This window comes from Pongo pygmaeus, chromosome 4 (genome assembly GCF_028885625.2).
Source record: "Pongo pygmaeus isolate AG05252 chromosome 4, NHGRI_mPonPyg2-v2.0_pri, whole genome shotgun sequence".
In the NCBI taxonomy this organism is placed as follows: Eukaryota; Metazoa; Chordata; class Mammalia; order Primates; family Hominidae; genus Pongo; species Pongo pygmaeus.
The window spans coordinates 118,565,095-118,853,452 of NC_072377.2; the positions used below are offsets into that span (position 1 = coordinate 118,565,095).

The window sequence follows — 288,358 nt, forward strand, 5'->3', positions numbered from 1 at the left end:
TTTCTGCATTAGTTTGCTAAAAATAAAATGCCTATGCTTCTTTTAAGTGAGTCCATGCTCCTACTGGAAAAAGAGGAACCCCAGTTTACATTACAGGTACCTAATTTCAAAGCTACCAATAAACAGTAAAGCTCCTCAGTAGGAAACTGCAAAGCACAGTGGTTAAGAGCATCGTCTCCGGAGTCACATTTCCAGAGTTTAAACCTGTGTTAGTTACTACCCAGCTGTGAAACTTCAATAAAGTTGCTTGATGTCTCTGTGCCAGTGTTTTCTCATCTATAAATTAGAAATAATAAGAGTGTACCCATTTCATTTTGGTACCATCATAAGCACCAAATACTGACTTATCATGTGTTGACATTTCAAGTTCAGCCACTTAAGCTCTTAAATCTTTAAAGATAATAAAACTAAAAAAGTAATGAGAAAAATGTTTATTTTGTCATGTACAATATAAATTGCATTAATTTAATAAAAATTCACATCTGTAAGATATGGTATGATTTGTTCTTTTCTGTTTGGAAAACATGACAGAAACCATGTTTAGTATAGAGAATAAGTATCAGGATATAAACATATCAATTTTTTTTTTTTTTTTTTTTTTTTGCTGGTGGGGATGGAATCTCTCTCTGTTGCCAGGCTGGAGTGCACGGCCCGATCTCAGCTCACTGCAACCTCCGTCTGCCTGGTTCAAGCGATTCTTCTGCCTCAGCCTCCCCAGTAGCTGGGACTACAGGCATGTGCCACCATGCCCAGCTAATTTTTGTAGTTTTAGTAGAGATGGGGTTTCACCATGTTGGCCAGAATGGTCTTAATCTCTTGACCTCATGATATGCCCACCTTGGCCTCCCAAAGTGCTGGGATTACAGGTGTGAGCCACTGCGCCCAGCCTATCAAATATTTTAATATGTGAAACAGTGCTGTCTGAAAGCACATTGTGTTCTATAAGGTCCTATAAAATATTAAATGTTATTACTATAATTATAAACTAAATCTTCCTAGAATCTAACAGACTAACAGGTATTCACAGAGTATGAGCTAAAAAGCAATACATCAAAATAATTGTTAATTTGACCTTTTTTTGTCATCTTCATTAAAGAATAACTTTTATTATGATGTATTCTTCATATGTTGTACCAACACCTATGAAATATAAATTAAACAGTATTGTGGTAAGCCGAATAATGGGCTCCCTCTTGTCCTAATCATGAGAACATGTGAGTATGTTACTTTATATGAAAAAAAGGTCTTTGCAGGTATGATTAAAATTAAGAACCTTGAGATATGGGGCTTATCCTAAATTACATGGGTAGGCCTAATTTAATTATACACATCCTTAAAAATAGAGAACATTATTGGCTCTGGTCAGAGTCAAAAGCAGATGTGACTATGGAAGAAGGGAAAAAATGATGTCATCTTGCAGGCTTTGAAGATGAAAGAAAGGAATCAGAGCCAAGGTATATAGATGGCCTCTAGAAGGGTCGAAAACAGCAAGGAAACAGATTCTCCCTGTCAGCCCTGCTGACATCTTGATTTTAGCCCAGTGAAACCCATTTTGGACTTCTAATGTACAGACTTTTACTATAAGAAAGTAACGTTGTTTTAAGCCACTAAGTTTGCGATAATTTGTTACAGCAGCAATAGACAGGAATCCAGATTTTGGTACCTGGAAGTAGGACGCTGCTATAACAAATCCTTGAAATGTGGAAGTGGCTCTGGAACTGGGCAGTAGGCAGAAACTCGAAGAATTTTCATGAGTGTTACAGAAAAAGCCTAGGTTGCCTTTCACAGGCTGTTAGCAGAAATATGGATGTTAATGGCTCTGCTAGTGAGGACTCAGAAGTAAGTGAAGTACAGGGTAAAGAAAACATAAATGGCCTTAGAGAATACATAAGTCATCATGAACAGACTGTTAGTAAAAATATGGATGTTAAAAGCACTGTTGGTGATAGCTCAAAAAGAAATAAGGAACTTGTTATTGCAAGCTGAAGGAAAGAGGATTGTTCATATATAGTGTCAGAAAACTAAGCAGAATTGTGTCCTACAGTTATGTGGAAGGCAGATTTTTTAAATGATGATGAGATTTCCAAATAAAGTGTTGAAGGTACAGCTTTTTTTTGTTACTTATGGTAAAATGCAAGAAGAAACAGATAAATGAAGAAAGGAAGAGGAATCAGGATGTGATGATTTGGGAAATTCTGTGTTGAATATATAGCCTGGGTTATTCTTGCTGCTTATAGTAAAATGCAAGAAAAGAGATATAAATTGAGGGAATAAAAAAGAACCAGGATGTGATGATTTGGAAAATTCTCAACCTATCCAGATTGCAAAAGATGCTAAAATTAAATTATTTACTGTCAGAAAAGCATCCATTAGAGAAAAAGCTGAGAGTGTGGCTGCACAGCCTTTTGCTAATAGTTGAGAAACTATTCAGACTAAGAGTATTCAGTCACACAAAAGGCACTTGAAAGAGATTAAGAGTGTGACTTACAGATACCCTCAATTAAACCAGAAGTGTTTAGGAAGCTTAAAAGCCTTAATCGTCAGCCATCTCAGCAAAAGCCAAAAACAGAGATGGAATTATCTTGGAAAGACCTGTGGACAAGCTTCTTATCTAATGGAGTAAACTCCTATGACATACACCAACATAGTCACCATCTGGTGACTCCACAGTGCTTCAAAGAAGAGAAACAGGAAGCAGAGTTCATGTGAATCTGGATCTGTGCCCTGGTCTGGGGTGCACTGGAATTCCCCACTGGAACTGCATCTCATCTGGTTCTGTGAACTCAAGGGAGGGGGAATAGAGTAAATTTCCAGGAGTACTTCTGGTCCCTGGTGTCCACGTGGGTCTTAGGGCAGTACTATATGCATCAAATGTTGTCTGATACTTCCAGTGGGGGTCTGGGCCTGTGGTCAAACACTGCAGGTTTTTGGTTTTTGCAGTTAAATGCATGAATTCTCATATTAGTGACATAAATCAAAATTACAAGGTAACTTCACTTTGGGGTTTTCTGCCAAATGAATTATGAAAATATTAACACTTTCAGCTTTCAGAATTTGGAAGATTTTGAAATTTGGGGATTGCAGGCACGTGTGTGTGGTATTTGTGTGAAGGAGTGGGAGTTTGGTACAGACTGAGGAAGAGGGTGAGAATATTTTAGAGGGATGGATTAATTCTGCCTAGGTACAGGTGAGGTTAGACCTAGAGTAGCGGGTACATTTTCACAGAGGCCACGGGGATAGGGAACATTCCAGGTTGAGGAAACATGGACAATGGGGCAGAAGGCTGAAAGTAGGAGGTGCGATCTGAGGGCAGTAAGAAGGATGAAGTGGCTGGATATTGGGTGCCCAGGTGTGAGTAGTAAGTGATGGAGCTTCTGCTGGATTGGGAAGGCAAAAGAGTGTGGCTTTTGTTCTATACCAACGTGAGCCATCACAGGCTTCCAGATAGGGAGTGCCATGGCCAGTTCTGCCTGTGGGTCCATGTTGAAGGGTGAGTGCCTCTAGAAAACTGCTTCTCCACAATTCCTCTGAAAGCCCGTGAAAGACCAAACCTTGCCACACCATGGTTAGAATTTCCTTTATGGACCCTAATTTCAGTTCAGCTTTCTCCATACATCTGGTTGCCTTCATAGACTTCTGGACACACTGAAGCATTCCAGTAAAGGATTTTTATGAAGGAAGTTCCATTTTAAAATAAATTTTAGATTTTTTTCAATCTATTGTATATTCCAAATCCTTGGTCATGTTTTTGCTTTTCCATTTACTATAAGGGAATATAGCTATAGCAGCCATTTTTCAGGAATACACCCCATTCTGTTCTGTTGCTAATAGTGTATTCTGACTTGGAATAGAGAAGATACTGTTTAAAGGCTAAAGGAAAACATGCCAAAATGAGGTACTTTTCTACCTCCTCCACCTGGTTCCTCCTATCAAATATTGTTCAAAAAGCAAACAGATTAAAGGTGCTGTGAACAAATCACTGTCTCTCACACACAGACGTAAATGAGAGGTGAAGTGTGATGAAAACAGGAAACAAAAACAATGTTTTACATCAATAAAATGCCACATTTTCCCAGATCCCAAATGAAAACGATTCTTAGTTTTGATACAGTGAGAAGTAGAGAAATGATCCCAGGACTTACCCTGCAAGACAAATTGTGAACAGTAAATTGAAACAAAGTCTTAGTGTGTATTAGAGCATCACTGGTTTTAATTTTCTCATCTGCCGCACTCAAAATCAATATTTAGAAATTGGTCTTCTTCAGATCAACCTAGTGGGAGCAGAGTGCCACCCACAGATTCCCTGAACCAAGCTACCTTTCTAGAATGTCCTTCACTAGACAATGGGATTTTGATAAACACTTTTGGTGCAGTGCTTTTTGATCTGTTAACACAGATGTCATAATTACATCACTTCAAAGCACAGACAAAAGTCACATGTCTTTTCTGAAAAGAAAAAACACGCTGAGTTAATTTTAACTATATCATAAGAGGTGAGAAATAATTGGCCAGAAAAAAATTGAGTAGGACACAGAAGGTTAGAATTAGATAAATTATTTAAATCCATATCAAGCTAAATTTGTAGAATGAAAGGGGTAATTTTCTGATATTGGCAGTGAGTCAGTCATCGTTGCCATTCTAAGTGTTTCAGTCTGTGCTTTCTCCTTCTGTGTTATGTCCTCTTTGGGACCAAAGATGAGACATAACTTGGGCAAGGGTATTTTTGATATTCACTTCTAAATAGAGTGTTCAGGTAGTCTGATTTAGTAAATCAAACAGATATATGTCAATATACAATGAGGACATGACAAGCAGTTAGTACTCTTTTAATTCTCTTCTAGAAATACTACTATCTAAATCAGCTAGTCTATTAGTATGTGCTTGACATATTTATGCTCACTCTACTTTCACCAGAAAACCTGTGGTTATTACTAATTGAAGAGGCAAGTGGTCTTTTATATAGAGGTCGATCCTGAGGGCTTTGGGCACATTAGTAAATGTTATGTACTTTATTAAGGCTCATACTGATTTCTGTGGTAACTCTTAGAACCTTTTATTCTACATCACTGTCATGTAAAAGTCAATTTATGAGTGGGTGGCTTTTGTTTTTTTGGTGAGTCTGTGGTATAACCAGAGTCCTAATTGTGTGGAGCATTATGACTACAATTTATAACTCCAGGTGTGCTAGCTGCTGCTGAATCATTCTTAAGACTCTACCCTAGGTCATGCTAGGTGGGTTCTTTAATGGATCTGAGGCAGATCTACAGCAGCACACATACCATGGGTTAAGGAATAGATTTCACTGAGGACAGAAGAAACTGATAAAGCCATGAAGTAGCAAGAGAAGAGAAGGCATAGCCATTGCCCTACCGCCCACCCCCATCCCCACTCATCTTCCTCCCTTCCTAGGATGCTTTGCTAAATGTGCAGGAAAGCTCATATTTCCATCTCTCCACTCTCATTCTCCCTTGTTACAGTACACATGTGACTGCAACATTGTCAGTGGAGGGGATAAAGATCTTAGTACCAAGCAGTCTGTTTGAGTGACGGTTGTTTATAGGTATGATCCAGGAAACCAGCTGCCCAGTGCCTGGTCACCTTGAGGCCCATGGGAAACTGCCTCACCCTTCTGCAGGGAAGAAGACACCTTTCCTGTGGGAAGCTGAACTTTGGGGCAGTCCTTCCTTAGGGAACACCTTCCTCAATCCCACAACTCATTCCAGCTAGATTATTGTTTAGGCAACCCTGAATGAGAACCAGTGGTCACTTTCAGATCCTTCTGATCATTGCTCTTCACACTGCTGGCCCTAGGATAGCAAATGCCAAAAGACAATTATGAAAGGCCCCTTTAGCTGGCCAAAAAAGTGCGTATTTCTGCTTTCTACAATCCTTAATTATGTTCCCACATCCCTGTTCTCTGTTCATGACTGTCCTCCTTACTTATTGCCCTCCTTATTCCTTACATTGAATGTTCCAACAGTCTTATAACCAATCTTTGTGTGTCTCCTTCTTTATATTCCTAGATACATGTTCTTTCTATAGCCTAAATTTCCCTGATAACTCTCTTCTTCATGGATACAAATGGTATTTATCCTTGAATGGCCTTGGTACGTTACACTCATCAGCTGATGATGCACAGCTCCCAGCCCGTTGCCAAGTCCAGCGTGATGGTTAATATTAAGTGTCAACTTGATTGGATTGAAGGATGCAAAACATTGTTCCTGGGTGTGTCAGTGAGGGTGTTGCCAAAGACGATTAACATTTGAGTCAGTGGACTGGGAGAGGCAGACCCACCCTCAATCTGTGTGGGCACCATCTAATCAGCTGCCAGTGTGGCTAGAATAAAGTAGGCAGGAGAAGGTGGAAGGACTTGACTTGCTGAGTCTTAAACAGCCTTCATCTTTCTTTCTCCCATGCTGGTTGCTTCCTGCCCTCAAACATCAGACTCCAAATTCTTCAGCTTTTGGACTGTTGGACTTACACCAGTGGTTGGTCAGGGGCTTTCGGGCCTTCGGCCACAGACTGAAAGCTGCACTGTTGGCTTCCTTAGTTTTGAGGTTTGGGGACTCAGACTGGCTTCTCCACTCCTCAGCTTGCAGATGGCCTATTGTGGGACTTTACCTTGTGACCGTGTGAGTCAATACTCCTTAATAAACTCTGCTTTATATATACATATATCCTGTTAGTTCTGTTCCTTTGGAGATCCCTGACTAATACACCCAGCTCCCTCAAGAACTTGGAATTCCCAGAAATTCTCTTCCATCTGTTCTTCTTCCTCAGCCCCTACTTACTACTGCTTCTTTGCTGGGCCTGGTGGCCCTGATGCTGCTGTGTTGTGCTCTTAGGGTGACATTATTCCTCCTGCTGCTCCGCTGGACACAGTCTTTCTCTGCAGGCCACAACCCTGAACCCTCAGGAGAGCACCACCCTCTAATCTAGGTTTGCAACAGTGAAGGGGAAACTCCCTCTCTCTCCCCTTTGAGCCTGGCTGTCTTAGACACCAAGGCCCTGACAGAATGTGTTGAAATAGCCCATTCAGCTGCTTCATACCACTCATTCTCCTGTGACAACCTTGACCCTTTTCTAGTTGCCTGAAATGGAGGTGAGTTCCAGTATAAGATATAATGCTGATGCTGTACTCAGATTCCCCTCCAGCTAAGAAGTGGCCATTGTGTCAAGCTTACTGAGCTTAGTTCAGGAAGTTCCTGGGATGAGATATGTCCTCAGGTACTTCCTACCAACATCCTCCATAATTCACATGTACACACTCATTCCTAACGGAGTACTCCACATGTTTTCCATTTATGCCCCAGACCATTTTTGAATCCCTAGCAATACGCAGAGTTAATTTACATACTCATTACATTTCTGAAAGTTACACTGTAACTTTTCATTTTAAAGACATTCAATTGTATATAACATATCATTCAGAGCTTTTAAAATGGCTTCTATGATCATACATCATTTTTTGGGGGGGCCTCATTTCCTGCCACCTTTAAACACTCCACCCTCTAGACAAGAGTCTAATGTGTGCCTCTGTCAACATGTTATGCTTCTCATACCTCCAAGCCTCCACAAGGCTGTCCTCTTCCTGGAGCACACTGCTCTCAATCTATTTGACAAATTCCCACTCAACCTTTGGAGTGTAATTCAAAAGCCAATTTTTGCAAAGAATTCTTCCACAGCTGTAGTTCCTTTCTCCTCTGGCTCCTGTGGGCACATACCATGCTGAAGGACTTGCTACTCATGTGGTAATGGCCTGGGAGCAGAATCTTTCTCATTAAACCATAGCTCCCTGCCAGATGGGATGACCTTGACTTACTCAATTCTATATCTCAACTGAATGCAAAAAAAATTAGCAGGGGTTCAATGTTTATTAAGTAGACGGCAAAATATAAAGAGAACAACTATACATGCATCTTTATTTACAAAGCAGATCCACCTTATCACTGTGAATGAACTCCTCGCTACATTTTCAGATACTCTAGTGGATCATGTGTTCTCCATCACCGGTTGAAGTGCTGCAGAGCCAAGAGGAAGTCTGACAGCTCTGTTGCGACGGTTGAAGGAACAGTCAAGTTTCTGAGTATAAGCGGATCATAAACAAGGCAGAATTTTGAGCCATAGATAAGAACAAAAGGTAGGGTTGGAAGGAAGAAAATGAAAAATGAATGAAGGGGAAGTTTGGGAGGAAAAAATAACCATGGAGCTCACAGTGTGGAGACGTGAGAAGAGAGAGCTGAAAGTAGAAGATGCGGTGGCCACAGGAAGGGGCTGCTGCTCTATGAAAGTTCTGCTTTCCCCTCTCAGTGTGAAGAAGGCAATGTGGCTTGGGGTAAGCTTCACACAGCAGTGAATCAGCCACATGCAGGCCATGGGGACATATTGGCATTTTCTTAATATTAACAAAGCATCGGGAAACAAAGAAGCCTCATTAATTTGGATTTTGCTAACAGAATTTGTAGTGTTAAGGGGATGTGATAAAATGTAGCTTTACACTCTGTGCAGAATGCACTAAGCAAATTCATAGTATAAATAATCTACTTAAGAAAATCAACTGCTTTCAAGTACCCTCAAGTACTTTTGAAGCACTGATTACATAAAAACAATGATTAATTTTCTTCGTTAACAAGTGACCAAGTATGTTCTCTATAAACATATCATCAGTCTATTGTTGGTTAACTTATTTTAAATTATAAATATATCTGTAAGTAACAGGACCGATTTTCTTGAAAAATATTCTTTTTTTTCTTCAAATGCAACATGATCTTCTACTCAGATAATGCCCATTGATGGATTTACCCTGTTCATTTTTAAATATATATTGAGCACCTGCACCTGTAAGACTTGTGCAACCAGCTGGGGCTGTAAGAGAACCAAGCTCAGACCTTCCCTTAAGATGAGGAGAGTTTAGTTGGAAATTTTAATGTATCCAAAATATCTATAATACAAAAGATAAAAACCAAAAGGTTCCATGAGGGAGACATAGATGTGAATTATTTGGGACTTCAGAAAAGACAAAGATTATAGTAATTTATTCATTTCATTTGTTTATTCTTTTAAGTCTAGAATTTTTAATTTCAAATGCCATGTAGATTAAAAGTATAGAATATTCTCTGCCCTGAGGGAATTTACAGTTAATATCAGGGTTGAGTAGAAAAGGATGTGTGACAGACACAGACTGATAATTAATTAGTGCAGAAAACGGATGGCCCACTGCCTGCATGGGATGTGCCAATCCCCACACTAGCAACAAGCTGTGTCTTGAGAGACAGGAGTTTATTAGACAAAAGAGAACTCCCCTCTGATAACCCCAACCCTTGCAAGGTACTAGAACCAAGTGAAAGGAAGTAGCATAAAAGATTCTGGGAAAAGTTAGTAATTGGTAAGGTTAAATGATAGGGAAATATATAGAGTGGTGATTTGGCCAGCAAAGCTGGGAATAGATTATGAACTGACTTAACTATCACAGTAAAGTTTTGGTAGTTCATTTGGGGTTGATATTTAACCAAACCTGAAAAAATTAAGATCTTGAGGTGGTCCTGGGCTTCTGTCTGGCCACCCTGCAGTTACAGAACTGTCTGTATATGTACCCAGCAAGCCATGAGCACAAGTTGTTTATTACCACACTTGCTGAAGTAACTACTCAAACACTTTTTATTGGTTACGGGGTGAGGACATCAGCTGAAAGCCAGGGAGGGGAGCTAATACTTGTTTTAACTGCTTTAATACATTGAATTAAACATTCCCAGAGTTCAAAGAACCGTTCTTTCCTCCCTTTCCACCTGCTTATTCAAATGCTACTCTTTTTTGCCTACTTTTGCTGGTGTTTAACCCAGAATATAACCTGGGAAGCAGTCCTCTCAATGTCAGATTCACCTAATTCCTCCTTGGAGAAATTCCATTTCTTCCTGCCTGGATTTATACAATACCTGGTCTCACCTCACAATAATCTAGGCCTTGTTAACCTTAGTAGATGCATTTTTACCCATAAAAATCATGTTTATTTGGCAACATACAGTGATTGACACCCTCTAAAAGTTTACAGTCAGAAAGAATAAATGCTGACATAGAGCACATGAAAGAAGTGAAATAATTGTTTATTTTAAACTGAGTAATGAAAAAGGAAGAATGGAATGTGAAGATAAAACACGGGAGCCAGGAGGGTGGAAACATGGCAAACCTGCCACCAAATGAAAATTGGACAGGCAAAAACCTTGTAAGACAATAAAGTTTTCCCAGCACCATTTATTAAACACATGCACACGTATGTTTATTGCCGCATTATTCACAATAGCAAAGACTTGGAACCAACCCAAATGTCCAACAATGATAGACTGGATTAAGAAAATGTGGCACATCTACACCATGGAATACTATGCAGCCATAAGAAATGATGAGTTCATGTCCTTTGTAGGGACATGGATGAAATTGGAAATCATCATTCTCAGTAAACTATCGCAAGAACAAAAAACCAAACACCGCATATTCTCACTCATAGGTGGGAATTGAACAATGAGAACACATGGACACAGGAAGGGGAACATCACACTTCAGGGACTGTTGTGGGTTGGGGGGAGGGGGGAGGGATAACATTGGGAGATATACCTAATGCTAGATGACGAGTTGGTGGGTGCAGTGCACCAGCATGGCACATGTATACATATGTAACTTACTGCACATTGGGCACATGTACCATAAAACCTAAAGTATAATAATAATAATAATAATAATAATTACAATAAAAGAAAAAAAAAAAAAAAAAAAAGACAATAAAGTTGAGGTACCTGCCACCAAATGAAAATTGGACAGGCAAAAACCTTGTAAGACAATAAAGTTGAGGTACCTGCCACCGAATGAAAATTGGACAGGCAAAAACCTTGTAAGACAATAAAGTTGAGGTGACCACAAATGAGTTTTCTTTATCCTTTTGCTTGTTTATATCTGACTTATGTTCTACATTTCATTCTGCCATGTTGTTTCTTGTTTATATTGAAGGTTATTTTAAAAATAATGTTTATTGTAAAAGTTACAAACAGACATCCTTTGCTGTTTTGAGGAATTTATTATGTACAAGCAAAGTCTATTTGATTTGTCTGAGGTGTCATAGGGACTGGCTTCCAATATTTTCTACGTAGGTGACTTTATGAAAAGTCACCAGCTAATGTAGTTCTACATTTCTGTAGATGGCAGTTACTGTTGTTGGGATGTTAGTAAAAAAAAAATTGAATTTACCAAAAATCATTCAAAGAATTTCTTGAAATGTTCTTATTTTAAATGGTTTTCTAGATTTAGAAATAAAATAAGAAATAAAATATTTATAAATTAAAGGGGTTAAGGAAAACTATATTTTAAAAGTTCTAAGTTAATAAATTCAACAAATTCAAGGAACTAAAGAGTTTTTTAACAGACAAAAGTTCCCCTTACACATAAAAATGCCATTGTGCTTAACTTTAGTTGTCTACTCATAACTGTCAATTATATTCAACTGAAACTGAGCCCATTTTTTTTTCTTCACCTTCTTTAAATTACCTTAATTTTATCCCAGTCATTTAGGGTGGATAACTTGGATTCCTAATTGATATCACTCTTCCTCTCCAGTAATGCAGCAATCAAGATTTCTTCACATGTTTTGTGGGTTCAATTGTTTCTATTTCCAAAACTTCTGCCATATTAAAGCACTTATTATTTCACACCTTAATTAAGAAATAATCTGCTGATTCTGGGCCAGTCTTTTTACCAACCCATAATGGATTAGTTATTATTTTATTATTTCCCTTCTCAAATTAAGAAAGCTTACCTCCTAGAGACCTCCCCAGACAACTCTGACCCACGGTGTGGAATCTACTCCATATGCCGGATATGTGTGTGTGTGTGTGTGTGTGTGTCTGTGTGTGTAAGGCTCTGGCTGTTGCCAACTGTGTAACTGTTGGTAGGTTACTTAACTTCTCTGAGCCTCAGGCTCTTTGTCTGAAAAATGGGGATAAGTCCAGTAGAAAGTGGGCAAAGAACATGGATAGACAATTCACAGAATACAAATGAAGAGTGTATATATAGATATATATACACACATATATATGCACACATACATACACACATGCATATATATAATGCCCTTTATTACATGTTCATAATTTTAATAAACTTAATCATTTTATCATGACTTTCAACTTAAAGTCAGAAGTCTAAAATCACTTTTACATTTTAGACTCTATGGTTAAACTTAAATTTTCTAACATTACTAAAGTTTCTCATACATTCCAAACACTTAAAAAATCAAATATAAAAATGTTCTTTTCCTGAACACTAAAGTACTAATACTATGCATTTAATTGTTTTCATTTCTGTATTTCTAAACTATCCCATGAGTAAAAACTACCTACCCATTAAGAGACAAAATTGACCCATGTGAATTATGTAAGGTTGATTATTAACCAGTGATATTTGAAGAGGACAAATGCCCTGAAATTCATGTGTTTCAAGGGTGATTCTACTTGTGCCACTTAAGGGCACATTGCAGTTTTTTTTTTTTGAGACGGAGTCTTGGTCTGTCGCCCAGGCTGGAGTGCAGTGTCACGATCTTGGCTCACTGGAAGCTCTGCCTCCTGGGTTCACGCCATTCTCCTGCCTCAGCCTCCCGAGTAGCTGGGACTACAGGCGCCCGCCTCCACGCCCGGCTAATTTTTTGTATTTTTAGTAGAGACGGGGTTTCACCATGTTAGCCAGGATGGTGTTTATCTCCTGATCCGCCAGTCTCAGCCAGTCTCAGCCTCCCAGAGTGCTGGGATTACAGGCACATTGCATATTTTTTATGCCCAATACGACCACTGGGGACTCAGATTTCCTCCCCTTCAGCTGTCTGGTTTCTCCCAGATTCCAGTTCCCCTTATGCGCAGCTGTATTCCTACAAAAGTTGTAACAAACAACCTTTACTACTAGATAGGATTCTGCCTCTCTTCAGCTTTCAGGACACTTAAAGGACGTAAAATAATACTTACTCCTTTGCAGAGGGAAGCCTGTGTTTCTTGCATGATGACAGCTAACTGCCTCACAAAATTCTTAAATGCTTTCTGAATTCCCTGTTTTTATCTTACTTTCTTGCATCGTTTCTGTTGTGTTAGGCCCTAATTCTGAGAATATTAATGTCATCCATTTGGTGGTACATACTCCACATACCATCATCTGACTCAGCAATATAAAAAATACAGACCTACTACTGACAAATTTAGAGAGAGATTTGGGCTGGTCTTCATAAAATGTGGCGTTTTCATCTGATAGAATGAATGCATGTGTAAATAAGCAGAACAAACAGTAGAGTTGTGAGTGTTGCCAAAGTTTAGGGCTCAAGAAAAAGATACAGAAAGAGTGGTTAGAAATATGGCAAGAGGTTCAGAATCACATGGAGCCCTAAGAAGCAAGAACAAAAAGAGCTTCAAGAAATGGAGGATGATGGATAGTTTCAGAAACTACGAGGTCATGTGAGATTAGGAATGAGAAAAAGTCTTTAGAATTGACTGGAAGAAACCTAGTTGAGCTCAGGTTTTGATTCAAGTTATATTCCTAATATTACTGTCAAGCTACTCCCTCAAAAACTAAATGATGAAAGTGATTGAAAATTGATCCCTTGAAGACATTCTAAAGCAACTAATTGATGTGGTTCAAAGCTAAAAGATGGTCATAACTGTCTTTAAGTACACGAATAAGGAGGATTAGTTGTTTACCTTGTTTTGCAAAGTGCTTAATGGAAACAAACATGTTTAAAACACAGGACTACAAGAAATAATCATTAAACAAAAAGAAGAACATGTTGGGATCTGATAGAGTATTTGGCCTTGGACATCTTCAAGAAGAACATGGGAAATTATTATAAACATATGCATGTATGATTTGTTCAGGAAAGCAGAAAAGTGAAATGATATCTAGGTTTTTGAAAAAGCTTTGTTATGAATTCTCTTGTAAAGGAATGGAGTATTGTATTTGACATGCCTACTAGAATAGCTAGAACATGACGAGTGCTCAAATAATAGTCATCTTGTGACATGCTCTACTTATTCATTCATTCATTTCTAAGTTCATGTGCATCACTGTACTAGGGATGCATCATTGAACGAGACACTATACCAACACTCACAAGCCTTGCATTCTAGTGGAAGAGGCAGGTGGAAAAGATAAACACATATGAATACAATAATTAAAATTTGTTTATCATTATGAAGAACCCAAATAAGGGACAGCAGTGCAGAACACCTGAATGGGGTGCTGGGGATGGCTATTGCAGAAACAAATGCCTCTTTGAGAATGTAATGTTAATCTGAGGGCTGAATGATGAGGATGTGGCAGCCATTCAGAGTGACGGAAAGCGCTTTCCATGAAAAGGAAATAGCTTGTCCAGTGATTCTGCTACTAGAATGAAGTTGGAGTTTTTAAGGGGCTTGCATAGTGAAGGTACACAGAGCAAGGGGAAGAGAGGCACAAGAAGAGACTCAGAGCTCAAATCATGGAGAACTTTCTGGGCCATGGTAAGAACTTTTGGACTTATTCTAAGTTTGATAGGAAGCCATGGAAAGATTTTAAACAATGTAGTAATATGATCTGATTTTTGATATTTTTTAAAAAACACCTCATCTTCTGTGTAGTGAATATATTGGAGGTTGGCAGGAGTGGAAGCAAGAAAACTAAGAAGTTGTTGCAGTCATCAAAGAAAAAGGGGATGATCACTGGAACAAAGAATGGAGATATCTGAGATAGATTTTGTAGACAGTGTTGATAGGACCTATTGAAATATTGGATATGATGGGTGAGGAAATGAAATTTATCCCATAGGTAAGTGGGGGTTATAAATAGACACAGAAAATTTAGGAGGTGGGTCAGGTCTAAGAGGGGTATGGATGAGCAGCTGAGACAGTATTTGAACTCACTGAGGTTGAGGTTCCTAGAAGACATTCAAGTGGTGATACCAAAGTAGAAGAAAGATGTCCCATGTAGCTAGTGAAAAGAACATTTACATGCAACTTGCAGTTATTTACAGTGCAACATTTTGACATATGAAAAACTGAATCCAACCTATTTAAATATCAAGTGTACGAAGTTTCTTTACTGGGCTGAATCAGGAAAGGTTTCTCATCTTGCATTCTCTATGGCAGTATAGCTAATGGTTACTTTGAATGAATATTCAAAGTTCAAGAATGTAGCCAAAGTTCTTCTTCTTTGTCTTGCCACAAGCTGGCTGATTTGTGATAATATCAAGTTGGTCTTGGTGAATGACCACAGACAATAGTATTTTCATCCAAGAAAAAATTCCCACTCTTGGCTTATATTGAATTTTACCCTGAATTTTACCCTTATCTTGAATTTTACCCTGTAGAGCTCAGCATGAACTCATAACTTCAGTCCAACTAGATTTGTCTTTCTGGGACAAATAATCTCACATATTAAAAGTTTTTAATGTTTTTGCCTTCTGTTAGTCATTAGGCAAAAAACCATAATGCTATGTGTCTGGATTGTACCTTTAATAAAGCTAGTCATTGGGAATAAAATATTAAATACACTGAATTTGTCCCAGCTAGAGAGGCTGGTTATATTTTCATTTTTTGTCAAAAGCTTTAAAGTCATTTCCTTGAGCAAAATCAACCAGCTATGCACTTTGAGTACCTTTTGCAGGACATTTTATGAATAGCGTTTTTTTAAGGTGCATTAAGCCAACATTGTGCTTTAACATCTATATTTTAAGTCATGCTTTCCTTTTTATTTTTCAAGCCCAATTTGGTAGGTGAATACAAATTAGTCAAATGCTATTTCCATCTTAAATCTTAATACTGAAAACTGTTTGGAGCTAAGAGGACTTGAATTAGTAATAAGCACAGGGAGGTGATGATAAAGACCTAAGCAGCCACTGATTTCTTCTAAATATGTACACATATGTAGGGACAAATAAATAGAATATTCTTATTGCACATGTAAAAGTTTTTGAATATTTGGGGGCAAGCTTGTGTTCCAAAGGTCCTTTCAAGTAAGTACCAAAGGTCCTTTAGTAAGTACCAAATATAGGTCATTCTCGTGACACTCCAGAGAAGTATGCACCATCCTCACTTTATAGATAAAAATGTTGAAACTTAGAAAAAGTAAGTAATATGCCAAGAAAATGGATAGATCAAGATTTAAATTCAGGTCTTCCTTCCTACATAGCTCTTCCTATTATTCTACATCACCATATGGGGAGGTTAGAATACCAGAATCAGCCCACAGAAGTGGATATAATCCATTAGCAGGGTAAAGAATAGCACTGCAATGATAGCTTTGGAAAACTCAGCATTATTCGTGGGTTTAGGGTTTCCCTATGGGAGTGGAAGGCTGTATTGTCCTGTCCCCAGGCCCTGCAGCCTGAACTCAGCAGCCTGGGACAGCACCTATACTAGGGCTGAAGATGGGGTGGCTAATGAGGTAAGAGGTAGATATCTGTTGATTTTCAGTGCACCCTGTCTTAGAAGTTACTGAAGGATGTGTTCCAGCAAAATGAGAGAGAAAACCCAGAAAAAGAAAAATGTGAATTTCAGGAATCAAGGAGGGTCTCTTTGACCTTGGGCCGTTAAAGAACCCTGAGAATTATGTGGTCAGTCATTGGTGGCAGCCTTCACTGTTGCTCTGTGCTTAAGACCGTTGGCCTACTAAGAGGTAGACAACTCCTTTGGTGGTTTTTCTCTTTCTTTGCCAAACGTACATAAGAGGAATCATCACAAAGGGTCGCTAAGAAATAATACTTGATACGGTTTCTCAGGGTCACCTCAACAGCCAGCTCAAGCTGAGGAGTTGTGGCCCTCTACTACCATGTTTGTGAAGGCTGAGGTGTTGTCCACACAGAAAACCCCAGCCCCCTTTCCAGGCTTCATTTCTGGTTACTGTCAACCTTTACACCCTTGCTAGATAATGCAGTTTCAGTTCCTCATGGTTCTGGCCAGAAGATGCAAACTGGTATTATTAGATGAGCTCTGAGCAGCAGACATGCCCTACCCACACTTCCTTGTATTACCAATGAAAAAACTACAAATATTTAACAACTGGCAGAGTTTAACATAAAGTGTTGGATTTTTTTCGTGATTCTCTTTAAAATGCAGGCGATGGGCTGGGTGATGTGGCTCACGTTTGTAATTGCAGCATTTTGGGAGGCTGAGGTGGGCGGATTGCTTTAGCTCACAAGTTCGAGACCACCTTGGGCAACATGGAGAAACCCCGTCTCTACAAAAAATACAAAAATTAGCCAGGCATGGTGGTGTATGCCTATAGTCCCAGCTACTTGAAAGGCTGAGGTGGGAGGATGGCTTGAGCCCAGGAGGTGGAAGTTGCTGTGAGCCAAGACCATGCTACTGTACTTCAGCCTGGGCAATAGAGCCAGACCTTGTCACAAACAAACAAATAAATAAATAAATAAAAATTCATGATATATGGCAATATTGGGCCCACAGACCTCCATGACAACAGAAGAATGGTGCTGAATTGGGCCAATTTCCTTTAGGAAGAGTAAAAACAACAGGCAAGTTAATTTCTCACTCATCCTGCCACATATAGCAGAACTTTAGCTTGGAAAAATGAAAAACTTGCCTATGGATATATGACTCAAGTCAGGATTTGAATTCAGGACTTTCTATCTCTAAAGTCCAAATGCTTTCTATTACACAACGAAAGACTGTTTAAAAATAAAGTAGAAGTCAATTTTTTTGCCAAAAAGATTAAAAATTTTAATTGAGTCTATCAATTTTGTTGATTTAATCTCCCAACATTTTTCACCTATGAAGAGAGAAATCCAAATGATCACTTGCATAAACATGAAGCAGATTGTCATTGTTTAATTGTGTTCTATTTAAGTTGCCCCGATCTTCCACTTGACAACCAAATTACAGTGTATTGTACAAATATTTTCATAATTTGTAGCCCACTGATTATGTGCCAAATGGCTGTGATCTAAAAATTGTTTAAAGTATATGTGTGTATATATTATAGTTTATATATATACATTCACACACACATAGATACACACATTTCCCTTGGTTAATTTTCTTTTTCAAGTAGCCATCTTCCATTAAAATTATCAATAGCCAGAATATAATCTACATTTCTAGAAATAAAAATGGTATATATTTAAGGTATAGAACATGATATTTTGACATATGTATACATTGTGAAATAGTTATAACAGTAAAGCTAATTAACATATCCATCACCTCACACCACTATGGGGTGTGTGTGTGTGTGTGTGTGTGTGTGTGTGATGGGACCACTCAATATCTACTCTCTTAGCGAACTTCAAGTACACTATACAGTATTAATCACTATATCAGTAGTCACTGTGCTATAGTCTCCAGAAATTATTCATCCTGCAAACTGAACCTTTGCAGCCTTTGACCAATATCTCCCCATTTTCCCTTGCCTCAGGCCCTGGCAACTACCATTCTACTGTTCTGTTTACGAGTTTGACATTTTTATATTCCACATATAAGTAAGGTCATGCATTGTTTGTTTTTCTATGTCTGGATTATTTCACTTGGCATAATGTTTCCCAGATTCATCCTTGTCAAAAAGGGCAATATTTCCTTCTTTTTAAAGGATGAATATAATATTTCATTGTCTATATGTATATACCACATTTTCTTTATCCGGTCATCCATTGGCAGACACTTAGGTTGTTTCTGTATTGTGGCTGTTATGAATAATGCCTTCATAAAGCTGGAAAAATATTTACAATTAAAAAGACTGACTCTATATGTTAGTATAATCAAAGATAGCTAAATGTAAATCTCCAGCATTTGAAGTGCTGTCCATATGAATGTAAAAGTTGTTCAGTGTGCTGTAAAGAAGGGAAATTGGTACATAGATACTAAATTCATGGAAGATGGATTGTGGATCAGGAGTTCAGTTCTGGAAGTAAAGGTGCATCTGTAAAAAGGATAGCATAGAAAGTTTGTAGGAGCTAGAAATAAAATGAAGGTAAAAGGAGATGAATGCTGGAAATGAAATTATAAATTCATTTAGGAAAAGGGGAAAATTAGTGGTTTTCAGGTCCTGGACAACTTGCTTAGCATATCACAACCAGGTTATCACTAACTCCTGTTTGATGTCATTATAATTTATGTTGATGTCTACTATGATTGAGAAAGACACTCCCTCAAAATAAAAAAAAAGTCAGGATGTGGTTCCATTATCTTTGAAGCCAGAGATAGTAAAAGAAAATATTTCTGATTATAAAATACTATGAAAAATAAAAAATACATTTCTATAAAAATATTTCATTAGTCAAAAACATTTTACCCATAACATACTAATGATGAAGGTTTCTCGACTTTTCTATCCTTAGGTTTTGGTTTTATGGCCAAATTATGAAGTGTAAAGAACTTTTGGTCTTTCCAATTTTACTTGATAATGACACAGCCTACTGTTGGTTAAAATAGAGCATAAAACTGACACTAGAAGGTTTTCATAATGTGTGTGTTTTTTTTTTTTTTTTTTTTTTTTGAGACAGAGTCTCGCTCTGTCACCCAGGCTGGAGTGCAGTGGCGTGATCTCAGCTCACTGCAAGCTCAGCCTCCCGGGTTCATGCCATTCTCCTGCCTCAGCCTCCCAAGTAGCCGGGACTACAGGCACCCACCACCATGCCTGGCTAATTTTTTGTATTTTTAGCAGAGACGGGGTTTCACCATGTTAGCCAGGATGGTCTTGATCTCCTGACCTCGTCATCTGCCCACCTTGGCCTCCCAAAGTGCTGGGAGTACAGGCATCAGCCACTGTGCCCAGCCCATAATTTTTTTCAAAAATTATATCTCCAGAATTGTATTTTGCCAATTCTCTTAATCACTTAATCAAATAGCATATTAAAATACCTCCTTAGGCAAGGAGCTGTGAGGATAATCATGAAAAGCCAGTTAAATTGACATATTCCCTGAGAGCTTACATTTTGTAGGCATCAGTGAATTGATGCAGATACATCGAATGACAAGAATTATAAAAATTGTCTAATGTCATGCAAGCCATATGGTGTGTGCGTATTGGAGGTAGGGTTGATGATTATTTGTGGAATGTGGAGGAAAGATTCCCTCCAGAAAGATTTCATAGACTTTAGGTCACCAGCCTTTGTGATCTGAAAGTAGGCTTTCCACAATAAAGCCTTAACAAAATCAATTACAAAGTTACACAGTAAAGCCTTAACAAAATAAATTCTTAGAAATCTAGAATTGTTCATAGAAAACCAACATTCTAAGATAAAGGTTACGGCCCAAGAATTTTTTAAAAATAATTTCGAAGGTAATTCTTCTTAAATGTCGTATTATAAGTATATTCTTTCTTAATAGACTGTGGTATACATAATTTAGTTTTCTTGATCACTTAGGATCACCATCAAAACATATATTAGCCTCATCTTGAATTCAAGGATGGCACTGGGGCTTATTCAAGTATAAATGACCACTTGCCCTGATGTGTTTTTTCCCCTAACTTTTAAGTTTAGGGGTACATGTGCAGGATGTATAGGCTTGTTACATAGGTAAATGCATGCCATGGTGGTTTGCGGTACAGATCATCCCATCACCCAGGTCTTAAGCCCAGCATCCATTAGCCATTCTTCCTGATCCTCTCCCGATATGTTTTTTTGAGCTCTTATGCTGTGTTAAGTTCTGTTTATACATACACCATTAGTTTTTCAAGGAATCAGTTGTCACATCTTCATTTCTTGCTACATTTAATTTATCAAATTCAATAAGCCTTTCTTCTTAGTCTTAAACGTTTGATACGTAGTGGGTCAGGAAATCAATCAGGATTACTGAAAGTCTGAAGGCTTGTTAATGAATAGCCAACACAGGCTTTTTGACATTGATTTTGTCTCCAAAGGGCTGTGGTTTGTTCTGTCTTTGGCTAAATTATGGAAAGATGGGATGCTTGGTGAGAGAGTGCTATATAACTGAGTTCTTGTCTATATCTGATTATTGAGATATACTATTTTCCAAGTTCTAATAAATATTAAAGCATAAATGAGCATAGGTAGAAACAAATGAAAGGTAGCTTGTGGCCTGAATACATCTTTCAACTGTGACTTAACTAAAATAAGAGGTAGGATTTAGAGTGAATTTTAGGTGCAGGTAAGACCCTCAAATTTTCCATAAAAAATAATACATATAGTATTTTAGGGTCTGCTTTACTGGGGGTTAGATGTAGAAAGGAGAGAGGGGCAAAAGAATGAAGTCAGAGTGGCAGAAAGAATCCTCATCTCTCCAAGTGGGCTTTGGACAAAGACTCGAATACCATGGCTCCTTGGGGGACAAAGATGCATGGTGTGGGGGGAATAGCATGGTATTGGGGGGAACAGCAGGGTGTGGTGAGGGAATGAGTGGTACAATCCTAAAGACAACAGTTAATCCCTATGGTGGATAGAGTATTTATACCCATCTGCTTTTTTATAAAGTGCTTTGAGAAGCTGTCTAATTCCTCTGATGTCTGATGGGCAGGGATGCCTGATAGTCTGAGTTTCTCCTATTTATGTGGTCCTAGGGGATTTTCTCTTCCTCACCTATACCTGGAGACATCTGAGAACAGAGCACCTTTCTCTTCACACTTTGGTAAAGGATTCTAGTTTATATTTAATTCTTTAAACATGCACTGGAACTGAAACTAACACTGTCTTCCAGTTTTCTCTCTGTTAACCCAGAGATCTCGAGTTTAGCCTGCAGAAGTGCTGAACCACCCAGAGTTGTTAGCCAAAATGTGGGGTTGAGGGCATGGTCTTCAAGACTGCCAGGTTGGCCCAAACTTCTGACACCAACTGCAAGGAGTCTGGGTCTAACTACAAAGTAAGGAGCCCAGTCACCAAGACCTCCCTCACTTCTGACATCAACTGCAAGTATGAGGGGTTCCCAAAACCATCCTCAGGTTCAATAATTTGCTAGAAGGACTGACAGAACTCCCTGAAGACTGTATACTCACAGAAAAGAATGCAGATGGAAAGGAAGCGTGTAGGATAAGGTCTGCGAGGGCTGCAAGTGTAAAGCTTCTATGTCCTCTGGATGTGTTACCGTTTACAGCATCCATGTGCGACAATATGCATGGAGTATTAACAACCTGGGAAGCTCTTTCAAGCTTCAGTGTCCAGAGTTGTATTGGGGCATCATTACATAGACATGACTGATGGACATTACATAGACATGACTCCCTTCCCAGGAGTCAGCTGATATGTGACCCAAGGGACTGACCATGAGTCACCTCTTTAGCCCAAACTATAAGGTATGGTCTGAGGAGTCCATCATGAATAACAAAAACACTCCTATCACTTGGGAGAGTCTAAGCCTTTAGAGGTTACCTCCCTGGAGCCAAGGACAAAGGCCAGACCTTTCTTGGCCAAGGCTAAATTCTTTACTACACATGAAGAAACTCAGATTGTAAACTGCCACGGAAAAATTACAGCACATTTAATTTTGATTAATTGAAAAGGAAAGTCAAGATAATCTGTTAGAGTAGGTGCTGCTTATTTAGGCAGCACTTAATCAAGAGACAATACATATACACTTACATTTTGACCTAGAAATACCCCTGCTAGGATTTTACCCTGAAGATACACCTTCATCAATTTGAAAATACATATGCACAAAGTTACTCATTTCAAAATTTTTTGTTCTGCAAAACATTGGAAACAACTTGAATGTCCCAAAATAAGAGAGTGTTTGAATGAACAATGCTACATCCACACAGTGAAGTACTGTGTAACTGTAAGAGTGAGAAAGATCTCTATGGATTCATATAAATACATTTCCAAAATATCTTGTTCAGTGAAAAAAGTAAAGGGTAAAAGAATACACTACTCATTGTGGGAAAAAATATATACATGTGTCAACTTCCTGGTACAAAATAAATACAAGCAGGACAAAGCAGAAACTAATAAAATTGGTTTTCTATAAGGCATGGATGGGAAAAGGGCAAAAAGAATAACAGAATGGCAATGGAGTAGGGACCTTCCTGAATTCAGATTTCTCTGAGTATACCTGTTGCATAGCTCTGACACTTAGAATCATTGCACTATTTCAGAAACCCCAAAAGACAAATGAATGCTAATTAAAATCAACCAGGATGTAGGTGAAATAAAAATCGAATACAAATAGCAGTGAATGAAGCTAGCTAGCTGCATTACAGGTAAGAACAACACTGAAAGAGTTGGGGGGCAGAAAGAACCGATCTAACAAACTTTGGAAAACATTAATTATGACGTGTGTTAGTCCGTTCTTGCATTGTTATAAAGAAATAACTGAGACTGTGTAATTTCTAAAGAAAAGAGGTTTAATTGGCTCACAGTTCTGCAGGCTATACAAGCAGGGCAGTAGCATCTGCTTGGCTTCTGGGGAGGCCTCTGGGAGCTTTTTTATTTTTCTTGAGATGGAGTTTCGCTGTGTCACGCAGGCTGGACTGCAGTGGCGCAATCTCAGCTCACTGCAACCTCCGCCTCCCAGGTTCAAGTGATTCTTCTGCCTCGGCATCCAGAGTAGCTGAGACTACAGGCATGCGCTGCTGTGCCTGGCTAATTTTTGTATTTTTTTAGTAGAGACAGGGTTTCACCATGTTGGCCGGGCTTGTCTCCAACTCCTGACCTTCAGTGATCCCCTGCCACAGCCTCCCAAAGTGTTGGGATTACAGGCATGAGCCACAGTGCTCAGCCCTCAGGGAGCTTTTAATCATTGCAGAAGGCAAAGACAGAGCAGGCACATCACATGGCCAAAGCAGGAGTTGGGGGTGGGGAGCATAAACTTAAATAATCACAGATCTCATTAACACTCACTCACTATTGTGAGAACAGAATCAAGCCATGCGATGACAACACCAAGCCATGAGAAATTTGCCTTCATGACGCAAACACCTCCCACCAGGCCCCACCTCCAACATTGGGGATTACATCTCAGCATAAGATTTGGCAGGGACATAGATAGAAATTCTGTCAACATGTACTATAAGGTTAAGGACAAACAGAGCTGGACACAAGCATCATTTGCTAGTGAGTAAATTTGTTTTCTGTCTGGGAATGTACTAGCTATTCTGTAACTAAGATTGAGCAAATAAATAAATATATTGTGAGTAATGAGGGCCAGATTTTTCGTTGTTAAAGAAAAGAGTAACAAGGAAAATAATAAAGCAAAACTGAACTCTGGTATTGCATTAGAATTGGGTGTATGAATATGAATTTACTTCTAAATATATATACACAGAGATAGACATAGATATTAAATATAGTTCTATGTGTATGGGTTCATATACATGGATATATTTGTATCTCTGATAGCTGAAAGGGCCTGTAAAAAATGACATGGCAGTAACAGTGAGTATACCTTTGTATGCATATGTTGGTTTTTAAATTTATTCTCCAAAAAAAAAAAAGAACCAGGCATACCTGAAAAAATAGTTCACTCCAGGGGCTGGGACAGAAAAATATCCAGTTAAGCCTTGAACATCTTGTGATGCCAGAGGATGATGAACTGCTCAAAAAATAAGGGGGGAATGCCAAAAGGACACAGGGGCCAACCTGAAGGAGCTTTTAATGGCCAAGGCTGGAATCATTTGAGAACAAAATAAATAATGATAATGGATTATCACTCATAGAATAAAACACCCATTACCTTTATACTGTTACAATAATATTTCATTGAATAAATAAGTACATTAGGAAGTAGGGACATGTCTTTCTTAAAATATAATTTAGTTAATCAATATAGAAGGTATTATTAAAGGAGGATATCACCATTATAAACACCACATTTATAATTGCTACAGAAAATAATCATTGATTGGTGCTAAAATTACTGGGTGAAATTATGAAAAGTAATGCTATGTTTGCATAGTCTCAAAGAATCTTATAAGATACTTACTAACTGTGGAGGGAGAAACAGTAACTTTACAGTGGAGAAATCTGGAAGACACCATTGTCACCAAGTGATCAAAGTTAACATCACCAGTATTAAGAAAACCGTAGAATGGTACTCATCAATTACATCAGATTCCACCACTTACGGGTAAAGCCCACTTACTAGGCTGCATGCTTTATGTGTTCTCCAAAGTCCTGATCTTGAGATAATCAAAATACTGAAATGTAGACAAGGAAATATGAGTTCTTCATCATGGAACTACGTTTAATAACCCAGACAAAACTTTCTGATCAATCTTATTTCAGTGGTTTGGTATATTTCACATAATTTATCTTTGGGAACAAAGTGTTTTGTTTTCTACATCTTTTTCCATTGTCTGTGTGACCACTAAAAACAGTTTTCTTTTGACTCTTGATAAAATATGTAATATATTTAAATAAAAACATGACCTTTACCTTGGCTAAAAACAAACCAAAAGAAAAACCCCATGAGTAAATTAGTTCTTCATAATAATGGGAAATAGTCAGGGATTATATGTACTTCTTCAAAGCTATCCTCACCTCTGAGTGACCCTAGATAACCATCCATGAGACAATGTTGAACTATTGGCTCAGCTGTCCCAAGAGAGCCTCTCACTCCCTTAGTCTCTCTTTTGAAGTGAGCACTCAGGTAAGTCTGATCCTAGTATTATAGCCACCTGTTAATATCAAGTGAGACCCTTGCTAACTACACAGTGCCTGCCCATGTATGCCTTCTTGACCACTGAGCCCTTGAATATGTGTGCTTCAAACAGCCAAACCACATGCAGCCGGCTGTGTGTGAGTGCACTTTTGCTGCCAACTCTCAAAACTGAGAACATATATTTTCTAAATTGCCACCGAAAACATCTACAAAAGGCTCGGTCTCACGATGCTGTATGTATATGTTTGAGATACCAAAGGGTGATAGGAGAGCTAAAAGGTTACAAAGAAAATTAATTAATGGCCACAAGTAGCCATTACCAGTCATCTTCAGAGAATGCTTTAGTCTCACTTTTTTCTTGCTGTTAGGATCATTTCATGACAGTGATTTTTAACTGTAGAATTCAGTACAAAATATACTTGATCTGGTACTTACATATCATTAAGAGAAATCTAATTTCCACAATTAAAATAAAATGCCATACCTTATTTATATACTAAAATTCTTATTAGGACATTCATTGAACCATGATACTATTTGGATTTACAAACTCTGTGGATAGAGACTGACAAGAAAAAATCTTGAATCCTCAATTATCTTAAAATTCATAGATAGTCACTTATGCCACCTCGGAAAGCTGTTTCTTGTTCTTCCTAATCTTATAGATCAAAGGTTGACTAACCAATATTCATTTTAAATTGATACTTTCATTTTAGCATTCAGTTTTATTTGGGAATTGCTCTCATTACTTTTAAACAATTTTCTTGAGATAGAATTTATATACACCATACAATCTACCCATTTAAAGTGTATAAATCAATAGTTTTTAGTATATTCCCAGAGTTACATAACCATCACCACACTCCAATTTAAAAATATTTTTGATCACACCAAGAAGAAACACTGTACCTATTATCACTTACTCTAATTTGCTGCTCTCCTTCCCCCCAGCCCAAGACAACCAATTTTGTAACTTTTTGTCTTTAGCTTTGCCTATTCTGGACGTTTCCTATATATGGAATCATGTAACATATGTTCTGCGACTGGCTTTCCTTTATGTCTTTTCAAGGTTCATCCGTGTTGTATCATGTACCAAGACTTCATTGGTTTTTACTGGTGAATAATATTCTATTGTAAGGATATACAGGTTGAGTATCCCTAATCTGAAAATATAAAATTTGGAATGCTCCACAGTTTGAAAATTTTTGAGCACCAACATGACACCATAAGGAAAATTCCACACCTGATACCTTTGTTTTCTGATGGTTCAATGTACACAAACTTAGTTCCATGCACAAAATTACTTATTGTATAAAATTACCTTCAGGCTATGTGTATAAGGTGTATATGAAACAAAAATGAATTATGTGTTTAGACTTGGGTCTCATCCCTAAGATCTCTCATTATGTATATGAAAATATTCCAAAATTCAAAAAAATAAAAAATCAGAAGCATTCTGGATAAGGGATACTCAACCTGTACCACATTTTGTTTACATACTTATCAGTTGATGGGCTTTTGAATTGTTTCTACTTTTTGGTTATTATGGATTATGCTGCAGGGAACATTCATGTAAAAGTTTTGTATGGATGTACATTTTCATTTCTCTTGATTACATACCTAGAAGTGAAATGTTGAGTAAAATGGTATGTTTACATTTAATATTTTGAGGAATTGCTAAACTGTTTTCCAAAGCACCTGTCCCATTTTACATTCCCACTAGCAGTGTATGAAGGTTCAAATTTCATCACATCCTTGACAACACTTGTTATTATCTGTCTTTTTAAATATAGGCATCCTAGTGGGTGTGAAGTATCAAACTGTGGTTTCGATTTGCATTTCTTTAGGGCCAATGATGTTGTGCCTATGCTTTTCATATGCCCATTGACCATTTTTATGTCTTCTTTGGATAAATGTCTATTCAGAGATTTTGCCTTTGGCTTATTTATTCTTTTAAAAATTTTTTAAATTATTTTTATTTGCAATTGACACAGAATTGTACTTATTTATAGGGTACAGTGTGATGTTTCGATGCATGTATACACTATATAATGATCACATCAGGATAATTACCATATCCATCACTTTAACATTTATTAATTCTTTGTAGTGATAACATTCAAAATCTTACCTTTTAGTTATCTTGAAATACACATTACATATTTATTTTTATAATTGAGTTATAAAGGTTCTTTATATACTATGGATACAAGTCCCTTTTCACATTTATGATTTGCAAATACTTTCTCTCATTCTGTAGGTAGTCTTTTCACTTTCCTGATGGTATCCTTTGAAGCACAAGTTTTTCATTTTGATTAAGCCCAATTTGTCTATGTTTTTCCTTTGTAGCTTATGCTGTTAGTGTTATATCTAAAATACCATTGCCGAGGTCACAAGCTCACAATGATTCACTCAAATGCTTTGAGTTTTACAGTTTATTCCTTACATTTAGGCCTTTGATCTATTTCGAGTTATTTTGTTTTGCATGGTGTAAGGAAAGGGTCCAGGTTCATGTTTTTGCATGTGAATATCCAGTTTTCCTAGCACTTTTTGTGGAAAAGATTGTTCTATCCCCCAATGAATTATCTAGGCACCCTTATTAAAGGTCAATCAGTCATAAATGTAAAGGTTTATTTCTGGACTTTCAATTCTGTTTCATTGGTCCTACATATCTATGTTATGCCATTACCACACTATCTTGATTACTATACCTTTGCAGTAAGTTTCCACTCAACAAGTGTGCATCTTCCAACTTTATTCTATTTAAAGATTGCTTTGTCTATTCTTGGCTATTTGCATTTCTATATGAATGTTAGGGTCAGTTTGCCAATTTCTCCCAAACCCTATCAGCTAGGATTTTGATAGGGATTTGATTGTATCTGTGGGTCAATTTAGAGACTCTTGCCATTTTAACAATGTTAAGTATTTTGCCTTGGGAGCATAGATTGTATCTTCATTAATTTGTGCATTCTTTAATTTATTTAATTTTTCTTTTTACTTTCAGAGTATCAGTTTTGTACTTTTATTGTTACATTTCTAATTACTGTATTCTTTTTGATGACTTTACAAATGCAATCATTTTTAAATTTCATTTTTAGATTGTTCATTACTAGTATATTGTAGTACAATTGATTTGTATTGATGTTGACCTTGTATTTAGAAACCTGCTGATCCTGTTTATTAGTTCTAAGAGCATTTTAGTGAATTCCTTATGATTTTCTAGATCCACAGTCATGTCCTGTATAAAGAGATAGGTTGATTACTTCTTATCTATCTGAATACCTTTTGTTTCTTTTTATTACCTAACTGTACTGGCTAGAATTTCTAATACAATGTTTAATAAAAGTGGGAAGAACAAATATCGTTCTCTCATTTCGATCTTAAGGGAAATGCCATTTAGTCTCTCACCAGTAAGTATGATATTAGTAGTAGATTTTTTTCATGGATGTCATCTGTCAGGCTGAGAAAGTCCTGTTCAACCTCTTCCTGGTATTCCTACTTTGTTGAGTGTGTTTATCATGAAAGAGTTTTGGATTTTGTCAAATATTTTTTCTGTGTCCATTGAGATGATTATATGGTTATTTTGCTTTATTGTATTGATAGTTTGTATTACACTAATTAATTTTATAACACTAAACTATGTATTCTTATGATAATTCCAACTTGGTCATGTATATAATAACTTTGTATGTTGCTGTATTTGGATTGGTTGTATTTTGTTGAAGATTTTTGCATGTATATACATAAACGTAGTTTTCTTATGATGTCTTTCATTTTGATATCAGGGTAATACTGGCCTTTTAAAATGGGTTGGGAAGTGTTTTTCCTCCTCTATTTTTTGGGAAAGGTTTGTGAAAAATTACTATTAATTATGTGTTAAGTATACTATAGATTCACCAGAGAAGCCAACAGGGCCTGCCCATTTCTTCATAGAAAGTTAAAAAATGTCTAATACAATTAGTGTACTTTGTACAGGCTCATTCAAATTTTCTACTTAATCACGGGTCAGTTTTTGTATTTTCTAGGAATTTTCTCATTTTATTTAAGTCATCAGTTTGTTGGCATATACTTGTTTATCTCATTCTCTTATAATCCTTTTCATTTCTGTAAGGTCAGTAGTGATGCCCTCCATTTATTTCCAGATTTTAGTAATATGCTCTTCTCTCTCTTTTTCTTTTTTTTTCCTGGTCAGTCTACTAAAGGTTCATCAATTTTATTGATCTTTTCAAAAACTAATTTTTATTTTCAATGATATGTTCTGTTTTTTATTGCCATTGTTAACTTCCACGCTAGTCTTCATGATTCCGTCTGCCTTGTTTTCTTCTTTTCTCATAAAGTAATATGTTACTTTTTTCTTAAAGTAATATGGTAGCTTATTGATTTGAAATATTTCATCTTTTTCCAGTTTACATATTTATGGCTAAGAATTTCCCTCTATGCATGGCTTTAGGTGCATCCTGTAGGTTTTTGCATGTTGTGATTTTGTTTTCATTTATCTTTAAATATTTTCTAATTCCCATTGTGATTTCTTCTTTGATTCTTATTTAGGAGTGTGCTGTTTAATATTTACATATTTCTGAATTTCCCAAAATTTTAAATAATTTGTATAAATATACGAGGTACAAGTGCAGTTTTGTTACATGCACAGATTGCATAATGGTCAAGTCAGTCTATTTTGGACAATGTTCCTTGTGTACGTGAGAAAAATGTGCGTTCTGCTGTTGCTGAGAATGTTCTGTAATTGTCTGTGAGGTACAGTTGGTTTATACTGCTGTTAACATTTTCTGTATTCTTGTTAATCCTCTGCATAGCTGTTCTACCCATTATTAAAAGTAGAGTATTAAAATCTCTAACTATTATTATTGAATTGGCTAATTGTACTTTCAATTCTGGCAGTTTGCTTCATGTATCTTGGGATTCTGTTTTTATGCACATATGTATTTAAAATTGTTGTATTTTCCTGATGAACTGATGAACTGGCATTTTGTCCTTATAAAATTGTCTTCTTTGTCTCCAGTTACATTTTTTTTTTCTTAAAGTCCATTTTGGCTGTACTAATGTAGCCACTCCAATACTTATATGGTTGTTGTTTGCATGGTATAACAGACAGTAGATATATATTTATAGAACTTGTTATACTAACCTATTTATTTACCTTTTCTGGTCCTCTTCATTTCTTCCTGTGAATTCAAATTACCATCTGGTGTCATTTCTGTACTTCAATATGTCTTTCTTCTACCTCAATCCTTTGTGCTTTATTGTCAAATGTGTTAAATTTCTATATTATAGACCAAGCAGTATAATTATATATTCATTATTTTAAGGTATTTCATTTAATCAGGAGAAATTTAAAAATATGAAATTATATTGTTTTTTATAGTTATCCACATAATTACCACTGGCACTCTTTTTCTGTGTGTGTGTAGATTCAAATTATCAAATTACTGTTTGATGTTATCTGCTTTCAGCCTGAAAGCTTTCTTTAGCATTTCTGGAAAGGCAAGTCTGTTAGCATTACATTCTCTCAGTTTTTATTTCTCTGGGAAACTATTTATTTTGTCTTCATGTTTGTTAGTTACTAAATATTTTCTTAATTGACACATTTTTTTTTTCTTTCAGTGCTTTGAATATACCATCCCACTGCCTTCTGGTCACTATTGTTTAGTGATGAGAAGTCAGTGGTTGATCTTATTGGTGTTCTCCTGTACTTGGCATGTTATTTTTCTTTACCTATTCCAAAATTTTCCCTTTTTGACTATGCTGTTTCTGGGTATGGATTGCTTTAGTTTATCCTAAAGTTTGTTGAATTTCTTGGAGGTGTAGATGAATGTTTTTATCAAATTTGGAAAGTTTTCAGCTATTATTTCTTTGAATATTTTTTCTGCCTTTTTTCTCTTTTTTCTTTTGGTCTTCCATTTCATGTCTCTTGGTGCATGTAGTGGTGTCTCACATTTCTCTGAGGTGCTGGGGGTTTTCTTATTATTACGCTTTCTTTTCTCTGTTCTTCAGATTGCATAATCTTCATCAGTGTATTTTTCAGTTCATTGATTCTTTTTCTGCTGGCTCAAATCTATCATTGAATTTTTCATATGGTTACTCCACTTTTCAACTCCAAAATTTCAATTAGAGTCTTTTAAATAATTTCTGTTTATTTATCAATATTCTCTGTTTGATGAGTCATTCCCATCATACCTCCCTTTAACCATTCTTTATAGTTCAGAGTTGGGCATGTGAAGGAAGCTGGTTCAATTAGATATACTAGAAAATTGTTTGGAAAGTTGGGGCAGAGGATGACCTTCTTCCCTCTCAATGATTTGGGTATGAATATGAGGCCTAAAACTGCCACAGCTCTTTTTGCTACCATGAGGTAAGTTAACCTGAGGATTAAGCCAATACATATGAAGGAGGAGAATAATAAAATATCTAAGGAGACTGAAACACTGGTTGAAACACTGATGATGTCTTAACCTCTGAATCAAATAGCATTGAAGTTTTACCTAATAATACTTTCAGTTATATGAGCTAGGAAATACTCCTTGTTAAGATAATTTAACTTGTGAAAGTATCCAATAGTTTCAACTAATTAAAACAGGTTTTAGGAAGGACTCATCCTAAGTAGTGAGAAAAAAAGTTATATTTATTAAATAGTAAGTTTTGTCATTAAATTTGTCTAGCATATATCTGTTGTGTTTTTCCCGATATTTTACATAATATATATTGTTTTGTATGACCTAATTATTGTACATTAATAATTAAAACAGTAGAACAAAAGTGCTAATGGATTTATAGCCATAAGACAAAACAGCAGTAATCCAGAGTTAAACTCATTTTTAAGACAACCCTGGCTTAGAAGATAAATATGAATATGCAAACCTTGGTAATTTATTTACATCTGGAGTGTTTTGTTGCTGGTGACATTGTTATATTAAATTTAACTTGGCAAATTGTGGTTCTTTCCCTTTGTATGAGTAGGCACCAACTCTCTCCTGGCACTAGAACAATTATTAGGGGACTGGGATTTACAAATATACCCAGAAAGAGAGAGAATAACATAAAGTTAGATGAAGAGTAGTAGATTTTCTGAGCCTGTTTGGCAAGAGGTAGGTAAGAATAAGGCAAACATAGTAATAGGGAGTTCATGAGTAACACATGGAAAGAGAACTTACAGGGCTGTGATCAGGAAACCAGAAAAATGAGTCAATATATCTTGTGCCCTAACACTGTATGGAAGAAGAAAATAATTACGAAAATATACACTGGATTTCAAAGGGAAAATAAACCTTCAGTTTTTAGCCTCCCTATGTTTTAGCACTGAGCAACCAGAGAACTTTTGAGATTACCAACTGTAAGCTTTCACCTCAATATTTAGGGCTAGTTTTAATATCTTTGGTTCCACTTTTGCTGTTTAAGCCAACTGTGGGACACACTGGTTTTTCTCTCCTTGTGGCGTGCAGCCTGGCTTCCTTTCTCTGGTTCTCTCACTCTTTGGCATAAAAGGAGAAGCAGTGAGAGGACAAGTCTGCCAGAGTAGGAGCCAAGGAACCAAGCTGGATGCCTGCAAGACTGCAGACAAGTTCCTCTGAGCTGCAGGGTGAAGCCTGCTCCTCCTCCTTTATTATTTGGAAAAACTAAATGGCATTTGCCAGTGTCAATATTACCAAAAATTAGGAATCTACAGGCTGGCAGCAAAGTAGATAGAAGACTGTGTCTGAATACATCAGTATCTGTATTTTTAAAATACATTTTAATTAGGTACCTTGGACCTGCAGGCATACAGCACTGCTATTTCATCTACATTTGTGTTATATCCTCACAAATTATTCTGTTAATCAAATGAAGTCAACAAGAGGACAATAGTTAAGGATCACAGAAATGAAAAAGCCAGTAAGGAAATGTCTGTGAGGCCCTTCACAGGCAGTTTCTAGTAATGAGAGGCGACTATATTCTTCAGCTGTGAAGAAGAGCTAGCAGAGTGTAAAACAGACCCACAGAAAAATTCAGAGGATTGTATTTGAAGTCTGGCTTCTCTTTGCTGCTCACTAGCTATGTCACCGTGGGTAGGGTAGGCATTGCATTTCAGATATTTTCATTACTTGTAAAACAGAGTTGATGATAAAACCTTTTCTTGCCTTCCATATGGCTTGTTGTGAGATGCAAATGAAATAAACACATAAGAAACTACTTTATAAACTAGAATGTGCTGTCTGCTAAGTTTTATGACTTTCTAGATGTGAGTGTTGTGTTTCTAGCTGCCAAAGGATATTTGTTCATGAAATCCACAGATTATTTTAATAAGACTTAGCATACACAATGATTTCTACCTGTTCACCCATTTAATTAACACAAGTTCTACTAGCAAACTCAGTATGAGTTTTACTTTTGTCTTTTTTTGCTGGCATTGCAGAGACTTTTATAGATATGTTAACTAGCTGAGAAACGGTAGGAGACAAGGGTGAGAATAGGAAAAACGGAAAAGTTAGGAAGTGAATGGATAGGCCCTAACACAATAATTAGCCCCGAAAAAAATAGAGGTATTGCTAAAAATTTATAAGACCGTCACCAATACGCTCATTCATGTCTTGATACTTTATAATCATAAGGCAGAAGTATGAAGAACACATATAATAATTATGATTTTTATGTTTTCTTCAAATTAGTAGATTTCTTATAAAGTGGGGCAATGTATGATTTAAAAATAATGGTGTTTTAGGGGCTTTTAATTGTTATGTTTCCAGAAACATGGAATTATTACTGTGCTAAGGAAATAAATGATACTATCCTGATTCCCCACTTGCATTTATTGCTAAGGACAGTAAGTTCAGAGTGGCGGTGTCTCATCACAACCTCTGTGTGTGGCACCACCAAATATTGTAGTTGACTCACCCAGGCAAAGAAAAAAATAATTCTCAGAAAAACATTTACTTTGTAGGTCAAAATTTTCCTTCAGACCACGCAATATGGGAAACAGATGCCAGGGACCCCTGGTCTGATTGCCTTTGGAAATATAACAAAAACACCCAAAGTCAAGAGAACCCTGCTTTTTAAGGTACAACAAAAAGACATAGCATAGACAATACTATAAAGAAGAGAATTATAAACAATGACATAATATAAATTTGAATAAAATAAGGGATTGGAGTGCAAACAACATGAAGTTTTTTCCCAAGCTCCTGTGGTCTGAAAAAAGACATTCTTCTAAGAAAATGTGTTTGTGTGTGGGATGGGTGTTTGCGTGCGTGTTCACAAGCTTGAAATTCAACAAACATGGGAAAGCAATTGTTGTAGGCCGTAAGAAAAAAATAGGCAATTTTTATTAAAAAGTGATGCTGGAAATAGATTTAATTGATTAGATTTGAAATACATTTTGTGGCTGAGTATGACCTCTGGTGTTAATCTAGGGAAATTCTCTCACTTATATGCTTTAATGGAACAAAAAGAAGGAAATTTAATTTTCTGAAAGCTTATCACTGGAAGTCATAGCCCTTGATCTGCGTCTTTTTTTTTCCCCCAATGTTTCTTCATTTCCTTCCTCTCTCCTTCTCTCTGTACTCACAAGTATAAATAAGTATCTACTATGTGCAAAGTACTATCCACGTGGGAGAATATTGCCTTTGTTGCTTCATTTAACATTACATGTTACATGTATCTCTACAATCCTGTACAGAAAAAAAGAAAAAATTATGTTATGCACATTTTAAATGTCTACATATAAACTTAAAATTTGTTGACTTTATTAAATGAGGAATGATGAAAATAAGAACTTCTTAAATGTGCCTGTTATAACCTAATAGTGTAAAATGCCTTAAACAATGAAGTTATGATTCAGACTAAAAATGAAACATAAAATTATCTTGTGTTTTTTCATCATCATAGTAATACAGGTTTATCACACTCTCAATATACAGATATTTATTAGCAAGATGGCTTTCTGAGTGTGTGTAATCAGTTAATTTCTTAACAGAAAGCCGATAAATGTTTGATTGATTTGCTCTCTGTCCAATCACAGTGAGTTTTACATTATTAAATTATTTTATGAGCTTTTTCAAAATAGTGCTAGCCGGAAGTAGTATTAGTCTGAGTTTTGGTGTTCCGACAGTCCCTCATGTTGTGGATCAAATTTCCATTTTCTTGTGAATTTTGTTTATTCTATCCTCCTGTGTACCCTCTTGAAGAGAAGTGAGAACTCCATGCAACATTGCCATAAATCTCAGTAGGCAATTTCTGAGATGTTTATTTCTACATGATTTCTACATGATTAATAGCACTGCAACTAATCCCATACTAGAGCATAGAGATATACATGGCAAAAGATACATTTTTGCCTATTATTTTGTTTTTGGAGCCTCTGTTGAAGCCGTGAATTTGTTATTTGACAAAGTCAGTTTGACACAAGGGATGCGGCCATTATTTTTCTTATGACAGTTTAGTAACTGTAGAACCTTATATCTAATTTAATGCTGGCAACAACTATGATGATATTTCAGGGCTGGAGGCTATGTAATCTTTTATCTAAATTTATGAATGGCTAATAAAAATATTTATTAATTTACCATAATGTTCCTTTGAAGTATTTAGATTTGTAAAGATGAATCAAACATTTTCACTCAATCGCTACCTATAGCAACTGGAAAGCTACATAATTTGTTGAAAAGGGTCCTAATACATGTTTGATGGATTTTCTGCATGAGTTGAATTTCTTTTTCAGACCAGAAGGTTAGTAACTTTTCATAGGGAAACTTTCATTTTAATTCAAATTACTTCTCAGAATTGTTTTGAATAGTCATGCTTTCCACACAATTTATGCGGTATCTACTCAGCTGCCCCGAAGACTCAATTAGCTTCGTGATTCTAAACAAGTTTTATTGAATTGCTATTTTGAAGATACAGAACAAAAATAGTAATAGATGATAAAAACTAAATGCTGTCTCTGATTGTTAGCCACTAAATTATATTCTTGACCAAGACCATTGAGAAATTCAATTCCGGACAGTATTCATTATCTCAAGTCCAGGGCTACGGGACTAAAAGCAGCTCTGCGCCCCCCACCCCTTTTTTTCTGCTGAATGTTTATTTGCACATACAAAAGATTAAAATTGTTTAACGTGTCCAAAGAACATCATAAAATGAATTATTCATTCCGTGACATTGAAAGCACACGCAGGCACACTCTTACAAGCAGATCAGGTAAGGAAGTTTAGGGCAGCTGCCGAGTAGAATATCAAGAAATTGGATCCAGCTGAGAATTCCAATTACCTAATGACCTAATAAGGGTGATCCGCTTTCACTCTAATTTCTAGGTCTAATTCGTTGTAATAGTCTTTATCATGAAAAGCAGGCTTTAAAATAATTTAAAATGGAAGGAAATATTCAACGGGCCAATTTCTTTCACCTTCTTTAGGGGGAGACGGGAATTTGAATTCACAAAGAAATGCAAATGTAAAGACTTAAGATGGAGCAGAAACAAAGAACTTCATAAGGATCAACTAGTGCATTGTGTTGGTACATCTCTTAGAAGAACACAGCACAGGGAATTTGTGAGACACCAAATGCAATTTTTGTTAGTTTATTAGAGAGTAAATAAATAATGATACCGAACTCCAACAAAACTCCAGCACTGTCCGTGGGCAGCGACTATTCAGCCCAAGCTATCATTCTTAATAATTTCCCTGCCAGGCTGCGACTACCGGGGTGAATCAGGCCGCTCCAGGCCCCTTTCCCACCCGCCGCTGCAGTTAGGACTTGGCAAAGATGCTCGATGTTTGCGTATTTGTGACCGGTCTTTGCTTTGTGTCTGCGCTGCAGGTGAGGAGGAGGAAGCGAAGCAGAAAAGCGGCTGGAGGCCGGCGGTGGCTGAGCAGCCCCCACACCTTTGAGAGAGCCGCCTGCCTCTCCACCGCCAAGGAAGCCCTCGGACCTCCGGATTCGGGCTGCCGGAGGGCCGGAGGGCCTGAGCGCCAGAGCCCAGGACCCGGCGGCCGGGGGCGCCAGCCCCTCATGTTCCGGAGAAGGCGCAAATGTGAGCTGGCGGTAGCGGGGAAAGCCCTCTGCCCCCGCCAGGGGGGACCCGGGAAGCCCGGCCGGCTCTGCCGGCAGACTGCGGGAATCCCCTCCTCCGGCCCCGCCCCCACCCTCCCCCGGCCGGGGTGCCGAGGCGGTTAACCCTACCCGCGCCGCAGCGCACTTGGGCTAGAGCGCCGCGCACCCAGTCCAGACTCCAGAGCCGGCCGGCGGGGAAAGATCCGGTCGCGGGGTCGGCTATGATCCCGCAGCGGCCAAGGCAGGGCTCAGGTCCCGGGATTCTCCCCACATGCTGCTGCACTGGCGTAGCCGGTCGCCAAACTTTTTCTCCCCAAAGCCAGTGCCCCCGCAGTTACTTGGCGGGCAGCCGGCAGCCCACTCTCGGCGGGATGATCTGGGAGAAGCGGGCGTGGGACGAGGGGGCTGCTGTTTTGCAGCCCTGCGAGGCGTGCAGGCGGAGAAGTGGTCGGGGTTCCACACCGTCCCTGCGCCTGCCCCCTGGCCAAGGTGGCCCGACGTGCTGCAGTGGCTGGCGCAGGTGATCCGGGCAGCGCGTCCGGCACTAGTCAGGGGGGTAGCTGCACGGGAGGGAGCGGCGCCTTTCTTTTTTCTCCTCCCCCTGCAGCCCAGCTGCACTGCTTGGGGGCTCTCCATCTCCACGCAGTCAGCAGGCGGAATCCCTGCCCTGGAGCGCCCTGGCTCTGGACTGCACCCCCGTAGGTTTTGTCCTGCAGATTCCCCTCCCCATCTTTCTCTGCCACACACGCTTCCCTAAGCCGCGCGCGCCGCAAACTCGGTCTCGGTCCCCGCAGGTGATGTCATGCCCATTGTTTTGGTGCGCCCAACCAATCGGACTCGCCGCCTGGATTCTACCGGAGCCGGCATGGGCCCTTCCTCGCACCAGCAGCAGGAGTCCCCGCTCCCGACCATAACGCATTGCGCAGGGTGCACCACCGCTTGGTCTCCCTGCAGCTTTAACAGCCCTGACATGGAAACCCCATTGCAGTTCCAGCGCGGCTTCTTCCCAGAGCAGCCGCCGCCGCCGCCGCGCTCCTCACACCTGCATTGCCAGCAGCAGCAACAGAGCCAGGACAAGCCGTGCCCGCCCTTCGCGCCCCTCCCGCACCCTCACCACCACCCGCACCTCGCGCACCAGCAGCCGGCCAGCGGCGGCAGCAGCCCATGCCTCCGGTGCAACAGCTGCGCCTCCTCCGGTGCCCCGGCGGCGGGGGCGGGGGATAACCTGTCCCTGCTGCTCCGCACCTCCTCGCCCGGCGGCGCCTTCCGGACCCGCACCTCCTCGCCGCTGTCGGGCTCGTCGTGCTGCTGCTGCTGCTGCTCGTCGCGCCGGGGCAGCCAGCTCAATGTGAGCGAGCTGACGCCGTCCAGCCATGCCAGTGCGCTCCGGCAGCAGTACGCGCAGCAGTCCGCGTCCGCCTCCCAGTACCACCAGTGCCACAGCCTGCAGCCCGCCGCCAGCCCCACGGGCAGCCTCGGTAGCCTGGGCTCCGGGCCCCCGCTCTCGCACCACCACCACCACCCGCACCCGGCGCACCACCAGCACCACCAGCCCCAGGCGCGCCGCGAGAGCAACCCCTTCACCGAAATAGCCATGAGCAGCTGCAGGTACAACGGGGGCGTCATGCGGCCGCTCAGCAACTTGAGCGCGTCCCGCCGGAACCTGCACGAGATGGACTCAGAGGCGCAGCCCCTGCAGCCCCCCGCGTCTGTCGGAGGAGGTGGCGGCGCGTCCTCCCCGTCTGCAGCCGCTGCCGCCGCCGCCGCTGCTGCTTCGTCCTCAGCCCCCGAGATCGTGGTGTCTAAGCCCGAGCACAACAACTCCAACAACCTGGCGCTCTATGGAACCGGCGGCGGAGGCAGCACTGGAGGCGGCGGCGGCGGCGGTGGCGGGAGCGGGCACGGCAGCAGCAGTGGCACCAAGTCCAGCAAAAAGAAAAACCAGAACATCGGCTACAAGCTGGGCCACCGGCGCGCCCTGTTCGAAAAGCGCAAGCGGCTCAGCGACTACGCGCTCATTTTCGGCATGTTCGGCATCGTGGTCATGGTCATCGAGACCGAGCTGTCGTGGGGCGCCTACGACAAGGTACAGGCTTGAACCCCAGCCCACGCTACCGGAGTCGGGCACTGGGTGGTTGGGATGGGCACTGGCGGGGACCCTTTGCCTGCGGGTCCCTAGTCTGTCCGGGACGATCAAGGGAGCCCGCCAGGACAGCGGGCGCGTCTAGGACGCGCATCCGTAGTCAGCTAAGCAACTCGGAGATGAACCCTTTCCGCGTGCAGCCAAAGTTCTCGAGGCAGTTAAGAGTACTCAGCGCATTCGGGCACCTTAAGTAAGTGGTTCTGGGAGTCAATGGGAAAACCATCTGTAATTCATCCCCTCGTGAATTATGTTTAGAAGGGCCCTTTCAACCTGCTCTCTTGAACTCAGGAGTAAGTTCCTCTGGTTTTGCTAGCCTGGAGGAGCGGCGCTTCGGTTCTCTATGGCGTGGACCCAGCAGCCCAGCCACGCGTCTTCCCAGTCTTTCCAGGTCTACTCTCGTCTCTTTTGGTTTTGAGGCCGAGTGATCTGACAGATCACAGAGCCAAGACAGGTGCACCCATCTCCCCTTATCTTCCTTCTGTGGGTTCAGGTCCACCTGTGGGGGACTGACTGACTCTGGGGACCTGGAAGGCGGTTAAAAGTGCTTCTTTCTTAAAAGTGCTTCTGTCTGACTGTGTTGCAGGCGTCGCTGTATTCCTTAGCTCTGAAATGCCTTATCAGCCTCTCCACGATCATCCTGCTCGGTCTGATCATCGTGTACCACGCCAGGGAAATACAGGTAACTTAGGTCCTGCTGTTTATGAATGACCCAAAGCCCTACAGTCAGCCTAGAGAAACGCAAGGCAGCAGAGGCTTTTTCCAAGCCGTCATGTCCTTGCTTGAGGTTACAGAAGACACATGCTGTGTTGTTACCGTCAGCACCTGACCTGTTCTTTCAGGAAGTGGAAAACAACACAAGGCAGGGTAGCATATAAACATGCAGCATTTTCTGAGATGTATTTGTTGGACCCTTAAGATTTTTATTTCTCTTCAATAGGTGGATCCTTTTCTCCAGATCAGTCACATTTTGTTCCTTAAGGCCAGTTATGCTCTAGTTTTAATCTGGAATGAACTTGTGTTCTTGTTTGAGACACATCTTCCTAGTGGGTGCGTCATTATGGGAGATTGTATCTATCTATATAATCTTCTGTAATTTAGCATAGAGAAGAAAATTGGGTGATGAGTTGCTGGCTAATTTATATAAATGAGATATGGGAAAAGATCTAACCCCTTCCTAAATCCCCCACCATTAAAAAAAACTGTTGTAAGTTTAGAATGCAAATTTTGTGTATCCAGTCATTAAGTATTTTTTAAAATGTAATTTAAGAGTTAAGGCCACTGTCTTTGTGAGTTTTTTTTTTTATTTGAAAATATTTATTTTGTTTAAATGCAGCCAGGAGCTCTATATTTGACTGTTAGTATCCATATCAGAATGCTCTATAAAACTTTACGGGTCATCTTGTCAGTTGTTAGCCTACACAGGAATATTAAGGCTTTTAAATTAAAATAAGTATAGAGTTTTCGAAAATTAGATTGGGACTTTTTTCAGCTTAGAATTTGCACTGTGTGGGAGGTGCGGTGGTTCAGGCCTGTGGTACTGGTGCATGAGAATTTGCACTATGTATTTTCTGATTTTTTTTTTCTTTTTTGAGCAATTGTTAGACATTTGGTGGTACTTTGAGACCCTTAATTTAGGCCGTCTTCCTTTAGACCGCCTCAGATTTAAGCTGCCTTTCAATTTAAAATCTTATATAGGATTTGCTGTTGAAGTAATTTAGTATTAATTTAAATTAAATTAATTTTAAATTAGTAATTAGCAAACACAAAGTAAATATGGAAGAAATCGTTTTTAATGATTGCCCAGACAAAATAGTGATGCACATTACTCCAAGTGCAGAGGGAGAAATTACTTCACCTTGCCTTTATATTTGTAAAACTTTGAAAAATGTGTTTTTGAAGGGATGAGGTTGGAGAATGATAATTAGAAAGAGTGAGACTACTCAGAAATAAATTACAAAACTGCGCTGACAAAATGAGATGAACACACATTTGAATTTTTTAAAGTTTTAACAGTTTACATAGATTCGTCTTTAATTCAATACTAGTGATGGTTGGGCTTTTGAGATTATTTTGAACATTTTAAAGTGATACTAAAATATAACTTAAACATTAGAAATCTATCTTTTCATTTTGACTTGAAGAGTAGACAATTAGAGCTGGAAGGAACAAAATAGGTTTAATGGTCCTTTGACTCAGTTTACAGATAAGGAATCTGAAATCAGAAGAGGTAGCTTGCTGGGCCACACAGCTAGACAGTGCACAGTGAAAACCAGCCCTGTCCTAGCTTCCAGGCCATAACGCTTCCTCTGCGAGCTGCTGCTACATGCCAAAAACTGTGAAATGTGGATATTTCTTTTTCTGCAGTTTCCCTCTGAATCCAAAAGTTTGGTATATAAATTCAGTTAAACTTAAAAGATCATCCAAAATGTTCTTACATGTTTTTAAAAATCAGGTTAACTTGAAAAATGTTTTGTTTGGAGGACGGAGTCGTTTTGCTTAATGATTCTGAAATGAGAGACCTTGCTGGGTTTTATTAAATATCAGCTTTGTGTTATTGCCTGTTTTTTGTGAAAATCACACGGCTAAAGAAACATTCATGGGGGAGGACACTTGCTGGTATTAACATCAAAAACAAAGTGTCTTGAAAACATTGACTCTTTAAGAATTTTTGGGAGATTTTTTGAAGTAATTCATAGGAGTCTAAGAGCTACCAAATGTTAACTGTTTATTTAAAAAAATTGATATCATATTAGAACGCTTAAAATTTTCAGAAGTTAATAAAAAATCATATTTTTATAGATTAATGCTTGAAAGCATTCCACTCATTGGCTAATTTTGAGGACCATTTCAGTTATGCATATGCACATATATTTTGATTAGGGTATGTATTGCATGGGTGAGAAAAATGACATGGAATGACCCTCCACAGCAAATATGCACAGTGAACTTCCTTACTGTTGGGCAACATAAACGTTATAGAATGTTATATGTTTTAAAATTCGGTTTATTTTATATGATATGTGGTTTCTGTTAAACCCACTATACTTAAGATAATTTCAAAATAGATGCTTGGGTCATATCATTTAATTAATTTGGATGTAGCTTTTTTACTCGGTGTGTTATCTAGAGGGATTTCTCCTTTAAGCTGAAACTCCAAATTCTTATCTGAGATGCTTTTATTAAAAATAAAACAAAATAAAATGGAGAAGGGCCAAATAAATGTGCAGACCCTTAACTGGAAGTCAAGAACCAGGAAAAGGTAAAGATGGTCTAATTTGTCCAGAGAAGAGCGTCAGCAGGGCTGTCAAATACCTTACTCTGAAACGCAATGAAACCAACTGCTCAGGCTTATGTATATGCGTGGAAAATGATGAATTGCACCCCCCCTCCTTTTTTACTTATTGATGTCACTGCTGTGGGTGTATATGTTTTTTCATAAAAAGTTTTAAGCTAATGAGCACTTCTCGGCTCACGCTAAATAATTCCAAATATATCAATTAGCTTTGAGTTAAGAAACTAAATGCAAGGTTATGCTGCCATTCATAGCGTGTCCTTGGATGTAGCATATAATCTAAAAGGACAGTTTTGCTTTTTCTTTTTAGCATGTCAGTATGATAATCAGATAGTAAAAGCTCGCTAGTGCAGATTTCTGGTGCATGATATGATTTCTCACTGCATTCAGGAAAAGTAAGTGTTATAGCTGACTTTCTGGCTCTGTGTCCTCTGGAACTGCTTAATGAAGCAAGAGGAGGCCCTGACATTTTCATGGAGAACCTTGGAAAGCAAATCCGTGTGACCTTTTATAAAATGTTTATACACACTCTGGCAAAATAAGATGGTTCAGGTGAGTCATGGACGGAAGTGCTTGCATTAAAACAGTATGATGGGGAGGCTTTGTAAGATACCAGCTCAGTAAATTTCAGCTTTGGTGTCATTTTTCAGTACCACAGACAGCTCAGTGCACCAGGCAACAATTTTGTTCATTTTACTAATTACTTTTATACCTCACTACCAAAAATGAAATCACATTTTGGTCGTAATAGTTATAAAACATCAGATTTAGTGGGAGTAATTTTTAGCTAAGGAGATGTTAGACTTTTTCAGGTGATATTGAACTTGTTTTCTATATCTATCAGTAAAGCTAAAAAATAAATGAACACATAAATAAATTTTAATAAATGCCTATGTATCGTGGCCTTATGACAAAAGAAAACATAATAGGGATTATTTTTATACAATTTGGAAAGGTCCCTTGATACTAAGTAAGTAGCCTCCCTACCTCAAGTCTCAAGGTCAAATTATAGGTAAAACAGAAGCATGCTTTTCAGTGACTTTTTTTTTCTTAACCCACCCCACAGTGGGGTTGGAGATGCATCTCTGATGGATAAAGTACAAAACGAAGTTCAACTATCCTTTAAGATCTTCAGCATCTGAAATTTTCAGTGTAGCTTCCACTTCATCTTTTCAGCTTTAGTATACTATTATTTTTCTTATACAGGTAATTTTAGATGAAAGAGTTGTTTAGTACTTTGAGGTAGGCAAACATAAGATTCTAAGCAGGGACAGAAAACCGCTTGGACTAGTGCCTGATCTTTCTGGTTCTCTTGGGTCTTGGAAGAATGGCAGATGATATACTTCGAATTGGAAAACATTTTCATTTGTTTGTTTCTATAATGTACAGCTGACTTTTGAACAACATGGGTGAACTGTGTGGATCTACTTATACACAGATTTTTTTTTTCAGTAAATATAGTGGGCCCTCCATATCCATGGGTTCTGCATCAGCAAAAATACAGTATTCACTGGCTGTAAAACCCTCATACAGAGGGTTGACTTTTCATTTATGTGGGTTGCAAAGTGCTGAAAGACTTAAGTATACATGGATTTTGGTGTCTGTGGGATTCCTGGAACTAATCCCCCGTGGTTACCAAGGGACAACTGTAATTATATAATAAATAGCATTAGGAAAAGCACTGTTTATTTGTCATCTTTTATGATGGAATAACTCTTTTCATCATCTTTAGAGTTAGCTTTTCAGAGATGGACTCTATAGCTCTATAATCGGAAGAACAGTAATGAAAATTTCTCTTCATTCGTGCACCAAGGCCACAGAAAAGAGGAAAGAGTGAGTGAGGGTGGGGGCCTCACCTGGACTAGTTGGGGAGGGGTGGTCCCTGTCTACTAGTAGGCTCTGTGGTTTGCTATGTGAAGGCTCAAGTCTGAAGAAGAAAGAAAGAATGTTCCCTTTTCTACTTCTACAGAGAGCAAACAGGTGTTTGCAGACCATGCGGAAAATACTGCATATAGTTTACTATTTTTATTAATAAAATAACCAATACACATAATAAAAACAATACAGCAGACTTTAGAATAAAAAGTGAAAGTCACATTCTCTCAGTCATGTTTCTCAGAGGTAACCACTTTTAAGTTTTATATATATACCTTCAGAACTTCAGTACGGAATATTTAGGAATACACCCATGCCTTGCTTATATTCTGTAGTATATCTTGGAGGTTTATCCTCAGCAGCAGTAGGGACCTGTTTCATTTTTTTTAGCAGGTACATAAGATCCTATTCTATGGATGTACTGTGGTTTACTTCACCAGCCCTGATCTGAGAGCTGATAGGCAAATTGGAGTCTTCTAAGTTTTTGCTGTTACAAGTAATATTAAAATGAACATCCTTATATATTTATTTTAATCTATTTAGAGTATATACATACGGTAAATTTTCAGCAGTGAGACCACTGAATCACAGGGAGTTTGCATTTTAAATGGAAAGGTATTGCCCACTAGTCCTCTAGAAAGGCCGTCAGAGTTTATGTCTCTGCTTTCCCACATGTTATTCCTCCACAGCATTGTCAACACTGGATGCTATAAAAAGATTTATTAAAGAAATCTAAAAAGTTTACCATTTTCTTACAACACATTTTTTGGTGACAAATTGTTTAAGGACAAAGCTCAAGGCCTCAGGCTTCTTTGCATCTATTTTGTAATATCTAACAGTGCGTTATCTAATCTGCCAGCAAATGGAGTTATCAGAAGCAAATGTTTGCCAAAGTTTTATTATCTCAGTTAAAAAAAATTTGGAGGAGGTTGTTGAAGATGAAGGAAGCTAAAGAAGTAGAAGAAATTATCTTGGATTGGTCTTAAGTTTTCTGCTATGGTAGTTTCATGTACCTATGAGGTGGATAAAAATTATAGCAACAGGTTGAAGGTAAGACTCCAAAAGATAGTGAGGTAGAAAAGTTGCCTGAATTCCTTTGTTGAGTGGCGTTCAGCTCAGTGACTGATGTCTATATTGCCAGCATCCTCTATATCAGAAGTAATGAGATGCTCAGTCCCTTTGACTTTGTGTATACACTGTAGTAACGAAATCACTCAGGACTAATTTTCTCCGCCTGCCTGTGTAAAGATCTCTGCATTATTAATGGGTGTAATGCTAAATAAAGCGATCCTGGGGTGTTTACAGAGCAACATCACAAATGAATGAAGAGTGGAACTTTAGGTTTACCACAAATGGGTTTTCTAGAGTATCCAACCTGTTTCTGGGCCATGTTTTGTATAGTTCAGAGATAAGGGCACTGTGGGCTGTCATCATCCCAAACCACATTTGGCAGGGAGCACCAAGGCAGCCTGCATTGATTTAACTTCAGAGAAGTTATATTCGGTTAGGATAGGAAGTGTTTTTGTGGGGTTGTTTTAGAGAGAATTTCTACTCATTAAGAAATAATATAATATTTGCTACTTTGGGAGTACATTTTCAACCTGAAACTCCTTAAGAATTCTATTTATAAAACTAGAAAACACATGGAGGGATCTTAATTATTGGGCCCAGTATCCCACCCAGCATGAGAATGTCCTTTATGTTATTGTTAATAAAAGTGAGTCACTCAGTTCCTGCTTAAACTCTTTTCCCAAGATTGGCAGTTCATACACGTACAAGGCCGTTTCATTCTTAGCTCTTATTATTAGTAAGATTTTATGTTCAGGTGAAGTCTCATTTTATTTATTCCATATTCAGCATTTTAAAAGTTTCTGAGGTCTGCAATTGCAATGAGGAATAAGACAGGAGGGGCCCTTTCCTCTTGGAGCTGATATTCCAAGGAGGAGGGGTTAAAGAAAGACAAAAAATTAATAATAAACAAAATTTTTGGAAGTTGTGATAAATTCCCTAGAGGAGAGACAAAGGGCTGAGATAGAAAGTTGGGAGGTAAGGGTTGCATACATCAGACAGGACCATCAAGGGAGGACTTTCTGAGAAAGTGACATTTAAACTGAGACATAAAGGGAAAGAAGTAGCCAGTATTGCCAGAGTCTGGGAACTACCTGTGTGAAGGCCTTATGACCAGGAATTTACTGTGTTTAAGCAAATGAGAGCAAACCAGCATAGCATAGCATAGCCCAAGCAGGAGCAGAATGGTACCAAACAGAGTGGGAGGGGATAAAGGGGCCTGATTTTCAAGGACTTGAGGCCATTGTAAGGATTTATGGATTTTTTTTTTCCCCCGACATGCAGTGGGGAAGTCAGTTAAGAGTTTAAAGCAGGCGAGGCTCATGATCCAGCTTAATGTTTAAGCAGGCCTTGTTTTGATGCTGTGAGAATTGGTCTGGATACCATTAGGAAGTTGTTGGCAAGCTGTTTCATAGAGAGAGATGATGCTCACCTGGCTTAATAGCATTCTTGCTTGTAGCAGCCATAGAGATGAGGAGAAGTGGGCTGATTGGAGGTAGAACAGACTTACCAGTGGATAGAATGGGGCAGGTAAGGGCAAGGGCCAATACAAAGATGATTGATGGGGTTCTGGTTGGAGCAACTGAGTGTGTTGTGCTGAGAAGGGAAGACTCAAATTGAGGAGCAGGGTGTAGGATCAGGAATTTCTTTTAGCATAATATATTTGAAATTATGCTGATTGTATATGAGAGTCTGGAGTGCAGAGGAAGTCTGTACCGGATATTTAAATTTGGGAGTTATCAGCACAGAGACTATTTAAACCCACAGGAATTGATGAAATCACTGAGAGAGAATAGAAAAATGAGAAGGTTGAGAGTTGATCATTCTCTGACATCTAGAGGTTGAGTAAAGTAAGAACTAGAAAAAAGAGACAAGAATGAATTGTCCCTGAGGTGAAGGAGTCTAAGAGATAGGAGTGTTTTAAGGAGGGCATAGCACTCTATATTGAATGCTACCAAGGTCTGTTAATATGGGGTAGAGAAGTGCTTTTTGGATTTGGAAAATTGAAGGTCACTGCTGACCTTGATGAGCCATGTCGGTGGAGTGGTAGAGACAGAAACAGACTGTAAGTTTTAGCATAAAAGAATAAGTTGATTTCCCTTTTCACAGGATCACAGAGCAAACATTTTAACATTAGATCCATTTAAATGCCCTCCTAGTTAAATAGTCCAATTTCTTTGAATATTCCTTCTCAGACATTGAATGTCCCTGATCACATCCTTCTGGACTTTACTCAGTTATGTTGAATTTCCTCTTCAAATGAGAAGGTCAGAAACATACCCAGCACTTTCAGATAGGATCTTCCAGTGGGGCTGTTACCTCTCTTCATCAAAAATGCTATATTATGCTGACTCTTATTAGTCTACAACGGTCATTGCTTCACAGAAATTTGCCCAGTGACGCGTGAAATTGTTATTGAACTAAATGCTCAGCTTTACATTTACTGACCCTTTTAAATAGCATCTTGATTTCAGACCAGCATATCAGCCTGTCAGAATTGTTTGAATCATAATGCTAATGTTTATTTGACAAAAACTTGTTTAGGTTTGGAAAATCCTGTGTGTGGATGATCTATGGAATTGGCAAGACTCCAGCGTTTAAATTGGTGCTAGATTCTGTTCCAGAAACGTGGTCGATATTGGTGGTTCCTACTCGATTTGGATACCTGTCGTTGACACATCTGACTTTTCTTTCCTAGTTTTGTGCTAGCTGTGAGTTTGAAAAGTGAACCTTTGGACAAGCCAAGGTCAGAGTTTAGAAGTAGGCCCTTTTTGTTGTTGAGCCATCTGCTCATCCATGATGTTTGAACTCTATGAACTCAATTAGCCACCTCACATTTCTCTAGTTTGTGTACAAGAATTTTATGAGGACTTATTAAAACCTTATTAAAATCCACATTTTCTGTGTATACTGCAGTGTCAGGATCTTTCAGTCTATTAGTGATATCCAAGAAGGAAATAAGACTGATTTGCTTGTAATTTTAGTATATAATATAAGCTCTATGACCTAATCCCTTTACTCTTAAAAATTTTATTTTTTCCCTTCAGATTATAAAATTAATAACTATTCATGTTAGAAAATTTGTGAAACATAGGAAAATATGAAAAGTAATATAAATTAGCCTAATCTTACTACCCAGTGATGACTATTATGTATGTTACCATGTATTTATATAAAGTATATGGACATGCTCTTTGATATGTTGTTGTATAAGGAAATTTTATATTCTCTTCATATAACTTTTTATTGTTTTTCCTCATGTTTAAACATTCTTAATATTGTAGATGCAAGTTTTCTTTCATTATGTAGATATAATCAATTTAATTATTTTCCCTATTTTGGACACTTAAAAATTAGAAATAACATATTTTAAACATTTTTAATAACAAATACCCTTGCACATTAACTTTTGTGAGCATCTCTGGTGATTTCCTAGGGATAAACTACCAAGAGAGAAATTACTGAATTAAAGGGTATTATTTAAGACAACTGATAGCTTGTAAAATTATTCTTCCAAAAGTTTTTATCAGTCCTTTTATTTTTTAAATGCTTTCAAACCACTTTATTAAATGTGGTTTATTGAACTGATGTGGCGATTTCTGCAGTATCTGGGTCCAGTGTGCCAGGTAGCATTGAGTACCGTGCCGTGTAAATCTGGCAATTTGCTTCCCTGTGGTCTCCTCTACCTTCCTAATTCTCCGTGATCTTGGTTTCGAAATATTGGCTAAAAAGGCTTCTAAAAGGGTATCCCTTTTGAATAGTTAAAAGCAATTATATAGAAACAGTGGGAAAGCAATATTGGAAGATAACTTTGTCTACAAATATTCCCAATTGTTTTCATTATGGGAAGCTTTAAAAGTCAAGATTTCTGACAATTTTCTCTCTAAACTTTCCTGCTGAGCAGAGCAATAGGACTGTCCTTTGTGTTGACTGTTTTTACAACATAGTCTTGTGGCTTTGTGCATTCATTCCCAGCTCTGCCACTAATCAGCTGTGTGACCTTGGACAGGTTACTTAATCTCTGTCAACTTCAATTTTCTTGTCTGTAAAATGGGGAATATAGAGTACCTCTCTCATGGGGTTGTTATGAAGATTATATATATATAATTACTTAGAACACTGCCTGGCATGTGGTAAGGGCTACTTACATGTCAGCTCTTGGTTAGTGTTCACTATTCTGGAGTTTGTTGGGGTGGAAGGGGAGGAATTGGAGCCCAGCTTCTCTGGGCTTTAGAAAACTGTGATTTTTTTTTTTCCTTATGAAACTTATGAGAGAGAGCAGGAAAAAAAAAAAAGTGGCCATTCAAGCAGTCTTTATTAGTTTATTAACACTTAATTAGGGTGTGTGTGCAAGCACATGCATATTTTTAAATGAAAGCTTTTGTTGTCTATTAAGGACAGCCATTTGTTTTTTTAAACAGATTCAGTTCTGAATCTTCCTGTGAGAAGGTTTGACTATCTTAGGAGAGAAGTAATAATTTTGTCTGTTAGGTTTTGGATCTGTAGTGATTGTTTAGGTACTATGATGCTAGGCTGACAGTTTGCACCAAAATGGCCATTTTCCACATAAACTTACCATGGGTGTGGTTTCATCCTGGAATCAAGGCCCTTTCTATGTTACATTAACTCCTTCAGGCATCACAGCTGACTGCCTCTCCTCACCTCTAATTAGGACCCTGGTGACTTAAAAGAGTTAAGTGAAGCACTCCTAAAAGTAAGCAAAGGGAATAATTTGGATGATGGAAAATTCTGGTATTAAACTCCTGCTGAAAGGATAAGAGGTAGTAAACACCCTAAGGCATATATGTAAATGACTGTAGTTGGCAGTATTTCTGTCTGTATTCTTTGTAGGTCTACAGGATATTTAAATAAAAGGTGCTTTTTTCTTTTTCTGGACTGGGTATATTTCTGGTGAGAGTTTTGTTTTCTTTGCTACCCTCAACCACAGTGCTTGAAGTACAGTGGTCTGAAAGAACTGGGAAGAATTTCTGTGTGTAAATATGACAAGTAACATCTCGAAATATTCTGGGTACAGTGATTGTTTTGCTTTTTCATCAGGGAGCTCGTATCTTTTCTGTTTTATTTCAAATAATCATTAATTGAATCTGCATTCTGTCCGTCCTTTGTTTAGAATAAGGTGTTATTGTTGAGTGAGTTTTGGACTTTGCTTTTCGAATTTATGGGACACATTGGGATTATACATTGTAAACTTGGAATGAATTATGTAGACCATTCTAACAACTGATATTCTACATCAATAATGTGTCCTTTGCTTTCTTTAATATTCTGGGCATTTTTGCCTGATTATGTAGCTATCTGTAGTGATTATCTGGTTTTAAGATGGGATTGTTTCCAGGTAATTTGACCACTGAGACTTTATTGTCTAGTTACTGAGTTAGTCGTCTTCTGTCAGGAAGCTTTCATTTTCCAGGGGAAATTCTATGCAATATTTGCATATTAGTTTTGACAAAGACATACTGATTTTTCAGGAGAAAGCAGAAAATACTATAGTATGCTTATCATGCTTTTCACCTTGGACAGTAGTTTTCTTAGAATAGTGTCTCCTGTCACAGGGTTAAAAATTGCATGGGTGCTATTTCATGAACTGTTTAATTTTTTACTGTGTGGCTAAGGGAAACTATGCCCTAGCTTTGGATAGTGGAGTATTTAAGAAATTGATAGTAGAGTGTTTTAGAAATTAAAACGTAATAATGAGGCTGAGTATTGAAGTTGTATGCATATAATGTGACATAAAAGTGATGGCTGTGGGATGTGTAATAGTAATCTCATGCTTTTTCAAAGATACATCTAATACTTTCAGGTAGGTACCCAAGCGAAGGTATTGACTGAAAACTTTGTTTTATTTATGTGGAATTAGCTATGAAGTTTTAAGACTTAAAGGTCTTAGCTTTTAGAAACTTGTTGTAAGTCAATTTTCATAAAGGTAAATCATCTCTCACTTGGAAAAAGTCATGTCAGTTTGTCTCTTGAGGTGAGAATACCTGAAGATATATTTATTTAGTTATACATGTCATTGGTTTAAAACCTTTAGCTTACTGCTTGAACCTCTTGGTAATGTTGCAAATTTTAATACTGTTGTTGAAAAATATTTTGAGTTAGAATTTTACTTCATCAGTAGTATTTTAGTCAAGAATTTACTAGTTGTTCTTGTCTGTCAGCATCAAAGAGGTGACAATGAAAATGAGTTTGAGCAGGCTTCTAGAATTTAAGCATGGGTGATACAAAGAGAAATCTCCAATGTGCTTATTATTATTATTTTGCAAAAAGAAAGCAACAACACAATTCAGGGATGAAAACTATTTTTTAAAACTATTTTTGATTTTGTATTCACTGGCTCTTGTGGAGTTTTTATATCATTTAAAAAAAGACTCACAGCGTGTATATATATATATATATAAAATTTTTTTTCCTTTAGCATATCTATTTCACACAGTTTCTTTTAACCTTTTTGACAACTATACCTATTTTTCAGTTGTTAAGTTTTCACCACGTTCTGCTTCTCATCTCCCAATGTGTCCTTTGGGTGTTTCTTACACTGGAGAATGAAGATCCAGCCCACTCACTGTCATGTTCACTGTCTCAGTCTGATGCTATGTGTACAGATTGCTTCAGTGGCAGCTATTTAGGAATAATGTATCCATCAAATGTGTCTTATACAAGTAGCCACAGAAGGAAAGGGGACATGTGTTTAGGACTTAGTCCGTCAAGCCCATGTCAGAACATCCTTCCTATACAGAGACCACACGGAGCACTCAGTGGGCCTGCATCTGCTCTGCAGCATTTACCCAGCAGCAAGAGGTCTCCTCTGCACTAGTGTGCAAGAACACAGATGGCTGCAGCAAGGTGATCAGTGTGATGGAGGGTGAGCAGAAGCCTCACCTTCAAAACTCCAATTATGACATGATGCCATATGGGAACACAATTCAGCAAATGAAAAGCAATAGGATAGGGAGGCTGTTGGTGAGAAACGATAGGCTCAGATGCCCTTGCGACATATGCTGTAGCTGCATTTCCAGGCTGAATGCAAATTTTCATCAATTTGCTCACATTTCCTCTCTCCTCTTTTGTGGGAATGATGACCTGTGCATTCAGTGGGGTCCAAGCTATTGATGATTTTTAATCTTTTTCTTAAACACAATGGGGGAAATTACAATGAAGTGTTACAAGTGTACTTTTCCTTACTGAGGAGATAAAGAGAACAGGTTTTAAAATCATCTCATTGGCCAGCCATGGTGACTTATACCTGTAATCTCAATGCTTTGGGAGGCTGAGGAGAGAGGATTGCTTGAAGGAAGCCAGGAATTGGAGACCAGCCTGGGCAACATAGCAAGACCCCATCTGTGCAAAAATAAATAAATGAAACACTTAGCTGGGTGTGGTGGTGCATGCCTGTAGTCCTAGCTACTTGGGAAGATGACTTGAGCCCAGGAGTTCAAGGCTGCAGTGAATTATGATTGTACTACCACCCTCCAGCCTGGGCAGCAGAGTGAGCCCCTGTCTCTTAAAAAATAAAATAAAAATAAATTATCTCGTTGACTTTATTTTAAATTTGCCTAATGGATCCTTTTGAGGAGCAGCTCTTCCTACCCAGTGCTCACTGAGTCCACCACTGGCTGTGTGTACATAACCTCTCCCTTTTTTTGGCCTCCCCAGACTTGTTTTCATTTAGGAATATTCCTGGGAACATCTGCTGTGTTTTGAGAATACCAGTCACGTCAGGATTCCCACTCTGCCTCTGATCCTGAGGGACATATTGAGGATCCCTGATGCTCTCTAATCCCCCTATGTGCATCATTATGATTGGAGGGTGGAAAAATAAGCGTAAGCGTAACATTTTCCAGTCATGTTGGGTGGTATCCGTTGCTTGTACTCGTGTTTATGTTGGACGTTAAAAGCTTGTGAAAAGCAGAAGAGCTGCTGCTTGAATGAAGGTGATAGATGCCACCTGGCTTGGCCTGTCACTGTCCAGCAGGGTGTGGGTGGCAGCACAGAGTGTAGACCCCAAGAGGACAGTGTAAGGGAAGACGCCCGAGGGACGCCTTCTATCTAGACAGACATTTGTTCCTCTGGAAAGCAGCCCAGACGCCAGTGAAGAACTTTGGCTCTGGATCCAGACAGATTTGAGTTAGAACTCAGTTTTACTCTGTGTGACCATAAGAAGACAGTATTACCCCTCCCAGGCTCATTTTTTCATCTGTAAAATGGAAATGATCATTGTACCTATCTCATTAGATTGTTTTTGGGATTCAGTGAGACAGTGTTTATGAAGAATCTAGCGTGATACCTGGCACATCGTAAATGCTCAGTAAGTCTTCTATTATTATTATTCTGTCATTGTTACTACTCTTCTGTCATTATTATTAAGTAAATGCTGTAGTCTTCACAAGGACGCAGAGCCTAGAATCTAGGAGTCTCTCAAGGTGGGAAGGGAGAAAGGCAATAATGCACCATGTGTCAAGGTAGCTGAAAGTTCTGGTAAGAGGGACATGGGGCAGAGAAGGCAAATATTTGCTTAGTTAGAACAGGGATTGGCAGACTGCAGCCCATGGGCCAAATCCGCCCCCTGAACAAATCTGGCCTACGTGTTTGTATATAAAAAAAACTTTTATTGGAACACAGCCATGCCCACTTGTTCAGGTATTGTATATTGCCGCTTTTGTGCTACGATGGCAGAGTTGAGTAGTTGCAACAGAGGCCATGTGGCCGGCAAAATGAAAAATATTTGCTTTCTGGTCCTTTACAGAAAAAGTTTGCCAACCCCTGAGTTAGAGAAGAGGATGGTCAGCAAAGGCAAGAAGAAACATGCCTGAAAGTGTTTGTTCTGTCTTTGCATCAAAAGCTATTTTATTCTTCGCTCTGATTTTTACTAAGGAAAGTGTGTGGTGGGCAGAGATTCAGGTAGATGCCAGTTGGGAAGTGCAGATTTTTGTAGGTGTAGGTGCAAGGCTTTCTGCTATGGCCCCTATCTCAGGCTTCTGTGGAGGAGTTTGTACCCCTGGGATTGATGTGGAATTGTGTGTTGAATTAGATTTACGTCATCACATGCAAGTGAAATGGCCGTAGTTGAAACTTCTGGTGCCTCGGGGTTGGAAGTCATTTTTGGGAGGGGCAGTATGGGCAGTGTGTTTGACCCTTGGTGGGGCATAACTTAGTCTCAGAAAAGCTAGGCATCTCATTGTGGCTTATAATGTTCTATGACGCTGTCGGTGTGGCTTGCCTCAATCATGAAGTGAGACTCATTTGTTTTATGTTGTGAAGAAAGTATTTTATAGCTGACTGTTCTCTAACTCTGTATTTTGCCGTAAGAAAGCCACAAATTAAGGTGGGAAGCAGTAAAGAGTGTTTGTTATTTTCTTTTGGTCTGAAGTTCTGGCAGCATGTATAATTTATTAATTTGCTTATTGCTGTTTCTAGTGATTAAAGTTATAATTCATGCAAATAATCTTCTCCATTCTGAGCTGCCTACTGGCAACTCCCCTTGGAAGCCCCTCAGCACCTCCCAGCCTTCTCATTCCTCTTAGACCTCCTAGTGGTAGCTGACATTTGCTGTCTTAGAGAAGGGCACCACTGTCCACCTGGGGCCCCAGGGAGGACCCTCGCCATCCCTTTTCTTCTGCCCATCTCCCCACACACTTGCAAGAGTCCTCAGGATACTATGGCCGTTCCCTCCTTAGTGTCCTTGGCATTACCTTTGCTCTCTGCTGACATTCTTGTGCCTTCATTCTGATTTCCAAACTTATTGACTCTTCCTGGGTCCTCCTACAATCTCTTTTATGAATATACTTACTGAATATTTTATAAATATTATATAACATATTATATATTTATAGCATATATTATATAGCTTATATATTATATAGCATATTAATATTTTATAAATATATAGTATAATTATATTGTGACATTATAATGAATAACATAATATATACCATCTATATTATATGTAAAGTGTAAAAATATATAAGTATAGAAAATTAATGTGTTATACATGTCATTTACATAATTTATTTTTTAATTTATATCATTTTATTTTTAGCTTAGACTTAGTATTTTTTTAACTCACTTATTTTAGTACCATCTTAAGAAACAGTTTCCATGAGATTATGGGTTGTAGTACAAATTACCTGTGTTTTCTAGTACACAATACAGTAAAACTGTAAATAAACAACATGCAGCCTGGACTCATCCCAAGGAACATGGAAAACTCCTTTTGGGAATTTCTGTGTCAATTGTTGCTGTTTTCTTCTAACGTGGATTAATGTAGTCTCCTGCTTCCCTCCCCCTGCTTCTTTCTGCTCGTCCATCTCTGCTGTTGCAGGAATGTCTGCCCCAAACACAAACATGGTGCTGTCACAACAATTCTAAAAGAATGCCCTGGCTCTCTGTCTCATTTCATGGTGACAGTCTGTAATGTAGATTCCTGCAGTTCAATACAGAGCTACAGAGCATCAAAGAGAAAGGGATCGTGATTCAATCCCAGGTTTTCCTAACTTCTTATCAGTGATTTCCCACAACCTGTTAATAGGTGTGAGCTTCAGTTTGTCATCTGGGAAATGGGGGTAATAAGGTCCATCTCATGAGCTACTGTGAGAATTCTACTATACTTAGCCCAGTGCTAGACACATAATAACCACACAAACTGTAACATTAGTATTTTCATTATTGTATTCATCATTAATCATGACCTCTGTGATCCTTAGTTTCTCATATGTAACTGGGGATGAGGCATGATGAGGTTTTTGTTAGGATTGGGTGACCGGTTTGGGGGGCAGTAAGGGTGGGAGAGAGTAGTGAAATGCCTGGTATGACATGTGGCCTTTGGTGTCCACTAATGCAGGCCATTATTACAGTAGCACTTATCAGACTCTGTCTCTCAGTTGAGAGAGCAGCTCCCTGGGGGCAGGCATCATGTTTGATTCTGCTGGACATTCTCAGGGCTAAGCAGCCTAGTGAACAGACCTGAAGTGGATAAATCCAGGGTTCTCACATCTTATGTGTCATGGCCATTTAAATAGTCACTGTGTTTTCATCTGTGGTGTGGGGGCAGCCCTCCTTGTTCCTTCTTCTTGGTTCACCAAAAGCTAATTAAGAATGTGGATAAAATAACCTATCTTAGAGGAGGTGGTATGGCAATCTAATAAACTAATAATTGTCTAATTAATGTGCTTTTTCTTAGCATAAAATTTTTCTGCTCTTTTTCTGCCATAATGTTCTGTATCACTAAAGAAATTTAGGTTTTAACACTAGTTGGTGTTGTCTGACTTTAAATTATTAAAATAGATAATGAAATGGCTGGCAGTACAGTCAGAGATCATTGGTTGAAATCATTGCAGTGCATTTGTTTCTATTTTTTATAGCTGTATTGAAAGAGACAGATTTTGTAGTTTGGTTGTACGACTTGGCTGAAAGAAATACAAAAACAAATGTGTCTAGATGCAGTGGTGCTATGCTTACAATGCAGTGGTAATTTTAGGAGAGCCATGAGAATCTAAGAGCTCTAATAAGTGACAGATTAGCTTTAGATATCTCACTGGTATAATAAGACACAGAGACTCTTCTTTGGGCCCCCTTGTGTCCCTGCAAGAGGATCACAGCGTGTCCTACTGTGATTGTCCTCTTCTAATTCTTGATTTTACAAAATACCCTCGGATTCTTCAGCTCATCTCTAACATCACCTCCTCTGTGAAGCCTTCTCATTATTTCAGACGTTTTATTCTCTTCCTTTCCTGAGCAACATTTGCGTTTGTTACTGGTATTTAAGCCTCCTCAAGTGGTTTTCTGTGGCTATGCTTTACCTTCTCAAGGACAGTTACACATCTTTTTGCTTATAAGCAACATAAGCTATGCCAGTGTATGCTGCCATCCAGTGTTGCTGTGGGACTGAGCTAGGAGAGGGGCAGGACAGGAGCCAGTCCTCATGATAGTGCTGGGTGATGCAGGGATGGGAGTTGGATACCTGTCTGTTGATGGTTCAGATTCTTTTTTAGCCTGGAATAATATGATAGTATTCATGGATCTGGACAATTGTACTTGCATGAAAATGACAGATTGTTATCCTGTTAATGGATTAACCATGAGGTTAATGTTCTCTCCTGTATATGTTTCCTATATTTTAATCACGGATCAGAAATAGGCTTTGAAAATAGTTGCACAGAGGATAGCAACATAGAAGACCTGGCATATGTCTTCTTTTTGTTTACCGTTACTATTCTGCAGTGCAATGCTTGCCTTCAAGAACTGTTAAAATGGGATTTCCAGCTTTATCAGTTAGTCTTAAAAGTGACCATCCCTGGCATCCATCGTCTCTAACTCCCGTCAGTGTCACCTCTTTCCTTTCTGTGATATACAGCCATTGGAGAGGTTTACTAAGTAAAGTAAATTTTTGTCTGTAGTGGATATTCCCCAGCCTGAACTTGAGTCCTAATTGTTCGATGTGTATATATCTTTGTGAGGTTATTTCTTCTCTTGGGAAAATAGTTACTCTCTAGTCTCGTGTTTACTCTCATATTGGCATTTATGTTCTGTGTGCCATGTGATTACATTAGGAGATGCAAGTAACTCTGCTTTGAAGCACTAGACATAGATGGTCTCTTTCTGTGGGTGTTGGAGACAGAGAAAGAATGCTAATGGAGAAAAGCCACCTAAGACAATACTACTTCTCCTCTCAGGAGTCAGTAGTTCTCTTGTCTTAAAAGAGACTTTTATTCCATTTTCCCATTTGTGACACAAAATAAACGTTCTACCACGAAACAAATGGGTGGATGGCATCTGCTCTCACAACTCCAGTCATATGCCCAACCCTGGAAATTGGCCACTCCGAGGATTAGCAGCTTGCTTCAGTTAAATCCGAGTGATTGGGCCTGTCTGCTCATGTTCAGAATTTCTGTCTGGTTTGTTGGTGTTTAATATCACGCCTAGTTTACAGAATTGTTTCAGTGAACTTTTTATCGATGTGTGAACTGTCCTGAGTATAGCAGATGAAGTTAATAGAACAAATTAGTATCTTAGTTAGTATGTGTCAATTGAAAATCAATCAATCTAAAGACTCAAGGGAGGGGGGTGCAAATGAGGAGCTAAGAAAAGTGTTTTCTAGTTTGCCCAGGTATTAAGCTACGATAACTTAACCATTCTGTGACCTTTAGTGGAAAAACTGTTTAGCTGGGTTTTGTGCAGTTATCTGAAGGGTTTGCATAAGTTTTCCTTGGTTTAAGTCCCCTGTTTCCAAATTTGACCTTCCTCCTGACAGTGTAGTCTCTGTGTGTAGACCCTGTACTTTCTTATTGCTCTCTCATTCATATAGTATTTGTTGATTCTCTCAAATATTAGATGTGGCTGTAAAGGTAACAAGAGGAAAGTGATACTCCTCAAGGAATATGCTAAAAGATTGATTGCCTGGGTGTGAATATGGTCTTAGAGGGGAAGGTGAGGCAAAGGGAAGATACTAGAAGACATACTAAGCCCCACTTAATGCTCTTTTTTTGTTGTTGTTGTTTTTTGACACGGAGTCTTGCTCTGTCACCCAGGCTGGAGTGCAGTGGTATGATCTCGGCCCACTGCAACCTCCGCCTCCTGGGTTTAAGCGATTATCCTGCCTCTATTTCCCAAGTAGCTGGGATTACAGGCGTGCAGAGCCACACTGGCTAATTTTTGTATTTTTAATAGGGTTAGGGTTTTGCCATGTTGGCCAGGCTGGTCTTGAACTCCTGACCTCAAGTGATCTGCCCACCTCAGCCTCCCAAAGTGCTGGGATTACAGGCATGAGCCACCATGCCTGGCCCACTTAATGCTTTTAAATGCATGTGGCACAGGAACAAAGGCCACCAACATGACTAATGAGGAAAATTGTGATGCAGTATAAGAGAAGTCAGGACATGTTTGCTTCATGCTTTATGGCTATTTTTTAGAAAGCTAAAATAACTAATATGTATCACAATAACTAATGTGTATCATGTGCCTACTGGGAACAAGCACTATGCTAGGTACATTATACACATTGTCTCATTTCATCTACATTGTAGTTCTTATTCAGCCAGTGAGTAGCAAAGTTGAGAATCAAATTCAAATCTGTGACTTCAAAGGTTCTTTTCTTTTCTTTTTGCAGTAGGGCCTTTACTGTTAGGTGTGATTTTATCTGGAATGTATGAGAAAAGTTGTACCACTTTTTTCTGTCAGTTGTAATCATAAAACAAAATAAATACCTCTTAAAAACTTATGATATTCAAACACTTGGTTTACTTTAATATAGTTGAGGGAGATAGTTTCCTCTGAATTTTACATTATGTTACCTTCAATTCACCACAGTTGATTTAAGAAGACTTGTAGAACAATCTTTATCCATAATTAGTTGTTCCATGAAATATGTATTATTTATTCTTTTTGTCTCTAGGGGTTGTTCAGAAAGAGCTACAGTGATAGAATAGAAGCCAATACTCAATTACCCATGAAAGTGAAGTAGAGGATGGGAAAGAATGCTGATGACTGTAATAAAATCTCGATGTTGTCTGAGTCTGTGCCATAAGTGTGCTTCACTCTGGGATTCCCATCTTAACCTTCTAATTCAAGACTGAGAGCATTTTCTTTGACATACTTCTCTAGAGTAGACACATATTCGACCAAATTAAGTGGCATGGTGCTCCAGGGAAAGATCTCTGGTAATGTTTATAAGAATATGAGGTACGTTCTTCTAATTGCATACGATCAGTAGGTTTTTTCTCAGATGCCAGTCCCTATTAATTGGTTGTGGCTGGCTGGAGCATACACAGTGCTGAGAGTGATTCTTTAGGCCACAGAAGGGCTGCACTGGAAAGGACTGGATTGATTCATCCAGTCTGCCATGACTGGAGAGGGAAGGGAGTGGGAGCCTACGTGACACACATTTGCCATCACTTTCTGCCACTTCTCTATGCAAATAAATTATGAGTCCTTAAGTAAAAAAGTTATTCAGTTTCAAAAATAATCATTAAGGAACTTAATTATTTTTTTCCTGCATGTACAGATCTGTCCCTGTCTAAGAAAGTTTATTTTAATAAATGTGGGATGAATGTGATGAGTTGAAATGCTCTATCTTATTAACATTAAAGGTATGCAGATGTGTTGCTCTATTTTGTTTCTGTTAAAATTAGTGAGTCTGAAGTGTTAATAAACTGTCAGGCCACCAATTTCTCTCTTTCTTGCCTGTATTTACTTACTTCCTTCATTTCCTTCTGTCTTCCTCTTTTTTCTCTTGCTTTCTTCCTTCCCTCCCTTTTGCTCTCTTTCTCTCCCTTTCTCTCTTCATAACATCACAGAAGTTAGTCCCCAGCTACCAAACCTTAAATTTTTGTTGTACTGTTGCATGTTTGAAATTTACAAATGCTTAATTTACGTAACTGACATCAACCGTAGGCATCATCAGTACCTATAGTGTTGTGCACTGTGAAAGAAAAGCCAGATTCTTTCTTGTGGCATATAATGTTCTTTGTGATCTTACCTCTCCCATTCCTTCAGCCTCATTGTTTATTGACAGCGTGCACACATGCACACACACACACACACACACACATTATTGGAATCATGCTGACTTGTTTGGAGAGCTAGAGCCAAAACTGTGCCGTTCTTTCTGTTTTCTGTGCCTTTTACCTAGAGTATACCACTTTCACCCAGGTGCCTTTGGGCTCAGCGCAGGTCTCCCTCTTCTGGCAAGCTTTTCATGACCCCAAAGGCTGACGTAGTTGTCCTTCTTCTGTATTAGTATCCTGTAATAATAGTAATACTAATGTAATGTATGATAAATAATGATGATGATGCACAACAGTGGATAATTGTTCAGCCTTTTTTTTTGCTAAGAGCCATACCTGGATTATCTTGTAATTATACAACAGTTTCTTAAAGTAGGTATTGAGGCCGGGTGCGGTGGTTCACGCCTGTAATCCCAACACTTTGGGAGGCCGAGGCAGGCGGATCGTGAGGTCAGGAAATTGAGACCAGCCTGGCTAACATGGTGAAACCCAGTCTCTATTAAAAAAAAATATTAAAAAATTAGCCGGGCACAGTGGCGGGCACCTGTAGTCTCAGCTACTTGGGAGGCTGAGGCAGAAGAATGGCATGAACCTGGGAGACAGAGCTTGCGATGAGCCGCGGTCATGCCACTGCGCTCCAGCCTGGGGTGACAGAGCGAGACTCTGTATAAAAAAAAAAAAAAAAAAAAGTGAAGTATAGAGTGGTTAAGTGACTTGCTCAAAATCACACTGCTTGAGAGTGGTGGAATCTTTTCAAATGGAATAGTGATTGTGGATTTACACAGATTTTTCTCCCCTTGTATTTTGAGTTCTTAGACATCATGGACCATTTCATTGATTACTGTATCTCCACCAGGGGTTGGCATATGATATAAGCAGGAAAAAACAATTGTTCAATTACATTTGATTGAATTCTTATTTATAATGGATATAACCAGTCTATCACTTCCCCAAAATTTGTTATGTAGAAATATATAGTAAAATGGCTTTCTTTTTAAAAATTTCCTTCAGATTTTTTATCTTATTTGCCAATTTAAAAATCATGCAGCCTCAAATCCCACCTTTTTAGTAGTATCCTTAGGTTTGAATTTAATGTGATACAAAAATACAGAATTTAAAAATTCCCACCATCTGAAAGGTTGAGCCAAGATTTATTTCTCTCATTCTTACTCTATGTATTTGTAATATAAGCACCTAAGGAGGAATATAAGGAGGGGCAAGGGATGCTGTAAGTTAAGGGAGTAGTTGACTAACATGTCAGCGAATACATTCTGTCTGCCTCTCAGAATTCTGAGACATTTCAGTCTCTATTTACCACCCCCCATTTATCAACAAGGTTGGTGATTCTTCTTTTTGATGGAGAACGCTCCTTAAGAAGTATGTAGATTTTTGCTTTCTACTGTCCTTACTTTCTTCATGCTACCTTTAGGATGCTGTACTTTTGTGTTAGGCCAGTTAGCAATCTTGAAATACTTCCTGGATATGTGTCATTCCCTACAGCATTTAGAGTAGAAAAGAATGGAGCCTAACTTGTGTTCTAGAGAAAACCTAACTTCATTGTGGCCACTTGATTATTTTTTCTTTCATCAAGATACAGCATTGAAAAAGAATATTTCTCTGATTCTGAATCCAAGTAATACAAATGGATAATCTTTATTAAAAATCATCAAAACCAGCTGTGACCAACAGGTCTTACCATGTGGGTATTCAGAGCTAGTCCCATGCTTTGTGCCTAATCACTGGCATGGCTGCTTGTGACAAACTTGCCACTTAATGTCTATTTTGTCATGTCATTTTAAAATCAGGGAAGTAACTATTAATGTAACAACATATGGCAGCCATTACATGGTAAAGTAGAATGTTTTAAAAAGGAAGTTTTTGGAATTAAGCACTGAGCTACAGCTTAGTGCATTTTTGCTTAACCTTGACTGTTATCAAACTGGGTTTAATGTGTTTCATAATACTGTATTTTCACTAAGTTTGAGAGCTTCAGTTAGAAAAAAATTTAAAAACTGCTAAAAAAAAAATTCCCTGTGGTTTTTGTTCTTAGACTTTGGGCTCATGTATCACATGCTTCTGGCATGTGTTCCCAGTTGCTAAGGCTCTGAGCAGTTCAGCCCGAAGAATCATTCTGTTCACTTTGTTCTTTTGTAGCTTCTTCATTGGTTTCAGCTCCAATAGAGCCTCTTTGTTGTACATAAGAAAGAACAGAAGAAAGGCCCTACATCCTGTAGCTCTGAGGGAGACTCAGAGACTAGACTCTCTGACATTTCAGAGATGTTCATTCTCAGAGGCTCTCCAGCTTTTTGCCAGTTGGCAGTAGAGGGCTTTGCTCTCCCCCTCTGCTCCCACCCAGATATTATTTATCATAAGAGAAAAAGAATATTACAGTTGAAATAGCCTTCATTTTCTTCCTAGTCTCTTTACCCGCCTTCTGTCTGTAGAGGCAGCTGCCATTCAGAAACTCAAGTGTATCCTTCCGTTCCATGCTCTTATGTGTTCACTAAATAGAATCGTATTTCTAAACAATATAGTATTTACATTCTTTCAATTTCATAGATGCTATGCTGTACCTATTATTTTACAACTTGCTTTTTTCTACTCAACATTATATTTTGGATGTATAGTTTGGTTCATTTACATTTTTATGGCAACTGTTATTTTTGTACCTATTTCTGACATTATTTTGGGTTCGTAATGTTTTCACTGCTTCTATCTTTCTCCTTTCTTTCCTTATTTTGGGTGAAGTGAAATATTTAAACATTCATTTCTTTCTCTGGCATTTTAGATGTTATGCAATTTATATCCCCTCTTCTAGTGGTTACTCTTGAATTTTTAGCAAATATGTATATTTAACAATGTTTAAGGTTGATCAGAATTTCTGTTTTTCTGTACAGTGTAACAATCCTTGGAGGCCTTCATTCTGATCTGCCTTCCTCCTTCCATCATACTATTGATGTCCCACATTTTATTCATACCTTGCTTTTTTGACTTCCTCCAAATTAATCATATGGTTATGTTGATAACTAGAATTATATATAGTCAATTTGTGTTTAGACTTACTAGCATGGTTACTTGTTTCTTTCTTTAGCTCTTTCTTTCTGGTTTCTGTTTACTTCTTGCTGCATGCAGAGCACTCCTTAGCAGTCACTTCTGTTCTCAATCTGTGTATGTCTCAAAATGTCTTTCACCCTTTCCTTCCCTCTGAGAGATAGTTAGTTCTGTATAGTCTTCTAGGCTGACCATCATTTTGTTTTAGTACTTTGAAGTTTACAGTGACTTATTCTATATCAATTTTTTTATTTTAACAATCTGGATAGGAATATTTCTAAAATTTAGACATAATTTAAATAATGATTTTACAGCCCTTCTGCATTCGAAAAGAGGATCAGTTAAGTCCCAGAGAGTCTTTGTTGAGGTCAACACTGTTATTTGGAACGTGAGGCTTTGCATTGTGTTGTAATACAGTGATGTTCTCTGGTAATTGAGGTATGTAAGAATGTTTGATTTTTCATTAGACGAGTTAAGACTGTTGGATTTTTTGAGAGCTTGTATCTGCTTTTTAGTGGTGTGTGTATGTGTGTGCATGTGTGAGTGTGTGTGTCTTTCCTCTCTGTCAATACTTGCTGCTGTACCTGATTTACTTAATGTAATAATTGTTTTCCTTTAAGCACCTCTTTTTTTGCCCATTGTATATGTTCATTTCTCCTTTGCTGAAAACAAGGGCCTTAGATAACCAAACTGGTCAAGAATATGTGGGTTCATTTGATGTCATTGGCATTGTCTCTGTGTTCTTCCTGAAAAGATTTTATACCGGCTAAGTATGTGACAAGTTGCAGTATGCTTATTATGGACACAGGCTCTGAAGCCAGATTGCTTGGGTTCATATGCTGGCCCTGTACCATGTAACCGTGGCAAGTTCCTTAACCTCTAAGCCTCAGTTTTCTCTTCTCCAAGATGGACACAATTATAGTATACACCTTCTAGAATTGCTTCATGTTTTATATGAGTTAATACAACAGGCTAGAACAGTACCTGGTCCTGTTAACATGTGGTGAGTTATGCATACTTTAAAACAGCTTTCAAGTTTCATCCCAAATACCATGTGGACTGTGAAGTTCTATACAACTGAAGTTAAAAAAGTTTTCAGAATGAAAAATATCTAACTTGGAAAAAGACTAAACTAGGACGTAGTCTATTTCTGTTACCACGGGGCATTGAATGTAATGTCCAAGTTTATTTAAATATTTGCTTCTGCCGGAAAGCAGGAGGTCATCTAAGACCAGGGATGAAGATGTGACATTGGAGAAATCATAATGTAAATTAGTGGGTAAGCATGTTTTTTGCTTTTTTAAGTATTGATTTGCTTCCGACTTTTCAGTACAGCCTGATGCCCCCATCAAATGATGTGAATGCTGGAAGACCTGAACTTTAGCTTCAGGTTTTTCAGTAACTCACACTGTGACCATGACCAAATTCTTTCAATTGCCTGTGCTTTAATTGGACTCTTCTAAGGGCAAATGAGATAATAACTATGACCTAGCTTTTAGCCAGCTTTTTAAGTGCTTAAAATAACTAAGGTGATCCTAATACATTTTAGCAATGTAGCAATATTACTATAATGCTTCAAATGAAAATGTGGAGTTTTTATCATTTCAGATTAAACTTTTAGAATCAAACACGTTGGCTTATATTTAATTATTTCATGGTTTGAGGCCTTATTAGGCTTATTTTATTTATGATTGGTTCCCCATCTACTTGCAGAAATGATTTAATGATACATACCATAATTTATAAACCATTAAAATAAGTAAAAGACTGACCATGGAGGAACTTTGAATTTCTCATTTCACCTAACCTTGATTTTCATCCTTTCCAGTAGCTACAATCAGTGATGTTGGTCTTTGTGTTCATCCCTTCTTATTCTACCTGAAGTTAGTTAAGGTTACATTTATTGGAGGCCAGATTTTGACACAATGCTGAAGTGAACTATTATGAAAGAAAATAACATTTGTTGAACACTATCCTTGTAGTCCTATGACCAGGCATCCTTAACAAATGATGAAACTGGAGCTCAGAAAGTTTAAGTAACTTTTCTGCAGTTACAGAGCTCATCAATTGTGGCATGTCAAAATCAACCCTAGATCTGCTTGACTCAATTCCAGAGTGCAGACACATAATCCATACACCACAGTGCTTTCTGTGATGTCAGTTCTGTTGAGAGAACCAAAAAGGGTAAAATGATTACGTTAACAGAGAAGTTCAAAAGTGATTTTTAGAGGCAACTTGCATAAATTCCAAAGTAATGTGAATGTGAACATAATTGCATGATAATATATCAACATGCATGCAGTGCCTTTTGTGAGACCACAGAAGGTGCGGGCCTGGTGATAAGAAACATGTGAAAGGGGAGTAAAATTCTAATTAAGTCTTAAGAGCAGCAGAACATGGATTTATTGTACATAACCTTAACTATCACTGCATCCTGGTGGATAATTCTAGGATTTTTGACCTGTAGATGAAGCTCTTGCCTAAGTCAGGAGAAGACAATTTCAGAAACTCATTATTTTAGCAAATGACAAAAATACTTCTTTCAAAAATAGGTAGAGCTGGAGTTTCTAGAGATTTTCCCAATACTGACATTGCTCTAGATCTGTCTTTCCTTACCAATTTCCCTGCCTTCTCTTCCATGGCTAATTTTCCCATCTTTATATCACAAGTTATTATTTAATTCATCTACTTGTCCCTCTCTGAAGGTCCATGGAATGCTAATACTTATTCATTTGGTCACTTTTACTAGGGACAGCAGAGTGGGTGTTAATGCATACTAATCATGTAAGGTTGATATTATTTTTATTTTTTTTGTAGCTGAAGAAACTGAAGTTTAGATAGATTAAATATATTGCCCCAAACCACTCAGCTAGTAAGTGGTCAAGCCAGAAATTAAATCCAAGCTTCTCCGGCTCCAAAATGTGTGTGTGTGTGTTTCCTGTGAGTCACACTACCAGATATTCAGAGCAGTTGGTTGATATTTAAAAGGCATGAACAGAAGCCACCCACCCCAGAAATAACTCTACCACTCAATGGTTATTGTATTTTAAATTTCAATATTTGAGATGCATTTCTTCTGCATTGTTGGCTGCTCTGTCCATAAAATGTTTTAAGTTAATAAATGTTATTTTTCTTTTATAAATCTTTACATAGCACATTAATGAATATTAAATTAAATGCAGGCATACTTTCAGCTGCTCAAGTAACAGAACATCCACCTGATGGTGACTTTAACAAATGGGGTAGGTGGCTGCTGATTCAGTGGCTTAAGATATCAGGGCTGGAATTACTGTGACTCTTTTGGTCTATTTTTCACGGTAACAGGGTGGCTGCTGCACATCCAAGTATCACCTCTGTTTAGGGCTGGAGGAAGGGAAAGAAGAGGTCTGTGTCAGCCATGTCTGTCTTTTTTTAATCTAAAAAAGCAAAGATATTCTACTAAGTTCTCGAGCAACCTTTTGCTTATGATTTCAGATTGGAACTGCGTCATATGGCTACACCTAACTGCAAAGGAGTCTGGGGAAATTTATATTTCTGTAGTGGAGATAGGCAAGAGAGAAGGATGGGAATACTATGGGGTTAGCCACTTCATAGTGTTGCCTACAACATATGATTTGTGTTCATTTTATTATTAAAATGACTTTCTGAAACAGCAAATAACATTATCTCCATTTTTACAGAGAGCAGAAATAAGGTTAACAAAGTTTGAATGACTTCCCAAGGTCATGTAACAAGTTAGTAGCATATCTAGGATCTGAGCCTTAGTTTTGTTCATTCCAGCAAGTTTTTTCTTCATACTTTTCTCCCAGAGAGGAGTTGGCAATTCAGTGATTAATACTTAATTAGTTTCACATTCCTCCTCCTTGGATGCAGAGAAGTTTCAGAGTGGCGAGGGTGAACAGGGTTGCTGGAATGGGCATGAGACTTCAAGACAGAGGAAGGTTCCGGGATGGATGGTGAGGGAATGACAAGCATCAGCTTTGCTTGTTTCTTCTGAGTTTTGCTCAGGATTGGTGAATTCTGAACATAGCTCTTCAATTTTTTCCCTCCTGCAGTTCTGGGCTGAGGATCTTGGAAGAGATCTCAATGAGACCGTTGAAAAGTCATCTCTCCCTTTCTGTATGTCTTTTGACCTAGTCTGTGATGGGCACCTGTAGTCTCATTTCTTTGTTGACTGAATCCTAGCAACACATTAATAAAGAAAACCTCATTATTTGGCTTTCGTCTGTAGTGTTTTTTGTGGGTTTTTTTTTTTTTCACTTTGTTACATCCAAATGCTAGTTTCTAAGGAAGGAGGCTTTTTTTGTTTTTTGTTTTTTTAAATGAATACATTTCTGTGCATTTTTGTTTGGGGCCATGATCCCAAACATGTCCTAAAAATGATACTGGAAGTTCCTTGTCATGGGTTATGTGAAGATTCTGGTGGGAAAAGCACCATATACTGTTCCATGATGGAGCCTCCTCTGACCTCCTCTGTATTTCCTCAGCATTTTCTTTGTTTCTCTGTTGTAGTACTTACCACAAGGAAACATTAAAATGTAAATTTAAATATAAATCTTTCATGTATATTGCTTTTCCGCATCAAACACTGAGAGGCTTTTTAATCCTTGTATCCACAGAACCTTACAAATAGAAGCATTCAGTAAGTGAATGAAAAAAGAGAGCTTGGTTTTATTGAATATTTGGTTTAAAGGTTAACCAAGAAATCTTATTTATTTTTGTTCATGCTGTTGAAAACAGTTATGTAATGTAATGGCTCAAGGATTTGTCTTAGTAAGCAGAATATTTTAGATGTAAATTGGATTCAGTGTGTTTGGCTATGTACGCTGTCATTCAGAACGTCAGTGATTACTTTCTAGTTTTGAAGTTTTGTACATGTAGACTGTTAGGATTTATTTGGATGTCTGGCAACCTCATTTATTCTCATTCTTCCCTCGTCTGTTTTTTAACCATAAAAACTGCTTTTATTATTAACTAACTTATATTCATTTACTCACATCTCCAAAGTAAAAAAAAAAGCATTAAATATTATATAATTAAAACTCTCCCATCCATTTCTAGTGCCCAGCCACTCAGTTCACCTCCCGTAAGTGACTTTTATCATTAATCTCTGGAGTATTCTTTCAGAGATACTTTATGCACACACAAATACAAATATACCATCTCCCCTTTAACAAATCTGCACAAATAATTGCATATACTTTGCTTTAAAAAAAAAAAACCTCAGTACTTACTTGATATCTCTTTTTAATAGCTTATAACACATTTCTTCATCTTTTGTTTAACGGCATACTGTTCATTTTGTGGCCATTCATAATTCATTTAACCCGTTTCCCTACTAGATTATTCATATAATTTCCAGTTTTTTGCTAATATACAAGCAATGCTGCAACAAATAATCGTGTACATTCACTATTTTTCACTCTTGCAAATATATTGATATGACAGATTTTATTCTAAGGAAATTGAATTACATTATCAAAGAGAATGTATGCTTATAACCTGATAAATTGCTCTCCTCAGATTGTACCAATTTACACTTCTGCCTGAGATATGTGCAAGTACTGTTTCCTCATACATTCAATGGTATAACATGTTATAAAACTTTTACTGCCTATTCAATCTGACAGGTCAAAAAGTGGTATCTCATTTTCTTCTTATGATTGAGGTTGGGCATTTGTTTCTATAAGTTTAAGAGCCATTGTTATCTCATTTTCCATGACCTAAGGCTTGTATCCTGCATTCATTTTTCTGCTGTGCTGCTTGTCTCTTTCTTGATGTTTAAGAACTTTTATGTATTAGGGAGGTTAGTCCTTTGTGATAGATGTTGTGAATGTTTTCCCGTGGTTTGGTCTTTGTCCTTTTACTCTCTTTATTGTAGTTTTAGTTAATTGCAGAAAGCAAAAGTTTCATGAAGTCAAATGCATTAAATGCATTAAAAGATAAGATGCAGTATTTTATCTTAAGACTCTGGAGTTTGTGTCAAAAAGGCCTTCCTTTCTCCAAGGTTACAGCCTAATTCTTACCTGATTTCTTTTAATATGCTAGTATTTTCATTTTCATATCTATGTCTTTCAAACACTTGTATGGGTATGAGGCATGGGTTTAACTCTGCTTTTCTCCAGGTGGTTACTTAGTTGTCTCCAAATCATTTTTCCAAAGGTATATTTTCCCCACTGATTGAGAGTCTACCTTTGTATTATTATGAAATTCCCAGTATATTGGGTCTGTTTTAGACTTTCTGTTCTGTTCCATCAGGCTTTCAGTTATATTAAGTGCCAGTACCACCTGATTTTAATGATTAATTTATGTTTTAAAATGTATGTGGCTGCTTCTCCCTTGTTACTCTTCCTTTTCAGAATTTTCCTGGCTATTCTACTTACTTTCCTAACAAATACATGACTAAAATTTTTTTTTTCAGTGTGTAATTTTTAAGCCCCAGTTTTTTGCTGAGCAATACCCTGGATTATTTTCTAGAAGGTAAACCCAAGATGTTTAATGAATTGTCCCCAACTGCAAGAGCTTGCAGTTACATTGCAGAGGAAAAGCACATGCAGAAGGTAGATAGGAGAGGGGTTCTGCAGCCGAGCTCCTTCTGGTGTACACAGGTTACCTCTTTGTGGGCAGGCCTCTCCTGCTAAACTCCAGCACCTCTTCACTGATGTATGGTCAGTGCTAACTAATCTGTGATGATGAACTTGAAGTATATTACATTTGGTTATCTGAGCAAATACAAAACAGTTGCACTGGAAAGTTCATGCTCATGGTGGGACATATTCTGAGGGCATATTCAGCATTATGCCTACAAGTTACTTTAGACCTCTGGCCAAGACTGTTAACCATCACCCTAGAATTAAGGTAAATTAAACTGTTCTTCTGACCTAAAATCTTTCTTCTCTTAACAACCTCAGAATTGAATATAGAAGAACTAAATAATATTAGTTCTTCTCATTACTTTAACTCCCCTACAAGTGAGCTTAAAACAGATCATATATATTATAAAGATTATATGGAATGTAATGAGACTATTTCTACAGTTAGATTTTCATACTTGACATTGAATGAGTGTTGAATACCTGTGATGTTGAGAATGTTTTCATTTTCTTTATAGAATTGAGTGCATTAACATATCTCTCAACCTGGTAAATACCACTGGACAGTTTTTAATTGGCGGCACCTACCCTTGTCTCCTAGGTCAGTTCTTTCCTTCCTGCTTCACTGCCTGCTGCTTTTCGGATCCTCTTATGTCCCGACCTTCCAAATGCCCTCCGCATTTGGGCTTCCTCTGGACTTGGCCTTGAGTACTGTTTTGTTCTCTTCACTTTGTCTGACTTTTCCTTTGATCTCATACAATTACCCAAATAACAATTTTCTGAAATTTACTTCAGTAGTCCAGACTTCTCTTCTGAGTGGCCTGCATGTGGCATATATACTCAGATGTAAATGGCCAAAATGAAACCTTTTATTTCTTATGTTCCTTGCCTCCCTCTAGCCCTTGGCCCATTGTACCCAGGAAATGGCACCACCATCCGCTGTGTTTCTCAGGGTAGAAACACAATAGCCATGTTTGCATCTTCTCTTTCTTTTATTGCCCCCACATTCAGCCCATCAGCAAGTTCTGACAAGATTTCTACTTTTGTTGTTGTTGTTGTTGTTGTTTAGATGGTAGTCAGTATTTTATTATTTGGTGAATCAGGAGAAAGGGCTTTTGTTTTCTTAAGGGAGACTAGGAAAACTAATTAAGAGGGAGAAACTGACAACATTACATAGGTGTTTTTCTGTGCTGTACAGCATTTTTCTTTGTGAAAGAATTGAAAACTTTATGTGTGCCTCTATTAAATGGATATTTTTAAACTTTTATTTTGGTTCAAGGGTACATGTGCAGGTTTGTTATATAGATAAATTGTGTGTCGGGGGGGGTTGGGTTATATCATGTAGGTAATAAGCATATAAGCATAGTACCCAATAGGTAGTCTTTTTTTTTTTTTGAAATGGAGTCTTGATCTGTTGCCGAGGCTGGAGTACACTGGCACAATCTCGACTCACTGCAACCTCTGCCTCCCAGGTTCAGGCGATTCTCCTGCCTTAGCCTCCCGAGTAGCTGGGACCGAAGGCACGCATCACCACACCTGGCTAATTTTTGTATTTTTAGTAGAGACGGGGTTTCATCATATTGGCCAGGATGGTCTCGGACTCCTGACCTTGTGATCCGCCCGCCTTGGCCTCCAAAAGTGCTGGGATTACAGGCATGAGCCACCACGGCCAGCCTAGGTAGTCTTTTGATCCTCACCTTCCTCCCACCCTCTACCCTCAGGTAGGCCCTGGTGTCTCTCATTTCCTTCTTTGCGTCCACGTGTACTCAGTGATTAGCTCCCACTTATAAGTAAGAATATGTGGTATTTGATTTTCTATTCCTGCATTGGTTAACTTAGGATAATGGCCTCCAGTCCCATCCACGCTGCTGCAAATGATATGATCTCATTCTTTTTATGGCTGTGCAGTATTCCATAGTGTACACATACCATATTTTCTTTATCTACTCTACCAATGAAGGGCATTTAGGTTGATTTCATGTCTTTGCTATTGTGAATACTGCTGCAGTGAACATATGCATGCGTGTGTCTTTGTGGCGGAATGATTTATAATCCTTTGGGTATGTACTCATTAATGGGATTGCTGGGTCTACTAGTAATTCTGTTTTAAGTTCTATGAGAAATCATCAAATTGCTTTCCACAATGGCTGAAGTCATTTACATTCCTACCAGAAGTGTGTAAGTGTTCCCTTTTCTCTGCAACCTCACCAGCATCTGTTTTTTATTTTTTTGAGACGGAGTTTTGCTCTTGTTGCCCAGGCTGGAGCACAGTGGTGCTATCTTGGCTCACTGCAACCTCCACTTCCTGGGTTCAAGTGATTCTCCTGTCTCAGCCTCCTGAGTAGCTGAGATTACAGGCACTCACCACAGTGCCCGGCTAATTTTTATATTTTTAGTAGAGATGGGGTTTCACCATATTGGCCAGGCTGGTCTCGAACTCCTGACGTCAAGTGATCTGCCCCGCCTTGGCCACCCAAAGTGCTGGGATTACAGGTGCAAGCCACCATGCCTGGCCACATCTATTATTTTTTGACTTTGTAATAATAGCCATTCTAACTGGTGTGAGATAGTATCTCATTGTGGTTTTGATTTGCCTTTCTCTGATGATTAGTGATGATGAGCATTTTTTCATATGCTTGTTGGCTGCATGTACGTCTTATTTTTGAATGGAGTCTGTTCATGTCTTTTGCCTACTTTTTAATGGGGTTGTTTCTTGTAAATTTGTTTGTTTCTTATAGATGCTGGATATTAGACCTTTGTCAGAGGCATAGTTTGCGTATGTTTTCTTTCTTTTTATAGGTTGTCTGTTTACTGTGTTCATAGTTTCCTTTGCTGTGCAGAAACTCTTTAGTTTAATTGGGTCCCATTTGTCAATTTTTGTTTTTGTTGCAATTGCTTTTGGTGTCTTCATCATGAAATCTTTTCTAGGTCCTATGTCCAGAATGACATTTCCTAGGTTATAGTACAGGGTTTTTATTGTTTGGGGTTTTACATTTAAGTCTATAACCCATTTAGAATTGATTTTGTATATTGTATAAAGAAGGGATCCAGTTTTAATCTTCTGCATGTGGCTAGCCAGTTTTCCCAGTACCATGTATCAAATAGGGCGTCCTTTCTTCATTGCTAGGTTTTGTCAATTTTGTTGAAGGTTGTAGATGTGTAGCATTATGTCTGCACTCTGTAGACCTCTGTATTTCTGCTCCATTGAACTATGTGTCTGTTTTTGTACCAGTGCCATGCTGTTTGGGTTACTGTGGCTTTGTAGTATAGTTTGAAGTTGGGTAATGTGATGCTTCCAGTATTGTTGGTTTTTTTTTTTTTTTTTTTTTTTTTTTTTTTTTTTTTTTTTTTTTTTTTTTTTTTTTTGCTTAGGATTGCTTTGGCTATTCAGGCTTTTTTTGGTTCCAAGTGAATTTTAAAATAGTTTTTTCTATTTCTGTGAAGAATGTCATTGACAGTTTGATAGGAATAACACTGATTCTGTAAATTGCTTTGGGCAGTATGGCCATTTTAACAATACTGATTCTTGCTATCCATGAGCATCCAGGAATGCTTTTCCATCTGTTTATGTAATCTCTGATTTCTTTGGGCGGTGTTCTGTAATTTTCATCACAGAGATCTTTCATCTTGTTTGGTTGTATTCCTAGGTATTTTATTCTTTTTGTGGTTATTATGAATGGGATTTTGTTCTTGATGTGCCTCTGAACTTGAATGCTATTGGTGTATAGGAATGCTACTGGTTTTTATAGAGTGATTTTGTTTCCCGAAACTTTGCTGAATTGTTTATTAAATCATTGAACTTTTGTGTAGAGACTATGGAGTTCTGTAAGTATAAAATCATGTCACCTGCAAACAGGGATAGTTTGAATTGCTCTCTTCCTATTGGGATTCCTTTTATTTCTTTCTCTTACATGATCCCTCTGGCTAAGACTTCCAGTACTATGTTGAATAGGAGAGGTAAGAGAGGACATCTTTGTTTTGTGCCAGTTTTCTAGGGGAATGCTTCCAGCTTTAGCCTATTCAGCATGATGTTGGCTGTGGGTTTGTCATAGATTGCTCTTATTATTTTAAAGTATGTTCCTTCAGTGTCTAGTTTGTTGAGGGTTTTTAACATGATGGCCTGTTGAGTTTTACCAAAAGCCTTTTCTGCACATATTGACGAGATTGTGTGTGTTTAGGGTGGTATGGCCATAGACCTTTTCTGCATCTATTGAGATGATCATGTGATTTGTTTTTATCTCTGTTTATGTGATGAATCATGTTTAATGATTTACATATGTTGAACCAACCTTGCATCCCAGAAATAAAGTGTATTTCATTGTGTTGAGTTAGCTTTTTGATGTGCTGCTGGATTCTGGTTGCTAGTATTTTGTTGAGATTTTTTGCATCAACGTTCATCAAGGATATTTACCTGAAGTTTTATTTTTTTGTTGTGTCTCTGCCAGGTTTTGGTATCAGGTTGATGCTAGCCTCCTAGAATGTGATAGGGAGAAGTCTGTCCTTCTCAGTCTTTTGGAATAGCTTCAGTAGGTATGGTATCAGCTCTTACTTATATTAATACATCTGATAGAATTTGGCTATGAATTCCTCTGGTCCTCTGCTTTTTCTGGTTGATAGGCTTTTTATTACTGATTCCATTTTGGAACTTGTTATTGGTCTGTTCAGGTATTTCATTTCTTCTTGGTTCAATCTTGGGAGATTGTATGTTTTCAGGAATTTTTCTATTTCCTCTTAGTTTTCTAGCTTGTGTGCATAGAGATGTACATAGTAGGCTTTGAGGGTTTTTTTTTTTTTTTTTTTGTATTTCTATGTGGTTGGTGGTAATGTCCACCAATCATTTCTGATTGTGATTATTTGCATCTTCTCTGTTTTCTTTATTAGTCTAGCTAGTGGTCTATCTATTTATTCTTGCAAATAGCCAACTCCTTGACTGTTGATCTTTTATATGGTTTTCTGCTTCTCAGTTTCCTTCAGTTCAGCTCGGATTTTGTTATTTCTTGTCTTCTATTAGCTTTTGGGCTGGTTTGCTCTTGTTTCTGTAGTTTCCCTAGGTTGATGTTAGGTTTTAAATTTGAGATCTTTCGAACTTTTTCACATGGGCATTTAGTGCTATAAACTTTTCTCTTAACACTGCTTTAGCTGTGAGCCAGAGAATTTGGTATGCTATAAGATCTTTATGTCCAGTGCACTCATTGTCTCCATTTCCAAGACAATCCCCCAATTTAGGTGATGAGGTGCAACAACCAATCAAATGCAGTAGAGCTTCCTAACTTTTATCCTTCCTTCCACACTTGCCCCTCTTCACCCTGTTTTCCCTAGAGTAGTATGGGTGAGCCCTTCAGGCTGAAAATCAGATCACATTATTCCTCTGCCTAATACCCTTTAATGGGTTCCCACTGGGCTTAGATTGAAATCCTGTCTAGATACCATGGGTCAACAAAGGCCTGCTTATCTGGTCCCAGTTAGTCTCTTCAAACTTATTTCCAGACTGATCTCCTTTCATGCTGCCCCTTGATCATTAAGTTTCAGCCACTCTGATGTTCCTTCATTTCTTTATGCATGCTAAGCTTTTATAAAGCCCAGGGCCTTTACATGTGCTGTTTCCTATGCCTAGAATATTATTCCTCTGGTTGTTTACATGACTGGCTTTTCTCTTAATCCAGATCTTGCATCAAATGTTACTTATCCAGAGGTTTTTCCTGATGACCACATCTACTGTCATCTCTAATGCATTATTCTCTATTTCATCTCTTGTTTCTTTCCTTCATAACAATGTCCAAAAGCGTAATTACTTTATTCGATTTCTTTACGTCTGCTTTCTTGACTATGTTTTTTTCTTTCTTTTTTTTTTTTTTCATAGCGAAAGTTAGTTTCAATGGGCAGATTCTCTGTTCATCACAAATGCTGCTGTATGGCTGGTATGTAGAACAATACCTGGCACATAGTATTTAGTACACTGGATGAATAAATAAACAAGCAACATTGAGGGTCAGGATTATGTAGAGAATACAAGTAAATATTTTTCCTCAATTTCAGCATTAAAATATATGCTATGTTAAAAAAAAAAAAAGCATTTTAGGTATTCAGACCTTTGATAGTAAAAAAAACAACTATGTAATAGAACATTTTTGTGAGGAAGTTACCAAAGAGGAAAGTTATCTGGACTCTATGGAACTGCAAAATTATGCTCCTACAATGACTTATTACTTAGGTGAATGTGTCGTACATTCACTTGCATTATGCTTTGGTATTCTCAGCTTCCGCAAGTACATTTAATTGATATTAGAACCTATCCAGTGATTAGGATAGTCACTGTTAACTAAGAAATAACAAGGAAGTTTATTTATCAAGCATTTCTTACCCTCTACTAGGTAGACATGGAGTCTCACTAACAAGTAGGGGAGACAGTCTTATTAAGAAGTCTTTTATTGTCCTTTATGTGACAGCATCAATAAGAAGCACATATGAGGATCATGGTGGAACAAAGGAGGGAGTTTCCAGATTTTCACAGGGCATCTACTACATGCTAGAGGAGCTGATGTGGAGTTTGGTCTTGAAGGAATACAAATTTGCTAGATGGAGGCTTTCCAGGCCATGGGACAGAATGTACAAAGACCCAGAAGCATGATTAGGGTGGTGTGTTCTGGAATCTCCAACCATAGGGAGATGTAAGTAGAATAGTAGGCAATGAAGTTGGAGAGACAGGCAAAACCAGATTGCAGAATGGCTTGTGTGCTATGGGTATAGATTAGATTTTACCCATCAGGCCATGGTGGGCCTTTGAATGATGTTAATCTTGAATTAAATTTTAAAAAGGTCATTAGAAAATGGAAGACAGGAGGAATCTGGTAATGGAGAGTGAAGGGTCAGACTACCCAGGGAAGTACAGAGTGAGAGAAAAGTCAGAGATAGACTCCAGTAGTGTGATGGTTAATATTGTGGGGACACATCCAAACCATACCAAGTAGGGACACAGAATGGAGAGAAAGACAGTGAGATCCTTAAGAGTGGCAGGAGATGGAAAAAGCAACATGTCACAGAAGCCAAGGAAAGAGATATTTCTTAGGGAAGCAAGAATGACAGGACAAATAAGATAAAAATTAAGATGGGAGGATCGGATTTCATAATGAAGTTATCTTTAGTGACCTTAGCAAGAGTAGTCTTGGTAGGCTAATGGGAGCAAGATCTGCCTGGAAGTTGTTTGAGAATGAATAAGTGAGAAAACAAACACAACCTAGAGTAGGCGTGGAGCCAGCCCTGGTTCTCTTTGTTTGGGTGTTTTGTTTTTAGTAAACAGTAGCAGTTTGACTTTATAGACTCTGCTGAGAGAAAAGAGGCACAGGAACTAGACTATAGGCTATTGATGCAGGAGAACTGGATTTTGGTGAAACATTGCTTTAGACACATGAAGCAAAAGAGAAGGGAAATAAGGAGGAAAGGGTGTGGCTGTAGGTAAGATTGTGGCTAACGTATCAGATAGAGGGTATTTCTTCTGATACTGTGGGGAAAGTGCATGCTGAGAGAAAGGAGAACAATGGTGGCCCTCGAGGAAAACAACCCATGGTGGATGTGGGAATGATCACAAGGTGACTCTGAGGGTTCAACTGAGCTTGAAGGCACAGGTGGGTGGTGGCCATAGGCCACCTGCAGCAGCCTGGATATCAGGTTCCAGATTGAGAGTTACCTGGACAGGATCACCTAAAGGATAAAGGGTGCTGCTGCTGAGAATGGCAGTAGGATTATGGTTGAAGGAGTGAGACTCAATAGAGAGAACCGGCCTAGTTAGGGAAGTGAGCAGAGGAGTAGTGAAAAGGGGCCTGAAAAAAAGAGAATAGAGTGAGGTGAGAGGAGCAAGTGCATTGGGGAGAATGGAAGGAGGGCCAGTCTTAGAAGGAGGAGACTTATTTGTAAGCAGTATATCGGAGTGATACATTCAGACTGACATTTCTTTACCAGATAAATACCTTGGAAGGTATTTATCCTGAGTTTGTACTGTTGTCCAAAACATTATGGTGAATAACCTTATTGGAACTCAGCTGGGACTTTGCTACACAGCTTTTGACTATTTGGAGTCTTGGTGATTCTTAGCCCGTTTGGAAGTGGATTTGATTTTTGCACACTGCTGGGTCATTCGGGGTCAAGTTTGGTGAATAAAGTAGATAATCAAGCTGGATAATAACATTTTTGGTAAGAATGGAAATGTGGATTTAAAGAACAGTACTATTTTATTTATGTGACTTGTAATAGTCCCTGATAGTAATTTCCAAAGGCAGCAATGACAGTATCTTTGGAATATATATAGCTTCTCAAAACAAAGGTCTTCCTAATACGTGGGACTCCCAGCATTGAAGCATGGCTGGCATCCCTGGCTTCTGGGCCCTAAGTGTCAGTATCCCTTGCAAGTCCTTGTGGCAGTCAGAAAAGCCACCACACATTTCCAAATGCTTCTGGTTGTCTCTAGACTGCCAGGGCCTGGAGGACTTGTTTACAGAGAGCCAGGGAAGAGAGGAAGATACTCTTTTCTGTCCCTTTTACTCTTTATCTATATATCTATTTACTTTGCTTTCTCTCTGGTTTTTTCTTCTTAAAAAATTTTGTTTGCTTTCATTGATTGTGGTGTGAGGAATGACAGAAACAGGAGGAAAAAGGGATCTTTATTAAATAAAGATTGAAAGTAAATGAATAATCCAAGGGAAGGCTATGGACGAATAGAAGAAAAGAGACAGAAAATAGAGTAGTCATGGGGAAACTGGAAGAAATGTTTCTGCCACATTTGTCTGTGGTCTCTTGTGATTTTCTCTGAAGCCAAGAATAAGATTTCCTGTAAGAACGCTTATGTGTTGTTGCATTATAGGGTATAACTGATTGCAGAGGCACCCTAAATAGATTTCACTGAGAATATAGTTAGAATTGTGTAAGGCTTTAAATCCAGACTGAAAGAGGAAAACAACTTGTTATAAGGCGAGTCCGTTTCGACTTCATCTGAGGGGGTTTTCTTGACTGATAGGCCCAAGCCCCTGTTTTAAAATGATGTTATTTACGTGATTGTCCAGGAACGTGAACTTCAAAACAGTTTTAGCTCCTGAGTACCAAGTTTTTAATTTAATTTGTACAAAATGAATACCAGTACCCTTTACTAAAAATAGTATACCTGGCTGGCATTTAAAAGTTATAACCTTTAGCTTGCCATGATTGCTAAAAGTCATCTGTTGTGTGTTTTTAAAATCTGCACTAACCCTTGTGGACCATTCATGCCATACTGAAGCTGATTTTCTACTTTATTTTTTCAGTTGTTCATGGTGGACAATGGAGCAGATGACTGGAGAATAGCCATGACTTATGAGCGTATTTTCTTCATCTGCTTGGAAATACTGGTGTGTGCTATTCATCCCATACCTGGGAATTATACATTCACATGGACGGCCCGGCTTGCCTTCTCCTATGCCCCATCCACAACCACCGCTGATGTGGATATTATTTTATCTATACCAATGTTCTTAAGACTCTATCTGATTGCCAGAGTCATGCTTTTACATAGCAAACTTTTCACTGATGCCTCCTCTAGAAGCATTGGAGCACTTAATAAGATAAACTTCAATACACGTTTTGTTATGAAGACTTTAATGACTATATGCCCAGGAACTGTACTCTTGGTTTTTAGTATCTCATTATGGATAATTGCCGCATGGACTGTCCGAGCTTGTGAAAGGTAAGTTTGTTTCTTTTCCTGAGAACATAATTTACCATGTGGTATCTTCACAAGTAAGAAAAAAAAAAAAATTTAGACTTGAGACGTGTAGTGTCTCACTCTTGAAAATTTTGGATTCTCTGACAGGCTTCTTTGAAATGACTGTGACAAAGCTTTTCTGAAGATTTTTTTCATAGAGCAAATGCCTTCATGCTTGTGTGTTTTCTTTCTAATTTGATCAATTTTCAGCAGAGGGCTGCCTTTATAATTTTGTGCCAAAATTTGGAGACCTAGAAATTGCACAGGACACTTTAATTGGAAATGTGAGTTTAATGGTAATATTGAGTCATTCCTGTGCCTGATTGCTTATGAGCGTTGTTTGTTGTTGAGACAGAAATCCTGTGAAACAGTGTTGATGCAAAATGCCTGGGCTTTAGGGAATATCTTAAAGCAGTTTGTTGGTTATAGTGCCTGTATATAACAGTTTTCAAATGTTTACTTGATAAGGAGGTTATGGGTACATGTATTAGTTTGTATTGAACTTTCAACAATTAGTAAGAACAGGCAATGTGTATTTGTTTTAATATCTGCAGCACTCTGGTGGTCTAGACCTAGGCATATATTCTCAGATTTCAGGAGTGGCTCAGTGATCTTAATCAGTTATACGTTAATAATGTTAACTTTGCCATTTAAGAAAAATAGACTGACATAAACAGGAATAGTTGTATCATAGTGGGTTACGGAGTACCCTCACATGACCTTGGTTAAGAAAATTCAAGTTGAAATTAACAGTAGAGACATAGGAATGATTTAGACATTTCTAGGAGTGTTGAAAGTTCAGATGTTAGTCTTTGTAGAATTTCTTTTTTTTTTTTGAGACGGAGTCTTGCTGTGTCGCCCAGGCTGGAATGCATTGGCCCGATCTCAACTCACTGCAAGCTCTGCCTCCCAGGTTCACGCCATTCTCCTGCCTCAGCGTCCCAAGTAGCTGGGACTACAGGCACCCACCACCACACCTGGCTAATTTTTTGTATTTTTAGTAGAGATGGGGTTTCACTGTGTTAGCCAGGATGGTCTCAATCTCCTGACCTCGTGATCTGCCTGCCTCGGCCTCCCAAAGTGCTGGGATTACAGGCGTGAGCCACCGCACCAGGCTGAATTTTTTTTTTTTTTAATTTGGCCTTTGAAAGTCAAGGTTATACACTCAGATAGTTTAAGGAAGAAAAACAGCTATATGAGAGTTGCTGCAAAAAAAAAAAAAAAAAAAAAATTGTGAACCTGAACACCCTCCAGCCCATTCCAGCTTTCCAGAAGCATTCACTTTAAATCTTTTTAGCCATTCTCTTGGTAACTGCGTTTTATATTTTTGTATTTTAAATACAAACATAAATTGTATTTTAAATACAATTGCTTATGTTGCTGCATCTCGATTTTTTGTTGTTGTTTTGGAGCTATCTATTAACTTCCTTCTGGGGAAGTCAGAGTTTTTTTTTTTTTCCCCATACATAAACATACCCCTTTTACAACTTCACTCCTCCCCGAAAAAGTGATTTTTATCTCCCTATCTCCCAGTGAGATAAACCCTAAAATCTATATTCTATGTTTACGCTCTTATTACTGTATAAACTGCATTTGTAGCTGAACAAGATAATGTATCATAATCATTTTTCCTTTCCTGCACAATTTTTTATTTTTTCTGGAAGAAATAATTGCCTCATTTTTTATTTGCTTAGTTTTCTGTATACTTATCCCTAAATCATCTCTAAATTCTCTCACATTATATAAATACCTTTTACTCTTTTCAAATATATCCAGCAGTTTATCAACTTCACCTTGAAGAAATGACTCTTGGAACATTCTGACTTGCATCTCTATCATGTTGGGGACTTTCTTTGCCTTTTTTGTATGCTCAGTAGCCCCTTTCTTGAACCCCATTTCACCCTCTTTCTTCATTCTTTATTTTGGTAGAATCTGTCTTCCAGTAGTTTTGAAGCAAAGGTAGCGTATAAGAGAGATATTTTTGAGATCTTGCAGATATGGAAGTCTTTAGTCTTCTCTCATGCTTAACTGGTAATCAGCTGGATATAAAACTTTAGATTGGAAATCACTTTACTTCAGAATATTGAAGGGTCCATTTTCTTCTGGTATTCGGGTCTAGCAGTCTGATGCCGTGCTCCTTTTTTATTTATTTATTTTTTTTCTGCAGGGTTTTAGTATTGGTATTCTAAAATTACACAAGGATGTATCTTGGTATGTGTCTATTTTAATCCATGGTACTGGGAACTTGGTGGACCTGTTCAATCTCAAAATTCATGTCCTTCAATTTTTGGAGATTTTTCTGAATTATTTAATGATTTTTGTTCCTATTTTCTGTTGTGTGGATAATGGCCCTCCTATATTATTCCCTAATTTTCCTATTCTTTGTTTATAGTTTTCCATTTGTTTTTGCTCTATATATGGAAGATAACCTCAAATTTATCTTTCACACTTTCTATTGAGATTTTATTTCTTCTGTATTGTGTATTAATTTCCGGTGTCTAATTTTTGATCCCTGAATGCCTTTTTTTTAATAGCATCATGCTTTTCTTTCGTAGAAACTTTTCTCTGGAGATGTTAATTATGGCTTTTTGAAATTTTTCTCTTTGCATTTTGTTTCCCCAAAGGTGCATTTTTCTTTTGTTTTGGCTTCTGTTTTAGGAGCTTTTCATACATACTTCAAATTTGTCAACTGCAGGCTTTATTAAAGGGTGATTTGAGTGGGGGACATAGAACAGCAATTTCAATACCTTTACATATTTCGTCTTCTCTGACCATCTGACCAGTGCATCGGAAGTCTTTTCTGCTCTCCTGCAATGAAAGCAGAAGCTTGAGGTGACAGCGTCTTGGGAATTGAAACACAGGGCAAAGAAGAGGTCTCAACAGTTACTATGCAAGCATTTGCTTGTTCTCCTGGTATCAGTACCGTAGCTTGCTCTCTCCAGTGTCTGATGCCCTGCAGTAGGTCCACAGACCTTGTGTTGTACTGTGTCCAGATAATAGATTTTCAGACTTCTGCCAGGTTGCCAAAGAACAGTTAGTGTTTCTACAAAGCAGAAGAGGACGTCTATGTGTCTAACTGCCTCTATGCCTTTTTCGAACCTATCCTCCCATTCGAAGCTCTATGGTTATCCCCACCTGCAGAGGCACTGGTGCCAACAGTGCCTAAGTCGTGGGTGAGGGGTTGGTTCTCAGTGCATGTGCGGTTGCCCCTTGCTTTTTCACCACTGTTACCACAGAATTCTGCATTCTCATGTCAGGTAAGTCAGCGGCCCCCTGTCGACTGGCTTTCTAGCTTTTTTTTTTTTTTAACTACTCTTTGTCATTCGTTCTTGTTCTTATGGGTTTACATGCTTTTTTGCTGTCTGTTTGTTTTAGTAGTATTTATAATCATTTTAAGGTTGTTAAGGGAAGGAGCTGAGGCCAGCGTGTTTGTTGAGCCCACCTGCTTATACCAGAAATTTTGTAGTGACTAGTTTTTAATATCGTGTCTCTGAACCTTTTTAAAGAACTTCTCTGTGTAAATATGCCATCTGAGGGATTAACGTTTTCTTTTTAAGGAAAGGTAGACTGCTTATGGTAATGCTTTGTTTCCTAGCAATCATGGTATTTACAGGCTTATGATATTATTCTGGAGCATATGTACCTTATGATGGTTGAAGAATAAATATGGAAAACTCTAGTTGACATATCTATTTACTGTATAAAGATAAGCCCTAATTAAAAATTATGCATAACAATGTAACAGTGAGGGAAACAGCCAGGTCTAACAATATATACATCTCCACGGGTGGTCTCTAGTGCATCTGCTTCCAAAGGCCAATTAAGAGAGCCTCAAAATTGTGTACATGCCATACATTTTCTTTTCAAAAACAGTTCATCTTAGCTGTTTTAACCCATTATCACTAAATACCGAATGCCAAGGCAAGCTGTGCCACATTTGCTTAGCAGCCCCAAGTCTGTGTGTTTTTTAACATGCTCAGATTGTGAGGTGATGACCATTCCTGTTTTCATGTAAAGAGGCAATAAAAGGTGAAAACTTCATTTCATAGCAAGAATGAGAGTGTGTAGCCAGCAGTTACATAAAGGAAACAAATCTGTGACAGCATGGTGCGGAAGGGACAGAGGCCAAAACTCTGGATTGGGACACTGGGATTTAGTCTCAGTTGTGTAATTTAGGGGCTGAGTGACCTCAGGCCAAACATCTCACGTCTTTTTGCCTTAGTTTATTCATTTGCCAACTAAATGGCTTGTTAAGACTTCTTCCCAAGGTAATGTTTTATCATTACACAAATGTGTAAAAGAAAAAAAAATTATTAACCAGCATTGTGTTAATAGAAGATTTTCCACATTTGGTTTTTATTAAACTTCCCATTTTGCTGCACAAATTCTCCAGATTGTGGTTTGTAAGATACAAAGATAAAAAAAAAATTGTTTTTCCATAAATTTGCAATTTGGAGCATGATGTCACCAGTATCTTACACTTCCTTGATAATTATTTTCTGACCCTTTTTTTCCCTCTTATGTGAAGTTTACAATATAACACACAGCTTTTCTATTTATTTGGTTTAGGATTTGGATTTGAATGAATCCTACCAGTTCCATCTTTGGTTCATCCAAGCATCCTCTCCATGTAAAAAGGGGAGATTCATATCTGATAGAAATTTTTATTTTTAGTTAATTAGATATCTAAAAAGAGACTTAGATTTTTGGACTTTTTTAAAAGGAAAGAACTAGAGAAAAAGAGAAACAGCTTTCTAGAGAAGTTTGCATTAAAAACCTATTCCTGTCCTTCTAGGAGCACAAGATTCAGGATTTCTATAAGTTTCTAGAAATTGTTCTGTACTAATGGGGAGAGCATCCTATGGGAGGCATTTATTCCTTGTGGTATTATTTTCCCTGGCATATCATGCACCTCTGAAATTTTTTACCTGTAGGTAATAAAAGTTCTTTCATCTCTCTCAATGATAGGAGGAAGCAGAGAAGCAAGAATCTAGCATTAGTTCTGTGGCCTACATTTGTTAATAAGCAGCTTCCCCAGACCAGACCACAGTAATCTACTCTTTCTCTGGTTATGGTTTGGCTTTGTGTTAAGGTAGGCATCAGTCCTAGGAAGAACACTGTCCTCTGAAGCAGCTGAGAAGTGTGGCCTAGTGCCGCTAAGCGATCTCATGTTCATGGGGTCCCAGGCCAAGGCATTTAATCAGAATGTATTAGGAGAAATTTCAGGAACATTTATGTTTTAGAAGAAACCTGAAACTCAGAGCTTGGGGTCCTGAAGATTGGGAATTATCCAATCCTGACTTGTACCTTTTGAAACTTCTCTGGTTTTGTAAAGATAGCGTACATAGGCAGCTATTCACCCCAAAGTGTGTTTTGCTGGGCACAGTTTCTGAGCAAGAATAGTAGCTATTTTGCAAGAGGTAGAACTGGATATTGTGGGTCAGTGCTGTGTTACACAAAGAAAGGAGTTTTGTTTCTTTTTCACTGTAAGAGTTCTCAGAGCATTTAGTATATGTATATGCATTAGAAATACCCAAGAGGGAAAAGGTGTATTTATTTGGCCATGCTTTCTGGGAAACATACTTGACATATGACAATACTGAAGTTTTGGAGATAGAAAGAAATTGAACTTTTCTGCACAGTTTGGAAATTCAAAATAATGTTTCTGTGTTCAATGAAATCTTTTCCTTTTTGACATAGGTTTGTAATGCTGTGGTAGGGGGCAAATTGGGGATGGAAAGGAAAAGAGAGAGCAAAGGTGAGTTAGGTATTTAGGTGGTAGTGTTCCCAAGCAGAAAAGCAAACATTGTGATAATATGTAATAAATTGGAGATTCCAGGTAATGTTTGGAATGGAAAAGGGTCATTTGGTTAAAAAAGTGGCCAACTATTGTCCTTTCTTTTCCGATTATTTTATCTCTCGGGGCACTTAAATATGTATTAACTAGGTATCATTTGTTAAGAGGGAACATTTTCTAAAAATGACTTAACAATAATTTGCTCTTTTTGAAAGTAGACAAACTGGAGAAGCATAATGCAACTTTTGAATACCTTTGGATAATCTAAACTGCATTTTAGATGAATAAAGAATAAATTCTCGTGATCACTGAAAACTAATAGATGAAAATAAATTAGGTATTTATTCTCAAATTAGCATAGAGAACCTGAGGAATAGAGACTTCAATTTCAGTTGTGTTTAGAATCTACTATTCAGTGTCTTAAAAGTATATTTTGTTCTTTCATTAGAATAATCCAGGTAGATTTCACTCTATTTTTTGTCACCCTGTCACTAATACTCTCTATGTTGTATTATTTTGTTTTCGTTTTTAATTTCCTGGAAGATGATTTCTGAAATGCATTTGAAACATACTTTATTATTATATGGTCTGTTAGAGAAGCACAACCAAGAGGATATAGATATAAATATATGAGAGGGATTTATTAGGGGAATTGGCTCACATGATTATGGAGACTGAGAAGTCCCAAGGAGAGGCCATCTGCAAGCTGGAGACAGGGGATGCTGGTATATGTGGCTCAGTCCAAGTCCAAAAGCCTCAGATCCAAGGAAGCCAGTGGTGCAACTCTCAGTCCAAAGCTGAAGGCCTGTGAATCCAAAGAGATGCAGGTGCAAGTCCTGGAGTCCAAAGGCTGGAATGCCTGAAGTTCTGATGTCCAAGGACAGGAGAGGAAGAATGTCCCAGCTCCAGGAGAGACAGAGAGAGAGGGAGAGAGAGGAGCTCACCTTTTCTCTACCTTTTTTGTCCTGTCCTAGCCCCCAGCCAGGATGGTGCTCACCCACATTGAGGGTGGATCTTCCTCACTCAGTTCGCTGACTCACACACCAGTCTCCTTTGGAAACACCCTCACAGACACTCAGAAATAATGCTTTACCAGTTCTCTAGGTATTCCTTAATCTAGTTAAGTTGACACCTAAAATTAACCATCACATATGGTATATTGTGGAATATTACAGTCAAATCATGCCCCATAATAAAACTACATACAACATAAGTTTTATATAAAATAGCTGCTTTTAGCACAAGGATCAGTTATGTCTTCTGACATCAGTAGTATGAAGGAGTTGCTAAGGGAAAGCTCCTGTAGGATGAGAGAATATCTCGTTTTGTAACTAGACAGATTTCTAGTCTCTTAGCACTCTTTTATAGAGGATATGAGATTTGGGGTCCCACTTTCTCTGTATCCCTATAGAGAATATGTAATTTGGGGTCCCACTTGCATATGGAATATGGGCATTGAATATAATTTTGTACATACTAACTTAAAATGAATACCCTTATTTCTGAGCACCAATAAAACAAAAAAATAGGATGGTAGTTGTTTACATCTAGTAAATTAATTTAGCATTGCAGTGGATGTCTTTTAGTAACTTAATATTAGTCTGTTGCTCTAACACCACATATATTCATTACTTCTCTTTGTAGAACATGCTTTTAAATGAACTTTAAGTTTCAATATGTGATCAACTCTCTATAGAGTTCTTAAATGATCTGGGTTCTAATTTTCATGTTTTCCATTTCAAAATAGTTTCAGTGTTTTTTATCTGTTTATATAACATAAGCCAGTTGTCATGGAGGAAGGGATGAATGGCATCTGAAAGTTTCACTTGTTCTATTTGTGGTTTTTTATTATTTACATAAGATGAATGTGAAATAGGGAGCCACATATTAGAGTGCTAGCTCATTTTTCCTGGTCTGCCAGCCATGGTTTTATTTTGTATTTTCAGGAGAGTCACCCAGAGGCCTACTCCTTTTCCAGCACTGGCCATTAGAGGTGCCTATTTCCTGATGATTTACTTAAATTTGAAACATGTTACTTGGGATCAAGTTTCTTTAATAGTTGTAAAAGTAGTCATAAAATATGCATTGCAGTGCTGGGAAAACATATCCACCTTGATTTATTACAGAATATTGGATAGTTATTGGATAATGAGATTATTTCCTACCACTTGAAGATTCAGCTGTTGCCAAGTAAACTCTAAGCATTTCATCAATGGATTTGTAATTTGTGGTTGATGGCAATGTAATACTTTGTAAACTTATACTTCCAAGTGGGTCTGATTCATACATACAGATATAGCATTTTCAGGCTCATAAATGAGTCACAACTTTAAAATGGGCCCTTTCAAGTTATAAAAGTCAGCAGTTTGAAAGCATTCATCCTGCATCTGTGACTTGCAAAACATCAATGCTAACTATAATGTTTGCCAAATAAATTGGTCATTAAAGTCTTTTATGGAAAGAAAAACCAGTACTCTCTCAAATTCAATTTTCTCTTCTTTCTTATGTAGATTTGCTTTTTGTTTTGTTTTGTTTTGTTTTTTGTAGTTTTATTTTTTGAGTTGGAGTCTCGCTCTTGTCACTCAGGCTGGAGTGCAATGGCGCAGTCTTGGCTCACTGCAACCTCTGCCTCCTGCGTTCAAGCGATTCTCCTGCCTCAGCCTCCCAAGTAGCTGGGACTACAGGTGCCCGCCACCATGCCTGGCTAATTTTTTAAGTACTTTTAGTAGAAACGGGGTTACACCATGTTGGCCAGGCTGGTCTTGAACTCTTGACCTCAGGTGATCTGCCCACTTGGCCTCTCAAAGTGCTGGGATTACAGGTGTGAGCCACCACGCCTGGCCTTGTTTTTATTTTTTAACTCTTTTTGGTCTACCTCCTTAGAGAACAATGAGGAGTAATATTTGTTGTCAAGGGGCTTTGAGATCCTGGTTTAAAGAATGCAGATTGAATATACCAGCAGTGTTCAATTCACGTAGAAAAAAACATGAAAAGCTCAGCAGCTCAGGAATCCAACCTCAATGATCTCATAGTGAGTTCATTATGGTCCTCCTCATCCTGTCATCCATGCTGATGTACAGATTTCATGGAATAGAGGTCCTAAGTGTTTTCTGACTTTGAAATCCCTGTGATTATCCATATATACATTAGCAGCATGTATGTGTGTACTCCTGGGTAGCATTCTCATGTAATTCAGCTTCAGAACCACTGTGCCAGATAAAAAGAAGGAACATAAAGTCTAAATGTAAACATGCTGACATTCAAGCCATTTTGTCTTTAAGGAAATTAATAACATTTCTTAGACATAAATAGGGCTTGGCTGGAGAAAATGCAAGTGCTTCCTACTTCCTGCTAGGTTTTCTGCATTGTATTTTTTTAAATTTTATACTTTTTATTTTAAAATGTTTCCTTAATGTAAAATTGTATTAATACAACCGTAGAAATGCAAGACAAAAGTGCCTTTACATGCCGTAAAAAAAGACATTTTATATCTTGCTGAGCTTGGACGGATCTGCCTTCTATTATAATGTTAAGCTTTTATAACCTTAGTCCATGTTAATGGACTTGCTTACTATTATGAGAATTAAATGGGGAATGAGGTAGATTTTAGTATTGTATCCCCAAGCTGGTGTCAGGTAATAAAGCACCTACTGTCTTTCAAGGGAGCCTCTTTGCTTGAGTCTCTTAGGAGGGACTATGTGAACTGTTTCTCCGCTGCTTGCTGACTGGTAGAGCAATGTGTAGTCTATGGATGGTTCCTGAGGCTCTGTGGAGAGGGGCATCAGTCTGTCCCACCCTGATAGTTCCAATGCTGTTTTGTCTCTCATTCAAAATCCCATGAGTCAATAAATAGTCTGATCACTGTCAAATAATTAGGGATGCTGAAAAAGGCCCAGTCATCAGATATTTAAACCATAGTGTGGTGGTAAAGTCAAAGCCATTTTGGGTTTGTGGCCATTATTCAGTGACTGTTTGGTGAATAAATATTAGAATTTAAAAACTTTATGTAGAATTTTACCATGATTTTTGGTTACAGTGTAAAAAGACAAAAGGATCTTTGTCATTTTTTAAAACAACTTTATTGAGGTATAATTTACGCACCGTAAACTCCACCTATTTAAAGTGTACAAGCCAAGAATTTTAGGGGCTATGCAGCCATCACTACAATCCAGTTTTAGAACAGTTCCATCACCCTCCAAAACTTTCATCATCTCTGTGCCCATTGGCAATAGATCCCTGCTCCCTCCGGCAGACTTCCAGGTGACCACTAATATGCTATCTGTCTCCATAGATTTGCCTTTCTGAGACTGTCATATAAATTGAATCAAATAATATATAGTCTTTTACATCCAGTCTTTTTTACTTAAAGATTTTGATGTTTGCCTATGTTGTAGTATGTATTGAAGTTTGTTCTTTTTTATTGATGAATACTATTCTGTTGTAAGAATATGCTACAATTTGGTCACTCATTCACCAGTTGATCTACATTTAGTTTGTTTTCTGTTTTTGGCTACTAAGAATAGGGTTGCTGTGAACTTGTGCATACAGTTCTCTGGGTGAACTTGTTTTTTTTCTCTTAGGTAGCCATCTAAGAGTATATAATTTTATAAACCCACCAGCAATCAGCAATGTATGAAGGTTCCAGTTTTATCACATCCTTGACAACATTGTCAGTTGTGTGCGTGTGTGTGTGTATTATATATATTGTCATATCTGGATATGGATATATAGCATTGCCAGTATGTCTGAATATACACATATGCATATGTCTTAATGTGTGTATATAAACATACAGAAATATATGGTCTTAATATACATTTATTTATAGTCTTATAACCATTCTAGTGAGTATAAAGTGGTATCTTATTGTGGTTGTAATTTGCAATCCTCTAATGACTAATAATGCTGAATATCTTTTATGTGATCATTAGTTCTTTGTGTATCTTCTTTGGCAAAATGGCAATTCAAATTGCCCATTTTTAAACTGGGGCATTTGTCTTATTACATTTTAAGAGTTCTTTGTATATTCTGATTATTAATATGTTATCAAATATATGATTTGCAAATATTTTCCATGGCTTGTGTTGTAATTTTCATTTTCATTGTTTTTGAATGTGCTGAGGCTGTGTACCCTTGGCTTTCTCTAAGTCAGTCTTGCCTTGCCTCCCAAAGCCATGCAGGAAAAAAGCCAGCTATACACACACAGCTGACTCTGAGCTCTTTGAAGAGGCTTAACTCCCTTGTTCAGTTCTGTGCTTCACATGCCTCTTCTTGCTGCCCTTTTCCTACCCTGAAGTCTTTCTTTTCTAGTAACCACTATTTTCTATTAACAGCAAAGAGAGGAAAGAGCAAAAAAAGACTGTTTTTTAATCCTGCTTAAAAAGTATTTCCAGTTCTTGCATTGCTTTGATTGTTGTAGTAGCTGTGAAAAATGAAGCCCAGAGAATATCTGTCATTTTTTCACTTAGGATTAAGTGTTCCTGACTTGCCTCCAATGGGAATTTTAAGATTCTTTTTGTTTTCTCTCCTAGTTGAGGTAGTAATTTGTTTTGATTGATCCACAGCTTTCTTCATGACCAAAAGCAAACATTTGTAATGTGTCTGACCCCGTTTTAGGGATGTAGCTAGACATTGTGAAAAACCAAGCTCCTCCCTCCCTTTTAGGTGACCTTGCTGGGTTTTATGACCGTCCACAGTCATGACTTTGGAAGGACGATGCTCTAGCCATGGGCTGCTTGACCAAATGATCACTGTGTGACTGTTCTTTGTACTGTGCTTTGTATCACGTGACAGGATATTATGGTACGGGCCACAGGGATGTGGCAATTGATTTTGACATACGATATTCTCAATACCGCAGGAGCAAAAAGATGTTTGAGTGACTGCTGTCTAATATCTTTGCTTTCACGTCTCTGCTCATGATTTAGTCTTCTAAAAGCTTTCTGTGTCATGTAAAATATACTGTTTCAGTTTATTAAATTGTATTTAATATTCTAAGAGAAGATATAATTTAAAAATAAGATTTTACAGACTTTTGTATTTAATGTTGTGGTTTTAGAACTTCATGTAAAACCTCATGTAAGAATCATGGTTTGTAAATATGAAAGCCACAACGTAAGGCACGTATTATTCAGAACCAATTTACTAGCAGAAAATATTTTTTGTATCAGTGATCAGGGGGAAAATTAAATTTAGTGACTTTCTTGCTTTAAAGAAATGGTTATGATTGAGCAATTAGTAATTATAAACTCTTGTTTTTGAACAAAACTGGGTTATACTAGGCATATGTGGAGAATCATCCTAAATGCTCATTTGGTATTATTTGGAATAATACCTTTTATATCAGAGGGCATCTTACGAAATGTAACATCCAGTAGACAAAGATCAGTAATTTCAATCTGGTTTAAATATTAATCTGTTTTTGTCCCAGAGGACATAATGTTATCAAATGAAATACCCAATATAAAAAGATCAGCTTTAGTCATCAGTTTTAATCTAATTTAATGGTGACCAGCCCTTAGAATTTCTGGCTTACTACATGTCTGGAAGGGAATGAGTATTCTTGTATTTATTGTTGTTATGATAATCTGCCTACTGTGCTTTCTACTGTTTAGTAAGGTGTTTTTGTTGTTTTGTTTTATTTTGTTTTGCTTTTAAGATGGGTTCTGAGAATTTTGGAGGTGTCGGTGTGAAGTGAGAAGCCACTCTGCTAGGTTTTTTATCCCTGTTTAAAGATTCCATTTTTGAAATATCACACTGATACCTTTTGTTCCTCCTCTTAACCATCATTCACCGACTGTATCATCTAGATCTCTGTTCTTTCAGCCTTATCAAGGTCACTGGCATTTATTGTGATGTAGGTGCCTGATAGATAGTTGGGTGGTAAAAGGGATGAAGATGCCACATTAGGCAGGTTTGATGTGGTCAGGAAAAGAACCAGGGGGACTGTTGTAGTCAGTAGTCAGTGGTGTAGTTGCTTAAAACTTTTGTCTGGCTCTGATTAGGTTAGGAGATGAGTTCCCTCTGCGGGTTAAAGGTGTTCATTAAATGCTTATGGTATTCTATACCATGTAAAAATGGGGGTACAAAAGCCTTATCTGAATCAAGCTCCTCAATGGTAAAAGGTGTATTTGATAGCATCTGAATAGCCACAGAGCCCAGAGCCCTTTAATATCTGGGTCAGATAAAACCTTACAAGTCATCTAATCCTATCAGGCCAAGAGGAACACCAACTGCTGTCATTCCATGAGGACTTGTGGGATAAATGTTTCTGCACAGATGTGTACCTATCAGTTATAACAATAGAAGAATGATAATTAACACTTAATGAGTGACTTAAAGTGTTGAAATTTAACCCTACAAAGGGTCGTTATGAAGAGGATTACTAATGGGAATATTATATATTAAATGTGAAAAAAATTCTTACATCTTTATTTTATCTGGTTCATTTGCAAGTAATTAGGGTTTTACCATTTAGTAAATTAACAAAGGTTAATAAGGAAATCTGCATTAATTTAAAATTTCTGTGATTCAGGAGCAAAAATAGCACTTACTGAGTATCTGAAAGACTGCAGACAAATTGGTCTTGGAAATCTGAAGCCTTCCGTATGTGCTGGACTGACAGGAGGAGGGCTTCACAGAAACGTGACAGGCATAGTTCAGCACTGCTTGAAACCCTTCTGTGTGTTCAGCCTGGAAGTATTTCCATTTGCTCTGCTGGAGCACACAGACTTCAGACAGAGTTTTCTTCGTCTTTTATCTTGGATGTTGCCTTACAGGCTCTCAGCAACTGTGCAGCTGCCATCATTGTCTGAGATTTGCAATGGGGCAAGTGGGGCTGGCGGGGAGTTGGGGGACAGTGGCAAGCAAGGGAACCCCGTTCTGAGGCAACAGGAGAGACAGAGCTCCAAAGTTGTTGTGACTGTTGTGAGTAACCCTAAAGCAGCATTTCAACTTTCCTTTCATGAAACTGTCCATGTGCTAAGATCACTGCCACTCAACTTAGGTCCTGCTGTGCATTTAATTTCTTGAGTATTTCCTGAAAGCCCCACTAATAGGAATAGCAATCTAGAATTGCTCCTTTTGGAAATGCACTCTGCAAATGCAACCCACTAAGATCTGCAGAACTTCTGCTAATCCCCACCACTGCCTCTGGGAAAAAAAGGATCATGAGTTTTAAACCCCCACGTTTCACTTCCTCATACAGGCATATCTTCAAGTAATCACATAACTGAATGTGCCTGAGTAGACTAAATTTGAAAGAGAACATAATTTTTTTCATAGCTCTGTATCCAGTTTTACTTTGTATTAGAGATTTTATCTGGTTTAGACTTTGTCTTAATTTGTGCTTCTTATTGATAATGTTTTGTAGAGAAAAATAGCAGCAAGGATTAAGAAAATGAAAATATTCTTTTTAGTGTGGTACACTAGTTAAAGCAGGGGTTGGTAAACCATGGCCTTTGGGCCAAATCTGGCCCACCGCTTGTTTTTGTAAAGCCTATGAGCTAAGAATAGTTTTCACATTTTTTAATTGTTTGGGGAAAAAGAGATTATGTGATAGAGACTATATGTAGTCTACAAAGCCTAAAATATTTATTACCTAGCCTTATGCTGAACAAGTTTGCCAACCTCTTATCTAAAGTAGCATCATTTTGTCAAATTTGTTTTAAGCACAATGTGATATTTTAAATTACAAAGCATGTAAAAATTTTTACTTTGGGGTCAGACAATGGATTTCTGTTTGTTATAGCTTAAATCTGGAGGCACCACCCCCTACCAAATAATAACTATAATATCTTTAGGACGAAATATAAACTACTTTTGGTACCAATGATCAAACATTGACATTAGTTCCAGTGATGATAGGTGCAAGTACCATACTCAGTAACCTAAGTCTTTCTGACTAGTGCTAGCTAGATGCATGAGTAATTTATTTTTACATATACTAAATAAAAACTACCTTATTGGCCTGTGCAGTGTCCCATGCCTGTTATCCCAGCAATTGGGAGGCCAAGGTGGGAGGATTGCTTTAGGCAAGGAATTCAAGACCAGCCTGGGCAACATAGTGAGACTCCTGTCTCTGCAAAAGTAAAAAAAAAATAAAAATTAGCCACATGTGGTGGCATGTGCCTGCAGGCCCAAATACTTAAGAGGCTGAGGCAGCAGGATCACTTGAGCCCAGGAGTTTGAGGCTGCAATGAGCTATGATCACGAGGCTATACTCCAGCCTGGGAGACGTAGTGAGACCCTGTCTCAAAACAAAGCTACCTTCTCCATTCATCTACAGAGAATGCAGTAAGATATGAAAGAATTGCTCTGATCTTTTGAGGAATCTGGTCTCCTAGATTTTAACTTCATTGACCTTGGGTAACATGAGTACAACACTGAGTCAGTAAGAAATCTAATCTGAAAGCTGTGGAGGAGCAGGTCTTGGGATGGACTTGGAACAGAATCCTCCAAAACGTAGTCATTGGACATTGGCAGAATGCCTTTCCTTTGACTAGGGAAATAATGTAAACTCTTTTTGCAATATCTCTCTCTGCAAGCATGTAAACTGAGCTATGCAAAAAAGCAGTAGCTCCAGGCTAGTTATTCTTAGGGCAATTATAAGGATAAAATAACCTTTATTGCTGCTGTTTAGTGGAGTACTGTAATAAAGTACTGTGATTGCCTTTGTCCCCTGGTCTCTGCTTCCAAATGCAGGACTGCTTCTACCAAGTAAAGCCTACGTTACTTAACATGGGAGAAATTGACCAGCAAAAGATTAAAATAATTCCTGTTTGATTTTCTTATAGGAATCTCTACTAAGACCTCTTATGAAGTTTGCCTGCTATCTCTCTTGAGCAATACTACCTTTTCCATAAACAGCATTCATTCCTTAGAAGAGTGTAAAGGAAGACGCTATAATTTGTCTAAGATACCAGATATCAGAGACAATGTCATGGTTGTGATAACATTTTTACTTTAAGAAAGCATTCACAGAATATGTTTTATAGGCAATCCGGAACTTTAATGGCATGATAAGAATTCCGTATTATGTTCAGATTGTAGCTTTCCTCTCCCTACTTCTTCATGCTATTTGATCCTTCAGACAGGCTGTAGGTCTGGCTCATTTTGGCTGGGCCTGCTGTGGGCCAAAGGACTATCATTTTATGGCAATTTTCAAGCTAGGTAAAAATAATATTCCTCTTCCACATTATTTTTGATGGCCATATTTCTCATATTTAAGACAGTTTGGGATATGACTAAAAATTGTAGTGGTGATTCTTTCGCAAAACGAGTTGATTTCTTGAATGCTGCAGCTTTTGTACCTTTCCAGTACAGCCTAATTTGTCTTAGCTACTTTTCGATCTATTTTGTACATAGCCTTGGATATTCTTGATTTTAGTATATGTTTCCTTTTTATAGAATGGTCTTTACTAGGAAGGAATAAATCCTGACATATGGTTTTTAGTGAACCAACATACATGAAATTTTACAAAAAACAAAAAAAAAACCAACATGTTGGTTAGGTGTTAAGATAAATTTAATTAATTAATTTTATTTTTTAAACATTTTTGAGACAGAGTCTCACTCTGTGGCCCGAGCTGGAACGTAGTGGTGCAAGCCCAGCCCACTGCAACCTCCACCTCTTGGGTTCAAGTGATTCTCCTGCCTCAGCCTCCCGAGTAGCTGGGATTACAGGCGCCTGCCACCATGCCCGGCTAATTTTTGTATTTTTAGAAGAGATGCGGTTTCCCCATGTTGGCCACGCTGGTCTTGAACTCCTGACCTCAGGTGATCTGCCTGCCTAATTTATATTCCTACCAGAAGTGTATAAGTATTCCCTTTTCTCTGCAACCTCCCCAGCATCTGTTTTTTTGTTTTGTTTTGTTTTTTGAGATGGAATTTCGCTCTTGTTACCCTGGCTGGAGTGCAATGGCATGATCTCGGCTCACTGCAACCTCTGCTTCCCAGGTTCAAGTGATTCTGTTGCCTCAGCCTCCTGAGTAGCTGGGATTACAGGCACCTGCCACTATTCCTGGCTAATTTTTGTATTTTTAGTAGAGACAGGGTTTCACCATGTTGTCCAGGCGGGTCTCGAACTCCTGACCTCAGGTTATCCGCCCGCCTCGGCCTCCCAAAGTGTTTACAGGCATGATTACAGGCATGAGCCACCGCACCTGGCCATAAATTAAAAAGAATGTATCTGTAATTCGGCCACCTTGATTCACATTCAAATTAATCTTTTTGGTCTTTCTTGTAAGAAGCCAAGGTATTTGAACCACTCTTATGTTTCCCAGTTTTTTATATCAGTAGTCACTGGTATTCTACCAAAACCATTCTGCTAATTAGGTTTTTCCAACATCACTGCTAGGCACGAAGAGGGAATGTGAGTCAATCAGAAAGAGAACTTGTGCTGCTACAGGAGGTGTGTCAAATCAGGGGGGCTATTTTGGACATGTCTTACTGCTATAGATTAAATTTTTATGTTCCCCCAAAATTCATGTTGAAACCTAATTTCCAGTGTGATGATATTTGAAACTGGGGGCTTTCATAGATGATTGGGTCATGAGGGTGGAGCCCTCGTGAATGGGATTAGTGTTCTTGTAAAAAGAGACCCCAGAGAGCTCCCTAGCCCCTTGCTCTGTGAGGACACAGAGAGGAGGTGATTGTCTGTGAACCATGAAATGGGCCCTCACCCGACACTGAATCTTCCTGTGAATTGATCTTGGACTTCTCAGCCTTCAGAACTGTGAGAAATAAATGTCTGTTTTATATAAGCCAGTCAGCTTATGGTATTCTGATATAGCAGCTCAAACAGAGTAAGACAATTACCCTTCCCTAAAAAGAGAAAAAAGACTGAATGTACAAGTCTGTTATGGATTACAAATGGCTAGGCATTCCGAAATAAAACAAAATATAAAAAAACAGGATCATATATTATTTAAGTGTCATCTTTTAAATACCCTTCAGTAAGTCTGACCATGTGGTCTCCTGGATTTGCTTTGTGTACAGCTGTGGGCTGTTTTCTTTGAGCAAATGTGGGCAGACCATTGTCAGAGACTCATAGATGACTGGCACTAATCTGACTGGAATTTCTCAGAAAGCACATTCTGTTAAAGTTGGTTGTCCTATTGCCAGACAAATGATTAGCACTTTTATAATAAGTTTTATCAGCCTCGGGGCTATTCCTTGGCCAGATACAGTCTTAGAAGGTAAAAGTTACAATTCATGTTACGTGGCAAATAAAGTTAAAACATAGAAGTATCCACATCTCCCAGCACATAAGCTGGCACAAAGCTGGTGTTCAATTAATGCATTGTCTGTTAAGCATTACTTGAAGTAAAACAAGGGATATTTTCCCAAATTTTCAGGGAGTACTATACTGCTGATTTACAGCTTGACTCCTTGAGGGCAGGGATGATAGCTCTTATTTCCTCTGTGCCCGGCACCAAGCACTAAACCTGGAACGGAACCAGTGATCAGGAAATAGTTGTTGGATAAGAGAATCGGGCTAATTTTTGATATTTTGCTGATTTTTAAGGTTCATTTCTCATTGTGTCCTCAGATTTAATTAAATTGGAATATAGGTTCCCACTCACCCCCACACCCCCCAAAAAAGACACAAGAAGAATAACAGAATGGTATGATATGAGCCTAAATAAAGAGGCTAATCAAAAGCTAACTTCTCCAGGGACTTAGGAAGTGTTTCATAAGTTGCATTGCAATCAGTAAGTTAGATTTGCCCTTATTTATATTAAGACCTATTTCTAAAGGTATTCATTTATTAGGCGAGGCAAAAAAAAAAAAAACCCCTGCAAACAGGTCCAGGGCAGGCAATGAAAAGAGATATAAAATTTCTTACCCATTATCTTATTTACAAATATATATATTGGCCTTTCTACTTGGTTGTGGGGACCATAAATATAAAAAATAGCATAGTGTTTGCCCTGTAGGAGCTTACAATATAATAGGTGTATGCATGTGTAAACAAACTGTCATTTGAGAGAGAAGCAATCACTATAATCAAGGGACAAGCAAACAGGTCATTAAGTCATAATTTCAAAACTCAGGGGAAGACTTTCCAGAAAGAAAACTTGATTTGAGGCTTCAGAATAAATCCAATTTCAAAAGGCCAAAAAGTGAGGCAGGATATCCCAGACAGAAGGAACAGCATAAATACAGGCATGGAGAAAGGGAAGGTGCAGGGCAGTTTCAAGGGTCGGAGAAGTATCTGTGTCCAAGTGAAGAATTTAGGAAGAAGGGTTGCAGTTGGAAATTAAGCTAAATTGGAGCTGATGCATGGGAAAATATGGAGTCTGGATTTTAGTCCATAGGTATGTTCCCAAATTCTTTCTTAGTGATGTTTATGCCAACGGCATTATTATTTATTAGAACTTTTATTACATTGACATTTTTCTTAAATTCTTTGACTTACCATAACTATGGATAATAATCCTGTATTACTTGCTCAGAATAAATTCAAAAAACCAAACACTTATAACATTTTAATTTGACACTGTTCCTTCACTAATGCTCTGAGCCGAACCTGCAGGCTTGTTAAAAAGGGAGATGAGCACACATCAGAAGCATGATCCTGACCTATGAGCACTAAACTGACACCTTTTCTTAGCTATACTGAAAGAATCAAAATGAAAATAAATTACTAAGAGATACTATATTTTTAAATCTTGAGGCTCTATGCTACTGAAATTCATCTCAAATACCTCCTAAAAATTTGGCCTGTGCCACTGCCTACATCTTATGCCTTCAGAAACTCAGCTAGAGACACTAGAGCAGGCCTGAAGTGTTTTAGGTATCTGAGTAATATAAATGTTCCTCATATTTTAGAAGGAAAACCCTGGCAGCATTATAAAGGGCAGCTGGGAGAGGCCAGGCACTGGAAACAGGAAAGCCAACTGAGAGGCTATCATGTAACCTAGGCTAGTGAGGAGGGGTCTCCATTAAAGGGTGGATCCTTTAATATTCAGGACTGAGAGAGTAGGACCAAGTGACCCAGACAGAGGCCAGACAGAAAGTTTGAAGAGGAATCTAAGATTACTAATGTATGTGAAGTAGCAAATGTAGTAGGTACTTACAATATACACTGAACACAGGAGGAGAGAGTTGAAGAAGGGGCAATGATGGATTTTATCTTGTAGATGCCCAGATGTTGAAAGGTAGAAGAGAAGAAGGTGGTCAAGACAAGCCTGAGTATACCTCCATCTAAAGACGTTGTTTATATAATAGGGGAGGAAGAAAGGACAAATACGTCAAGGCTCAAGTCACGGAAAGGGAAGTTAAGGGAATTCACATCAAATGGCCCTTGGCATCTGTGAGATGAAAGATAAAGTTATGTATGAAAGGCAAGCCTGGTGAAGAAATGATGAAAATTCTAAATTCAGTAAATGAAAGATACTACAATTTGTTCTACCCAAGGCCATGGTGTGAATAAGGGGCTTAACTATCATGCTTTTAAATATTACAGATTCTGCATAAATCCCAAAATACTGCAACTTCCAATTCACATGGCAATTACTAGGGAAATTCAGCTAGGAGTTAATATAGTATGATTCTCATGCATGTCTGAAGGGTCCCACATTGCTAATTCTATAGGACCTACACCAACAGTCACAAAATGCACACATTCTCTGCGTCAGAGTCAGGATTTTGGAAGTTATGGATGGGAGGGATTTTCAAGGTTACCTTGTTCAACTATTAATTTAATTCTTGAATCCTATCAACCACACAAAGGGTCATTCAAGCCACGCCTGAAATCTTAAAGAATGCACATACCAACTCCTGAAAAAACCTGTTATGTTCTTGGGCCAATTTATTTTATTTTTAAATATATACAAATTTCCTCAGAGGAAATAATAGTAATAATAGTTGTGCCTTGACTGGCTGGTTAAACCTGAATTTCTTGGCTTACCCATGACCCTGCAGCCCCCAGTCTTACCAGAACAAGAGGTAAGAATCAGGCTGATGCCTTGTTTCATGGCACCAGAGTTTACTTGATGCAAATATGGGGTTCCTTCTGTTTAAGATGTTTGGAACAGTTTAATTTTTAAATGCACTGTGTTTCCTCTCCAGAGCTTCAAAACACTCATTGTAACCTACTTAAGAATCTCTCCTTGCTGTCGATCTGGAATTATGTTACTATGGTCATTCATGTTGGATCTACCTGACAATAAGCTCCCTAATGCAGAGTCTACTTCTCATTCATGCATTGCTTCGTTTAACCATCTGTCACCTGCATATTGAGTGCTTGCTTGATGCCAGGCTCTATTCTAGGTCCAGGGAGAGTACACTGGCAGGTTATTTACATTCCACTGAATTCCACTGACCCCTGTGTAGATAAGTCATAGGGCCTTGCCCCAGTGCTCTGCACACCGTAACTGATCCATGAAGAGCTGATAAGTCAATGAAATACATCAGATAGTGGGCTTGAAGATAACTCTTTTGCTGCTGTCTGAGAGGGGTGAGGCCAAAGCTACTTGCAGCCCCAGCTCAGATCTCAAACCTCACAGGATTTGGGGGGTTTTGATATGCATTCAAAAACAAATATACAAAAAAGTGTGCCTTGTATCTAGTCCAGGGGAAATTTGAGCTCAACAGAGATGAGGAGGTGGACAGGGGAGCAGGATTAAAGTAGCAAACACTGATTGCCTCACTCTTCTCCATCCTCCCCAAGAGTTACCTGCCCTTTCTGGTTTAGCCCGTTATCTGCCTGATGAGTGCATGCTTTCTGCTGGAGGTAGCCTAGACTGGCAGCACAGTTGATGTTACTAAGAAGAAAAACTAGTGGTAAGACATTTATTTTCTAAAAACATTTAAATCACAGCTGAACTTGAGGTGCATGTGTGAATGTGGGCAGTGTTTGAACTTTCTCTCCGCCTCCGTGATGTGAAGTTACAGAAGCTGATACACCAAGCGACCCATCACAGCCCCTGAGTACTTGTCATTTCTTTCTGCTCCTGCTGCTTACATACCATTGGCAGCTCCAAGAGACACGTTCTTGGGCTGGATTGTATGTTCTCTCTAATGATAGCATCTGTTCAGCCCTGAAAGATAGGTCTCCTTTCCTGCTCTGTGCTCCCTCTTTATTGTCCCTAGCAGCAGTATGTTCTGCCTTTTCGCCCCTTGGGGCAGGGTTTTGCGTTCTTTCAGGTAGGGAGGAAACGACTTGCAATGCTATAAGAATGAGTTTTCTGTGAACTCAGCCTCTGTAAAAATTAGGAAATGAAGTTTTTTCCTAAAAGCAACTGGAAAACAAGGATTTAATTATTTTTCATTTAAGGATGACTAACCTTGAACTTTGATTTGCAGGGAAAAAAAGAGAGGGTAACATTCCCTTCAGTTATGTCCATGAAATGATTGTATATGACTATATATGCAAGCTTTCATTTCTTTGGTTTCTGTAGCTCCACACTTCATTGAAAAGTTCAGAAGTAAGGAACTGTGTAAAAATGAATAAGGCTTGTTACCTCGATATTTCTACATGTGTAAGTCTCTTATACAAGAATTTTTAAAAATTAATCTTGAATTATATATCATCAAGGTAAAGCACGGTTTAATTTTTTATGATTTGTCTTTCCTTCATTAAAGTTTAACATTTTAAAAAGGACATAAACATGTTTATAAAGGGTTTAGCTGGAGATTCTGCCTGTCAACATCCTAAATATGCTTGTAGCTTTATCGTAGGCTTCCTTCCTGAGAACTGAAGTAAAAAACACACACACTCAAATTGAAAAGTGGACCTGGTTTACTAATTCATTTGCAAAATGAAAGAGGTAGACTAGCTAGTTGGTTTTTTTCCAGCCCAAACTTCTGTGCCTTTGTGATGTTGCAATGATTTGGCGGCTGTCAGGAGGCACTCTGGAGATGTATCTTTAGTATGGTGATCATGTTTTGTTGATCCATGTACATTATTTTGCACAATCAAGTAATGTGTAGTACAGCAATGCATTATAATAAAGGATAACTGTTCTCATGTTCTCAGGGATGCACAAATGTATTTCTGTAAACCAGTCAGATATCAGCTCCAAGACATAAAAGATCCAGATTATGTCTGGTGCCTACCAGTGCTCATTAACTCTTTGCTGAGCTACTTTGAAAAACAGACATATTATCTCATTCATTCCAGGGTGATATTGCCCGTAAGGGGGCAGACATTGGTTCTGGGTGGGGAGTTGTGAACAAATTTTACTTTTTACATCTAAAATATAAATAGTCATAAAGTACCAAATCAGACCTATTAGTATCCTGTGGTGTTAGAATATCATGGAGGGCAATTAGGAAAACAAGTGTCTAAAAAGTCTTCTCAGAGGAGTGAAAATGAAAAAAAAAAAAAAGTCGAGAAATGCAGATTATCCTAATGTCTCTGCTAGAGGGTCTGAGGTTTAGAGAGTTAAGGTAGCCTATCAAGAAACCTGGCAGGTAAGTGATGGGGGCCGGCTGGGCTCCGCAGGCTTGGCTGACCGTAAAGACCCAATGCAGCGTTAACCTGTTAGCTGACTTTGTTGGCTGGCCTGGTAGGAGTCAGCTGTGCAGGTTTTAGGGAGTTTGAGGTTATACAATATGTGCATAAAGTTTAACCAAACATTAATGGAGGCACTGGGGAAGTAGACAGGGTTATGCTCACCATGTTTCTAAGCAGTCCATTGTGTTATGCAGATGAGCAATGAGCGTCTTGGAATGGTGCTGTGCTAAATTCATTTTACTTATTTCTTTGATAGCCAAGGTGGATATTCAGATTTTTTAAAGAAATTTCAGATACTCCAAAAGATACTACGTTGTAAATTTAAGAACCCTGTGCACGCTTTTGGCCTGTGACGTTGGCATAGGCTTTAATCCACATGGGTAGGTCATCGCACATGCTTGCTTTCTTCTGGTAATTCATAACTTCTCAGTCCCTGAGACACTTAATGTACCCAAACATAGGAGCTGCTGAATTCTTATCATTATATTACCATGATTACTGCATGGGTTCTTGTCATTGCTAGTGTAATGACACAGGTGGAGGTGACTGTTTGCCACTGGCAAAGAGTCTTGGGCCTACAGCACCATTCTCCATGTATACATACTTAGCCAGGATCTCTGGGTTGTGTTTACTAAGAACGAGGCCCAAGAACAGCACATCTCCTTGGAGCTTGTCCTCAAAGCCTCACCATGGAGGTTTATTTTTCCATTGAAGTCACGTAATGATGCTCCTACCGTACCTTGTGATGTTCCTGACTGCTGATCCTCCAAGTTAAGAAAAGATTAGGAGGGAAATCACAGTTAGTGAGTTTTAGACATAGTCTAATGAATATAATGATTCAGCCACAGGAAATTTCTAGGATGTGAAAGGAAAAAAAAAAAAAAGGAAGGAGGAATCATGTTGCTGAAATGATATAGATTTAAAATTTCAGGGTCTCGCAGGCTAGTCTTCGAACTGCAAAAGGAAAACAGGCTTAAATTGCAACAGCAGTGTTTCATTCAGGTTAAGTGTAAAAAGGAATATCTTGGTAGTTGGAAGTCTTCGACATTTGAACCAGTTATTAAGGGAAGAAATGATGTGGACTTTTCTAAGGCTCTTTAAAAATAAGATTGATTTCCTGTCTGTCTGGAATGAAGTTGAGATAGGTCTACCTTGGAAGTAAACATAATTTGTTTAAGGTTTCTTGTGTCCAAAAAGCCTCTTGAGTGATAAAAATAAAATAAAATAAAAAGTTTTGTGTTTTTGTTTTTTTTTTCAAAGCAACTTTTCTATATGGAGTGGAAGAGAGGCAGCCAGTGGCAAACAGCATAGCCCCTGTCCTGGAGCTGGACAGCCTGACTTTGATCCCAGCCCTGCTGCCTACCGGCGTTGAGATTTTGTGGAACTTTCCCAGACTCCTGTCCCTCTATGTACTCATCTGCAAAGCAGGGCTACCATAGTACCTACCTCATATGGGTGCTACAAAGATTCAAATAAGTTAATATTTTTAAAATTCTATATAAGGGTTTATTAAAAGTCTTGAAAGTCATTATGTAAAGACTTTGTATCATTTTTATTTTACAACAAGATCTTTTATGCATCTTTGAGGTTGCATGCATATATTACTGTCTCATATCCACACGGACATTATGTAAATAAACTTTTGCCTGCATTTAAAGCATTTCCTGTGTAGAGATTCAGATATTTGCAAAGCGTATTTGAATTAAGAGAACCTAAAGAAACAAAACCTGCCCGCTATGATGCTGTTGGTGCCTTGACAGCAGTGGCTCAGATGGTGTGTTAGTGTTACAGTCTGTAACCCAAACTGGCTGCCTCTGAGGACACTGCTTGTCCAGGAGCTTTCTCAGGTGCTGGCTGTTTTCACCAGAACACCTCAATTACCTCCTCGCTGGAGATGCTTCTGGAGTCTTTCTTGCTCCTGGTTTCTCCTTCCAAACCAATGACCCTCTCTCCCTGCTCCTTAAAAGACCCCCTGCTCCTTAAAAGGATAGCACTTTTGCAACACATGCTTTAGATGCTCTTTCTTGTTGCAGTTCTCCACGTATTTTCCTCCTGCCTGCTCCGCCTGAAGATTTACCAACTTTCTCTTCACCACCTCAGCAGTCATCATTCTTGATGCTTTCAGTACCCACAGAGACAGCATATCCTAGACTCTCTTGCTCTTGGCCTCTATTCCACCTCAGCCACCCATTCCTCTAGTGCTACCCTAGACTAGTGATTCACAACCTTTACTGTGCATAGAAGTCACTTGGAGGTCCTGTTAAAATGCAGTTAGATTCAATAGTAGGCCTGGTGTGGGGGCTGAGATTCTGCATTTCTTATAGGCTCCCAGGTGTTGCTGATGCTCCTGGTCCAAGAACCATTTTTTGAGTAATAAAACTCCACACTTTCAAAATCTTCATCTCAAGCATCCTAATTTCTGGGCACCTCCTACTGCTTTAAAAATATTTACACCCTTGTGTCAAATGCCAATCTGTTGACCTTCCCAGCTTAGTTTACATGGTCCATAGTGATTGACAATCCCTCCTTTGCACACATCCTCAATAATCTTGCACCCTCTCCCTTCATCATACCTACCTGGAAAAACCAGCCTTGGTTAAATCAAATGCTCCACCTGCTCTGCCTGGACCCAACCTCAGATCATAGCTGCAGGAAAAACACACAAACATGCTGACAGGCGCACTTTAAATTTTTGTGTATCTGCAAATCCTGTTGGCTCTCCCTTCAAAATTATGTCCTGAATTCAACCACTTCTTAGCACTTCCTCAGCTGCCATTGTAGCCCAAGTCACCACCATTCTCATTATTAAGGGAAAATAGGTTGTCAAGCGTTTCTCCTGTAATTGCCTTCCACCTTGGCCCCCTGTGGCCACCCCTGCTCCCATGGGCAGGTCCCCACCAGCAGCCAAAGATCCTTTTAAAAACTGTGAAAAAAGGCCGGGTGCAGTGGCTCACACCTGCAATCCTAGCACTTTGTGAGGCCGAGGTGGGTGAATGACTTGAGCTCAGGACTTTGAGACCAGCCTGGGCAACATGACAAAACCCCATCTCTACCAAAAAAAAAAAAAAAAAAAAAAAAAAGAAAAAGAAAAATTAGCTGGGCATGGTGGCACATACCTGTAGTCCCAGCTACTTGGGGAGCTGAGGCAGGAAGGTTGCTTGGCCCAGGACATTGAGATTGCAGTAAGCTGAGATCATGCCACTGCCCTCCACCCTGTCTCAAAAAGAAAAAAAAAAGTGAAAAAGATCATATAACCTTCCTAATCACAAGCCTCCAGTGACTTCCCAATTATACTTTGAACAGATCCAAAGCGTGGTAGATTTTGTCAAATACTTTTCTTGTGTCTATCAAGATGCTTATATGTTTTTCAGATGTTAATCCAAGCTTGCATTCCTGTCATAAATCCCACTTGGTCATTTTGTATAATTCTTTTTACCTGTGTGTGTTGCTGAATTTGGTTTGCTAGTATTTTGTTGAGTTTTTAAAAATCCATATTCATAAAAGATATTGGTCTATAGTTTTTTTCTGATGATGTCTTTGATTTAATCTCAGGTTAATATTGACTCAGAATTAATTAAATGAAGCGTTCCTTCCATTTTTTGAAAGTATTTGTGAAGAGTGAGTAATAATTCTTCTTTAAACATAAGGTAGAATTCATTGATGATTTTATAGGCCTCTCATTTTTAAAATTTGTGCTGAGTATGAATATTTAGAACATTTGTGGTCATTGGAACTAAGTTTTTAAACTGTAGTCATTTTTACTGCTGTTAGAGAATGAAGAATAACAGCCAAATGAGAGTTCTTTTTAGATGTTTGTATTGAATGGTATCATATAGGGGAGGGGAAAGAATCACCCGGAATGCTCATAGTATATTATGTCTTACAGGATTCCCTTTGCGATTGTAGTTCTATCTTCCCAATCATTTCCCTCAGCTTTTAGTTAGATTCTCTAACAGAAGCATATAAAATTAACTTTCTGAATCGTTCCATGGGATGAAGCATTACACACTCACAGAGGAAAGGAAGGTTTCACATTTTGTAGACTACAAGAAATGTTTGCTTATTGTGGAATGGGGAACTTTTTAATGATGCCGTCTAAATTGAACCAAGTGGGAACATGCCCATCACCAGCCACCCACCTGCACCTGGAGTCATCTCCGTCCTGCCACAGCACTCACCATGTTTCCTTTACTTGGTCTCTTCTCCCCCTGCACCTTCTCCTCTTCCAAGAGCAAACTTGTCCTGGAACTTGCCTGACTTCTAGCTCACCAAGTTCCCAATGTTCTACTCACCTGGTATTTTAAGAATCTTGCCATTTCTTTGAAATATTTTCCAATTAAAAATAACAAAAAATTTTTGACATCTGGATTTGATGGGAGTATTCAGACTGCAGGGGAGAAAGAAGACAAGGGAGGAACATTCACTAGGACTTTGGACCAACTGAGGGGAGTGGGACTGGCCCCTGTGGGGACAATCCCATAGGTGGAGCTAATGGGTGGTAGATGACGCAGACAGCCCAAGTGGCTGTTTGGGTATTTGGCTGGCTTCTAAATTCCCATCAAATCAATCCCACTCTTGTTTATTAGAGTCCTATTATGTTAATATTGGTCCCAGTGTTTATAGAATTTGTACTCTGGAGCAGTTTATACCATTTGGTGATAAAAGCACTATACAAGAGTATTCTTCACGTATGTGCTGATTTCTCCTGGAACATTTCCTTGCAGCTGTCAGTAAATGGGGCCTCCCCCAGATAAAGGAAATCTCTTTCTTGGAAAATCTTTAAAAATAAGATGGAATGCTAAGGGATAGCCTTATTAATAAGGTGGGGAATAAATTAAATGACCCATAGGCCTTTGGAAGCCAAGTGTTTTATTCTGCTTAATATTTTAATGATGGCTTTGGGCCTTCTTAGCACTGCATTATAACAGAGTCAATCCATTATAGATAAATTGGTACTATTAATCTAAAAGTGCTAATTCGGACTTACATTTACTGTGCTTCTATTTCTTGTGAGATCAAAACACATCATAATGGGCATTTGCTCCTAGGAAAGGGCGTTATATGTATGAGAAGGTAAAGGAGAAAAACTGTAATACCTCGGGCCTGTTTTGTCTCAAGTTAAGAGTAAGCTGTACTCATTTCAGTTCATTTAAGAGCTGGTCAAGGATTCTTCTCTCTTCCTCTGTTTCTTTATGTCTTTCATATTTATTCAATGAAAAGTTTATAGCTCTTTAATCTGTATTAGGTCTCAATTTTACAAAGTAATTTTGTTAGACCATAATTTTTCATTTCACTCTCTGTTTTATGAAGAGTTTCTCATTAGAATAATGAATGTATGTGTTTTAATAACAAATAGAAAAAATAAAAATCCCTTAAAGGGACAAGTATTAAATGAATCTGCTCCATCATTTACTGGGAATTTCTGGTTATTCAGATATATTTGCAGTACCTTATTATGCTAATAGAATAGTTGATATCTCCTAAAGTATAATCCTATTCCTTACGTCTAGAAAATACTAGTTTTGAACTCTTTAGAAAAACATGTTTTAAGCCTAACTTAGTTTTTTATCTATAAAAGTATGCATATTTATTATAAAAGCATTTTGAAAACACAGGTAAAGATCAAATAAAATAATTTCATTGATATATTCTATTTTAATACTAATGTCTTTGTGAAAATTATGTAAAAATGTATTTCTGTTTGTTGGTTTTTAATTTCTTAAGAAATAATCATTTAATGCAGTGAATATATCCACTGCCCTAAAAAATCTCATCAGTCTACCTATTAATCCCTTTCTTCTCTATTCTGCCCCCATAATCCCCTGGCAATCACTGATCTTTTCATTGTCTTCGTATTTTTATCTATTTTAACATGTCATATAGTTGAATTCATAGAGTATGTACCCCTTTCAGATTGGCTTCTTTCACTTAGCAATATGCATTTAAGATTCTTCCATATCTTTTTGTGGCTTGATAGCTCGTTTCTTTTTAATGCTAAATAATCCATTGTCTGAATGTACTACAGTTTATTCATTTACCCATTAGAGGGCATCTTGGTGGCTTCCAAGTTTGGGCAATTATAAATGTAACTGTTACAAACATTTCATGTGTAGGTATTTGAGTGGACATAAGTTTTCAAGTCATTTGGATTAATACCTGGGAGCATGATTGATGGATCATATGGAAAGAATATGTTTAGTTTTGTAAGGAACTGAAAAACTGTCTTCCAAAGCGACATACCATTTTGTAGTTCCACAAGCAATGAATGAGAGTTCCTTTTCTCCACATCGTTATCAGCATTTGTTTTTGCAACAACAAATACTGGTAAATACAAATCAAAATACAATGAGATACCACTATGTATCTATTAGAATGGCCAAAATCTAAAAATAATAGAAAGGATCAATTTTGGCTATGCTAATATGTATGTAGTGGTATCTCGTTGTTGTTTTGATTTCTATTTCCCTAATGACAGATGATGTGGCGCATCTTTTCATTTGCTCATTTGCCATCTGTATATCTTCTTTAATGTGTTGCTGTTCAGATCTTTTGCCCATTTTCTAGATCCGGTTGTTCATTTTCTTATTGTAGAGTTTTAAATGTTCTTTGTATCTCTTGGATACTCCCAGTCTGTGGCTTGTACTTTGTGTCCTCAGCAGAGAAGCTTTTAAGTTTAATGAAGGCCAGCACAATCAATGTTTTCTTCCATGGACTGTGCCTTTGGAGTTGTATCTAAAAAGTTCTTGGCAAACCCAAGTTTACCTAAATTTTCTCCTAATATATTTTCTAGGATTTTTATAGTTTTGCATTTTACATTTGAGTCTATGATCCATTTTGAGGGTTTGGGGGGTTTTTTTGTGGGTAGAAAGGTGTAAGGTCTGTATCTAGATGCTTTTTTTTTTTTTTTTTTTTAACATGTGGATGCCCTGTTCTAGCATCATTTGTGGAAAAGATTGTCCTTTCTCTCTGTTGATTTGCCTGTATCAATGATAAGTTGATTATACTTGCATGAGTGTATTTTCTACCTTGCCTATTCTGTTACATTGGTCTATTTGTATATTTTTTTACTATTACCATACTGTCTTGATTAATGGCACATTATACTAAGTCTTGAAGTCAAATAGTGTTATTCCTCTAAACTTACTCTTCTCCTTCAAAATTATGTTGGTCATTCTGGCTCCTTTGTTTCTCCATAGAAACTTTAGAATCAATTTGTTGATATCCACAAAATAACTTGCTGTAATTTTGGTTGAGATTGCGTTGAATCTTTACATCAAGTTAGAAGAACTGAAATCTCAACAATTGTTAGTCTTTCTATCTATGAACATGGATTATTTATTTATTTAGCTCTTCTTGGATTTCTTTCCTCAGTGTTTTGTAGTGTTCATCATAGAGCTTGTATACATTTTGTTAGATGTATAACTATTATTCATTTATTTGCTGCTAATGTAAATGGTGTTGTGTTTTTTATTTTAAATTCGATTTCGTTGCTGATACATAGAAAAGTAATAGACTTAGATATTATCTTTGTATCCTGCAACCTTGCAGTACTTACTTATTAGTTCCAGTGTTCTTGTCCCTTCCTTGGGATTTACAGAGAAAATTGTTTATCTGTGAAAAAGATGGTTTTATTTCTTCCTTCTCAATCTGTGTACTATTTTTTCTTGTCTTTATTAGCTAGAACTTCAGTACAAAGTTGAATAGGAATGACGAGAACAGACATCCTTGCCTTGTTCCTGATCTTAGCAGGAAAGCACCTAGTTTCTTAAGTGTGATATTAACTGTAATTATAGCTGTAGGTTTTTGTAGATGTTTTTTACCAAGTTGAGGAAATTCCCGTCTATTCTTAGGTTCCTGGTAGATTTTACCGTGAATGGGTGTTAGATTTTTGTCAAGTGCCTTTTCTGCATCTATTGATATGATTATGTAATTTTTCTTTCTTAACCTGTGGATGTGATTGATGGATTACATTGATTTTCAAATGTTGAACCAGCCTTGTATGCAAAGAATAAATTCCGTTTAGTTGTGGTATAAAAGTGATTTGTACTTTAAACTTGCTAACATTTTTTGAGGATTTTTGCATCTACATTCATGAGAGAGATTAGTTGATAGTCTTACGTCCTTATAATCTCTTTGGTTTTGGTATTAGGGTAATCCTGGCTTTATACAATGAGTTAGAAACTTACACCCCACCCCCGCTTCTGTCTCTAGAAGACGTTGTAGAGAATTAGTATAATTTCTTTGAATATTTGGGAGAATTCACCAGTGAACCCATCTGGTCCTGGGGCTTTCTGTTTTGGAAGGTTATTAGTAGTTTTTTGTATTTCTTTAATAGATATGGGCCTCTTCAGTTATTTTTTTTCTTGTGTGATTTTTGGCAGATTGTGTCATTCAAGGAATTTTTCCATTTTATCTACGTTGTCAAATGTGTGGGCAGAATGTTGTTCATAATATTACTTTGCTATCCTTTAAACCTTATGGAATCAGCAGTGATGCCCCCTCTTTCATTTCTGATGTTTGTAATTTTTGTCTTTTTTCCTTCATTTGCTTGTCATAAAATTTATCAATTTTATTAATTTTTTCAAAGAACTAGCTTTTGATTTTTCTGATTTTCTCCATTGACTTACTGTTTTCCACTTCATTGATATCTGCTCTAATTTTTAAAATTTTTTCCTTTTGCTTACTTTGGGGTTAACTTCTCTTTTTCTCATTTTCTAAGGTGGAAGCTTGAATACTGATTTTAAAACTTTCTTCTTTTCTAATATATGTATTCAGTGCTATAAATTTCCTTCCAAGTACTGCTTTTGGTGTGTCTCACAAATTTTGATACATTATATTTTCAATTTCATTTACTTTAAAATATTTTTAAATTTCTCTTGAGAATTGTTCTGGGACTCATGTACTATTTCAGAGTTTATTGTTTAGTGTCCAGGTATTTGGGATTTTCCAGTTATCTTTGTGTTTTTGATTTCTAGTTTAATTCCATTTTGTTCTGAGAGCACATATTATATGATTTCTATTCTTTAAAAATTTTTAAGTTATTTTTCATGGCCGAGAATATGTCTATTTTAGTGAATATGTGGGCTTAAGAAAGTGTATTCTGCCGTTGTTCTGTAAAGTATTCTATAAATGTCAGCTAGATCCAGTTGATTGATGGTGGTCCTCAATTCAACTACGTCGTTACTGATTTTCTGCCTGTTGGATCTATGAATTACTAACACAGAGATGTTGAAATCTCCAACTATAATAGTGGATTTGTTCTTTTCTCCTTGCAGTTGTATCAGCTTTTGCTTTATATATTTTGATACTCTGTTGTTAGGTCTACACCCGATAAGGATTGTTATGTCTCCTTGGAAGATTGACCTTTTAACATTATGTAATGCCCCTCTTTATCTCTGATAGGCTCTTTTGCTCTGAAATTTGCTTTCTCTGAAATTAATATAGCTACTCCAACTTTCTTTTGATTAGTATTACCATGGTATGTCATCCTCTATTCCCTTACTTTTAATTCATATGTGTCTTTATTATTAAAGTGGGTTTCTTGTGGACAACACATGGTTGGGTCTTGTTTTTATTCACTCTGACAGCCTCTTTTGACTGATGTATTCAGACCATTGAAGTTTAAAGTGATTATTAGTATAGTTGTATTATTATTTATCATATTTTTCTTTATTTTCTGTTCATTGCCCTTGTTCTGTTTTTTGTTAATTTTTTTGTCTTCTGCCCTTTTTCTGATTTCTGTAGTATTAATTGAGCATAATATGATTTTACTTTCTGTCCTTTTTAGCATATCAATTATACTACTATTTTTTTTTTCTGTTTGGGAGGTTTCTATTGAAATATCTTCAAACTCAGAGATTTTTTTTCCTTTGCTGTAAAGTCTACTCATAAGCCCATCAAGACATTCTTTATTTTTGATACAGTGTTTTGATCTCTAGCATTTCTTTTTGTTTTTTTTCTTACAATTTCTATCTCTCTGCTTACCTTACCCATTTATTCTTGCATGCTGCCTCTTTTTCCTTTAGATCCCTTAACATACTAATCATAGTTATTTTAAATCCCAGTCTGATAACCCCAACATTCCTACCATATCTGAGTCTGGTTGATGTTTGCTCTGTCTTCAAACTTTTTTATTTGGAATGCCTTGTAATTTTGTGTTGAAAGCCAGACATAAGATACTGGGTAAAAGGAGCTGGGATAAACCGGTCTGTTGTAATCCCCTGGTATTATACAAGAGCCCTGTTGATGTAGTGGTTAGCTGTGAGAAGAAAGGAGCCATTCTGTAGTCCGGTGATTAGTTCTCAGTTGTTTGGTAAGTACAGGTCCCTGGGCTGTGACTTTCATCAGTGCTTCTCAGGTTTTTTTCCTCTCCCATTTAGATGCAACAGGAAGGCTAGAAGGGGCTGAAGTGGGGTGTTTTCCTTCCCTCAAATGCCAGATCACTCCGGGGGGAAATGGGGAATGGGGTGCCTGTAATTGGGTATTTCCCTTTTCCCAAGTGTTTAGGCTCTGGTGAAACCCAAGGTGGTTACAGTCTGGTAAAATAATTTCCTATGAGGGCAAGCTATTGTTAAGAACAAAATGTTCTGGGCTTATAAAATGGTTACTTTTCCATTTTCTCTGCTGGAAGCAGGAGGGGATTTTTCTGTGATCTTGATCCTAAGATCCTATTGGAGCTCCTGGAAATTAAACTTAGAAAAATGTGATGCCACTCTCTACCCGTCACTCCCCACCCCTCACCCCTCACCACAGGACCAGGCCTTCCTCAGTTTGTTTTCTCTCTCAAACTAGTGAGTGCACAGTCTCTAGCAATTAGTCAATTACCTTTTAAGTATCATTACCTGAGGGTGGCTTCAGAGGTGGTTTCTAGGTGGTTTTTGTTCCAGGTAAGCTGTGGGTTTTCCTTATCTACCTGTGTGCCTAGTTTTGAGGGTGGTGGTTTGTCTTATGACCTTAATTCTCTGCTAGATCTAAGGAAATTTGTTGGTTTTCAGTTTTTCACCTTTTTTTATTTTCTTGTTGTGAGGATACGAACGATGACTCTCAAACTCCTTTGGGCCAGAAACTGGTAGTCTAGAAACATTATTTTTCATTACTTCATAGTATTCTATCAGGTGGATTGTGTCTCACTCTAAACAAAACTCCTTTTGAAAGCAGGAGAAAATCTTTTAGTTTGATCAAAGAGCCAAATATAGGCATCACAGAATTTGCTTTATTTTTTACTCTAAAAAAATAGATGATTTAGATAGTATTTAGATGATTATAATGTTATTTGGATGATTATAATTTTATATATTAAGTTATACATTTTACATTCTTTTCATTTAAGCCTCCTACATCATGAGTAAATGTGAAATGTTAAGTGATAATCATTTTAAATTAAAGTCTTTTAATTTTATGTTTTTACATGAATATGAAAACAAAGTTTAGTCACTGCTTCTAAAGTGAAACCGTATTTTGGATTATCTTCAAGAAGGCACAATTCCTTAAGTAGATAAGTTAATGAGCATTTGGACTTTTACTTTTGGTCATTATGCTTCTTTGTAAGGGTGCCTTAAATTTGGCTAGTTTCTGTTTTGTCTAAAGTAGGGGTTTTTATTTCTGACCACCTTGAACTGATTTGCATTGTAACTTGTTTGTCTTAATCTTTTTGCATTTGCTCTGCAAAGCTGCGTTTCACACCTCCTACTGTAATGGATCAGTCAGGGTCATCTCATTATACTTGAAATATGAAATGACACCCTGTAGGTCGTCATCGCCCTGCGTGTCTACCAGAAATGAGAAATTGTCCTTAAGAATACACTTTGTCAGCTTGGAGTTACAAGTACCAAAGTGGTTACAGTATTTTACATTGGGTTTTGAAGTATTTTTTAAGTTTTAGGTGTTTAATCAGTGTAACAGATTTAGGAATGGTTTCCTATCAACTATGAGATAGTCTGTAACACAGTATTTTGGATTTTAGTATATAATCAGTTCAACTGATTCTTTTTGTTCCCCTTATGGAATCATTAAACGATCGTAAAATTAGGAGAGCAACAAATGCCTCAAATTAAACAATCTTGGTTTACTTGTATGTCATTTGATCAAATGAATAAGGCCTTAGAAAATCAACTAAATAAAGTCAGCATTCAGAGTCCTGACTTTGGCCTTGCCATTTATTATGAAATTCCACCTAGACATACATACTTGGAGGGTTGTTTGGTTTTTTTCCTCACGATACTTTGTTTCTTCATCTTTTGGACTATGTATAACATTGACATTTAATGAAACATATCTGTACATTTTTCATTTGGCTAAATAAAGGCATACAAGTATGAAAGGGAAAAAAAATCAATGAATAAATCATGCAGTTCAGCTTCCTACCATTTTTTCTAAAATCTATAGAAGCTTTGAAACAGTGCTATCCAATAGAACTTTCTGCAGTGATGGCAGTGCTCTTTTACACTATCCAATGTGATATCCACTAGCCAGATGAGGTTACTGAGCCTTTGAAATGTGGCTGGCATTATTGAGGAATTGAATTTTTTATTTTATTTTATTTTACTTAAATGTAAGTAGCACTTTGAGCTAGTGGCTACCATATTGGACAGCACAGATTTAGGTTTTTATTTGTGGGTGGTTTTTTTTCTTATCTATAAAAATGGGTGTGTGTGTGTGTGTGTGTGTGTGTATGCATGCATGTGTTGCAAGAAAAGCTGAGCTTTAAGTACAAGTCTTTCATTCAAGGAAAGGTATCAAGAAGAGAAATTGGCACCAAAACAGTAGAATTGGATATATATATATATATAGAATCTGTCCAAGAAATCATTTAAAACATAGTAAATTTGGTACACAGAATTAAATGGACTTCTTCCCAGAACAATGGAACAGCAGTCGAGGAATTGAAAACAGTGCCTGCTGGAGAAAAACAGGAAGAGAAAGAGACCGTGGGAACAGAGAGAAGGGGAGGAAGAGAGGATGTGAATGAATGCAGGTGTTATTTATTGACATTTTAGAAGGTTAATTGAGGTGATATTACTGTACTGGCATTGTAATCTAGTAGGGGAAAAAGCTAATTTAGTCTAGCGTCTTTTTGTAGTGAAGACTCAATAGTTAAATAAACAGTGCTTTGCAGAATCTGTTTATTCCTTCAAAACAGTTAACCCTTCAGATTAAAGATGGCAAGAGCTAAAAGTAGAAAATAAAAAAGTGTTATATTGACAGGTTTGGGGACTATTGAAAGTGTTACATAGTTCAGATCCTTCTGATTAACTTGAGTTTCCAACTACATGTGATCACATAACATACTATAGTTTGAAATTAAAGAACCAACATTTTTGTAGGACTCTCTGGTGTAAAAGGATCTTCATTCTGGGAAGGCAGAAAATCATGAGTCTGGGGAAGAGGACATTGAGAAGCAGTCATGTATCTATTTGCCCGGGTGATATTTGAGTAAGATTTTTTCTGGGTCGTCAGTAAATTTGTTTTTGGCTTTTCTAAACTTTGTTTCTTAGTTCTTTTTCTTAAATATTTCTTTTTCTCTTGGTTTTTACCTATCCCAGAAAATTATCATCCAGTTCTAGGAGCATAATAACGTGTTTAAATGTTGTGACCAGTTAAAACACAAAGCCCCACTTTATCTACACCAATCTGTTAATATAATTCCTTTCACCTTTATCTCCTTCTCAGTCTTTCTAAAGCAACTGTACAGCTTTTACTTTCTTGGAGAAAGAAAACAGATTGCCAGCAATCTGCCACATTTGAGTGTTGTGGTCTGGGTGTGACATTTCTGAGCATAGTGATTCCAGTAGAACACGCTTACTATATTTACAGTTTAAAATGTAGGAGTGCCAGATAGTAACATAAAGGGAGGTTGAAAGTTTTACATAATGAGATGCTTAGCATCAGCTTGGTTTGGATGAACTGCTCTATGGACACTAATTCCCATCACTCCATGTGACTAGATGAAATTTTGGCTGGGTCATTGGCATTTGGGAGGATTATGATAGGGGAAAGTGTAGAATTCCAGAGATGGGACATAGTGGTATTAGAAAAAATATATTTCTGTTACATCTTTTGATCTTTTGGGGACAGGATAGAAAAGGGGCTTAGCAGCTAGAATCTCTAATTTCATGCCTCACTTAAAAAAAAAAATTTGTCTAGAACATCTTAGGGAATGTTCCCAGGGGTAGTTTAGCCATGCCAACAACAGCAACAACAACAACAAAAACAAACAGTCTCTATGATGCTTCCTCCTGTCCCCATTTGTTAGGGAAAATGGTGATGTCACCATGCTTCAGACACTCCCCTAGCATGTTGTCATTATGCCTACCAGCCATCTTACCTTAGCACTTGGTCAAAAATAAATTCTGCCCTGGTGCCTCTTTAAGTTCTGTTTTCCCCATTTGCCTGTCTGAAAACTCCTGTTGCTCTTATGAACTGGACAATAAAGCTGCAAAACCCTAATGTTAGAGAATCTCTTTCTACAGATAAATGTGACAGCGTTGGTACAGCAATGAGTGCGTTGGAAAGCACATTTCATAACTTTCTGTAGTGTCATTATAAAATATGTTAATATTAATAGAGTGTAGTTACAACATATTTTGACTGTAAATTTAACTTAGACATTATGGTGCATGCATTCAAATAAAATTCAAAGGAAAAATTATGGTATATAAAAAAATCTGAAATTTCATATTCAGTAAAATGATAGACTTCATATTCTCATAACCTTTTACGTAACATCTAGAGAAGCTGGACAAATGGACGCCCATAGCTAAATGGGAAGGGAAATCCCCACATGCCTACATATATGTATATAAACATATCAGCAGAAATGCAAGTAATAAGCTGCCTCTCACACTTCAGCTACTCTGAGGACCACTTCTAATCTTGGTAATCAAGAGCCTTGACTTTTTTAGGTTCTTTTTTTAAAGAGAAAACTGCAGTAAGAATATAATTTACATTAGAACATGGTATATAATCTCTTTCTCACACCCCACTGAATAGCAGATTTTGTAGCAATGTGCACAGTTCTTACTAAGGGTCAATGTTAACTACTCTTTTTTACTATTGTACTCCGTTCTGTTTTATTACAAAATGCTAGTCATAATGGTGGTTCTCAGTCTTGACACCTAGGAGCCATAAGAATATATATGCCAGGGTCCCACCCTCAGTGATTCTGATTTCATTGGTCTTGGGTTGTGGTCCAGGAGTCAGGGTTTTAAAAGCTCCCTGGGTGATTCTAATGCACCGCCAAGATTAAGAACCATAGCACCAAATTGATTTCACTATGTACTAATAGAACTTGACAGCATATTTCAAAACCACTGCTCTAAAGGGATATACCTATAATAAAAGAACAGACTAAATATAAAATCTCCCACCATAGAAAGAAAGCAAACCAACAAACAAACACCCTTGATTCCCGGGCTGGGTGGGGTGTGTGCTTAGTGAGGTTATAGGGGTAGAAAGTGGTCTACCCTAAAGAATATGTAACCAAAGGCCTACTCACATATGCTTTTGAAATTATACTACGACAAGTTCAGAAATCAGCATTTAAATCCCTGGTGGGTAACACCTTGAATTGCATGGTGGAAGCAAACACTAATCTCTATGAAGGGATATACCTTGACCCAGGTTCAGCTGGGTTTTTTTTCTGACATAAGACATAAGCCTCCCTCCACCCAGCCACCCAAGGCTGCAAGCTGCAATCACTTCTGAGAGTGAGCAGAAACAACAAACAGAAAAATGGAGTACTGTGTCCCCCAGAACTTCAGATATGTAGAGGAGGAAACAAATTCTGTCTAAACTGATGAAAGAAAGATAAAATGCATAAGACAGAGGTATGCTATCAAGAAAAAAAAAAAACAAAATAAAAACCCGGGACAAAAGTTAAAAGAACCAGAGAGGAATCTCAGTGGATAGGCAAAGTATTAATAATAGATTGGACACAGCTAATTCATAGAGATGTAGTAAACTCGACGATGGAACTGAACAAATATTTGTCAAATTTTGCATATTCCTTATCTCTGTAGAAGTAGATAGAAAACATGAAAGAGATGAAGAAACACATGGGCACAATGAGATGGTTTAAGTACCTCAAATTGGATTTCCAGAAGAAGAAAATAACAAAAAAGGAAGCATGGCCTGGAATTTTTTAGAAGAATAAGATACGAATTCTCTGTTTCTGGAAGCCTAACAGATCCAAAGCCAAGTAAAGAAAAAAGAAACCTACATGTAGACACATGAACGTAAAAGGAGTCAGAAAAAGAAAAGAAAAAACTTGCCACAATGATTGCTGATCCTAAAACATCCTAACATAAAAAACTAGAGCTGGAATATACTGCCTATTTCTAAACTGCTGAAAGAAGTTAATTCCTAACCTAGACTTCTATGCCTTCCTAAATTTAATTTAAAAACAGAGGCAAAATAAAGGCATTAGATAATTAAAAAGTGAGAGTATTTACCACCAGGTGCTCACTAAAATGACTTCTAAAGGATTTCCCTCAAAAAGAGGGATGAGATCCCAGAAAGGATTTTTGACATCTTAAACGTGAGAAGGAATAGGGAGGAAAGAAAAAATAGCCCTCTGGATAAATGTAAACAAACGGGGTCTACAAATAACAAAACACCACCAAAAATGAGTACTTGGGAGGGTAAAGAAGGTTGAACTGAGGAGTTGGGTGACATGGTACAGGTGTGATTAGATTTAAAGGCTTCTAAGGGCCATGCACTTGCACTACTCAGGGGAAGTGGGGTGGGGGGGCTTTGAATTCTAAGTCTACAATCAAGTATGTCTTGTTAAAAGTTATAAGTATAACCTGTAAAGTAATAAAAATAGAATGTATAACATCTAAGCAAATAGAGAATAGAAAAATGTGTGGTTATGAAGGGAGCATATAACAAACAGGGAATTATTAATAGAAATTTGAACAGAATGTGATGGCTAAAACCCACAGATGTCAGTGACCACAATAAATGATATTATTCTTTTTTTTTATTCTAACTATATAAAGCTTACAAGAGTTATAGCTAAAACAAGTATGTCAATGGGTTGAAAATAAAAGATTGGAAAAGATACAACAGGCAAATACTTACCAAAATGAGTTTAGTGTCATTATGTTAATATCTGATAAAAATAGTGTTAAAAGCAAAAACTAGTAGGAATAAAAAAGATCACTACATAATGTAAACTACAATTCACTGCAAAGTTGTAATAATTCTAAACTTGTTTGATATATAACCTCAAAATATATAAAATAAAACTGAGCAAATTAGAGAAATTAACACATTTACTATTACAGTGCAAGCTTAATACAACTCAGTATTTAATGAGTCATGCAGATGAAAAAGATTATAGATGATTTGAATAACACAGTTAACAAGCTTGATCTAGCATACATATATTAAACCCTGTAGCCAATAACTAGTAAAGATACATTCCTTTCCAGCACACATAGACTGTTTCAGTAATTGACCATATGTGATGCCGTAAAATACATCTCAGTAGATTTCATGGAATTAGCATCAATGTGTAATTCATGTTCTCAGAAAACAATGCAGAAAAATTAGAAATCAAAACTCCAGAAGTAACTAAACTAAAAACATACTGTTAGTCTTCCCTCCTCCCTAGCAATAAACACTATTTTCCTAGGAAAAATGTCATGATAATATGAGGGTGGCATCCTTTCAAACTGTATATAAATGTATAATTTTTTTTTCAAAACAGGGACTATTTGTATGATCATGTAATTTGGTTTCTGTTTGTTTTTAACTCAGCAGGCTATTACAGATATGCTGCCATGGTAGTACACACAGGTCTCCCACTAGACTAAATCACTAATATATGTATCTAAAACAAGAGCTTAGTAAACCAGGCACTTGACTTTGGGTCACCTCACTTTGCTCCTAGAGATCTATTATCCCACAGCCTGTCCCTCCAGAATTCAAACTGAGAAAGAAACAAGACTGCCAATGAGTAGCCAAAAATGCATGTTTTAAAACTTAACTGCTTTATTCATAGAAAAAATAATTGGTGGACTCAGGGATAGCTTTCTGCCTTTCATTGGATACTATTTTAGTATAGCTCAGAATCCCATTTCTCAAACAAAAATTAAAAAGAGAAAAAAGCCACTGGAGTGAGGATAACAGAAGTTAGTGACAACCTGGTTGGTTCCTGGTTAGGAACAGAATAAACAAAACAGTACAAAAGTGACATTATTAGAAACCACAATCTAGAGAGATTTCACGTGGGGGAGAGACATCCCTCTCAAGTGCATCACCATTACAGCAGAACGAATTTTATATATATAATTTTCGTATATTTACTGTATATATATAGAGAGAGAGAGTCAATATTTGTAAATATAAGAAAAGAGTAAACCTCTGTTCATTGAAGTTTGGAGGACAGGGACATTTATGTAGTTATTTTAAGGAAAAACAATGCATTTAAAAATGGAGTTGATGCAGAAAGTTACCTGGTTATAGGGGCTGAAATCATCAGGAATTTACCTATGTGGGGTGAACTTTGGCAAGTCCCTTCACCAGGCTGAACCTCAGTTTCCTCAGTGATATGACAAGCTGCTCCCGTGCTTCTGTCCTGGGATACAGTTGTCTCTTTCGTGCCCTCATGCAGTACGTCTCTATGAACACCTCCTCTTTGAAGTATGCCTCGCCAGATGCTATTGGGGCTTATGAATGGCAAACCACGGAAGACTCAGACCATAAACCTGCCCTTCGGGTTTACAGTCTAGGAGGAAAGATGAGAGGTGTGTACCAGTAATGGCAGTGCAGGGCCTAAAGGATATGTAAGAGAGGGATGGAAAACACTATGGCATATAAAATTAAGTCTCATCGGAACAGGACCTTCAGAATATGAAACACTTGTGAACTGAGGGAGAGATGTGGGCAAGCGGGAAGAGAGGACACACAGTAGTTCTGTTTAAGAACATCGTGCATGAGCATGGTCAGAAGGGTAAATTGGAACCTCATTTAGAGGGACCTCATGCCAGCACAAGAGATTTTAAAGGTGCTTTTTTCACAAAGGAGTGACTAGTTATTTAAATGCTTAAGGCCAGGTGCGGTGGCTCACGTCTGTAATCCCAGCACTTTGGGAGGCTGAGGGGGGCAGATCACGAGGTCAGGAGTTTGAGACCAGCCTGACCAACATGGTGAAACCCTGTCTCTGCTAAAAATACAAAAATTAACCGGGCGTGGTGGCACGTGCCTGTAATCCCAGCTACTCAGGAGGCTGAGGCAGGTTGCAGTGTGCCGAGATCATGCCACTGACTCTAGCCTGGTGACAGAGAGAGACTGCGTCTCAAAAAAAAAAAAAAAAGAAAAAAGAAAAAAGAAAAAAAAAAGAGGCTTAAGAACATGAGGGTCATTAATACAGTACTAACAGTTGATTTAAAAGTTTTCTGCTTCAGCGGAAGACTTGTAGGTTATTTTCAGCATTTGGTCACATAATGTTCATTGTTCTCATGTAGAAAGAACTTTAGAATCATTAGGTGCTGCTTCGTTGGGATTATGTAAGGAATGTCTTGCTTCCGGAGTCTAAATCAGATTGAAGAGTTAAAAGGGAACAAGAACACAAGGATCTCAAATTATCCATTGCATAAAATATTTAATTTCCTATGAATAAGTGGATTTTACTAAAATTATTTTTCTGCCCTCAGGGGCTCTCAGGAAAGCAGTTTAATGAAGGGTACTGATTTTAGAAGCTCTTAAAATTTTTGTAGTAGAAATAATCTGTGAAGGCACATGAAATAGATCCATGGGTGGCAAGTATTGAAATCTATATTCCAGTGGGTGAACCTCAGATTTACCAAGAAGCAGCCTGAACGTGTGTTTGGAAGTAAAGAGATCTGGGTTATCACTCTTCTCTGCTCATAATTTGTCATGTGGCTGGTGATAAGAAGAAATGTCAAGAAAGGTGGGTTGGGACCCAATTATTAATGGCTTGGGGTATATGCTAAAGCAATTGGACTTTTCATTCTAAGCAGTGGGGAATCATCTTGTTTTAGAAAGATAACACAGAATAATGAGAAGGATGATATAGAGAGGTAGGCTGGAGACAAGGAAAGAGGTAGACTGGTAAGATGTCTGTTACAATGGACTAAGCTTCTGTCTTCTCATCACTAGAATAAGGCAGTGGAAATGGGAATTCTCCCACTTATTCATTCACCAAGACTCTCTTTTTTGAGTATCTACCATGTAACAGGTATGGTTCTAACCAGCACAGGGCATATTGCTTCGAGCAAGACACAGAGACCACTCCTTAGGACAAGTAGTGGTAATTCCAGGTGCCATGGGCCGTACAGCAAGGGATACGTAACCCCTTCTCGGGAGGAGGAGGGGTTAGAGTATTAAGAAATGACTGACTTCAGAATGTGAAGGAGCAAAATAGAGGCCAAAGTGGGGATTAAGATACAAGAAAAAAAAGACAGCATATGAGAATCCTGGAGGGGTAAGAACAATATATGCCCCATGAATTGAAACTACTTCAGCTGGAGCTTAGGGTGCAAGTTCAGGACAAGCAAAAATTAAGATTGGAGTGGCAAGCAGAGGCCAGTCCAAAAAGAATGCTCAACTTGAGAATGTTTGAAAATGGATGCCCCAGAACGTCAGGGTTCCTTGATTTGAGGAATGAGACCTAGGTAAAGGTGACTTCAACTTGTCTGATTTGATTTCAGGCACCTTGGTATTTGGAAATACCATCTTAACAGATGAAAGGAATATGGAGGGAGGACAGCTGTGTGCTGTGCTGACCTGAAGCTTCACAAAAACACCTTCTTGTCTCACCAAATGAGTCTGGGGATTGAACACAGCTGAAGAAAGCCTGCTGCTCTTCCTAGAACCTCCCCTCACTCAAATGCCCCCTGAAAAAATTTTTCTCCTTGCACCCCACGTTGCATCAAGTATAGTGATTTGCACAGTGTGGGTCTTCATTGTATTATTTTTCTAAACCAGCAGTTTGTTTATTTAGAACAAAAAGTTTAGATGGTTCATGATTTGTATATGATGGGAGGTCACAATTCTGAATACAGTAGTAACATAACATATGTGCTTGCATGTATATGTGTGTGTCTATACATGTATATGTATATATGCAATGTGGGGTGCAAAGAGAAAAACTATTTCAGGGACTATTTGGGGGATTTCTAGGAAGAGCAGCAGGCCGTCTTTAGCTGTGCCCAAGTGATTTCAGGATAAGCACCTTTTATGATAAAGTGTATGTAAATTGGATCAAATAAATCTTTAGTATGTTAAAAGCAAAAATGCCCTACAACATACCTTACCTCCGTTTACTAAGAAAAAAAGGGTTATTATGAGATCCCTTTTCAATTGTAGATGTCAACATTTTAATAAAGTGTTCAGCTACCTTTGCATCCGTTAGACACTTTATAAAAATATTACTTATCAGTAAAATACACAAGAAACACTTTAATTGCAAAGAGCAAAAGAAAGCTTTAGCTGGCTGCATTACTCTTCACACTGTGTTTTAAAACTATTTCTATGTAAGCTAAGTAGCCACACAAATAGTCACACCATTGGAAGCATCTGTTTTAAAATGTTTGACATGCATCAAAATACACGAAGTAATAAAAAGATCATCTCTATATGTATTCCATGACTTTTTTCCTGTAGTTTGTTATCAATATACATATCACTAAACAATATATAAAATTATCTTGTAAATGTATAAATTAAGCCTTGCTTCTGTTATTTCTTCAGCAGCATGCCAGGTGAGCAGAATCTCAATACTGGGTAATGAGAGACACTCTCTTTTGTTCTAGTTGTTTGATTTGGAAAGCAATGCATCCCAAAAGCATCTACCCTGCAATAACCTTTTTGTGGATCCCACCTTGGGCACCAGCTGTTTCCCACAGTATGGGCAGGATCACGGGAAGTGACCAACATAGGCTTAATAGGAAGAACAGGGGTGCTTTGCAAGCCTGTGAAGACTAGGATAATTCTTCACTTCTTGTGGATGTCAGAATTTCTGGATAGAGGTTACTGGCCTCCTCCCCTGGCCCCAGTACTTGGTACAGTCTTCCTATGAACTAGGGGAGTACTACATGTCTGAGTAAACTAATATACAAAAATGAGTCTAAACTCATTTATTTAAAGTATTTGACTTATTTTCCTTGTCCAAGAAGCATCACAACAATATAACCAAATGACAGAAGCGCATAGAATACTGTGTCAAATATGTATATATAAAGTCTTGGAAGTTGGGGAAAGTATTATATCTTCTGTGTCCTATTTTACTTTGGCAAAGAGGAAGTTCGGAGTGAATCTTAATGGCTAAATTGAAATAGCCATGTTATCAAAGCATTTATATATGTGTTCTGTGGATCTCACAACTTGGCTGTCTGGTCCTTGCTGTCCAGCATGGCAGCCAATAACATCATACGGCTATTTAAATTTAATTTATATTTTATTTTATTTTTTTGAGACAGAGTCTCGCCTTGTTGCCCAGGCTGGAGTGCTGTGGTGTGATCTCAGCTCACTGCAACCTCCGTCTCCCAGGTTCAAGCTATTCTCCTGCCTCAGCCTCCCAAACAGCTGGAATTACAGGCATGCACCTCTGTGCCCGGCTAATTTTTGTAATTTTTTTGGTAGAGACAGGGTTTCGCCATGTTGGCCAGGCTGGTTTCAGACTCCTGACCTCAAGTGATCCGGCTGCCTCAGCCTCCCAAATTTCTGAGATTACAGGCATGAGTCACCACACCCGGCCTTTAAATTTAATTTTAATTGCCTGTAATCTACTTGGAAGGCTGAAGCAGGAGAATCGCTTGAATCTGGGAGGTGGAAGTTGCAGTGAGCCGAGATCACACCACTGCACTCCAGACTGGGTGACAGAGCAAGACTCTGTCTCAATCAATCAGTCAATCAAAATTTTAATTTATTAAAATGACATAAACTTAAAAATTTAGTTCCTCATTTGACACTATTCATCTTCAGGTGCTCAGTAGACACATGTGGCTAGTGGCCACTGTGTTGTACAGCACAGATATTGAATATTTTCATTATTTTTGCAGAAAGTTATTTTGAACAATGCTGTAGTGCAGCTCCTATTTCCTATTCTAATATGCTTCCAGGTCAGATATTTCCTATAAGCTTCCTCAAAGCCTATGTAGAACACATGCAAATACTTAAATACTTATTTATATCCTCTAGAGCACCCCTGTGGTTACCAAGCTGGGCACATAGTAATTCTTATCCTGATTGGTAGAATGGAGGAGAAAGCTGGTTTTGATCCTTTTGACTTTTACCTGCCTAGTAGCCATTTATCATTTAAGTTCACTGCACTGAGAACTGAATGGTTTTAGATCCAGCTATTGTATTTTGGCTAAGAGTTTGACTATCATCAGCCTAATTTTGTTATTTTAATAGAAGGAAGTGTCTCTGGGTTTGATAGGTTCATGTTTGGGAAGTATAGTTTAACAGAGGTAGAATTTAAGAAGATGTCCTGTGCTTGTTTTGAAGAGAGATGACTGACAAACATTGCACAACTGAGCTCAAGCTCATGGGTTTGTCTGATTTTTGTAATTCTGATCCTTGATGGCCTTTGGTTAACTGCAAAACAGTCAAAGTGCAGAGGCTATTCTCTCTCCAAGCTTCCCTTTGCAGTATTCCATTCTGTTGATTCCTGCATTACCTATAGGGGGAAAAAAAAAGTTCATCACACCAATTTAGTGAGCCAGAATTGTGATTCTGTTCAGGAAAATGTCTGCTGTATTTGTCATTGCTAGTCATTTTACAAGTGTATTTTGATGAGCTGAGTATGTAGCACACTTTACGAAGGTGCACTTTTTCCTCTTTGCTTCTACAGGTGAAAACCTTCAACCAGGAGGCATTTTTATCATTTTAAATTCCAAAAATATTAATATTTAAGAATAATGAAATAATATTGAATTGCCTTTTTATTTTCACCTTTTTTTCTGGATTAGTTGGAAACTTTACAGGAACTAGTGAAAGCTACATGATCTATTTGTGGATAGTGCTGGAAAACAAGGCTGGCTTTTTAAGTAATTAGTAGGCTGGCTAGCGTTGAAAGTTTTGGGGTTTTCGTGATTTATGTAGTGATTTTTCTCCAACCATTATATTTTTACAAAATTTTACTTGCAGTTATTTTCACTCTTTTATTCACTTTCTCACTTTCAGCTCCCCTATCTCTTCCTTTCTTGTTACCCAACTCTTCTTTTCTTCCCTTCATTTCTTATTTTCTGCCTGTATAAAAATATTTTTCTGGCTTTAACACAGCATATTGTGTCAGTTCCAGATCTCTACAAGGGTGTTCTGAAGCCTTTATGGAGTAGGGGACTGGTGGGTCTTAGCGGTGATGGTTTGAGTTTGAGACAGCTTCGTTCACTACACTGTGCTCTTCCTGCATGAACCTAGACCTGTGTTTTAATTCAGTTCCTGACATTTTGGCATTGAAGTCTATATTTTAGCTGCCCATGCTGAATCAAGCAAGGTGCAATTAGGAGGCATTCTAAGACTAATTTTTAGAATTGACGCGGGAAAATTTAACTGGTAAACCTTGAAAATGACCTTCCCAGAAAATCTGTGCTCATTCTCCTCAGCCTGTCTGGAATCATCTTCATCCGAGAACTCTCTCAGCTCGCTGGGTTTGGTGGCTCAGTTTTCTGACTCTGCTTCTTATCCCTCTCTGAGGAATAATGCAATGACATTCAGGAATGTTCTGCTTCCCTAGAAACATAGCTTGAAACTGTGAAGTGCTGGAGGCTAAGACTTCTTGTCATTGTTTGTTCTATGTAGGAATTTTCATTTGCTGTATTTTGAAAATTAAAAATTTGGAATCAATTTGTGATAACTGCCTACTGTAGATGGGGCACCTTAAGCTGGTTGATTTGGATCAGTGGCGCATATTTTTTTCTCAGTTCACTGAGAGCCCTAAACAGAAGCCCTGTCAAAAAATTCTCAGGAATACGTGACTGATACTAGACATAGAGATGTACGTCCTCCCTCGGCCTGCCACCCTGGGGATTGAAGTGCTAGTGTTGGTAGGAGGAGAGGCAGCTGAGGGGGCCCAAAAATGAAATGGCACAGAATGATCGTGAGCTTTCTTTTTTCATTTGGACTTCTTGTCATTGAACTTCCCACTTTCTTCCTGCTTTCATTTTGTGGGCTGCTGTACCATGTTGCTTCTGCCTTTCCAAGGGACCTCTGGACTAACCTCTTCCTCTCCCTCCTCTCCTTCTCCAGCCCTCTTTTTGTCGTACTGGTCACTGTGCTTATTGGCAGTGGCAGCAAAATGTAGTGTAGGGTAGAAGGGAGCAAAACCAAAGCTGCGCATGCTCTGAGCAGCCCTCAGGTATGTCACCTTGCTTCTGTGCAAGAAGGCCCGCTTCCAAAAGTAATGACTTTTCTTTGTATCTACTTTTACGTAAATAGAGAACTTGCTGAATGTAGAGCACACAGTCTGTACACTGATGAGGACTTGGGTGGGTTTTGTTATCTCCGTGCTCACAGCCACCTGGTGAGGTAGACAGTCTGTTCTCTTAGAGAAAAGTGAGGCTCAGACATTAGGATGCACTGCTGTGGGTCACGCAGAACAAGAGGTGGGGCAGCACCTCGGAACCCAGCTCAGTCCCTCCTTGCCTCTTGTCTCAGAGCAACTGAACAAGACCCTGACTTTTGTATCTTCAAATGCAGGTTCATTTCCAACATTTGCCTAGTTAAAAATATCCACAGGGATTTTTTTTTTTTCCTTACAGATTTAAGAGATAAGATCTGGTCTTTGATCTTGAGAATCTCTGAGGGGTGAAATGTACAGATCCTGCCTCCTCAGATCTGCTACCTTAGATTGGATGTAGAATAGAGTAAGCATCCAGACACACACACACACACACACACACACACACACACGCACACTAGAGTAAGCATCCAGACACACACACACACACACACACACGCACACACACGCACTCTTCCCTTAGAAGAGCCCTTAACCCTTAAAGTTCTTGGTAACACCCCCGGGCTCCTGGGCATAGGAATGGCCTGGGACTTGTTTGCTTCAGCGGTGACTTCTGTTTCCCATGTTGAACACCCTCTCCAGGGTGCCCAGAATGGGGGCTTTCCCTGCAGGGTATTCCCACAACATCTCCTCACAGCCCTCCTCTAGCACTGATCTGGCTGAACTCTGCAGAGCAGCCGTGGGGATAAACTGGTGTGGCACTGCCACCTAGTGACTGCCCGCCACGCCGTTCTTTGCCTCTGAGGTGCCGTGCATCCGTCAGCTGGCTGCTACCCATCATGGAAAATCATGGTGGGGGCTTCTAAAAATAGAGTCTGCCAGGCCAGTGTCAGCATGCTCTCTCTGCTATCAGCAGAGCCTGGCACGCATCAGACATGGATTAGATTAAGTGTTTTTGAAAAAGTGGTTTTTTGGGTAAGGGAATCTTTGGGCCTGGTCGAGCATGGCTCCATCTGTCTGCTGGGGTTCCAGTTTCCTCTTGGAGGAGCTCACAGTGTGCACAGGGTGCCTGGCACGCAGCAGGAGCTGAATGAATAGAGGTGGCCCCGCAATGTTTAAATATCTACTGGTCTGGAAGTTAGAAAAGGAACAGGAGGAATGAGAAACTTGGTCAGAAATGCTAGTCCTGGTTAAAACATTGTTCTGGATTTTGATATTTTTTGATTTCCCAGAAAGTATCAGGGGCTTGAGAATATAATTCTCTTCAGGCGTTTTTGCCAAATTCCAAGATTTTCTAGTTTCACTGCTTTACAGATGTGTTGATATGAAGCCAGCTCCAGATTGTCTGATGGCCATTACTAGAGTCCCAGCTGCCCTGAAACTCTAGGCCAGTGGTTCAGAACAGGAGTAATACCGCCCCCAGGGGAATTATGGAAATTAGTGGAGAATTTTTTTTCTTGTTGCTGCCTTGGGCCAGGGATGCTGTGTATCTGTTACACATTTAACAAAACACTGTTCTACATCCCACTTGACTTCAGATTGACCTACTGGATATTACATATATCAAAAACCTGTTTATAATTTTCTTAGCTTAGACCTAAATTCATTTTAAATAAGGACATAAAATATTTTTGCTCAGTAGTAATCAACATTTAATTTTCAAATAATGTAATTTTCTAATAATATATAAATTGGGGAAAATTATTAGTGATACCGTCTGTGTTCTTATAGGTTTTTAACATAGTAGTGAAAGTTATATAGGTGTGAGATTTGAGACTTTTAACTTATTGACAGATAAGCCATTGCTGAAGTTACTTATTCCAATATGACATGTAAATGCCTAGTGAATAATAGAGTTAGAAAACAAAACCTCTTTGTCACCTCAGGGAAACATGATAAATGTAATTCTTCAAGTTTGAAAATTTGTGTATGTTCTATCATTCCCTTCTTTTCCATTGGGACTTTGAACTTTATTTTAAAGTAAGCTTATGCTCTTAGAACATAGCCACTGATGGTCTGGAGACAAAAAAGTAAGTTGTCTATATCCCAAGTGTGAATGAAACTCTCATTAGCCAAGGTTAATGCATGAAAAGAAACCGGACCTTTTACAGAACCATGCCCCGCCAAACATATGCACACACACACGGGGAAAGAGAAAAGTGGTTAGCTTTGACATTTTTGTCAATGAAAAGAAGAGAGGAAAACATTCCAAATGTTCAAAGTTAAAGGAGCAAAAGAAAATCAAGGTAAAAATACTCACTTTGGCATTTTAGAGTCAATAAAGAATTATATAATTTATAAAAATTCAAGGCCGGACGCGGTGGCTCAAGCCTGTACTCCCAGCACTTTGGGAGGCCAAGGAGGGCGGATCACGAGGTCAGGAGATCAAGACCATCCTGGCTAACACGGTGAAACCCCATCTCTACTAAAAATACAAAAAAATTAGCCGGGCATGGTAGCGGGCGCCTGTAGTCTCAGCTACTTGGGAGGCTGAGGCAGGAGAATGGCATGAACCCGGGTGGTGGAGCTTGCAGTGAGCCGAGATCTCGCCACTGCACTCCAGCCTGGGTGAGAGAGCAAGACTCCGTCTCAAAAAAAAAAAAGAATCAAATGGAATCCTGCCTAAATTAAAGCTGAGCTTTAGATGTAGCAGCATTTTACTGCCTGTTGCCACTGCTGCTTCTCTTTGTTTACTTACTAATATTAAAGGAAGTCTGTATTGAAATCCTCAAGATCCTAAAGCCATGTTTATGTTTTCATAACTCAGTTATTGGGAAAACATAAGAGTGCAAGGAGGGGACTATGAGAACGTCAAATAGATTGGGGCAGTTTACATTCTCATACGTTCTATAAATTAGTTCCAGAGAGAGTAGTTTCATACATAAAACTACAGCATTTATACTTTATAGCACCCTCACTTAGGGAGGTTTTTATTAAAGTGTTTGGACTTACTGGATTTTACATTTTATTTGAATTTAGAACTGTAATTTTAGGTGTCAGTGTTGGAACATTATTAGACGTGTCATCATTTTCAATCTGTTGCATATATTTTTCTTTGATAGGTCTTTACATCTGGTGTTCACATTTATTACAGCTTGCATATTACCTTATTCCTTGCAGCCAGTTTTCTCCCTTACCACATTTTAAGCTTCTCATGAACGCTTACTATTTTTACTCATCTACATATTCTCAGTGCCTCCAAAAGTTTCTTTACATGTAGATGTTCACTATGTTATTGAATGAGAAACTCCTGAAATAAAGCTAATTGATGGTTCTCAGACTAGATAGCACATTAAAATCATCTGGGGAGCTTTTAAAAAATCCCTGTGCCGTGGCTTCACCCCCGGAGACCGCAGCTTCATTGTTTACGGATGGGGCTTTGCACAGGATTCCTTTTAACACTTCCCAGGTGGCTCCAATATGCAGCTACAGGTGAATATGCAGCTACAGCGAATAGCTACGTGTGAATATCAGCAACAAGTAAGAGACATATGTTAGCTCTTTTTTCTGAGCCATTGGCAGTCAGCTCTTTTCCTTTTGAACTTAGATATGTATCTTCTTTGAATTTCTTTTTATGCTTATATGTTCTAATTAACTGAAGCACTTATTTTATTTGCCTTTACTTCAAATCAAAACTACATGCACATAGTTGCAATTTGGAAGGAGACCATTTATCAGACTCCTTGCATCTCTCTGAGCCTCCAGCTGGTGGACACGGAAATATCAGCTTCGTTACTGAAATTAAACAGATTTGGACACCACCACTTGCCCTACAGCCACATGGGCTTTCTAATGTTCTGCTGATTTACCACTGAATTTGAAAAAATTCGTAGGTGTACCCTCACACTGAGGGAGTCACTCTGTGTCCCAGGTGAGCTTACCACATAGAAAACCCCATACACCTGCTTTGTGGGCAAGCCAAGGAAAGAGAGGGCCTAATCTGTACCTGCTCAGTTCCTACTCCCAGATTTTTCATCCCTCCCCTCTACAAAACAAGAGATGCATTGCCTACCTCTTTTCCTCCCAACACACATACACACTACTTAAAACAAATAATGTTAGAGGCAAGCATTTGAATATTTAGCTCGGTCTATTTTTCTCCTCTTTGAAACTTTTTAAGATCTTCTCTTTATTCCTGGTATTTGAAAATTTACAGTGATCTGCCATGACTTAGGTCATTTCTTATTTCGTATACATATTCTCAGTAGAATCTTCCCTTTAGAGAGAGATGTGTGCCTTCCAGTTTTCCAGTCAAAGAAATAGAAGAACATTATTTCTTTTCTTCCACTGTCCATATTATCCTTCTGGAAAGATAGTTGTTGGAACTTCTGTTTTAATTGTCTGAGAATGTATCTTTTTTGTTCTCCTCTTTCCTTCTTTTTGTCTTTTTCTACTTTCTGGGAAATTTCTGTCAACTTACATTCTAACTGTATTACGGTTACTTTTTCATCATAACTTGGTGTTGTATAGTTGTATTCCACTTTTTCTCTTCCTATCAGTGTAATTTTTTTTAAACTTTCAGTTCCTGTGATACATGTACTGAATGTGTAGGTCTGTTACATTGATATACATGTGTCATGGTGGTTTGCTGCACCTATCAACCCATCATCTAGGTTTTAAGCCCCACATGCATTATGTATTTGTCCTAATGCTCTCCCTCTCCTTTCTCACCACACCCAGTAGGCCCCAGTATGTGATGTTCCCCGCCCTGTGTCCATGCATTCTCATTGTTGAACTCCCACTTATGAGTGAGAACATGCAGTGTTTGGTTTTCTGTTCCTGTGTTAGTTTGCCAAGAATGATGGTTTCCAGCTTCATCCATGTCCCTGCAAAGCACATGAACTCATTCTTTTTTATGGCTGCATAGTAAAGTTTTTATTTAGCTTTTTTGTAGTATAATTTACATAGTTCAGGAGTCCTGTCCCCTCATCACTCTACATCATCTCAGGTTTGTTCTGTTTCCTCCCTTCCCTTCCTTTCTTTCTTCCTCCCTCCTTTTTGTATCTTTTCTATAGAAATCAGATTCAAGTGTGTGCTGATCATTTGCCATTCTCTCGTATTAAGAGTGGCAATTGGAAGCCAGTTGGAAGCTTGGTAAGGGTAAGGGCTTACTGTTTGATGACAATCACTGTGGGGTGATAGCTGAGTTTTTCATTAGGGAATTCTTGATATTAATACATGAGTGTCTTTCCTGAGAAGTTGTCCTGTTTCTCCAGGGAAAAATATTCTTTCCCTGTATTATCAAATTCTAATATTAGGGTCAGGTATGGGAAGCGAAGGAAAGAGACTAGAAATGCTACTGTTCAGCTTAGAAACTTGAACTTAAGGCCCCAAACACTTCTTCTGCCCTTGGCTGGGCCCTGAGTCTCTGAGTATCCAGTCTATCCCCAGAGAATGAACCTATCTCCTGTGAGTTGTCTGTTGATACCAGGCAGGGCAGGTACATGAGTATCCATCATTCTATATACTTAGACTTAATCATTTCCCCTGTTTTTAGCTTTGGACTTTATCCACACATTTTGTGGTACTTGGCTTTTCCAAGTTGTGACACTTCCACGGGTTCTATGACAATTTGTGCCTTCGAATTGGGGGTACACAGACCATTTATATTTAATGTGGTTACAGATACGCTTATGTAAATCTCTCTTCTTGCTATTTGTTTACTATTTGCTCCATCTCTTTTTTTCCTTTACTTCTGGCTCTCTTGGGATTTTTTTTAATATTCAATTTTCTATCCTTTATTGAGTTATCAGCTATTCTTTTTCAATGTATTATTTCAGTGGTTCCTTTGGGGTTTAGAGCACACAGGCTTACCTCATTTTATTGTGCTCCACTTTATTGTGTTTCACAGATACTGCATTTTTTACAAACTGAAGGACTGTGTCAGTGCTGCATCGAGCTAGGCGATCAGCATCATTTTTTCCATAGCACATCCTCAGTTGGTGTCTTTGTGTCACATTTTGGTAATTCTTGTAGTTTTTCAAACTTTTTCATTATTGTACCTCTTATGGTGATTTATGATCAGGGATCTTTGATATTACAATTGTAATTATCTTGGGGTTCCATGAATCAAGCCCTTAAGAGAAGGCAAACCTAATTGATAAATGTGTATGTTGACTGCTTCATCAACTAGCTGTTCCCCCATCTCTCTCACTTTTATCTGGCTTTCCTATTCCCTGAAACGCAGTGATACTTAAATGAGGCCAACAAATGACCTACAATGTCTTCCAAGTGTTCACGTGACAGGAAGGATTGCATATCTCTCACTTTCAATCAAAAGCTAGACATGATTAAGCTTAATGAGGAAGGCATTTCAAAAGCTGGGATAAGCTGAAAGCTAGGCTTCTTAATACCAAACATTTATCCAAGTTGTGAATGCAAAGGAAAAGTTGAAGGAAATTAAAAGTGCTACTCCAGTAAACACATGAATAATAGGAAACAAAACAGCCTTAATGCACTTATGGAGAAAGTTTGAGTAGTCTGCATAGAAGATAAAACAAGCTGCAACATTTCCTCAAGCCAAAGCCTAATCCAGACAAGGTCCTAACTCTCTTCAATTCTTTGAAGGCTGAGAGAGGTGAGGAAGCTGCAGAAGAAAAGCTTGAAGCTAGCAGAGGTTGGTTCTTTAGGTTTAAGGAAACAAACCATCTTTTTAACATAAAAACATGTTAAACATGTTTTATGTTTATGTAGAAACAAAAGCAAGGTGAAGCAGGAAGTGCTGATGTGGTGACAGCAAGGTGTCCACATGTGATCTAGCTAAGATCATTGAAGGTGGCTACAATAAACAATAGATTTTCAATGTAGATGAAACAGGCTTCTATTGGAAAAATATGTCATCTAGGAATTCCATAGCTAGAGTGGAGAAGTTAATGCCTGGCTTCAAAGTTTCAAAGGACACGTGAACTGTCTTGTTTAGGTACTAATGCTGCTGGTGACTCTGAGTTGAAGCCAATCCTGATTTACCATGCTGAAAAACCTAGGGCCGTTAAGAATTATACTAAATCTACTTTCCTGTGCCCTGTAAATAGAACAACAAAGCCTGGATGACAGGCACATCTATTTATAGCATCATTTACTGAATATTTTAAGCCACTTTTGAGACCTGTTGCTCAAAACAAACAAACAAACAAAAAAGAGACTTCTCTCAAATTATTACTGATCACTGACAATGCACTTGGTCACCCAAGAACTCTGATAGAGATGGACAAGATTAGTGTTGTTTTCATGCCTGCTAACACAACATCTATTCTGCAGCACACAGATCAAGGAGTAATTATGACTTTCAAGTCATACTATTTCAAAAATACATTTTGTAAGGCTATAGCTGATGGAGCTAGGCAAAGTAAATTGAAAACCTTCTGGAAAGGATTCATTTATTCTACATGCCATTAAGAACATCTGTGATTCAGGGAAGGAGGTCAAAATAGCAACTTTAACAGTAGTTTGGAAGAAGTTGATTCTAAACCTCATGGATAACTTGAAAGGATTCAAATTTCAACAGAAGCAGCAGCTGCAGGTATAATGGAAATAGCAAGAGAACTAGAAATATTAATAGAAGTAGAGCCTGAAGAAGTGATTGAATTGCTGCAATCTCATGATCAAACTTGAATGTATGGGGAGTTTGCTTTGCTTCCTATGGATCAGCAAATAAACTGTTTCTTGAGGTGGAATCTACTCCTGGAGAAGATGCTGTGCACATTGTTGAAATGACAACAAAGACTTTAGAAAATACATAAACTTAGTTGATAAAGCTGTGTCAGGGTTTGGGAGGATTGATTCCAATTTTGAAAGAAGTTCTGTGGGTAAAATGCTATCAAATAGCATCATATGCTACAGATAAATCTTTCCTGAAAGAAAGAGTCCATTGATGTGGCAAACTTCATTGCTGTGTTATTTTAAGAAATTGCCACAGCCATCTCAACCTTCAGCAAGCACCACCCTGATCAGTCAGCAGCCATCAACATTGAGGCAAGACCCTCCACCAGCAAAAAGATTATGACTCATTGAAGACTTAAATCCATAGAATTTTTGAGCATACAGCACTCTTCAATTAAGATATATACTTTTTTTAAGACATCATGCTATAGAAACAAATTTGTGTGACTTGCTTTATTGAAATATTTGCATGATTGCAGTGATCTGCATCTGAACCTGCAATATCCCCCAGGTATGACTGCACTTACACACTTAGGCATACTATACCTATGTTAGCACAGTCTTTCTTCACCTGATAGTATATACTATCTTTTACTGCAGTCTGTCTTCAAGCGGTACTGTATCACTTCACATAGATGAGTTTTCAGCTGAATAATCAAGCAGAACCCTTTGAAGTTCTCTGCATGTGTCTCTGTACAGGTGTCTCCTTCTTGATTTTTGCCCTTTTGAATTCTTAACCTCCCTGGATTTCCAGCTCTGTCCTTCAACAGAGGGAGACCTCCAGGCAGTGCCAGGTTTCCTTCCCTGAACTGCACCTGGGAGATTCTCTTTAGTCATTAAAGTGGGGGCCATTGTATTGCTCAGTTGCTTTCCATCTCTCAAGAATCACTGTCCTTTGTTGCTAGATAACCAATGTCTTGATAACCGTTGTATCAAATATTCTATCTGCTTTTTTAGTTGTTTCAAGAGAGAGTATAAATCTAGTTCTCTGTTGCTCCATCTTGGCTGAAAGCAAGATACACAGTAATTCACATAAGAATGTGTTGTTTCTTCTTCTCTGATGTCTCCTTTCATTTCCCTTTGTTCTTGTTGGTTTACACCTTTTAAAAAAATGCATTGCTGTCACTTTAATGGTATTTCAGGAGAGAGGTGGATTCCAGAAAGAGAACTGATGGTGGATTGATCACATGCATTTACATCTCCATAATACTTCTCACTAACTATGGCTGACATTTGAGACCAGAGCTGACATTTGAGATGAGATATGTTTTTCCATTTTTAGTATTACTGGTAAGTTTAATAGAAAAGGATTAATGAACACAATTTGTTAGCTGTTAACCTCCACGACTGAATTATTTTTACAGGTATAAAAATACCTTCTAAGTTGCACACAGATCTTGGAACGTAACATGACAAATCCAATTTGTGTTCACTGATGAGCAAGAATTATTTTTATCCACTTTTTGTATGTCTATGTATATGATCCTAAAAATCTAGCATGTGGCCTAGGGCAAGTCAACTTGAGGACATGTTTCCCTTTGTCACACTAATTACTTCAAATATTACTTCCCTGCTATATTTTTGTAAGCATCTGTGACTATACAACAACGAATAAGGCATAGTCGTTATCTTCAAATTCTTTATAATTTTGATTCTAAGGGCATGTTAGATGAGCGAATTCCACATTACCTGTCTTATGACCCAAAGTAACATTTATCAAATGGTGCTAGAGATATCTACAAGATGTTCCTGGGATACAGAGAGGGAACCAGGCTTGGAGTATCGTGCTGACCAAAAGCTACAGGGAGTCTGGAGAAGGGGACCCACAAACAGATCCTCAGAGTACAAACGAGGGTTAGAGAGAAGGGGGAACATGTTTCCCAGCAGAAGGAAACACATCTGCAGAGAAAGAGAGCTGTGAAGGAGAACAGCATACCTCCCAGCCATTAGTGCGCAGGTGCTAAGGGAGGCAGGAGCGCAGGCCAGAGGCCGTCACTCTCTTGGGGAAGAAGGCACTGATTCCTTGGGAAAGATAACTCCTGTGAACTTTGACAAACGTTAATAGAAAGCTGTCATATTTGTAATCTAAGAAAGAGTGTGAGACCCTTAGTCAGCAATGAATTAAGAAATGAACTAGGAATAGAAACTAAGAAAAGGAACAGTTTGCTTGTTTTAAAACATTAAAGTTGATTTTACAGTCTTTGTCTCTGACGCATGCAGTTCATTCCAAAACTCCAAAGTCCTCATTTTAAAAGCTTGAGATTATTGGGCATTCCTTGCACTAATTTTAATCTAATTGAATGTGTTTTTATTAAATCAGCATTCATGTTGATCAAAACTTGAAATTTGTATGAATCATTTCTTCATGCCTTTCTCAGAATAGTTCTCCTTGTAGAGAAGGTTGGAATTGTCTAAGTATGTGAACTTCCATAAAAAATGTTTTGAAAATTTTTAAACATTATATTAATCATTCACAGTGATGTGAATCTGTCATAGATGAAAAACCTGGGATGTTCAAAATGATAATATCATCCTGTGAAAAGTCTAATTTTGTTTCTGAGTTGCTGGAGAACAAAATAGGGGATTATTCTAATAGTATCTAATTTGGTTCCTGATTACCTCATCTTGAATATTCACAATCATGTATGTCTGAGTGTAACATAAACATTAGTATGAGATGTTATTTTTCTATTCTGAGCTATTTTTTAGGGCAGGTTGTTTATTTTGTAAGCAAAAAGGATAATTTATCATTGAATCCCAAGCCCTAAAATGCCAGCTCCTAGAAAGATGCTTGTTTCTATTTAAAGCCCTTTGATACAGGATGACAGTCTCTGATGCAGTGTAATGCGCACGGCATATAGTAAATATTAATTGAGTGATTTAATGATGTATTTCTTGAGAGTATTTGGCAAATAAGGTTGGAAGAAATTTGTCTATCTAAGATTTGAACATTTATTAAAGGTAAGCGTCTAATGAGTTAGCTTGCCTAAATGTTCCAGTGGATGCTTTTCATTGCAGTTTTTAGTCATTTACTGCCCCCAACTCTGAAAAACATTTTTAATAAAAAGTGCTGCAGGAGGAAGAGATTAGAAAGACCTTCACACCCATGCCAAAGTTGAAATTTCCCTGCAGGCAACGGCCATGAACGTACCGCCTAGAAAGCTTTGTTTATCGTGTGAAATCTCTTACTTCTCTTCGTAGTTACCTGCTCTATGAAAACCACATGCCTAGGCAGGTTGTTGTTTTTTTTTTGTTTGTTGTTTTTTTGACAAGGAGTCTCACTCTGTCATCCAGGCTGGAGTGCAGTGGCAGTGCAGTCTTGGCTCACTGCAGCCTCCGCTTCCCAGGTTTAAGTGATTCCCCGCCCTCAGCCTCCCAAGTAGGTGGGACTATAGGCTCACACTACCACACCTGGCTAACTTTTGTATTTTTAGTAGAGATGGGGTTTCACTATGTTGGCCCAAGCTGGTCCTGAACTCCTGAGCTCAGGAGATCCGCCTACCTTGGTCTCCCAAGGTGGTAGGATTCCAGGTGTGAGCCACCACACCTGGCTGGCCTAGCTAGATATTAATAATAGTGTTCTGGTCACTCACTGTGGCAGTGAAAAAACAACTTGAAGATTTCACTGGGACCCAGGCACATTTTCTAAGTTTCTAGAAACTAAGTATCTAAGGACACTTTGCTGATATAGAGATGGTCAAGAATATAACTGTTTCAGCCAAAGATTGTCCATGCATTACAACATACGTCAAATGAGAAAATGCAAGTTAAGCTCTGAGCACATAGTGAACACTCAGTAAGTATGGTATGTACATTCATATGCATCAGGGAACCAGAGCCATTAACTCTTAAGTGTATCACATCGGTGTATGAATCATGCTGAGAAGCAGCTTTATCTCACAATTAAAAATTGAATAGGAAATGAACTCTTTTACCTCCCCTCTCTTTACAGACCATTCTTATGACAGGGTAATGTATTTCCTGTTTTAGGAAATTGCTTGGTGAGGAATACTTACTAGAGAGCCCCAATATTATTAATAAGTTATAATCCAGAGCTTATATCTAGGGGTTTTATTTTGAAAGGAAAACCACGTCCTCCCGTTGAAGCTCTGTTACATATGCATAGCAGGCTCCCAGAGCAGTCCACAGAATCCTGCTTAGCTCATTATTGTGGCTGAGCATAGCACTGATCACATAGCATCTTCCTAGGTATATATATTAGGTAACAAAGATTATCAGGGGAAATGCACTCAGCTCCCTTCCTGGAATGCTAGGAATGCATATGATTTTCCTTTTGACAATGACAGCCTCTACACCAAGAGCTTCTGGGGAGAGGGGACTCTACAGCTAGGTCATGGAGGCTATTTAGGGGTGAGGAACGGTGGTGATTTCTGCACCTCTGCCACCAGAAACTTGCAGGATGCTCCTAACCAGGCTGGCTGCCTGTTCACATGCCCTTCCCTTTGATTCCAGGAGATCAGTGATTGCCCTTTCTCTGGGGTTCCACTCACTCCAGCCCAGAGCCTCTTTCCTTAGTCCATAGTAGCAGGAAACATAATTTCTTAGCTTCTCTGTTCTTTGGAAGAAGGCAAAGGGACAAATATGATAAGAATGGGTCTCTTGTATGTCCAAAGATAGAGTGTAAGATCTACTGATATTGTGGAGAAAAGCTTATACCCTATAAGATAAATCGGCATTTTTTATTTTTGAAGCAGGAAGCTTGGCATGGGATGAGGGACAGGGAAAAAAAAAAAAAAGAATAGCGAATGCTGTGGCCCGGTGTAGGTTGCTTATAGGGCTAATCCTGAGGCTCTGGCTAGGAGCAGCCTCCTTGCCACCACAGCCCTGGCAGCACAGACACGGGGAATTGAGTTGAAAGGCAGGACTGAGTGAGCATAGCAGGCGATGATGAGTACCACGCAATTGTCAGTATGTTTTGCAGAGCAAGAAATGAGGAAAGGAAAGCCCTCTGAGTGGTATCTGAGAGATGGGAAGGAGTGGTGGTCCTTTCCAATGGTGGCTGAAAAGTAAGGAAGTCTTCTAGCGACCAGAGTCGGGGGCCTGACTGTCATAGAAACCAGAGCAGGGCCTCTCTGCCCCATGACCACACAGAATGTGCATCCAGAGCAAATTCTTCTAGGGTGACAACTCTCATTGGCCTTGCTGTTGTATGCATACATGCTATTGTGTAAAACCAGTGTCCACATGATGGGCACAGAGGGTTACTGTTTCGTACTGTTAATTCAACCAAAGTGTGATAGGATACCTGTTTCTGATATAAAAGCTTTCTTCCCTACCAGTAAAATTTGACACCTCAAAGAATGATTAGGATACTTTGTATCCCTCTCCCTCTTTTCGACTGTTAAGTTCTTTGTGTATAACTGGTAAGACAAGTTCTATTAAGCTCTGGTTATGGGCAGGGACTCTGTGATCAGAGGTACAGTTTCTGTGTTCAAGGATGAAGGACATCCAGGTAGATTGACCTATTATAATATAGTCCCGTGATCGAGGGATGTGCACGATACTCAGGGAGCACAGGGGAAGCACTGAGGGGAAGAGAAGACAGAAAAGGCTCCCACTTGAACTTACTTTGAAGGATGAAGAGGAGTTAGTCCATCGTCAGGAAATCAAGGTAGCAAAGGACAGTCCAAGTAAAGGGAACATCATGATTCATTTTGGTTACAAAGGTGTGGAGTGAGATTGGGCAGCTGTATATTGTCTCTTAAGTGTGGCACATCAGCTAGGCAAGGAGTGACGAGACACGGGCAGGGGCCGGAGGAGTCTACAAAGATTAATGTGCCTGTATCATCTTACGCCAGTGAGGAAATCTGTTTTATATTTTACAGTCTCTTTCAGATGATATATAAAATTGAGGCACTTTCTGATGTCGTGGATTGCTTAGATGGAACCTCAATTTTGTTAATATTCACCAGCTTTGAAAACTTCTAAACATAGCAGTTTATAGAAGATACAGTAAGTTCATTGAATTGAACCAAACCACACTTAGCTATCATATTGGAGATTATAAAGGACTGGTTTTGTTTGCTGTTTTTCAGGTACCATGATCAACAGGATGTTACTAGCAACTTCCTTGGAGCGATGTGGTTGATATCAATAACTTTTCTCTCCATTGGTTATGGTGACATGGTACCTAACACATACTGTGGAAAAGGAGTCTGCTTACTTACTGGAATTATGGTAAGTGTCTTTATACTTCACAACTCTTTTATTTACGCTCAAGAAGGCACTTAAACCACTCAGTCCACGTGCATAAGTAATTGTGAGCTACTTCTTTTCCCATCAGCAGGAAATCAGTATAAATAAATCAATTTTGTGTTGAGAGAGAGTGTCAATAGTTTTTCATCTTAATTCTTCTCATCATGAAATTCTGTTGAAGAGGTAGAGCTGTTCGATTGCCCCTTGTGGGGCATGCACTGATTTGATGAACTAATTTGATCTTGGAGCTTTGGCTTCAGAGTCAGGAAGTCCTTTAAGACTGTGTCCTCCCATCTCCTACTAGCTGTGCAAATTTGAGTAAATTGTAAAATGTGGACCATAATAACTATCTTGAAGTGTGTTGAAGGGTTGAAGATATATTAATTATAATATTTATTTTTCTTTTAACAAATGTTTGTTGAGTGCCAGGCACTGGCCTAGGTACTGGGAATACATCAAAAGAAGATAGAAACTTACTGCCCTGCCTTCATGGAGCTTACAAGGGAAGACTTGCATTTTAAAAATAATAAATAATGGTTCATTACATTTGTGAACTAGCAAAGCTTCTGACCTGTTTTGGGCCTGGGGGAGAGGGATGGGATCTACTCAGAGAAATCATCACTAGAAAATTGATTTTTACGCTGAAGTGAGAAGGGTCCATACCCAGGAAGGGAGGTAGGAAGAGCATTCCAGGAAGAGGAAATGGTTTATTTGAAGGCAATGAGGCAAGAAGGAGCTCAGTACATTGGAGCCAGGTCATTGGGCCAGTAGTACACAGAGCAAAAGGGGAGAGCGGCCTGGCATGAGGCAGGGACAGGAGGCCAGGTCTTGTGGAGCACTTGGGAAAGGTCTGCTGCTGACATTCCATCGTTCTTCTGGCATGTCTAATAGGTTCAGACATCTTTTTTGCCCCTCCACACATGACTAACCAGGACCACTTTTTTGCTCCATTTGTTTTTTAGGTATAGGAAATGGGAGGCTAGCAAGCTGTGATTATAATGTGGTATGAACTTCTAAATATTTAAGCCAGAGGTAGTTTCAAATTGTTGATGCACAGTTTTCAATGACCTAGGCTTGTCTGCATTCTTTATCTACTTTTTAAAGTTTGCTTACAGCAGAGTGTCATCTTGATCCTTGTGTGGTTTCTGTCTACATGAGGATGTGAACGAATACTGCAGGTTCCAAATTCTCAGAATTTCTGGAAATCAGGCACCCTGTTCAGCACCTCTAACTGTATTCACTCACAGGCTGGTAGGAGAGAGCAGAGGGTTGTCATTTGAGGGCCTCTGAGTGGTGGCCAGTGGAGGGTGCACACCCTTGCAGAAGCTGCCTGGGAAGACTGCTCCAAGAGTCACAGCTAAATGGAAAGAGGGTGTGCCCTTGGCATAGACAGGCAACATCCTTCTCCCCCTCGGTAGTGTTCAACTAGGATAAGGCAGCTAACTTTGAAAATAAAAATCCAGCGTCAATTTTAATGTCCCAGTAGTAACAAGATGGCCATTTCAAGTCCCAATTGTAGAAAATATAATTTGGGGGCATAATTTAACATTATTTGCTTTTAAAAGAAAAATAATAGTTTTAATTATAGTGAACTTTTTAAAAAAAAACCGGTATGCTGCATTATCTGTTTACTATTGGATCACTTCCCCTTTTTTCCTCAAATAATAGCATTTTGTTATGTGGTAATAATGCTTTGGGAAATGTAATTTGCATAGATATATTTTTAGGAGGCCCATAACAAGTCCACAAGGGATATAAATGATGCTATTTATAAAAACTGGTAATTGCAGAGTCTTTCCCCTAGTGCTTCTTAGAAACAACTTCCTTAGCGTTACTTTTTGTCAAGATGGTACCCTCTTTTATTCTCGAATCAGGTGTGACTCAAGGGTCATGTGCACAGGCTTATTTGCCGTGGAATCCGAGCCAAATTTGAGGTTAACCTTGCCTGGGTTTTACAAAATGTTTATTATTCCTTGATATTTTCTTGTTCCTCGTGTCTCAAAAACTGTTCCTTCAAAGTCTCATCAGATAGTACAAATCTTTTATTTACCTTCTTGAACTGCCTCTTGCTCAGGTTTCACTACCGATCTTACTTTGCTTAAAAAAGAGAGGTTATGGCCTGGCACTGTGGCTCACGCCTGTAATCCCAACACTTTGGGAGGCCGAGGCAGGTGGATCACCTGAGGTTGGGAGTTCGAGACCAGCCTGACCAACATGGAGAAACCCCCTCTCTACTAAAAATACAAAATTAGCCCAGGTGTGGTGGCACATGCCTGTAATCCCAGCTACTCAGGAGGCTGAGGCAGGAGAATCTCTTGAACGTGGGAGGCGGAGGTTGCGGTGAGCCAAGATTGCACCATTGCACTCTAGCCTGTGCAACAAGAGTGAAACTACATCTCAAAAAAAAAAACAAAAAAAAAAAAAAAGAGAGAGATTATAGTACCATTAAATATATGTGGACACAAAAATGTTATATGTAATGGAATTTATGGTGACTTCGTTCCAGCCCTTACGCTTATGGTAAAAGAGTCCCTCTATTCTTAGTCTGAGGAGCTCCATTCCCTCTCCTTCATAAGGATCAGACTTATTTCTTAATTGACTTGATCAAAATGTGTTTACTTGCATACAGAGAAATTCACTAATATTTGAGCAATATATTTGAGATGCTTTGTAGAGTTGGATTATCTCTTCTAGACCAAACAGATTCGTGGAGTCAGGCTACGGGGCACTCTTCCTGGGATTCACATCTGGCAATTGATTACATCTCACATCTGCTCCTTAGGGATCAAGAGCATATGGATGGAAGTGACCTAGACACTCCTATGGAGAATGTAGAAATTTCTTCATTACCAAGACGAATATGGGAATTAAAGCTTAAGAGACCAAGATCTCTTATTATTAATGTTTTTATAAAATAAGTCATGGGATTGCCTAATAGAAGAAGTAGAAGAAAACCACTCACTACCCTTCAAGAGAAAACCATTATGGTTGTAATTACTTATTTTCTCTTTATTCTTCTACCCTTCTGCTATTTGAGGAAGTACTGAGGACCTGAGGATTTACTATTGTAAAGGTCATGATAAACAATGGGATGATTTCTAAGTAGCTTTATACTTTACTTTCGGTTGAAGGTGGTAGTCAAGTAACATGGTTAGATCACAGTGTCTATCAGCTTTTGGACAGCACCAGCTAGTTTCTTAATGTCTCCAATTTTCCAATAAAGTAATTGTTTTACTTAGCGTTTACAAAGTTATTTTATCTTCCTAGACATATATATATATATATAAAAAAAACACATCCTGCAAGCTATGAATTCTCCCACAACTATGAATATATATGATTGTTTCAAGAGTAAAAAATAGCCTTGTGGGTAAGGGTATCTTTCATCTTATACTAGAATTAAGGTTGCTCATTTGTTCTTTTTGCTTCTCTATTTCTGTAAAATTACAGTGACTCTTGGTGGCCTTTTGACTAGAGTATGGATGACTGGATTTTTTTGGCTTAATTATCTTTAAATATCGAGTAATATCTGTTCATTCCTAGGGATGCAGGTTGTTATTCAGTAAATGGTTCTCTAATAGTGATTTATAAACCACTAGACTTTGACAACATCTAGCATGACTCCCTCAACAAAACTGAGGACACTTCAGATATGAGTGATTTAGGTTTCTTCCGTCCCACTAGTAGTTCTATGTAAACAAAAGCAATGCGTAAAGCTTTTCGCAGTTCATAGCAATTTGAAAATCACTACGCTAATTAAATTTTAAAATTTTATTCAAGGAGCAAAAAAACAAGTCAAGTTCAGGACAGAAGCCTTTACACAGCCTTGCCTTTTCCTTAAGATTTGATAATAATCCTTTCCATGTTAAATTTGCCCTGTGCTGAGGAAATCTTAATTTAACATCACGTGGTGACTCCATCAGTTGTCAGTTAAACAGTTTGCATCCTGAAGAGCAATAACACTACCCTGTTAAGTCGGTAAGAGGGTGCTCCAAAACAGCACCAATTAGCTAGAGCTCATAAAAAAGAAATGATTGGTATGAAAGAATGCGAAACCTAAGGTCTGATTATACTCCTCTTCCTGTAACACTCTCTGTTTCCATTTGAGGATTTGTTTTCCCCTGCCAGTGTACATAGAAATCCTGCAAAACTGTTCTGAAGCCATTCCTTGGTGTTGAATGTTTGAGAATGTGCAAAACACTCAAGGATTTTTAAAAATGTCTTATACAATTTGACACTGGGTGTTTAATTTTGAAGAGGTTTTAACTTTCAAATTGCTTGCTTTTTGGTTCTTTCTGGTGTGTTCACTGAATCTCATCAAATAAAGCCCCAGTGAAGAGAGTGTATCTTTAAGTTCTTACAGTAGTTTCTATTTTTTGCAGAGCAGCTGGAGGAGATGGGCCTTTTCAGTCATAAGGCTAAATTCCCCACCAGTGTCCTTTCTTGGGGACCTTCACTTCCCCCCAAGAAATTTCATAAGTGGATCGCAAAAAAAAATTCTTAAATATGACAGCTGCCGTCTTCCGGGTACAGGAAAGTATAGCTGGAAGTTGTTGTGACCTTTTAGCACACAGCTCATGAACTCCACAATTTCACCCAATTTTTCTAAACTATCAGCACTTTTAATTGGCAGAGCTGCCCTTCCTATCTCTGAAGTACCTGCACTTACACCGGCACTGTTGCTAATCAGGAGATTTAAACCGAGGGATGACTCATTGTTGATGACCAGTTTTATGAGGTACTTCCTTCTTTCTGACCCTAAAAGTAGAAGAATGAGCTGAACAAGCAAATCACTATAAAGGAGGCTTGGGTTGCCCAGGCCCAGGCTTAATAACTGGGCTCAAACACCACAGACTCTCCCCTCTTTCCTTAGAATGAGGACATTTGAAATTGACCTCCACCCTTAGTAGCAAATATCAACTTGTATTTGAAGACACTTACAGGACATTTTTGATAGAATTTGTCTTCAAAATTTCCTTGAATCTTATTTATTTTCATGACCTGAGGAAACCTTGCAAAACTCCAATGGGATATAATGTTAAAGCAGAGTGCTTTATAAAATGTTATTTGCCAGAATTGATTGTTTCACATATTTTTATGAAAGAATAATTATGTCAGTCAAGTATAGTAAAAATGTTTTTATGGTTCTAGTACATGGAGTCAGTCAGCCCCACGGACAGAAAAACAGGCAGTGTGTTCAAGTATTTGTTTTACCTTCCTTTTGGAGGGCAAGCTGATTTGTGAAAGATCTTAAAGCTGTTTTATTTTTACATAAAAGCATGATTTTTTTTTCAAATTAACTATTTTGATAAATTTTAATTATAGGCTAATAGTCTATTTAGTCTAATAAACTGGCTATCAAACTGAATTTTGAACTTTTAGGAGCTATTATAAATCCCACAGGAGGATACTTTAAGCCTAGAATATTTTGAACATTAGTGTTTTTTATCAGAGCCATTCTCTGTAGTAGTAAAAATTCTGGAATTTGTTTAAAAAGTATAAATTTCGTTATTATGTTGAATCTTTTGAAGATGTCTTTTTCACAGTTGAAATAATCAAAACCTTTCCACAGTGTGCTATATGAAGGAATTTCTCTTTTTCATAGGCTTGTATCCTTCTTATTAAAGCTTGATGCCAAAATGGTTTTTCAAAATGATTCTTGGAAGTATTTGCAGGATCAGCATAAGTAGATGATTTAGGGTAAAAAATATGTCACATTTTAATTTTTCAAATATTATGTGATACATGATTTTGAGGGAAATGGGATACCTGAACTTCTTTTACATCCAAGGGCTCAACATGGCTTACAGTTTCTGTGCTCTAATGGAGAAGAATACAATGGAGAAAAGCACTACATTTCCATTTTAACTTGGCAGCATCTAAGACTATCCACGTGTTGGGATTTCCCTAGAGGTACATAGGTAATAGTAACTAATCGTCATTTGTCTGTTCAGTTTGATCTGGCTTGGCTTAGGGTAGTAAACATTAACAACACTTGTCATTACCTTTTCTAAAGCAAAGTCCCTCTCCCTCTGCCCCCCTTAACTTATCCCTTTTTCTCTTTCAACATCTTCTCTGTTAGAAGGAAAGATGATAAACAAGCCAAGGGAAACCTAAACCTTTGCTTTTAATATATTGACTTCCTGAATACACTGTATTTTCTTCATTTTGTTATTAAATGCCCAAGCATCTTGAAGTGGCAGGTTAGTGATTTTGCTTAAGTTTTTTTCTAAGAAGATAAATGAAATGAGAGAAAAGTAACCAGGATACTTTTTCTGACTTTGGTGAAAGGAATATGACTCATCTTGTTAAATGCATACAGGGATCTTAATTTCAGAGAGTAACATATGTTAGTCCCAACTGTTTCTACATCGATTGTGGTGGTGACAAGCTTTGGAGAAAATGTTGTAAAATTGTACTTATTTCCATTCTTATTCACTTTATGAAACAGAATCGTCCTGGAAATAGACACTGGGTGGACAATAATAATATGCCATTACTTAAATTACTATAACCATGAATATGTTGGCAGGAATTTACCTTGAACCTAGAAAGCTTTTGGAAGTGAGCCAGCTTCATCTTGCGTAACTCTAAAAATTAAAAAATAAAGGTTACTTTCATCAGATTCTCTTATGACTTATTAATCTAGGGAGGTATACGTTTATGGTTTTCTTCACTAAAATAAACAGTTAAGGGGTTTGTATTTGAACAAAAAGGTTTCGAAGTGGCTCTGGAGGTATAACTTAAAGGGGTAGAGTTAGGATAATGGAGTGAGGTATATAGATAATGGTTTTGATAATTACTAAATGATTGGATTAATTTCTTTTCCACTTTGCAACAGAGGTACTCATTTTTAATGCATGTCTTAGATGACACCCGGTGAGAAATGGGCCGGTAGCATAAAAGAATGGAGGCTGAGAAGAAACACAAATAAAAATCCACTTTCCAAGGCTCTTGATTCCAGTGATTTTCCACTCCTGTTAGGATTTTGATTTCTTTCCAGAAAGATCTCAGCAGAGGCCACCTGCCAGGGGAGAACAGTATTCAACTTTTTCTGCCAACTACCCTCTCATAGCTGTCTCTCTAGTAGTTAGGAACCCCTCAGGTTTTTATGACCTCTGCTTATTAAAGAACCATTGCTGCCCTGAACCACCAAGTTCCCGTAGAACCCAGTGATTGAAGAGTAGTACCTAGGAGCATATCTGCAAAAGGCTAGCCTGTGTTTGTCGAGCATACGCTATACCATACAGCAAGTAGCTGTATGGTGGTTATCATAGGTGGTCACTCATTTGGTCTCATCAGCCTGCTAGAACTCTTTAGACTTCACGGTGGATGTTTGAAAGTCAGTAAAATGGGTAGACATGCTTCCAAAGGCCATTCTGTTCTTTCATTAGTACCTAGATCTAAAATACCTCGCTTTCATTGTCTGCACGTGGCACAAAATGTCAAAATAACATCACACCCTCTGCCTTTACTTTCCTTGTTTATCATGTCTTGAATGTCTTCATAAGTCAGTCAAATGACTCTTATAAGAATTTTGACCCTCTTGTTTTAATAGAAGGTTTATGGAGTTTGTCATAGTCACTGCATATCCTCCTTTATCTAAAGCAGTGACTGTACCTTGGGATCACCTGGAGAGCTTTTAAAAAAATTCAGACACCTGGGTTTTATCCCTGACGATGAAGATTTGCTGTGAGGCACACAGTTCTCAGCACTAGGATTTTTACATACTTTCCAAGTGATTCTATAGTCAAGGTTAAAAACTACCAATTTAAAAGTTATACCAGTTACAAAATAGGAACAATGTTGATCATTTTGATAACCATATTGCTTGATTTTTAGACATTCATACTTTACTTTATCATATAAAATAGGTGAATTTGAATTTTCTGTCTTGCTTTGAAATACAGTGCTTCATAATGCATTGTGGCTATGGAATAATCACAAATAAGAATATACAGTCATCCCTTAGTATCCATGAGGGTTCAGTTCCAGAGCCCCACTTCCTGCCATGAATACCAAAATTCACAGATGTTCAAGTCCTTTATAAAATAGTGTATCACTTGCATGTAACCTAGGTACATCCTCCTGTGTACTTTAATCTCTAGATTACTTATAATACTTAATACAATGTAAATGCTCTGCAAATAGTTGCTAAACAGTATTGTTATTGTTTAAAGAATAATTACAAAAGAAAACAGTCTATAATGTTCAGTACAGGTGCAACCATCCATTTTTTTACCGAAATATTTTCAATCCAGTTGAATCCATGTATACGGAACCCATGGATATAGAGATTCAACTGTATGTGATCCTAAATATAGATATTATGAGATGAAGTAAAGAGTAGGAAAAATATCAGTGCTAATCCAGGTTTATAACTGAATAATCATTTACTCTGCTTTAGTTGTCTCATCTCTAAAATCAGAGGGCTAAATGAGAATGTCTAAATACTTGGCAACCTCTTTCTCTCATCATGTGATTAGTAGCACTTTCTTTCTGAGGATACTGATTTCTTCATAGAACTAGATGGAGCAGGCTATTTAAGCCCTCTGGAAATATATTAAAGCAGTATTGGCTCATCATTGTGGCAATGTTTCCATGACTATAAGGATCAGGTCGTGTATTTATTTTCTCCTTTTCTCCTCAGTCTTGTCCCTCCTGCCAGATTTGTTGCAGCAACTCACTGAGTATAGCAACTCATTGGTCTATAACTGAATAGCTAAATCACATCTACTTTCTGTGCCTCTGTGCAGTGGACTCTGCCTGTGCCCTGCCGTTTACGTTGTTATCTGTTTGTTGAGACTAGCTGGGCAATGTCTATGGCTCTGTGGTCCTCTTCAGGGTTGAGATTCTATCTGGAGGTGTGACTTCCCTTTCACAGACCCCTGAGGTAGTTCCTCACATGCCCCCTTCCCTGCTGGGAGGTTCGCTGTGCCCAGGACTGATGAAGTGGCTGCAGCACCCTGACCTTGCCTGGGCCCTCCAATCGGTGCCCCAGCAAGTAGTTGCTGGTCTTTCAGCAAAGAAGACTCTCACAACTTGGAATGAGCACACCTTGATCACGGAGCGGGAGGACTGTAATTCTTAAGAGTACCACACAGAGTCTCTTTTTCAAGAGATCAGAACAATTGTCTGCAATTCAAAAAGGAACACTGTTGGTTTTTTCAAAATGAAGATGACCCGTGCCTTTCCTAGTGTCATGTTAGTAAACCTGTAAAATAGTATAATGATCACCCCTTACCTTCAGTACTTCATCTATCTCTGTTGCCCAGGTTAAGATCACTGTGATCTTCCTGTTGTGCTTCCTCTTGTGTGTGTGGAACACTGAAACTGTGTATATGCTGAGATACTTTATTGTTTTTATTCCTGGTGCATTGCAGTTGATCACCTTGAAGGCCTGCTGATCGCATCTTAAGATTAGAGGTTTATTCTGTATGGAAAAATCCTTATTTCTACCCCATATACATTTATGCTAATCTACTCATTTGTTATTTGTTCCTATTATAATTACAGGTATATAACCGATTTGCTCTGTTTTTTAAAAACTCTCCAAAAATTCACCAAGTTGCTTTTAGGCCGTTTATTTCTTAGAATGGAAATGTTTTTTCCAAATATGCTTTTGTTCTTAAAATATGTAAACTAAATTTTTAATCCCAGTTTAAGGCACATTGCTTACATTTGTTGATCACACATTTTCTGTAATACTTATTGAAGACAATGCTTTTAATCCTGAGAAACTTTTGCATTTGATGCAAAACATTTTCTGATGTGTCTGAGACAGAAAGTAGTAATGCTTTGAGTTTCTCTTCTCTCCTTGTTTTCAGGGTGCTGGTTGCACAGCCCTGGTGGTAGCTGTAGTGGCAAGGAAGCTAGAACTTACCAAAGCAGAAAAACACGTGCACAATTTCATGATGGATACTCAGCTGACTAAAAGAGTAAGTTACTATCCATATATCTTCAAAGAGAGAATATTATTGTGATTTTTTCAATGTTAGGAAATATGGTTTTTATTTTGACATCTGAAGCTGAAATGACATCGTTTGAAAGTATAGGCATTCTTGGAATCACTTCACATTTTGAGAACAGACTATTTCTAACTTTAGATCAGTTAGGAAGTAATTGGGCAGTCTTGGTATTTGGGTAAAGACGAGTCACATAAATGTTAGGTATGCCTACTTGTTTAGATTTCAGTATGGTATACGAGACCAATTATTGGATTGAATAGGAAGGAAAATACTATTAATGTAAAATAGTAATTTGATGGAAAGGTGATTGATTGAAAAGGTTTTACTGAACTTCTAAGATCAAGTCACTGTTCTCAAGACAGGGTTGCAAAGACAAAAGAAACCACCACTAACTTTTAGAAGCTCAAGGTAGGGCCAGAAACAGGCTCTTTCCTTGACTTACAGGCCATAAAAGAGATGTTTAAAATAGTATACCATCCAGTTGGGCAATCGCTGTCTAATTATTAGCAGAAAAAACAGTAATCACAGTGTTTAAGAGCACTTTCTGTGCCAGGCACTGTTCCAAGTGTGCCATGTGTATAAACTCACTTCATCCTCATAACAGCTTTATGAGGGAAGTGCTATTATTCTGGCCATTTTATAAATGTGGAAACTAAGACACCAAGGGGTTAGGTAGAAAACTGCAAGAAGAGAAAGGTTTTTATTAGACTAAATTTTTAGCCTTTATTGATAGTCACTTGAGACAAATGCCACAGTCAAAAAATTATTTTATAGTAGAGTCATCTTGCTGAGTAACTACTGCTCAATGTGGAATGCAATCAGGCTGTCACTGAAATAACAAAATACATTGTCAACTTGGTAACTTTACCCATAAATGAATCAATAGATATTTCAAGCATAGTTCCAACTTTCAGTGTTTTCACTCACTCTTGATTTTGGTTGTATATTTAAAAGTAATCTTGATTAATTTGGTTAATACTTCCCAACAGACCAGTCATTTTAATGCAAATATATATTTATATAGATTATACTTAGGAAATGAAAACATGAATTGCAGTTGCCTGCTCATGCTAAGTCTTACCTATCAGACGCTCCTGTGATACTTCATTGCAGTTAGTAGGTCCATGTTTATAGTAGATGATCAGAGCCTCCCAGGTTCAGATGCTACATTTTCAGCCTACATTTACCACTTTGGAATGTCTTCTACTCTCCGTGATTTACTCTCATTTTCCTCAAACTCCTAAATTTGTTCTCAAAACTTGTGAACATCCCTGTATGAGAGTGTGTAGGGAAAAAGGTCAACGAGGAGTTGAATAAAGGCTTGGGTTTCTTTTACTTTTTAAAGATCTGCTAGAGATAAAAATATGTGCATGTGAGATTAGTCTACATCAAATCCATAAATTGGAGCAGATGTTTTGTGTATTTCATCATGTGCGTGTTTGGTCCTTTCAGGGCTCTATGCTGGGACAGTTTGTGTTTAAGAGTCACAAGTTTTATAATATTCAAAAGAACACTTGCATTAAGACCCTTGTAATCCATATTATTTTACCATGAAGATTATACATTTCCTCAGGAATTAAGTTAATGCCACACTTAAGATATTAGGCAGAAAAATACCTTAAAATACCATGTCGCCCATATGTTTGCCTGTAAATCTTAACAGAAAAAAAAAAGTGACAGAATCACAAATAAGAAAGCCAAGTTAGCATGTTTGGGCAGACTTCTCCATGTTTCATAAGCAGATTTTAATTTCATCTTAAGAAGGAAGCATATAGTTTCTCTAAATATTACTTTGGAATATTGATATTCGATATCTTAATTATTAAAACATTTTAAGAGTTAGAAAAGACAAAGACTTTGAGTACAAAATTTACAGTATCACACTGCCATCTGCCACCTTTGATAAAAATTTTTTTATGAAGTTCACCGAGGTCAGCCAGTTTCATTTGGGACACATTCCAAGTTGGTTTTATAGTGCAGTTGCTGTATTCCAGGGCCTCTCAACCGTGGCACTTGTGACTTTTATTCTTTTTCATGTGGGACTGTCCTGTGTGTTCTGGATGTTTCTCACCATACTAGACTTCTGTACACTAGATGCCAGTAGCACTACCCCCAACTTGTAACAATCAGAAATTGCTCAAGAGACAAAATCACCTGCAGGAGAGAACCACCTTTTAATGTGCTGTTCCACAAGGATTTGACATCTTAGAAAGGACAGTCTCTCTTAAAAGATATTGAGTCTACTGAATATATTGTAATTTCCTTTTTTGGAATAACATATAAAAAATGTACTGTATACTAAATATGGTTGGCATGCTGTGTTAAGGATCAAGAGCTAAAGTATCATATTCAAGTATTCCAAAGATTTTAAGCTTTTCCAATACTGACCACTCAGAAAATCAGATGAAATCTCAGATGCTTCCTGCTTGGCAGAAAAGTGCACGTGTGCTCGTGCTCGTGCTCATGGGTCCCCTAAAATCCAGTCAGAGGCCCCTTTAGAGAACTATGGATCCAGGATCTAGATCTATGGATTTTGGTGACCTTCCTTCAGTTTTTATGAATGAAAAGCATCTTCCCAAACTGACAAAGTTTTCTGATGATGCTACAGCTTTTTTGTTGTAAGTTCTTGTATACTTTAAACTTCCTTCGGATAATGTTGCCTGAATTGTCAAGTTATTGCCTGTTGAAAGCTTTTTCATTAAGTACTGTTCTGGTTTCAAATTTTACATTTTATATAATACTTATCATGCTTTAATAATTCTGTTATTTCATTACTACTTTTTAAAAGTAGAACTACCTTGCAGTATTTCTTGAGACCAGAGTCTCTTATAGGTCTGAGAAATATACTCTAGTAGGCTTGCTGACAGACCCATTTTTTTTTTTTTTTTTTTTTGAGACAGAGTTTTGCTCTTGTTGCCCAGGCTGCAGCGCAGTGGCGCAATCTCAGCTCACTGCAACCTCCACCTCCTGGATTCTCCTGCCTCAGCCCCCCGAATAACTGGGATTACAGGCATGCACCACCATGCCCAGCTAATTTTTTGTATTTTTAGTAGAGACGGGGTTTCTCCATGTTGGTCAGGCTGGTCTTGAACTCCCAACCTCAGGTGATCCGCCTGCCTTAGCCTCCCAGAGTGCTGGGATTACAGGCATCAGCCACCATGCCTGGCCGACAGATCCATTTAATGACATCCAAGATGTCACTAAATAAAGATATAAATGTTAAAATGACACTAGAAGAAAACAAATTGCTGGTTTATGATACCCATTCCTTTATTATATATACTCAACAAGGTATAGGCAAATAATAGCCATTTTATAGTCCTCTCATTATTTTATACAAAGTCATCAACTTACTGAGTATCATTTACTTGGAACTTGATTCCATTTGCTTATTTATGGAAATTCCAAATGGACTCATATAAATGAGTATAAACTGTAAACTTTTAAAATAATTCTAAAATGCTGAATGATTTATGAATAATTAAAAGTAAATAGAGATCTAAAAACCATACCTAGTAACTAAGATACAAACTCAAGGTCACTATATATTGTTAGAGAAAAATACAACTATTCCCTGAAACACTATCTAGAAAGAAAGAAATTTTTTCTGATGGTTAACAGGAGTAATAGTCACAGATGTTCTGAAATCTGAATATGACTCTAAAGAAAAAACCAATATGAATGTTAAAAGATAGGCTATTCTCCCAGGAACAGATGTAACATTCCAAGTCTTCCAGTTTGTATCTTTAGTGAACTGAACAATTTCTATGAAAAATTATTCACTATGTACAGAGTTTCAGGGGAACAATTTTATATAAAAGTTGTTTCTCTGTATGACTACATTAACCAAGTAAAATACTGTATTTGAAAGTAGAACACTATTTATTGTACATCAGCACTGAGAAGATTGTTTTGTCTAATCCTAAAAATTTACATGACATTCTGCAATTCAAAAATGGCCAACAGGTACAGGTATCCAGAATAAACTAATAAACTAATGATTTTGAAGTGAAAACATAATACCATTACCTTGTCTCCTAGTTTAGTAAGACAGGACCAGCTATTTAATAGATTTACAGTTTATCACCTTTCAGGGGCCATATATTTACCATGCTATATCTTTTGAAAATATATTATTATTACTACTCATTCCATTCTGAGCAAACACGAAATCTTGTAGTTTGATCCCCAGAATACCTTTTTGGAAAGGAAACTTGAAAACAAGCAATTCCAAAACCCAGACATAATTTTTAAAGTTGCTAGATACCCCACAAAGGATAATTATACATATTAATGTCCACTGTGGGTGTTGTTAATCTGTTAAGAATTCTCAATCAGATCCATAATAAGAACACTATTATGCAGTTATATAATTTTGTTTCCTGTATGTCTCTTAACAAGGGAACAGAAATTCTAAAGGATTTATTTCACATTGTCCTTGGCTCACAGCCCAGGGGGTTAACACATGAAAATTAATCACTTGGCTATGCCCTGTTCCACAGCTACAACATTCACCCAGGCCTCATACACCTGACCTAAAGGAAAACTGGAGAGACAGGTTGGAGCATAAACAAATCTATCCCTGCTGCTGCAAGGGTGGCTGAGAGCATATGGCACCCTGGTGCATTCCCCTTGAATTGGCGAGGAGTGGAAGTGTTATGCTAAAAAAGCCTCTGAGAAAGCAGCAGAAGAAAAAAACAACAACAAAGAAATGGAAGTTGAAAATGAAGATCCAAAATAGCCTTTTAAACTATGTTGTCATTACCTATATGCTATAGGTTTGAACAAAGCAAAGTTTTAATGAAAAGAATGAATGAAAAAGAATGAACAAAACCTCCGACAATATGGAATTATATGAAGAGATCAAACATACAACTGATTGGGGTACCTGAAAGAGATGGGAAGTATGGTACCAAGTTGGAAAACATACTTCCGGATATCATCCAGGAGAATTTCCTCAGCCTAGCAAGACAGGCCAACATTCAAATTCAGGAAATGCAGAGATGCCCAGTAAGGTACTCCACAGGCCAACATTCAAATTCAGGAAATGCAGAGATGCCCAGTAAGGTACTCCACAAGAAGGTCAACCCCCAAGACACAAAATCATCAGATTCTCCAAGGTCAAACTGCAAGAAAAAAAGTTAAGGGAAGCCAGAGAGAAAGGCCAGATCACTTACGAAAGAAAACCCATCTGACTAACAGTAGACCCCTCAGCAGAAATCCTACAAGGCAGAAGAGACTGGGGGCCCATATTCAACATTCTTAAAGAATTTCCAACCTAGAATTTCATATCTGGCCAAACTAAGCTTCATAAGTGAAGAAGAAATAAGATCCTTTTCAGACAAGCAAGTGCTGAGGGAATTCATCACCACCAGGCCTGCCTTGCAAGAGCTCCTGAAGGAAGCACTAAATATGGAAAGGAAAAGCCGTTACCACCCACTACAAAAACATACCAAAGTACACAGACCACTGACACTATGAAGCAACCAAATAAGCAAGTCTGCATGGTAACCAGCTAGCATCGTGATGACAGGATCAAATTCACACAAAGCAATAGTAACCTTAAATTTAAATAGGTGGCTAAATGCCCCAATTAAAAGACACAGAATGGCAAGCTGGATAAAGAGCCAAGACCCATCAGTGTGCTGTCTTCAAGAGACCCTCTCATGTGCAGACACACACATAGGCTCAAAATAAAGGGATGGAGGAAAATTTACCAACCAAATGGAAACTATAAAAAAAAAAGAAAAAAAAACAGGGGTTGAAATCCTAGTTCCTGACAAAACAGACTTCAAACCAACAAAGATTAAAAAAAGATGAAGAGCATTATATAATGGTAAAGGGTTCAATTCAACAAAAGAGTTAACTATTCTAAATATATATGTACCCAATTCAGGAACACCCAGATTCATAAAGCAAGTACTTAGAGACCTACAAAGAAACATTGACTTCCACACAATAATAGTAGGAGACTTTAATACCTCACTGTCAGTGTTAGATAATTGAGACAGAAAATTGTAACAGAGATATTCAGAACCTGAACTCAGCTTTGGATCAAGTGGACCTGATAGCAACAGAATACACATTGTTCTGATCGCCATGTGGCATTTAATGTAAAACTGATGACATAATCAGCAGTATAACACTCCTCAGCAAATGCAAAAGAACTGAAATCATAACAAACAGTCTCAGATCACAATGCAATCAAATTAGATCACAAGATCAAGAATTTAAGGCAGAAATCAAGAAGTTCTTTGAAACTAAATGAGAACAAAAAGACAACGTAGCAGAATCTCTTGGATGCAGCTAAAGCAGTGTTAAGAAGGAAATTTATAGCACTAAATCCCCACACCAAAAAGCCAGAAAGATTTCAAGTTACAACCAAACATCTGGAGAACCAAGAACAAACAAACCCCAAAGATAGCAGAAGACAAGAAATAACCAAGATCAGAGCTGAACTGAAGAAGACAGAGACACAAATAACCCTTCAAAAAAAATCAACAAATCCAGGAGCTGGTTCTTTGAAGAAATTAAAATAGATAGACCACTAGATAGACAAAGAAGAAAAGAGCAAAGAGTCAAATAAACACTATCAGAAATGATAAGGGGGATATCACCACTGACCCCACAGAAATACAAACAACCATCAGAGAATGTTATTAAACACCTCTATGCACATAAACTAGAAAATCTAGAAGAAATGGATAAATTCCTGGACACATATACCCTCCTAAGACCGAACCAGGAAGAAATTGAAATCCTGGATAGACCAATAATGAGTTCTGAAATTGAGGCAGGAATAAATTGCTTAGGAACAGATGCATTCACAACTGAATTTTACCAGAGGTACAAAGAAGAGCTGGTGCCATTTCTACAGAAACTATCCCAAAAAATCACAAAGGAGGGACTGCTCCCTAACTCATTCTATGAGGCTAGCATCATCCTAATACCAAAACCTGGCAGAGATACAACAAAAAAAGAAAACTTCTAGTCAATATCCTTGGTGAACATTGATGAAAAAATCCTCAATAAAATACTGGCAAACCAAATTCAGCATCACATCAAAAGGCTTATCCACCATGATCGAGTTGGCTTCATCCCTGGGATGCAAGATTGGTTCAACATATGCAAATCAATAAATGTGATTCACCACAATAACAGAACTAAAGACAAAAACCACACAATTGTCTCCATAGATGCAGAAAAGGCCATCAAAAAAATTCAACATCCCTGCATGTTAAATGCTCTCAATAAACTAGGTACTGAAGGAACATACCTCCAAATAATAAGAGCCATCTATGACAAATCCACAGCCAGTATCATAATGGGCAAAAGCCAGAAGCATTCCCCTTGAAAACCAGCACAAAATAAGGATGCCCTCTCTCACCACTCCTATTCAACATAGTATGGGAAGTTCTGGCCAGGGTAATCAGGCAAGAGAAAAAAAGAAAGTATTCAAATAGGAAGAGAGGAAGTCAAATTACCTTTGCAGATGACATGATCCTATATCTAGAAAACCCCAACATCTCAGCCCAAAAGCTTCTTAAGCTGATAAGCAACTTCAGCAAAGCCTCAGGATACAAAATCAGTGTGCAAAAATCACTATAAGCAACTTCAGCAAAGCCTCAGGATACAAAATCAGTGTGCAAAAATTGCTAGCATTTCCTATACACCACCAACAGGCAAGCAGAGAGCCAAATCATGAATGAACTGCCATCCACAACTGCTACAAAAGAATAAAATACTTAGGAATACAGCTAACAAGGGAAGTGAAGGACCTCTTCAAGGAGAACTACAAACCACTGCTCAAAGAAATCAGAAAGGGACACAAACAAATTGGGAAACATTCCATGCTCATAGATAAGAATATCTTGAAAATAGCCATACTGCCCAAAGTAATTTAATAGTTTCAATGCTATTCCCATTAAACTACCATTGCCGTTCTTCACAGAATTAGAAAAAAAACTATTTTAAAATTTACATGGAACCAAAAAAGAGTTGGAGTTGTCAAGACAATCCTAAGCAAAAAGAACAAAGCTGGAGGCATCATGCTACCCAACTTCAAACTATATTATAGGGCTGCAGTAACTAAAATACTGTGGTAAACTGGTACAAAAACAGACACATAGACCAATGGAACAGAAATGAAGGCCACACACCTACAACCATCTGATCTTCAACAAACCTGACAAAAACAAGCAATGCAGAAAGGAGTCCCTATTTAATAAATGATGCTGGGAGATCTGGCTAGCTATATGCAGAAAATAGAAACTGGACCCCTTCCTTACAGCTTATACAAAATTAACCAAGGTGTATTAAAGACTTAAATGTAAAACCCAAAACTATAAAAACCCTAGGAGAAAATCTGGGCAGTACCATTCAGGACATAGTCACAGGCAAAGATTTTATGACAGAAATGCCAAAAGCAATTGCAACAAGCAAAAATTGACAAATGGGATCTAATTAAAGTAAAGAGTTTCTGCACAGCAGAAGAAACTATTGACAAAGTGAACAGACAACCTATAGAATGAGAGAAAATGTTTGCAATCTGTCCATCTGACAAAGGTGTAATATCCAAAGTCTATAAGAACTTAAACAAATTTACAAGAAAAAAAAACATTAAAAAGTGGGCAAAGGACATGAACAGACACATCTTAAAAGAAAACATCCATGCAGCCAACAAAATTATGAAAAAATGCTCACCAACACTGGTCATTAGAGAAATGCAAATCAAAAACCACAATGAGATACCATCTCACACCCATCAGAATGGCCATTATTAAAAAGTCAAAAAACAACAGATGCTGGCCAGGTTGCAGAGAAAGAGGAATGCTTTTACACTGTTCGTGGGAGTATAAATTAATTCAACCATTGTGAAAGACATTAGGGATGACAATTAAGGACCTAGAGGCAGGAATACCATTTGACCCAGCAACCTCATTACTGGGTACATACCCAAAGGAATATAAATCATTCTATTATAAACATATATGCATGTGTATGTTCATTGCTGCACTAGTCACAATAGCAAAGACATGGAATCAACCTAAATGCCCATCAGTAATAGACTGGATAAAGAAAATGTGGTACATATATACCACAGAATAGTATACAGCCATAAAAAGGAACAAGGTCATCTCCTTTGCAGGGGCATGGATAGAGCTGGAATCCATTATCCTCATCAAACTAATGCAGGAACAGAAAATCAAACACTACATGTTCTGACTTATAAGTGACAGCTGAATGATGAGAATACATGGACACATGGTGGGAGGGAACAGCACACACTGAAACCTTTTGGAGGAGGGGGTGAGGGAGTGAGAGCATCAGGAAGACTAGCTAATGAACGCTGGGTTTAATAGCTGGGTGATGGAATGATCTGTGCAGCAAACCACCATGGCACCTGTTTACCTATATAACATACCTGCACATCCTGCAAATGTACCCCAGAATTTAAAATAAAATTTGAAGAAAAAAAAAAACAACAAAAGTCTAGCAGCCTCAAGTGCTTTGGTGATCTGTAAAGTACTATTATACTTAAAAATATTTTGTGTCTTACTACCCTTGGTTTTATTATTCTATAATTAACTGTGAGTCACAATATAATATCTCCTGGCCTGTATACTTATGAAAGTTGTTAAGGAATCTGGGTAAGTACTACCACTACCAATAATATAATAGTAGTAGTTCTTTCTTTTTTTTTTTTTTTTTTTTTTGAGAGACGGAGTCGCTTTGTCACCCAGGCTGGAGCACAACAGCGCAATCTCGGCTCACTGCAACCTCCACCTCCTGGGTTCAAGCGATTCTCCTGCCTCAGCCTCCCAAGTAGCTGGGACTACAGGCATGCTCAACCACGCCCATCTAATTTTGTATTTTTAGTAGAGATGGGGTTCCACTAGATGTTGGCCACGCTGGTCAAAAACTCCTGACCTCAAGTGAGCCACTCATCTCGGCCTCCCAAAGTGCTGGGATTACAAACGTGAGCCACAGCGCCCAGCCAGTTGTAGTATATCTTTTAGAGCCTTTGCTTTTTCAAATTATTATAAAAATTATTGATATGTCTTCTAACATTTTTCTGACAGACTTTGATTACAGTTGATTACTAGTGAGGCAGAGCAAATGTTCTTATTTTTTAACAGTGTGTGTGTGTGTGTGTGTGTGTGTAAAGATGTTCCTGTTAATAAAGATCCTTCCCCCCACTTTCCTTATTTTTTGATCAACAGAAAATGACTTTTATTTCATAGGTCTTTTGGCCTGTTTATTGGCTGTAGAATTATACCTACTAAATGTTTGATGGACATCTGTAAATCCTCTCATACCACTTATCACAGTATCTAGCATGTAGTAGAGATTCAGTACATAGGTTGAATTTATAAGTGGAAATGCATTGATCCATTTAGAGCTTAGGTCTCTGAATCTGTATACCCTTGTTATCAAGAGGGTCCTTTGGTTAATAAATATGTATTAGTGTGGTTCATGAGAAGAAGTTTTTATGTATAAATTATATGTGCTGTGGTGCCCAGTTAACACCATAGACATTTATTTAGTACGAGCTGTGCCTAAAGTACTGAGGTAGAGAGACACAAAGATTAGTGATATGACCCCTGAGAGTTTCTGAAAGCCCTGGAAAGGGGACAAAAGGGCATTCAAGTGTTACATAACTAGATGGTTATATGGCAGGGTTCTTGACTGAGGATACAAAGGAAACTTTCCCTCCAAAGTTGGGAGGTAGGTGAGGGATAGGAAATTACTTAATGGGTACAATGTATACTATTTGGGTGATTATTACACTAAAAGCCCAGGCTTCATTACTACACAATGTATTCATGCAGCAAAAACACTGCCTAAGTTTATATAAATTAAAAAAATGAATGCATAGACCTATTTCTCCCCATTTTTCCTGGAAGTTTACATATCACTTTCTTGTACCAATTCCCTGTTGTTCAAACGTGGAAAACACTGAGGTGCCTTTGACCCTGTCTTCTCACTGTCCTCTGTTCCTTTTCAACCCTAGATGGAAAGGAAGACCCTGCTATTAGAAACACATCTCAGTAATAGGCAGAGAGTGGGATTTTTATTCTGGGACGTATTGTTCTGTGGCTGCCATGTTGAAAAGTAGCAGTTAAATATGATGCCTTAGGAGGTTTGTTCCTGTATTTGACAACCTGTTAGGGAATTAGAAAGGGGATGGGATGTTTCAAAATAAATTCCTGTATTTCGAAGTTTTTAAAAGCATCTGCAGGGATTTCATTTTCAGATGAGGAATCATTTTCGTTTAAGCCCATCAGCTAAAATGAGTGCTTAGTGAATACAAAGCCTGTAACATAAGGCCTTGAGGGCATTACCCCCACTCCACTGAACTCTGAGATTAAGATTCTGTATTCCCCTTCAACCACTTTCTTCATATACCCAAGAGAAGGAATCATTTAAAATGCATCAATCACCTTCTTAAAAGTGTATTGACTTTAGAAATAATTTGGCATTTGCTGTTTGTAGATGGGAATACAAATTGAAATCAAGTGCTATGTTCTCCATTGAGCACTGCTGTGTTCCGTTGCTGTGTTTCTGACCCATTGGTTTTTACCCAGGGTTTTAACCTGGTTTTCCAGCTTCCTCACCAGGCAGGGATCTAGGCTTCTCTTCTATGCCTTGGACTGGTAAAATCAGAGAGAGAGCCTCCATCAGGGCCCCTTGCCAATCTTCCAGGTATCTATAGTTGCTTAGAGATCTGAGACTCTCTCTTTCCTCACAGGGAAAGGCTGTTCCAACCCCAGGGACTGCTGGCCAGTCACTTCCCACTCCTCTCTCCTTAAAAGCAAGGTCCTCAAATAACAACTACTCATGCTGTACCCATTTCCTTACCTTTGAAAGGACATGAGGATCAGATGAAAAAAGCTTCTGAAAGGTGGCTCTCCCGGCTGTCTGAGGAAGTGGAAGTATGAAGATGGATCCAAGAATTTACTTGAACTCCTTTTAACTTCACTGTGGATGGTGGTAGTGTTACTTATACGCAGTGCTGGCACTTGGCTTCTGTGTCAATCATTTTTGTTGGTTTGAGGATTCTCTCCATGCACAGAATCTAATGGATATCCAAAGGCAGCGCATTATGAACCAGAGTCACTCCTAAAAGAAGCTTTACTGTAAAAAGACCATTTTCTTAAAATGAGTTCTAGAAATATAATTTTGCTCAAAAAGAAAACTTTTTCGCTCCATGAAAAAGATTCACCATCAGTTACCAAACCTGACGTTTTCTTTGCTAAAGTGAAAAATATAAATACAAACTTGGGCCCATAGTTTAGTGTAATTCTAAAGCTCATCCTTATTGTAAATCTAATGATTGAGAGAACTTTAATATTCATTATTTCTAACTTTCTGATGTTCCAGAAAACTGCAGTCCTATGAGGTTAGCTGATCACTTCAACCTGACTTGGTTAGTGCAAAGTCAAGTACTTAGAACCCAGTTATCAATCTCAGCTCATTGTTTTGTCTTCCCCACTACATTGCCTTTCTTAAAAAGTTATCTTCCTCCACCTAGCACCCCAGTAACCTGTGGCTCTCTTTGTGAAATATCCTTTATCCATCACTCAAAAGAATTAAATGGAACAACTTCTTATAGTAAGTAATCCAAAAGCCCAAGTGAAAGCTGTGGGTCATCAGATCCCATAGTGTGAGCAAGGAAGAAGACAGAATCTGCCCTTGCTGGCCCTTTATCAGCTCCCAGGATTTGTTGAAGACTTTCATCAAGAAAGCAAGTGACTAGATTAAGTATCCATGCCTTTCATCAGCTGCTGTAGGTCTTGGCAGTGTTACTGCAATGCTTTCACCCTTTTCATTTGTCCCATCCATTTGAAATGCAGTGTACTTAAATTTCCAACAAAATCATAACATAGACTCTGTCAGTTAATTAAAGTATACTAACAAGCATACAAATTGCTAAGTCATTCGGGGAGGCTATCAGTGCTGGGTGTACTTATACATTCAGCACTGGAAACATGCCCTTCCAGTAGTGCACAGCCAGAAATACCAAGCAGGCTTGCAAAGGACAAGATTAACCTTGGCCTCATGGCATTTTGTCTTTCTGCAGGGAAAGGAAGATCATGGAGACAACAATTGCAATACACGGTGGAGACCTCAACACCTCTTGATTAAAAAAAAAAAAAATAGTTGAATAAAAAAGAAGTTTCCTGAAGGAGTAGGATAGAATTTACCACAGAAAGAAAGTGGTAGTATCTCCCTTTTCAATTTAAGTGTTGTTCCCAGGCAGATACAAGTACTTCTGAAAATGCGTAGATTGAAGAAAAATGGTATTTGGAGTCATAGTTACTAAATGAAGCTACAGCTCACCATTATCCTTGGGATGAAGACTATAACCCCCAGCAAAGTTACAAAGGATTCTGCTCTGGAATTGAGCAACTGCTTTGTTTGTTCTCTTAACAGGTAAAAAATGCAGCTGCCAATGTACTCAGGGAAACGTGGCTAATTTACAAAAATACAAAGCTAGTGAAAAAGATAGATCATGCAAAAGTAAGAAAACATCAACGAAAATTCCTGCAAGCTATTCATCAGTAAGTATCATTTTTCATTTTTATCCTGTTGTTGTGTCCTTGGCTTTCAATTTTTGCACTTGTTTATTCTTGTTTCATAAGGAAGGAAAAAAGAAAACATTGTCATTTTGTTCCCAGAAGATGTTATCTGGCAATCTAATCATTCCAGAATAAGATCCTGAGAATAACCTCAGTTCCTTTAATGATTAAAAATCACTTATTAGTACTAGAATATTTATTAAAATATCTTCTCAGTTTCTTTTTAGAATAACTTCTGCTGAAATTGTATTTCTTAATTTGACCTATTTATTCAGATAGTTTGCTCTAGGATATTTTCAGCTTTATTTTCTAAACATAGCTTCAAACATATTTATATGAATGTAGTGCATATAACTGATTTAATACTTGAATTTTAAATTAGTTTTTAATCAGAATTTTGGCTGTGTTCATTTAAAATTTTCTAGTTTGTGTAGACCTTTTATTCTCTTATCATTATTTTAACTTTATCCGGACCACTATTATTGTTTAAGTCCTTCGTGCTGTTCCATTGTTATATAATTAGCATAGACTTTTAAAGTAACAATCTGTGTCTAGTAAGATGCACTGATAATTTGAAAGCACAGGATCTTTCTCCTCCAGGCTGGCAGCATCCTTACTGTAAGTATTATTCATGTGGGTATCGATTGTGATGCCATGCAGACTTGCTCTTAATACCATTTCTGTATGGAGAAGAGCAGATATGGTCACATTTGTGGCTCAGAAAAGTAGCTTTCCTTATGAAACCTACCAGGGTAATAATGGAAAGGTGGGTAAATACAAGATGCTTTGGCTATCCAATGAGATTTGTCTCTCAGAGCCAACTAGTATAACAGACAAGAAAACTCAGAGGCTGCAATTTTTATTTTGCATGTTCAGGTAATTCATATGTAATATGGTGCCACTAACATTCTATAGGAAATTACTAAGCATTCATCTTCTACCCTAGAATACAAAACGTGTCCACTGAACTGCCCTGCTTAAATAGATATCACTGAAAATGTAGAATATGTAATTATGGACAGATTCATACTTCCATAGACATTAAAACTCAAGTATCCTGAGATTTATAGTAGAGGCAGGCTCTGCACGTATGGTACAGTATCTGGCCTTCATTGCTACTCACTCATGCTCTTTCCCCAGCTTTACTAACACACTTTCCTAAGATAGTGATGCTATTTCCTCTGTAGCTCAGTGACTTGACACACCACTATGCTTTTTCTCCCTTTGTAAGGAAAACACAAGGCTAGAGTTTTCAAATAATACTCTTAAAATAAGGAAAAACACAGAAAGGAACATTATATTCCATCCGGCTCACGAGAGGGACCTTGCTCCCTAGACTTACAGTTACCCTTATAACCCACAACTACCATCCAGGAGCCCTTGCCTAGAAATCTTGATTCCTTGAAATTTAGATTGAAGAGAATGAGAACCCTCCCTGCCTCCCCACCCAGAGATGCTGAGCTTTCGCCTCTGTGTTCCTCACCCTATTTTCCTGTGGAACAGGCATCTTCCTCAAGGGACTCACCTCGCACAACTCTCCTATTAGAGTGGTCTTCCCCTGCTAAAACCATACTACCCAGTAACCCCAACACATTCATACAGGAGGTCCAGAGGCCATACCATGCATGGCAAAATCATTTTTTGTACCTTTAATATTTTGATATTAACCTATATTTAGTATGTTAAAAAGAAACCTTACCTTGGTGCATGTGAGAAGATACGTATGTCCAGGGTGGAAGGGTGTGAGATGACAAGGCAGTGAGCAAGTGTGGTCAGTCTATGTGTTGAGCAGCCACACATCCCATTGCCTCCAGGATCTTATCTGGGTCCTTTCCTGTCAGTCAGACCTATCAAATGGATAATTACATGTGATTTACCTTTAATAAATTTTCATATAATAACAAATCCAAGAAAATGCTGTGATAGTTTTTATAATACGGTTCTGTAGCCATGTGCAGTGGGGATTTGTAGTACCTCTTGTAATATAAGACTCTTCTGGACTATTACGTTCAGAATACATTCACATTCAAAAGCCTGGGGGAGAATTTAGAGGTTTTTACTGTAAAATGCTTTCAGCTTTGCCGTAGGTTATTACGTTTTTACATTAAAACATTAGAAAAAAAGTATTTGGGGAAGTTTGAAAACTTTCCCTAAGCAAGTTGCAAATGCACCCTACAAGGCATGTCGGCCCTTTCTTAAGAGTGGGTACTGTGGAGTCGCTTGCACGGGGTCTCTTAGCATATTGTGTTTGGATAGAGTGACAGAGGAAGCTACTTGTGATTTTTCTGCTTCCGTCAGACATTTCTTATTCTGTTTCTTCTGCAGCAATGTGTACTTCTAAAGTAGATAAGCTTCAGGCAACTCAGAAATGCTCTGAATTGCTTTATAAATTCATCTAGGGGTTACCGGGTTTCCGTTACAGTGGGGGACATTTATACTTTTAAAAGTGTAACTGAGTACGTTTATTTATACAAGCTTTGTTTGGCTAGATCATTCTAATCATGCATACTTACCTTTCATTTTAGCTTAGTGTTGGAAGTTAGGGAGTGAAGTCATAGGGGAAGCACACAGGGCTCGATTCCTAAGGGCAAGGCTTCCATTGCCCACTGTGCAGATCCAGTGAGACCCTCGGCCTTATCTGTCGGCACTGGGTACAATCAGACCTTACTAGCTGAAGAAAAATGTTAAAATTCATTCGATAGATCACTCCTGGCCTCTCCTACTCTCTGATTTGTCCTGAGCACTTTTTCAGCAGCTCTCTGCTTCTGCCAGTCCATGCTATCTCAACTCTGTTTCTCTTTTCCAAACTTCATAGCCTCTCTACTCTCTGCTGAACTGTCCAGGCCTGTGCCCTCTTTTCAGTAATTGTCTTTTTAGATTGTCACTTAGTGTCATGAAGTGTTCTCTTTCTCTAACTTTTAACCCTTTTTCTGATAGCAACTTTACCTTTAAAGTTTATCATTATTTTATCTCAACTATGGACCAACATGAATTTGTTTCAGAGCCAAGAAATCCAATCTACTTGATTTGTATATCATGAGAGTTGGATTACCTGCCTTTCAGAAACCCCAGGCTTCTGAGTTGTCCTAATTTGGAAAAGATGTACCCCCACAAAAAAAATTATAATGCCTTTGTTTCAAATATTGTTCTTTTAACCATATCACATTCATATTAGGCAAAAATATTTCTTGTTGTTCACTTGAACATCAAATATCAAGAGGCCATGATGACTTTATGCATGCTCTTCCTTCTGAACTCTTATTCAGGAGGAAGCTGAGTGCTTTCAGATGGGAAAGTATAGTAGCAATGAAGAAGGATAATTGAATAGTGTTTCTCTTTGGCCAATATTTCAAAATCCTGCAGAACCATAACAGGATCTTCCAGCTAATGAATCGAGCCCCCTGTGCACAACTGAACACCACATTGTGTTATTTTGTTCCAGAATATTTTACAGTTTCTTTTCTTTTGTTTTGTCTTTTTATTTCAACAAAATGAAAATAGAGCTCGGAAGTAAGTTGTGTGAGCCACTCCTTTCAACATTTGCAGAATTTTCTACTGGCTGCATGCACCCAGCGGATCCTTTATTTGTGAATTTTAGTAGTCTGATTGCTGCTATGGAAATGTGATCCAAAATCATGATATTTTCCTGTGATAAGTGAAGTTCACAAGGAAGAAATCAACATATGTTTCTTATTCTTTTTTGGGGGAAAAAAGTGTAATACACATCTGCATGTTACCTTTTATTCTGGCAGCTGCAGCTTAAGCAGGCTTTTTCTATCAGCTCTCCTACATTACAGGCAGTATAAGAAACAAACAACCAGACAAGATGATTCAAGTTCCGGAAGCTAAAGGAATTCCAATCAAATAAGGCTACTGTATGTCAGCTTTCCAGATTAGTAGAAAATAAAATGGGCAAAATTCTACTGTCAGACACAGTATAGTAATCCAAGAGAAGTAAATTAGGCCCCGTTGTTTATAAGGTGAAGTACCTACTTAAGCTAAGAAACTGCCACTGGCCCTTCTAGCCTGACTTACAGAATTCAGGACTTTCTCTGTACTCATTACTTGCTGGAGGCATGTGGTCCAGAGCCCAAACTTCAGTCATTTATGTGCCACCAATACTACAACTTACTTAAATTTGAACATGAAACTTTATACAAATTCCTTTATACAAATTTATTTGAACATGAAACTTTATACAAATTCCTTTATACAAATGGATTAAAAAATATTACGAAGAAAGGTAAAGGTAATCGTCAGTTGATAGTTGAAACACCGGTATTGAATTCTAGCCATAGGCTGTTGCCTGCAGAAAGCTCTGAGCTGAGATTCTGCTTTTTTTTTTTTTTTTTTTTTTTAAAAAAAAAAAGCAGGTGTTAGGAGATAAAGACAGAGTAGGACCAGCCTGTGATGTTTTTCTTGCAGTAATGAAAAATTAGAAGAGAACTAAAAGGAATAACTTTTCCATCTTAAGTATCACTTAAAGTCATCTAGAATACCTCTGTTGGTATGAATCCAGCAGTGCAGAAACATTGTTCTAATCTAACACACTTCATTTCATATGTGAGGAAACTAAAGGTCCAGTTAGAGTCAGTAAGGATGGAATCCACTGTTGTACACTGCTCTTTCTTTAGTACACTTCTGTGTAATGACCCACAGATGTCTAAGTGTTCTTTTTAGGGGGTGTAGGGTGGGGGCAGTTGCCTGTTTTTCAAAGGCACACATCAAAAATTGTAACCCTATTAATTACTGAGAGAAATCTTTCTCAACAATATATTGGATCTAAGTACATGCTTGTAAATTTTAGACTAGGACATATTCCATCTCTGTAATAGCATAAAAAGGAGCCAATTAACTTCGTTCCAGCATTCTAATAGACACATAGTCGCAATGAGAAGTTATAACCTTAAACTGTTTTAGATTGTTAAAGATCGTGTTGTAGGTAGGTGTCAGCTAAACTTACTGGCAGAAGGCACTACATCTTCACTGTAGAGCAGATTTGGTGACATATTGGATATCCTAGTTTCGGAACAAAATCACTGAACATTATGAACATATTACAAAATCTCCCTGGCAGTAAAATCTTGCCCTGTGAGTTTTTATTCCTTCTACATAATTACCTTTCATTTCAATTGAAAAATAATAAAAAATACTCTCTCTAGCATTAAAACTATACTTTGTAAAACGACTTGTCATCAAAGCAAAATAAGATTGGCATGACTTTTTGTTTGTTTTCATTAAATAGTTTAGAAGAACCTACTTCTCTTTTGGGAAAAAGCTTTTAATTGTTAGCTTAAGGAACAATAAACCACATTTCTCTTATTGGAAAATCTTTCTTGGTACATAGTAAACACTGAATAAATATTTGTTGAAAAATAATGTAGTAAATAAAGTTAAAGAATAGCAGAGTTCTTAACTAAAAGTGTTTTTTTAATACCATTTTTTGATTCTTAATTGACTCTTCATCAGGTATATACCATGATATTTAACAGTAGCTAAACATAATCTTACAAGTAGAGATTCCATCTGCCAGATAATATAATTGTCCTCTGACTTTTATCTACACTGAAAATTAACGGAAATTTTTCCTAGGAAATGGTCTGGCCTCCTTTCAAATTTAATGGCAGTTCAAGATAAAAGTTAAATGAAATACAATGAAGAATAAGATAATAATTATGTGTTTTGTGTTATATTGCTGCTGGTTGAATAAAAGTTTTTTTTTTTTTGTTATAAGAATCTCACTTATCACTGTGTTTTCATCAGGTTCAAATACCTAACTCAATCCATTTCGGACTAAACAGGGCTAATACCTGTATCTAGTCATGTAGGCATAGGAAGGTGCTCATTGCTCCAACATCAATGAAATTCCAGTTGCTTTGCATATTTCTTCCTATGTCTATTTGTCATGATACTGGGGCTTTAAGGAATGTTTTGGCTTTTTCTCATATGGTTAAATCCTTATGAGTCTTTCTGAATTCAACTTTACCTGGTAAATAGTTGTCCTAAGGACATCTCATCTCTTGCTGTCTCTCTCCTTTCTTTTTTGCGGTGTTGGGGAAGCATGCTTCTCATTGTACCAGACACATAACCAGTTTGGACTTACCCCAAATATTCAAGGCATTATCCATGCAGTTATTTGCTCTTGTCAATTTTGTGCATGCTCTTTGGAAGGCATAAGATTGCCATAGAAAGAAGGGAACCTTTCTGATACCAGATTCTATCTTTTAGATTAAGAAGTGTAAAAATGGAGCAGAGGAAACTGAATGACCAAGCAAACACCTTGGTGGACTTGGCAAAGGTAAGCCTGAGGTGCTTAGCCCTCATAGTTGCATCTGTTGAAAGCAACCACTTCACAGTCACTAATCATTAATGTTTCAAGAGGATCCCAACCCAAATCTAATTAATAAATCAAACCAACAAAGCACCCTAAAATGATGGTCCAACTTAAAAGAATGTTTCTATAACTCTCATTTAATGTACTCTTTCCCTATTACGTTATTCAACCCCATTCTGAAAACATTCCTAGTTACAGTGATTTGGAAGTACCATAAGAAGCTTAAGTGGAATGGGAGACAATACCTGTGGGATTTTTATTTGCATGTAAATCTCATCTCAGTGAGAGCAGAACTGCATCCTAGGTGTGACTGATATTCAGGAATGAATAGGACTCATCAGTTAAATTTTGTTCTGTGTATTTTAAGCAAACTCAAAAGAATGTAAAGTTGAAATAAAAATAAAAGATACCAGAAATTACATCCTAGAATGAAAGTTATCACCCCAAAGTGATCACTTTTTTATGGTTATTTCTCCATTTCATTGTTTCAAAATCATACCACTTTTTAAAAAGTATGTTAACAGTCTCCAAACTATTCTACCTTATGTATAAGATTTATCTGATCAATTTTTGTTTGTTTCTCCCCACATAAAACCCATTCTTAAAACATAAATATTTGTCAACAATCAAAACATTGCATTTTCCTGGGTGAATTCTAAAGGTGGTATTAAAATAGCATTTATATAATTGTTCAGCCTTTTACCCAAATGCTTTGAAAGAGGCAACTCTCAGTTGCATCTTACAAACTGTTATTTTTTGTTTGATAAATCAATCAGCCATGACTTTGCTAAAGCCTCAAGTATAATCCATAAAAATTACAAATATTTGTCCTAGTCTCATTAAATAATGCATCTAAATTACATTCATTTTAATATATAGCAATAACACATACTAGATGTTGAAGATGGTAAGTATTTAATGACTTACCCTAGGAGAGCATATATCATGCATATAAACTGGACAGCACACATATAAAAAGTATGAGGACATCCTCGATTAATGTATATAAATGTGGCTGTTACTTGGACATATGAAAAAAAGGGCAAGCTCCATCACTCCTAGGTTAAATGATTTTTAATGGGTATTTTTATGAAAAAATGGACAGACCACATTGAAATATGATGTGGAGATGTAATTTTACTTCAAGAGTACCACTGTGAGGGAAGATGCTGTTTCTTTATTAATGTACATATTATGACCACAGGACTGTACATAATGCCATAAAGGCTCAGTATTTTCTTAAATGAATGGATGCTATTCACATGTTCTCAAGACTATGTAGTAAAATTAAGTGTATGCACTCTGTCTCTGGTCAAACTGAAACAAGGTACCTATATTCTGAATAATAACTCCCTTATCGGTTCATTTACCATCTTTAAAAGATTGTTAAGCAGAAGAAGAGCATATGATAGAAGGGAAATGAAGTAGGAGGGACGGCTTAAATAAAGGGATCTCAGACTTGGGAAAGTCTGCACTAAACTAAGATTAAAACCTTTTCCTCCCTCTTCACCAGCCTTTTCCCTTTCTAGCTCTGAGGTGATCAGTCCTCTCTCTTTGTCTCTTGGCTACTCAGGAAATATACCTAGAAATCAGAGTTATGGATACCCTGTGATCAAGACAATCAATTTCAGGGTTCACTAGGAATCCAGAAACATTTTCCTATTTTAACCACTTAGCTTTGATTAAGCCATAGCCAGGAGGTCAGAGCCATGGCCAACAAGGTAGACTGGTAACTTTAGTATCTCCCTCAACTAATATTTTCTCAATGGTTATCTGTAAAAATTCCATTTGACCCAATGGAGAGAGGCCCGTAATTTGGAACAAAGGATAACAAACAATATTTAGGAATTTATTGCTTTAAATTACAAAATTATCAAACCAGTTAATCCTAAACTTCATTTATATTCTACCCTCAACATTTCTGCTACATCCCAATGCCATCTGTATTATTATTTATCTTTCTGTATTATTTATTGTTCTTTGACTCTGCCCATTGTTTAAAAATTACCCTTGCCCTAATTAACATGTTGCAAAATAAATTTGATGTACTAACCTTTGTGACAACCTTTAAAATACATATATAAATATTAAATTGAAATGTTTCTGTCTATCCTGATACCACCTAAAATCAATGGGCATGCCACCAGTAGAAGTACCTGCTCCACATTTTCTGCAACTGAACCAAAGATCTTATATTTCTATTATAAATCCTGGCACTGAACACATACAATGAAATGGCTTTGCAAAATGAGCTGTTCAGTTAGCTGACACCCCTGCTACACTGAATGCTACCAGCAAGAGACTAGCGCTAAACCTCTGAGAGGTGGACAGTTTGTGTTCAGGGCAAGTATAATTAACCTTCTTCTCAATCCTGTTTTTCAGACCCAGAACATCATGTATGATATGATTTCTGACTTAAACGAAAGGAGTGAAGACTTCGAGAAGAGGATTGTTACCCTGGAAACAAAATTAGAGACTCTGATTGGTAGCATCCATGCCCTCCCTGGGCTCATAAGCCAGACCATCAGGCAGCAGCAGAGAGATTTCATTGAGGCTCAGATGGAGAGCTACGACAAGCATGTCACTTACAATGCTGAGCGGTCCCGGTCCTCGTCCAGGAGGCGGCGGTCCTCTTCCACAGCGCCACCAACTTCATCAGAGAGTAGCTAGAAGAGAATAAGTTAACCACAAAATAAGACTTTTTGCCATCATATGGTCAATATTTTAGCTTTTATTGTAAAGCCCCTATGGTTCTAATCAGCGTTATCCGGGTTCTGATGTCAGAATCCTGGGAACCTGAACACTAAGTTTTAGGCCAAAATGAGTGAAAACTCTTTTTTTTTTCTTTCAGATGCACAGGGAATGCACCTATTATTGCTATATAGATTGTTCCTCCTGTAATTTCACTAACTTTTTATTCATGCACTTCAAACAAACTTTACTACTACATTATATGATATATAATAAAAAAAGTTAATTTCTGCACATACTCGTTTGGTCACTTGACATTTCTAAAGCTTCACTTCTCACATTATTTTCAAGGTAAAATAGCTGATTATCGTCTGATGCACACTGATAATTTTGATAGCCAAGAGTCTGGCTGGTTGGAAAAAAGACTTTCAGTTCCTAAAAGCCCTGTTCCTAAGATTTTTCTCTTGATATGAATTATTTGCATCAATCATTTGAACCAGCATAGCTTACTATTTTTTGGTTTGCAGTGTCTCATTTTTAATTCAATATTTTTTTTCAAAATGTAGAAAGTCTTTTATCAGAACATATACAAATAAGGAGTAGAGATGCTTTCAAGAATTTTTTAATTCCCAGTTGTTTACACCACTGGGTACACTCGGTGGTACACCACTGTCTGTAAACAGATGGTGCAGAATTTTAGTTCTCAACTAATTATTTCATATCTTTCCCTTTATTTATTATGAAAGGCCAAGCATGCACTTTAAATGTTTGGGGCCTACATGTTTGTTTATATTCATAGGTACATCTTTATATACATAGATACATGTTTATATTCATAGGTACATGTTTATATTCATAGATACATGTTTATATTCATAGATACATGTTTGCATACAACAGCATAGTGAACATACATAAGCCTAACTCCTAACATAAGTGCTCTCTTGGTCTGTACTTACATATTTAACAAAAGTCAATAGCATCTAGTAAATTTCATGTGTTTTAGGACACTTGTTTCATGGATGGTTAAGGTCAGTTAGTGTGAAAGAGAACTGAGTGGTTATTGCTACAAACCCATGTGTTTGCAAATTTGCTCTAAGAATCCACTGGATTTAGAAGAACCATGTGTGAGATGATAGCAGTATGGAATTTCCTCATGTGGTGCTATTCCCAAGAGTGTACAAGAAAGCTGATGGTGGTAGGGATAATGCATCAGTGGCGGTAGGGATAATGTGTCTTAAAAATAAGGCTTCGTTTGGACGGCGCTGAAAGCAACCTGCTTGTATCAGCCTAAACCTAAAAATACTCCATTTTCAGGGCAATCTGTTTCAGAAGCTTTTGTCCCGCTTCCACTTCATTTTATACCATACCCTTTGGTGTCAACCTTACAACATTGCAAGTTGCTAGTATAATATGTTGTTCCTTCTTTAGCACAAACTGGAGTGATATATTTGATCCACCCTATATAGTCCAATGGATAAAATAACATTCATAACATTCTTCATAATTAATTAAAAAACCAAACAGTTCCTTTCAATATCAAGGATATAAAACTGATTGCTTTAGATTGCGTGAGAACCACTTGCCATTTATCTATCCAAAATGGCTGAAACTAAAGCCCATTCATATGGCTTATATATGCCTGTGTTGGATAGAATTAGGCCTGGAATTTTTTTTTTTTTTTTTTATAATAAGTGGAAGAAAAACAGAACACTGGTTATAGAAACATACTGCCAGGTTAAATGAACATCCAGATCCTACTTTATCAAGATTTCTACTTCATGGATGAAATTAAAATCTCATTTTATGTATTTTGGGTTGCATACAAGAATATATCAAGCATTTGGTATAAACACTGGATGTAAGAGGGAGAAATTTTGGAAAAAATATTAATTATTTGTTGTTACAATTTATGTAGTTAATTCTTGTATCTTCTACCTTTGTTGTGACTAAAAGGCAGAGTAGCAGCTGAAGTTTATCATCTTACAGATCAATGAACACTATCACCCCAGAACACTAGGGGACTAGGGAAAGAATAATGTATTGCTTCTCTTGTCAAAGATGAGAGAAGACAAAGATTTTAATTTATAGTTCTTTGCCTTGCATTTATTCTCTTCTTTTTAACTGTAGCTCTTCTAGAATAAGTTACTCTGTTATCCTTCAAAATCAATTTTACATTTCCTATTCTTTGCAGAGTATATGAAAACTGGTAAATATTAAATCTTTTATTTCTATTATTTTTTTAAATGCTAAATAACCACAGTTTTAAAAGGAGGAGGGGACCCCTCGGTTACAGACATTCTGGCGTGTCATTTGGCGAATCAACCCCACTTTAGGCAGAGCTACCGAGTCTCCTCCCAAATGGCTTTGAACATTAGTCAGAGTCTTCTGAGGGCTGCTTAGAAGACTGCTCTTGTGGTGATAAATGCCCTTACTTGCATTTTGCTTTTCAGAATTCCTAATAATGATTGAGTTCTGTTTGTCTCATCTCAGCCTGCCACACCCTGGTCTGTTTCTCTACAGCCAGCACAAGCCATTTGGCTTCTGCAAATCATTTTAAATTACAATGGCACCACCTTCCTCAATAATTTTCTTCATTTCCTCCACTTATACTCAGTGTCAAGGTTAGTCACTAGAAAGAAGACCCTGTGCTCTTACAGAGATGAGGATGAGCCAAATGCATAACAGGTACTAAATTTTGGAAATTTCATGTGCTTTCTCCCTAGTTTCTCCTCCCTTTCTATTTGTTTTCCAAGAGTCTCTCCATCAAAACATCTACAGTAATCAAGTAATTATGCTCCAAAACAGAATTTGTGAATTCTGATAAAAAGCTAGGGGTTAGGGTTAATATGAGCATCGAGCAATGGATTAAATAATACAGTCCTCCTATTTTTTAGCTTTGCTCAGTTTTGAGAAATAGCATGGCAAAGTGGAAGGAGTCAGACTTGGTTGTGGAACTTAGCCCTGCCACTCACTAGCTCTGTGCACTTAGAAACACCATTGATTCTCCGAGACTTTTGTTTCCTTATTTGTAAAATGAGCCTAAAAAGACACCGATATCGGAGGGGCGGGGCGGTCTGTAAATCCTGGCATCTATTTCATCAAATGATGGTAGTTACTTGTATTACCACTTACAGCAAAAGGCAGCAAATATTAAACACCTCCATTATCTGCTTATCTTCTAACTTTTAGCACCTGACTGTATATATATATTCTCCCCCTCACTTGTCTAGTTCATTCTTGAAGCAAGTTACTGGACTCTGGATTAGCATATCCATTTCCTTATCCTATCACTGTTTGTTTAATATAACCTAGAATATCAATATGTATGTATGCTTTTTGTGATTCTGACATACTCCCTTTCTGCTTCTTGGAATTCCAACAAAACCTGTTCATAAATATGATCCAGAAAAGTAGAGGGTGTTAGTTTAGGGAGTGCTGGGAAGGTCACCTGAGAGTTGGACCAAAGGGCTCATTTACTTTTCCAAACCCATCCCTGTAGGTCCTGAGCCTCCACCCACTGCTCCTAGTCTGTGTAACACACCCTGATGCCATTTATGTGTTTTCACTTGGGGTCCCCAACCCTGGGGGCCTGGCCGGTTAGGAACTGGGCTGCACAGCAGGAAGTAAGCAATGGTACAGCCATTGACGCTTAATCTGTATTTACAGCCGCTCCTCATGGCTCTCATTACCACATGAGCTCTGCCTCCTGTCAGATCAGTGGCAGCATTAGATTCTCATAGAAGCGCGAACGCTATTGTGATTGCGCATGTGAAGGATCTAGGTTGCGAGCTTCTTATGAGAATTTAATGCCTGATGATCTGTCACTGTCTTCCATCAGCCTCAGATGGGCCCTTCTCATTGCAGGAAAACAAGCTCAGGGGTCCTACTGATTCTACATTATGGTGAGTTATTTCATTATATATTACAGTGTAATAATAGAAATAAAGTGCACAATAAATGTAATGCACTTGAATCATCCCAAAACTATTGCCCCACAACCCCCAGTCCAAGGAAAAACTGCCTTCCACGAAACTGGTCCCTGGTGCCAAAGAGGTTGGGGACCACTATTTTAACTGAATTTTCAAGCAATCCAGTATGAAAAAAATCATCAAACTGGTTGTTTGATAAATAAAATCCCAGGAGATGTTGAGAGACCTGGAAGACCCTGCAATAAGCAGTATAATACAAAGGACTTCTCCCCATCTCACTGTCACTACTGCTACGGCCCTGATGAAAATGATCTTTTTCAGTTTGTTAGACTAGGGAAGGAAAAAAAATGCCCTGTCAATGCTGCTCTCTAGTTCTTCTGTTAAATATGTCACGAGTCAGTGAACCCAGAAATAGAAAACATAGATTATAGTTTCCCAGGTATTTTTAGAAATACTTAGAATTTGTTCCCCCCAGAAAATGCCTTTTTCTCCAGTTATGGTTTCCTCAGCCCCAAGACCCATGCTCCCTAGGTGGTAGTATGGAGTGGAGGATGCTACTCAATTGATTAGAAATTACTATGGCTGGGCTCAGTGGTATGTAGCCTATAGTCCCAGCTACTCAGGAGGGTGAGGCAAGAGGATAGCTTGAGGCCACAAGTTTGAGACCAGCCTAAGAAATATAGCACCCCATCGCAGAAAGCAAGAGCAAGAGAGTGAGTGAGAGAGAGGAAAGAAAGGAGAGAAGGAGGAAAAGGAGGAAGAGGAAGAAGGAAAGGACGTAAGGAAGGAAGGGAGGGAGGAGGAAGACTTACTAGGGCTACAGTGTCAGGAGTACTATATTAAACACTTACTTAACCTTAGGTCCAGCTAAAAGTTGCGTCTAAGGGAGGCTGTGGTCGGCAGATTGTGGCCAAGCAGAGCAGAACGGAGAGACACTTTGTTCGAGTTTTTCTACTCTGTTAATAACTTGCCTTCCCTGCCCCTCTTAGGAAAGCGGTCTCTCTCCATAACCCAACTCTTTTCATCTCTCTTGGAGACAGGTCTCATTTAATCCTTTAATTCCTGCATCAACCCTATGTTTATTTCCATTTTACAGATGAAAATACTGAAGGGAGTATCTATTTCTAAAATAAGTTAAAGGAACTAAGTTCCTTTCTCAAAAACTTAAATTATCAATTTCCCTGGGGTTTCCTTCCCTGCCTCCCACTCCCAAATAAGGAGGCCTATAAACAAGATAATATTTCTCATTTGTCCATCCTGTCACTTATAAAAATATTTGAGGACAGTGAATATGCAGTGTCCTCTCCTAAGGTAAAAAAATTATATATATTTGCAGACCCTGAACTGGTTCAGCTCAAAGGAAAAGTACACCTGCACAGTGGGAGATTATGTGGGTTCGAGTCATAAAAGAAAGAATCCAACAGATCACAGAATGCACTCAGTGTTGCACCCACATTTGGAGGTGATGCTACCTGTTACCTCTGCTGAAGCTGGGTCAGGCAATGAACCCTCAGCCATCCAGGCCCATCACCTCCCCTGCTGAAGAGACTGGCCACCAGACCTCCTTAGGTGGTTGGATGAGGGATGATACAAGATACTAAGATTAAGTCTAAACTATATCTTCAGTGTTGCGGAAAAATCAAAATGGCTTCAGTAAGAAAATATTTGGCATAATGTGTACCAAAATCCTTCTGGACATAATATTCTAAGTCTACATTGTTCTGCCTAATAATACCTGTACCATCTACCATCCCTTCAGAGTGGGCTGGAGTGAACCCATATGCTCAAGCACATTTTATATGTAGAACCTGAGGAGACAGGCCTATTATAGGTAGGCCTTCAGATTCTACATATAAAATGTGCACAATTCCATGTTGTACATGAACCTAATTCTTCCTCTATCTCATTTCCTTCCACTTTTGTCTTACTGCTTAAATGGAATTGTTAAGTTGAACATTCATATTTTTGTGGGCTTTGGGAATGCAAGGCTAAAATTAGCGTGTCTTTCTGTTGGGTAAGATCACACAGCCTCAGAGAGGAAACTAACAATGAATAGATAAAAGGACTTTAAATTAACCAACAGTTTTATTTTTGAGTTTATAGGAGGAAGTTATATACTATGAAGAAATACTGGCATCACTTAAATATGATTGTGTAAGGAGCTTTTCCCTTTATTTTTCTAAAAACCTATTTATACGTGTTCTGAAATGTTTTAAGAGAGTTTGAAAATTATAAGTGTCTTTGACAGGGATCACTGATAGCAAAGGTCTTAAAACAGGTTGCTGTGGGGAATAAAAATATTAGGTGGACATTTCCTAGTAAATGTGAAGCAGCCCAAGTGGGGAATCCTTTGTATCTTCATGAGATTCCTATCCCCTCTCTCTTTTAGAAAACACCACAGTAAGAGAATATTTCTTCTGTATAAATAATAGAGAGGACTTGAAAATTAGCAAAAAAGCAGAATATTGCTAAATAATTTAAATGATTAAATATTTAGAGGAAAAAAAACCCTTTGCAAAGGCATTTAATGAAAACTTATTTACATATATAGGAGAATAAAGGTAATGACACGCTCTTATTCTTGACTTTGATAATTTAAAAACTAAGTAAAAGCTATTTTGGAAAGACAAAAAAGGCAAGAAAGCATAAAAAATAAAAAAGTGAGAAAGCACAAAGCAAGAAGGTGAAACCTAATAGCCTAACAACAAGTACCAATAGTTTAACTCACCCGTTTAAAGGATAGAAAATACAAGCTTGGGTTAAAAAGAAAATAAATATATATGCTTTTTATGAAAGAAATATAAAATAAAATGGCAGGTCAAACTAAAGCCCAAGTTACAAGGGAGAATTCAGGCTGGTCCAAACAAAAAAGTGGTAGCAATGTTCATTCAGACTAAAGCAAATCAAATGAAAAGTATAAAATCACAAAAAGATGCCACGTTAGACTGATAAACATTCAACTGATACTGAAGAGAAAGCTGCACAAAGTGTATGCACTAAATAATAACACATATAAATTAAAACTCTCAGAAATAAAAGGAAAAGCATAATTGTGTGGGAGACTGGAAGATCTCTGCAGCCTATACAGATCAAAATGTAATAGACCAAGAATATGGTTTTTCAAAAACCATTACCAAAATTGGCCCAAGAACTAGTAGAAATATGAATAGAAAAATAACTATAAAAGAAATAGAAATGTAGTCAAAAATATAACAAGTCAAAAAGCACTCATACCAGTTGCTTTGAAAGAATACTTTGCATTTTATATAAAATCTCCCTGAGAATTAAATAACATAAAGTTAGCCAACTTATTTTACTAAGTATATGACCCTAAAGTCATAACTAGGCAAGGAAAACGTAAGATAAAGCTACAAACCAATCAACATGGAAAGTTGCATGTAAAAATCCTCAATATAATATTAGAAAACCATATCCAGTGCTATATTAAGACAATAATACAGCATGACCAAGAAAGTTTAATCAGCCTTTCAAAAATATTAAACCCTAATAATATAATCACAGCATGTAACAGAGTAAAGACAGTCATATAATTACTTCAGTCAATGCTAAAGCTACATCTGATAAAATTCAACACTCATTCAAAAAATAGTTATAGTAAACTAATAAGATAGAGGAACTTATTTAATTTGATAAAGCATATCTGCAAGATACTAAGTAACAGCAAAACTCTAGACATATCCTCCTTAATGACAAGAAGGAGTATGCCCAGCATCATCACTACCGTTCAACACTGTGCCAGAGCCCCAGCCAGTGCCCCTTCACACTGCTAAACTTCACACTGTTACTCTACCCCCAGATGATAAAGATCCAAGCCTGACACACACACATGCACGCACACACACAGTTCAGGAGGATTTTTTTTATGACTTTACAGTATGTGAGACCTTCTCACACAAGACAGAAAAAGCAAAAGTCATAAAGGAAAAAATTTAAACATTTGCTTTTGGCAAAATTAGAAAGTTTCTGATATAAGGTAAAATTATAGGAGAAAAATGTTTACAATACTATATGACAAAAAGGCATTTTTATTCAGAATACATATATGTAGATGGATATGGATATAATAGTATTTTATATATATATATCTATATCTAGATAAATATATAAAGATAGATCTCTATCTCTCTGTATGGACTATCCATAAGTAAAAGACAAAAATCTGGTAGGAAAACAGCAAAGTAAAGGATTTCTACAGGCTACTCACAAAAGAGGCAATAAACATGTGAATAATACCAAACCTACTGATAATAAGAGAAATGTGCAGTAAGACACCAATAAGGCATTATTTTTTCCCAGTAGACAAAGTGTTAACAGTATAACACACATTAGTATGGAATAGGTAAGGGGAACTAGGTCTCTCATATACTACTAGTCTAAATATTCATAAACTGGTTCAAAGCTATTTAAGACCACCCATTAAAATCTAAAATGCATATACCTGCTTTGGAAAATTCTCAAATTTCCTTTTTAAGACTGAAAAATAAATAAGTAATAGTGTTTCCCTTTCCTGAGAGAAAGACAAAACTCACAAACTTTGTCAGCAAGTGAGACAAGGTCTGTGTCTACTGCTCCCAGAAGATCAGTCTTTATTTGCCAGCAAATGAAGCTACCAGGACCCTCATTATCGGAGGAGAGAGAAACATCAAAACACTTCTCTCTTTGGTGTCACTTGCATAGAGAGAGAGCGCATGTGAGAGAGAGTGCATGTGAGAGAGAGCGCGAGCGCGCGCCAAGACACTTGGACCAAGTGCAAAGTGTTTTTCTATTGCCATATTACTTCATAATCAGAATACTATTAAATAGCATTCTCATATCACAGTCTTTTCAGACCTCTGGTGAAGATTCCTCTCAAGGCTCCAGGCAAGAGGAACCTGTGCTTTCAGCCTAGCATTTGCAAGGATCTTGCATATCACACACAGTGAAACTTAGGAACATGTCTCTTGATGTTATTCTCTTGAAACACTTTAAATAAAGCGTACTAAAAACCCATCAAATGGGAATTTCAGGAGAGGAATTATTGTGCCAAATTATCCCTGCAATCCCAGGCCAGACTATAAAGACCTGGGGACATAAACATGTATTTTGAGCCGGGAGGAGGGAGGAAGTAGATAGTTTTTTGTCCCTGGTAAACATCCACACAATCCCACCACTCAGTCTCTTCTTTAGAGTAACACCAGCACCTATAGCCATGCTGGAAGGTCTGTGAACTTTTAACTGCAACTGTGCTTTTAATATCTTTTTAATTCCAAATGTTTTTAAATAGAGAAACTGCTGAATAAATTGTTATAAATACACAAATTAACAACTTTAAAGTATTTGGAAGATCTAAAGTTACTCACCTAGAAAGATCCTTAAGATATATTAATATTTGTTAGCAATAAATACAAACTTCAGAACGTTACTAAGAGTAGTAATAAGGCACTATACTGGAAGACTTAGATAATGCATTTAGGCAAATGTCGTTAGAGCTGTAAGAAAACTATCAAAGCTTTATTTTCAAATATTGTAAAACAATTTGACAACTCCACAGAATCAATAATAACAATAATTCAAATGATACAAAAATTCAGCAAGTTAATGGGTATAAAAATAGCATGTAGAGATTGAAACTGAACCCATTCCTTACACTATATACAAAAATTAACTCAAGATGGATTAAAGACTTAAATGTAAAACCAAAAACTATAAAAACTCTGGAAGGCAACCTAGGCAGTACCATTCTGGACACCGAAATGAGCAAATATTTTGAGAAGACACCAAAAGCAATGGAAAGAAAAGCAAAAATTGATAAATGGGATCTAATTAAACCAAAGAGCTTCTGCACAGCAAAGGAAGCCATCAACCGAGTAAACAGACAACCTATAGAATGGGGGAAAATTTCTGCAAACTATGCATCTGAGGCCTGCTGTCCAGCATCTATAAGGTTTGCTGTCCAGCATCTATAAGGTTTGCTGTCCAGCATCTATAAAGAACTTAAATTTATAAGAAAAAACAAACAATCCCATTAAAAATTGGGCAAAGTTCATGAACAGACACTTTACCAAAAGAAGACATACATGCAGCCAACAATCATATGATAAAAAGCTCAACATCACTGATCATTAGAGAAATGCAAATCAAAACCACAATGAGATGCCACCTCTCACCAGTAAGAATGGCTATTAATAAAAAGTCAAAAAATAACAGATGCTGGTGAGGTTGTGGAGAAAAAGGAACACTTACACACTGTCAGTGGGAGTGTAAATTAGTTCAACCATTGTGGACTACAGTGTGGAAACTCCTCAAAGACCTAAAGATGGAAATACCATTTAACACAGCAATCCCATTACTGGTTATATACCCAAATAAATATACATCATTCCACTATAAAGACACATGCACGTGTATGTTCATTGCAGCACCATTCACAATAGCAAAGACATGGAATCAACCTAAATTCCCCATCAGTGGTAGACTAGATAAAGAAAATGTGGTACATATATACTATGGACTACTATGCAGTCATAATAAAGAACAAGATCATGTCCTTTGCAAGAATAAGGATGTAGCTGGAGGTCATTATCCTTATCAAACTAGCACAGGAACAGAAAACCAAATATTGCATGCTCTCACCTATAAGTGGGAGCTAAATTATGAGAACACATGGACACAAAGAGTGGAACAACACATGCTGGTGCCTATTTGAGGGTGGAAGGTGGGAGGGAGGCAGAGGATCAGGAAAAGTAGCTAATGAGTTTCTAGGCTTAATACCTAAATGACAAAATGGTCTGTACAACAAACCCTTATGACCCAAGTTTACCTATATAACAGACAAGTTTACCTATATGACACAAGTTTACCTATATACCTGCACATGTATCCCTGAACTTAAAAGTTAAATTTAAAAAATAGCATGCCGAGGCCGGCTGTGGTGACTCACACCTGTAATCCCAACACTTTGGGAGGCCGAGGCAGGCGGATCACCTGAGGTCAGGAGGTCGAGACCAGCCTGACCAACATGGAGAAACCCTGTCGTTACTAAAAATACAAAATTAGCTGGGCGTGGGGGTGCATGCCTATAATCCCAGCTACTTGGGAGGCTGAGGCAGGAAAATCACTTGAACCTGGGAGGCGGAGAGGTTGTGGTGAGCCGAGATCGCGCCATTGCACTCCAGCCTGGGCAACATGAGCGAAACTCTATCTCAGAAAAAAAAAAAAAAAAAAAAGCATGCAGAAATCAATAGCTTTGATGTACACACCACTAATCAATTGGAATATATAATGGTAGTGAGAAACACCCAATTTATAATTACAAAAAAAAAATACTTAGGAATAAACTTAACAAGAAATGAGCAAAATCCTCATGATAAAACTTTAAAACATCCCTGAAAGACATAAAAATAGACTTGAACAGATTAGAAAACATCTCTTTTACTTGATTGAATAGCTCAACATTAGAAAGATGTAAGTTCTCCTCATTTAGTTTTACAATGCAATCCCAATTTAAAATATAATAAGAAGCTTTTTAAAATGGAGCTACACAGGTTGATACTGAAGTTCACATAGACAGACTAAGAATAAAAATACTTATCTTTTTAAAAGCTATGGCTGGTGGTCTTTTTGCCACAAAAAAATATAACATGGTATAAAACATCTATATTTAAAATATTATGGTACTAGCACAATATAGAAAGATCAGTGAAATAGAACAGAAATTCTAGAAATAGAGCCAAGTATGTCTGGAAAGTTATTATATAATAAAGGTGGTATTTCAAGTAATTGGGACACAGTTGTACTTTATAATAAATGGGCTGAAACAACTGAATAGCAATGTGGAAAAAATTGGTAAAACTAGAGCCATACTTCACATTATATGAAGATTAAACTCCAACTGGATCCCAGAGTTACACATAAAAACTGAAACCACACAAGTAATAGAAGACAACATGGGTGAATTTTTCTAAAACTCAGGTAGAGTGAAGGGCTTTCTGGAATGCAGAGGCAATAAAAGACATGACTGATAAATTTAACTACATAAAAACAAAAGAATTTTGAATAACAAAGAAGAACACCTCAACCAACCTCTTTGGACAGAGTCAAAAGCAGATGATACACTGGGAAAAATATTTGTAACACAACACAGATAAAGGACTGAAATCTCTAATATTGTAAAAAATTCTTATAATTGAGAGGAAAAAATTCTAAAACCCTGATAGAAAATAGGACAATGGGCAAAAGACAGATGATTCACAAAATATATATATAATTCTAAACATTTAAAATATACTCATTATATTCATAATATGAGAAATGCAAATTAAAACTATACAAATATATTAATATCATTTTTCTCACATTGGTAACAATTGAAAGTCATACTTTTCTTATGGGAATGTAAAAAGGCATACTCCTCTGGAGGGAAATTTGACAGCATCTAACAACTTATTTTTCACCCAGAAACCTGTCTTCTAGATTTATACCATGAAGACACAACTTCAACATTACAAAGGTATATACCCATGAGATTCTTAATTACATTACTGTAATTGCAAAACATTGGATGCGACACGAATGCCTTCATTTTTAAAATTTGTTCAAAATGAAGAACTTTGCAGCTGCACAAAAGAATGGGGAAGATATCCATGAACAGATAGGGAATGACTCCCAGGATTTATTGATAAATGTAAAGAAAGCAAAAGTACAAAAAAAGTGCAAAAGTGTATAAATAGTGTATTTGTGTAAAAAAACTTTTTGCAGAAAAGAGACACACTGGAAGGATGAGGCAGAAAGGAATGAAATGGTATCTACAGAAGGTAGGTGGGAAGAGACTGGAAGGGAAGGGGGAGTAACTGACACTTGTCTAAGTATATTTTTAAGAATAATTTTTCCTTTCGGAACTATGTTAATATTTTATATATACTCAAAGCATTCTATCAGTGAGAATAGGGGGAAAACCCTAAAACAAAATAATAAACAAAACTAAATGAACCAAATTGTATTCCAAATGAAAAAATAACCATATTAAGTGAGTGTACTGTGGGAGAAACAACATTAGTAATTCCTATTTTATAGAAAAGTTTCAAAAAACAACATGGAACATTTCCTTATATCCCCTGTTCAGTTTTCTTAATGTTAATGTCATCAAGAATAAGAAATTAACACTGGTACATTATGAATGAATTTACCTTACTTTAACTAAATAACCTCAATCTAAATAACCTCAATTGTCACTAAATAACCTAAGTTTAATAAATTTCAAGACATTTTTTAGGCTTATTTTTCCCAGTAGTGTTGGTTAGCAATTCAGAAATGACTTTCTGTGTACTGAGCAAATGAATAAATATACTGACAGTGGGAACAAGTTTCTCTTGAAGAAGGGACTTAGAATGTGGAATGCTGGCAGATAGGCTAGGAAAAATCTTGTGGTGTTGGATGGGAATTAGAGGCATCAGTATGAATTTATGGACATATAGTTATAAAAATATGTTTGTATAGTACTGCATGTTCTCACTTATAAGTGGGAGCTAAATGATGAGAACACATGGACACACAGAGGGGAGCAACACACACAGGGGCCTATTAGGGGGTGGAAAGTGGGCAGAGGAAGACAATCAGGAAAAGTTACTCATGGGTACTAGGCTTAACACTTGGGTGATGAGATAATCTGTACAACAAACCCCCATGACACAAGTTTACCTGTAAAACAAACCTTCACGTGTACTTCTGAACTTAAAAGTTAAGAGAAAGAGAGAGCAAGAGAAAGGAAAGAAAAGGAAGAAAGGAAGATAGAAAGATGAGAGAGAGCAAGAGAGAGGGACAGAAAAAGAAAAAGAAAAAGACAGAAAGAAAGACGGAAAGACAGAATGACAAAAGAAAGAAAAAGGAAACAAAAAGAAAAGGAAGAAAAGAAAGAGAGAAAGAGAGAGAACGCAAGAAAGCTAGATAGATTGATTTTGAGGACAAAGCTCTGATTTTTTATCCTGCCCAAATTCCTATCTAAGGGGTCCGGGGAGTCATGCCCTCCAAACCATAAATTCTCATCAGATGGGTTTTATTTGACCATGTATATCGTGACTTACTTTCCAATATGACTGTGGCATAACAAGGAAGAAAATCAAAATGTTTTACCCCAAAATATATTTTGTTGCTATACCTTGAAATTGGCCTGCAAAGTCTCTTGTGGGAAAAACCCACATTCTATAGGAATCCCCTTTTCCCTTTGTTTTCCTTCCTTCCTTCCCAGATCCAGGAGACAATCAGCTAAGAGCCAGGCATCCTTTGAGGTCTGATAAGGAACATTTTACAACCTGCTCTCTCTCTCTGAAGTTTGCTGTCTGAGAGATTCCTCTGCACAATAAAACTTGATCTCCACAATCCTTTACCTTAACCTGAACATTCCTTTTCATTCATCCAAGGTCTTCAGATAAACTCAACCAATCGTCAACCAGAAAATGTTTAAAATTACCTATAGCCTGGAAACCCCTCTGGCCTGCTGCTTTGAGTTGCCCTGCCTTTCTGAACCAAACCAATATATTTCTTAAATGTATTTGATTGATGTCTCATGCCTCCCTAAAATATATAAAACCAAGCGGTACCCCAACCATCTTAGGCACATGGTCTCAGGATCTCCTAAGGGCTGTGTCATAGGCCGTGGTCACTCATATTTGGCTCAGAATAAATCTCTGCAAATATTTTACAGAGTTTGACTCTTTTCATCAACATTTGTATGAACATATATTGCTGTTCATTTCCTAATTCTGTCTGCTAAAAAGTCCTGGGAGCAATAAAATCTCAAACCTAGTGAGCATATCTTGGATTCTTCAGACCATTATTCTTGGAGAAATAGCTCAGTCCAGGACAAGAACCAGAAAGTTCAACATGAGCGTGGAACATCTTCCTACACCAGAAGGTAAGAAATGTTCAAAAATGATGAGGACATATCAAAAGGACATGAAGGCCAGCCTGAAGAAGCTTTCGCTGGCCAAATCTGGAACAGTTTGGGCATCAAAAAATAGTAATATTAATAGTTTGTTATCCACTGAATAAAATAAGAATCCATACTTCCATGTTTAAATAGAAAAGGAAAACTCTTTTTACAGTGGGTGAAAGATTATAGGGAAGAGGATAGATATTTACATCATCTTGAAAGATCTCGCAATACATTTTTCACTAATCGTACAGGGTTAATGGTAATTTTACTGTTAAGAAAAATAAAAGAAGAAAAACCTAGTGAGAACTACGTTCACCAAAGAAATGAAGTAATACTGCCAATAATGGTACCAGCCAATATCGTATGCCTCCTGATACAATGCAACAAGGAGGCTCATCACTGAGGTGATATTCCTGCCAAAAAGCATAATATGAATCTAATAATCAGAAAATATTGGACAATCCGATTGATAGAGCAAAACAAGTAAAATGATTGAAAAATAAACTAGCCTATGTTCTTTAAAAAGGTTAGAAAAGAAAGCCTGAAGAAATAGTCTACATTACAGAAGACAAAGTGACAACTAAATGCAAGTCATCTTTCTAGATTAGACTCTGGACCAGGAGAAAAACAACTCTAGGGGACATTACAGGGACAATTGGCAAAATTTGAATTTGTAGATTAGGTAATAGTTTTGTATCAATCTTGAATTTTCTTATTCTGCTAACTATATTGCGATTATAAAAGACAAGTCTTTGTTCTTATGAAATACACATTCAAGAATTTGTCATAAAGGAGCATAATGTCTTCAACTTATCCTCAAATGGTTCAGGAAATGGAAGGGTGGGGCACATAGAGAGGTAACAAGAGAAACTGATAAAGGAATATGGAAAAATGTTAACCATCAGTGAATTTAGGTGAAAGGTATACAAAAATTCTTTATATTTTTCCTACCACTTTCCTGCAAGTTTAAAATTCTATCAAAAGTTACAAAGAAACTAAAGGACCATCAATAGGGGACAGATTTTTAAAAAGCAGTTCTTATCAAAAGTACAAAGAATGAAATAGATCTATACACAGTCATGGAAAGCTCTCCAAGGAATACTATTAAAGTTTTCTTTTATAAATAGTTGGACAATAATTAGCCCACATATCTAAAGCATAAACCTGTACATGTCTTTGCATTCATATTCATATGCATAAATTCATAGAAAACTTATGACAGAGGATATTCAAAAATATAATGTCAGTTACCTCTGGAAAGCAGTGAAAATGTCAGACTGGTCAAAGAAGATCTTTACTTTCATTTGAGTTTTCAGAGAACATATGTTCAGATATTACTGACATTAATGAAAACAAAGTAAACAGAAAAACTTTTTAAAGCATACTAGAAGGTAAATAACTTATGCAACAGTAGAAAATGAGAAGGGATTCAAAAACACTAAGGAAAGAATTAGCCTTGAATAAAGAGATTATGTTTTTTTGCAACATCCAGGAAAGGAAGGTTGTGAAGCTAGATGCAGGTATAGATTTATTTGGAGGTGCAGGTGGGAGAAGGTGTTTCACATCTGATGGTCTCTGTTTTTCCATGAGATAGGATGTAAGGTTAACCACTAAGTTAAAGAGGAAGTTTTCGGAGTGAGTTTAGCCTGAGGAATGAAAACTAATGGGAGACATGATAGTTGTTTTCATATACTTGCAAGACTCTTATGGAGGGAAGAATAGATTCATTCTATGTAGGCAAGAACCATCAGGAGTAAGACCTAAAAAGGTAGATTTTTAATTCAAAATCATGGTTTTCCAACATGGAATGGGCTGCCTTTACATACAATAAGCCTACTGACATTAGAATTGTTTAGACAGAGGTTGAAAATATTAACAAGCGTATTCTTTGCATATCAACACATGTCAGGCCAGGCACAGGGGCTGACACTTGTGATCCCAGCACTTTGGGAGGCTGAGGCAGGTGGATCACTTGAGGCCAGGAGTTCGAGACCAGCCTGGCCAACATGGCGAAACCCTGTGACTACTAAAAATAAAAAATAATTAGCCAGGCATGGTGGTGCACAAGGTTGAGGCACGAGAATTGCTTGAACCCGGGAGATGGAGGTTGCAGTGAGCCGACTTCATGCCATTGCACTCCAGCCTGGGCGATAGAGCAAGATCATACCTGAAAAAAAAAAAAAAAAAGACATCTCAAGTCTCTGCCTCTTGCCTAGGCTCCAACCACGCTGAATCATTCTGTGATGGAGTTTCTGTAGAACTCTGCTGTTGCCAAATTGTTTGACTCTAGAACTTCTCTTAAAAATTATTATAAACTATTTCTCATAATACTGAAATATCTAAACATAATACACTCACCCACCTACCACCCAGCTTGATAAATAAAACTTTATAACTACATAAGAAATCCTTTGTACTCCTAGGATATTGCATTTCCTTTTCACTCCATTCCCTCTCCTCCCTATCATTATCGTGAACTTAGTATTTCTCTTCCTCATGCTTTTCTTTATACTTTTTATAAAATGTATCCTCTATTTTTATAAATGTCTAAATTTTATGTAATGTTTCCCTATATGTATTTTCTGATAATTCCCTTTTGGGCTCAAAATTATGAGATTCATTTGGGGGTCTGTGTGTGTGTGTGTAGGTGGATAGTTTATTGTAGTATATTCATTTTGCTGATGGGCATTTAAGTCAGTTTTGATATTTCCATGGTTACACAGTACTGATATGAAAGTTCTTGCACATATCTTCTTGTGCATCTTCTTGTGTTGAGTGTTGCTAGGGCAGAGCTCACCAAACAACAGTCTACAGGTTCCTTTTTGCCATGACTGGCTTATTGTTGAGCTGAGGTGGTAACACCTCTTAGGCTTTAAGTTGGCCAACTGGAGTCTAGGAGTCCATAGAGTTATCTACAGACACAAAGATTATCATCCATTAACTCTAGTACGTCATAAACTATTAACATTGCCTCTCTCTTTCAAGTCACACAAGAATGTTGAGAACAGTGCTAGAACCATGCTTCTAAAACTATCAGGAAGACTAGATTTTTATTTCCAATTGATCCTAGACTGATATTTTTGTATAATACAAAATAGATGACATAACAATATCAAATTATTATCAAAGTTTTAGCCTACTCTCAATATTGAGGCTCATTTCCTCATGGACTGGTCACAGCAGTTCATAGAATGAAGCTTGCTTGAGGACCACACTTTGAGTAGCACTATTCTATATACCTGGGAGTGGAGTTGCTGTGCAATTAAATTTGCACATCTTGAAATTTACTAAATTGCTCTTCAAAACAATAGAACCTATTTACAACCTACCAACTGGCGAAAATTGTTTATACTGTGTCATATAGTTGTTAACTATTAGTATGAACACAATTTTTAACTTTCACTGTCTCATAGCTATGAAGTTGTATCACCTAGTGATTTTGAGTTGTAAAAACTTTTCATGTTTATTGGACATGTGGGTTTCTTCTTCTGTTAATTATCTATTCATTTCTTTGCCCATTTTGTTCCTACTGGGTGGCATTTTATTTACTAATTTTTTAGGCTTTCTTCACATGTTATGAAACATTATTTGTATAAATTTGGTTATGATATTGTAAATATTTATTGATAATTTTAATTTGCTAATAGTTTATTTAGGAATTTTGCTTTGGTGTTCATACATGACAATGGCCTAAAATTTTAATTTGTAATATTGTACTAGCATCATAAAAGTACCTATTGAGTGCTACAGTGGTCCTTTTTATCATAATTTAGGATTTTCTCTTTCTAGATTTACAAAATTGGAATTAACTGTCACTTGAGAGTTTTCTTGAACTTGTCTGGAAAATCACCTGGCCTATAGTTTTCCATGGAAAGATATTTAACCACTCACTCGCTCACTGATTTAAAACAGTTATGAGTTTATTGAAGAAGTCACTTTCCTGAGTCACTTAAAATCTTTTATTTTCTAAGAACAATTCTATTCTGTTTTCAGTTCTATTGGAGTAAAGTTACTCAGGACATCTTTTATTATAGTTTTAAAAACCTACTACACCCATTGTTATGACTTTCATTTAAATTTCTACAATTACTTATTTGTACTTTCTCTGTATTTTTTACATTGGTAACATTTCCCAAAAGTTTATCTGTATTATTAGTCTTTCAAAGACCCAACTTTTTGCCTTACTCATCTTCTTTGTTCCTGTTTAAAATTTTACTAAATACTCCTGTTAGCTATTTCATTTTTTCCCTTAAACTTTATTTGCGCTTATTCTTTTCTAATATATATACTTCTTCTTTTATTCATATTTCCTTTCATTCTCAGTTTTTGGTGTTTAACAGTATTCTTTTTTGAACTTTTTAAATTGGGCACTTAGCTCAATTTTTAACTTAAACCTTCCCTTTTGTGAACTAAGTAAATACCTGTAAGCATTTTAAACATGCTTTCTGAAGTTCCATATGTTTGTGTATGAACTATATATATATATATGCATCATTGTGCACAAATTATTATACAGCCCAACACACTTTACCAGGACCCCAGATGCTCCTATCATGACCTCTTCAGACATTTACCTCCCCTCCCCAAAGGCAACCATTATTCTGACTGCTAACAACAAACACAGAGATTACTTTAGTTTATTTTGAACTTTATTTATATATGTAAGATTATATTGTATGTGTTTGTGTATTGCATTTTTCATACCACATTATGTCTGTGAGATTCATCTATGTTAAACTAGTTACAGTGACTTTTTTCATTTCTATTACTGTATTTTCATCGTATACTTACATCACATTACTTATATTTTCTACCATTAATATTCATTTTTGTTGTTTTTAATTTTGACTAACAAGAATAATGTTATCATAAATATGCTTATACATCTATTTTAGGAGATATATTTATGCCTTTCTATTAGGTATATACACAGGAGTGAAATTGATGAGGCACAGGGCATGTGAGTATATTCAACTTTAGTAGTTAATTATTGCCAGTTTTCCAAAGTGGTTGTACTTATTTGTATTCCTACATCCAATATCTGAGAGTTTCAATTGCTCTGCATCATCAGCAATACTTGATATTGTTGGTCTTTTTAATATTAACCATCCTGGTCAATGTCTAGTAGGATCTCAATGTAGTTTTAATTTACATTTATCTGATCAATAGTGAAGTGAAACACCTTTTCATATACATATTGCTCATTTTCTTTATGATTTGTAAGAGTCCTTTTACACATACTGGATGAGAGTCTGTGCCTTTTGGCTTATATTGTTATAATTGGAATGGAACTTTTTATTGGTTTTTCTTAAAATATATACTTTTTTTCTTTCTTATTTTGAATTCCAATTGTATGATGATCTGTAGCTTCATTATGATTTGTCTAGATATTTATCTTTCTTGACACTTACCATGCTTCCTGAATTTAAGAAATTACACATTTCATCAATTGTGAAAAATTGTGTTTTATTTTTGAATATAGTTTCTCCTACATCTCTCCAGTCTCTTTTACTGGAATTACAATTATTTCTACATTAGACATCCTCATTCTATGCTCCATGTCTCCTAGCCTCACTTTATTACTGTGCATGGCATTCTGGGCATTCTCTTTGGATCTATATTCTAGTTCATTAATTTTCTCAGCTTCTACTCTATGCTTTAGATAACATCCTTCTCTTTTCTTCATTAATATTAATCTTCCTCCACTTCTTGAACCTCACTGACCCATTTTTGACCTCAGAGTCTTTACATAGGCTGTTGCTTTTTGCTTGAAAGCTCTGTCTACCAGACACAGAACACAGGTCTGGGTACAGCTAACTCCTTATCATTTAGGCCTCGATTTAAGTGCAACCTCCTTAGAATTGACCAACAATGATAATACAACATCAAAACTGTGGTATGCAGCAAACACCATGCTTAGAGGGAAACGTATAACTTTAAATACATATATAAGAAAGGCTGCATATCCTAACAAATGAAAAAGAAAACAAAGTATAGAGGATCATCAGGGAGAAAAGTTGGTTCTTTGAACAGATTTATAAAATTAATAAACATTTGGCAAGTGTGCTGAAGATCAAAACCAAACCATACCAAACAGACAATGTAATGAATGATAAAAGAGACATCACACATGATACCACAGACATTAAAAGACACTAAGGGAATATTATGAACAATTTATAAGCAACCAATTTGAAAATTTAGATAAAATGGATAATTTCCTAGAAAAATATAGCTTACTAAGACTGACAAAAGTAGAAATAGAAAAGATGAAGAGTTATATATTACTAAATTAATTTATAATCAGAAACCTCACCATATAAACTTCCTACATCAGATGTACTTATCAATAAACTTCACCAAACATTTAAATAGGTAGTAACAAAAACAGAAACAGAAAAAAGATTCTCAATTCATTCTATGAGGATGCCAAAATCTCCATACAAAAACCTGAAAAGCATTATCATAAGGAAAAAATATTATCAATCATTCTTCCTACATTTTGCAAATGTAAAATTAAGGAAAAATTTATTAGTACAAAAAAATCTGTGTATATATGTATGTACATATGTATGCATGTACGTATCCGTACATTTATCTGGGTTTATTCAAGAACTGCAAGACTGGTTTATCATTCAACATTCAATCAAAATAATTTGAAATTCAGTCAAAGTAATTAACCAGATTAATAGAATAAAAAATATATAACTTCAACAGACTCATAAAAAACATTTGATAAAATTAAATACCAATTCATTAGAGTAACTTTGGAAACCTAGAAAGAAAAAGGTACTTTCTTAATCCAATAAAAGAAATGTACAGAAAACCTACAGCAGAAATCTTATTTAACAGTAAAATATTGAAAGTTCACACTCTAAGATCTTGAGGAGAACAACATTTTCTAGAAGTTCTAGATCGAACAATAAAGAAAAATGAAATTAATTATAAGGACTAAAAAGGAAGAAATAATATTGTCAACACAGTATTACTGTAATAACATAATTGTAATACAATTTAATCATGTACATAGATATTTCAAAACAGTTTACAAATCAATTATAAAATTAAGAGAGGTGCAAGTTTGAGGGGTAAAAGATAATATAGAAAAATCAATTGTATTCTATATATCAGCAACAAATAATTATAAATTAAAAATGTTTAAAAGATATAATTCGCAATAGCATAAAAAATCAAATATCTAGGAGTAAATTTAATGGAAGATATAAAAGACTCTTACACAGAAATTTATTATGAAGATATTTTAAAAGACCAAAACAAAGGGATATATTATATTCATAGATTAGATAATTCCATAATGTAAAGATGTCATTTCTCATCTATTTGATCTATGGAGTCAGTATAATCCCTTTCAATCTTCCAGCAGATCTTTCGGGGACATTGAAAAGATAGCTTAAACATTTTTAAAGAACTGCAAAAGGCCAAGAATGCCAGGATGATTTTAAAGAAAAAAATGTTAAGATATTTCACTTTCTGATCTCAAAACTTACTACAAAGGTAGAATGAGTAACAACAGTGTGACACTGCCAAAGGTATAGAGACCAAAGGAACAGAAGAGAGAGGCCTGAAGCAGATACTTATTTGTGGACATTTGATTTATAACACATGTAGCCTTGAGGAGAAGTAGGGAAAATGAATACTTTTTCAATAGATGGTATTGTATCAACAGTCAGCTGGACTTCCATACGAAGTGGGGAACGCGCGAAAAGGAAAAAAATATTGGTCCTAGTTTTATTGAACTCTATTTATGTCCTCTGTTCTGCACATTTACTAGGACCAATTGCAATAAGATTTTGTTCAAGTCCCCTGCAAGATTTGTGGGAGAAAAACTAGATGGAAACCAAGAAAGGTTAGACATAAAGGTTACTGCAGAGGGCCATAGAGGGACTTGTAATCTGTGTTACTGCAGACCAAGATGCAGGGAGAAGGTCATGGTACCCTTAGATAGACTTGGAGTTAGAATAGAATACACTTGTGTCCCAATCCTCAGGAAGAACTCAGGGAGATGGCTCACATCTGTCATAGTGTAGAAGCAGACACAATGTTTGCATGTTATGTCTAAGCAGATAGAAAGACACAACCTCACAGTGTTCTTCACACCATCGTTTGGCAATGAAGTTGCATGATGATCTATGTGCCAGACACAAGCAAAACTTTCCAAAGCCAAATTCATGAAGGAGCAGTAGGATGTTTCCCATGTGAAGGAGACAATGACATGGTACAGAAAGTTTGGAGGCCTGAGGTCCTGAAGCTGTAAACTATGAAGGATGCAAGTACCTGACATGGAACAATGAAAAGCCAGACAGGCCGGGCTCAGTGGCTCACGCCTGTAATCCCAGCACTTTGGGAGGCCGAGCTGGGAATCACCTGAGGTCAGGAGTTCGAGACCCGCTGAGTCTGTCCGGCAGACTCTGGCTGAGCAACAGATGAAAGAAGTATGCAGACACAGGTATTTTACCTGACAGCATGGCTAGGAAACTGCACCACTTAGCACCAACAACAAGAGTGCAGCCCCAATAAGCCGGAGACACTCATATTTATTTTGGTACTGATTTAATGGCAAAGGCTCAGAGCAAACACAATTTGTGGGTAATTAACACTGTCAACACCGCCCCCCCCCCAGCCCCAGTGGAGAGCAGTCCTGCACGCAAATGATTGAAGGAAGGTTTCTGGAGACTTAAGTAAACAAATTTATCTACATAAGTTCCTTTACATTCCCTTGTTATGTACTGTTTGCTCTGAAGATAATTTAGCTGAAGGCAGCTAAATTAGCTGGTGGCAGCTAAATTAGCTGGTCCTTCCAAGAAGGTTTGCATCTTTCCCTATAATTTTTCCCACCATCTTGACCAATCTCCTACAAAGACCAGCCTGGCCAACCTGGTGAAATCCCATCTCTACTAAAAATACAAAAAATTAGCCAGGAGAGGGGGAAGATACCTGTAATCCCAGCTACTCGGGAGGCTGAGGCAGGAGAACTGTTTGATCCCGGGAAGTGGAGTGGGCTGAGATCGCACCATTGTACTCCAGCCTGGCAACAAGAGTGAAACTCCATCTCAAAAAAAAAAAGAAAAGAAAACCCAGACAAAAATGTGGCCAATTCAACAGGTTCCAGTTTACATCACTACTCCAAGAAACAAATGCACATGCCGGAGGCCTTATCCCTGAAGGCCCCTGAAACTAAAACATGACTCTGGTTAAATCCTAAGATACTTCAAACTGACTGAGATTAAATTTCTGCAGGCTGAATTTTATACTCACCACATGAGTTTGTCTGAATCTGGAAAACAACCCTAAAAATGGGAACTGCCAAATAATTTCAGGGCCCACATTTACATTTGAGTTTGCAAATATATTGTCTCCGAAAAGTGCAAAAGATGTTGTATAAAAGAATGTTTGTAATAGTTAGAGCAGAATAGAATTTACATGGTCAGCAAAAGCATAAATACAGCAAAAACAAAAACATGGCGCACGTGTACCATAAAATCTAAAGTATAATAATAATAATAATAATAAATAAAATTAAAAAAAGATATTAAGTACAGTTATTGTTTGCAAATTATCTTTCCTGAGTACTAGTTCATTAGCAGTAATAATAGTAAATTAGTAATGAGGAATTTTGTTTTTTCCTTATTCCAGCAATGATTGGATTAGAAATAAAAATCAATTTCAATATCACTGCAATGTTAATTTGATGTTCAATGAACAAAATAGTTCTGCAGTTATTCAGAACACTAATAAAACTGGTACATCATGTTTTCTTATTGCCAGAGTATGTTACAGTGTGAGTTATAATTTTCCTGAACTGCCAACTAGTTGAAAATTTTAATATCTTAGTAACATAATTTTATGAATAGGCTAAAGTACAACTGAATTATTACATCTGTGTGAATTTGTCCAAAGTAACAACAAAAAGCCAAATAAACAGACACAAATGTGTGGCCCCCAAATTTTGCTATTAAATCTAACACCATTGTTTCAATTTCTGTATCATTTGTTATGTTTCCTTAATGTTTATAATTTGAGTTTTCCTGGCTTTATAGTTTTACTTATTTTGAAAATTTGCCTTAGATTTATATTTGTCAAATAACTATAAAGAACTTATCTCTAGTTTTGTGTTTATACACATTTAGGTAACATTAAAAGGATAATAATTACTTCAATACTGATGGTAATTTAAAAATTCAGTCCTTACTCAAATTTGAGAAATACTGCAGTAAACCATTAGCATCTCACAAGTCTTATCCTAGAGCACTCCTGGCTTGGATCATAAAGAGACATCACTATTGTAACACAAAAATAATTTATTATTTAAATCAAATGCTTCAGTTTTATTTACAAACTGGTCCATCTTCAGGGCAAATGTTCATTTAACTCTGTGACATAACATATATCATTTAACCCAAGAGCTAAGCCTAAGATATAGACATTCTCTCCCTCTTACAGATTAGAAAAGACATTTAGGAGGGCTAATGCCCATGGTCCTTTTTTGGTAAATGACCCAGGCAGGATCAAATCCAGTTGATTCTAAAGCCCATTCATTCAATAGCCACGCTGTATTTTCTCGACTCTTAAACTTTCATATAAATTATTTACTCATTCTTGCTTCTTCTCTCACCCATGCCAAATTGACCAACCAAACAAGCAACTGGTCTCTAACTTTGATATTTCTTCGGTGAGACGGTTCCTGTTAGTACCTGCTTCATTTTCCCATAGCCTCCAACCTGCCTAACTCAGGCCATGACATTTTCCCAGCCTACTGTAAGTCTCCTCAATATTCTGCATATCCCAGTATCTTGAACCTTGGTTCAAGCCCCAGACTCTGCAGGATACACCTTGAAAACCTGCCCATAGAATCAAACACAAATTTTTGGCATAGCTCAAAATGTTCTTGGTGCCTCACCAGTTGGTGTGTCCTAGTGTTAACCCTATAATTTTCCCATTGGGTAACTTCATGTCCTAAACCATTTCCTTCAGGGATCCTTCCCCAGCTTCCTAGTCCTCTCTGGAGGATCTGTATATGTGAGAGTCTTGTGCCAACTGCTGTTTGCCTTGATGCCACCACTACTTTGCTTTCCTCTTTAACCACATAAAGTATCACTGATCTTTTTCTTAGATTATTGTGGGTTGTTTTATAACAATTCCCCTCTTTACCACTAACAGGAGCTATTGAAGTGACTAGGAAATACAAACCTCTACACTATTATTCTCTTAGAGGAGTCACTTTGTAGGGTTTTGTAGGTTAAAAGTTTGGCAATCCTCTCCTTTCCACAGATACAGAGCTTTGAGGTCTCAGATCTGTCACTGCAATCTGACTCTTAGGCCCTTATGCTGAGTCTAATGCATCATGCCTAATTTCTTACTGTGTGGAAGTTTTTCTTCCAGAGGCTCTGCAGTTTATTTTTACAATTTAGTTTCTTTATGGCCTCTCCAACCCCTTTACTAGGCACATTTACATAGGTCAAACCTCGGTATACACAATATACTTTCCCACAAAATTCCTTTCCCACAAAGCTCTTAAATCGTCAAGCAAATCAGCAGATTCTGAGGTGTGGATATTGGCTAACAAAACACAGCCTAAATGCATCTAAGTCTCCACTCCAGTCCAGATAGGACCATGCTTATATGCTAGTTAAGGCCTGCCCTGACTTCACCCCAAATATTGCCCTTCATGTTCTTTCCTTTGCTTTCACTTAATGTATTCCCTAGGATTCCCTTTTTCTTCCCTAATCATGCTGTTAGAATCCTACCTGTCCTCTGGGGCTCAGCTCAAATGCAACTTCCGATGTGGCCTTCCCCACTAATCTCAGCTGAAAATGAAGGCTTCTTTCTCTGGGCTCTCGGACTGCTTCCATGGCTTTCACCTTGGGGCTTAACATACCTTGCCTTCTGCTTCAGGTAAGAATGGACAAGACCTCTTCTTCATAAACAGAGAAGAGGGTTGTGTTTTTCTGGGCATTGCTCAAAAATTCAAAGCATATTGAATTATACATGTTTTATGCCCATTAGTATTTATTAATTGAACAGAAATTTATTGGCCTTGAAGTTAGTATCCTAGCAAGGATCCTTGGTCCCAATTAGAAGATAAAATCTCATTGTCTCCTGTCAGTCTCTTGAGTTCTTAGTGTTCTCCTGATGGCCTCTTGAGCAGTCAGTTGATCCTCACTTAGAAAGCTTGATCCAGAGCTCCTGCTGCTTGGAGCCTACCAGCAGGCTGAACCACACTGCAGCTGAGTTTCAGAGATATTTGCTTTCAAACACTTAACATTTGCTTTGTGTTACCCTTTTATTAGGAAGATTAAAATTGAAAGGGAAGCAAGTGAGGCAGGGCTTTCTTCTTTTCTTTCTGCAAGAACAGCTTGTTTCCATGACATTTATACAGTGAGCTTTTTCTAAATGACAAGCAGATTGTTAGATGTTATTTTCTATTTCTTTGCTTTGGGTCTTCACTTTGTGGGTGTAATGTAAGAGAGACAGCCTCACTAGGAGGGTGACTGTCAGGTATTCGGATTCCAGGGGGGGATTAAGTAGGGGTTTGTTGAATACTTTCTTTTAGGGTTGCTATAGCAGCAGCCTAACATATTCTGGCTAGAAGTTGTAAGATGTATTAGTGTTATTTTTTTTTACATGGAGTAACATTTCTACAGATATAAGTGTCTGCTCTTTTTAGTTCTCGTAGTGAAGAAAGCTGAATGCTCACAGAAGCCATCCATGGTGGCAGAAGGAAGTTGTGAGTACCAAGACTGAGATGAAATGGCTGAATTTAGCTTGCATCAGGGCTTGTCATCTGCAGAAGAGAAGTTGGCCTCCGAGGGATCTAATCATAAATCTGCTTACCCAGGCTGCTGATCATGACGCTGTGACTAATGAAAGAAGAAAGCATCAGGCCCTCCAACACTGAACCCAGCCATGCTCCATCTAAAAAGTCAGTATCACCTCATATCTGCTCACTTTGTACAGGATTCAAATTGCTTTAACCCATATTATCTCTCAAAAAGAACTCCAAGGAGACAGGCTTCATTCTGTATTAGAAGTCTTTCCTTTAACCAGATCTCACCCTTTACCATGCTCTCTCTTCATATTCAGTGTTACTTTCTTGATTTAGGTCTCATGGGTGCCTACATGGATTTTTGCAACATGTCTCTGAGCTCTTGGCACCAAATCTTCTCTCCTTGCTCTCCCAAGGGTAATAAATTACCCTAAAAACCAAACCTTATTATGTCACTCCATCTAATAGAAGAACTCATTTCTTCCCTACTGCCTACAAGATAAATACCAAACTTGTAAGATCAATATAGAAAGCTCTTCACATTTAATTCCAAAAGTGCTCTCTCCCTTCGCTTCCCACTAACTCTGCTAGCTGCCTCTGCACTACACCCCCAAGCATCCTAGCCTGGATTTCTCTCTCTTCCTCAAATACACTAAGCATGAAATTATCACTGTCAGAGGTTGAGAGGCAGAAAAGGCTTTTGATAAAATCCAACATCCACTCACATTAAAAACTCTCAATAAACTAGGTATTGAAGGAGCATACCTCAAAATAACAAGAGCCACCTATGACAAACCCACAGCCAACATCATACTGAATGGTCAAAAGCTGAAAGCATTCCCTTTGAAAACCAGCACAAGACAAAGATTCCCTCTCTCACCACTCCTATTCAACATAGTGCTTGAAGTTCTGGCCAGGGTAATCAGGCAAGAGGAAGAAATAAAGAGCATTCAAATAGGAAGAGAGGAAGTCAACTATCCCTACTTGTAGATAACATTCCTAGAAAACCTAGAAAACCCCATAGCCTCAACCCAAAAGCTTCTTAGGCTAACAAATAACTTCAGTAAAGTCTCAGCATATAAAATCAATGCACAACAATCAGTAGCATTCCTGTACACCAATGATAGTCAAGATGAGAGCCAAATCACAAACGAACTCCCATTCACAATTGCCACAAAAAAGAATAAAATGTTTAGGAATACAGCTAACTAGGGAGGTGAAAGATCTGTCCTAGGAAAATTACAAAACACTATTCAAATAAATCAGAGATGATACAAACAAATGGAAAAACATTCCATGCTCATGAATGAGAAGAATCACTATAGTTAAAATAGCCATACTGCCCAAAGCAATTTATAGATTGTCATTCCTATTAAACTACCACTGATGTTTCTTAAAGGACTAGAGAAAAGTATTTTAAAATTCATGTGGAACCAAAAATGGGCCCCAATAGCCAAGGCAATCCTAAGAAAAAAGGACAAAGCTGGAGGCATCATACTACCTGAATTCAAAATATACTACAGGGCTATATTAATCAAAACAGCATGGTACTGGTACAAAGCAGACACAGAAACCAATGGAACAGAATAGAGAACCCAGAAATAAGACTGCATACCTACAACCAACAGATTTCTGACAAACCAGATGAAAACAAGCAATGGGGAAATAATTCCCTTTTTATTATTATTAATAATAATAAGTGGTGCTGGAATAACTGATTATAGGCAAAAGACTGAAACTGGACACTTTCCTTATACCATATACAAAAATTAACTCAAGAGGGATTAAAAACTTAAATGTAAAACCCCAAACTATAAAAACCCTGGAAGACAACCTAGGCAATACCATCCTGGACAGAGGAACAGGAAAAGATTTAATGATTAAGATGCCAAAAGCAATTGCAACAAAAGCAAAAAGTGACAAATGGGATATAATTAAGGTAAAGAGCTTCTGCAAAGCAAAACAAAGTATCAACAGAGTAAAGAGACAACCTACAGAATGGGTGAAAATTTTTGCAAATTATGCATCTAACAAAGATCTAATATCCAGTACCTGTAAGGAACTTAAACAAATTTACAAGAAAAAAAAGAAAACTAACCCAATTTGGGCAAAGGACATGAACAGACACTTTTCAAAAGAAGACACACATGTGACCAACAATCATCTGAAAGAAAAGCCACATCACTGATCATTAAAGAAATGCAAATCAAACCACATTGAGATATGCCAGTCAGAATGGCTATTATTAAAAAGTCAAAAAAATAACAGATGCCAGTGAGGTTGTGGAGAAAAAGGAACACTTACACACTGTCAGTGGGTGTGTAAATTAGTTCAACAATTGTGAAAGACAGTGTGGCTGTTCCTCAAAGAGCTACAAACAGAAATAACCATTCAGCCCAGCAATCCCATTACTGGATATATACCCAAAGGAAAATAAATTGTGCTATCATAAAGACACATGCACACGTAAATTCACCGCAGCACTATTCACAATAACAAAGACGTGGAATCAACCTAAATGCCCATCAATAGTAGACTGGATAAAGCAAATGTGGTACATATACACTATAGAATACTATGCAGCCATAAAAAAGAATGAGATCATGTCCTATGCAAGAATGGAGCCATTATGCTTAGCAAATTAAAATAGGAACAGAAAACCAAATACTGCATGTTCTCACTTATAAGTGGGAGCTAAATAATAAGAACACATGGACTCAAAGAGAGGAACAACACACACTGGGGCCTTTTCAAGGGTGGAGGATGGGAGGAGGGAGAGGATCAGGACAGATAACTAATGAGTACTAGGCTTAATACCTGGGTGATGAAATAACTTGTACAACAAATCCCCATGGTACAAGTTTACCTATATAGCAAATCTGTACATGTATCCCTGAACTTAAAAGTCAAGAAAAAGACAGTAGAATCTTATTTTACCTCAAGATATTTGTTTGTTTGATCAGAATATTTTTAAATAATTTAAATAGCTTTAAACAGGCACATGTTCTCCAACTTGCCACAGGGCCCTTTAATATTCCACCTACCCCCCTTCACTTTGCATATTTATATCACTTGTCTACTCCTAGAGGCATTTGAATTTATGCTCCTTGAACAAAAACTACACTTCCTTTCTGGTAATAACATCTGCATCTTGTGTTATCTAGAACAAATATCACTACTAATTCAAAACACATTATGGTTTACCCAAAAAGAGTGTTGCTCCATTTTCTCTCCCACAATCTGTTCTTTCATCTACAATAACATTAATGAGACACTTATAATTATGTTTGTAATATGTCTCTCCACCCAACCATATTGCCAGATTCCTCAGGAGAAGTCAGTCTACAAATTTCTATAAGCATACTGTCTATCAGGGAGCTGAGCTGGGTAAAAATTTGTTGCAAAAATGATCACTGTTTTACAGGTGACAAAGCAATTTCAAGTTGGTTAAGCATATTCAGTGGCATAGATTTTGTAAGGAGCAACACCACAAGTTGAGTCCTGGTGTTGTAAGACCAGTATTTTCACAGATCCCCACACTACCAGGGTTTCAGAAGCAAAAGGTCCATCATTCCTTTGTTCCAGTAACCTTATTAACTGCATGTAGCTGAGTCCTTGTATCACAGAGCTACTGGAGCTGAACATCAGTTAACTCCACGTGACCTTTGTGGTGGAGACAACAGCAATGAAATATAAACATACTCTCCCTCACCTTCTAAGTAGAATCCTGTGAACAATTTGGCCTGGGTTCATTGTTGTACTTCCAAGGGCAATGGAGAGAAATGAAGAGGCAAGCCCCAAGAATGGGTAGATGGTTCTAAGAAAAGAATTAGGGGAAGAAAATATTCGGGTGTGAAGAAATAAAAGGTTAGGAGGGGAAAAGGGGAAACAGAATCCACTGTGTCACATGGGACTTGGTGAGGAGCATGGCTCAAGAGAATTTTTAAGAAATTTTGCTGTATGTGGAGCTGTTTAATTTTCTGCCTCACTCCTCCCCTGGAGAAGGCCTTCTTGTAGAAAACTCCATGAATCTTTCAAGCCGTGGGAGTCAGGTCTGTGTTTGTTTATGTTGTGTTCACGTATTGCAGTGTTATGTTATGTAAAGGAACAGCAGAAAGGCTCAGGATCATTTGGTAGCATATTTACTTATTTTCATGTTCAATCAAACTTAAGAATTATTGTATCAGATATTAAAGCAGAGGCCCAGAGAAACCACTTGATTTGTTGAGTTGCTTTCAAACCAGAGAAGTCACACTTTTTTTTCAGGTGTTAAACTAGAGCCCCATGAAAATAAAGAGAAAGGAGTAAGATCCTCCCAGATGTAAGAAATACATTATAAAAAAGGTGATTTAAAGAAAAAAAATCTTTGAGTGGAAGCTGAAAATTTCAGCCATGAAGTTGCTCTTCTGTATTGTGGAATTTATAACTCATGTTTCATCATCCCCTTACATCCATTCCCCTCAATCAAAAGGAAAAGCAAATTATGTAGATAACAAAACTCTTCATTGATACACTGAACTATTTGTTCTACCAGCTTTCTCCAGTCCATCCATTTTTGAATCAAGTTAAGCTCATAGCAGAGACATACTGATACCAATGTTTTTTGAAACCTTTCATTTGTTAAGTGATTTTCTTCCTTTCTTCTTTTTTGAGACAGAATCTCACTCTGTTGCCCAGGCTGGAGTGCAGTGGCAGAACACTGGCTCATTGGAACCTGTGCCTCCTGGGTTCAAGCGATTCTCCTGCTTCAGCCTCCCGAGTAGCTGGGATTACAGGCACGCCCTACCATGCCCAGTTAATTTTTGTGTTTTTAGTAGAGACGGGGTTTCATCATGTTGGCCAGGCTTGTCTCAAACTCCTGACCTCAAGTGATCTGCCCACCTAGGCCTCCCAAAGTGTTGGGATTACAGGCATGAGCAACCACACCCGACTGATTTTCTTCTTTTAAACATTAGAGACCATAGAGTGGCTGTGTAAAGAAGAAATATTTTTCCACTGTAACTGAAATAATGTGTTCAAAAAGGTAAGGAGAAATACTGTAAGGAAGACAAGTACCCTCTGAAAGGTAGGAAATTACCAAACATTTGAATCAGTTATGAACCAGTTGAAGGTATATTATGGTATATATACATTTAAGGATAGTTGTCTAAAGCATTCAGCAGTGTGTTCATTGTTATCTGTGTCTGACTTCCTCCATCTCTGCCATCAACTGTGTGACTGCTCAGTGCATTCAATCTTTTTGAGTCCCTAACTTTGCCAATATACTATGTTCATGCCTTGGAAGAGTCAATATTGTGTTGAGATATTAATTCTTTCTAAATTGTACTACAGATGTAATGCTATCCTATTAAAATCCCAGCAAGTATTTCTATAGAAATTGACCCGTTGATTAAAAAGTGTGACTGGAAATGCAAAGGACCTAGTATAACCAAAACAACCTTGAAAACAAAGAACAGAGCTAGAGGAATCAAACTACCTGATTTCAAGGCTTAATTGTAATTGGGATATTGGCATAATTATATATTAAACAGAGAACAGAACATAGCTTATAAATATATATCCATAAAATATATAAATACTCAGTGAGAACATTTATACTGTATATGTGTATGTGTACATCCATGAACATGCACCATGATAAATAAGAAAATAATTTCTCAAAAACTGGGGCTGAACAATTAAATATCTATATTTAAAAAGTAAAACTGACCCTTAAATAATGCCATATATAATAATTAACTAGATATTGATTATAAGCCAAAACATAAGAAATAGAACTTCATAGTTCTATTTCTAGAAGAAAATATAGTGTAAAATCTTTCTGACCTTGTGGTAGACAAAGATTTCACAGACAGGACATGAAAGTCTTGAATCATACAATTAAAAAATTGACAGAGTGGGTTTTATCAGTTTCTGGCACTCCAAAGACACTATTAATAAAATGAAAAGACAAGTCACAGATTAGGTGGGATTATATCATATATACATGTATATTATATATAATACTAAATAAAATATATAAAGTAATAGAATTATTTTGAAAAACATATTGATATTAAAAAGTTAGACATGGACTTATCAAATAACCCAGAAGTTCCACCGTTAAATGTTTACCCAAGAAAGTTGAAAGCAATACATTGATATTTGGTATATTCATTAACAACATATTACTTAGCAAGAAAAAGAAGTGAACTATACACATGCAGATGAATCTAAAAATTATTAGGCTTAGCAATAGAAGCCACCCACAAGAGAGTTCATATTGTGACTCCATTTATATAAGGTAAAATTAATCCATAGTGATAAAATTAAACAGTGGTTGCCTGGGGCAAGGGGCAAGGAGAGGAACTGGCTGCAAAGGGGTAAGAAAGAAACTTCTTGGGTGACAGAAACTTTCTATGTTTTGATTGAGATGGTATATTTATGTGTCAACTTATAGAACTATACACTTAAAATTGGTGTATTTTACTGCATACAAATTTTAATTTATTAAATTTTATGTTTAAAAATGTAGCCACACTGCATTTCAATCCAGTGAAACAGAGGAAATAAACTTATCACTCCTAGCCTTTCAGTCTTAAAAGTCAGTGGACTATGTCTTACACATCCTTGAATTCACTGTTAGTACCACTCAATGGATATTTGAGCCACACTCATTCTTAACTCAAAGGTATTTCAGAGCAGCTGCCCTTTACTTTTATGGCGTTAAATGATGCTGGAGGGACTAGGATACTAGTTTTTGGTTTCCCAAAATGCCATGGAGTTTTGTAGGTCAAAGATTTTTTTTCTTTTCTTTTTAATATATGTATCTTTTTATTATACTTTAAGTCCTAGGGTACATGTACACAACGTGCAGGTTAGTTACATATGTATACATGAGCCATGTTGGTGTGCTGTACCCATTAACTCATCATTTACAATGGGTATAACTCCTAATGCTATCCCTCCCCCCTCCCCCCACCCCACAACAGGCCCTGGTGTGTGATGTTCCCCACCCTGTGTCCAGGTATTCTCATTGTTCAATTCCCACCTATGAGTGAGAACATGTGGTGTACGCTTTTTTGTCCTTGCGATAGTTTGCTGAGAATGATGGTTTCCACCTTCATCTATGTCCCAACAAAGGACATGAACTCATCCTTTTTTATGGCTATATAGTATTCCATGGTGTATATGTGCCACATTTTCTTAATCCAGTCTATCATTGTTGGACATTTGGCTTGGTTCCAAGTCTTTGCTATTGTGAATAGTGCTGCAATAAACATATGTGTGCATGTGTTTTTATAGTAGCATGATTTATATTCCTTCAGGTATATACCCAGTAATGGGATGGCTGGGTCAAATGGTATTTCTAGTTCTAGCTCCCTGAGGAATCACCACACTGTCTTCGCAATGGTTGAACTAGCTTACAGTCCCACCAACAGTGTAAAAGTGTTCCTATTTCTCCACATCCTCTCCAGCACCTGCTGTTTCCTGACTTTTTAATGATCGCTATTCTAACTGCTGTGAGATGGTATCTCATTGTGGTTTTGATTTGCTTTTCTCTGATGGCCAGTGATGATAAGCATTTTTTCATGTGTCTGTTGGCTGCATAAATATCTTCTTTTGAGAAGTGTCTGTTCACATCCTTTGTCCACTTGTTGATGGGGTTGTTTGTTTTTTTCTTGTAAATTTGTTTGAGTTATTTGTAGATTCTGGATATTAGCCCTCTGTCAGATGAGTAGACTGACAAACTTTTCTCCCATTTTGTAGGTTGCCTGTTCACTCTGATGGTAGTTTCTTTTGCTGTGCAGAAGCTCTTTAGTTTAATTAGATCCCATTTGTCAATTTTGGCTTTTGTTGCCATTACTTTTGGTGTTTTAGACATGAAGTCCTTGCCCATGCCTATGTCCTGAATGGTATTGCCTAGGTTTTCTTCTAGGGTTTTCATGGTTTTAGGTCGAACATTTAAGTCTTTAATCCATCTTGAATTAATTTTTGTATAGGGTGTAAGGAAGGGATCCAGTTTCAGCTTTCTACATATGGCTAGCCAGTTTTCCCAGCACCATTTGTTAAATAGGGAATCTTTTCCCCATTTCTTATTTTTCTCAGGTTTGCCAATGATCAGATAGTTGTAGATGTGTGGTGTTATTTCTGAGGGCTCTGTTCTTTTCCATTGCTCTATATCTCTGCTTTGGTACCAGTACCATGCTGTTTTGATTACTGTAGCTGTGTAGTATAGTTTGAAGTCAGGTAGTGTGATTCCTCCGGCTTTGTTCTTTTGGCTTAGGATTGACTTGGCAATGTGGGCTCTTTTTTGGTTCCATATGAACTCTAAAGTAGTTTTTTCCAATTCTGTGAAGAAAGTCATTGGTAGCTTGATGGGGATGGCATTGAATCTATAAATTACCTTGGGCAGTATGGCCATTTTCACAATATTGATTCTTCCTATCCATGAGCACGGAATGTTCTTCCATTTGTTTGTATCCTCTTTTATTTCCTTGAGCAGTGGTTTGTAGTTCTCCTTCAAGAGGTCCTTCACATCCCTTGTAAGTTGGATTCGTAGGTATTTTATTATCTTTGAAGCAACTGTGAATGGGAGTTCACTCATGATTTGGCTCTCTGTTTGTCTGTTATTAGTGTATAAGAATGCTTGTGATTTTTGAACATTGATTTTGTATCCTGAGACTTTGCTGAAGTTGTTTAACAGCTTAAGGAGATTTTGGGCTAAGACGATGGGGTTTTCTAGATATACAATCATGTTATCTGCAAACAGGGACAATTTGGCTTCCTCTTTTCCTAATTGAATACCCTTTATTTCTTTCTCCTGCCTGATTGCCCTGGCCAGAACTTCCAACACTATGTTGAATAGGAGTGGTGAGAGAGGGCATCCCTGTCTTGTGCCAGTTTTCAAAGGGAATGCTTCCAGTTTTTGCCCATTCAGTATGATATTGGCTGTGGATTTGTCATAAATAGGCCTTATTATTTTTAGATACGTCCCATCAATACCTAGTTTATTGAGAGTTTTTAGCATGAAGCATTGTTGAATTTTGTCAAAGGCCTTTTCCGCATCTGTTGAGGTAATCATGTGGTTTTTGTCTTTGGTTCTGTCTATATGCTGGATTACGTTTATTGATTTGCGTTTGTTGAACCAGCCTTGCATCCCAGGGATGAAGCCCACATGATCATGGTGGATAAGCTTTTTGATGTGCTGCTGGATTCGGTTTGCCAGTATTTTATTGAGGATTTTTGCATCGATGTTCATCAGGGATATTGGTCTAAAATTCTCTTCTTTTTGTTGTGTCTCTGCCAGGCTTTGGTATCAGGATGATGGTGGCCTCATAAAATGAGTTAAGGAGGATGCCCTCTTTTTCTATTGATTGGAATAGTTTCAGAATGAATGGTCCCAGCTCCTCCTTGTACCTCTGGTAGAATTCGGTGTGAATCCGTCTGTTCCCTGGACTTTTTTTGGTTGGTAAGCTATTAATTATTGCCTCAACTTCAGAGCCTGTTATTGGTCTATTAAGGGATTCAACTTCTTCCTGGTTTAGTCTTGGGAAGGTGTATGTGTCAAGGAATTTATCCATTTCTTCTAGATTTTCTAGTTTATTTGTGTAGAGATGTTTATAGTATTCTCTGATGGTAGTTTGTATTTCTGTGGGATCGGTGGTGATATCCCCTTTATCATTTTTATTGCATCTATTTGATTCTTCTCTTTCTTCTTCTTTATTAGTCTTGCTAGCAGTCTATCAATTTTGTTGATCCTTTCAAAAAACCATCTCCTGGATTCATGGATTTTTTGAAGGGTTTTTGTGTCTCTATTTCCTTCAGTTCTGCTCCAATCCTAGTTATTTCTTGCCTTCTGCTAGCTTTGGAGTGTTTGCTCTTGCTTCTCTAGTTCTTTAATTGTGATGTTACTGTGTCAATTTCAGATCTTTCCTGCTTTCTCTTGTGGGCATTTAGTGCTATAAATTTCCCTCTACATACTGCTTTAAATGTGTCCCAGAGATTCTGGTATGTTGTGTCTTTGTTCTCATTGGTTTCAAAGAACATCTTTATTTCTGCCTTCATTTCATTATGTACCCAGTAGTCATTCAGGAGCAGGTTGTTCAGTTTCATGTAGTTGAGCGGTTTTGAGTGAGTTTCTCAATCCTGAGTTCTAGTTTGATTGCACTGTGGTCTGAGAGACAGTTTGTTATAATTTCTGTTCTTTTACATTTGCTGAGGAGTGCTTTACTTCCAACTATGTGGTCAATTTTGGAATAGGTGTAGTGTGGTGCTGAGAAGAATATATATTCTGTTGATTTGGGGTAGAGAGTTCTGTAGATGTCTATTAGGTCTGCTTGGTGCAGAGCTGAGTTCAATTCCTGGATATCCTTGTTAACTTTCTGTCTCATTGATCTGCCTAATGTTGACAGTGGGGTGTTAAAGTCTCCCATTATTATTGTGTGGGAGTGTAAGTCTCTTTGTAGGTCTCTAAGGACTTGCATTATGAATCTGGGTGCTCCTGTATTGGGTGCATGTATATTTAGGATAGTTAGCTCTTCTTGTTGAATTGATCCCTTTACCATTATGTAATGGCCTTCTTTGTCTCTTTTGATCTTTGTTGGTTTAAAGCCTGTTTTATCAGAGACTAGGATTGCAACCCCTGCCTTTTTTTGTTTTCCATTTGCCTGGTGGATCTTCCTCCATCCCTTTATTTTGAGCCTATGTGTGTCTCTGCATGTGAGATGGGTTTCCCAAATACAGCACACTGATGGGTCTTGACTCTTTATCCAATTTGCCAGTCTGTGTCTTTTAATTGGAGCACTTAGCCCATTTACATTTAAGGTTAATATTGTTATGTGTGAATTTGATCCTGTCGTTATGATGTTAACTGGTTATTTTGCTTGTTAGTTGATGCAGTTTCTTCCTAGCATCGATGGTCTTTACAATTTGGAATGTTTTTGCAGTGGCTGGTACCAGTTGTTCCTTTCCATGTTGAGTGCTTCCTTCAGGAGCTCTTTTAGGGCAGGCCTGGTGGTGACAAAATCTCTCAGCATTTGTTTGTCTGTAAAGTATTTTATTTCTCCTTCTCTTATGAATCTTAGTTTGGCTGGGTATGAAATTCTGGTTTGAAAATTCTTTTCTTTAAGAATGTTAAATATTGGTCCCCACTGTCTTCTGGCTTACAGAGTTTCTGCAGAGAGATCAGCTGTTAGTCTGATGGGCTTCCCTTTGTGGGTAACCCAACCTTTCTCTCTGGCTGCACTTAACATTTTTTCCTTCATTTCAACTTTGGTGAATCTGACAATCACGTGTCTTGGAGCTGCTCTTCTCAAGGAGTATCTTTGTGGTGTTCTCTGTATTTCCTGAATTTGAATGTTGGCCTGTCTTGCTAGGCTGGGGAAGTTCTCCTGAACAATATCTTGAAGAATGTTTTCCAACTTGGTTCCATTCTCCCTGTCACTTTCAGGTACACCAATTAGATGTAGATTTGGTCTTTTCACATAGTTCCATATTTCTTGGAGGCTTTGTTCCTTGATTTTTATTCTTTTTTCTCTAAACTTCTCTTCTCGCTTCATTTCATTCATTTGATCTTCAATCACTGATACCCTTTCTTCCAGTTGATCGAATTGGTTACTGAAGCTTGTGCATTCATCACATAGTTCTCATGCCATGGTTTTCAGCTCCATCAGGTCCTTTAAGGACTTCTCTGCATTGGTTATTCTAGTTAGCCATTTGTCTAGTCTTTTTTCAAAGTTTTTAACTTCTTTGTGATGGGTTTGAACTTCCTTCTTTAGCTTGGAGAAGTTTGATCATCTGAAGCCTTTTTCTCTCAACTCGTCAAAGTCATTCTCTATCCAGCTTTGTTCAGTTGCAGGTGAGGAGCTGCATTCCTTTGGAGGAGAGGTGCTCTGATTTTTAGAATTTTCAGTTTTTCTGTTCTTTTTTTCCCCCATCTTTGTGGTTTTATCTACCTTTGGTCTTTGATGATGGTGACATACAGATGGGGTTTTGGTGTGGATGTCCTTTCTGTTTGTTAGTTTTCCTTTTAACAGTCAGGACCCTCAGCTGCAGGTCTGTTGGAGTTTGCTGGAGGTCCACTCCAGACCCTCTTTGCCTGGGTATGAGCAGCGGAGGCTGCAGAACAGCGAATATTGCTGAACAGTAAATGTTGCTATCTGATCATTCCTCTGGAGGTTTCATCTCAGAGGGGTACCTGGCCATGTGAGGTGTCAGTCTGCCCCTACTGGGGGTGCCTCCCAGATAGGCTACTCAGGGGTCTGGGACCCACTTGAGGAGGCAGTCTGTCCGTTCTCAGATCTCAAACTCTGTGCTGGGAGAACCACTACTCTCTTCAAAGCTGTCAGACAGGGACATTTAAGTCTGCAGAGGTTTCTGCTGCCTTTGGTTTGGTATGTCCTGCCCCCAGAGGTGGAGTCTACAGAGGCAGGCAGGCCTCCTTGAGCTGCAGTGGGCTCCACCCAGTTCAAGCTTCCCAGCCACTTTGTTTACCTACTCAAGCCTCAGCAATGGCAGGCGCCCCTCCTCCAGCATCGCTGCCACCTTGCAGTTTGATCTCAGACTGCTGTGCTAGCAATGAGCAAGGCTCCATGGGCATGGGACCCTCTGAGCCAGGTGTGGGATATAATCTCCTGGTGTGCCGTTTGCTAAGACAATTGGAAAAGCTCAGTATTAGGGTAGGAGTGACCCGATTTTCCAGGTGCTGTCTGTCACTGCTTTACTTGGCTATGAAAGGGAATTCCCTGACCCCTTGCATTTCCTGGGTGAGGCGATGCCTCACACTGCTTTGGCTCATGCTCGGTGTGCTGCACCCACTGTCCTGCACCCACTGTCCAGCAAGCCCCAGTGAGATGATCCCAGTACCTCAGTTGGAAATGCAGAAATCACCTGTCCTGCATTGCTCACACTGGGAGCTGTAGACTGGAGCTGTTCCTATTCAGCCATCTTGGAACCGCCTCAGATGTTTTTTTCATCGTATGTTATGTACATTCTCTGATGGAGTCTCCAGGCTAGACTGTTCTGTTCAAGGTAAAGGAATACCATCATGAGTCTACTGCAGTTCTTGGAGAAGCTATTTTCACTAGAAGCGTCAGTGGAGGTTTTACCTTTTATGCTATATACTTTTTACCCTTAAGCATAAAGGAAAATGTCACTTATTCAGAAAATATCCTTTGCAATTTCACAGACTCTGATTATTAAATTCACATTTGCTACTATATATTCCGTCATTGTATTTTTTAGCAAGACTGAAGAGCCGTAGGAGTGTTTCATTATTTTTGTTACCTTCATATAACTAGTAATTTAGGATACTTTGCCACCCAAACAAACTGACAGCTACTGGCATTGTGGACTTGATTTAAGAAATGTACTTGGTGTAGTTAAAAATTGTCCAAACAAGTTATTTTTGGTGAATGGCCATTCTAATGTTGTGATTAACTATTCAAGCTATCAGCTTCTTTATTGCTATAGTCCAGCTGGAGAAAAAAGAATCTCTTCACTTATCCCTAGGGAAACTTAACTGACTTGCTAATTTTTATGTAAGGCAGTAAGATGTACCCTATAAATATATATAACTACTATGTATGCAAAAAAATTTTAAAAATTACAAAAAGAAATAAAATATTGACAAAATTTAACAACTTTTTATTGGGAACCCCTTCTATGTCTGACATTCTACTGGATGTCAGATCAAAAAATGGGCAAGACATGGCCCCATATGTAGAAACCAGATCTGGGTCTCTGCAGCGTTTAGGTAAAATATGTTTGGATAATGTTGGATATACCCACATCCGTTGAAGTCTGTATAGAAATCTTACAATTAGATTAATTCTATAATTACTCCAATTTTCTATTCAGGCTATCACAATGATATTGATCTGATATACAAATAACTGAACTGGGAATGAGATAATCCAAACAGTAGTTTGTATCACTTACTTCTCACATCACATACCCATCTCCAAAGCTAGAATGTGGGGTCCTTCGTGACGGAAACTGCATCATTTATTTCTACATCCACAGCCTTTAACAAAGTATCCGGCAAGGAGATAGCATTAAACTAACATCACTGAATCAATGACTGCTAGATTTTAATTCTAATCTAAAAAGTTACATATTGTAGTTCTTAATCTTTTCTAATTCATGGACTCCTTTGAGAACTGGAAGAAAACTGTATCTTTACCAGAGACAAATGCACAGAATATAGTATTATGCAGGTTATTTTAGGGGGTACCCTGAATTCCATCTTTGCTCTATATGCTTAGAATTTTATACAGAAATTTAAAAGTTGGTATATTCCTGTCTCAGAACTAATAATCTATTTAGCCTTCTAGTTTATGTATTCATAGTTACACTTAACCTGTTAAATCTTCAAAAATTTCTTTTGGAATAAAAAATGCTCTTGAAGACTACTATCCAAATTACACTAGTTCCATTGCCAGTTCTGCTACTAGCCACCTGTATGACTTTTGATACATCCCATAAGTAATCTGGGCTTTAGTTCTAGACCTGTAAATTTAGGAATTTGAGCTAAAATGATTTCTAATGTTCCTCATGGCTCTGATATTCTCAGTTCCAAGGCATTGGAGTTCCTCTGATGAAGAAAGGAATATGTATAATGTAAATAATGACTTTACAATCTGCCATGAGGGGGAGGCATGAAGCATCAGATTTAATGATTTAAAAGTGACTTAAATCAACTCTTTGCAGATGTCTGCAGGAGTCTAAGAATCAGATGTACAGCTTAGACATATACAAATTTTGAGGGCCCCCCTAGATTTTCAGTTCTTAAGGAAGAAAACGGTCTTTCTCCCCATTGACTACTGGCTTTAAACATAATCTAAATATTCAGAATATCCCATCACCCAAAATTACTTCTGATATCCAAGTGTACAATAAATTAGCTGTTCCTAGGCATGAACAGTTGAGCCAAGCTTTTGACATTCACAGCAAAAGAGAATTATGAATTTGAGTTTGGAGCAAGGCATGCAACAGAGAGAGGGAGACACCTTTCCAAAAAGGGAGACTAGAAATCTATCCTGTTTTAGAGTTTCTAGAAAATAAAACTTGGGCAAGAACAGACACCAGAACCAAGAATGATATATTCTTTCTGTGAGACTAAATTCTCTTCTTGACCTCAGATATAATATCCTATGACATCAGTGCATGCAGGGTAGTATTCTGTTAGATTCATCTTTTAAAAATGCCTCTTAAATCATTTCATTCCCTGCTCCAAAATCCCAAGTACTTTACCACTCACCAAAAGAATAAAGTCTAAGCTTCTGTCTGTGAACATAAAGCCAACCAACCATCTGATCTCAATGGACATTAATTTTTCCTGTTATCTCCATACTGAGTGATCTATTTTAGACAAGTTAGTCATCCATGTCCTGCCAACATATCCAAACTTGACTTCTTCCATGTCATGTTCAGATCACTGTCCTTTCCACCAATATCCTACTAAACACAGAGTTCCAGTCCCAGTAATGGGAGACAAGGAATTATGATCAACCTTCTTGATGAAAATATAGCTAGATAAAACTTTAAGGGAACATCCATTTGAAGGTATCACTGAGCTTAGGTTGGGAACAGGCCCCCCAAAATCTGGCCATAAACTGGCCCCAAAACTGGCCATAAACAAAATCTCTGCAGCACTGTGACATGCTCATGATGTCCATGATGCCCACGCTGGAAGGTTGTGGGTTTACCGGAATGAGGGCAAGGAACACCTGGCCCACCCAGGGCAGAAAACCACTTAAATGTGTTCTTAAACCATGAACAATAGCATAAGTGATCTGTGCCTTAAGGACATGATCCTACTGCAGATAACTAGCCAAACCCATCCCTTTATTTCATCCCATCCCTTTGTTTCCCATAAGGAATACTTTTAATTAATCTATAATCTGTAGAAACAATGCTTATCACCAGCTTGCTGCTAATAAAAATGTGGGTAAATCTCTGTTTGAGGCTGTCAGCTCTGAAGGTTGTGAGATCCCTGATTTCCCATTTCACACCTCTATATTTCTGTGTGTGTGTCTATAATTCCTCTAGCGCCACTGGATTAGGGTCTCCCTGACCAAGCTGGTCTTGGCAGCTTATAAAAAAAGAGTGAAGATTTACAGGCCAATATCTGGGAGACAAGAAAAATCAGATAACTGAGCTTGCTTTTACCCAGGTTATCTACCAGTTCTGCAAAAGTCTGCTTAGACACTGAGAAGCTGTTCAGAGCTCTTGACAATCAAAGCAAAAGAGAAATATGAATTTGAATTCAGGGCAACAAAGGAAGAAAAGGGAGACTTATCAAAAGGGGTGGACTAGAAATCAACCCGGAAATCAACCACCTTGCAAAAAGGGGTGGACTAGAAATCAACCCTGTTTATGAGCCTAAAGCCCAGGCATATCAATTCCAATCCTAATTGGGTAAGATGATCTGATGACTGTGAGAAACAAAAATGAATCTTCTGCAAAGGATAAGACAGAAAACAAAATTTTATGCTCACATCATATCTAAGTCTTTCATATACTGTACCCTGAACACAATTTAAAAAATTACCAGCTACTGAGGAGTGAGAACATTTTATAAAGCCAAGAAAAACAATATATGATAGAAATAAACCCATAAGAGACCTTCATAATAGACTCATAAGACATAGATTTTAAGTTAACTACATAAGTTCAAAAAATAGATTGGGATTTTCTCCTAAAATAGGAAAGGAGAACTCATTAAAATCCTAAAAATGAAAAATAAAATAACTGATATTAAAGAGATAAAATTAAAAGCAGATTAGACAGAACAAAAGGGCGATTTAATGAATTTCAAGACAGGCCAGAGAAAATATCAATAATGAAGGATCAATATTTAAAAAGGCCAAAAGCACAGAAAAAGATATAACAGACAAAAGGAACAGGAGGCAAAGGAGTGTAAGAAGAATGCAGTGGGAAAAAAATGTAACGTATCTGTAATTACAACCCCAGAAAATAAAAAGATACAAGAAAATGTAATGGAAGCAGTATTTTAAAATTTAATGGCTGAGAATTCTACAAAACAGAGGAAATATATCATTACAATTTTTAAGAAAGTATGAAGTCTAAACATGATTAATGCAATGAAAACCCACTAAAACACATAGAAAAAGTTGTCAAAATAAAAAACTAAGTGATTTTTTTTTTTACTTTAAGTTTAGGGGTACATGTGGAGGATGTGCAGTTTTGTTACATAGGTAAATGTGTGTCATGGGGGTTTGTTGTACCAATTATTTCATCACTCAGGTACTATGCTCTGTACCCAATGGCTATTTTTTTCTAATCCTTTCCCTCCTCCTATCCTCCACCCTCCAATAGGCCCCAGTGTCTGTTGTTCCCCTCATTGAATCCATGTGTTCTAATCATTAGCTTCCACTTATAAGAACACATGGTGTTTGGTTTTCTGTTCCTGCATTAGTTTGCTGAGGATAATGGCCTCCAGCTGCATCCACAACCCTGCAAAGGACATGTTCTCATTCTTTTTTATGGCTGTGTAGCATTCCATGGTGTATATGTACTACATTTTCTTTATCCAATCTGCCATTGATGGGCATTTAGGTTGATTCCATGTCCTTGCTATTGTGAATAGTGCTGCAATGAACGTACAAGTGCATGTGTCTTTATGGTAGAATGATTTATCTTCCTTTGGGTATATACCCAGTAATGGTTGGATTGATGGGTCTAATGGTAGTCCTGTTTGTTGCTCTTTGAGGAATCACCACACTGCTTCTACAATGGTTGAACTAATTTATACTCCCATCAACAGTATATAAGAGTTTGCTTTTCTCTGCAACCTTGCCAGCACCTTTTTTTTTTTTTTTTTTTTTTTTTTTTACTTTTTAATAATAGCCATTCTGACTGGTGTGACATGGTATTTCATTGTGGTTTTGCTTTGCATTTCTCTAATGATTAGGGATGTTGAGCTTTTCTTTATATATGCTTTTTGGCTGACTGTATGTCTTCTTTTGAAAAGTGTCTGTTCACTTCCAAAGTGATTATTTTTAAAAGCTGGAGGAATAAAAGATGACTCACTTTCAAACAATCGAAAATAGAATTGGAGCTAAGTTCAACAGAATTAATCACAGAAGCTACAACTGCCATTCTAATATTCCAAAACCAGCAAATATTTTCCCAGAAAAATAAATGTAAAAGAAAATACTTTTTAGAAAAATAAAAGCAGGAACTTTATTATCAAATAAATAGTACAGGAATTTCCTTAGGCAGAAGAAAAAAATTATCCCAGGGAGAAGCTCAGAGATACAATAAATGAAGAGCAACCTAAAGAATAAATGTGTGGGAAACTGAAAGAAATATTTGCAGTCAAAAACAGCAATAATGGACTGTGAGGCTTAAACATATATTTAATATACACTCCTAAACAATAGTGTAAGTGAGAAAGGAGGTAAAAAGACTTAAAGAATTTTAGGATTCTTACAGTCTCAGGGAAGAGATAAAAACAAACTTATAACAAACATTAAGTCAAGGACGCATAGTATGACAGCTATTAAAAAAAGTAAAATTATGTACAAATAATAAGCTAATAGAGGATGAAAGCATGTAATGAAAAATTAATCCAGGCAAAGAAAAGAGGAAAAATGCTGAACATCATCGAATATAGAGTGAGGATGTGAAATTAAAACCACACATATCAGTACTTAGGTTAAATTTCAAGATGTTAAATTTCCAAATGTTAACAGAATCATAATGTTTAAAACATTAAACTCAACTCTATGCAGTTTCAAGAGCCATCTCAAAGATATAAAGATACAGAACTTATGAAGATAGAACGGTTAAAAAATATCATGAAGAAAACTAAACAAAAGGAAACAAAAGGAAGCTTGTATAGTTATAGTAAACAGGCATACTGTTAGACAAAAAGCCTTAATAGAGATAAAGAAGACCATGTTATACAAGACCTAACTATTCTAAATATATATGCACCTAATGCAGGAACACCCAGATTCAGAAAGCAAGTTCTTAGAGACCTTCAAAGAGATTTAGACCCCCATGCAATAATAGTGTGAGACTTTAACATTCCATTGACAATATTAGACAAATCATCAAGACAGGAAATTTACAAATATAATCAGGTCCTGAACTCAACACTTGGTCAAATGGACCTGACAGACATCTACAGAACTCTCCACCCAGAAACAACAGAATATACAATTTTTCTCATCACCATACAGCACATACTCTAAAATTGATCACATAATCAGAAATAAAACTCTCTTCAGCTAGGCCAGGCATGGTAGCTCACACCTGTAATCCCAGCACTTTGGGAGGATGAAGTGGGCAGATCACGAGGTCAGGAGATCGAGACCATCCTGGCTAACACGGTGAAACTCTATCTCTACTAAAAATACAAAAAAAATTAGTTCGGCATGGTGGCAGGTGGGGTGCCTGTAGTCCCAGATACTCAGGAGGCTGAGGCAGGAGAATGGCATTAACCCAGGAGGCGGAGCTTGCAGTGAGCCAAGACAGCACCACTGCACTCCTGCCTGGGCAACAAAGTGAGGCTGTGTCTCAAAAAAAAAAAAAAAAAAAAAAATTCTCTCTTCAGCTAAATGGAAAAAAACTGAAATCCTAACCATCTATTTTGTAATCAAATTAGAAATCAGGACTAAGAAATTTACTCAAAACCATACAATTACTTGGAAACAAAATAATCTACTCCTGAATTACTTTTGGGTAAATAATGAAATTAAGGCAGAAATCAAGATGTTATTTGAAACGAACTGCAACAAAGATACAACATACCAGAATCTCGGGACACAGCTAAGGCAATGTTGAAAGGGAAATTTATAGCACTAAATGCCCACATCAAAGTTAGAGAATCTCAATTTAACAACCTAAGGTCACAATGAAAAGAAATAGAGAACCAAGAGCAAACCAATCCCAAGGCTAGAAGAAGACAAGAAATAACCAAAATCAGAGGTTAGCTGAAGGAGACTGAGACATGCAAAATCATTCAAAAGATCAACGAATCCAGGAACTAGTTTTTTTTTTTAAAATAAGAAAATAGACCACTAGCTAGACTAATAAGAAAAAAAAGAAGATTCAAATAAACACAATCAGAAGTGACAAGGGGGATAATACCACTGACCACACAGAAATACAAACAACAGAGAACATTATGAACACCTTTATGCACATAAACTAGAAAATCTAGAAGCAGTGGATAAATTCCTAGACACATACACCCTCTTACAACTGAAGAAGGAAGAAACTGAATCGCTTAATAGACCAATGACAAGTTCTGACATTGAGGCAGTAATAAATAGCCTACTAACCAAAAAAACTTCATAACCAGAAGACCTCACAGCTGTGTTCTACCTGATGTACAATGAAGACATGATACCATTCCTGTTGAAACTATTCCATAAATGTTAAGGAGAAGGGGCAGGGCCAAGATGGCTGACTAGAAACAGCAGTGATCAGAGGCTCCTATGGAAAAGAACCATAATTAGCATGTGAATCCTTTACCAGCAACCAGGGTATCCAGGTTCTGTCATCAGAACTGACTAGGTGGCTGGCATGATCCATGTAGAGGAAGGAAGGGCAGTGTGGTACAGTGGCCCACCTGAGAGCCACACAGGGCAGGGGAGATCCCACCCCACAGCCCCCAGCCAAGGGAGGCAGTGAGGGAGTGTGCTACCCAGCCAGGGAAACCGTGCTTTTTCCACAGAACTTTACAACCCACTCACAAACCCAAGCCAGCGGGTCCTAGGATCCCAATCTCCGAGCCCTGCAGATCCTCAACAGCCTCTCAGCTGGAACCTGCCTAAGCCTCCTGAGCTCCTGAGAGGAGAGGAGACCAGCACCACAGCTGCAGCTGCCTGCTAAGCCCTTTGAGCTCCTGGAGGAGGGGCAGCAGCCAGCACTGGGACTCATAAATGCCTAACATGCTAAGCTCCCTGGATGGGGGAAGGGCAGCATCCATCTCTATAGCTCCAGGCCACACATTTCCCCTGCTGGGGCCAGGGAAGCTGGATGGCTTGGTCCCAAGAGGTGTCCCCCACAGTCCAAAACACTGGCTGCGGCAGACTGCGGCCAGACTGCCTCTACAGGCCTGACCCTGACCCATCCTTCCTCACTGGGTGGGGCTTCCCTGCAGGAACTCCAACTCCAGCCAGAGGCTTATGGACAGGACCTTGATCTCCAAGGGCCTGAGCCCTAGAGGGAGGGGTGGCCACAGACTCTGTGGACCAGCAGACTTAGCCTTTCCTCCTGGCAGCTCCAGACAAGTAGGTTTCACCCCAGTGAAGCACACTCCCTCCACCAAGAGACAGTCAAGTGCTTCATTAAACGGTTCCTGTTCCCCATGGGTGAGACCCTCTGACAAGGGTTGTCAGACAGCCTATACAGGAATGATCCTACTGGCATCAGGTTGGTGTCACCTGAGGTCAGAGATCCCAGAAGGAGTAGGCACCCATCTTTGCTGTTCTCCAGCCTCCTTGAGTGACATCTCCAGGCACAGTAGCGAACCAGATGAATAGGGCCTGAAGTGAACCCCCAGCAAACCATAGCAGTCTTACAGAACAGAGACCTGACCCTTGAAAGAAAAACAAAGCAACAACAGCATCAACAAAAAAAGTCCCCACAAAAAGCCCATCCAAAGCAGCAGCCTCGAAGATCAAAACTAGACAAACTCATGAAGCTGAGAAAGAATCAATGATTAAATGGTGAAAACCCAAAAGGCCAGACTGCCTCTTCTCCTCCAAATGATTACAGTGCCTCTCCAGCAAGGATGCAGAACTGGAAGGAGTATGAGATGGATGAATTGATAGAAGTAAGTTTCAGAAGATGGGTAATAAAAAACTCTGCTGAGATAAAGGAGCATGTTGTAACCCAATGCAAAGAAGCTAAGAACCTTGATAAAAGGTTAGAGGAGCTGCTAACTATAATTACCAGTTTAGAGAGGAACATAAATAATCTGATAGAGCTGAAAAACACAGCATGAGAACTTCGTGAAGCATACACAAGTATCAGTAGCCAAACTGATTAAGCAGAAGAAAGGGTATCAGAGATTGAAGATCAACTTACTGAACTAAGACATGCAGACAAGAACAGAGAAAAAAGAATAAAAAGGAAGGAACAAAGCCTCCATTAAATATGGGACTTCATAAAAAGAACAAACCTATGATTGATTACAGTACATGGAGGAGATGGGGATAATGGAAAGAAGGTAGAAAACACACTTCAGGATATTATCCAGGAGAACTTCCCCAACCTAGCAAGACAGGCCAACATGCAGATTCAGAAAATACAGAGAATACCACTAAGATACTCCAGGAGAAGATCAACCCATAATCATCACATAATCAACACATAATGATCAGATTCTCCAAGGTCAAAATGAAGGAAAAACTGTTAAGGGCAGCCAGAAAGAAAGGCCAGGTAACCTACAAAGGGAAGACCATCAGGCTAACAGCAGACCTCTCAGCAGAAATTCTACAAGCCAGAAGAGATTGAGGGCCAGTATTCAACATTCTTAAACAAAATAATTTTCAACCCAGAATTTCATATCCAGCCAAACTAAGTTTCATTCACAAGCAAAGGAGAAACAAAATCCTTTCCAGACAAACAAATGTTGAGGGATTTTGTTACCACCAGGCCTGCCTTGCAAGAGCTCCTGAATGAAGCACTAATATGGAAAGGAAAAACCAGTACCAACCACTGCAAAAACACACCCAAATATAAAGACCAATGACCCTCTGAAGAAACCACATCAACTAGTGTGCAAAATAACCAGATAGCATCATGATGACAGGATCAAATTCAAACATAACAATACTAACCTTAAGTAAATGGGCTAAATATTTCAATTAAAAGACACAGACTGGCAAATTGGATAAAGAGTCAAGACCCATCAGTATGCTGTATTCAGGAGACCCATCTCATGTGCAAAGACATGCATGGGCTCAAAATAAAGAGATGGAGGAAAATTTACCAACCAAATAGAAACCAAAAGAAAGCAGGGGTTGCAATACTAGTCTCTGACAAAACAGACTTTAAACAACAAAGATCAAAAAAGACAAAGAAAGGCATTACATAATGGTAAAGGGAACAATTCAACAAGAAGAGCTAACTATTCTGAATATGCACACAATACAGGAGCACGCAGATTCATAAAACAAGTTCTTAGAAACATACAAAGAGACTTAGGCTCCCACACAATAATAGTGGGAGACTTTAACACCCCACTGTCAATACTAGACAGATCAGAGAAAAAGAAAATTAACAAGGATATTCAGGAATTGAACTCAGCTCTTGATCAAGTGGACCTAATAGATATCTACAGAACTCGCCACCCCAAATCAACAGACTATACATTCTTCTCAGTGCCACATGGCACTTATTTTAAAATTGACTACATAATGGGAAATAAAACAGTCCTCAGCAAATGCAAAAGAACTGAAATCCTAACAAACACTCTCTCACACCACAGTGCAATCAAATTAGAACTCAGGATTAAGAAATTCACTCAAAACAACACAATTACATGGAAATTGAACAACCTGCACCTCAATGACTCCTGGGTAAATAATGAATTTAATGTAGAATCAAGAATTTCTTTGAAACCAATGAGAACAAAGAGACAATGTACCAGAATCTCTGGGACACCACTAAAGCAGTGTTAAGTGAGAAATTTATATCACTAAATGCCCACATTAGAAAACTAAAAGATTACAAATCTACACCATAACATCACCAATTAAAAGAGCTAGAGAGGCAAGAGCAAACTAATCCAAAAACACCAGAAATAACTAAAATCAAAGCTGAACAGAAAACCCTTCAAAAAAATCAATGAATTCAGGAGCTTTTTTTAAAAAAAAATTAATAAAACGGACGGCTAGCTAGACTAATAAAGAAGAAAAGAGAGAAGAATCAAATAGACACAATAAATAAAAGATCATAAGGGGACATCACCACTGACCCCACAAAAATACAAACTACCATCACAGAATACTCTAAACACCTCTACACAAATAAACTAGAAAATCTAGAAGAAATGGATAAATTCCTGGACACATACACCCTCCCAAGACTAAACCAGGAAGAAGTTGAATTCCTGAATATACCAGTAACAAGTTCTGAAATTGAGGCAGTAATTAATAGCCTACCAATCAAAAAAAGCACAGATCCAGATGGAGTCACAGCCTAATTTTACCAGAAATACAAAGAGTAGCTGGTATCATTTTTTCTAAAACTATTCCAAACAACTGAAAAAGAGGGACTAATTTTAAGAAGCCAGCATCATCCTGATACCAAAACTGGGCAAAGACAACAAAAAAAGAAAACTCCAGGCCAATATCCCTGATGAACATTGATGCCAAAATCCTCAATAAAGTACTGGCAGACTGAATCCAGCAGCATGAAAATCTTCTCCACCATGATCAAGTCAGCTTCATCCCTGGGATGCAAAGCTGGTTCAACATATGCAAATCAATAAATGTTATCCATCACATAAACAGAACCAAAGACAAGAACCACATGATTATCTCAATAGATGCAGAAAAGGCCTTTGATGAAATTCAAAATCGCTTCATGCTAAAAACTCTCAATAAACTAGGTATTGATGGAACATATTTCACAATAATAAGAGCTATTTATGAAAAATCCACAGCCAATATCATACTGAATGGGTAAAAGCTGGAAGTGTCCCCTTTGAACACCAGCACAAGACAAGGATGCCCTCTCGCACCACTCTTATTCAACATATTATTGGAAGTTCTGCCCAGGGCAATCAGGCAAGAGAAAGAAAAAAAGGGTATTCAAGTAGGACGAGAGGAATTTGAATTGTCTCTGTTTGTAGATGACATGATTTTATATTTAGAAAATCCCATCGTCTCAGCCTAAAGCTAATTAAACTTATAAGCAACTTCAGCAAAGTCTCAGGATAAAAAATTAATGTGCAAAAATCACAAGCATTGCTTTACACCAACAATAGACATGCAGAGGGCCAAATCATGAATGAACTCCCATTCACAATCACTACAAAGAGAATAAAATATCTAGGAATACAGCTAACGAGATATAAAGAACCTCTTCAAGGAGAACTACAAACCACTGCTCAAGGAAATCAGAGAGGACACAAACAAAATGGAAAAACACTCCATCCTCATGGATAGGAAAATCAATATTGTGAAAATGGCCATCCTGCCCAAAGTAATTTATAGATTCAATACTATTCCCATCACACTACCATTGACTTTCTTCAAATAATTAGAAAAAACCACTTTAAATTTCATTTGGAATCAAAGAAGACCCCATATAGCCAAGAAAATCCTAAGCAAAAAGAACAAAGCTGGAGGTATCACACTACCTGACTTCAAACTATATTACAAGGCACCAGTAAACAAAACAGCATGATACTGGTACCAAAACAGACATATAGACCAATGGAACAGAAGAGAGACCTCAGAAATAACACCATACATCTAAACCATCTGATCTTCAACAAACCTGACGAAAGCAATGTGGAAAGAATCTCCTCTTCAATAAATGATGCTGGGAAAACTGGCTAGCCATATGCAGAAAACTGAAACTGGATCCCTTCCTTACACCTTATACAAAAATTAACTCAAGATGGAATAAAGACTTAAATGTAAAACCCAAAACTATAAAAACCCTAGAAGAAAACCCAGGCAATGCCATTCAGGACATAGGCATGGGCAAAGACTTCATGACGAAAACACCTAAAGCAATTGAGACCAATGCCAAAACTGACAAACGAGATATAGTTAAACCAAAGAGCTTCTGCACAGCAAAAGGAACTGCCATCAGAGTAAACAGGAAGCATACAGAATGGGAGAAAATTTTTGTGATCAACCCATCTGACAAAGGGCTAATATCCAGAATCTACAAATAACTTAAACAAATTTACAAGAAATAAATAAACAACCCCATCAAAAAGTGAGCAGAAGATACGAACAGACACTTCTCAAAAGAAGACATGTATGTGGCCAACAAACATATGAAAAAAACTCAATATCATTGATCATTAGAGAAATGCAAATCAAAACCATAATGAGATACCATCTCATTACAGTCAGAATGGCTATTATTAAAAAGTCAGTAAATAACAGATACTGGTCTGGCTGTGGAGAAATAGGAATGCTTTTACGGTGTTGATGGGAATGTAAATTAGTTCAACCACTGTGGAAGACAGTATGGGATTCCTCAAGAATCTAGAAACAGAAATACCATTTGACCCAGCAATCTCATTACTGGGTATATACCCAAAGGAATATAAATCACTCTACTATAAAGACACATGCACATGTTTGTTGACTGCAACACTATTAACAATAGCAAAGTCATGGAACCAACCCAAATGCCCATCAATGATAGACTGGATAAAGAAAATGTGGTACACATACATCATGAAATACTACAAAGCCATAAAAAGGAGTGAGATCATGTCGTTTGCAGGGACATGGATGAAGCTGGAAGCCATCATCCTCAGCAAACTAACACAGGAACAGAAAACCAACCACTACATGTTCTCACTCATAAGTAGGAGTTGAACAATGAGAACACATGGACACAGGAAGGTGAACAACACACAAGGGCCTGTTGGGGGTTGGGGAGCAAGGGGAGGGAACTTAGAGGATGGGTCAATAGGTGCAGCAAACCACCATGGCACACATATACCTATGTAACAAACCTGCATGTTCTGCACATGTATCCCGGAACTTAAAGTTAAAAAAAAAATTGAGGAGGAGAAAGTCCTCCCTAATGCATTTTGTGTGGCCAGCATCATCCTGATACCAAAACCTGGCAAACACACACACACACACACACACACATGCATGCACATACAGACACACACACACACACACACACACACAGACACAACTTCAGGTCAATATCCTTAATGAACATCAATGCAAACATCGTCAACAAAATACTGGCAAACCAAACCTAACAGCATATCAAAAAGCTTATCTACCACAATCAAATAGGATTTATCCCTGTGATGTAAGGTTGTTTCAACATGCACAAATCAATAAATGTGATTTATCACATAAACAGAACTAAAGACAAAAAGCGCATAATTATCTTAATAGTTGCAGAAAAGACTTTACACTAAACTGAACACTTCTTCATGTTGAAAACTCTTTAAAACTCATGCTGAACTAGGTATTGAAGGAACATGCCTCAAAATAATAAGAGCCATATATGGAAAACCCACAGCTGATATCATACTGAATGGGCAAAACCCTGGAAGCATTCCCCTTGAACATTGGCACAAGACAAGAATGCCCTCTTTCACCACTACTATTCACATAGTATTAGAACCTAGAGATAGCCATCAGGCAAGAGAAAAAAAATAATGAGCATCCCAACAGGAAGAGAGGAAGTCAAACTATTCCCGTTTGTAGTTGACATGATCCTATATCTAGAAAATCCCATAGTTTTGGCTCAAAAGATCCTTAACCTAATAAGCAACTTCTCCAAAGTCTCAGGATATAAAATCAATGCAAAAATCACTAGCACTCCTATACCCCAAAAAACAGTAAAGCCAAGAGCCAAATCAGAAATGCAATCCAATTTGCAATTGCCAACAACAAAACAAAAAGAACAGCAGCAGCAACAACAACAAAAAACACAAAAACCTTAGGAACACGTCTAAGTATGGAGATGAAAGATCTCCACAAGGAAAGCTACAAAACATTGCTAAAGAAATCAGAGATGGTCCAAACAGATGGAAAAACATTCCATGCTCATGGATAGAAAGAATCAATATTGTGAAAATGGCTATACTGCCCAAAACTATTTATAGATTTAATGATATGCCTTTTAATCTACCAATGACATTTTTTAAAGGACTAGACAAAACTATTTTGAAATTCATATGGAACCAAAAAAGACCCCAAGGTAACCAAGGCAATCCTAAGCAACAAGAACAAAGCTGGAGGCATCATGCTACCCAACTTAAAACTATACTACAGGGCTATAGTAACCAAAACAGCATGGTACTCGTACAAGAACAGACACATAGACTAATGGAACACAATAGAAAACCCAGACAAAAGATCACACACCTAAAACCATCAGATATCTGACAAATGAGACAAAAAACAAGCAATGGGGAAAGGATACACTATTTAATAAATGGTGCTTGGAAAACTGGCTAGCCATAAGCAGAAAATTGAAACCGGACCCCTTCTTTAGACCTTATAAAAATTTACTCAAGATGGATTAAAGACCTCAAAGAATTAGGAAAAACTCTTTTAAAATTCTGATGGAACCAAAAAAGAGCCCAAGTAGTCAAGGCAACCCTAAGCAGAAAGAACAAAGCTAGAGGCAGCATGCTACACAACAACAAACTATACTACAGAGCTATGGTAATCAAAACAGCATGGTACTGGTACCAGAACAGACACATAGACCAATGTAATGGAATTGATAACCCAGGAAAAGACCACACATTGACAACTACCCAATTTTTGACAAACCTTACAAAAACAAGTGGTGAAAAAAGGATTCCCCATTACATAAATGGTGCTGGGATAACTGGCTAGCCATATACAGAAGATTGAGACACTAGACTGCCAAGACCTGCATGGTCTGGGAGACCCTAACCCAGTGGCGGCAGAGGAATTAAAGACACACACACAGAAATATAGAAGTGTGAAGTGGGAAATCAGGGGTCTCACAGCCTTCAGAGCTGAGAGCCCCAAACAGAGACTTACCCACATATTTATTAAAGGCAAGCCAGTCATTAGCATTGTTTCTGTAGATATTAAATTAACTAAAAGTATCGCTTATGGGAAATGAAGGGATGGGCTGAATTAAAGGAATAGGTTGGGCTAGTTAACTGCAGCAGGAGCATGTTCTTAAGGCACAGATCCCTCATGCTATTGTTTGTGGCTTAAAAACGCCTTTAAGCTGTTTTCCACCCTGGGCAGGCCAGGTGTTCCTTGCCCTCATTCTGGTAAACCCACAACCTTCCAGAGTGGGTGTTATGGCCATCATGAACATGTCACAGTGCTGCAAAGATTTTGTTTATGGCCAGTTTTAGGGCCAGTTTATGGCCAGATTTTGGGTGGCCTGTTCCCAACACTAGACCTCTTCCTTACATAATATACAAAAATTAAGTCAAGATAAAGACTAAAATGCAAAACCCAAAAGTATAAAAACCCTGGAAGACAACCTAGGCAATACCATTAGGGACATAGGCATGAGCAAATATTTTATGATGAAGATGCCAAGAGCAATTGTAACAATCAAAAATTGACAAATGGGATCTAATTAAAGAGCTTCTGTACAGCAAAAGAAACTATTATCAAAGTGAACAGAGAACCTACAGAATGGGAGAAAAATTTTGCAAATTATGCATCTGACAAAGGTCTAATATCCAGCATCTATAAGTAGCTTAAACAAATGCACAAGAAAAAACAACCCCATTAGAAGTTAGGCAAAACACATGAACAGCCACTTTTCAAAAAATGACATACATTCAGGCAACAATCACAGAAAAGAAAGCTCAGCATCACTGATCATTAGCAAAATGCAAATCAAAACCACAATGAGATACCACCAGTCGGAATGGCTACTATTAAGTCTAAAAATAACAGATCCTGGTGAGGCTGTGGGAAAAAAGAAATGCTTACACACTGTAGGTGGGAGTGTAAATTAGTTCAGCCATTATGTAAGATAGTGTGGTGATTACTCAAAGACGTGAAAACAGAAATACCATTCGACCCACAATCTTATTACTGGGTATACACCTAAAGGAATATAAATTTTTCTGTCATAAAGACACATGCACACGTATGTTCATTGCAGCACTATTCACAATAGCAATGACATGGAATCAACCTAAATGCCCAAAATGCCCATCAATGATAGACTGGATAAAGAAAATGTTGTACATATACATCACGGAATACTATGCAGCTATAAAAAAGAAAGAGATCATGTCCATTGCAGGAACATGGATGGAGCTGGAGTCCATTATCCTTAGCAAACCAACACAAGAACAGAAAATCAAATACTGCATATTCTTCCTTACAAATGGAAGCTAAATGATGAGAACACATGAACACATAGAGGTGAGCAACACATGCTGGGGCCAATTTAAGGGTTGGTGGTGGGTGGGAAGAGGGACATGATCAGGAAAAATAACAAATGAGTACTAGGCTTAATACCTGTGTGACAAAATAATCTGTACAACAAGCCCCCATGATTCAAGTTTAACTATATAACAAACCTGCTGTATTAGTCTGTTATCACACACTTATAGAGATACTACACAAGACTGGATAATTTACAAAGGAAAAATGTTGACTCCCCGTTACACATGACTGGGGAGGCCTCAGGAAACTTACAACCATGGCAGAAGGGAAAGCAGGCACCTTCTTCATAAGGCAGCAAGAGAGAGAAGTGCCAGCAGGAGAAATGCCAGATACTTATAAAACCGCCCCCATGATCCAATCACCTCCCTCCATCAACACGTGGGGTATTACAGGTCCCTCTCTTACACATGGGGATTAAAATTCAAGATGAGATTTGGCTGGGGACACAGAGCCAAACCATATCACTCTGTCCCTGGACCCTCACAAATCTCATGTATTTTATACATTTCAAAAAGAATCATGCCTTCTCAACGTACCCCAAAGTCTTAACTCATTCCAACATTAACTGAAAAGTCCAAGGCAAAATCTCATCCAAGACAAGGCAAGTTTTCAAAACCAATCATTCCTTCCCAACAATTCCTCAAGTCTTAACTCATTCCAGCATTAACTCAAAAGTCCAAGTCCAAAGTCTCATCTGAGACAAGGCAGCCCCTTCCATCTATGACCCTGTAAAATAAAAAACAAGTTAGTTACTTCCAAGATACAATGGGAGTACAGGCATTGGTTAAATGTTCCCATTCCAAAAGGGAGAAAGTGGCCAAAAAAAAGGGGGACAGGCCCCATGCAATTCCGAAATCCAGTGGAACACTCATTAAATATTAAAGCTCTAAAATGCCCTCCTTTGCCTCAATGTCTCACATCCAGGACATGCTGATGTAAAGGGGTGGGCTCCCATGGCCTTTGGCAGCTCCTTCAAGGGCTGGCATTGAGTGCCTGCAGCTTTTCTAGGTGCACAGCGCAAGCTGTTCATGGATCTACCATTTTGGGGTCTGGAGGATGGTGGCCCTCTTCTCACAACTCCACTAGGCAGTACCCCAAGGGGCTTCTATGTTGGGGTTCCAACCCCACATTTCCCTTCTGCACGGCCCTACCACAGGTGCTCCATGAGGGCTCCACTCCTGCAGCAAACTTTTGCCTGGACATCCAAGTGTTTCCATACATCCTCTGAAATCTAGGTGGAGGTTCCCAAACCTCAATTTTTCATTTCTGTGCAACCACAGGCTCAACACCACATGGAAACCACCAAAGCTTGGGGCATGCACCCTCTGAAGCAATGGTCTGAGCTGTACCTTGGCCCATTTTAGCCACGGCTGGAGCTGAAGCAGCTGGGACACAGGACACCATGTTCTGAGGCTACACAGAGCAGGGGGCAGGGCCTGAAGCCCAGGCCATGAAACCATTTTTCCTTCCTAGGCCTTACCACCAAGATCTCTGACGTGCCCTGGAGACATTTTCCCCCTTTGACTTGGCTACTAACATTCAGGTCATCATTACTTATGCAAATTTCTGCAGCAGGCTTCAATTTCTCCCCCAGAAAATCAGTTTTTCATTTCTATCACATCATCAGGCTGCAAATTTTCCACAATATCTTGCTCTACTTCTCTTTTGAACATAAGCTTCAATTTCAGATCATCTCTCTCAAGTTCAAAGTTCCACAGATCTCTAGGGCAAAGGCAAAATCCTTCCAGTCTCTTTGCTAAAGCACAGCAAGAGTGACCTTTACTCCAGTTCCCAAGAAGTTTCTCAACTCCATTTGAGACCTCCTCAGCCTAGACTTCATTGTTTATACCACTATCAGAATTTTGGTCAAAACCATTCAACAAGTCTTCACCAGAGATTCTACACACTTCTCTCAGTAGTTTCTAAGATCAAGCAGACCAAAAAATAATAATTCAACAATGTTTTGTTAACCAACAAAATGAATAAGCTAGATACAATTGAGTGTATTAATCACTGAAAAATATGTATTATTTGTAAGTAAAAACAGAACATTTACAAAAATTGACCTTATGCTGTCTACAAAGAGTGTCTCTAAAACTGGTAAAGGATATGAATCAGACAGACTTTGCTCTGACCACAGTGGAATAAACCTAGAAATAGCTCTTTAAAATTTAACTGAAAAAAATCTCTAAAACTCTGGAGGTTAACCAGAACACTGTTAAACAAACCAGGAATCAAAAAAGAAATGATAGAAACCAAACATATGTGAAATGAATTAAGATTAGAAAAAGAGCAAAATTTGTAAGATGCAGCTAAAGTTTCTTAGAAATGGAATCATAAGTTATCATTTATTGCCTTACATTGTTTTCATATATTAATAGCTATTATTAAAAAAAGAGGCCATAAAATGAACACTACCAGCAGCTATCCTATTAAGTTAGACAAAGGAATGCAAATCAAACTTAAGGATTAATGATAAACAAAGGCAAGAAGTAATATAGATAGGAGTAGAGAGAAATAGGAACCAAAATTACAAAGAAGAGAGTCAAAGTTAAAAGATTTTTAAAAAACTAATCAAATCGATAAACCCATGGTGAAAATGATTTAAGGAATATGAGCAAAAGAAAATATAAGCAATATCTAGAATGATAAAGGAGGTTCTAGGTCAGATATTACAAACATCACAAAGATAATAAGATAATACTATGAGGATTTTCCTGTGAAAAATACACATCAGTGTTCAGTTGAAATAAAAAAGTTACTTGAAAAAATATTTTATCAAAACTGATATAAGATGTAAAAAACACTAAATGCCCTATAATTATTAGAAAATTAGATCTAAAATTAACAGCATATCAATGAAAAATATCCATATCAAGATGGCTTTATCAATTAGTTCACCAAATATTCAAGAAAAAATTATCACCAGGCTTAAATTTTTCTACACACTAGAATAAGAGGAAAAATGTCCCTGTTCATTTTATGAGGTTTGCATAACCTTGATACCAAAACCTGTCAAGCATATTAAAGGGAAAGAAAATCGAAAAATATTTTAATGTCAAATTCAGCTATATATAAAAAGATTAACGTACATGAAGAGTTTGGGCTTATTCTAGGAAAAAGAATGGTTCAAGGTTTGAAAACAATCACCATAATTCATGCCTCATTAACAGAATAAAGGAGAAAAACCATGATCATCTCAACTGATACAAAGCATTTAATAAAATTAAACATTCATTCACACTAATTTTAAAAATAACTAATAGAAAGCGGGGAACAAAGGTAGATTTCTTCATTTGTCAAAGGAGAAAGCATGCACACACAGAAGCCTACAGCAAAATTATACTTGATAGAAAATGTTAAAATTTTTCCTTGAAGCATCAGGAATGCTATAGTAATACCCACTAATGCTACTTGTGTTAGGTTATGCTCAGTGTAGTAAGGGATGAAAAAAGGAAAAAAAGATGAAAGAATCAGAGTGGAGGAAACAATACTGTTATTTGTAAATGACATAATTACATATATAAAAATATATTGAACATTTCTGGTTTCAAGGTTAATATATCAAAAATTAGGACAGGCACAGTAGCTCAAGCATGCATTCCCAGCACTTTGAAAGGCCAAGGTGGGAGGATCACTTGAGCCTCAGAATTTGAGACCAGCCTGGACAACACAGCAAGATCCTGTCTCTAAAAAAAAGAATTGCTTTTCTATACCAGCAATCATTAGAAAATGAAATTTAAAAACAGATGTAAATTACAGTTGTACCAAAAATATCAAATACCTAAGATTAATCTATAAAAACATATATAAGATCTCTAACCAAAAAATAAAAACAACATTATTGAGAGCATTTTTTTTTCTTTTTTTTTGAGACAGAGCCTCAATCTGTCACCCAGCCTGGAGTGCAGTGGCGTGATCTCGGCTCACTGCAGTGTCCACCTCCTGGGTTCAAGAGATTCTTCTGCCTCAGCCTCCCGAGTAGCTGTGACTACAGGTGCGTGCCACCATGCCCAGCTAATTTTTGTATTTTTAGTAGAGACGGGGTTTCACCATATTGGCCAGGCTGGTCTCGAACTCCTGACCTCATGATCCGCCCGCCTCAGCCTCCCAAACTGCTGGGGTTACAGGTGTGAGCCACCGCACCCGGCCGAGAGTAATTTTTAAAGGACTTCCACGAATGGAGAGTCAGTCGTGTTCATCAATTAGATAAATCATTATTGTGAAGATTATGTGAGTCATTTCTCCTGAAAATGATCTATAGATTGAATGCAATCTCAATCAGAATTTAAACAGTCATTTTGGGAGAAAAATAACAAGCTTATCTAAGGTTTACATGAAAATTACAAAGGCCAAGAATATTCAAGATGTTCCTGAATGACAATAAGGAATTATTTGTTCTATCAGTTTTCAATTTTTTAAATAACAAAACAATGGAGTACATAGATTATACTAAAGATATTCTCATAATCTGAATTACAAAATCAATAATAAACAGAATACTTAAAATACAACCCATAAAGGGAAAGACAGCTAAATTAAACTATATAAGAAAAATTGTATTCATTAAAACATACCACTGAAATGAAATGAAAAGACAAGAGAGGGTAGAGGATGAACATTTTCTGTAACTATAAACAACAAAGAATTTTTTGAATTTGTGGATTTCTTACCAATGAACAATAAAGACTAACATTGCAATACAAAAAAATAAAGAAGACCTACACATAGACACTCCACAAAAGAGAATATTCAAATGAACAATACATACTTGGAAAGCTCCTAAACCTTATGATTCAACATGGAACTAGAATTTCAAAATGCAATAATATTACTACTACATACCAACAATAGTGGCAATAGTAAAAATTATTGACAACACCCAATGTTTTAGAACATGTACATCAATAGAACATTTATTCTTGGGAATATAAACTGGTACAACCACCTCAGAAAAGATATCATTATCTATGTAAGTTAAACATGATTGTTGCTTCAGGACCAAGTAATTTCCTTCCTAAGCACATATGCAACAAAAATACATGCACGTATGTACCAAAAAAATTTGCAAGAATATGCATAGCAAAATTATTTATTCTACTTTTAAGTTGGAAACAATCCAAATGTCAACAGTAGAATGGATAAATTGTGGTATACCCATGCAATGAAATACTACCAAAAAAAAACCCATAGCTACATGCAGTGACATTGATGAAGCTCCAAAACTTGATGCTGAACAAAAGATGACAATGAAAACATAGTATGCAGTATATTACTGTTTTACATAAACTTCAAAAATAACATATGGAAGTCATGACACTGCTTACCAGGAGGAGCTGTGTTTTAATGAGAAGGGGCATGAGGATGGCGTCTGGGGTCAATATTCTATTCTTTATAACATCAACTCTGAAGATAGAAAAGGTTTCTCAGGGCCTGCTATATATTGAACACTGGTATATGAATGGCCATTAGACTGTTCACTTTATAACTTATAATTTAAAGGCAAAAGAATGGGGATACACAATGAGGTATTTAAGTTGAAGGTCCCAGGCTTGGTTGCTTTCTTATGCTGATATAATCCATTTGTGTCAGCCTTTCATCAAATTTGTAACCAAACTGCAACCCATGTGTGGTGATTTGGGGCATCAGAAGCTGCATCTGAACACCTGAAGTCTCTGTGATGATGCTGCAGTTAGTCCTTGATCTGCATCTTTTTTTTAAGCTAAATAAATTTGGTGCTGCATAAGCCTAATTGTGTTTTGAGAGTTTGATCGGGGATTCAAACCTACACGCCCCCTCCAGAAGCCTTATAGATTGGGAAGTTGCATGCTTATGTCTCCTTTGTGGTAATTAACTGATTTGTGTACTTTTCTATGTGTGTTTTCACTTCAATGTAAAAGTGTATGAAAATTAAGTAGCCTGCAGGTCCCAGGCTGAACCTTCCCATTTCTATGTAGTGCTCTCTGATTACCCAAGAAAACCGGGGTAGAGAAGCAAGAGTTTATGATGCAAGATACATAGATAGACACCCACTCAATATATACAGACATGTATGTCTATGTATCACCACTGCTTAGAATAGTAGTTATTCACAGGAGATTAACCTCAAAATGTGTAACTAAAGATTTCCACAGTTTTTGCCTTTTTCTTTTTTGAGTTTTATAACTCCTTTGTCTATAACCATACTACAAGTTAGCCATTTTTTCCGATTTTCATTATGGAACTTTTGTCAGCTGGTGGACACTGTTTTATTGCAATGAAGCATTTTCCCAATTCACAGGAGTTAGAAATTAAAAAAGAAAAGATCAAGGAGGCTGAGTAGATTAGGAGATGCAAGACAGTTGGCAAGTCCCCCTCACTAAGTTATTAATTAAGGCAGACCAGACTTAAGACGTAAGAAAGTCCAAGCCATGCCCCTACAGAATTTTAAATTTCTACCTGACACAGACATGGTTGCCATAACAAGTAACAACACTGATTACAAAATCGACAAATGTCAATAAGTCTAGACAATGATGACAGTTTTATCCATTTCTTGTCTTGCCTAAGCAAGTACAAGTCACCTAAGGTCAGCTTTGTTCCTAGCAAGCATTGAATAAATTGTAACAAAATAAGTAAAATGAATGAAAATGGGCTATGTTTATTTATTTTTAACTTATTTAATTCTGGAACATCAAGAATTCTGCCAGGATGAACAAATGCTTAAGATAACACCTGTAAACTGGGACTGTCCTGTCTAAGCCAAAATGTATGGTCACTCTACACCCGAACCATGTAATTTTTAACAGTATCTCTTTTACTTCCAAAATGTTCCAGAGTGAACAGAAGTTTAGCTGGTTATTCTATTCAAAGAAATGCTTTCCCATCAGTTAGCTATAACTACAATAATATCATGTAAAAAGCAACCATAATTTGTCAGTGGCATAGAGTAAGTATTTGTTTAGCTCACAAGCATGTGTATTGGTTTGTAGGTAGCTAATTTAAGCTGGAGTGACTCAATTGCATCTCTTTCTCATCCTTCTTCTTAGACTCAGTGGTCTAACATGGGCTGTTTCTTCTTATGCTGATGGCAGAGAGCAGGACCAAATGCACGGCACTCCCCAAGCTTTTGATCACGTCTCACCCACTAATGTTCTGTTTTTTGCTTTTTTTTAACTTAAAAAATGTAGGTGTACATGTGTACTTTTATTTTTTTATTTTTATTTTTTATTATTATTATACTTTAAGTTTTAGGGTACATGTGCACAATGTGCAGGTTAGTTACATATGTATACATGTGCCATGCTGGTGCGCTGCACCTACTAACTCATCATCTAGCATTAGGTATATCGCCCAATGCTATCCCTCCCCCTCCCCCCACCCACAACAGTTCCCAGAGTGTGGTGATGTTCCGCTTCCAAATCTACGTCTGATTGATGTTCTGTTGACTAAAGCAAACCACATGGGACTTTCAAGTTAAGAGGCAGAAAAATACAGCACAACTCTTTTGTGGAAGGAACCTGCAGTCATACGGAAAAGAACCTGAACCCAGGGAAGATGCAATCTACCACTGCACTTCATAATTGCAAACAATTACCACCGTGTCTGAGAGGTCTATGAATGAGACCATCCTCACTGCAAGATGGTAAGATGACTTCACTTGTCACTTCACACTCCAGTGTCTTTCATAGATCCACGTGAGAGGAATTTTATCACAAGCTGAAGCTATCTGGCTCTTAAAAAACAGTTAAGCCCAATAGATAACAAGTGGAATCCCAACAGATAAATGGTGGAACGTTGTGTGATGTTTTCCTCTGAGAACCCTGTCTGAAATGCTGTCCACTGACGACTCACGAGTGCACTGAGATGTCCTTGAACTAAGTGCAAGCCAATTTTTCATCTGATGACTGTTACAGAACACTCACTCTCCACCCTGTCCCTCAGTGGACAGAAACAACAGAAACAAAGGCAGAAGCCACAGAGCACAGCCTGGGGTACAGAAAGCAACACTCTGTCTTATAAACTCAACTAAACAGAACTGGACAGTTAGCAAACTTCTCCCAAGCTTTATGAATTATGTTCCTTTGGTAACTCTGAGCAAAACCCAATGTTCACCTAACTGACATGTACCAGAGATCAGCAACATGCCATCAGGACCCTGTACTCTTCATTCCCGACGTAAGGAGCTGGATTTACATGGTATTCCTACGCTCACAGGCTGTATGATTCTTCCTTGGCCTTTCAAGGTAGAAACTGCCTGGCAGAGAGGAGCCTCTCTAGAAATGACTATCATCTTTTGCTCCTCTTCTTATTTCTTATCCATGGGAAAGGTGAAAAGATGTATGTTTACATCTAAGAAGGTATCACTTTTCAAGGCTCTGGTACATTAGACAAGTACATACTGGGCCTCATAGCTGATCACTGTACTTTAACAGGCAGAAATAACTATCCAGAAATCACCAGGTCAAATCAGATGAAATAACTGGAGCAAGCAGATGAGTAATCAAGTTAAGTTCTACCATCAGGTTGAATGAGACATGAGCCCACTGGGTTGTGTGTCCATTTCCTCATCTGTACTAGATTATATTAGAGTCTTCATGACTCCTTTCAGTAATTTCTGTATTTATGAAGTCAATAATAATAAACTCACAATGCCCTGCCAAATGTGAATGCCCTAGTTTCACTGGGAAATAAATACTCAGCTTCCATGCAATCCTGGACAAGGAGAATGGTACTAATATTTCTTAGAATATTTTCTTCCTTCTTAGCATCTTCCTATTAATTTCCTAAAGCATGCTTACAACTCCCTGATTACGAACTTCTTTTCTGTCACTAAGGTGAAAACAGTAGCTCATCTTACATAACTCCTTTTTGGAGCATGGAGAATGTAAAAGAATGAATGAAAAAATGAGCAACATTATCTCAGTGCCATGGCAGAAAGAAGAATATTGCACCAGACATCCTCCATCCTCTACTTTAGCATTAATTTATTCAAACATTTATGGAGCTAGGCATTCAGTACAAGTTTCAGAGAATGCAAAGATGAATACAGAAAAAGAGAAATACTTGTTTCAAACAGTTCTGAATCTAATAGGCAGATAAATTCACACAAAAGACCATTCAGCTATAGTAGTGTCATACATGTTGTAGTAAAGATTCATTCAAAGGTCACGAAGACCCAAAGAATGGAAGACCTAACTGTAAATAACTTTTTGAACAATAATTAACACTTCTATATTGGGTAATGCTTTACAAAATCATTGATGTCAATTATTTGATTTTCCAAAGTCTTGTGATGAAGATATGCATGCTTTCATTACCATCCTCCTTTTGTAGAAAAACAAAGGCTGAGAGATATTTAATATCTCACTTTTAGATGTATTGGGATTATACAGACGACATACTATAAAAAATCCATAGAGACCTTCTTAACCTTTAACCCAGCAATTCCACTCCTAGGAATTCAGCCTACCTGGCCTCCTGAGTATATAGTGTAATATCCTGGGTCAAGTGTATCAAACATTAGAATGAAATTTCTAATGATCAGACTGATGACATATAAGCATGGAAATATCCTTGATTGCTTAAAAACTACAATCAGTTATCTCAATTCTGTTAACATATTAAACTTCCCGTAGACCAAAACAAGGTAGATTATGTGTAATACAAATATTTTCTAACAAAGATAAACATAGGAATGATTCCTTGTCATTAAGAAATGATTGTGCTACTAAAAATAATGAACATAAAATGTACTTATAAAAATGTGTATTCCCTAACAGCCATTTTAATCACTTATTATATTCAATTACAAACAAAAATTAATATTTTAGATAACACTGTTTCCCAACCAGCATATATATTTTTCCCAACTTGTATTTATGTATATTATTTTTCAGATTCTTAGGATCTCATCTTCCACATAATTCACATGAGGAGCAATCACTTTGATTATTGATCTTTTCCCATAACATCATATTTAGTTCCTTCTAGATTATACTCCTCACTTTCTTACTCCAGATTTTAAAAATAATTTGTAAAATCTTTGAGAGAGAAATCACAACATTTGAAGGGAAGAAAGAAAAATATTATCTCCCTCACCTAAATGATACCATGCTAAGAAAAGTACAAAAATTTTAAACACATTCATGTTCAATGCCACTGCTTTAATCATAACCTACAGTAAAAGAAACATTGTGATATGCAGTGCTGTGCTCTCCTTTAAGTAAATCTGGCAGATATAAATTAACAATTTGCATTTACAATAAAATTCTCTACTCTCAGTGAAAACTTCTTTATTTCACTGAAATGTTGGTACTCTGGATAATTAAGCACCAGAGAAAAAAGGAGAGGAATGGGAAGATAAAAGCCATATTTTAATTAATTAGCAAAAAAGACAAATATTCTTTAAAATTACACTGTAAGTCAATAATACCAAATTTACACATGCACACAGAAAAAACGTGCTTTACCTCAAATTTTCAAACCTTTGTCTATTACATGAAATAAATTATAACTTTGTAAATATGTTAGTATTATTTTTCAGTAATTTCACAGAATTATTAATAATTTTAATTGAGTGCTTATTTTCTGCCATTTATAGTACCAAGTATTTTATGTATCATCTAATTTTCACAATTCTTACTATAACAGAAGAGGAAATAATCCCAAGTTAGTTGATATGTCCAAGATTATATAGCCAATAAGAAAAGGAGTGAGGATTTCAAGCCAGCTTTAACTAATTCCAAGTAGTGTGTCATTTTCACCACAACGAACAATTCCTATGTATGCAGGTACTGTATAGAAGTGTCTGTATGTGTTTTATGTGTTTTCCTTTATTTCTTTTATCAGAGGCTACAATTTTAGACTTGTGATTATTTAATTAACATTTGTTATGTTTCTATTAGATTACAGGGGCAGGAATATTTTGCTTGCTATTGTTTCCACCATCTAGGAAATGAGCACATAGCACATAGTAAGTGCTCAATAAGTATTCTTTCATGACTTGTCCAAAAGATGCAGACCAGTAATCTTTTTTTTTTTTTTTAACACAGTCTCACACTGTCTTCCAGGCTAGAGTGCAGTGGTGTGATCAAGGCTCATTGCAGCTTCAGCCTCAACTTCCCAAGACTCAGGTGATCCTCTCACCTGAGCACCCCCACCCCCTTGGTGAGCCACCTCGCCCAGCCATAGGCCAGTATTCTATGAACTATATTATGATCCTGCTGTTGGCATACCACTAAGGATTTAAGACCTTACAAAACTGCTAATTTACCTTCAAAAGGACCCAAAAGATTCAAGAACAATGACAAAATAAATTACCACCATCATGCGTTAAAGAGAGAATTTGACTGGTTTCAGAGGAACTGCATGAGAAAACACAATTCCAGTACTTTTGCCATTTTAAAAAATAATATATTGACTTCAGAGTAAGCAAATTACTCCTCAAATTTCTAGACTGGAGAATTACATTCACTAGACATATTAAAAGCCGGAAAATTGGAGTTTACAAGTTCAGTGTGTCAGTTTCCCTGATGCATGTCCCCCTTTGGCATAACACAGCATTAGCTTCATACTTTTCTCTTTTCTAGTCAGATTGGAAAGAAAAACGATCTTTTATTTAGCCATTAAATATAAGGTCCACTGTCAGAGCAAGAGAAACAACAAATGGGCACATGATTAAGTACTGGCAGCCCTTTTAACTCTGAAAGCCTCTTTCCAGGGGCTCACGTGGCCATAACTCTCCCAGTCTGGAACCACTTAGGCAAAGATGATTTTTAAAGAAGGGTTATTAATAATTCCTCAACTTTTGATAGTTTACCTCTTTGAAAAACTGTATGTAAACTTACTGGCCCTGACATAGTGAACAGCATTTTGGAAACTATCTGGCAATGCTCTCTGGCAAGCACAAATGAACATCTCTAGGAAAGTGATTTGCATTCTGCTTACAGAGGTACTGGCTGATGGTGATAATTCTGTAGAAAACTTATTTTCACTAAGGTATGACTATATTATATTCAATAATACTGTTTTTATTACTTTAATTCCTCCAACCATCCTGGCAGGCAAATAGAATAGGATCCTCTTTTACAGGTGAGGAAATGAAGATTCAGAGAAGTGAAATAAATTTTCCAGGACACAGAGCTATGTGGCAGGAGAACCCATATTCAAACCAGAAAGCCTGGTTCTTTCCATGATTCTGCCTACTCACTCTTCTGAATTGGGTTTGCAAACAGTACTATCCTCCCATCCCACAGTGCCCTTTGCTATTGTCACTTTTGTAGAAAGTTATATTTTCTCAGACTCCAGTCTGCCAGGCTGGAAGAATGTAAACTGCTTTTACAGGGCACTTGTCAGGGCCTTTTTTCCATAGAAATCTTTATAGGGAGCATGAAGCTCAGCAAACATGTTTACCACATACTGCAGACACACGTGGTCCAATTGTAATTCTTTGGAAAGCTCTAACAGGATGCGTTAGTCCATTCTCACAGTGCTCTAAAGAAATACCCGAGATCGGGTAATTTATAAGGGAAAGAAGCTTAACTGGCTCATAGTTCCACATGGCTCAGGAGGCCTCAGGAAACTTACAATCATGGTGGAAAATGAAGCAGGCACATCTTACATGGCGGCAGGTGAGAGAGAGCATGTGAAAGCGCAGGAAAAACTACGCTTTATAAAACCGTCAGATCTGGTAAGAATTCACTATCACTAGAAAAGCATGGAGATGGCCCGCATGTTCCAATCACTTCCCTACCTCCACATGTGGGGATTACAATTCAAGATGAGATTTGGGTGAGGACACAGAGCCAAACCATATCACAGGAATAACTGCAGTCTTAATTAGAAAAGAGGATCAGTTTGGATCAACTGTGACAGTATTGTTCATAATTATAAAAAAAAAAAAATAAAACCAAACAGACATCCATCAACAGTAGAATGAACAAATTATTTGAAATACATTGATTTAATTGAATATAATAGAGGAATTTATATGAAATACATCTATTGCACTAAAATATACCAATGGCCTTAATGTGTGATAATGCTAGGAAATAGCCCAAAACACCACTGGGGTACCCAGATATTTGGTTAAACGTTATTTTGTGTCTGTCTGTGAAGGTGTTTTTGGATGAAATTAACATTTGAATAGTGTCTGTGTTGCCATGAAGAAGTACCCAAGGGGCTGGGTATTTTGTAAAGAAAAGAGGTTTATTTGGGTCACAGTTCTGAAGGCTGTACAAGAAGCATAGTGCCAGCATCTGCATCTGCTGAGGGCCTGGGAAGATTACACTCATGGCAGAAGGAGAAGGGGAGCCAACACATTACATGATGAGAGAAAGAGCAAAACACAGAAGGAGGAGGTGCCAGGCTTCTCTAAACAACCAGATCTCATGTAAACTCAGAGTGAGAATTCACTCATTACCACAAGGACAGCACCAAGCCATTCATGAGGTATCTGCCCCCATGACCCAAACACCTCCTATTAGGCCCACTTCCAACAGGGGAAGTCACATTTCACCATGAAATTTGGAGGATACAAAACATCCAAACCATATTAAATAGGTATACTGACTAAAGCAGACTACCCTCCCTAGTGTGGGGTGGGCTTTGTCCCATCCATTGAAAGCCTAAATAGAACAAAAAGGCTGAGTACAGGAGAATTCATTTTTTCTATTTCTCTGACTGACTGTCTTTGAGCCAGGACATTAGTCTTCTCCTGCCTTCGGATTCATACTATAACTTACAGCATTGGCTCTTCTGCTTCTCAGGCCTTCAAATATGGACTGGAACTATATCATCTGCTTTCCTGGGTGTTCCACTTGCCAGCTGCAGATCTTGGGGTATCTCAGTCTCCATAATCACATGGGCCCACTTCTTATAAATCTTTTATATATATATATATATATATATATATACACACACACACACACACACACACACACACACACATATATATATGATTTATGTCTGTGTGTATGTGTGTGTCTCCTATTGTCCTCACATAGAAATTCTCTGGACAACTGTCAAAATCACTATCTAGAGAAGGAAGTAGGTTTTGAGCCCTGGGTCAGGGGGAAATTACAGAGCTTTGAAGCACCTGATCTCTAATCCCAGAAAAAAAATGTCCAGAGGGAAAGCTTTCAGAAACAAGTGAAACAATCTCCAACAAGTAAGCTAAAATGAAATCAGCAAACATACTAAATCAGCAATAACAAAATAGGTAATATAGAAAGAGTCAACCCCAGGAAATCAATCAAGCAAAAGTAGGCTAACTGCAAAATTTTATTTCCTTCCACTATAATGTTCAGTTTGAATGAACCATGAACATGTTGTTATATTAGCAGATAAATGGAAATTATGAGGGCCTTAATAAAGCATTCATTTGTCCACTCAACACACACTGAGTGTACATTAAGCAGAAGACTTCACTTATCCTGGAAATGTACCAGTGAACAAGAACAAACTGGGATTTGCTCTCAGATTTTGAACAAGATGGTCTGTTTGGTTTAAAACATATCTAAGGCCAATAATAGCATTCAGGTTAAAGTGTCCAGTGTGTAGTTTGTAACTGTGATTGACATCTAGGAGAAAGGGAAAGTACACACATTTAGAGTCTCAAAGAGATGAAAGTTGAAACTGAAACAGAAAACATAAATGATTCTGTGAACCAGGAGAATAAATTAGGAATGAGAACTAAACATTAGGAACAGAAACAGGAAGAAGAAAAGGAGTCAAGAAGAAAAGAATCTACCAAAGACACAGAAGACCAGGGTGGGGAGGGTGGAATGGCAAATGACGGAAAAGAAGGAAAACTTTCAAAGGTCAGGGGAGGAAGACAGCTTCCTAAGAGGTAGATAAGGAGAGGAGATGGACACAACAAGCACTAGATGCCATAGGGTCTTTGAAAAGCAGTGTTGCCCCCATCGTGATCTAAGTCATGAGAAAGCCAGCAAGCTAGCAGTTAAGTTTAGAGATTCCAGAGTGAAGGGAAACCTGTGCAGCAGTTCCTCTGAGGGGTCTGGAAGACAGCCAGCCTAGCGGAGTTGTCCAAGGTCTGTGCAATGCAGAACAATAAAATGGAAGTGGGTATGAGAGGATTACACATAGTTAGACCCCTGAGCCTCAGCAGACTGTGCTCCAAGGATGAGACAGTGACAAGTGGCAGCCCAGAGTGACAGGATGCTGTGTAGATAGCAATGTAGAGGGATAACAATGACCACAAACATTCAGGATAATGTCCAACATGGGCATTAATTAGTGAATATGAGAACCAGATGCTCACATTTCCTTTTGTGCTTTATTTTATGTAGGATCCCATGGAACTTACTTGAAACCCAGAAGAGAAAGGGAAGATGGGGAAAAAGGTGTGACTTAAATAAGAAATTATGAATTAAATTAACTTACCATAAATTACCTTTGATTCAGTTTCCCTGATTGAGCAGAATTTGACACAAATTAGAAATGAAGAAAAGAATCAGCGTAATATAGAGGATGAGAGCACAGAATCTAAATAGTGCCTGCTGCAGTTCAAAGACCAGTCATGCTGTATGATATTTTTCTGCTTTTTATTTTTTTAAATTTTTCCATAAGTTATTGGGGAACTGGTGGTATTTAGTTACATGAATAAGTTCTTTAGTGGTGATTTGTGAGATTTTGATGCACCCATCACCCAAGCAGTATACACTGCACAATATTTGTAGTCTTTTATCCCTCACCCCCCTTCTATTCTTTCCCCCAAGTCCCCAAAGTCCATTGTATCAGTCTTATGCCTTTGTGTCCTCATAACTTAGATCCCACATATCAGTGAGAACATACGATGTTTGGTTTTCCATTCCTGAGTTACTTCACTTAGAATAATAGTCTCCAATCTCATCAAGGTCACTGCAAATGGAGTTCATTTTATGGCTGCATAGTATTCTACTGTGTATATATACCATGGTTTCTTTATCCACTCATTCACTGATGGGCACTTGGGTTGGTTCCACGATTTTGCAATTGGGAATGGTGCTGCTATAAACATGCATGTGCAAGTATCTTTTTCAAATAATGACTTTTTTCCTCTGAGTAGATACCCAGTAGTGAGATTTCTGGATCAAGTGGTAGTTCTACTTTTGGTTCTTTAAGGAATCTCCACACTGTTTTTCATAGTGGCTATATTAGTTTGCATTCCCACCAGCAGTGTAGAAACGTTCCCTGTTCAATGTATCCACGCCAACATCTACTGTTTTATGATTTCTTGATTTTGGACATACTTTTTAATATTATACTTTTAAGTTCTATGATACATGTGCAGAACGTGCAGGTTTGTTACATAGGTATATACGGGCCACGGTGGTTTGCTGCACCCACCAACCCCTCATCTACATTAGGTTTTCTTCTAATGCTATCCCTTCCTTAGCTCCCCAACCCCCAACAGGCCCCAGTGTGTGATGGTCCCCTCCCTGTGTCCATGTGTTCTCATTGTTCGACTCCCACTTATAAGTGAGAACATGTGATGTTTGGTTTTCTGTTCCTGTGTTAGTTTGCTGAGAATGATGGTTTCCAGCTTCATCCATGACCTTGCAAAGGATATGAACTCATGCTTATTTATGGCTGCACAGTATTCATGGCTGCATAGTATATGTGCCACATTTTCTTAATCCAGTCTATCATTGATGGGCATTTGGGTTGGTTCCAAGTCTTTGCTATTGTAAATAGTGCCGCAATAAACATACGTGTGCATGTGTCTTTATAGTAGAATGATTTCTAATCCTTTGGGTATATACCCAGTAATGAGATTGCTGGGTCAAATGGTATTTTTGGCTCTAGATCCTTGAGGAGTCACCACAATCTGTTCCACAATGGTTGAACTAATTTACATTCCCACCAACAGTGTAAAAGTGTTCCTATTTCTCCACATCCTCTCCAGCATCTGTTGTTTCTGGACTTTTTAATGATTGCCATTCTAACTGGCATGAGATTGTATCTCATTGTGGTTTTGATTTGCGTTTCTCTAATGACCAGTGATGTATGAGCTTTTTTTCATTTGTTCGTTGGTTGCATAAATGCCTTCTTTTGAGAAGTGTCTGTTCATATCATTCACCCAGTTTTTGATGGGGTTGTTTATTTTTTTCTTGTAAATTTGTTTAAGTTCTTTGTTGATTCTGGATATTAGCCCTTTGTCAGATGGACAGAATGCAAAAATTTTCTCCCACTCTCTAGGTTGCCTGCCCAGACCAGATGGACTCACAGCCGACTTCTATCAGAGGTATGAGGAGGAGCTAATGCCATTCCTTCTGAAACTATTCCAAACAATAGAAAAAGAGGGACTGCTCCCTAACTCATTTTATGAGGCCAGCATCATGCTGATATCAAAATCTGGCAGAGACACAACAATAAAAGAAAATTTCAGGCCCATAACCCTGATGAACATTGATGCGAAAATCCTAAATAAAATACTGGCAAACTGAATCCAGCAGCACAGCAAAAAGCTTATCCACCATGATCAAGTGGGCTTCATCCCTCGGATGCCAGGCTGTTTCAACATACGCAAATCGATAAAAGTAATCATTACAATCACATAAACAGAACCAATGACAATTGGTTATCAATACATAATTATCTCAATAGATGCAGAAAAGGAATTCAATAAAATTCAACACCTCTTCATGCTAAAAACTCTCAATAAACTAGGTATTGATGGAATGTATATCAAAATAATAAGAACTATTTATGACAAACCCAAAGCCAATATCATACTGAATGGGCAAAAGCTGGAAGCACTCCCTTTGAAAACCAGCACAAGACAAGGATGCCCTCTTCCACCACTCCTATTCAACATAGTATTGGAAGTTCTGGCCAGGGCAATCAGGCAAAGAGAAAGCAATAAAGGTATTCAAATAGGAAGAGAGGAAGTCATATTGTCTCTGTTTGCAGATGGCATGATTGTATATTTAGAAAACCCCATGGTCTCACACCGAAATCTCCTTAAGCTGATAAGCAACTTCAGCAAAGTCTCAGGATACAAAATCAATGTGCAAAAATCACAATCATTCCTGTGTACCAATAACAGACAAACAGTCAAATCATGAGTGAACTCCCATTCACAATTGCTACAAAGAAGATAAAATACCTAGGAATCCAACTTACAAGGGATGTGAAGGACCTCTTCAAGGAGAACTGCAAACCGCTGCTCAAGGAAATAAGAGAGGACACAAACAAATGGAAAAACATTCCATGCTCATGGATTGGAAAAATCAATATCATGAAAATGGCGATAATGCCCAAAGTAATGTAAAGATTCAATGCTATCCCCATCAAGCTACCATTGTCTTTCTTCACAAACTAGAAAAAACTACTTTAAATTTCATATGGAACCAAAAAACAGCCCACATTGCCAATTCAATCCTAAGCCAAAAGAACAAAGCTGGATGCACAACACTACCTGACTTCAAACTATACTACAAGGCTACAGTAACCAAAACAGCATGGTACTGGTACCAAAACAGATGTATAGACCAATGCAACAGAACAGAGGCCTCAGAAATAATGCCACAATGTACAACTATCTGATCTTTGACAAACCTGACAAAAACAAGTAATGGGGAAAAGATTCCCTAGTTAATAAATGGTGTTGGGAAAACTGGCTAGCCACATGCAGAAAACTGAAACTGGACCACTTCCTTACACCTCATACAAAAATTAACTCAAAATGGATTAAAGACTAAAACCATAAAAATCCTAGATGAAAACCTAGGCAATACCATTCAGGACATAAGCATGGGCAAAGACTCCATGACTAAAACACCATAAGCAACGGCAATAAAAGCCAAATTGGCAAATGGGATCTAATTAAACTAAAGAGCTTCTGCACAGCAAAAGATTATGGCCATTCTTGCAGGAGTGAGGGAGTAATGCATTGTGGTTTTGATTTGCATTTCCCTGATCATTAGCAATGTTGAGCATTTTTTCATAGGTTTGTTGGCCATTTGTATATCTTCTTTGGAGAATTTTCTATTCATGTCCTTAGCCCACTTTTTGAAGGGATTGTTTGGTTTTTTTCTTACTGCCTTGTTTGTTTGAGTTCATTGTAGTTTCCGGATATTAGTCCTTTGTCAGGTGTATAGAGTGTGAAGATTTCTCCCACTCTTGTGGGTTGTCTGTTTACTCTGCTGAGTCTGTTCCTTTTCCCATACAAAAGCTCTGTAGATTAATTAAGTCCCAACTAGTTATCTTTGTTTTTATTGCATTTGTGTTCATACAACAAAATTGTCCAATGATGCATTTATCTGAATATATCCCTGTCACTAAGCAGTGAATGACTGAATATATAAAATGGCTTTGATACTGTTTTCCCCTAGTTCATATGAAAATAAAATTCTAGTACAATTAAAACTAAGAATTTCTTCACACCCAGTGTGTTGATAGAGTTCACTTCCAGAGGATTAACCACCAGAAATATACCCAGTGAATTCCTTAGCATGAGACCACCTACTTGCTAATAATGTATTTAGATGTCATACATAATATTTTGGAATCAGGTGCAACATTTACTATTTTGTAATTAGTTTACTAAATTTTATGAAGCTGAATTTTATTTTTGTATAAATTTATAGAGTAGAAGTGGAATTTTCTTACATGCATAGATTTCCTAGTGGTAAAGTCAGGGCTTTTAGCGTATCCATCACCTAAATAACGTACATAGTACCCTTTAAGTAAATTCTCATCATCCAGACCCCTCCCACACTTTCACACTTCCAAGTCTCCATAGTCTCTCATTCCACACTCTGTGTATTTGCATACACATTTAGCTTCCACTTATGAGTGAGAACCTACGATATTTGTCTTTCTGTATCTGGCTTGTTTCACTGAAGATAATAGCCCCCAGTTCCATCCATGTTGCTGTGAAAGACTTAATTTCATTCTTTTTTATGGCTGAATAGTATCCCATTGTGTATATATACCACATTTTCTTTATTCAAGCATCCAGTGATAGACACATGTTGATTTCATATCTTTGCTATTGTGAAAAGTGTTGTGATAACATATAAGTGCAGATATCTATGTAAAATAATAATTTATTTTCCTTAGAGTAGATACCAAGTAGGGAAATTGCTGGATCAAATGGTAGTTCTATTTTTAGTTCTTTGAGGAATCTCCATACTGTGTTCCACAGAAGTTGGACTAATTTACATTCTCACCAACAGCGTATGAGTTCCCTTATCTCTGCATCCTCGCCAACATCTGTTATTTACCTTTTTATAATAGCCATTCTCACTGGGATGATATCTCAATGTGGTTTTAATTTGCCTGAGAGGATTAGTGATGTTACGCATTTTTTTCATATAACTGTTAGTCATTTGTATGTCTTCTTTTGAAAACTGTCTATTCATATTTTTGCCCACTTTTTAATGGTGTTATTTGGGGTTATTTTGTTGAGTTCTTTGAATTATTTGTATATTCTGTATATTAGACCCTTCCCAGGGGCATAGTTTGCAAATATCTTCTCCCATTCTGTAGGCTGTCTGTTTGCTCTCTTATTTCCTTTGCTGTACAGAAGCTTTTTAGTTTAATTAAGTCCCATTTGTCTATTTTTGTTTTTGTTACTTGTGCTTTTGAGGTCTTAGCCATGAATTATTTGCCTAGCCCAATGTCCAGAAGAGTTCTTTCCTTAGGTTTTCTCCCAGTAATTTTATAGTTTCAGGTCTTACATTTAACTCTTTAATCCATCTTGAGATGATTTTCATATATGATGAAGGATGGCAGTTCAATTTTATTCTTCTGTATATGGCAATCCAATTTTCCCAGCACCACCATTTATTAAAGAAGCTGTCCTTTCCTTAGTTTATGTTCTTGTCAGTTCTGTCAATGATCAGTTTGCTGTAGATAGGTGGATTTATTTTGGGATTCACTATTCTTCCATTGTTCTATGTGTCTATTTTTATATCAGTACCATGCTATTTTGGTTATTACAGCTTTGTAGTATAATTTGACATCAGCTAACTTGATACCTCTGGCTTTGTTCTTTTTGCTTAGGATTCCTTTGGCTAATCGGGTTCTTTTATGGTTCCATATGAATTTTAAAATAGTTGTTTCTCATTCTGTGAAAAATGACAGTATTTTAATAGAGATAGCACTCAATCTTTAGATTGCTTTAGGTAGTATGGTCCTTTTTATGATATTAATTCTTCTAAGCCATGAGCATGGGATTTTTTTTTTTACATTTGTGCCCTGCTCAATTTCTTTCATCAGTGTTTTGTAATTTTCCTTGTAGGCAATGTTCAATGTTCACCTTGTTGGTTAAATATATTCCTAGATATTTTTTGTAGCTATTGTAAATAAGATTGCCTCCTTGATTTTGTTCTCAGCTAGACTGTCATTGGTCTATCAAAATGCTACTGATTTTTATACATTGATTTGTATCCTGAAACTTTACTGAATTCATTTATCAAATTTAAGAGTTTTTTTGGTGGAGTCTTTAGGTTTTATAGATATAAGATCATATCCTCAGTGAACAGGGATGTACATTTTTCCCAGATATTCCACTTCAGAGCTTCTTACATGCTAAAAACAGTGTCAGCATATAAAGAAAGGATATTTATTGAATCACTGTTCACAGTGGTGAACAATCTGAACAGTCAATAACAAGTAAATGGTTACATAAATTATGATATATTTATTCTGCAAAATATAATGCAGACATAGAAAAAGAACAAATTAGATGTATATTCACTCTCTAGAGGGCTATTTTATATGAATAAATGAAGAATGCAGCTGCAGAAAAACATATACATTAAAAATCATTTTTTATAAACAATCCTATATCTGGATTTAAGCTTAAATGAGTAAAATTAGTAGTACAAAGTACACACTGGATTACCTTGAGGAGGTCAAACAGAAGTTTATTTAATTCTTTATACATTTTTTCTATCATTTTATATTATAAATAACCATGTGTTTTTTTGTACTTAAAAAAATTGCCATGAAACATAATTATCTTTCCAAGAACAAGAAATAGCATAGTTATTACTTCAGGGTATGCCATTTTACCTTTTTATTTGCTTTAAAATTTTTTTTAATGAATAAAGTTTTTATACTAATCATATGCACACACTTAGCATTTAATGTGTAATTTTTAAACACATTGATTTTATTAAATGCAACCATTTATAGGTGTACAACAAAAGGTGATAGAACATTTGAACAAATGTAGGTTTATACTCAAATTCATAACCCAATTTAGAAAGACAGCCCACATACTGCCCATGAGTTCACTTCATCAAAGCTTCTCTTGTGTACTCCTAATCAATCTTGTTGAAACTAATTAAAGCAGAACTAGCTTTAATTGGTCTAAGGGGACCATAATTGATGTTCTAACAACCTAGCATTTAAAGACAGAAACTCAAGGCCAACCTGGATCAGTTTTTAACAATGCCAATAGCCAGTTCAAGTTATGGCGTTTGTTGTAGATGGGTTGTTGCTCTGGGAATGTGATAAATATGAAGAAAAAAGGCAAAGCTTGAGATGATGTAACTTTATTAGCCACATTCAGAAGTGCAGAAAACTATAAATGGATCTGTGCTCTTATAGCCACTTGGAGAAATAAGTATTCAGAAGGAGAACATGTTTGACAGATTTGGAATGCTACAGAAAAAAGCATACCTTCATTTGATTTGAAAACCACATATTCTACTTTAAAGTTCATATGGAACCAAAAAAGAGCCCACATTGCCAAGTCAATCCTAAGCCAAAAGAACAAAGCTGGAGGCATCATGCTACCTGGCTTCAAACTATACTACAAGGCTACAATAACCAAAACAGCATGGTACTGGTACCAAAACAGAGATATAGACCAATGGAACAGAACAGAGCCCTCAGAAATAATGCCGCATATCTACAACCATTTGATCTTTCACAAACCTGACAAAAACAAGAAATGGGGAAAAGATTCCCTATTTAATCAATGGTGCTGGGAAAACTGGCTAGCCATATGTAGAAAGCTGAAACTGGATCCCTACCTTACACCTTATACAAAAATTAATTCAAGATGGATTAAAGACTTACATGTTAGACCTAAAACCATAAAAACCCTAGAAGAAAACCTAGGCATTACCATTCAGGACATAGGCATGGGCAAGGACTTCATGTCTAAAACACCAAAAGTAATGGCAACAAAAGCCAAAATTGACAAATGGCATCTAATTAAACTAAAGAGCTTCTGCACAGCAAAAGAAACTGCCATCAGTGAACAGGCAACCTACAGAATGGGAGAAAATTTTTGCAATCTACTCACCTGACAAAGGGCTAATATCCAGAATCTACAATGAACTCAAACAAATTTACAAGAAAAAAGCAAACAACCCCATCAAAAAGTGGGTGAAGGATATGAACAGACACTTCTCAAAAGAAGACATTTATGCAGCCAAAAGACACATGAAAAAATGCTCATCATCACTGGCCATCAGAGAAATGCAAATCAAAGCCACAATGAGATACCATCTCACACCAGTTTGAATGACGATCATTAAAAAGTCAGGAAACAAGTGCTGGAGAGGATGTGGAGAAATAGGAACACTTTTACACTGTTGGTGGGACTGTAAACTAGTTCAACCCTTGTGGAAGTCAGTGTGGTGATTCCTCAGGGATCTAGAACTAGAAATACCATTTGACCCAGCAATCCCATTACTGGGTATATACCCAAAGGATCATAAAACATGCCGCTATAAAGACACATGCACACATTATGTTTATTGTGGCACTATTCACAATAGCAAAGACTTGGAACCAAGCCAAATGTCCAACAATGATAGACTGGATTAAGAAAATGTGCACATATACACCATGGAATACTATGCAGCCATAAAAAATGATGAGTTCATGTCCTTTGTAGGGACATGGATGAAGCTGGAAACCATCATTCTCAGCAAACTACCTCAAGGACAAAATACCAAACACTGCATGTTCTCACTCATAGGTGGGAACTGAACAACGAGAACACATGGACACAGGAAGGGGAACATCACACACTGGGGCCTGTGGAGGGGTGGGGGGAGGGGGAGGGATAGCATTAGGAGATATACCTAATGTTAAATGACGAGTTAATGGGTGCAGCACACCAACATGGCACATGTATACACATGTAACTAACCTGTACCTTGTGCACATGTACCCTAAAACTTAAAGTATAATAATAAAAAAAAGAAAACCACATATTGAGAGCACAATATGTTCATTCATCTATTTATCCTACAAACATTTTTTGAAATTTAATTTTCATTGCCAAGCTCTGTACTGTCTCTAAGGACAAAGCAATAAAGAAGATTAACCCTGTCACCAGCCCTAATGCTGACATTTTAAGAAAAAGAAATTACCTCCCCTCCCTGAAGCTGTTTTACTGCCATCCACCTGAAAAGTGTTGTGAGAAATACACAAATCTAAGATAACTACAAATGTGAATGGTTACCCTGGAGTTTGGCAGTGCCTAAAGATCACAAAATCCTAGGGACCGTGACATAATTTTGCTGTGTCTCCACCCAAATCTCATCTTAAATTGTAGTTCCCATAATCCCAATCTGTTGTGTGAGGGACCTGGTGGGAGGTCCCTCATGGGGGCGGTTACCTACATGCTGTTCTTGTGAGTGAGTGCTCACAAGATCTGCAAGATCCGATGGTTTATAAGGGGCTTTTCCCCAACCTCGCTCTGCACTTCTCCTTGCTGCCACCATGTGAAGAAGGTCACGTTTGCTTCCCCTTCCATGATGGTTATAAGTTGCCTGAGGCCTCCCTAGCCCTGTAGAACTGTGAGTCAATTAAAGCTCTTTCCTTTACAAATTACCCAGTCTTGGATATGTCCTTATAGCAGCATGAGAACAAACTAATACAGACTGGGAATACAGAGATAGTAAACATATCAGATCATTTCAATATCACTATATTATCTAAGTCAGAGGTATGTATCAGGGACTAGGGTGCCCAAAGGATGGCCTGGTTAGAAAGTTTGACAAATGTTTTCTTGAAGAGATGACGGCCAAACCATGTCTGGGCCAAATTTTTCAGATGTTATATGCTTTTATCTGAATGTGAAGAAAAGGTGGATCTTTGATAGATCCTGACCAAGGCAGTGAAAGATCCTTGTAGTGGGCCTTTAGGTAGATAAATGAGAGAGAGAGTTACCATCAAATCACCAAGATGTTATTTTCTCCAGTATAAAGAAAAAGACTCAGCCACTTCTTCCTCTCTGTTCTCTTTCACAGCGATTCTCAGCTCTTTGGAGGCTACCTCGTGAAGACTCCCCTGATCTAAATTATTAAGACCATCTTCTTTCGGAATGACAGAGAGAAGAGGAAGAGGAAAGCAGTGTGCAAAGAATGAGAATTCTATGTGCCTCCAAAGAGAAAAAACTGCAACTACACATCAGCATTATGCAAATAACCTCTATTCTTAAAAGTTGGCTGAGAATGAGGAAATCCATTGCATTCACAGAGATATTCTGTGGGAGCAAAAAGGGAGAGAACAACAGTACTACTTTAAAAAGAAATGTACGATGTAATTTTCCCTAGCATTATCCAAATCAAACATTTTTGAAGCACCAAGCCTCTATCCACAGCTCAGAAACTGAAAAAAATATATTACATTTTTCTTATACAGGCATACCTTGGATATATTGGAAGGTCAGTTGCAGATTATGGCAGAAATGCAAAATACCCTATTAAGCAAGTCATACCACAATTTTTGGTTTACCAGTGAATATAAAAGTTATGTTTATACTGTAGTCTTCTCAGTGTGCAATAGAATTATGTCTCAAAAAATGCACACAACTTAAAAATTCCTTGTTGCTAAAAAATTCTAACAATCATCTGAGCCTTCAAAGAGTCGTGATCTTTCTGCTGGTGGAGGACCTTGCCTCGGTGTTGATGGCTACTGCCTAATCAGGGTGATGTTTGCTGAAGTTTGGGATGGCTGTGGCAATTTAGTAAAGTAAGACAATAAAGTCAGCATCTTCAATTAACTCTTCCTTTTATAAAAAAATTTATCTGTAGCATGTGATGCTGTTTGATAGCATTTACTCACAACAAAACCTCTTTCAAAATTGGAGTCCTCTCAAAAATTGTCCTTGCTTTATTAACTAAACTTATGTAATATTTTAAATCCTTTGTCATTTCGACAATGTTCACAGTATCTTCAGCAAGAGTGGAGTCCACCTCGTGATACCGTTTCCTATTTTCATCCATAAGAAACAACTGTTCATCAGTTCAAGTTTTACCATGAGATTGCAGCAATTCAATCACATCTTCAGAACCCACTTTTAATTCTAGTTCTCTTGCTGTTTCTATCATATCTGCAGTTACTGCCTTAACTCAAGTTGCTAGAAAATAATGCAGCTAGTGACTTTACATTGAACCCTTCAAAGTAAGGGTTTGGAATCCATTTCTTCCACACTCCTGTTAAGGTTGCTATTTTGACCTCCTCCCATGAATTATGAATATTCTTAATGTCATCTAGAATGAGGAATCCTTTCCAGGAGGTTTTTAATTTCCATTAAAGGAATTGTTGTCTATATCTATGGCAACTATAGTCTTACAAAATGTATTTTTCAAATAATAAGGCTTGAAAATCAAAATTACTTCTTGATCCATGGGCTGCAGAATGGATATTGTGTTATCAGCCACGAAAACAACATTAATCTCCTTGTGCGCCTCCATCAGAGCTCTTGGGTGAACAGGTGCATTGTCAATGCACAGTAATATTTTGAAAGGAATCTCTTTTTCTAAGCAGTAGGTCTCAACAGTGGACTTAAAATGTTCAATAACCATACTATAAACAGAGGAGTTGTCATCTAGGCTTTGTAATTCTACTTATAAAGCACAGGCAGAGTCCATAAAGCATTATTCTTAAGGGTTCTAGGATTTTTGGTCAATGAGCACTGGCTTCAACTTAAAGTCGTCAGCTGCATTAGACACTAACAAGAGAGTCAGCCTGTCCTTTGAAGCTTCTAAGTCAGGCATTGACTTCCCCTCTCTAGCTGTGAAAGTCTTAGATGATCATCTTCCAATATAAGGTTGTTTCTTCTCCAGTGAAAATCTACTATTTAGCATGGCCATCTTCATCAATAATTTTAGCTAGATCTTCTACATAACTTGCTACAGCTTCTATATTAGAACGTACTGCATCACCTTGCACTTTTATTTTATGTAGATCGCTTCTTTCCTTAAGTCTCATGAACCAATCTCTGCTAGATTCCCACTTTTCTACTTCAGCTTCCCCACCTGTCTCAGCCTTCATAGAATTAAAGAGAGTTAGGGCTTTCTCTGAATTTAACTTGGCTTAAGGAAACGTTGTGGCTGGCTTGATCTTCTATCCAGACCACTCAAAATTTCTCTACTTCAGCAATAAAGCTGCTGCTTTCTTATCATTTGGGTGTTCAGTGTGGTAGCAATTTAATTTTTTTCAAGAATTTTCCTTTGTATTTACACATTGGTTAACTGTTTGGCACAATATGCCTAGGTTTTCTACATGCTTTCCTTGCTAAACAATCATTTCTAGCTTTTGATTTAAAGTGAGAGACATAGGACTCTTCCTTTTACTTAAACACTTACAGGCCATTGTAGGACTATTACATGACCTACTTTCAATATTATTCTGTTTCATGTAATAGGGAGGCTTGAGGAGAGAGAGAGAGACAGACAGACAGGGGAATAGCCAGTTGGTAGAGTAGTCAGAACACATATATTGTCCTTTAAACATTGTCATCTTATAAGGGCAAAGCTGGTGGCGTCCCTCCAAAATTACAATCATTACATTAAAGTTCATTGATCACAGATCACCATAGCAAATATAATAATGATGGAAACATTGTAAATACTGTGAGAATTACCAAAATGTGACCCATACACGTGAAGTGAGCACATGCTGTTGGAAAAATGGCTCCAATACACTTGTTCAGCATAGGGCTGCTACCATTTTTCAATCCATAAAAACACAATATCTATGAATTCCAATGAAGCCAAGCATAATGAAATGATATATGATTTATACTAACTCAGGAGCATTTAAAATAATATGGCCTTCATCTTAATTACATTTATTTCTGCTACTCAGCAGCACACATATAAACAAGGGGAAGAAAGGGGAGCAACTGCCTTAAGTGGCCTCAACCATACACAAATTGGTCAATGGCAAACACATTTAAGCAGAATGTTGGGGGAGGGGGCTGGTGGTATTTCCCTGGATTTTAGGCACTTTGGGCAAGAATCTAACCAGGAACCAAGACAAAAATATTAAGAGTTGGAAAAGGAGCTAAGGTTATGTTTCTACATCACTTTTCTTCAAGTTACTCAAAGTGTTTGGTGCAAAATACAGGATGATTTGGTGACATGGGTAAAAGGATATTTCAGATGCTAAAAATGAAATACTCGAAAATAATGTAGTTTATTCATAGAGTGAAGAACTAACAAGAATATGTCTTTTTCACCAAAAAACCCCTGACATTCTTCCTCCCTCTTCTAGTCCCTAGATGATTCTATTTAAACATTTGTAAATTTTAAACATTTTATAAACAGTTTTAAATACTGGTGCAGGATTGAGTTGCTAGTTACTTTGTAACTAGTAAACATTTGGCCAACTTTTCCTCTTGTGAGCTAGGTAAACATTCCCATGTATTTTTCTAGCTCTTACCTATTCCATGGATGATCATCAGCAATTGTATATAACAAGTCATAGATGAACAAAGATACTCAATATACTAAGGAAGCCATTTACCCAAGATTTTCTGTAGTTATTTTGATAAGCAGATTTTGGCCATAACATTACCAATCGTAAAATCTTGTACCATTCCAGGGTGAGGCTAAAAAACTCTCATGAAAGCACCAGTATCTGAGTGCTGACCACTGTAAGCTTCTGCGCTTACAGAGGAGCTGCATCACAGATGAGAGAAATACAACCAAGACTTCAGCTACGATTGAGCAGAAAGCCTCCCATAAACATGAAGACAATTCGTAACCAGAGTTTAAGTTTTATAAAGGTGTCTAAAATATCTTATTTTGAACCATACAAAAGTGATCCAGTCTGGAAGCATTGTAAAAATAATGCTTCCTTCCCAGTCTGGGTACAGTTTGTAAAACCCTAGAGGCTAGAATTTCCTCAAGCCTGCTTTATCCTCTTTATTCTGGAGAAGAAAACACATCAAGAAATCAAAACATTTGATCTTGGAATGGATCTCATCCTTTGTTACAGACTGGCTGACTCTGAATATATCGGGAATGTCCTTCCTAGACCCCAGGACTCAAATATAACCAGAGTGACAGACAGGGCAGGTCTGAGAGAAGTAGCAAACGTACTTCATCTTAGGGTCAGAAAAAAACATGCTGGTATAATTCTAACTTAGAAAATAAGCAGGTAAAGGGTCTTGTGAACTTCATACAATGCTGCTGCCTCTGAGTTATTAAAAAAATTACTAACAGGCTTCTGATCAACTAAAGGAATAAAATTAGGTGTTCAAAGGAGATTTTTTAATGTCCTCATCTAGAATTATTTCCCCATTGTGATAACACTGAATTATAACCAGAAGCTGGATATATTTTTAAAAAACTTTTAAATAGGCAGGTCTAAACCTTGAAAACATCAGTGATATAGAGAACCCACCATTGAGTGCGAAGTTTAAGAAATTGATCCTAAAGCTTTAATTAATTGTCCCACGTCAGGCTACCAATAGATTAATGCTTTTGTTCTTGGCACCAGTACCTTTATAAAAAAATACATGGATGGAAAATGTGAAGAAATAAAAGAGAATGATGAATGCACTCACATTTAAAGATGGAAAGAAAAGAGGAACCTTTTCAAATACCACATGGGAGAAGAACTTTGTATCTTTACCATTCAGAATATACTCATAATTCCTGCCCATTTGCTCAACTGTTGTTTACTATTTTAGTTTTCACTGAACCTTAACACAAATCAATTTGGGACAAAGATACAAACAAGTTTTTTGATAATTTTTGCAATCTTGTTTTCTTTAAAAAAATTAACATAACAACATGGCCTAGTGCTACATATCAAGTTGTTTTATTTTTAACAGGCTTTTAAGAGCAGTTTTAAGTCCACAGCAAAATTGAGCAGAAAGTACAGTTTCCATATACCTCCGACCTATCCCCTTCCCAAAGCCTCCCCACTATCAATATCCCCCACCAGAATGGTACCTTCATTATAGCTGATGAGCCTATACTGACATAATTATCACCCAAAGTTCATTGTTTACATTAGGGTTCACTCTCGGTGTTGTGCATTGTATGGATCTGAACAAATTTATAATGACATTTATCTACAATAGTAACATACACACTAGTTTCCTTGCCCTAAAAATCTTCTGTGCTCTGCCTATTCATTCCTCCCTCCCTTTAAACCCTGGATCTTTTTAATGTCGCCATAGTTTTGCCTTTTCTAGAAGTCATGTAGTTGGAATTATATAATATGTAGTCTTTTTGGACTGGCTTCTTTCACTTAGTAATATACATTTAAGATTACTCTATGCCTTTCCATGCCTTGTAAGCTCATTTCTTTTTAATACTGAATAGTATTCAATTACCTGGATGTACCACAGTTTATTTATCCATTCACCTAGTAAGAGACATCTTGGTTGCTTCTAAGTTTTGGCAAATATGAACAAATCTGCTATATACAATCATGTGCAAAACTTTTGTAGGAATTTTCAACTCCTTTGGATATATATCAAGAAGTACAATGGCTGAATTTTATGTTAAGAGTATAGCTAGTTTTAAGAAACTACCAAACTGTCTTCCAAAGTACCACTTTACATTCCTACCAGCAATGAATGAGCTTTCCTGTTAGGTACTTCCAAGGCATTATTTTGCATTCCCAGCAGCAATGAATGAGAGTTCCTGTTATTCCACACTCTTACTAGCACTGGCTGATGTCAGTTCCAGGTTTTGGCCATCCTAATAGGTATGTAGTGGTATCTCACTGTTGTTTTAATTTGCAATTCCCTAATGATATAGGATGTTGTGCATATTTTAATAAGCTTATATACCATCTGTATATTTTCTTTGGTAAGTTTTCTGTTCAGATTTTTTTGTGCAGTTAAAAATGAGGTTGTTCATGTTTTTATTGTTGAGTTTTAAGAGTTCTCTGTATATTTTGGATAATAGTTCTTTATCAAATGTGCCATTTGCAAATATTTTCTCCCAGTCTGTGGCTTGTCTTCTTACTCACTTGACATATTGAGTTTTCTCATAGAAAATAGTGCTTATTTGGAAGAATAAGATATTTCTTTGTCAGTCTGTCTCTTTCAGATACCCAATTTATAATTCTAGAAGTTAGAAAATTTTCTGGCTCCTCTCACATTCAGAAAGGCAGATATTTTATCTAACCTATAATTATCCTGTTCACAAATTAAATAGATATTTTTGTTCCTCAAACTCGCTCTTTTATTCCTCGAACATTTCATTTTCTCTTTTCCTACCAATTTCAAAATCAATAGATATTAACATACAACTGATCTTTGCCAATGAGTACTAGGAGAGAAGAACTAAGTTGAAAAATAAATTTCTATCTGCTTTTAGAATGGGTGCATATTGCGCCACACTGCCAAGCTATATTTGACTTTCTGGTAATATATTTTCTTAGGGTTTAATTCTGGGCCAGCCAGAGAGAAATATTACTTTAGCATTAAAGCTATACATTCTGGAGAGAAAAGCATAAGTTTCTGAAGAAGAAAAGAACTTGGGAGTAATTTCCATTTTATAATGCCTTATTAGAGCATTAGAGAAGGTTTGACAAAAAACAATGGTACAGACCACAGGAAGGAAAAACACAATTAAAAAAGAGTAATGCACAAGGATTCCCTACCACAGGCAAGGTAGGCTAGACATAGCCTCATGTTACTTTGCCTAGCATGAAAAAAAAAATGACAGCTTATCTTTACAGAATAATTACAAAGTTTCAGGGCAAACTACCACGTTTTTGAGTTAGGCAAACAAAGCACAAAGTTTCTCCTACTCTACAATGAGCAACTGAGAGGGGCCCAGAAAACATTTCTGTAAGGTTTGAGATGGTTTAAATGCTGAAGATCAAAAAAAAAAAAAATCTGATCCTCCCTGCTAATTGTATTTTGCAACAGACATGGGCCTTGGTTATGGTTGCAGTTGAATGCTGAATATTTCCAAAAGGAGACCTTTGCCTGAAAATGGCAGAGAACCACAAAAAACTCATACTCAAGACCTCTTCAGAATCAGATCAACTTCTTCCATTTGCTAACCCCTTCCAGATTTACATGTGTAAAATTTTGGTTGTTGAAGACATACAGAATCTTGCCCAGGACTGCACATCCAAATAGTATTGAGAGACCTGGAGACAGAAGTGGGGAAGACGAACTTATCTAGAAGCAATTCGTGCCTCCTGTCAGAAAGCTCCAGAAGGATAGATCACTTCTTATTCAAAGTGAGCTAGAAACAAAAATTCTATTATGACGCTTATAACAAAGCTTCCTCACATTACAAAAGAAGGCAGCTATCATGAAGAAAATCATGTGACTTACTATTTTCTATAGAAAACAAAAAAATTCAGAGACAATGTCTAGTATGTATTATCACCAAATTTTAATAAGGAATACAATACCAAGGACCTGCTGGTGAAGTCCAGCCCACAGGAGTGTGCTATTTCGCTTCACAAATGCAGAAAAATTGCCCACATTTTCTTTTTATAAAAATCTAGATTTCTTTTGATAAATTGTAAAATCTGGCAGTATTTGGTTCCTGTTTCCAAATGGAGACTAGTGGGCTAGACCTGAGGAGGCGGCATTCCCCAAAATGGGCCCATGGTACCCAAAAGCACATCCTAGATCCTTACCAAAGGCCCAGTTTTCTCATTTGTGTCACCCACTTGACTCACTGAAATTTAGATTCATAATTCCTGATATATAAGAAATATGCAGGCAATGAAGTCACAGACATCTTGTGGAGTGATTTACATAGATTAGACAAAAATGCAACAGCTGGGACTTCTGGAGTGGTGGAATGAGGGCTTTCATAAACCCTGTCTCAATAATTATAAATAATAATAATATAACAGTATGATTTAGGGAATGAGCTGTCCACAGATGGCTTTGAGAAGCTCTGACATATTCTTAAGGATCTTGAAGATCACACAAATGTGCAGAGCCATGCACATGACCAGAAAACACCTGAGAGATTGCTCAGCTCTCTCTTTTAGCTGACCCTGAGGGCCTGCACAAGCAGGAAGTAAAGGCTAAGGCCAACTTGCAGGCTGTCTTAATGTGGAAGATATGCCCCAGCAAACACACAAAACCCTACACCACAAAGACTACTACAAATACTTCATCCATTCATCTATTGATAGATACTTAGGTTGACTGTGAATAGTGTTAGAATAAACATGGGACTGCAGATATCTCTATGACATACTGATTTGCTTTCTTTTGAATAAATACCCAGCAATGGGATTACTGAATCATATGGTAGTTGTATTTTCACTTTTTTTGAGAAACCTCCATACTGTTTTCCTTAAGGCCTGTACTCATTTACATTTCCACCAACAGTGTATGAGTGTTCTCATTTCCTGGCATCCTCGCTAACTTTTGTCACTTCTTTGCCTTTTCGACAACAACCATTCTAACTTGGGTGAGATGGTATCTCAATGGGATTTTGATTTGCATTTCCTTGATTATTAACGATGTTTGGCATTGTTTTTATATACCTCTTGGCCATTTGTATGCCTTATTTTGAAAAATGTGTATTCAGGTCTTTTGCCCATTTTAAATTAGATCATTGCTATTATTTGCTATTGTTTGAGCTCCATATATATTCTGGGTATTAATCCTTTGTAAGATGTATAGTTTGCAAATATTCTCCCACATTCTGTACATTCTTTCCTCAGTTTGATTTTTTCCTTTGCTGCAAAGAAGAACAAAAAAGGATTGTTTCTTTTGCTGTGCAGAAGAGTAAGCAAACAATTCCATTCTTTCACAATATTGGTCATGCTCTTGTTTTGAGTTTGATGTAATCCTATGTGCCTACTTTTGATTTTGTTGCCTGTACTTTTGAGGTGTTACCCAAAAAATCTCTTTGTCTAGACAAATGTCCTGTAGTACTTCCCCAATACTTTTTTCTAGTAGTTTAACAGTTTAGGGCTTAAATTTAAGTCTTTAATCTATTTTGAGTTGATTTTTTAATATGGTGAAAGATGTGGATCTAGTTTCATTCGTGGGCATGTGGATATCCAGTTTTCCCAGCACCATTTATTAAAGAGACTGCCTTTTCTTTAATATATGATCTTGAAACTTTGTTGCAAATGAGTTAGCTATAAGTGTGTGGATGTATTTCTGGATTCTCTGTTCTGATCCATTGGTCTGTATGTCTGTTTTTATGCCAGCACCACGATGTTTTGATTACTGTATCTTTGTAGTATAATTTGAAGACAATTACTGTGATTCCTCCAGATTTATTCTTTTTGCTCAGGATTGCTTTAGCTATTGAGGTCTTTTGTCGTTCCATACACATTTTAGAATCTTTTTCTATTTCTGTAAAGAATGTTATTGGTATTTTAATAGAGAATGCATTGACTCTTTAGGTTATTTTGGGTAGTATAGACATTCTAACAGTAATTCTTTTAACCCATGCGCATGGGATATCTTTCTTTTTGTTTGTGTGTGTAAGTCATCTTTGATATCTTTCTTCATTGTTATATAGTTTTGTTCATAAAGATATTTAACTATTTTTGTTAAATTTGTTCCTAGGTACTTCATTTTTTTGAAGCTATCGCAAATGGGACTCCTTTCTTGATTTCTTTTTCAGAATGATTACTATTAATTTATAGAGACGCTAATTTTTGTTTGTTGATTTTATATCCTGTAACTTTACTGAATTTATTGGTTCTACAGTTTCTTTTTTGGTGGGGTCTGTAGGTTTTTCTAAATGTAAGATTATGTTGTCTTCAGACACAGATAATTTGACTTCTTCCTTTCTAATTTGGATGCCCTTTCTTTCTTTCTCTTGTCCAATTGCTCTGGCTAGGACTTACAATACAATGTTGAACAGAAGTGGTGAAATTAGGTATTTTTGTTTTATTTCAGTTCTTAGTCAAGTGGCTTTCAATTTTTTTCCTATTCAGTATATTAGCTGTGAGTTTGTCATATATGGCCTTTGAGGAATTTTCCTTCTATACCCAATTTGTTGAGAGTTTTTAGCATGAAGGAATGTTAAATTTTATGGAACGTTTTTCACATCTTTTAAAAATGATCACATAGATTTTGTCCATGATTCTGTAACGTATCACATTTGTTGATTTACATAAGTTGAACTATCCTTGCATCTATGGGATGGATCCCACTTCATCATAGTGAATGGTCTTTTTAATACACTGTTGAACTTGGTTTGCTAGTATGTTGTTGAAGACTTTTGCTTCCACGTACATAAATGATATTAGCCTGTAGTTTTCTTTTTTTCATTTTGTTTTTATCTGGTTTTGATATCAGGGTAATGCAAGCCTTGTGGAATGAATTCAGAAGCATTTTCTCCTCTTCAATTTTAATAGTTTGAGTAGGATTGGTATTAATTCTTTACATGTTTGGTAGAATTCAGCAATGAAGCCATTGGGTCCAGGGCTTTTCTTTCCTGAAAGACTTTAAAAATTTTTTTTGAGACAGGGTCTTGCTCTGACACCCATGCTGGAGTGCAGTGGTGCAATCTCACTGCAACTTCTGTCTCCTGGGCTCAACTAAACCTCCCAACTCAGCCTTCCAAGTACCTGGGGCCACAGACATGCACTACCATACCCAGCTATTGTTTTGTAATTTTAGTAGAGACAGAGTCTCACCATGTTGCCCAACTCAAACTCCTGAGCTCAAGTGATCCACCTGCCTCAGCCTCCCAAAGTGCTGGGATTACAGGTATGAGGCAGCACACCCAACTGATCGTTTTTATTACAGCTTCAATCTTGTTGCTCATTATTGGTCCATGTGGGTTTTCTATTTCTTCCTGACTCTGTCTTGGTACGTTCTATGTGTCCAGAAATTTACCCACTTTTTCTAGGAATTCCAACTTTTAAGTTAGAGGCACAGCAGAACTATCTTTCAAAGAGTAATAGGTTCAGTAAATTAAGACGAAGTTAGTAGGTTAGGCTGGAAATAGCAGACAAGCTAACCTGGGGTCTAGGAGAAGGGAAAACTTTAATAAATACAAAGTTTAGACTCATGTAGTCTCCACAGACTACAGACAAAAGAAAAGTTCAGGATTTGAGAATCTTCAGAAGTGATTGATTAGAGTGGACAATTTGGGCCAAAGTACAGATTGCTGACTAAAAGTCATACAGAATCAACCAATCACCTTGGTACAGAGTAGATTAGAGCTGATAAAAAGCAAAAAAACAACAACAAAAAACACTTTCTAAGTACATGTTAGGTACTGAGCACCACTATAACTTATGATTTCCAAAAGTCAGAGCTTAGTTTGATATTTTCTCACAACTATATATAGATGTTTTATCCTTGAGGAAGACTTTATTTCTTTGTAGTTAGCAAAATTACCACAGCCTACTAACAGTTCCATGCATATATTAGATATTCAGTTGGTGCTGTTTGAGTTCTGGAATAAATTTATTACATTTTACTAAATTAAAATTTCTCAGCTAAATACTGAATATGTTTCCTAGGCCAAGGCCTCTTTAAGCAACATTTAAGAGTGGACCCAGTTACTCTTTATATCTCCAAACCATCATCAGAGACTTTTTAGAGCAGCAGAAACAGAAAGTATTTCTCACATAAAAATAGAAATTCCATATTCTATGTTTGCTTTATCCCCATTCTTTATTCTGTCTAGATATTTTACAGTTGCATCACCAAGCTATAGCATGCAATCCTAATCTGATGTGTGTTGGTGAGTATAAACACATTTCTGAATAATGCTATTATTTTAGAAAATAGCTGCTCAATACATTTGTGAGATGAAGCAATTATGCTCTCTGAACTAATTAAAACACACGTTACATATGTGTATGTACATGTGTATATACACACACACTCACACATACATAAAGAGACAGAGAGAAAAATTGTATATACCTATTCTAGGTGTAACCATGAGCTTAATGAAATAAACCCTAAAAAAAAAACTTGCAATATCTACATTTAGGCCTTGAATAAAACGAGAAGTATGAGCGTGGGAAACACCCAACCATACTAAGAGGCAAGTTTGTCTAGTTAGGTATCATTAAGGTGACAGGAATAGCCTTTATTTCACAAATTGTGGCAATGATGTGGAAGGATGGACATAAGGAAAGAAAGGAATAAGAAAGGAAGCTACTTCCATGTAAATGGCCTACCTCATCTGCAGTAATATCAATTCTAAATCATCTTCCCACTGCCAGCTGTTTTCCTGGTTCTCTGTCATATACTTATGCTAGCTTAACTTAAATTATATCAGCTTAGAAAAGATAGTAGAGTAAAAAGTATAGACAGAGAAACTTGGTTCTAATCTTTGCTTTATATAAGAGACCCAGGTCACTGTCTTTTGGGGCCTCAGTTTCTTTATCTGTGAAGTGAGGCAGTTATCCTGCATAATAATCTCTCAAGTTCCCTGTGGCTCCAAGATTCTTTGTTTTAGTTAACAGAAATTCTGGGATGATGAGAACATTCTTAAAAAGTATTTCATTAGAGTTTCTGGAATTGATTTTACAGATGTCAGTGAATATTGATGGTAGAAAAGAGGACAGTAAAACAAATTCCTGTACACATAGATTAAATGCATTCATAGTGGTTTGGTCTGAATAAGAGAGTAACAAATCAAAAATTCCTTTAAAAACACAAGTAGCAGGAGGAGGACAAGTTGTTCTTAGACAATCAGGATATTGAAGTCTAGCCTCTTGTGTGTTTCTCATTTAAATAAATTTATTTTTTTCAAGAACAAACTTTTAGGCTTCTAAGCAAAGATACACAGCCTTCCCTGATGGCTTCCACTTGAAGAGTCCCTTCCATCCTCCCACTATCTGTTGGCCTTCACACCTCTGCCATGGCCCATATCACATTCCACACGACATTGTAATTCCAAATACAAATGTTATCTTTCTAAGTAGACCATGGGCTTCTTGAGTTTATTTATCTTTGACGTTGCAGATCCTGGTACCTTACAAATAGGAGACACTTGGTAAAAATGAAAGATGAATGAAGGAATGGGAAGGAAGGAAGAAAAGGGAAGGATGAAGGGAGAGAAGAGGGAGGAACAAGAAACACACATATGTAGCAATATATTCGATGGCATCTAGTTCCTTAAAAGAGTTAATGACCCCTAACTATAGGAATGGTATACAAAGTAAGGAGAAATGCATCCACCAGGATACTCAGCTTAATCAATCTAAGGCTTGATTCTCTTTGGAGACGAGATGATCAGGCACATCATCAAAGAGAACAAAAAACCTGTTGAGCCCGACCAGGTTCATTTAAGGTGCTAGACATGCCATGACACTCCCCACAGACCCTGGTTATGAATATCACAGATAATATTTCCTATTCTTTCCTCTCAACTCACAATCATTTTCCATAAATCTTCTTTAAAGATACTGTTTAATCAGAACAGGGCAAGATTTGGACTCGATACAAGCTGAACACTTCCCCTCCCACCATATCCCCTGGTATCAGAAGCTGCAAAAGGAAACTAAAATACAAACAAAGCAAGTTTTTTAAAATTTGTATATTCCTCTAAATAAGTATTAGCACAACTACAGAAAATCAGTAGCTTATCATGACAAGAAAGAAAAAAAATTAAGATTTAGTTCTTAAAGACAAACCTACTCAACTCATTGTCATTTATAGCTACAACAAAATAACTGCAATCTTCATCTCAGGGAACAGGAAAGAAACAATACAATGTGACACTTTCTTGTCTTCCTCCATCCTACAAATGTCTTGACCACATGACTACAAAAAAAAGAGGAAAACACTGTCAGCAATCAAAGCCAAAGGGCATTTTTTTTTGACCTCACATCAAAATAAACTCAAATTATTATGGTCTACTTTGACCAAATAACACATGGTGATGTGTTTCATTACAAACTATTGAAAGATTATCTTGTGGAGGAAAATTGCAATTCTAGACAATAAACACTTCAAATGGGGCAACATTTCAGAGGCCAGAACTGCTACTTCGTACTCCAACTCCCCCTCCAATATTCCACATCCATTAGTTTTGGTCATCAGGCTGTCACAACAGTTGGCAAGATGGGATTCAACACAGACAATGGGATTCAACAATTTCATCTAGAGAGATGACGAAATTGAACCTCTGGTGAAATTCAAAGAACCTCTTGAAACTTAATGAACACCCTACCCATTTGAACAAATGAAAGCTTAAACTAGATTGCTCTAGGATCCCAATGTTAAATATGTGTACAATTTAATTAACTGATACTTGCATTGTCCCCCATAAGCTTTTTTTTTGCTTCACTCGTTTTTAAGAAAACTGAACCCTAGGCAAATGAGATAATGATGGAATGTTACATGGTTTTTAGATGAGCAATTAATCAGTAGATCAGAGGAAGAGATCACAGAAGGTCAAAAGTAAACCTCTCTTTTCTGAGTGCAGCAGCTGCTTCTAAGGGCTGACTGGGACCTCCATGAAACCCCAACTGGTGGAGAATCAAACTGAAACTGAATAGCCCAAGCTCAAGAGTCATGCCTGGAGCTCAGGAATCACATTACTGGACCCTGTTTCCTGTTCCATACACTAAGCCTAACGTGGCTAATGTCATCAGACTTTTGCTCTATTTCAAAAGGACCCCAAAAATGGTTTTTCCAGGGAGATTTGAGTACACCCCTAAATCCGGGACTGCATTAACATGTGACACTGAAGGTGAAAACAAAAACTCTAGGTCTCTAATATCAAAAGCATGAAACCCAGATGTATTTTTTGGCTTACATTTGTCTGGATATTTGCCTAGGTTTGCTACTTCACTTACAAGCATAAACTAGGCAAAACTAAATGCAGCAATCTTCTTGAACTCTGTGGTGTTAGTACTTGGCCTTCACTCAGAGTAATTCAGCTGTCACTTTTCAAAAATCCAAAAGGCTTTGCATGAGGCCAAATACATTTACATGTCTGCATCCTTAGTGTCATGGAGACTGACACTGGCCATCTGCAGGTACTTAAGGAAAAGCAGAACGAGTGGACCCTTTCTGATTTAAAACACAGTTACTCTTAGGATGACACAATATTTAAAGGAATGAGTGAAGCAAAGTGGACATGAAAGTAGAGAATGAAGAAGAAATTTGGGTGTTTGACCCTAGGTTTACTACTGTGGTGAGATCCTTAGCAAGTCACCTAAACGGGGCTCTTTGGGCCCTGTTTCTTAATGTGGAAAAATAAAGAAGTTGATCTGCTGGTAATGTGTTTTATGCCTCACAGATTCTTAGGAAAAAGTTGATATTGTTAAAGATAGGACATCTACATTTAGTTTTAGCCCCTACATTCTCTATGATTTTTATCTTTTAAAAAAATCAAACGAAATGAGAAAAATACTTGTTGACATAGTCTTCTATGATGAGAAGTGAGAGTCTGTCACTGACGAAATGTCACAATAGCAAAGTGTCTTGGGATATTAGTTAATATGAGTTTTGTCTCAAAAAACATTCTTAACTCAATTGAATTAAATAAGAGGGAATTTCTGTGTATGTGTGTGTGTGTTTGTGTATGTGTGTGTGTCTGTCTGTCTCTATCTCTCTCTCATTACAAGATTTTTAGAAGTAGAGCAACTAAAAAATGTTATCCAAGACCCAGGTTTTAAATATTTTTTCAACACTGTTACTTCTAGAAAATGTGCCTTTTCTTATAACCAGCTCTTCTCATGCTTACAAGACAGCTGCAGCAGCTCCAGGAATCATATCTTCGTAACATTGTCCAGCAGATAAACAGGAGCTATGGCATCCCTTTTCTGTGTGTCTCATTGTATCAGAAAAATAAAACATTTCCCAGAAGTTTCTAGCATATTTCTAGTCATGTCTCAGACCAAATTTTGACTTCTGCTTGTTTCTGCATCAATCTTTAAAATGAAAAGGATGACCAGAATTGGATTAGCTCAACTGTAGATTCACGCCCTGGCCCTGGCAACATGGATGACTTTTCCTGAAGTACGTGGCTGTGTGGAAAATCAGTGCTATTAGGAAAGCACCCACTTATGGGAATATGCTTTGAGAGGAAACCAGATTTGCTACACAGGCAAAACCTTCATAATAAATATACTATTGTAAAGGAATTAGCCAGATCAATAATCACAATAAAATTGGACACTGCTCAAATTTTCCACTTAAGGGCATACTGAGCAAATTAAATACAATACCCAGGGAAATTGCTACCTCTTTACAGTTTCTGATGGATTTGTAGGAAAAGTTAAAAAAAATCATACAGTAGATGTCAACCTGACCTTTCCTATATAATGCTCTTGCATCTTATTGGAAGAGTAGCATGGAGAGAACAAGAGAAGGTCTAAAGTCTCAAACCCCTCACAGTCATCTATGAGGATTAGAATGAACTTCTTCAAAACTCCCATTAAGGCTGCTATTTTGGCCTCCTCCCATGAATGATGAATGTTCTTAATGGCATCTAGAATGGTGAATCCTTTCCAGAAGGTTTTCAATTTACTTTGTTCAGATATATCAGAAGAATCATTATTTACAGTAGCTATGGCATTAGAAAATGTATATCTTTAATATTAAAACTTGAACATAAAAGTTACTCCTTGATCCACGGGCTATACAAAGAGTGTGATGTTAGCAGGCATGAAAACAACATTAATATCCTTGAATACATCCATCAGAGTTCTTGGGTTAACAGGTTCATTGTCAATGAACAGTAATATTTTGAAAAGAATCTTTTTTCCTGAGAAGTAGGTCTCAACAGTAGGCTTAAAATATTTACTAAATCATGCTGTAAACATATGTGCTGCCCTCCAGGCTTTGTTGTCCCATTTATAGAGCAGAGTTAGTGTTGATTTAGCATTATTCTTAATGGTGCTAAGGTTTTCAGAATGGTCAATGAGCATTGGCTTCAACTTAGAGTCTTCACTTGCATTAGCCCCTAACAAGAGAGTCAGCCTGTCTTTTGAAGTCAGATATTGACTTCTCTCTAGTTACAAATGTTCTCAATGACATATTTTCCCAATAGAAAGCTGTTTTATCTCCACTGAAAATCTACTGCTTAGCGTAGCCACCTTCATCAGTGATCTTATCTTGATCTTCTGAATAACTTGCTACAGCTTCTACATCATTACTTCCTGCCTCACTTTGCACTTTTATGCTGTAGAGGCAGCTTCTTAAACCTTGTAAACCAACCTCTGCTAGCTTCCTACTTTTCTTCTGCAGCTTCCTATATCTCTCACAGCCTTCATGGAATTGAAGAGAGTTAAAGCCTTGCTATGGATCAGGCTTTGGCTTAAGGAAATGTTGTGGATGGTTTGATCTTCTCTCCAGGCCACTCAAACTTTCTCCAGATCTGCAATAAGGCTGTATAATTTTCTTGTCATTTATGCGTTCACTGGAGTAGCAATTTTAATCTCCTTCAATAACATTTCCTTTGCATTAACAACTTGACTTTTTCTTCTGGTGCAGCAAGTCTAGCTTTCAGCCTATCTTGGCTTTCAACATGCCTTCCTCTTTAAGCTTAATCATTTCTAGCTTTTGATTTAAACTGAGACACTTGCAACTCTTCCTTAGGGACCACTGTACCATTTTTAATTGTCCTAATTTTAATATTGTTATGTCTCAGAGAATAGGGTGGTCCAAGGAGAGAGGGAAAGAGGGGAAAACAGCTCATCATTGGAATTGTCAGAACACCCACAGAACTAATCAATTAAATTTGCTATCTGATATGGGTGTGGTTCATGGCACCACAAAACAATTACAATTGTAACATCAAAGATCACTCATCACAGATCACCATAACAGATATAAAGGAGTTGGAAATATTATGAGAATTACCAAAATGTGACACAAAGATATAAAGTGAATATATGCTGTTGGAAAAATAGTGCTGACGGAATTGCTCAATATGGTGTTGTCATAATCCTTCAACTTGTTAAAAAAAAAAAAACACCCCACAGTGTCTGCAAAGCACAATAAAGTGATGTGCAATAAAATGATGTATCTTTATCCCTTTTTCACAGCACAGTTCCCTGAGGCCACAGCATCCCTCCTGGTCTTTTTCCTGGGAGCAATGGAATGCTGGGTACTGTTAGTGGAAGCAGAGGGACCTCTTTAAAATTGAGAAATCAGAATATGACTGGATAGAGAAACTTAGGTAAATCTGAGCCACTCATGTTTACTCTATTTGTTTCAGAAAAGTAGAGAAGACAGCTCACGATAGCAATTATAAAGGCACTGGCAAAAAAAGAAAGCATAATGGTCAGGTCTACAAGCCCCCTAGGCCTCATCTCACATGTCTAACAACTTCACACCAGGAAACTTCAAGGAGGCTTGCCACTGTCTCCCACCGAACTTCTGTAGGTCATCCAAAATGCAGCAAGGTGTGCCCCTGTGAATATCTATACTCCTTCACTCTTAGCCTTTACTGTTCCGATAATCTTCACCTTCCCTATCCCCAAGAAGTTGTCACCCTCTGCCTCTTTCCTGAAGAATCTATCGTCTATCCTGGTCCTTGCAGGGCAGTGAGTCTCTGATCAGGTTAATTAACTGTGTATGTCTGCTGCTTGAATTGTGAAGGCCCCATGATGAGCCAATGCCATGGTGCCCAGCAGAGGAGCAGATAGATGCCTTTGAGAACACCCAAATCCTGGATCATAACTGGGAACATACCAAGGAAAACAATCTCATTGTATACACACAGTAGGGAAAGAGGCAGAAAATTAGCTTAAGAAAAGTTTAGAGAAGGAAGGTAGGGTGCATCTCTGGAGTTGTCCTGCTGCCACCCAGGAATGCCTGTGTGAAAGTCCTAAAAAACTCTTCTACTCATCAAGCTGGACTTTTCCCAGTAATTCTTCAGTCTCTCAGCTCCTTCACAGTTTAGGGATACATTCTTCTACACAGTCCCACTTTTTTTCCCCTAACAGTCCTTAAGCTCTACATTTGCCACTTGCCTATAGACACAATTATTCATTCCTCTACACTCACCCAGGCTTTTGCACTTATCATTACTTATGTTTGCAACACTCTGCCCTAGAAAGACATACGGCTCACTTCCTAACCTCATTCAGGTCTCCACTATAGTGTTTCTTTCTCAGGGAGGAGACAGATGTTCTTCCTACAGAAACACCACCCTGTCAGTCTCCATCACCTGCCAGGTTATTTTCTTTATAGCACTTTTCACTACCTGTCAAATTTTCTTGTCTTCCATTCCCCATCAAATCCTGACACCAAAATATAAATTCCATGAAAGCAGGGATTTGTTCATTTACTGAGATATCTTTAGGGCCTATAACAGAGCCTGGCACATAGCAGTTGCACAATAATTACTGACTGGATGATTCTTCCACATCCTGGTGCACTACCAACATTTCCAGAAGACTCATTTCTGTTCTTCTTTAACATTTCTTCCACGATGCCTCTCTTGACCTTTTCAATTTTTGCTGAAGTTGCTTTAACATTAGCTCATTCAGACTCATCTATTATGAGGTAAGACTCCCCAAGAAACTGATTTAAAAGTGCTTCTGAGACAAACACTTTCAAAATGGAAATCCATCCTTAAAAAATCTTCTCAGAGTTCAATTCCTGGGTATCCTTGTTAAATTTCTGTCTTGTTGATCTGTCTAATGTTGACAGTGGGGTGTTAAAGTCTCCCATTATTATTGTGTGGGAGTCTAAGTCTCTTTGTAGGTCACCCAGGACTTGCTTTATGAATCTGGGTGCTCCTGTATTGGGTGCATATATATTTGGGATAGTTAGCTCTTCTTGTTGAATTGATCCCTTTACCATTATGTAATGGCCTTCTTTGTCTCTTTTGATCTTTGTTGGTTTAAAGTCTGTTTCATCAGAGACTAGGATTGCAACCCCTGCCTTTTTTTGTTTTCCATTTGCTTGGTAGATCTTCCTCCATCCTTTTATTTTGAGCCTATGTGTGTCTCTGCACATGAGATGGGTTTCCTGAATACAGCACACTGATGGGTCTTGACTCTTTATCCAATTTGCCAGTCTGTGTCTTTTAATTGGAGCATTTAGTCCATTTACATTTAAGGTTAATATTGTTATGTGTGAATTTGATCCTGTCATTATGATGTTAGCTGGTTATTTTACTCATTAGTTGATGCAGGTCTTCCTAGCCTCGATGGTCTTTACAATTTGGCATGATTTTGCAGCGGCTGGTACCAGTTGTGTCTTTCCATGTTTAGTGCTTCCTTCAGGAGCTCTTTTAGGGCAGGCCTGGTGGTGACAAAATCTCTCAGCATTTGCTTGTCTGTAAAGGATTTTATTTCTCCTTCACTTATGAAGCTTAGTTTGGCTGGATATGAAATTCAGGTTGGAAAATTCTTTTCTTTAAGAATGTTGAATATTGGCCCCCACTATCTTCTGGCTTGTAGAGTTTCTGCGGAGAGATCTGCTGTTAGTCTGATAGGTTTCCCTTTGTGGGTAACCTGACCTTTCTCTCTGGCTGCCCTTAACATTTTTTCCTTCATTTCAACTTCGGTGAATCTGACAATTATGTGTCTTAGAGTTGCTCTTCTCGAGGAGTATCTTTGTGGTGTTCTCTGTATTTCCTGAATCTGAATGTTGGCCTGCCTTCCTAGATTGGGGAAGTTCTCCTGGATAACATCCTGCAGAGTGTTTTCCCACTTGGTTCCATTCTCCCTGTCACTTTCAGGTACACCAATCAGACGTAGATTTTGTCTTTTCACATAGTCCCATATTTCTTGGAGGCTTTGTTCATTTCTTTTTATTCTTTTTTCTCTAAACTTCCCTTCTCACTTCATTTCATTCGTTTAATCTCCCATCACTGATACCCTTTCTTCCAGTTGATCGCATCACCTCCTGAGGCTTCTGCATTCTTCACGTAGTTCTCAAGCCTTGGCTTTCAGCTCCATCAGCTCCTTTAAGCACTTCTCTGTATTGGTTATTCTAGTTATACGTTCTTCTAAATTTTTTTCAAAATTTTCAACTTCTTTGCCTTTGGTTTGAATTTCCTCCTGTAGCTCAGAGTAGTTTGATCATCTGAAGCCTTCCTCTCTCAACTCGTCAAAGTCATTCTCTGTCCAGCTTTGTTCTGTTGCTGGTGAGGAGCTGCATTCCTTTGGAGGAGGAGAGGTGCTCTGCTTTTTAGAGTTTCCAGTTTTTCTGCTCTGTTTTTTCCCCATCTTTGTGGTTTTATCTAATTTTGGTCTTTGATGATGGTGATGTACAGGTGGGTTTTTGGTGTGGATGTCTTTCTGTTTGTTAGTTTTCCTTCTAACAGACAGGACCCTCAGCTGCAGGTCTGTTGGAGTTTGTTAGAGGTCCACTCCAGACCCTGTTTTCCGGGGTATCAGCAGTGGTGGCTGCAGAACAGTGGATTTTTGTGAACCACGAATGCTGCTGTCTGATCGTTCCTCTGGAAGTTTTGTCTCAGAGGAGTACCTGGCCTTGTGAGGTGTCAGTCTGCCCTACTGGGGGGTGCCTCCCAGTTAGGCTGCTCGGGGGTCAGGGGTCAGGGACCCACTTGAGGAGGCAGTCTGCTCATTCTCAGATCTCCAGCTGCATGCTGGGAGAACCACTGCTCTCTTCAAAGCTGTCAGACAGGGACATTTAAGTCTGCAGAGGTTACTGCTGTCTTTTTGTTTGTCTGTGCCCTGCCCCCAGAGGTGGAGCCTACAGAGGCAGGCAGGCCTCCTTGAGCTGTGGTGGGCTGCACCCAGTTCAAGTTTCCTGGTTGCTTTGTTTACCTAAGCAAGCCTGGGCAATGGCGGGCGCCCCTCCCCCAGCCTCGCTGCTGCCTTGCAGTTTAATCTCAGACTGCTGTGCTAGCAATCAGGGAGACTGCATGGGTGTAGGACCCTCGGAGCCAGGTGCGGGATATAATCTCCTGGTGCACTGTATTTTAAGCCAATCAGAAAAGTGCAGTATTGGGGTGGGAGTGACCCAATTTTCCAGGTGCCATGTGTTACCCATTTCTTTGACTAGGAAAGGGAACTCCCTGACACCTTGCAATTCCCGAGTGATGCAATGTCTTGCCCTGCTTTGGCTCATGCACGGTGCGCTGCACCCACTGTCCTGCACCCACTGTCTGGCACTCCCTAGTGAGATGAACCCAGTATCTCAGATGGAAATGCAGAAATCACCCATCTTCTGCATTGCTCACGCTAGGAGCTGTAGACCACAGCTATTCCTATTCGGCCATCTTGGCACACCCGACTGTCAACATTAGACAGATCAATGAGACAGAAAGTTAACAAGGATACCCAGGAATTGAACTCAGCTCTGCACCAAGCAGACCTAATAGACATCTACAGAACTCTCCACCCCAAATCAACAGAATATACAGTTTTTTCAGCACCACACCACACCTATTCCAAAATTGACCACATAGTTGGAAGTAAAGCTCTCCTCAGCAAATGTAAAAGAACAGAAATTATAACAAACTATCTCTCAGATCACAGTGCAATCAAACTAGAACTCAGGATTAAGAAACTCACTCAAAACCGCTCAACTACGTGGAAACTGAACAACCTGCTACTGAATGAATACTGAGTACATAACGAAAAGAAGGCAGAAATAAAGATGTTCTTTGAAACCAATGAGAACCAAGACACAACATACCAGAATCTGTGGGATGCATTCAAAGCAGTGTGTAGAGGGAAATTTATAGCACTAAATGCCCACAAGAGAAAGCATGAAAGATCCAAAATTGACACCCTAACATCACAATTAAAAGAACTAGAAAAGCAAGAGCAAACACATTCAAAAGCTAGCAGAAGGCAAGAAATAACTAAAATCAGAGCAGAACTGAAGGAAATAGAGACACAAAAAACCCTTAAAAAAATGCATGAATCCCAGGAGCTGGTTTTTTGAAAGGACCAACAAAATTGATAGACCACTAGCAAGACTAATAAGGAAGAAAAGAGAGAAGAATCAAATAGATGCAATAAAAAATGATAAAGGGGATATCACCACCAATCCCGCAGAAATACAAACTACCATCAGAGAATACTACAAACACCTCTATGCAAATAAACTAGAAAATCTAGAAGAAATGGATAAATTCCTCAACACATACACCCTCTCAAGACTAAATCAGGAAGAAGTTGACTCTCTGAATAGACCAATAACACGCTCCGAAATTGTGGCAATAATCAATAGCTTACCAACCAAAAAGAGTCCAGGACCAGATGGATGCACAGTCAAATTCCACCAGAGGTACAAGGAGGAACTGGTACCATTTCTTCTGAAACTATTCCAATCAATAGAAAAAGAGGGAATCCTCCCTAACTCATTTTATGAGGCCAGCATCATCCTGATACCAAAGCCGGGCAGAGACACAACAAAAAAAGAGAATTTTAGACCAATATCTCTCATGAACATCGATGCAAAAATCCTCAATAAAATACTGGCAAACCGAATCCAGCAGCACATCAAAAAGCTTATCCACCATGATCATGTGGGCTTCATCCCTGGGATGCAAGGCTGGTTCAATATACGCAAATCAATAAATGTAATCCAGCATATAAACAGAACCAAAGACAAAAACCACATGATTATCTCAATAGATGCAGAAAAGGCCTTTGACAAAATTCAACAACCCTTCATGCTAAAAACTCTCAATAAATTAGGTATTGATGGGAAGTATCTCAAAATAATAAGAGCTATCTATGACAAACCCACAGCCAATATCATACTGAATGGGCAAAAACTGGAAGCATTCCCTTTGAAAACTGGCACAAGACAGGGATGCCCTCTCTCACCACTCCTATTCAACATAGTGTTGGAAGTTCTGGCCAGGGCAATTAGTCAGGAGAAGGAAATAAAGGGTATTCAATTAGGAAAAGAGGAAGTCAAATTGTCCCTGTTTGCAGATGACATGATTGTATATCTAGAAAACCCCATTGTCTCAGCTGAGAATCTCCTTAAGCTGATAAGCAACTTCAGCAAAGTCTCAGGATACAAAATCAATGTTCAAGAATCACAAGCATTCTTATACACCAATAACAGACAAACAGCCAAATCATGAGTGAACTCCCATTCATAATTGCTTCCAAGAGAATAAAATACTTAGGAATCCAACTTGCAAGAGACGTGAAGGACCTCTTCAAGGAGAACTACAAACCACTGCTCGAGGAAATAAAAGAGGATACAAACAAATGGAAGAACATTCCATGCTCATGGGTAGGAAGAATCAATATCATGAAAATGGCCATACTGCCCAAGGTAATTTATAGATTCAATGCCATCCCCATCAAGCTACCAATGACTTTCTTCACAGAAGTGGAAAAAACTACTTTAAAGTTCATATGGAACCAAAAAAGAGCCTGCATTGCCAAGTCAATCCTAAGCCAAAAGAACAAAGCTGGAGGCATCACGCTACCTGACTTCAAACTATACTACAAGGCTACAGTAACCAAAACAGCATGGTACTGGTACCAAAACAGAGATATAGATCAATGGAACAGAACCGAGCCCGCAGAAATAACGCTGCATATCTGCAACTATCTGATCTTTGACAAACCTGACAAAAACAAGCAATGGGGAAAGGATTCCCTATTTAATAAATGGTGCTGGGAAAACTGGCTAGCCATATGTAGAAAGCTGAAACTGGATCCCTTCCTTACACCTTATACAAAAATTAATTCAAGATGCATTAAAGACTTAAATGTTAGACCTAAAACCATAGAAACCCCAGAAGAAAACTTAGGCATTACCATTCAGGACATAGGCATGAGCAAGGACTTCATGTCTAAAACACCAAAAGTAATGGCAACAAAAGCCAAAATTGACAAATGGGATCTAATTAAACTCAAGAGCTTCTGCACAGCAAAAGAAACTACCATCAGAGTGAATAGGCAACCTACAAAATGGGAGAAAATTTTCGCAACCTACTCATCTGACAAAGGGCTAATATCCAGAATCTACAATGAATTCAAACAAATTTACAAGAAAAAAACAAACAACCCCATCAAAAAGTGGGTGAAGGACATGAACAGACACTTCACAAAAGAAGACATTTATGCAGCCAAAAAACACATGAAAAAATGCTCATCATCACTGGCCATCAGAGAAATGCAAATCAAAACCACAATGAGATACCATCTCACACCAGTTTGAATGGCAATCATTGAAAAGTCAGGAAACAACAGGTGTTGGAGAGGATGTGGAGAAATAGGAACAGTTTTACACTGTTGGTGGGACTGTAAACTGGTTCAACCATTGTGGAAGTCAATGTGGTGATTCCTCAGGGATTTAGAACTAGAAATACCATTTGACCGAGCCATCCCATTACTGGGTATATACCCAAAGGACTATGAATCATGCTGCTGTAAAGACACATGCACACATATGTTTATTGTGGCACTATTCACAATAGCAAAGACTTGGAACCAACCCAAATGTCCAACAATGATAGACTGGATTAAGAAAATGTGGCACATATACACCATGGAATACTATGCAGCCATAAATAATGATGAGTTCATGTCCTTTGTAGGGACATGGATGAAATTGGAAATCATCATTCTCAGTAAACTATCACAAGAACAAAAAACCAAACACCACATATTCTCACTCATAGGTGGGAATTGAACAATGAGAACACATGGACACAGGAAGGGGAACATCACACTCTGGGGACTGTTGTGGGGTGGTGGGAGGGGTGAGGGATAGCTTTAGGAGATATACCTAATGCTAAATGATGAGTTAATGGGTGCAGCACACCAGCATGGCACATGTATACATATGTAACTAACTTGCACATTGTGCACATGTACCCTAAAACTTAAAGTATAATAATAATAAAATAAAATAAAATAAATAAAATAAAAAAATTAAAAAACCAAAAAAAAAAAACTTCTCTGGCATAAAAGCAATGAGAAAACTGACAAATATGGGCACAATCAACTGCTTCAAAAATCTGGAAATTAACCAGTTGTAAAACTTCCAAGGAGCATTTAATGAAGAAAAATGGCTGAATCTCAGTAAGTACAGCAAGTTTATGGCTCACTTCCCCTGGCTCAGCTCTGTGGTAGCATAGTAAATCCACAGCCTCCCAAGCATGATGGCTGTGAAGACTATCAGCCTAGCAGATGCTGCTTGATCATCCTCCCTATGCATGGTCTCAAGATTATATCACTCAATGTTTCAGCAATTTACCTAGTTTACAAATTTTGACCAATCTCTCACCAGATCTCTCTAATCTCTGCCCTAAAATCACCTTAAGATAAAGCTAAGGCCTCCAGCACCCTCCACTCCCATCATGTTTCCCTAACTTTCTCTTTTAGAGATGCCATTGAGATGCTGTTGTCAAGGTGGTAATCTTCCTTGGCAGTAAGTTTAATAAACCCAGCTTTCTATGATCAATGGTCATTTCTACTGGCCTTTTCCAGGGTCTTGGACATCACCCAACTTGACACTTGTTTTCTTGCCTCTGACTCTTACTAACCTGTGAATCAGGGGCTACTTCTTTTTTTCTCTGTTAAGTACAATCTTGGAATAAAGTAGACACTAAGTCAATGTTTATTGAATGACTGAGTTTATGCAAGATAGAAACTTGGTAGATTTAAATTTGGAGTTTAGTTTGCATTTTGTTTCAATTGGAAGTTAAATACCTGGGTCCACATTTCTTTGCCTACTCAGTGAAAGAATAGAAGCAAAGGCAAAGAACACAGGAACAGAACAAAATGCCAAGAATGTTTGCTTTAAAGTATATATAGCAGAACAACAGGAAAGACCTTGAGCCATGCTGCGTGGTAATGGGCAGAGACTGTCACCTCAAATTCTTTCATAAACATTGAGTCATGGCCTACAATGCACATATCTACCATGCAGTAAATAGGAAATGATAAATTTGACATAACATTTGTTTCTTTTGAGGAAAACATTATATAAGTGATCAAGTTAGTGGAGAAGAGAGCCAACTTGAGTGGCTTTCAAACAGTAAGAAAATTAAATGCTCTGTTACCGCTTCCCCACTTTTAAATGCAGACTTTATAGTCTTTTATTTTAACTCTGTTTGTGGAGACACAGGTAAAGAATATTTCTCTGTTCAAGATAAACAACAATGCAGTGATAAACAAAAGCTGACCCTAGGTGTTAGTGCTAGGAGTTAGTGGGGAGTGACAGAGACTACACAGAATTGGGAGTGCCCTTTCCAAATGAGAGGAGCCACCACATAGAAAACAAATGTGGCACTACCATCCCCCTCTTCATTTCCTAAAAAAAATGAACATTAATTTTTATGTGAGATATCCCAGTATTTAAATTTTAAATTTTGGTTTACATTTAATAAGGGAAAAGGAAAAAAATAAGAAAGAGAAGGGAAAAAAGAAAACAAAAAAGACTAGGTGCAATGGCTCATGTCTATAATCCTAGCAGTTTTGGGAGGCTGAGGCAGGAGGATTGCTTGAGCCCAGGAGTTCGAGACCAGCCTGAGCAACATAGTGAGACCCCTGCCTCTACAAAAAAATAATTTAAAAATAATTAGCCAGGCATAGTGACACGTACCTGTGGTCCCAGCTATTTGGGAGGCTGAGAGGGGAGGATTGCTTGAGCTCCAGAGTCTGAGGCTGCAGTGAGCTGTGATCATGCCATTGAACTCCAGCCTAGATGACAGAGTGAGACCTTGTCTTAAAAAAAAAGAAAAGGGAAGAGAAGAAAGAAGCACTGTGAAAGCCAAGTAAAATGCGTCTGAGGACCACCAATTTCCACACCTGCTCTAGTCTACCTACCACTTGCACCGATGTAGAAATTTACATCAAGAGAGGAAATGTGACTGGTCAGGATCAAGGAACTAGATAGAATCCAGGTGGTTTTATTCCTATGGCTCTCTTCTTCTTAGTACATCTTCATAGCCTTGCTAGTCATATAACCATAATCTCATCCACACAAGCATTTTCTTATGGCTCTTTAAAATCTGTCTCCTGGAAATGTAGCACACTGACAGAGTAGCAACACTCTCATTGCTTAGGAAAAGAAGAGCACAAGGGAGCACATACTTCTCTTCCCCCCAAAGTACTCAGTGAGCCTTTGGCTTCTAGGAGGCCCACTTCCCGAATCCTTTACAACATGGCCCATGGGGCCAGAGAGTGCTCAAAGGAAATAATTGTTATAATTATATCTTGCCATCAAGCTTAGCCTGGTACAGTATTTTTCTTCTCAGGCTCTCATAGCATTTTAGAAATATCCATCTCATCTCATATACTCACTAAATAAGGCTGTACAGGAAAACATTAGTCATATTGATGAGGATGAGGTATGGGTAGTAGAAAACTTTAGACCTGGTAAATAGAAATAAAAGCTAAGAGAGAAACAACAACAACAAGAGCAAATCCTGATGTGTCAGGCCCTCTCTTATTTCCTAAAAATCTATTATTTGTAAAGCTACTTCTGAGACCTGTTTACTGAGCTGTCTTTAAATAGAGATTATGACACTGCAGTGAGTTTAATTTCAGAAACTCTTTCCAAAATTTTATAATTTCTTAATTTCATAGCTCTTTCTAACACCACTCTGATTTACTAACTGCTTGTCCATTTTAATAGCTGGGGTCCTTTTTTGATTCCAGCATGAGTTAAAAGAATCTTAAGAAAGGTCGTGATTTTTTTGGTTCCAAGGTGGCCAAATAGGAACACCTCTGGTCTGCAGCTCCCAGTGTGATCGATGCAGAAGATGGATGATTTCTGTATTTCCAACTGAGGTACCGGGTTTATCTCATTGGGACTGGTTGGACAGTGGGTGCAGCCCATGGATGGTGAGCTGAACCAGGGCAGGGCATCACCTCACCCGGGAAGCACAAGGGGTCAGGAAATTTCCCTTTCCTAGCCAAGGGAAGCTGTAACAGACTACCTGGAAAAATGGGGCACCCCCGCCCAAATACTGTGCTTTTCCCAAGGTCTTAGCAACCGGCAGACAAGGTGATTCTCTCCCATGCCTGGTTCGGTGGGTCCCATGCCAATGGAGCCTTGTTCACTGCTAGCGCAGCAGTCTGAGATCGATCTGCAAGGTGGCAGCCTGGCTGGGGGAGGGGCGTCTGACATTGCTGAGGCTTGAGTGGGTAAACAAAGTGGTTGGGAAGCTCAAACTCAGCTCAACAAGGCCTATGGCCTCTAGACTCCACCTCTGTGGGCAGGGCATAGCTGAACAAAAGGCAGCAGACAACTTTTGCAGACTTAAACGTCCCTGTCTGACAGTTCTGAAGAGGGCAGTTGTTCTCCCCACATGGTGTTCGAACTCTGAGAATGGACAGACTGCCTCCTAAAGTGGGTCCCTAACCCCCATGTAGCTGAAGTGGGAGACACCTCTCAGTAGGGGCCGACTGACACCTCATATATGCAGCTGCCCGTCTCAGACGAAGCTTCCAGAGGAAGGATCAGGCAGCAATATTTGCTGTTCTGCAATATTTGCTCATCTGCAGCCTCTGCTGGTGATACCCAGTCAAACACTGTCTGGAGTGGAACTCCAGCAAACTCCAACAGACCTGCAGCTGAGGGGACTGTTAGAAGGAAAACTAACAAACAGGAATAG

At 37.7% G+C, this 288,358-nt stretch overlaps 1 protein-coding gene and 1 long non-coding RNA gene across 5 annotated transcripts; both read left to right on the plus strand.

Annotated features, from left to right (window-relative positions):
• Positions 1 to 37,359: 37,359 nt before the first annotated feature.
• On the plus strand, positions 37,360 to 176,301 carry KCNN2 (potassium calcium-activated channel subfamily N member 2). 4 transcript variants are annotated; one of them, XM_054489162.1, is made up of 9 exons: positions 37,360 to 37,575; positions 38,390 to 39,681; positions 40,322 to 40,417; positions 80,426 to 80,844; positions 143,268 to 143,409; positions 153,255 to 153,365; positions 166,833 to 166,960; positions 173,207 to 173,276; positions 175,695 to 176,301. In XM_054489162.1, the coding sequence occupies exons 1-9, from the start codon at positions 37,554 to 37,556 to the stop codon at positions 175,980 to 175,982; spliced, it is 2,568 nt and encodes an 855-aa protein (XP_054345137.1). In that variant the 5' UTR covers positions 37,360 to 37,553; the 3' UTR covers positions 175,983 to 176,301. The 4 variants fall into 4 exon arrangements, with proteins under 4 accessions (XP_054345137.1, XP_054345138.1, XP_054345141.1 ...); XM_054489163.1 differs by lacking the exons at positions 37,360 to 37,575; positions 38,390 to 39,681; positions 40,322 to 40,417; positions 80,426 to 80,844 and adding an exon at positions 83,926 to 84,119; XM_054489166.2 differs by lacking the exons at positions 37,360 to 37,575; positions 38,390 to 39,681; positions 40,322 to 40,417; positions 80,426 to 80,844 and adding an exon at positions 114,383 to 114,435.
• An 82,986-nt stretch (positions 176,302 to 259,287) lies between these two features.
• On the plus strand, positions 259,288 to 263,205 carry LOC129036505 (uncharacterized). Its single transcript, XR_008502579.1, has 2 exons — positions 259,288 to 259,372; positions 262,539 to 263,205. It is a non-coding gene; the product is annotated as an uncharacterized LOC129036505 (long non-coding RNA).
• Positions 263,206 to 288,358: the final 25,153 nt, after the last annotated feature.

Coding starts and splice junctions, on each gene's coding strand:
- KCNN2 (XM_054489162.1), top strand. CDS start 37,554: ATGTTCCGGAGAAGGCGCAAAT. Junction 153,366..166,832: donor ATACTCAGCTGACTAAAAGA/GTAAGTTACTAT, acceptor TTCTCTTAACAG/GTAAAAAATGCAGCTGCCAA. Junction 166,961..173,206: donor TTCCTGCAAGCTATTCATCA/GTAAGTATCATT, acceptor TCTATCTTTTAG/ATTAAGAAGTGTAAAAATGG.